Source organism: Budorcas taxicolor, chromosome Y (genome assembly GCF_023091745.1).
Source record: "Budorcas taxicolor isolate Tak-1 chromosome Y, Takin1.1, whole genome shotgun sequence".
In the NCBI taxonomy this organism is placed as follows: domain Eukaryota; kingdom Metazoa; phylum Chordata; class Mammalia; order Artiodactyla; family Bovidae; genus Budorcas; species Budorcas taxicolor.
Window position 1 is genome coordinate 4,260,666 of NC_068936.1, and position 288,358 is coordinate 4,549,023.

The following is a 288,358-nucleotide window of genomic DNA, read 5'->3' on the forward strand; positions in this document are numbered from 1 at the left end:
TTTGGTGGTGCTGAATTCTCTCAGCTTTTGCTTGTCTGTAAAGCTTTTGATTTCTCCTTCGTATTTGAATGAGATCCTTGCTGGGTACAGTAATCTGGGCTGTAGGTTATTGTCTTTCATCACTTAAGTATGTCTTGCCATTCCCTCCTGGCCTGAAGAGTTTCTATTGAAAGATCAGCTGTTATCCTTATGGGAATCCCCTTGTGTGTTATTTGTTGTTTTTCCCTTGCTGCTTTTAATATTTGTTCTTTGTGTTTGATCTTTGTTAATTTAATTAATATGTGTCTTGGGGTGTTTCGCCTTGGGTTTATCCTATTAGCAACTCTCTGTGTTTCTTGGACTTGGGTGATTATTTCCTTCCCCATTTTAGGGAAGTTTTCAACTATTATCTCCTCAAGGACTTTCTCATGATCTTTCTTTCTGTCTTCTTCTTCTGGGACTCCTATAATGTTGGAGCGTTTCATATTGTCCTGGAGGTCTCTGAGATTGTCCTCGTTTCTTTTAATTCGAATTTGTTTTTCTTGTTTCCTCTCTGATTCATTTATTTCTACCATTCTATCTTCTATTTCACTAATCCTATCTTCTGCCTCCGTTATTCTACTATTTGTTGCCTCCAGAGTGTTTCTGATCTCATTTATTGCGTTATTCATTATATTTTGACTCTTTTTTATTTCTTCTAGGTCCTTGTTAAACCTTTCTTGCATCTTCTCAATCCTTGTCTCTAGACTATTAATCTGTGATTCCAGTTTGATTTCAAGATTTTGGATCATTTTCACTATCAATATTCGGAATTCCTTCTCAGGTAGATTCCCTACTTCTTCCTCTTTTGTTTGGTTTGGTGGGCAACTCTCCTGTTCCTTTACCTACTGAGTATTCCTCTGTCTCTTCATCTTGGTTATATTGCTGCATTTGGGGTGGTCTTTTTATATTCTGGTAATTTGTGGAGTTCTCTTTATTATGGAGCTTCCTCACTGTGGGTGGGGTTCTATCAGTGGCTTGTCAAGGTTTCCTGGTTAGGGAGGCTTGTGTTGGAGTTCTGGTGGGTGGAGCTGGGTTTCTTCTCTCTGGAGTGCAGTGGAGTGACCAGTAATGGGTTATGAGACATCAAAAGTTTTGGAGTAATTTTGAGCTGCCTGTATATTGAAGCTCAGGGGAGTGTTCCTGTGTTGCTGGAGAATTTGAGTGGTATGTCTTGTTTTGGAACTTGTTGGCCCTTGGGTGGAGCTTGGTTTCAGTGTAGGTATGAAGGCATTTGATGAGCTCCTATTGCTTAATGTTTCCTGAATTCAAGAGTTCTCTAATGTTTTCAGGCTTTGGATTTAAGCCTCCTGCTTCTGGTCTTCAGTTTTATTTTTACAGTAGCCTCTAGACTTCTCCATCTATACAGCACCGATTATAAAACATCTAGGTTAAAGATGAAAAGTTTCTCCACATTGAGGGACACTCAGAGAGGTTCACTGAGTTACAAGGAGAAGAGAAGATGGAGGGGGTAGTTAGAGGTAACTGGAATGAGATTCGGTGAGATCAAAAGAGGACAGAGCAAGCTAGCCAGTAGTCACTTCCTTATGTGCACTCCATAGTCTGGACCGCTCAGAGGTATTTACAGAGTTATACGGGGAAGAGGAGAGGGAGGAAGTAGACAGAGGTGACCAGGAGGATAAGAGAGAGGAATGAGAAGGAGAGAGACAAATCCTGCCAGTAACCAGTTCCTTAGGTGTTCTCCACCGTCTGGAACACACAGAGATTCACAGAGTTGGATAGAGAAGAGATGGGGGAGAAAAGAGACAGAGGCCACCTGGTGGAGAAAAAGGAGAGTCCAAAGGAGAAGAGAGTGGTCAAGCCAGTAATCTCACTCTCAGGTAAACTTGGGTAGTGAAGTTTGGGTTTTTAAATGTACAAAATTGACAACAAAAACCTAAGGGCAAAGATTAAAAACCTAGAGTAGAGGTTGGATTTTCAAAAATACAATATTAAAGAAAAGAAGCAGAAGGAAAAAGGAGGAAAGAAAGAACGAAAAAAAAAACAAACAAGAATTATTTAAAAAAACAAACCAAAAAAAACCCCAAAACAAACAAACAAAAAAAAACAAAAAACCACCAACAACCATCCAAAGGCTATATATGGTGTTTGCCTTAAAAAAAAAAAAAAAAAAAAAAAAAAAGTCTTTTTTTTTTTTAATAGTAATAATAGGTTATAGTAATAAAAATTAGTGGAGAAATAGAAGACTTAACAATTTTAAAAAAAGTTAGATAAAAAAAGGAATGATTTTAAAAATAGTAAAAATATATCTGGCCCTTCTCTGATGTTTTGGGCCATGTGGGATCACTTCCAAGTTGGTTCCCTCTGTTTAACTTCTTCCGTTTGCTGGTTTTTTAGGCTCACTAGTTCAGTCGCGCTGTGGGGAGGGGGGATGCTGCAAACAAATAGCACTGTCGTGTGCACACAGTGTCTCAGCCCCACTTGACCTGTCCCTTCTCGTGGCGCACAAACCACTCCGGCTCTACGATGCTCAGCCGGGAACTGTCTGGGGCCGGCCCTAGGCTGCGTGCACTTCCCCGGTCCAAGCCGCTCAGGTTTAGTGCTCAGGCAGCCCTCAGAGGCACAGATTTGGCTGGGACTGCGCTTTGTGCCCTTCCCAGGTCCGAGTAGCTCAGGAGTTTGGCGAGCGCGATTGCCACAGCTTGTCACCTTTTCTGCCGCTGCTGCTCTACATAATGATCAAAGGATCAATCCAAGAAGAAGATATAACAATTATAAGTATATATGCACCCAATATAGGAGCACCACAATATGTAAGACAAATGCTAAGAAGTATGAAAGGGAAAATCAACAATAACACATTAATAGTGGGAGACTTTAATACCCCACTCGCACCTATGGACAGATCAACTAAGCAGAAAATTCACAAAGAAACGCAAACTTTAAATGATACATTAGATCAATTAGACCTAATTGATATCTATAGGACATTTCACCCCAAAACAATGAATTTCACCTTTTTTTCAAGTGCTCATGGAACCTTCTCCAGGATAAATCACATCCTGGGCCATAAATCTAAACTTGATAAATTCAAAAAAATCGAAATCATTCCAAGCATCTTTTCTGACCATAATGCATTAAGATTAGATCTCAATTACAGGAGAAAAACTACTAAAAATTCCAACATATGGAGGTTGAACAATACACTTCTGAATAACCAACAAATCACAGAAGAAATCAAAAAAGAAATCAAAATATGCATAGAAACTAATGAAAATGAAAACACAACAACCCAAAACCTGTGGGACACTATAAAAGCAGTGCTAAGAGGGAAGTTCATAGCAATACAGGCATACCTCAAGAAACAAGAAAAAAGTCAAATAAATAACCTAACTCTACAACTAAAGCAACTAGAAAAGGAAGAATTGGAGAACCCCAGAGTTAGTAGAAGGAAAGAAATCTTAAAAATTAGGGCAGAAATAAATGCTAAAGAAACAAAAGAGACCATAGCAAAAATCAACAAGGCCAAAAGCTGATTCTTTGAAAGGATAAATAAAATTGACAAACCACTAGCCAGACTCATCAAGAAGCAAAGAGAGAAAAATCAGATCAATAAAATTAGAAATGAAAATGGAGAGATCACAACAGACAACACAGAAATACAAAGGATCATAAGAGACTACTATCAGCAGTTGTATGCCAATAAAAAGGACAACGTGGAAGAAATGGACATATTCTTAGAAAAGTACAATTTTCCAAAACTGAACCAGGAAGAAACAGAAAATCTTAACAGACCCATCACAAGCACGGAAATTGAAACTGTAATCAGAAATCTTCCAGCAAACAAAAGCCCAGGTCCAGACGGCTTCACAGCTGAATTCTACCAAAAATTTCGAGAAGAGCTAACACCTATCCTACTCAAATTCTTCCAGAAAATTGCAGAGGAAGGTAAACTTCCAAACTCATTCTATGAGGCCACCATCACCCTAATATCAAAACCTGACAAAGATGTCACAAAAAAAGAAAACTACAGGCCAATATCACTGATGAACATAGATGCAAAAATCCTCAACAAAATTCTAGCAATCAGAATCCAACAACACATTAAAAAGATCATACACCATGACCAAGTGGGCTTTATCCCAGAGGCAAGGATTCTTCAATATCCGCAAATCAATCAATGTAATTCACCACATTAACAAATTGAAAAATAAAAACCATATGATTATCTCAATAGATGCAGAGAAGGCCTTGGACAAAATTCAACATCCATTTATGATAAAAACTCTCCAGAAAGCAGGAATAGAAGGAACATACCTCAACATAATAAAAGCTATATATGACAAACCCACAGCAAACATTATCCTCAATGGTGAAAAATTGAAAGCATTTCCCCTAAAGTCAGGAACAAGACAAGGGTGTCCACTTTCACTGCTACTATTCAACATAGTTCTGGAAGTTTTGGCCACAGCAATCAGAGCAGAAAAAGAAATAAAAGGAATCCAAATTGGAAAAGAAGAAGTAAAACTCTCACTGTTTGCAGATGACATGATCCTCTAAATGGAAAACCCTAAAGACTCCACCAGAAAATTACTAGAGCTCATCAATGAATATAGTAAAGTTGCAGGATATAAAATCAACACACAGAAATCCCTTGCATTCCTACACACTAATAATGAGAAAGTAGCAAAAGAAATTAAGGAAACAATTCCATTCACCATTGCAACGAAAAGAATAAAATACTTAGGAATATATCTACCCAAAGAAACTAAAGACCTATATATAGAAAACTATAAAACACTGATGAAATAAATCAAAGAAGACACTAATAGATGGAGAAATATACCATGTTCATGGATCGGAAGAATCAATATAGTGAAAATGAGTATACTACCCAAAGCAATTTACAAATTCAATGCAATCCCTATCAAGCTACCAGCCATATTTTTCACAGAACTAGAACAAATAATTTCAAGATTTGTATGGAAATACAAAAAACCTCGAATTGCCAAAGCAATCTTGAGAAAGAAGAATGGAACTGGAGGAATCAACTTGTCTGACTTCAGGCTCTACTACAAAGCCACAGTCATCAAAACAGTATGGTACTGGCACAAAAACAGAAATATAGATCAATGGAACAAAATAGAAAGCCCAGAGATAAATCCACACACCTATGGACACCTTATCTTTGACAAAGGAGGCAAGAATATACCATGGAGTAAAGACAATCTCTTTAACAAGTGGTGCTGGGGAAACTGGTCAACCACTTGTAAAAGAATGAAACTAGATCCCTTTCTAACACCGCACACGAAAATAAACTCAAAATGGATTAAAGATCTAAATGTAAGACCAGAAACTATAAAACTCCTAGAGGAGAACATAGGCAAAACACTCTCAGACATAAATCACAGCAGGATCCTCTATGATCCACCTCCCAGAATTCTGGAAATAAAAGCAAAAATAAACAAATGGGATCTCATTAAAATTAAAAGCTTCTGCACAACAAAGGAAAATATAAGCAAGGTGAAAAGACAGCCTTCTGAATGGGAGAAAATAATAGCAAGTGAAGCAACTGACAAACAACTAATCTCAAAAATATACAAGCAACTTATGCAGCTCAATTCCAGAAAAATAAACGACCCAATCAAAAAATGGGCCAAAGAACTAAATAGACATTTCTCCAAAGAAGACATACGGATGGCTAACAAACACATGAAAAGATGCTCAACATCACTCATTATTAGAGAAATGCAAATCAAAACCAAAATGAGGTACCACTTCACACCAGTCAGAATGGCTGCGATCCAAAAATCTGCAAGCAATAAATGCTGGAGAGGGTGTGGAGAAAAGGGAGCCCTCCTACACTGTTGGTGGGAATGCAAACTAGTACAGCCACTATGGAGAACAGTGTGGAGATTCCTTAAAAAATTGCAAATAGAACTACCTTATGACCCAGCAATCCCACTGCTGGGCATACACACCGAGGAAACCAGAATTGAAAGAGACACATGTACCCCAATGTTCATCGCCCCACTGTTTATAATAGCCAGGACATGCAAACAACCTAGATGTCCATCAGCAGGTGAATAGATAAGAAAGCTGTGGTACATATACACAATGGAGTATTACTCAGCCATTAAAAAGAATTCATTTGATTCAGTTCTGATGAGATGGATGAAACTGGAGCCGATTATACTCTGTATAGAGTGAAGTAAGCCAGAAAGAAAAACACCAATACAGTATACTAACACATATATATGGAATTTAGAAAGATGGCAATGACGACCATGTATGCAAGACAGGAAAAAAGACACAGCTGTGTATAACGGACTTTTGGACTCAGAGGGAGAGGGAGAGGGTGGGATGATTTGGGAGAATGGCATTCTATCATGTATACTATCATGTATACTATCATGTAAGAATTGAATCACCAGTCTATATCTGACGCAGGATACAGCATGCTTGGGGCTGGTGGATGGGGATGACCCACAGAGATGTTATGGGGAGGGAGGTGGGAGGGGGGTTCATGTTTGGGAACACATGTAAGAATTAAAGATTTTAAAATTAAAAAAAATAAAATAAAATGTAAGCAAAAATAAAAAATTTAAAAAATAAAAAAGAGCATTTTCAGACACTCAGAGAAAGTGAATTTTAATTTGAAGTGAGCAATCACATATTCACCAAAATTACACAGTTTACAAATTTCTACTCAGTGTGTCTCATCTATTCTGTTCATATCAGTCCATATTGTACTTTGATGGATTTTCCAAATCATTTGGGAAATGAAGCCAAGGCACTGCCTTTGTGGTCTAGTGTTTTAAGATTCTCACTGCAGGGGTCATGAGTTCAATTCCTTGTTGAAAAGAATGATCCATGCCCTGCGCAGCATGGCCACAAATAACAAGGAAAACCCAAGTTGTATCAGATTACTCACATCATTAATTAGAACAGCTGAATATGTACCATTAATGGTGACACTTTTACCAGAATCTTTTACCCTATTGTTATAGATTTTTAAACATATGGTAATACTCTACTGAAGTGAAAGTGAAGTCGCTCAGTTGTGTCCAAATCTTTGCAACCATGTAGACTGTAGCCGTTCAGGCTCCTCCATCTGTAGAATTCTCCAGGCAGGAATACTGGAATGGGTTGCCATTTCCTTCTCCAGGGGATCTTCCCAATCCACGAATGAAACCCGGTTCTGCATTGCAGGCAGACACCTTACCCTCTGAGCCTCCAGGGAAGCCCAATACTCTACTGATGTTGTAATGCATTTTAAAGCACAAGAGAAATATGAAATGAAAAAAGATTAGAAAAATATTGTTTAAATATTATTAAATGATTTTTAAAATTTTTCTGTTCCAGTTTTGCTATCATTTATCAGAGGCTCTAAAAATTTAACAGAAATTTTTATTTTATATATTTATGATGCTTTTGTCATCTTCTTTTATGTATTTGGAGTTATGAATTATGTAAATGTTAAAATGAACATCTTAAAGATGTCAGTTAATCTTGGCTTTAAAAAAAAAAAGATATTTTTATTTGAAAAAGTGGATTCCAGGTTTTATGAATCTGGTTGCAAATCAGAAAGTATAAAACGATTATATATGAAGCAAGAAACCAGTAATGAAATATGTGTTAAGTAGATGTCTATTTTGTGATGTCTTTGTAGTTCATAGGTCTTTTGTAATGCAGACAACAGATTTCATAGAAATGCTGTCCTCTCTAACATTTTCTTCAGTTTTGCCAGAGCTTCCATGTGGCTAAGTTAATACTGTGGAGGTGCAACTTGTAGTTATTTTCTATGGCAAGAATGTAAAATGCACCAGTTGGGTAGTATATTATTTGTGACCTGGAGGTTGTCACGACTGAGCTGGGGCTGAAGGCAAGGAATCTAACCAAGGGAACACTTGAATACCAAGCCCCACAGATGTAAGCCTGTCCTTAGAAGGAAAAGAGAACAGCTTCCTGGAGCTGTGACTAAGCAGCTCAGTTGGAGAAAAGACTAAAGACAATGGTTATGAAAAGAGACTGTGTTAGTTTTGAAATTTTGTTTAGATTTATACGTTTAATGTCAGAATCCAAGTTCTTGCCAGAGTCAGTTATCACGGTGATTTCCTGTGATCAGATTCAATCAGAAGACTTTGATTTAGTACCATCTTTCTCTCTTTAGGAGAAAGTAAGATGCTAAACTCCAATTAAAATGAATGCTGCTGCTGCTTCTAAGTTGCTTCAGTCATGTCCTACTCGGTACGACCCTGTAGACAGCAGCCCTCCAGGCTCCACTGATCACAGGATTCTCCAGGCATGAGTACTGGAGTGGTTTGCCATTTTATTTTCCCATTAAAATGAATAAGTTAATTTAAAACATTAAAAAAGAATAGCTTGTATAACATGTGATGTTCTCATGGCGATCATAGTGATTCAGTGAAAACAGATAGGAACTGAGAAAACAATCTGGGTTGTGTCCTTAACTTCAGTTCAAAAGGATTCATTTTCTAAGTAGCGTAAAGAAGATCCCTTGTGTATTATTACAAGAATTATTTTTTCTGTAGATCTGATGTTCTTTTCACTTACAGATCTGAATTGAACTCAGAGGTCTGAGGATTGTGCTACAGTTTGAATATTGGTCATCAGCTGTTAAGAAGAGTAAAACTTCAGTATGAATGTAATTTAAAGCACACTGTGCCTTAAATAAACAATGGTGCATTTTCATTGTTTTAAAGTATCATATTTCTTTTAAAAACTAATGAAGCTGAATTATTTTGAGGAAAATGGTAACATTTAGTTCTTTCAATATAATGGAACTTAGTGTTAATGACCACAATATCTGCTGTGAAAACACTGGGAAGAAAGAAAGAAAAGATTCCTCTCCTGTTTTACCTTCAGTTAACAGTCATTTTGAATAAATTGTATCATCATCATAAGCCCTAGTATGAACTCATCTGTTTGCAGAGTCCTTCTATATATTCCTATCTAGATATTTTCTTGAGACTTTTGATAGAATTTAAGGAAAGCAGAAATATGAATTTGAAGTTAATAAAAAAGGTTATTTTCTTACATATGTTGCACAAGTTTAGCTTCATTCCTTTTGTTAACATATATTCTTTTCATCACTTGGTGTTGCCACTGTCATAAGAAAGGCAATTCCAAAGTGAAGCTTTCAGAAGACAGGTTGATTCATAATTTTCAATTCATGTGATTAGAAGGTGCAGAAATTCTATACTAAGTAATATTCAGTTTTCTTAACATTGAAAGCTTTGATCTGTTTGTTGAGGGTGCTTTTACTTAGCATTTTAAATATTTCTCAAGTACAACAACCATTAAGGATAAAATAACTAGACGATCCTTTACAGATAAAATAAGTTGTATATCATTTCATTCTCAAAAGTCATATATGCATTGTAACCAAATAGTGCTGAATTTGATGAATCATATAATTATATTTTATGAGAGAAAATCTAATTTTATAACTAAATTCTATAAACTAAGACTTTCATAAATTTATTTCTTAGCTGAGATAAGGGAAAGGATGGGACAGCTACTGAAAAATTCGAGAAAGAGTTGCACGCAGTGTATTTTGGCCTTACTTTTTGCCAATGGTGTATTTTTGTGTTAACATATTTTCCTGCAAATTTGGAAATTAACCTTGCTTTTTAACAGTGTTCTTTAAATGCATCCTCTGTAGTAAGATGAAATGAAGTTCAGGGCTAGTTCATTAAACTTAGTATAACTATACTCATGTATACTGAGAAACCATTTATCAGATAATTTCTGAAACATATTTCTTCTGAGAATTTATAGGGAATACACATTTAGCTGGTTTCTGTAATATAAAAAAAGGGCGAGTAAAGCCTCTGATGATTTCACTTCACTTTGCTAGAGTTTTCTTTCCCAGGTTTATAAACTTAGTGTATACATAATTAAATCCAAGGAAAAGTTCACCGATGTGGTTTGCAGTGCTTCGTCTGTGGAGTTCCTGGACACTTATATGCTGAATGTATTTGAGATGGAGGATTAGTTGTAGCAAGCTGAAGAAAAAACTTGAGAGGTTGACTTCATGGATAATCAAAACTTCCTGGTTATTTAGTTTTTTATATATCTTTCTTCAACCTGATGCCAAAAATATCAGAATCTTCACACATTACAAAGTGAAAAACTTCTCTGTGTACTTTCTCAAAAACAAACAGGTTTACCCAAAGATTTAATCTACACTTAAATCGTGTTCATTAGTTGTCATGGTCTGATTGTTGTATGCTTGTTTGTTTTTTGTTTTTATCTTCCTGAAAAGTGTATACTGATGCCCTAACCCCAGAAGATGATAGTATTGGGAAGTAGGCCCTCTTGGATGTCGTTCTACCACCATGGAGGAACTGTTGGGAAAGGAATCTCTCCTCATATGAAGGAGACTTCAGAGGGTTTTCCATGAGTAGAAGCAGCGGGAACTCAGCAGTCTGCAAATCAGAGGAGGATCTACAACAGAACCCTAACGCTACCAGCACACTGATCCTAGACTTGCCATGACTAGAAATGAAATTTTCTGTTCTTGAGAAGCCAGTTTGTAGTATTTTGATGTAAGAACTTGAATGAAGTGAAACACTGGTGACAACACATTTTTTTCTCACGGTTTAGTAACTATGATGCATAGCATTGCATCTTGAGTTGCTTATATACAATTTTCCATGGAAGAATTATTTTGATATATATCATGTAGAAATTGTATAGGTAAATTTTTGTCAGGCCTAAAAACTTTATTCAAAATTGAATGTCCCACATTGATTAGTGCTTAAAAGTGAGTGATCTCTTTTGTTTCCTCTCTGGTCATTTGAAACATTCTGTAAGATGCCCTGGAGGGGAACACAAAGTAATATTTTAATGGAAATTTGAGAGTTCTGTTTTGTAGGATTTTTAGAGTGTGAGAACACAGTTCTTGGCATTATAATTTGACACTACTCTCATTTAAATCAGACATTGCTACATATGTTCAGAAGATATGCTGGACCATGAACTCCCCACACTGAAATTTCAGAAAGCAACATTTTCATTTTAAAAAATCATTTTATTGGGAAGATATTAAATTTACAATATTGGGTTAGTTTTTGCCTTCCATCAATGAGTTAATCACCAGTACACCTGTGTTCCTGCGTCCAGAACCTTCCTCTCAACTCACGCCCCAGATTTTTGCTCTTTGTTGAACCAGAGCACTGGCTTTGGGTGCCCTGCATCATGCATTGAACTTTCACTGGTAATCAGTTTATGTATGCTAATGTACATGTTTCTATGCTATTCTCTCAAATCATCCCACCATTACCCTCTCCACAGAGTCCAAAAGTCTGTTCTTTCCATCTCTGTCTCTTTTGGTGCCCTGCATGTAGGATCATTGTGACCATCTCTCCAAATTTTGTACATATGCATGACTATACACTATTTGTATTTCTCTTTCTGACTTTAGTTCACTCTGTAAAACAGGCTCTTGTTTCACCTACCTCTCTAGAATGGACTCAAATGCATTCCTTTTCACAGCTGAATAATAGTCCATTGTGTATATATAGCACGATTTTCTTATCCACTCATCTTCAGTGGATATCTAGGTTATTTTCACATACTAGCTATTGTAAATAGTCCTGGGATGAATATTGATGTACACGTGTCTCTTTCAGTTCTGGTTTTCTTGGGGTGTATGCAGGCAATGTGATTTCTGGGTCACACGACAGTTCTATTTCCAGGTTTTTAAGAAATCATGTTTTATTGTGGTTATACCAGTTTTCATGCCTACCAACAGTGTAAACTGGCTACCTTTTCATGTCCTTTCCAGTGTTTCTTGTTGGAGACATTTGGTAATGATCATTGTGACCAGTGTGTGATAACACCTTATTGTGATGCTGATGTTTATCTCTCTGACAATGAGTGATGAGCATCTGTCCTATGTTCATTATCCATCTGTATATCTTCTCTGGAGAAATGTCTGTTTAGTTCTTTGGTCCACTTTTTGACCAGTTTTTTTTTTTTTTTTTTTTCTGGTATTGAGTTACATGGGCTGCTTGTTTATATGGGAGATTAACTCTTGGGCAGTTGTTTGATTTGCTGTAATTTGCTCCAGTTCTGAAGGCAGTCTTTTCACCTTGCTTATAGTTCCCTTCACTGTGCAGAAGTTTAGAACTTAAACTAGGTCCCTTTGTGTCTTTCTGTTTTTATTTCCATTACTCTGGGAGGTGGGTCATAGAGGAGAGGATATTGCTATGATTTGTGTCAGAGTGTGTTCTGCCTACATTTTTCTCGAAGAGTTTTATAGTTTCTGGTCTTCCACTTATGTCTTTAATCCATTTTGCATTTATTTTTGTGGTTGAGGTTAGAAAACTTTTCTTTCTTTTAATGCGGTTGACCCGTTTTTCCAGAAATGCTTGTTCAAGAGGTTGTCTTTTCTCCGTTTTATATTTATGCCTCCTCTGTCAAAGACAAGGTGCCTGTGGGTGTGCGGCTTCATCTCTGGACTTCCTATTTTGTTCTGTTGATCTGTTTTTCTGTGTTTGGCCCACTTGACAAAGATGACTTGATGATTTACTTGATGACTGTAGATTTGTAATATAGTCTGAAGTCAGGAAGGCTGATTCCTCCATTTCCATTGTTTCTCAAGAGTGCTTTGTTCCTTGGACGTCTTTTGTATTTCCACACAAATTGTGAAATTATTTGTTCTATTTCAGTGGAAAACACCATTGGTGTTTTGATAGGGGTTCCACAGTTGGATCTAAGATTATCAATGGTGAATGAACGCACCAATAGATCGCCTTGTGTTGTATACTCTTTGTCACTATATTGATTCCTCTGATCCAAGAACATAATATACTTCTTCATCTATTGTGCCATCTTTGATTTCTTTCAACATGGCTTTATAGATTTGTGTACCAGGCCCTTGCTTTCTTTAGGGAAATATATTCCTACATATTTGATTATCTTCACTAGATGGTGAATGAGATTCTTTCCTTAAGTTCTCATTCTCACTTTTCATTGATAGTGTATCAGAATAAAAGTGATTCCTGAGCATTAATTTTGCATTCTGCAGCTATACTGTATCCATTCATTAGCTCAAGTAATTTTCTGCTGGCATTCATAGTGTTCAGTCTGTGGAGGGTCATGTCATCTTCTAACAGTAATAGTTTGTTTGTTTGTTTTCCAATCTTTGTCCCTTTTATTTCCTTTTTCCGTGATTGTTGTGGCTAGTTCTAATTTAAAAACTAATTCCAATGTGTTTTTCACATCAGAAAAGCTTACTGATGAAATTATGAAGCACTGAGAAATGTCAGTTCTGCCAGATTCCCACAAAAATATCAGGAGTTAGCGGTAAGCTTTTGTGGGGCAGGGGAGCAGAAATGGTTTAATTATTTAGAAAAATGTACCATAATCAAATTAGTCTGCAACACTTGTATTCTTTCCTTCAGTTTCAGAAGATTTGACAGTCCTAAGAGTAATGCAGGGCTTTCTAACTGAAACCAAGAAACCCATCAAGATCTCAGCAGACTCTAACAGTGCTCACCAAGCTCTAACAGTGCAAATTAGAAAGACTGTGTTACTGTGCTGTTAAAATTGTAAGCTTTATAGCCAAATTAAAGAATGACAAAAAACACTTTCAAGATGATTGTGCTAAACAGCCTGCTAAAACAAGTGAGGCCACAGGGCAAGGGAACAGGGAAGACGTGGGAGGCCCCTGAATGAAGTGTGGTCTGGGGCAGATGCAGGTTCCAAATTCACAGTTGAGAACAATCCGCCGGGGCCACACATGGAAGTGTCACAGCCATGACTTTGGGTGTCTCCTTCAGGCCTGCATCTGAGGAGGAGCAGCATCTAAGGCCTCTAGGTCAGGAATGATGAGAGACAGTACACCAGAGCAGCCACCAGAGACAGTTATTGTTGTAAACGTGGATGATCCCGGGAAATATCTGAGATAGTGGGAGTCCCAAGACCCATGCCAGTCAGTCAGAGCCCCTGGAGTCGTGCTCACTGCTGTGGCTGCTACTGGTAAGTCGCTTCAGTTGTGTCCGAGTCTGTGAGACCCCAGAGGGGGCAGCCCACAGGGCACCCCCATCCCTGGGATTCTTCACACGAGGACATTGGAATGGATTGCATTTCCTTCTCCAATGCATGAAAGTGAAAAGTGAAAATGAAGTCACTCAGTCATGTCAAGCTCCTAGCAACCCCATGGACTATAGACTACCGGCTCCTCCATGTGTGAGATTTGCCAGACAGTGCAATGATAACACATGACACAAGCAAGGTGGAACTGGAAGGGGTTGTTTTCATCTGCTCTGAGTGCCAGAAGAATTCAGACACATGCTTGCCATCCACTGTGAAGACAGGGACCAGGACAAAGACCTGGGGCTTTATTGCTGGTGACACACACAAGCACACACACACACACACACACACACACACACACACACATGCACAACATCCCCTTGCTTAAAGACACAGAGTGCAACTGGGACTGCAAATCCTAACCAGGTAAGCAGTGACATGACAAAACTCAGCACACACAAATCAGGAGGAGGACAGTAGCAGTCAGAAACAGCCCCTGCTTGGTGGTGCAAACCACATCAGGTGCAGAACACCAGAGGGAACACAGAGCCATGAGTGGGTCTGATGGTGTGACAGGGCATAAGGACACCAGTGGTGGCCGGGCAAGTGGAAGTACTCAGCGTCCTTGGAAATTCCTATTCCAGTGTCCTTCCACCTGAGACTAGGGCTCTTGAATCTTCTGCCCAGCATGTGGGCTGAATTGTTCCTTGACCCAAACAAGATTACAAACCAGCCTCAAGTGTCTGTCATGATCAGCGAACAAGATAAAGAGTTTCTTAGCTACAAGATCAAGGTCAGTGAGGGAGACTGAGGATGCGTGGGTATGGAACCTGGCAGGGAGTTGTGGGCTGATATTTTCCATGTTCATGGGATGTAAGACTTTGGAGGAGAGTAGTGGAAGCTGTTAATGTCTGCATGGGAGGCAAGCTGAGGCCCCTAGAAGCTTGCACCTTTTCCTTCCTCCCTATCCTGGCAGGTGCAGGTGCAGAGACATCCAAAGTCCTGCTGCAAGCTAATCGTTTCCTTTCAGGACAACCACTACTTCTGGAACATGGTGATCACTAAGGAGTATTACCTTGACATCACTGGTAAAATGTGGCTCCGGGATGGTGAGTGTAGGTGTGTAAGGGGGTGGGAGATCCACCTGTGGAATCCCCCCCTGTTTCCCCTGTCTTTTTTCAGATTATAGTGTAAATTGTTCCATTCCATTCCACTCCTTCTGGAATTTTGAATGGGCAGCACCCAGCCACAGTCTGGACACTAGGAACCTTAATTTTCTCAACTGGTTGTCAGGCCACAACCACCCAGAATTGAACAGGATTGCTGAGGCTGGGTTCCTTTGTGCCTGCACACAGTTGGCGATTGAAGGTGGAGTTCATGGCTACTCACAGGAGCATTCGGGGACTTTTCAGCCTTGTGCTGATCTTGCTAGTTTTACCAGAAGATCATTGGCCAAGACATGTGGAATGATCCTGTGAAGTATTACCCTATGGAGGAAGGTTCTGCCAAGAGAGGTACTTGATAGAAACAAATTTTGTGAGGGAGTTTGGAGGTGGTCCCTGAAGGGACAGTTGTGTTGTAGCTGGTACACAGTCCTTTCCCAAATGGGGATGCTCAGATTCATGCAGGCTGGCTCCAGAGCCTGAATTTGGGTCATGCATGTAGCAGGTGGCCTGCTGAAACTGGGGGCTTGGGGATTCAGTGTGTCAATGGGTGAAGCAAGTCTTCCTCAAATCGGTTGTGGTTGCAGTTTGAGAGTCCTAGTCATGCTACTAGAGGCTGAGTGAATTAAGTATTATGTCAGAATCATTCATCAATGGCTCCTGACATCCCCAGGCCTCCTGCTTCTCACTGAGTTTGAGATTGCCTGGGCCTCTCATCCCGCCGCTTACCCTGGGAAGGCCTGTCAATGAAAGGGTGTCCTCTCCAGGGTCCCAATGCACCTGTGTGCTGACTTTGGAATCTTCTGTGAATTTCCACATCCACTACTCATTGTCTCACCACCACACATAATGCACAGCAAGTGGCTTCAGGCTGCCTTGGGAAAATATGGAAGAGCTCAAGGGGAAGGTGGACAGGGAGCCCCAAGGGCAAGACATGGTGCTGACTGAAGCCATCTCTGACATTGCTTGAAACAGATATTTTCAGCTCCTGAAATACCTGTGTTTCCTGTTTACATTTGTGTCCCTGTGCTGAGCGTGTGTGTATATACATGCGTGTGAATATGTCACATGTGTTTATGTGGGTGTGGGTGTGTGCGTGTGGCCCAGGACAGATGAAGAGATGAAGGCGACAGGAAAGGAAGTGCCAATCAACCAGATGAGGAGGCACGAGGCGTCCCCAGTATAGGGTGGCTCGAGGCCGTAACTTCACAATGACCCTGTCCATAATGGGAATGAGGAAAGGATGGCCAGTAATAACTCCAGACTGTGGCTTCAGAAATCTGCAATTAAACCAAACACATAACACACTCACCATTTCTACCATTTTGTTGTGTGTGTTTGGACCGGGAAGGGGGTGCCTGGTCTGAGGATTCACCCAGGGCAAATCAGGTGGGGTGGGAATTTGAAAACACTGGCTATGGAGCCCTCATCTGGAGGGAAGTGGGCTAGCCTGTGGAAATGGTGGACGTGGCTATGGCAGAACCCAGAATAAGGAAGCTAGGGTCCTGCACAGAAGGGCAGAAACATGAATGAGAAACAGGCACAGATTGCCTGCTGCACTGGAAACTTGTTCCACACACATGAGAAGGAGACCCAGGAAGGTCCTGGACAGTGCTGCCTAGGATCAGCCCATCAGCCAGCATGCTCTCTCCAAGAGGGTGACACATCCTGTCACAATGTGACACAAAATGCAAGACGTACTAAGGGAAGCTGTCCAGTAAATCCACAGGGATGCTAAGAGAGACAGACTGTGAGTGTGGCATGCCTCCAGCCACTTTCATCCTCCCTGGCAATGTAGAAATGTGAATAAAGAGCAGGTGTGGGTGTACATGGCTGCCCCTCTGTGGGGAGTGCCTCTAAAGGAGGGAACAGAGAGAAAGCAACGATGGAGGGCTAATTGCTTGACCCAAGGGACCTCTGGAGAGTGGGAGACAGGAAAGCCCCTGGGGACAGTACGGAGCATGCTGGCTTTCAATATCACTCTTGCCAGATACCCCATGGCTGAAAGTCCTGACGTGAATCCATTTTTTCCTCTGGGGTTATGCCTATGGCTGTGGGGGCCAGAGAAACAAAGATATGCACCTGAATCTGAGGGAGGATTCTGGCAGATTAGCTGGACCAGAATCACTGATTTTGTCATAGGGGATCTACATCAGAGGGACCCTCCATCCAGGTGACGATCATGGATGCCCCTGGACCCAACCAGGGACTGGCTCCCTGGCATGTGAGCTGTGTAGGCAACCAGGGATGCCTGACTGTAGCGTGTCCTACCTGGGCCTAAAGAGAGCAACTGAAAGAGAGTCTTGGCATTTAGCAAATCAGTGAGGCTTGGGTGGTTCAAGACCTCTTGGTGCATTTGAGATAGAAAAGCTGCTTTCTGCCCAAGGAAGGCATGAGCTGCGGGCCCACAAAAACAGATTTCCCAGGGCATCATCTGTTCAGGTACTCTGTGTTCTGAGTAGTATTAAACACAAGGGACGACATTTAGGGATGCCACCTTATCTTAACGGCCTCAAGTTCCATGCCTTGTATCGGAAGAGACCCTGTATCCATGTGCACCTTCTTCAAAACATTGGTGAAACCCAGGTCTGTCACAGTCTCTTGAGGTTTTTGGAGGCTCAGGTGTCTCTTTTGCCTTTTCTAACTACAAGGAGATAGTGCTTGGGGGCACAGGAAGACAGGCACAAACAAAAAGCTACACAGATAGGAAGAACAGGGGCTTTATTTAGAATGCTGTGGGCCCTAAGGGGTGGGAGGCTAGCAATAGGGCCACAACCTAGAGAAGGAATGACCTAGATAGGTGCACACTAAGAAAGTGTTTCTCCAAGTCAGCTGAGCCCAGCGGTCCTTTTTTCTGATTCCCTGAAGGAATACAATGGCAATCGATCAGGCCAGTGTGACTGGTACTGTGAAGTTGTCCAAGGTGATGGGATAAGGAAGAACACAGGCACATGTCACTCAGCTGTCCACAGTGAATGCTTCCAAACCTGCCTGCTGCTCTGCAGGTTGGTCCCTATCATGAGCAAATGCCAAGATTTTGTAATCTTTCAGGATACGTCACACAGTTAAAAGTGTGGCCTGACAGACTGTTGACCAGGTGAAAGAAAATAACCGGGACAAACAAAGTTAAGTGCTTACCAAAATTCATGTTCCTGGAGAAGAAAGCTCGTACTTCTGCATATATGCAAGTTCCCTCTCAGGGATGTTAGTGTTCACACGTGCATGTATGTGCCAGTATGCTTGCGAGTATGAGCTGTCGGAACTGACCTAGCCAGGTGAAGGATAATGAAAACCTGAAAGTCATAAGGAAGTGTATATAGACTCTGGCCAGCAGAAGTACTGAAACCATGGATTTGATCCCTAGTATCTCACTGAATGAACAAGTTCTAAGTGGAATCAGATTGGTGCACACAGGATGCCTGGCAGAAAGAAGAGGCAGGAGGAAAATTGCCTCGGGGTGACCAGTGACAGTACAGAGGAGCTGAGACAGATGATAGGCTGCAATCCCAGACACAGAAGCTGCAGTGGGTTTCCCCACAGCCCCTTAAACACCCAGCTACAGGGTCTTTCCATCCTTCTTGAGTGCCGGGCATTCTTTCCCTGACCTTGCCATGAGCACCAAGAACCCCTTGTCTTTTTTGTGAGGTTTCAGAGGTGGACCAGCACTGCAGCATACACACCTGCTACCTGCAGAATATTCAAGTTTGAAACATCACTCTGTACTCTTTGCAGAACACATATATTGGGTATCAGGACTATTGGATGATGGCTTAGCTTAATCCTCTTACTGCTATCGGCCCCACAGGCTTGGGCAACCAGGCAGACTGGGTTGTGTTCTCCCATGGAGAACAGAACCACTTTGAAAGGGCCTTGATAGGTTAAATGGTAGCCATGCATGTCTCTGACATTGGTGAGTAATGGAACTTCACGGGGAGCTGTCCTTAGCATCTCCCTGGCAGGATTTCAAACGAGGTTCAGGGAGATCCCTCATGCCAGCAGAGATGCCCTGTTTCTCCCTCTGTGCATAGTGTGGCCATGACAGCTTGCCTCAGGCCTGTGCAGCATTCACATCTGTCCAGTGAGGGAGGGATGGTTGAACGTCCCATTCTGCAGTTCAGCTGTGACTACCCACTGTTGGCTTTCAAGATTGAGAAGCACTCTCAGAACATGTGGACTAAAACAGTTTGATCTCCCACTGATGCAACTCGTTCAGGAGGAGAAGAGTTTGACTTCACAACAAGAATAAATGTCTCTTCTGAGTGCTGATGTCTAGAGAGTGGCAGATGGCAACAGCACCACTAAATGGGATTTAGACACACAGAAACCAGCCCCTAGTACACACACAGACTTACTGCCCAAAACAGTGCTATGCCAGAAACAGAGATAAAAAGACACAGAGTGAGCTCTATACCCTCTGGCTCTGGTGTGCCTAAACAGTGGAGATCAACAGTAGCTAATGGTGGGGTTTATCTCTACTCCCCTAGAATCCAGACAGCAAATGTCTTTCTGTCCCATGGAGAAAAGTATCCAGCCACTTGGCTCCCCTGCTTATCTTTTGGATACTCAGGGACAGCTCCCAGTTATTCATGGTCCTAAGGGACACAGGAGTTTCCTATTCAGATTGTGGAGCAGGAACTCTTGGTTGGAAATTCCAGAGCCAGGTCAATGTCATTGCAAGGGGTAGCAGCAGATGCAAAATGCACTACATCCCTGGAGGAGAATCTGGTCACGTGGGGGGACTGGAGCTCAGAAACCCCAGAAGATGCCCTCTGGTCTAGGGCTGTGTCCATCAGGATGCAGCCCACTACCCTCTCGGCCATTAATCTAGATTTGCGCCAGCAGCCTGTGCATTGCTCACAGCCTAGGGCCCCACCTGTTCAGCTGATCACCGAGTGCCCACCCATTAACTCTGTCCTGGGCTGTGCGACACCCCTTTCTTCAGCCTCAGGCCACTCTATACACACGAGCCCCGACCTCCGGACCTTCCCTCTGACTCCTCACCCCCAAAGAGCTAGTAGATCCCAAAGATTTACTGTAGCCTGGCCGGCCATTATGCAACACTTGAAGTGCCATGTCATGTCCCTTCGTATCTACCCCAGGTCGAGGTCACGATCAGGGCCAAAAAGAGCGTAAGAGGTGGTCAGAGGAAGGCAGGGGCTTCCTGGGACCCCAGACCTTCTTAGATGTGAACCGGGGTGCTCAGGGGGCAGGGGACCCATGGCCTCCCATCGTGATGTTGTGTGAGGCTGGGACCATGCAGCCACCAATTGTCATGCCAGGCGGAGGCCACCCTCTTCATGGTGGAGGCAGTGGAGGATGGCAAGGCCCTGCTGGACTGAGATGTGGTGGGGATCGGACGGGAGTTCCAGCTGGTGGTGGAAGACATCATGGAGGAGGTGGAGGTTGTGGTGAATGAGAAGCAGAAACAGCAATCCTTCCAGGAGCTGGAGGAGAAGACAGTGGAGAAGCAGTTCCATGAAAGGCCCAGAGGCCCCAGTGAGCGCCAGGTGCTAGATTCCCTGCAGGCACTGATCGCCCTGCAGATCAAACTGGGTTCTAAGCATGAGAAAAAATGCAGGGCCTATGTTCGGTTCATGCACAAAAACCATCAGAGCAGGAAGCATCACTTGGCTTAGAGCAACACCATCTGGGCCATAGCTGTATCCTTTCTACTGTTCCCTGGGGTCTGCTGCTCAAGAGGAGGAGGAGGATGGGCACGAGCAGGAGCCAGAGGAGGGGTGGGGGCCAGGGCACAGAAAGTGCGCTGGTTGCCCCTGAAGGAAATGTGGTCTTGGGAAATTAGCAAGATCCAAAGACACAGATGAGGAGAGTCTGGGCAAGGCCCCAAATGTACGTGTTGCAGCCATGCTTTTGAGTGTGTCCTTCAGGCCTGCATCTGAGGAGGGGCAGCACCCAAGGCCTCTAAGTCAGGAATGCCACAGAAAATACACCGGAGCAGCCTCAGAAGACAGTTATTGTTAATGTGGATTATCCCGGGATATAGCTGAGACATGGTAGCCACACACACACACACACGTACACATGCACACACACACACCAACTCCTTTGCCTTCAGACACAGTTTGTCACAAGGTCTGCAAGTCTGACTGTGTAAGCAGTGACATGCCACTACCCAGCATACACAGGTCTGGAGAACAGCAGCATTCAGAAACAGCCCATCCTTGAGGTCTGCAGACCACCTCAGGTGCACAACATCACAAGGAACCCACAGCCATGAGTGTATCTGATGGTATGGCAGGGCCTGAGTGTTGGCAGTACAAGTGGCAGTGCCCAGCATCCTTGCAGATGCACGTTCCAGTGTCCTTCTTCCACCGCAGACTAGGGCTGTTGCTCCTTGCTCTTCTTTGCATGGTATATTGCCTGAATGGCTCCTAAGGCAGTTTATGAACCACTCTCAAGTTTCCATCATGATGAGTGACCAAGATAAAGACTTTCTTGGCTACATGATCGACTTGAAGGTCAGTGAGGGAGACTGAGTTTGGGTGGGTATGGGACGAGGCGAGGAGTATGAGGATGGTGTTATCCATGTTTCTGCGCTGCAAGACTATGGAAAACCATCGTGGAAGCTTTTAATGCCTGCCTGGGAGGCAAGTTGTGGCACCTAGAAGCTTGCAACTTTTCCCTCATCCCTATCTTGGCAGATGCAAGTGTGGAGCTGTCCACAGTCCTGTTGCAAGCTGGGGACAGACAACCCCTACTTTTTGAACACAGTGATCATTAGGGAGTATTACCTTTTCATTACTGGTAAAACGTGGCTCCCAGGCTGATGAGTGTGGGGGTACAAGGGTGTGAAAGATCCACCTGTGGGGTCTGCCCTAGTCTCCCCTGCCTTTCTGCAGGGTATAGGGCAAGTCATTCCACTCTAGTCCACTGGTTCTGGGACTTTGAACAGGGAGGACCCAGCTGCAGGCTGGACACCAGGAGCCTTAACTTTCTCAATTGGTTGTCAGGCCACAAATCAGAATCGAACAGGATTGCTGAGGTGGGGTTGCTTTGGGCTGGCGCAGAGTTGGCAACTGCTGTTGGAGTTCCTAGCTGCTCAATGGAGGGTTTGGGGCCTGGTCAGCCCCAAGTGACCTTACTTGTGTTGCCAGCAGAGCATTGGTGAAGACATGTGTGACGATCCCCTGAAGTACTACCCCAGGGAGAAAGATTCTTTCACGAGAGGTAACTGAAAGAAACACATGCAGTGAGGGTGTTGGAGATGGGACCAGAGGGACAGCCGTGTAGTAGCTGGTACATTATCCTTTCTCAAATCAGGATGCTCAGGCTTATGCAGTTGGCTGCCGAACCTGAATCTGGGTTTTACACGTAGCAGGTGACCTGCTGAGACTGGGGGCTTGGGGACTCAGTGTGTCTGTGAGTGAAAAATGTCTCCCTCAAATCAGCTGTGGATGCAGTGCAAGAGTCCTAGGTGATACTACTGGAGGCAAGGTGAATAAAGTATCTATGTCAGAATCATCCTTTCATGGATTCTGCCATCTCTTGGCTTCCTGCTGCTCACTGAGTTTGAGATTGTCTGGGCCCTTCACTCCCGGCCCTTACCATGGGATGACCTGTCATTGAAAGGGTGTCCTCTCCAGTGTTCCAGTGCACCTGTGTGCTAATTTTGGAATCTTCTGTGAATTTCCACATCCACCACTTGGCATCTCATCACCATCACACATGCTGTGTGGGAAGTGGCTTCAGGCTGCCTTGGGAAAACATGGAAGAGCTCAGGTAGGAAATGGACAGGGAGCCCCAAGGGCCGGACATGGTGCTGTTTGACACTATCTCCGACACTGCTGGACACGGGCATCTTCAGCTGCTGAAACACCTGTGTTCCCTTTTCCATTTGTGTCCCCTGTTGCTTCCAGGTCCACCTCCAACACCGTCATCACATGTGTTTCTGTCAGTTACCTCTTATGGAAGAACCTTCCTCTCTGGAGTAGTACTTCAGGGGATCATCCCACACGTCTTCAATGATGATCTCCTGGCAACAAGAGCAAGGTCACTTGGGGCTGACCAGGCCCCGAACCCTCCCTGAGCAGCCAGGAACTCCAACAGTAGTCACCAACTGTGTGCCAGTCCAAAGCAACCCCACCTCAGCAACCCTGTTCGATTCTGGGCATTTGTGGCCTGACAACCAGTTGATAAAGTTAAGGCTCCTGGTGTCCAGCCTGCAGCTGGTACTCCCTGTTCAAAGTCTCAGAACCAATGGACTGGAGTGGAATGATGTTCCCTATACCGTGCAGGAAGAGAGGGGAGATGGGTGTGGATCCCATAGGTGGATCATCCACACCCCTGCACACCCAAAGTCATCATTCCTGGACTCACATTTTACCAGTGATGTCAAGGTAATACTCCTTTATGATCACTCTTTTCAAGAAATAGGGGTGGTCCCGAAAGGAAAAGATCAGCTTGCTGCATGACCGTGGATGGCTCGTACCTGTACCTGCTAGGATAGGGAGGAGGGAAAAGGTGCAAGCTTCTAGGGTCCTCAGCTTGCCTCCCAGGCAGGCATTAACAGCTTCCATGAAGCCTCTCCAAACTCTCACAGTGTAGGAACATGGATAACACGATCCTCCCACACCCCACCAAGTCCCACACCAACCTGTCCTCAGTCTCCCTCACTGACATTCAAGTCGATCATGTAGCTGAGAAAGTCTTTATCTTGGTTGCTGCTCATGACAGAAACTTGAGGGTGGTTCATAATCTGCTTCAGGTCAAGGAGCCATTTATGCCACATGCTGGGCCCAGAAGAGCCAGGAGCATCAGCTCTAGTCTGGGGTGGAAGAAGGACACGGGAACAGGCATCTTCAAGGATGCTGGGCACTTCTGCTTACCTAGCCACTACTGATGAGCTCAGGCCCTGCCATACCATCAGACAAGCTCATGGCTCTGTGTTCCTGGTGGTGTTCTGCATCTGATGTGGTCTGCATTCCCCAGGCAGGGGCTGTTTCTGATAGCTATTATTTCCCAGACCTGTGTATGCTGGGTAGTGGCATGTCACTGCCTACATGGTAGGACTAACAATCGTTGTGACAAACCATGTCTGAAAGCAAAGGGGTTGGGGTTGGCTAGTGTATGTCTACATATGTTCTGTGGGTTTGTGTGTGTGTGTGTGTGTGTGTGCGTGCGTGTGTGTGTGTGACTCCCATATCTCAGTTATTTAAGGAATCATTCACCTTGACAACAATAACTGTCAGCTAAGGCGGCTCTGGTGTACTGTCTCTGGTCATTTCTGACTTAGAGGCTGTTCCTCCTCAGATGCAGGCCTGAAGTAGACACACAGGGTCATGGCTGCAACACTTACAGGTGTGGCCCTGCCCGGACTCTACTCAGCTGTGCCTTTGGAGCCTGCCAATTGCCCAGTACCACACTTCCTTCAGGGTCCACCATCCTGCCCCCTCGCCTCCACCCCTCCTCCTGCTCCTGCCTCTGCACCTCCCCCTCCTCCTGAGCAGCGGACCACAAGGAGTAGCAGGAAGGATACCACGTTGGCCCAGAAGCCAGGGATGCCCTGGATGATGGCACTCTTCTGAGCCAAGTCCCGCTTCCTCCTCTCATGGCTCTTGCACATGAACCAAACGTAGGCCCTGTAGGTTTTCTCAGGCTCAGAGCTCAGTTCCACTTGCAGGGTCGCCAGTGCCTGCATCACATCTAGTGCCGGGAGCTCACTCGGGCCTCCAGGCCTTTCCTGGCACTGCTCCTCCACCGTCTTCTCCTCCAGCTCCAAGGAGGACCCCTGTCGCTGTTACTCATGCGGCACAACCTCCACATCCTCAATGATGTCCTCTGGAAGCAGCTGGAAACCCCGTCTGATCCCTGCCACGACTCTGTCCACCTGGGCCTCACCGTCCTCTCCTGCCTCCACTCTGAAGAGGGTGGCATCTTTGCCTGGCGTGGCCACTGGTGGCTGCAACGTCCCAGCCATGCACAGCATCACCAGGACAGGCCATGGGGCCCCATCCCCCTGAGCACCCAGACTCACAACTAAGGAGGTCTGGGGTCCCAGGATGCTCCCGCATTCCTCTCACACTCCTCTTGGCTCTGGCCATGACCCCAGCCTGGGTCAGATGCTAAGGGACAGGACATAATAGCACCACAGCAAGTGGTGAGCAATGGCGGCCCAGGGTGCAGTAATCCTGTGGGGCCCACTAGCGTTTTTGGTGTGGGGAGTGTGGGGCATGGTTCAGAGGCTATGGCTGGTGTGTGTGCAGGGTGGCCTGAGACTATAGAAATGGGTGGTGGCAGCCGAGGACAGGGTGAACAGGCCCTGGGACATCAGCCATACAGGTGGGGCCCTAGGCTGTGAGCCACGCACAGGTAGCTGACCCAAATCTAGATCAGTGGCCGAGAGGGTGGTGGACAGCACACGATGGACACGCCCCTAGACCGGATGGCATCTTCCGTGGTTCCTGGGATCCAGCTCCACTACGTGGCCAGACTCTGATCCAGAGAGCTAGCAGGTTTTGCATCTGCTGCTACCTCAGGTGCTGTCATTGATCTGATTCTGGAAATTCCAACTACAGATTCCTGAGTCACAATCCAAACAGCACACTCCTGTGTCCCACAGGACCTTCAATAACTGGGAGCTCTCCCTGAGTATCCAGAGGATACACAGGGGTGCCAAGTGGCTGGATACTTTTCTCCATGGGACAGACAGACTGTTGCTGGCCGGATGCTAGGGGAGTAGGGAGAAACCCCACCGTTTGCCCCGTTGATCTACGTTGTTCAGGGACATCAGGACCTTAGGGTATAGAGCTCTCTCTGTGTCTCTGCTTTGGCATAGCACTGTTTGGAGCAATCCTTCCTTGTGTGTATCAGGGCTGGTGTCTGTGTGTCTCCATCTCTTTAAGTGGCGCTGTTGCCGTTTGCCACTGTATGGACACCAGCGCTTATAGGGGAAGTTTATCCTTGGAGTGAAGGCAAGCCCTTCTCCTCCTGAGTGAGTTGCACCAACGAGAGATCAGATATTTTTAGTCCACAGGTTTGGAGAGTGCTTTCTCAGTCCTGAAAGCCAACAGTGGGCAGTCACTGCTGAACTGCAGAAGGGGTCAGATAACCCTCCCTCCCTCACTGGACAGACATGAACCTGCACAGGCCTGAGGTGGCTTGGCCACACTTTTCACAGAGGGAGAAATGCGGCCTTCTCTGTTGGCATGAGGAAGCTCCCTGAACCTTGTTCAAATTCCTGCCAGTGAGTCGCTAAGGACAACTCCCTGTTAAGTTCCGTGACTCACTGGTGTGGGCATGTCCGTCTGCCCATTTACCCTATCGAGGCCCTTTCAAGTGGTTCTGTTCTCCATCTGAGAACATGTACCAGCCTTCCCAGTTACCCAATCCTGTGGGGCCGGGAGCAGCAACAGGAACAATCTAAGCCATCCATCCTATAGTACTGACCCCCTGTATATGGGTAGCAAGTGCCTATGCTGCTGTGCTGGTCCATTTCTGAAACCTCACATAAATGGCAAGTGTTGCTCATGCTCATGGTAAGGTCAGGGAAAGAATTCCCAGTGTTCGAGAAGGATGGAAAGGCCTTTGTAGCTGCATGTCCAAGGGGCTGTGGGGTCACCCACTGTGGCTTCTGTGTCTGGCATTGCAGCCTGTTCTGTGTCTTGGATCCTCTGCACTCTCACTGGTAGCCCCCAGTCAATTTCTTCCTGCCTCTCCTTTCTGCCAGGCTTCCTGGGTGCACCACTGTGATTCCACTTAGAAACTGCTCACTCAGTGAGATAACAGGCATTGGTACCCTGGCTCCAGTGTTTCTCATGGCTGGAGTATGTACCTTTCCCTATGGCTTTCATGTTTTCGCTATCCAGCTTCCATCACCTGGCTGGGTCTGTTCCGACACTTCATATTCACAAGCGTACTGTCAGGCAATTTTGTGCGCACACATGCACACACATGTGTGTGTACACACTAATATCCCTGACAGGAAACTTGCAGATATGCAGAAGTACAAGCTTTCTTCTCCAGGAACATGAGTTTTGGTAACCACCCGAGTTTCTTTGTCCTGGTTATTTTCTTTCACATGCTCATCAATCATGTCAGGGTGCACTTCTAACTCTGTGATTTAGCCTCAAAGGCTACAAATTTTTGGAATTTGCTCATGACAGGGACCGATCTGCAGAGAACTGGGCAGGTTGGAAACGCTCGCCCTGGACAGCTGAGTGACATGCCCCTGCATTCTGCATTCTCCCATCACCTTGGACAGCTTCCCAGTACCAGTCAAGCTATTCTGAGCTATTGTCTGTACAATCCTTAAGGGGACCAGAAAACAAGGACGTCTGGGCTCAGCTGACTTGGAGACCTGTCTTCTTGATGTCCACCTATCTAGGTCATTCCTGGTCAAATTCGTGTCCCTTTTGATAGCCTACCACTCCTTAGGGCCCATAACATTCGGAGTGAGGCCCCCTGTTCTCTTTCTGTGTAGCTTTCGATGTGCACCTGTCTACCTGTGCTTCCAAGTTCTATCTCCCTTTAGCAGGAAAAGGCCAAAGAGATGCCCGAGCCTCCAAGGGCCCCCAGGGACTGTGATGGGCCTGTGTGTGATCCAGTGCTGTGAGGATTCGTGTTTATATTTGGCAAAACCAATACAATATTGTAAAGTATAATAAATAAAAAATATAAAATTAAAAGTAAAAAAACAAATTCTTCCCTTAGATGAAGATTGTTTACAGCCCAGTGTGTGTCCATTGGCTGGACATGGTCCTTGGAATTTCGCTGATGGGTTTGGACCCTAAACTTCAAAATGATGGCAGAAGGTAGAAAGACATTTAGACGTTGTTCTGCGAAAGCAAGGAGAAAGGCACTACTGCCAAAAAGATGACTAAGAGGGAACAATAATAGTCTTCTATCATTGGAAAAATATAACGGTCCCAGGGAGAGTATTTAGATAATATAAAAAGGATCCTTGGGAAGGAAAATTCAGACTCTCAGGAACATTTTCTATGTCAGGACTTGTGAAATAGTGTTCCAAAAAAAGAGGCAGAAACTGTCTTCACTGAAACATGAAAAGTCAACTGAAAATTGAACATGATAAGAACTCCAGCTGGGCATCGCCAATCTACTTCTTAAAGATGAGTTTGCCAAGATGTAGCTTTAAGAAAGATCTTGAACTGTAGGCCAAGAGCGAACAAGCTATTGCTGCAGGGAAAACATAGATACGTCTCATTAAGTATAATGTTAAGTAATGTAAGCTAGACACAGGGATGCATACTGTATGATTCCGTTCATGTAAAGGTCCAAAAGAGACCAAACTAATCTATGCGTTGAAAGTCAGATATCCTAGTTATCTTTGGAGTGCGGTGATTGGGAGAGACACAAGAGAGTTTTCAGGGTTGCCAGTGATGTTCTGTTTCTTGATTTGGATGCTAATTACGTGGATGTGTTTAGTTGGTGAGTATCCATTGAACTGTACACTCCTGACTTATGTATTTTTCCATATGTATATTGATAACAAAAAGTTATAAAGCTTTTAAAAATATAAATACATAACCATGTATTGAGGAAGGAGCACATAGATAAAGGGCCACTTCTGATACAAGGCGTGCAACCTGAGGCCATAAAGATAAGGTGGCATTTCCACACGTAGTCCCTTGTGTTTATGACTACCCTGACCCACGGAATCCCCCAACAGATGATGACCTGGGAAACCTGCCCTTACTGGGCCCACAGATCAAGCCTCCCTTGGGCAGATAGCAGTTTTTCTGTCTCAAAAACAACAAGAGGGCTTGATTCCACCCACCCTCACTGATTTGCTAAATGTGAATACTCTCTTTCAGTTGGTCTCATTAGGCCCAGGTAGGACTCCTTACAGTCAGGCATCCCTGCTTACCTACAGAGCCCATGTGCCTAGGAAGCCAGTCCTCGGTTGGGCACAGGGATATCGAAGACGGTCAGCCAGGACGCAGCTTCCCTCTGAGTTTCCGATGGTGCAAATCCCCTCTGAAAACACCAGACAGCCTGCTCCAGCAAGACTGCTAGAATCCTCTCTCAGGTGCAGACACACACCTTTGCCCCTCAGGCCCCAAAAGCCACAGGCAAGGCCCAGATGACAGAAGGAATTTACGTCAGGGCTTCCAGCATGAGCCATGGGGTATCTTGGGCAGGACTTTCCCTAGACCCTGAAAACCAGCAGGCCCTGAACTGCCCCCAGGGGCTTTCCTGTCTCCCGCTCTCCTGAGGTCCCTTGGGACATGCAATGAGCCCACCATCCTTGCTTCCTCCCTGTTCCCTCCCTCATAGGCACACCCCGGCAGAGGAACACACGCGTACACCAACACCTGCACTTTCTTCGCCTTTCTGCACTACCAGGAGACTGGAAGTGCCTGGAGGCATGCCACGCTCACACCTTGTCTCTCTTAGGATGCCTGTGGTTTTGCACGGACAACCTACCTTATTAGCATGTCTTGCATTTTCTGTCGCATCGTGCCAGTGTGTGCCACCCTCATGGAGAGAGCGTGCTGGCTGATGGGCTGATCCTGGGCAGCCCTGGTCCAGGACTTTCCCGGGTCTCCTTTTTATGTGTGTGGAACAAGTCTCCAGTGCAGGAGGCAATCTGTGTCTCTTTCTCCTTCAGGTCTCTTCCTTCTCAGCAAGACCTTAGCCTCCTCAACCATCCCAGGTCCTCTGTATCCGCATCCACCATTTCCGCATGCCGGCTCATGTCCGCACAGACTGTGGGCTCCACAGGCGGTGGTTTTAAATCCCCACACCACTTGATTTGCCCTGGGTGAATCCAGAGACCATGCACCCGCTCTTCCTGGTCCAAACACATACTACAACACGGTAGAAATGGTGAGCGTGTTTCTGTATTTCCTCTAATTGCAGATGTCTGGAGCCAAGTTCCTGTGTTACTACTGGCCATCCTTTCCTCATTCCCATCCTGGACAGGGTCAGTGCGGAGATACAGTGAGCAACCACCCTCAGACTTGTGATGCCTTGTGTCTCCTCTTCTGGTTGCTTGGCATCTCCTCTCTTGTTGCCTTCATCTCTGCTTTTTCCCTGGACCAGACACACACACACACACACACACACACACACACACACACAAACACAGGCAACACAAGCATACACGTGTATACAATTACAGGCTTGATACAGAGACCCAAACGTGTACAGGGAACACAGGTGTTTCAGGAGCTGAAGGCACCATGTCCAGCACTGTTGGAGATGGCGTCAGTAGGCACCATGTCCTGCCCTTGGAGCTCCCTGTCCACCTCCTCCCTGAGCACTTCCGTATTTTCCGAAGGCAGCCTGAAGCAGCTTCCAGCGCAGCATGTGTGGCTGTGGAGAGACGCCGATTGGTGGATGTGTAAATTCACAGAAGATCCCAAGGTCAGCACACAGGTGCCCTGGGACACCGGACAGGACGCCCTTTCAATGATAGGCTTTCCCAGGGTAAGGGGTGGGAGTGTAAGGCACAGGCATTCTTAAACTCATTGAATAACAGGAGGCTGGGGGATGGCTTGACACATGGAAAGAAGATTCTGACAAAGATACTTAATTCATCCTGTTTCTAGTAGTGTCACCTAGGACTCTCACACTGCAACCACAGCTAAAAGCTCACAACTTTTAACAGCACAGTAACACAATTTTTCTAATGTGCACTGTTAGAGTTTGATGAGCTCTTGTTGAGTTTCTTGGTTTCAGTTAGGAAGCCCTGCATTACTCTTAGGGCTCTAGAAGCCTCTGAAACAAAGGAAAGACTACAAGTATTCCAGACTAATTTGATGATGATATAGATTTCTAAATACTTAACAGATTCTGCTTCCCCACCACCTAAAATTTTACCCCTAACCCCTGAAGATCTTCATGATTTTATTGCCGGAATCTGGTAGAATTGAGATTTCTCAGTGCTTCGTATTTTCATCAGTAAGCTTTTCTGAGGTGAAAAACACATTGGCTTTAGTTTTTAAGTTAGTCCTAGACATTGCAAACAGGGAAAAAGGAAATAAAAGGAATACAGATTGAAAGAAAAAAAATACTGTTAGAAGATGACATGACCATCTACACAGCGAACAATAAGGATGTCAGCAGAAAATTACTTGAGCTAGTCAATGAATAGAGTATAGCTGCAGGATACAAAATTAATACTCAGGAATCCCTTGAATCCCTTTCATTCTGATACACTAGCAATGAAAAGCAAGAAAGAGAACTTAAGGAAAGTATGTCATTCACCATCCAGGGAAGAGAATCAAATATTTAGGAATATGTTCACTTGAAGAAAGCAAGGACCTGGTACAGAAAACCATAAAACCATGGTGAAAGAAATCAAAAATCACACAAATAGAAGACGTGTACCATGTTCTTGGATCAGAAGAATCAATATCGTGACCATGAGTGTGCAACTCAAGGCAATCTATCAGTACGTTCATTCACATTGATATTCTCATATTCAACTGTGAAATCCCTATCAAAACACCAATGGTGTTTTTCACTGAACTAGAACAAATAATTTCACAATCTGTGTGGAAACACAAAAGACCTCCAATGGGGAAATCACTCTTCAGAAACAATGGAAACGGAGGAATCAGACTTCCTGACTTCAGACTATACTACAAAGCTAATCATCAAGATTATAAGCTCCTGGGCCAAAGACAGATATACAGATCCATGGAACAAAATAGGGAGTCCAGAGACAAAGCCACACACCCACGGCCTCCTTGTCTTTGACAGAGGAGGCATCAATATGCAACAGAGCAAAGACAACCTCTTGAACAAGCAGGTCTGGGAAAACAGGTCAACCACATTTAAAGAATGAAATGTTTGCTAATGGCACACACACAAACAAATGCAAAATGGATTAAAGACCTAAGTGGAAGACTAGAAACTATAATGTTCTTAGAGAAAAACAAAGGCAGAACACTCTTGGACAGAAATCACAGCAAGATCTTCTCCTCAGTGACCCACCTCCCAGAGTAATGGAAATAAACACAGAAGGAAACAACAGTGACCAATTTGAATTTCTAAGCTTCTGCACAGTGAAGGAAACTATAAGCAAGGTGAAAAGACAGCCTTCAGAACTGGAACAAATTACAACAAAGCAAACACCTGCCCAAGAGTTAATCTCCCACATATACAAGCAGCTCATGCAACTCAATACCAGAAAAATAAACAACCTGACCAAAAAGTGGGCAAAAGAACTAAATAGACATTTCTCTAGAGAACATATACTGATGGCTAACGAACACAGGACACATGCTCAACATCACTCATTATCAGAGTGATGAGAGTCAATACCGCAATGAGATGTCATCTCACACTTGTCCCAAGGACCATCACCCAAAGTCTCAAGCAAGAAACCCTGGAGAGGGAGTGAAAAGGTAACCAACTTACACTGTTGCTAGGAATGAAAACTGGTATAGCCACAATAAACCATATGATTTCTTCAAAACCTGGAAATGGAACTGTCCTATGACCAGCAATCACCCAAGCATACACCCCAAGGAAAGCAAAACTGAAAGAGACACATGTATGCCGCTATTCATCCCACGATTGCTGGGGTCCAGCACAGGCAGGATCCAGGCAAACCCTCAGGAGAAACGGCGAATGATTTAGAGAGAGATAAGGAAAGAATGTTGTAGATAAGAAAATAGAGGGGAGAAAGAGGCTGTTATTCCTTGGCCAGGCAAGAGGGAGCTTCTGTGTTCCAAGGGATCAGCCTGAAAAAGAGAGGGAGGGAGAGGGAGAGAGAAAGAAAGAAAGAGAAAAAAATAAAAATACGGGGTGACCAAGCTTCTTCAGTGAGCAAGGCCCATTATTTTACTTTCAAAGGGACTTTTATACCTTCAGTTGTACGTAGAGGGAAATGAAAGATGCAAAGTCATACAGAGTCAGCCCAAACATTACATCTGTTTTGTCTTTATCAAAACCACGATTTTTTTTTCTGCATACCTTTCCGATAAACAATACTGTGTACATTATCTTCTGGCCTTGGAGGCCTGTGAACATTTTATGACCCTCTTTAGATAAAGGCTCTTCAACCAGAAAACTTATTTTCCCTTGAAATGTGTTTTCTTTATATTTCTAATCTATGTCAGCCTCAGAAAGTATTAAACAAGTTACATTTCTCACGGAGGAAAGGTGCAGTGAGTTACAAGAAAGAAAGAACCAATTAGCTCAAAGGTCTGATGTGGTTAATTTCAAGGCTACACTTCTTCTTACATTACAACTATGTTAACGAATGCACTCTCAGGTGTCCGATGGATAAGAGATATGGGAACTTAGCAACAAGCTTTGGCCCAATAATGAAATCCTATGCCAGCACTACTCTAATAACTTTTAATTCTTGGAAAGGCTCTATGTTTCAGGCTTCCCATGCTTCTCACAGTTGGGAGGCTGTGAACAATCATATGCATAGCTGCAAGAGTCTGGATAAACCTGTCAAGCAAGCTAGAATGCTAACAGTGGGGGTTTGATTTGAAATATTCCTCTCATGTGCAGGAGACTTATTAGCCAAAGCCCTAAGCTGATTTACTCCAGAGAAAGGTGGTTGTTGATAGCCCCCTGTATGTCAGGAGAGTTGGTGAAAGGCAAAAAATAGTAAGACAGACAGATTCTGGTTTTGCGGTAGATGCTCTTGTATACATAATGTGTGCTTGTGTCACCTGTGTTTATGTGGGTGTGTTCAGCCCAGGGCATATGCAGAGATGAAGGCAATAGGAGAGCAGGTGCCAAGCAACCAGGAAATAAGGTATGCATCCCCAGTCTGAGGGTGGTAGGTCGCTGAGCCTCCTCAGTGATCCTGTCCAGGGTGGAATGGGGAGAGGATGGTCAGTGATAACTAGAGACCGTGGCTCCACAAATTTGCAGTTAGACCAAATACAAAACATGTTCACAATTCCTACTGTGTTGTGTGTTTTGACTGGGAAGAGGGGGTCATGGTCAGGATTCACACAGGGAAAATCAAGTGATGTAGGACCTTGAAATCAGTGCCTGTGGAGTCCTCAGTCTGTAGGGACATGGGCTGGCCTGTGGGAATGTTGGACATGGCTGCGGCAGGACCTGGAATGCTGAGGAGGCTAAGGTCATGCAGAGAAGAGCGGAGACCTGAAGGAGAAAGAGGCACAGAGTGCCTGCTTCACTGGAGACTTGTTCCACACATGTAAGAAGGAGACCTGGGAAGGTCCTGGACAGTGCTGCCAGGATCAGCCCATCAGCCAGCATGCTCTCTCCCCAAGGGTTGCACACACTGGCACAATGCAACACAAAACACAAGATATGCCAAAGTAGGCTCTCCATACAAAACCACAGGTATGCTAGGAGAGACAGGATGTGAGTGTGGCATGCACCAGGCACTTCCAGCTCCCCTGGCACTGCAGAAAGAAAAGGAAAATGCAGATATGGGTGTATATGTATGCCCCTCTGTCAGGGTGTGCCTATGAGAGAGGGAACAGGAAAGAAAGACAGTATGCTACTTTTTGCGCCGAGGGAACTCAAGAAACTGGGAGACAGGGAAGACCCTGGGGTCAGTTCAGAGCCTGCTGGTTTTCAGGGTCCATGGTCTAGGCAACAGTGATCCTGCCAAACATACCCCATGGCTGTTGCTGAAAGTCCTGACATGAATTCTTTCCTCCCTCTGGGGTCTTGCCCTAGCTGTGGGGCCAGACCAGAAAAGGTGTGCATCTGCACCTGAGGGAGGATTCTGGCAGTCTCGCTGGAGCAGAATCTCTGAGCTTGCAGCCACCAGGTGTCACGCCAGGCTAAGGAGCCCCACTCTTCATGGTGGAGGCAGTGAAGGACAGCTAGGCCCTTGTGGACGGAGACGTGGTGGGAATCGGGCAGAATTTCCAGCTGCTGGCGGAAGACATCATGGAGGAGGTAGAGGTTGTGGCGGATGAGGAGCAGAAACAGCAGTCCTCCCAGGAGCTGTAGGAGAAGACGGTGGAGGAGCAGGGCCAAGAAATCCCCAGAAGCCCAGGTGAATGCCAGGCGCTAGATGCCCTTCAGGCCCTGGCCGCCCTGCAGGTGGAACTGAGTTCTGAGAAAGAAAAAAACTGCAGGGCCTACATTCGGTTCATGTGCGAGAACCATCAGTGCAGGAAGTGTCACTTGGCTCGGAATAGTGCCATCATTCAAGGCATCCCTGGCTTCTGGAGCAAAGCTGTATCCTTTGTGCTGAACCTTGGGGTTTTCTGCTCAGGTGGAAGAGGAGGAGAATGGAAAAGAGCAGGAGATGCAGGATGGGTGGGGGCGAGGGCACAAGAAGGGCACCTAGAAGCCCCTGAAGGAAGTGTGGTCCTGGGCAATTGCGTCTCCAATGGCAGAGCCAAATAGGATCTGGTCATGGACACAGGTGTAAGTGTCACAGCTATGTCTTTGAGTGTCTCTTTCAAGCCTGCATCTAAGGAGGAGCAGCATCCAAGTCCTCTAAGTCAGGAACGACCATAGATAGTACACCAGAGCAGCCTCAGCAGACAGTTATTGTTGTAAATATGGATTATCCCAGGATATAGCTGAGACATGGGAGTCACACACACACACACACACACACACACACACAGATGTACACATACACACACACACCAACCCCTTGGGTTGCAGCCACAGTTTCTAACAAGGACTGCCAGTCTGACCATGTAAGCAGTGACATGCCACTGCCCACCACACACAGTTCTGGAGGAGAAAAGTAGGGGTAAGAAACAGCCCCTGCTTGGAAATGCAGACCACATCAGATGCACAACCCCACAAGGAACCCACAGCCGTGAGCATGTCTGAAAGTATGGCAGGGCCTGAGGATATCAGTGGTGGCTGGGCCAGCGGCAGTGACCAGCATCTTGCAGATGCTTGTTCCATTTTCCTGCTCACACCCCAGACTAGGGCTGATGCTCCTGGCTCTTCTTTGCCTGGCATGTGCCCAGAATGGCTCCTTGACCTAAAACAGATTATGAACCAGCCTCAAGTTTCTGCCATGATAAGAAACCAAGTAAAGACTGCAGCTGGCCCAGACATTAGCCCGGATTTTAACAGGAGTGCCTGATTCATGGATTGGCTAAGCTGTTCCCGATACCCAGGTTTGATTGGAGGAATAAGGGATGTTTCCAAATGGTGTATAAGAACTAGGATTTTACATATCTGGGTGACATACAGAGAGTATGAGTAGCCTCTGTTTCCAATGTTTCTCCATCTATTTGCCATGAAACGTTGCGACCAGATGCCATGATCTTAGTTTTCTGAATGTTGAGCTTTAAGCCAACTGTTTCACTCTCCTCTTTCAATTTCATCAAGTGGAACTTTAGTTCTTCACTTTCTGCCATAAGGGTGGTGTTGTCTGCATATCTGAGGTTATTGACATTTCTCCCAGCAATCTTGATTCCAACCTGTGCTTCATCCAGCCCAGGGTTTCTCATGATATACATTGCATAGAAGTTAAATAAGCAGGGTGACAATAGACAGACTTGACATACTCCTTTTCCTATTTGGAACCAGGCTGTTCTCTATGTCCAGTTCTAACTGTTGTTTCCAGACCTGCATACAGATTTCTCAAGAGGCAGGTCAAGTGGTCTGGTAATCCCATCTCTTACAGAATTTTCCAGTTTGTTTTGATCTACACAGTCAAAGGCTTTGTCATAGTCATATATGTATATATACATATATATAGTCATATATATATATATAGTCATAGTCATATATATATATCTGTGTATATATATATATTTTTTTTTTTCTGGAACTTGCTTGCTTTTTCAATGGTCCTACAGATGTTGTCAACTTGATCTCTGATTTCTGTGCCTTTTTGAAAACCAGCTTGAACAGAACATCTGGAAGGTCACACTTGTATTACTGAAGCATAGTTTGGAGAATTTTAAGGAATATTTTGCTAGTGTGTGAGATGAGTGCAGTTGTGTGGTATTTGAGCATTCTTTGGCATTGCTTTTCTTTGGGGTTGGAATGAAAACTGACACTTCCCAGGCCCTGGCCACTGCTGAGTTTTCCAAATTTGCTGGCATTTTGAGTGCAGCACTTTCATAGCATCATTATTTAGGATTTGACATACCTTAATGGGAATTCCATCACCTCCACTAGCTTTGATCATAGTGATGCTTCCTAAGGCCCATTACATTCCAGGATGTCTGGCTCTAGATGAGTCAACATTCTATTGTGATTATCTGGGTCATGAAGATCTTTTTTGTACAATTCTTCTGTGTATTCTTGTCACCTCTTCTTAATATCCTCTGTTTCTCTTAAATCCATACCATTTATATTCTTTATTGTGCATATATTAGCATGAAATGTTCCCTTGGTATCTCTAATTTCCTTGAAGAGAATGCTAGTCTTTTCCATTCTATTGTTTTCCTCTATTTCTTTGCACTGATTTCTGAGGAAGGCTTTCTTTTCTCTCCTTGATATTCTTTGGAACTCTCCTTTCTAATTGGTACCTTTCTTTTTTTCCTTTGCATTTTAAAGCCCTTCTTTTCACAGTTTTGTAAGCCCTCCTCAAACAGCCATCTTGCTTTTTTACATTCTTTTTCTTGGAATGGTCTTCATTCCTGTCTCTTCTACAATGTCACAAATCTGCGTCCATAGTTCATCATGCACTCTATCAGATCTAGTCTTTTAAATCTTTTCTCACTTCCACTGTATAATCATCAGGAATTTGATTTAGGTTGTACCTTAATGATCAAGGAGCAGACACCTTTTAATCATGGCTGCAGTGGCTTCAATTTGATGTAAGTCGTTAGTAAAAAATTTAATAATGTACAAGTTTTATATTAACTACCTGTTTCTTTCTCTTTATTCTGATGCCTGCTTTTGTCATTTAAGTCAAGAAGACATCGTACTGTACTGGCTAGTGCTTATGTCAAAGTTTTCATGTGACAGTAGAATCAGGTGGCCTCGACTATTCTTACATATAATTGTTCTTAAACATTTGATGCTTTATCTTGAAATATGATTTTAAGAATATTAGAATAAGCATCAACGTGTTCTCAAGCAAAGGTTTGTTAATGATCAACATACTATTTGTTATCAGTAGAGTTAATGAGGGAAAGGAGAGACACAATTTAAGGAATACTCAGAGTGAGAAGTTGCTAAGTCAGCATATTTAAGGTGCAGTTTGAAATGAGCTGCTTTGATGTCCAAAGGTAGAGTATGCAGTCATGAAGATTTAAGACTAAATTGTTTTTCTCAAATTAATGGATAACTTAAATATTCCCAGTAGCAGATAGATTTTCATGGAAATAGCATTTGTAATTTTGGATTAACAACTTCACTTTTGTTGATTTTTACTTCGTCTAAAAATAAGGGGTTAAGTACATAAATGTAGCTGGAAAAGAATACAGACATTGTTTGAGAGATTAAAAGTCCTCTCATTTCTATGTAGAAAATTATTACATATCACATTGAGACTGTTCTCATTTGTTATAATACTTGACCATTTTATTTTATTTTTTTAACTCATGGTTTGGTCTAAAGGTAGTACTAAAAGTTACCAACCTAATGAAAAACATTACATTTTAAGAAAAATTGAACAGTATCTTAGTTTTGTTTTTATTTTTTTTCTTTTTTGCCCCTTCTAAAGAATATGCTCAAGTAACCAAAATGTTGGGAAATGCACAATTGGAAGCAATGTGTTTTGATGGGGTGACAAGAATATGTCATATCTGAGGAAGCTTGAAACAAAAGGTCAGTGTGAAGGTGTCAGTCATTCAGTCAGTCAGTTCAGTCACTCAGTCGTGTTCCACTTTTTGCGACCCCATGAATCGCAGCACGCCAGGCGTCCCTGTCCATCACCATCTCCCGGAGTTCACTCAGACTTATGTCCATAGAGTCCGTAATTCCATCCAGCCATCTCATCCTGGGTCGTCCCCTTCTCCTCCTGCCCCAATCTTTCCCAGCATCAGAGTCTTTTCCAATGAGTCAACTCTTTGCATGGGGTGGCCAAAGTACTGGAGCTTCAGCTTTAGCATCATTCCTTCCAAAGAAATCCCAGGGTTAATCTCCTTCAGAATGGGCTGGTTGGATCTCCTTGCAGTCTAAGGGACTCTCAAGTTTCTTTTCCAACACCACAGTTCAAATGCATCAATTCTTCGGTGCTCAGCCTTCTTCACAGTCCAACTCTCACATCCATACATGACCACTGGAAAAAACATAGCCTTGACTAGACGGACCTTAGTCGGCAAAGTAATGTCTCTGCTTTTGAATATACTATCTAGGTTGGTCATAACTTATCTTCCAAAGACTAAGCGTCTTTTAATTTCATGGCTGCAGTCACCATCTGCAGTTTTTTTGGAGCCCAAAAAAGTAAAGTCTGACACTTTCTACTGTTTCCCCATCTATTTCCCATGAAGTGATGGGACCAGATGCCATGATCTTCATTTTCTAAATGTTGAGCTTTAAGTCAACTTTTTCCACTCTCCTCTTTCATTTTCATCAAGAGGCTTTTTAGCTCCTTTTCACTTTCTGCCATAAGGGTGGTGTCATCTGCATATCTGAGGTTATGAATATTTCTCCTGTCAATCTTGATTCCAGCTTGTGTTTCTTCCAGTGCAGCGTTTCTCATGATGTACTCTGCATAGAAATTAAATAAGCAGGGTGACAATATACAGCCTTGACGTACTCCTTTTCCTATTTGGAACTAGGCTGTTTTTCCATGTCCAGTTCTAACTGTTTCTTCCTGACCTGCATACAGATTTCTCAAGAGGCAGGTTAGGTGGTCTGGTATTCCCATCTCTTTCAGAATTTCCCAAAGTTTATTGTGATCCACACAGTCAATGGCTTTGGCATAGTCAATAAAGCAGAAATAGATGTTTTTCTGGAACTTTCATGCTTTTTCCATGATCCAGCAGATGTTAGCAAAGAGGTACATTTTACTTTAATAAAAAACTTACCTTTATAAAATTAGCCTTTATTTCCGAGTGATTGACTTTTGTGAATTCCTGAATACTTCAAAAATAATGATTTATATGGCAATATAAATGGCACTGCACTCCAGTACTCTTGCCTGGAAAATCCCATGGGTGGAGGAGCCTAGTAGGCTGTGGTCCATGGGGTCGTGAAGAGTTGGCCATGACTGATCGACTTCTCTTTCACTTTTCACTTTCCTGCATTGGAGAAGGAAATGGCAACCCACTCCAATGTTCTTGCCTTGAGAATCCCAGGGACGGGGAGACTGGTGGGCTGCCATCTATATGGTGGCACAGAGTCAGACACGACCAAAGTGACTTAGCAGCATAAATGCATATAATTAGAAAATCCTTGATAACTTTCATAATAGGATTGATATTTAGAAAGAATGATTTGTGACACCTAGGCTGGACTTATGCCAGATGTGTTTGCAATTGAGGAAACAAATTCTGTGTATGAAACAAATGGCCTAGACACTTAACAAAAACATTAAGCCTGGAAAGATAGAAAAAAAAAAAAAAACCAAAAAATTACTTTTAAGACAAAAGTAGTCTAATTGCTAATTAAATATAGTGTATTGTCCTGGGTAAGATTACTATTTGTGAGAACAGCTGTAAGGGTTGTAAGGAGCATTTGAAATTGGAAAAAGATGGACCATTGTATTTAGTAATTTTGGCACATTTTTTTATCATATTGTTTAAAAAGTTACTTCGACCCTAATTTTTTGGATTAAAAATCAATTTTGTTCTTAAGTCATTCTTTTCCAGATAGTGAAATGGGACCTGAATTGATGTAGTTGATAACTAGATGGCTATATTTGTGTAGATGACTTCTTTTCATTTTTTTTTAAATAACTAAAAATTCCAAGAACAGTTCGTGAATAAAAGTAACTTCCATGACAAAGAACTATGCTTTTGTAAGTTTAAAAGACTAGTTGATGTAAAATTATTGTATATTTTAATATACTGTTAGACACAAACTGAACTGCCTAACTTTAATTTTTGCTTAATATAATGTAACTATCTGTAACTAGTCATTGTCTCATAGGCATGAGCATACACACACACCATACACACATACCTGCACATTTACACAAGACACACACACACACACTGATCTGTAGTTTTCCCCTAATTCTTAGCAGATACTTTTGACACACTGAGTGAATTGTATTTTTGGTATCTCTTTAAGTATGGCTTAATGTGAAACATTATTGTTTGTTTGCATTTTAAATATAACATACTGTGAGTTTTCTTTTATAGATTTGGATAAATACTGCAGATATTATATTCGTTGGTCTTCTAGTCTATCAGGTAACAATTACACTTAAATTTATAATGTTTTTGAATTTAGGAATCATTAATATCAATATTTCAGTGGTGCAATAAAATGCATGTGACCTGTGATTCTCATCATTCTGGCATCAAAATTTGTTACAATCCACTTATGTTTAAGATGACAGGATTCTGGCTGACTGAGAGTATATGTGTTGTGTGGGAAGACTGGTTGTTTCTTTTCTGATTTTACATATAATATGCAATACATATTCTCTTATAATTTTGGATAAATACTACAGCTCATCGTTCTGTCCTCCTTTAAAGACCAGGTGTATTCAAGGCTCTGTGCTAGGTTTTCAGGGATTATGCTGCAAGCTGACGTTTTCAGTGTTCTGTAGTAAAATGAGAAGGTATCTTTCTATTTTATGATATATACTTTACAGAGCTAGGTTGCTCATTTTCCTTTCTTTTTTGTTATTTCTTTAATTTTTGGTGGCACTGCAGCTTGTGGAATCTTAGATCCCCAGTCAGGGATTGAGCCCAGAATACTGCTGAGTCCTAATACCCTGAGTCCTAATCACTGGACCACCAGTGGACTCCCTCAAGTTTTGCCTTATAAATATTTTTGGAAAAATGACCTTTGCTGAAATAAGAACAATAGCATATGACAGTGATTTTCATTAGTATTCTTACTCATCAAAAGAAAACAATTAGTAAGTTTATATTGGGTTCACAGTTATGATTTCTAAATTTAAAGGTCTCAGATCCAAGTTTGAGAATCTGCTACTGTATATGATGAAATTAAATAAGGCAAAGCCTCAATCTCCAAAGTTTTTTTGTTTGTTTGTTTTGTTTGTTTGTTTGTTTTTGGTTTGTTTGTTTGTTTTTGGCTTATAAGAGAAAGGTAAGACATACACTAGGTCTTTTAAAATGTAAGTTGTAAATCTGAAATGAATACTTAGAGAACTACTTGATTGTTGCCCACTATGATCTCAATGTTTGGAATATGACTTGTGAGACAGAAATCCTTTTGATTTCTGTGTCAAACCCATCACTTGTGCTTCATCAACTTTTGAGTGAAATTATATTTGTTTCTCTTCTACTATCAGGTAATGTTTTCTGTAAATACCTAAGACTTTTTCATTATAAAGTTTCAGTCTTGTGTTTCCTTGTTGATTTTTTAGTGTGATTGCTCTATTAGTGATTTAAAGAGACAGTTTGAAGTTAGCCACTCCTCTTTTCGTCTCCAATGGATTTCTTTAAAACAATCTGTATGTCTTGATTCTCTAGTGAAATATTCTTGACAATTAAAAAAAATATATACTCATTTTTTCTTGTATTTTTTATCTATACTACCTGATATAATGTGTCTGCTAAGTCCAGCTTCTAGGCTTTCTGAACCATGCTTTGTATTTACTACTTGTTTCCTTATATGTGCTTTGACGATTTCTTCTATTTCTTTGTGTGTCTCGTGTTTTGTTTGTTTGGGTTTGTTTTTTGGTGCTGTTGTTGCCATTTTTGTTGTTGTTGAAAACTAGAAAATGCAGATATGGCATGCGGCTTTGTCCCCACTCCCCTACCATCGGAATAGTAGTCTCTCTGTCCCATGGAGGAAACCATCCAATCAGTTTGCACCCCTAAGTATTATTTGGATACTCAGGGAGAGCTCCCAGGGATTGACAGTACCATTCAACACAGGAGTGTGCTGTTTGGATTGTGAAGCAAAAACATGTGGTTTGAATTTCCAGAGGCCAATTCAATGACAGTACCTAGGATAGGTCCAGATTCAGAACCCGCAACGTCCATGGAACAGAGTCTGGACACGTGGGGGCTCTGGAGCCCAGGGAACCACAGAAGATGCTCACTGGTCTAAGGGCACATTTACAAGGGTGTTGCCCACTACCCTATCTGCCATTGTTCTGGATTTGGCCCAGCAGCCTGAGTGTGGCTCACAGCATAGGGATCCTGTGTGTTAGGTTGATCTCCCAGTGTCCGGGCACCACCTCCTGAAAGCTGTGGCACCACTTTTTTCAGCCTCAGGCCACCCCCACATACCACTCCCCACCTCCCAACAATCCCCCTCACTCCCCTCCCCAAAGAACTAGTGGGCCCCACAGAGTTATTACATGCTGGGCCACAATTGTGCACCACTTGCTATCTATTATGTTCACAACCTTTACATCTGCCCCAGTTCGGGGTCACAGTCAGGGCCAAGCAGAGCATTAGAGGTGGCCAGAGGAAGGCAGGAGTGTCCCAGAACTGCAGGCCATCTTAGTTGTGAGCCCGGGTTTTCAGCGGACAGGGGCCATGTGTCCTGATGCTGTGATGCTGTGTGAAGCTGGGACATTGCAGTATGAGTTGGCATGCAAGGCGAAGAGGCCATTCAGGGTGGAGGGAGTGAATGATGGCGGGGTCCTAGTGGATAGTAAAGTGGCAGGGATTGGGCAGGAGTTCCAGCTGCTGGTGGAGGACATCATGAAATAGTTGTAGGTTGTGGTGGATTAGGAGCAGGAACAGGAGTCCTCCCAGGAGTTGGAGGAGAAGAGGGTGGAGGAGCAGGGCCAGGAAAGGCCCAGAGGCCTGAGTGAGCAGACAATGCTAGATGTGCTACAGGCACTGGGCACCCTGCAGGTGGAACTGAGGTCTGAGCATAAGAAAAACCACAGGGCCTAGGTATGTTTCATGTGCAAGAACCATGAGAAGAGGAAGCGTTAACTGGCTTGGAGAAGATCCATCATGTAGGTCATCCCTGGCTTCTGTGCAAAAGCTGTATCCTTTCTGTTGCTCCTTAGCTTCTGCTGCTCAGGAGGAGGAGGATGGGCAGGAGGAGGAGGAGACATGGGGGCCAGGGCACATGAAGGGTGCCAGAGGCCACTGAAGGAAGTGTGGTCCTGTGCAATTGGCAGGCTCTAAAGGCACAGCCGAGAAGAGTCTGGGCAGAGCCACACCTATAATTGTCACAGCCATGACTTTGGATCTCTCTTTCAGGCCTGCATCTGAGGAGGAACAGCACCCAAGGCCTCTAGGTCAGAAATGACCAGAGACAGTACACCAGAGCAGCCTCCACATATAGTTATTGTTGTAAATGTGGATGAACCAAGGAAATAGCTGAGCCATGGGAATCAAACACACACACACACACACACACACACACACACAGACACACACACACACACACACACACACACCAGTCCCTTGCTCCAGACAGGGTTTTTCACAAGGACTGCAATTCCTGACCACTTAAGCAGTGACATGTTACTACCCAGCTCATAGTTCTGAAGGAGGACAGTAGCAGTCTAAAACAGCCCCTGCTTGGGGAATGCAGACCACCCCAGATGCACATCATCACAAGGAACACAGTGGTATGCTTGCATGTGATGGTATGGCAGGGCCTGAGGACATCAGTGTTGGCCAGGCAAGTGGCAGTGCCCAGCATCCTTGCAGACATCTGTTCCAGTTTCCGGCTTCCACCCCAGACTAGAGCTGATGCTCCTGGCTCTTCTTGGCCAGTCATTTGGCCTGAATGGCTCCCTGACCTAAAGCAGATTATGAACCGTCATCTAGAGTCCATCATGATCAGCGACCAAGATGAAGACTTTCTTAGTTACATAATCAAAAATGTCAGTGAGGGAGACTGAAGTTGGGTGGTTAGGGGACCTGGTGGGGGAGATGGGGATCATATTATTTATGGTCCTGTTCTGTAACACTTTTGAGGCAACTTAAAAGCTGGTAATGCCTGCCTGGGTGGCATGCTGAGGCCGCTAGACCCTTGTACGTTTTCCCTCTTCCCTATGCTGGCAGGTGCATGTGCAGAAGCATCCACAGTCCCATTGCAAGCTGATCTTTTCCTTTCAGGACAACCCCTATCTCTTGAACATAGTTAATGTTAAGGAGTATTACCTTAACATCACTGGTAAAATGTGGTTCCTAGGGTGGTGACTGTGGGTATACAAGAGGATGGATGATCCACCTGTGGGATCCTCCCCAGTCTACCCTGTCTTTCTGCAGGGTATAGGGCATATCATTCCACTCCTGTCCACTGTTTCTGGGAATTTGAATGGGGAGCACCCACGCGCAGGCTGGATACGAGGAGCCTTAACTTTCTCAACTGGTTGCCAGGCCACAAGTGCCCAGAATCAAACAGGATTGCTGAGATGGTGTTGCTTTGGGCCTGCCCACAATTCACAATTGATTTTGGAGTTCTTGTCTGCTCACTGGAGGGTTTGGGTCCTGGTCAGGCCCTGACTGACCTTTCTCATGTTGCCAGCAGATCACTGGTGAAGACATGTGGGACGATCTCCTGAAGTACTACCCCAGGGAGGAAGGTTCTTCTCTTAGAGCTAACTGACAGAAACACATGTGATGAGGGGGTTGGAGATGAGCCCTAAAGGGACAGCCATGTAATAGCTGGGAGACTGTCATTTCCCAAATGGGGATGCTCAAGCTCTTATTCAGCTGGCTGGGGATCCTGAATTTGGGTGATACATGTAACATGTGACCTGCTGGGGCTGGGGGCTTGTGGACTCAGTGTGTCTGCGAGTGAAGCAAGTCTCCCTCAAATCAGCTGTAGTTGCAGCGCGAGAGTCCTAGATGATACTACTAGACACAGTGTGAAGTAAGTATGTCAAAATTATCCTTCTGTGGGTCCTACAATCACTTGGCCTCCTGCTGCTCACTGAGTTTGAGGTTGTCTGTGCCTTTCTTTCACGTCCCTTACTCTCAGAAGGCCTATCATTGAAAGGGCATCCTCTCTGAGGTCCCAATGCACCTTTCTGCTGACTTTGGGATCTTCTGTGAATTTCCACATCCACCACTCGGCATCATATCACCACCACAAGTGCTGCGCTAAAAGTGGCTTCAGGCTCCTTGGGAAAATGCAGAAGACCTTGGGGAGGAGGTGGACAAGGAGCCTCAAGTGCAGGGCATGGTGCTGACTGATGCCATCTCCAACATTGCAGGACATGGGCATCTTCAGCTCCTGAAACACCTGTGTTCCCTGTTTGCATTCCTGTCCCTGTCCAGAGTGTATGTTATGTAAATGTGTGTGCTTGTGTCACCTGTTTTTATGTAGGTTTGTGTATGTCCAGCCTAAGGCAGAAGCAATGATGGAGGTGACAGGAGAGGAGGTGCTGAGTAACCAAAAGAGGACGCACAAGGCATCTCCAGTCTGAGGGTGGTTTGTCACCAAGTCTCCACAGTGACCTGGTCCAGGATGGGAATGTGGAGAGGATGGCCAGTGATAACTGTTGATCGTGACTCCACAAATCTGCAATTAGACAAAATACAAAATGCACACAATTTTTACCATATTGTGTGTGTTCAAGAGGGGGTTCATGGTGTCAGGATTCACCCAGGGCAAATCAGGTGTGGTGGGGCTTTGAAACCACTGCCTGTGGAGCCCTCAATCTCTGGGGATGTGGGCTGACCTGTTGAATGGTGTACATGGCTACGGCAAGATCTGGGATGGTGAGGAGGCTAAGGTCCTGTGAGAAGAGCAGATAGACCTGAAGGAGAAAGATGCACAGACTGCCTGCTGCACTGGAGACTTGTTCCACACACGTGAGAAGGAGACCAGGGAAAGTCCTGTGCCAGTGCTGCCCAGGATCAGCCTATCAGCCCACACACTCTCTCCATGAGGGTGGCACACACTTGCACGATGGGCTATCCAAGAAAAATCACAGGAATGCTAGGAGAGACAGGGTGAGAGTGTGGCATGCCTCCAGGCACTTTCAGCCTCCCTGGCAGTTAAGAAAGGCAGGAAAGTGCAGGTGTGGTGTACGTGTGTGTTTCCCTGCCGGGGTGTGCCTGTGAGAGATGGAACAGGGTGAAAGCAAGGATGGTTACCTAATTGCCTGTCCCAAGGGACCTCAGGAGAGTGGGAGTCATGAAAGCCCTTGGGTTCAGTCTGGAGCCTGCTGGTTTGAGGGTCCAGGGTCTAGGCAATAGCTATCCTGCCAAAGATACTCCATGGTGCATGTGAAAAGTCCTGACATTAATTTCTTATTTTCTTTGTGGTCTTGCCCCTGGTTGTGGGGGCCAGAGGGGCAAAGGTGTGTGTCTTCACCTGAGGGAGGATTCTGGCAGTCTCATTGGAGAAGAATTTCTGATTTTGTCATAGGGGATCTGCACAATATAACACAGAGGGACCCTGCCTTCCAGGCGATCATCTTGGATGTCTTTGGGCCCAAATGGGGACTGGCTTCCTTGGCATGTGGGCTGTGTAGGCAAGCAGGGATGCCTGACTGTAGGGAGTTGTTTCTGGACCAAATGAGAGCAACTAAAAGTGAGTCTTGGTAGTTATAAAACATCCAGTGAGGCCTGGATGTTTCAAGCCCTCTTGGTGCACTTGAGATAGAAAAGCTGCTTTATGCCCAAGGGAGCCATGAGCTGTGTGCCTAAAAAGGGGTTGCCAGAGCATCATCTGTTCGGGGACTCTGTGTGTCTGGGTAGTGTTAAACAGAAGGGAGGAGGTGTAGGAATGCCCCCTTACCTTTATGGCCTCAGGTTCCATGCCTTGTATCAGAAGAGACCCTTTTCCATGTACACCTTCTTCACAACATTGGATCAGACCCAGGCCTGTCCCAGTCTCTTGGGGCTCTTAGAGGCTCAAGTGTCTTGTTGGCCTTTTCCTGCTACAAGGAGATAGCACTTAGGGGCACAGATAGACAGGTGCACACAGAAAGATACACAGATGGGGAGAACATGGGCCTCACTCAGAATGTTGTGGGCCCTAAGGATTGGTGGGCTAGCAATAGGGGCACTACACTGACAAGGAATGACTTAGATAGGTGCACATCTAGAAAGTGGATCTCCAAGTTAGCGAGTCCTTCTTTTCTGGTTCCTTGAAAGAATGCACAGACAATGGATCAAGCGAATGTGAGTGGTAGTGTGAAGCTGTCCAAGGTGATGGCAGAAGGCAGAACACAGGCGGATGTCACTCAGCCATCCAAAGCGAGTGCTTTCAACCTTGTCTGGTGCTCTGCAGGTCAGTTCCTATTATGAGCAAAGGTTAAGATTTTATAACCTTTGAGGATAAGTCACAGAGTTAGCAGTACAACCTGGCATGATTGATGAGCAAGTGAAACAACAACAACAACCTGGACAAAGAAATTTGGGTGCTTATCCAATTTCGTGTTGTTGAAGAAAGCGCCATATGTTCAAATTTCTTCTCAAGGATGTTAGTGTGTACAAGCACATGTGTGTCTAGAAGCGCCTACCAGTAGGCTTGTGAGTATGAGCTGATGGAACTGACTTAGCCAGGTGATGAATGTTTAATAGAGAAAACATGAAGGTCAAAGGGAAAAGTACATAGACTCTGGCTAGAAAATGCAGTAAAGCCAGGTAATCGATCCCCGTTGTCTCACTGAGCAGGCAAGTTCTCAGTGGAATCACGACGGAATACCCAGGATGCCTTGCAGAAGGGAAAGGTAGTAGGAAAGTGCCTGGGTTGACCAGTGAGAGTGCAGAGGAGCTGAGACACAGAACAGGCTGCAATCCCAGACACAGAAGGTGTGGTGGGTGACCCCATAGCCCCTAAACCACCCAGCTACAAGGGCCTTTCCATCCTTTGCTAGTGTCAGGCATTCTTTCCCTGACCTAGCCATGAACACAAGCACCCCTTGCCTTTTTTGTGAGGTTTCAAGATGGACCTACAGCTTATGCACCTGCTACCTGCAGAGTCTTCCAGTTTGAAACATCAGTCTTTGCACTCTTTGCAGAATGCATATATCGGGTATCAGGACTATAGTATGGATGACTTAGTTTGATCCTCTTGCTGCTCCCAGTCCCACAGGCTTGGGCAACCAGGCAGGCTGGGGTGTGTTCTCACACTGACAGCAGAACCACTTTGAAAGGGACTCAATAGGGTAAATGGCAGACAGTCATGTCTCCGACACCGATGAGTCGTGGAACTTAATGGGGAGCTGTCCTTAGCCTCTCCCTGGCAGGCATTCGAACAAGGTTCAGGGAATTTCCTCATGCCAGCAGAGCATGCCCCGTTTCTCCCTCTGAGCAAAGTGTGGCCAAGCTGACTCCAGCCTCTGTAATGTTCACTTCTGCCAGCATGGGAGGGAGGGTTGCCCGTCCCCTTCTGCAATACAGCAGTGATCACCCTGTGTTGGCTTTCCAGTTTGAGAAAGCACTCTCTGAACGTGTGGACTATAACAGTCTTGTCTCCCATTGGTGCAACTCACTCCAGAGGAGAAGGGCTTGCCTTCACACTAAGGATAAGCATCTTTTCTGAGCGCTTGTGTCCAGAGAGTGGCAGACAGCAAAACACGACTTAGAGAGATGGAGACACACAGACATCAGCTCCTGGTACACACACAGAGGTATTGCTCAATACAGTGCTATGCCAGAAACAAAGATAAAGAGATGTAGAACTCACACTGTATCCTACTGCTCTGCTGTCCCTGAACTATGGAGATCAACCATAGCAAACTGTGGGGTTTTTCCATTCTCCCCTAGCATCCAGAAGCAACAGGCTCTCTGTCCTATGGAGAGAAGTATCCAGCCACTTAGCACCCCTGCATATCTTTTGGATACTCAGGGACAGCACCCAGTTATTACAGTCCCTAGGGACACAGGAATGTGCTATTCAGATTGCAGAGCAGGAATCCATGGTTGGAATTTCCAGAACCAGATCAATGACAGCGCTTGGGGCTACCCCAGGCAGATGCATAACCCTCTACCTCCCTGGAACAAAGTATGGCCACGTGGGGGAGATGCATCATAGGAACCGTGGAAGATGCCCTCTGGTCTAGTGGCATGTCCATAAATGTGCTACTCACTACCCTCCCAGCCACTGGTATAGACTTGGGCCAGCAGCCTGTGCATGGCTCACAGCCTAGGGCCCCGCCTGTTCAGCTGGTCTCCCAGAGCCCATTCACCCTGTCCTAGGCTGTCTGTGGCCCATTTCTTCAGCCTCAGGCCACCCCCAACTCACCAAACCCAGCCGCCTGACAATCTCCCTCACTCCCCACTCTCAAAGAGCTAGTGGGGCCACAGATTTTCTGCATCCTGGGCCGCCATTGCTCACCACTTGCTCTGCTATTATGTTTATCCCTTTACATCTGTCGCAGCTCAGGGTTCTGTCCAGGGCCAAGAGAAGTGTGGGAGGCATTCAGAAAAAAGTGGGAGCATCACAGGACTCCGGACCTTCTTAGTTGTGAGTCCAGGTGCTCAGGTGGCAGAGGCCCCATGGCCTGCCATTGCAATGCTCTGTGGGGCTGGTCCTTGCAGCCACCAGTTGTCATGCCAGGTGAAGAGGCCACCCTCTTCAGGATGGAGGCAGTGGAGGATGGTGAAATCCTGTTGAATGGAGACATGGTGGGGATCGGATGGGAGTTCCTGCTGCTGGTAGAATACTTTATTGAGGAGGTGGAGGTTTTGACGGATGAGGAGTGAGAACAGGGGTCCTCCCAGGAGATGGAGGAGAAGATGGTGTAGGAGCAGGGCCAGGAAAGGCACAGAAGCCTAAGTGAGCACTGGGTATTAGATGCCCTGCAGGCACTGGCTGCCCTACAGGTGTAACTGAACACTGCAAAACTGATAAAACACTGCAAAACTGACAAAAACTGCAGGCCCTGGGTTCGGTTCATGTGCAAGAACCATCAGAGGAGGAAGCATCACTTGGCTCAGAGGATCACCATCATCCAGGGCATCCCTGGCTTTTAGGCCAAAGCTGTGTCCTTTCTGCTGTTCCTTGGGGTCCGCTGCTCAGGAAGAGAATGAGGGGCATTGTAGGAGCAGGAAGAGGGGTGGGGGCAAGGGCACAGGAAGGGCACATGGCGGACCCTCAAGGAAGTGTCGTCCTGGGCAATTGGAAGGCTCAAAAGCACAGGCGAGTAGGGTCTGGGCAGGGCCACACTTTTAAGCATTTCGATCATGCCTTTGAGTGTCTCCTTCATGCCTGCATCTGAGGGAGTGCAGAACCTGAGGCCTCTAAGTCAGGAATGAACTGACCAACACTGATGTCCTCAGGCCCTGCTGTACCATCAGAAAGGCCCATGAAACTGGGTTCCTTGCAGTGTTGTGGATATGAGACGGTCTACATTTCCAAAACAGGGGCTCTTTCTTACTGCTACTGTTCTTCTCCAGACCTGGGTATGCTGGGTAGTGGCATGTTACTGCTTACATGGTCAGACTTGCAGTAAGACCATGGTCAAACTTGCATTGTCAGACCATGTCTGAAAGCAAAGGGGTTGGTGTCTGTGTGTATGTGTACACGAGTGTGTGTGTTTGTGTGTGACTCCCATGTCTCAGCTATCTCCTGGGGTCATCCACATTTACACCAATAACTGCTGAGGCTGCTTTGGTGTACTGCAACCAAGATAAAGACTGCAGCTGGCCCAGACAGTAGTCTGGATTTTGACAGGACTGCCTGGTTCATGGACTGGCTGAGCTGTTCCCAATAACCAGGTTTGATTGGAGGAATAAGGGATGTTTCCAGGTGCTGTATAAGAACTAGGATCTTACATATCTGGGTGACTTAGAAAGGGTATGAGTAGCCTGTTTCCAAAGTTTCCCTATTTGCCATGAAGTGATGGTACCAAATGCCATGATCTTAGTTTTATGAATATTGAGCTTTAAGCCAAATATTCCACTCTCCTTTTAATTTCATCAAGAAGAAAGTTCTTCTTCACTTTCTGCCATAAGGGTGGTATCATCTGCATATCTGAGGTTATTGAAGTTTCTCCCATCAATCTTGATTCCAGCTTGTGCTTCATCCAGCCCAAAGTTTCTCATGATATACACTGCATAGAAGTTCAATAAGCAGGGTGGCAATAGACAGCCTTGAGAAACTCCTTTTCCTATTTGGAATCAGTCTCTTGTTCCATGTCCAGTTCTAACTGTTGCTTCCTGACCTGCGTACAGATTTCTCAAAAGGCAGGTCAGGTGGTCTGGTATTCCCATTCCTTTCAGAATTTTCCACAGTTTATTGTGATCCATGCAGTCAAAGGGTTTGCCATCGTCAATAAATCAGAGATACTTTGTTTTGTTCCCCCCGCCCTCCTGGAACTTACTTGGTTTTTCTATGATCCTGCAGATGTTGGCAACTTGATCTCTGGTTTCTCTGCCTTTTTGAAAACCAATTTGAACATCATCAAGTTCATGGTTGATGTATTACTTAAGCCTAGCTTGAGAATTTTGAGCATCACTTTGCTAGGGTGTGAGATGAGTGCAATTATCTGATAGTTTGAGCATTCTTCGGCATTGCCTTTCTTTGGGATTGGAATGAACACTTAAGTTTCCAGTACCCTGGCCACTGCTGAGTTTTCCAAATTTGCTGGCATTTTGAGTAGCACTGTCATAGCATCATCTTTTAGGAATTTAAATAACTTAAAGGGAATTATGAGAAACGCTGTGTTGGAATAAGCACAAGCTGAAGTGAAGGTTGCTGGGAGAAATATCAATAACCTCAGATATGCAGATTACACATCCCTTATGGCAGAAAGTGAAGAGGAACTAAAAAGCCTCTTGATGAAAGAGGAGAGTGAAAATGTTGACTTAAAGCTCAACATTCAGAAAACGAAGATCATGGCATCTGGTCCCATGACTTCATGGGAAACAGATGGGGAAACAGTGGAAAAAATGTCAGACTTTTTTTGGGAGGGGCTCCAAAATCACTGCAGATGGTGATTGCAGCCATGAAATTAAAAGACACTTACTCCTTGGAAGGAAAGTTGTGACCAACCTAGATTGCATATTCAAAAGCAGAGACATTACTTTGCCTACAAAGGTTTGTCTAGTCAAGGCTACGGTTTTTCCACTGGTTATGTATGGATGTGAAAGTTAGACTGTGAAGAAAGCTGAGTGCTGAATAATCGATGCTTTTGAACTGTGGTGTTGGAGAAGACTCTTGAGAGTCACTTGGACTTCAAGGAGATCCAACCAGTCCATTCTAAAGGGGATCAGCCCTGGAATGGTATGATATTGGAAGAAATGATGCTAAAGCTGAAATTCCAGCACTTTGGCCACCTCATGTGAAGCGTTGACTCATTGGAAAAGACTCTGATGTTGGGAGAGATTGAAGGCAGGAGGAGAAGGGGATGACCGAGGATGAGATGGCTGGATGGCATCACCGACTTAATGTACCTGAGTTTGAGTGAACTCCAGGAGTTGATAATGGACAGGGAGTCCTGACATGCTGCAGTTCATGGGGTCGCAAAGAGTCTGACAGAACTGAGTGACTGAACAGAAGTAAAGAAGTATTCCATCACCTCCACTAGCTTTGTTTGTAGTGATGTTTCCTAAGGCCCATCACATTCCAGGATGTCTGCTTCTAGGTAAATGAACATTCTATCATGATTATCTGGGTCGTGAAGATCTTTTTTGCACAGTTCTGTGTATTCTTGCCACCTCTTCTTAATATTTTCTGCTTCTCTTAAGTCCATACCATTTCTTTTTTCTTTTTTTTTTTTTTTAGTTTTTTGAGTGTTGAGGGTTTTTTTTATTTTTTTATTTTTTTTTTTTATTTTTTTTTTATTTTTTAATTTAAAAATCTTTAATTCTTACATGTGTTCCCAAATATGAACCCCCCTCCCACCTCCCTCCCCATAACATCTCTGTGGGTCATTTCTATCCTATATTTTGCAAATCTTGCATGAAATGTACCCTTAGTATCTAATTTTCTTGAAGAGCTCTCTAGTCTTTTCCATTCTATTGTTTTTCTCTTTTTCTTTGCACTTATCACTGAGGAAGGCTTTCTTGTCTCTCCTTGCTATTTTTGGAACTCTGCATTCAAATGTGTATATCTTTCCTTTTTCCCTTTGCTTTTCAATACCCTTCTTCCCGTAGTTTTGTAAGGTTTCATCAGACAGCCGTTTTGCTTTTTTGTATTTATTTTTCTCAGTGATGGTCTTGATTCCCTTCTCTTGTACAATGTCACAAACTGCCGGTGTCTAGACTTGATGGATCCAGGGAATTTGAAGCAGGGACAGAGTCAGCAAGGAGAGATTTATTTATTTAGAGATATAAAGAGAGATTAGGAAAGAATAGTGTAGTAGGAAAATTAGTGAAGAAAAGAGGATGAATCACTTGGTTTGCACAGGAGACCAATAAAGCTCTGAGACAAGGGGCTTGCACCATCTCTGTAGGCCACTGGCACCCTCTTGAATAGCAGAGTGTGCCCCGCCTTGGGCTCCCTCTCACGTGGGTCTTAAAAGCCAGGACAAATAAGTAGACATGGAGAGCCTCTGTGCTTGAGATGGGAATTCAATCTGAAAAGGGAGAAAAGAATGACATGGGGGAGCCAAGCATTGGTGCCAGACCCACAACTTTATTTTCAAAAGCAGCTTATATACCCCAAGTTGTACATAAAGAAATAATGGAATATGCAGAGTTATGCAGGGGATTCAGTCCTGACCCTTATTGAGACCAGGCTTTTCTTTTGTATACCTTCCCCGTATACAAAAGGTCTCAGGTGGACTTACATCATATTCTGGCCAGGGGGCTTGTTAACATTTTTATGGCTCTTTTCCTAGATAAATGTCTATCAACCAGAAAACTCATTTTCCCTTGAAGTGTTTTTTCTTTAATCTGCATCACCCTCAAAGTACTAAATAAAGTTACATTCCTGAAGAACAAAGGTGCAGTTGGTTATAACAAAGAAAGAACTTAACTCAAAGATCTAATGTTGCTCATACCAGGGCTACTCCCTTTTTTTTTCTGCATACCAACTATATCAACAAATAAAATATATGAAAACTTGGCAGCAAGTATTGGCTCAACAATGAAACCCTTAATCAGTCCTATTCTAATTATTTTAACTCCTCAGAAGCCCCTACATTCCTATGATGTTTTAAGCTTCCTGTGCCTCTCGTAGTCAGGAGGCCACAAACAATCACATGCACAGCTGTAAGAGTCTGGACAAACCTGTCAGGCAGGTTAGAAAGCCGTCAGAGGGGTTTTGGATTGAAACACTTTTATTATGCCCAGGAGACTTATTATCTAAAAGCTCTAAATTAACTTTTTCCAGAAAAAGGTGGGGGGGGGGGGGGACAGCCCGCTGTTACTGTCAGAGGAGTTGGTGGAAAGCATAACACAGTAAAGCTGGTAGACTCTGGTTTTGGGGATAGATGCTTGAAAAAGTCCAGGGAGACCCTTGAGGCCTGATCCTACCTTTGTGTTTATCAGGCCCCTTTTCCTCATGACCTTTGCCATGGGTGGGATTCCCAATGCTGGCTCCCAGCAACAAAACTCCATTCATAGTTCATCGTGCACCTATCAGACCTAGGTCCTTAAATCTATTTCTCACTTTCACTGTATAATCATCAGGAATTTGATTTAGGTCATATCTTAATGGTCAAAGAGCAGGCACCTTTTAATCATGGATCTAGTGGCTATCACTTTCATGTTAGTCTTTAGTAAAAAAATTAGTCATGTATCGATTTTATGTTAACTATCTGTTTTTTCCCCTTTATGCTGATGCCTGCTTTTGTCATTTAAGTCAAGAAAACATCCTCCCATACTGGTGAATGCATATGTCAATGTTTTCTAGTGACAGTAGAACCAGGTGGCCTCTTGACTATTCTTAGATATAATTGTTTTTAAACATTTGATACTTTATCTTGAAATATGATTTTAAGAACGTTAGATAAGCATCGACGTGTTCTCAAGCAAAAGTTTGTTTATGACCAACCTACTGTTTATTATCAGTAGTTAGTGAGGGAAAGGAGAACCACAATTTGAGGAATACTCAGTGTGAGATGTTGCTAAGTCAGTGTTTAGGGTGCAGTTTGAAATGAACCGTTTTGATGTCCAAAGGTATAGCATGCAGTCATGAAAACTATAACTCAGATTAGTGGATAATTTAAATATTCCCAGTAGCAGATAACATTTCGTGGAAATAGAATTTTTGATTTTGGATTAACAGCTTCACTTTTGCTGATTTTTACTTGCTCTAAAAATAAGGGGGTAAATAAACAAATGTAGATGGAAGAGACTATAGACATTGTTTGAGAGTCCACTCATTTTCATGGAAAAAAAATATTACATGTCACCATGAGACAGTTCTCATTTGCTATAATACTTGAACTTTTTTTTTTTTTTTTAATCATCGTTTGGTTTAAAGGTAGCACTAAAACTTCAATTATCAAACTAATAACAAAATGTAAATTTTAAGAAAAATTGAACAATATCTTAGAATTATTTTTTTCTTTTTTGCCCCTTCTGAAGAATATGCTAAGGTAACAAAAATGTTGGGAAATGCACAATTGGAAGCAATGTGTTTTATGGTGTGACAAGGATATGTCATATCCGAGGAAGCTTGAGACAAAAGGTCAGTGTAGAGATATATTCTACTTTATTACAAAACTTACCTTTAAAAAATTTACCTTTGCTTCAAGTGACTGATTTTGTGAATTTTTGAAGACTTCAAAAATTGTGATTTATGTGGCAATATAAATGCATAAAATTAGGAAATCCTTTGTAACTTTCATAATAGGACTTATAGTTAGAAAGAATGATTTGTGATACCTAGGCTTGACATATTCCAGTTTTGTTTGCACTTGAGGAAGTAAATTCTGAGTATGAAACAGATGTCCTAGACTCTTAACAAAAATATTAACCCATAAAAGAAAGAAAAAAAAATCCCTGAAAATTATTTTTGAGACAAAAGAGTGTAATTGTTAATTAAACATAGTGTATGGTCCTGGGTAAGATTTTGATTTGTGAGAACAGCTGTAGGAGGTGTTAGGAACATTTGAAATTGGACAATGATAGACCATCTTATTTAGCAATTTTGGCACATTTATTGATTGCATTGTTGAAAAGTTCCTTCAACCCTAATTTTTCGGATTAAAAAACAGTTTTACTCTTTTGAGTCATTCTTTTCCAGTTAGTGATTTTGGGGCCTAAATCGATGTAGATTGGTAACTAGATGGGTATATTTGTGTAGATGATTTATTTATATATGTTTTTAAATAACTGAAAAATCCCGGAGCAATTTGTGAATAAAAGTAATTTATGCGACAAAGAACTGTGCATTTGTCATTTTAAAAGGCTTTAGTTGAAGTAAAATCATTGTCATTTTAATATACTAAATTAGAAAATTTGACACAAACTGAACTGCCTAACTTTAGTTTTGCTTAATATACTGTAACTATCTATAACTTGACTTTGTCTCATTAGCATGAACACACACACACATCATACACACATACCTGCACATGTACAAAACACACACATACACACGCACACTCACACACACACACAAACATACACACACGCAATCATCTGTAGTTTTCACCTAATTCTTAGCAGATACTTTTCACAAAATGTGTGAATTGTATTTTTTGTATCACACTATATATGGCTTAACATCAAACATTATTTTTTGTTTGCATTTTAAATATACTGTGAGTTTTCTTTTCTAAATTTGGATAAATACTTCAGATATTATATTGGTTGGTCTTCGAGACTGTCAGGTAACAATTACGCTTGTTATAATTTTCATGAATTTAGGAATCATTAATTCATTAATATCAGTATTTCAGTGATGCAATAAAATGCATTTGATCTATTCTAGCCAGTTATGTGGAGAAGGCAATGGCACCCCACTCCAGTACTCTTGCCTGAAAAATCCCATGGACGGAGGAGCCCGGTAGGCTGAAGTCCATGGGGTCGAGAATTCGGACATGACTGAGCGACTTCACTTTCACTTTTCACTTTCATGCATTGGAGAAGGAAATGGCAACCCACTCTAGTGTTCTTGCCTGGAGAATCCCAGGGATGGGGGAGACTGGTAGGCTGCTGCCTATGGGGTCACACAGAGTCGGACACGACTGAAGTGACTTCAGCAGCAGCAGCAGCAGCAGCAGCAGCCAGTTATGATTCTCCTTCTTCTGGCATCAAAATTTGTTATGATACACTTATGTTTAAGATTACAGGATCTGGCTGAGTGACAGTATCTGTGTTCTGTGGGAAGACTGGTTGTTTCTTTTCTGATTTTACATATAATAAGCAATACATATTCTCTTATAATTTGGATAAATACTACAGCCCATCCTTCTGTCTTCCTTGAAGTCCGTGTGTACTCAAGGCTCTGTGCTAGGTTTTCAGGGATTATGCTATAGTCTGAAGTTTTCAGTGTTCTGTAGTAAAATGAGAAGGTCTCTTCATATTTTATTATATATAGTTCATAGAGCTAGATTACTTATTTTCCTTTCTTTTTCTTTAGTTTTTGATGGCACAGCAGCTTGTGGGATCGTATATCCCCAGTCAGGGTTTGAACCCAGAATACTGCTGCAAAAGCCCTGAATCCTAGTCATTGGACCACCAGAGATCTCCCTCCAGGTTTGCTTTTTAAATATTTTTGAAAAATGACCTTTGCTGAAATAAGAACAGTAGCATATGACAGTGATTTTCATTAGTATTCTCACTCATCAAAAGAAAACTGTTAGTAAATTTATATTGGGTTCTCAGTTATGATTTTTAAATTTAAAGGTCTCAGATCCAAGTTTGAGAATTGACTGCTGTAGATGATGCAATTAAATAAGGCTAAACCTCAATCTCAAAAAAAAAAAAATTAGTGGTTTTTGTTTGTTTGTTTGTTTGTCTTACAGGAGAAAGGTAAGACATAGACTAGGTCTTTTAGAATGTAAGTTGTAAATCTGAAATGAATACTTAGAGAACTACTTGATATTGCCCACTATGATCTCAATGTTTGGAATATGACTTGTGAGATAGATATCCTTTTGATTTCTGTGTCAAACTCATTGCTTGTGCTTCATTAAATTTTGAGTGAAATAATGTTAGCCTTTCTCTATTCTATTTATAGGTCATGTTTTCTGTATATACCTAAGACTTTCCGATTTGTAAAGTTTCAGTCTTCTGTTTTCTTGTTGACTTTTTGGTTTGATTGTTCTATTAGTGATTTAAAGAGACAGTTTGAAGTCATCCACTCCACTTTTCATCTCCACTGCTTTTCTTTTAAAGAACCTGTACGTCTTGATTCTCTAGTGAAATATTCTTGACAATTAAAAAATATTTATACACACATTGTTTCTTGTATTATTTTTATCTATACTATCTGATGGAAAGTCTATGTTATGTCCAGCTTCTAGGCTTTCTGAACCATACTTTATATTGATTACTTACTTTCTTATATGTGACCGGACACCTCGTATTTCTTTGTGTGTCTCCTGTTTTCTTGTTGCTACTGCTGTTTTTGTTGTTGAAAACTAGAAAATGCAGATATAACATGCTAGTTTGTTCCCACTCCCCTACCACCTGGACAGTAACAGGCTCTCTGTCCCCTGAAGGAAATCATCCAGTCACTTTGCACCCCTGAGTATTCTTTGGATACTGAGGGAGATCTCCCTGCGATTGACAGTATCATGTGACACAGGAGTGTGCTGTTTGGATTGTGGAGTGGTAATATGTGGTTCGAATTTCCAGAGGCCAGTTCAATGACAGCGCCTGGGATAGCTCCAGATAAGAAAGCCACAACCTTGATGGAGAAGAGTCTGGACATGTGGGGGCGCTGGAGCCTCAGACCACAAAAGATGCCCACTGGTCTAGGGGCGTGTCCAAAAGGGTGCCGCCCACTACCCTCTCTGCCATTGGTCTAAATTTGGCCCAGCAGCCTGAGCATGGCTCACAGCCTAGGGATTCCACATGTTAGATTGATCACCCAGGGCCCATGCACCATGTCCTGGGCTGTGTGGCACCATTTTCTTCAGCCTGAGGCCACCCCAAAACACCACTCCCCACCTCCTGAATATCCCCCTCATTCCCTTCCCCCAGGGAGCTAGTGGGCCCCCACAAGGTTACTGCAGCCTGGGCCACAATTGTGCACCACTTGCTGTCTATTATGTTCGGTCCCTTCACATCTATCCTAGCTGGGGGTCATGGCTATGGCCAAGAGGAGTGTGAGAGGTGGCCAGAGGAAGGCGGGAGCATCCCAGGACTCAGGACCATCTTAGTTGTGAACCCAGGTGCTCAGGGGACAGAGACCACACATCCTGACGTCATGATGCTGTGTGAATCTGCGACGTTGCAGTATGAGTTGGCATGCAAGGCGAAGAGGCCTTCTGATTCAGGGTGGAGGCGGTAGATGATGGTGGGGTCCTAGTGGATACTAACCTGGCAGGAATTCGGGGTGGGGGGAGTTCCAGCTGCTGGCAGAGGACATTATGAAAGAGGTGGAGATTGTGGTGGATTAGGAGCAGGAACAGGGGTCCTTTCAGGAGCTGGAGGAGAAGAGGGTGGAGGATCAGGGCCGGGAAAGACCCTGAGGTCTGAGTGAGTGGCCAATGATAAATAAGCTGAAGGCACTGGCTGCCCTGGAGGTGGAACTGAGCTCTGAGCATCAGAAAAACTGTAGTGTTTAATGTACAAGAACCATGAGAAGAGGAAGTGTTGCCTGGTTCGAAGAAGAGCCATCATCTAGGGCATCTCTGGCTTTTATGCCAAATCTGTATCCTTTCCACTGCTCCTTCAGGTCTGCTGCTCAGGAGGAGGAGGAGTGGCAGGAGTATGAGCAGGAGGAGGCGTGGGCGCCAGGGCACATGAAGGGTGCCAGAGGCCACTGAAGGAAGCGTCCTGGGCAATTGACAGGCTCCAAAGGCACAGCCGAGTAGTGTCTGGGCAGAGCCACACCTGTAAAGTGTCACAGTCATGACTTAGGATGTCTCTTGCAGGCCTGCATCTGAGGAAGGACAGCACCCAAGGCCTCTAGGTCAGGAATGACCAGAGAAAGTACACCAGAGCAGCCTCCAAGGACAGTTATTGCTGTAAATGTGAATAAACCCAGGAAATAGCTGAGCCATGGCAGTCACACACATACACATACACACACAGAGAGACACCAGCCCCTTGCTTTCAGACAGGGTTTTTCACAAGGACTGAAATTCCTCACCATTTAAGCAGTGACATGCCACTACCCAGCTCATAGGTCAGGAAGATGACAGTATCGGTCAGAAACAGACCCTGCTTGGGGAATAGAGACCACCTTAGATGCACAGCACCACAAGGAACCCAGAGCCATGACCATGTCTGATGGTATAGCAGGGCCTGAGGATATCACTGGTGGCCAGGCAAATGGGAGTGCACAGCATCCTTGCAGGTGTCTGTTCCAAGGTCCTTCTTCCTCCCAGACTAGAGTTGATGCTCTTGGCTCTTCTTTGCCTGACATGTGACCTGAATGGCCTAAAGCCGATTATGAGCATCCTTTAGTGTCCATCAAGTTCAGAAACCAAGATGAAGACTTCCTTAGTTACATGATAGAAAAGGTCAGTGAGGGAGACTGACTTTGGGTTGGTAGGGGACCTGGCAGGGAGTTGGGGGATCATGTTATTCATGGTCTTATTCTGTGACATTTTGGAGGCATCTGAGCATCTGTTAATGCCTGCTTGTGAGACAAGATGAGGCCCCTAGAATCTTGCACCTTTTTCCTCCTCTCTATCCTGGCAGGTGCAATTGCAGAGCCATCCGCAGTCTCACTGTAGGCTGATCTTTTCCTTTCAAGACAACCCCTACTCTTTGAACACGATGATCATTAAGGAGTATTACCTTGACATTGCTGGCAAAATGTGGCTCACGGGGTGGTAAGTGTGGGTGTGAAAGGGTGTGGATGATCCATCGTTGGGATCTGCCCTTGCCTCCCCTGTCTTTCTGCAGGGTATAGGGCATATCACCCCACTCCAGTCCACTGGTTCTGGGAATTTGAATGGGGAGCATTCAGCCACAGGCTGGACACCAGGAGCTTTAAATTTCTCACCTGGTTGTCAGGCCACAACTTCCCAGAATCTAACAGGATTGCTGAGTTGGTGTTGCTTTGGAACTCTGCACAGAGTTCTGGGCTGCGCGCATGCACACACACACACACACACACACACACACACACACACAGATTGCTGAGGTGGGATTGCTTTGGGCCTGTGCACAGTTGGTAACTGATGTTGGGGTTTTTGGCTGCATGTGCATGTGCACACATACACACACATATGCACACTTCATGTGTTCATGAGTGAAGAAAGTCTCCCTCAGATCAGCTCTTCTGGCAGCATGAGAGTCCTATGTGATACTATGAGAGACAGGGTGAATCAAGTATCTTCGTTAGAATCATTCTTAAGTAGGGCCCGCCATCCCCCGGCCTCCTGATGTTCACTGAGTTTATGATGGCCTGAGCCCTTCACACCTGGCTTTTACCCTGGGAAGGCCTATAATTGAAAGGGTGTCCTCTCTGGGGTCCTAGTGCATGTGAGTTCTCACTTTGGGATCTTCTGTGAATTTCCAGATCCAAGACTTGGTGTCTGACCACCACCACACATGCAGCACTGGAGGCAGCTTAAGGCTGCCTTGGGAAAATACGGAAGAGCTCAGGGAGGAGGTGGACAGGGAACCCCAAGAGCAAGACTTGGTGCCTACTCATGCCATATCTGACATTGCTGGACATGGGCGTCTTCAGCTACTGAAACACCTGTATTCTCTATTTGTGTTTGTTTCCCTGTGCTGAACATGTGTTTGTGTACACATGTGTGCTTGTGTCGCTTGTGTTTGTGTGTCTCCAGCCCAGGCAGAAGCAGAGATGAAGGTGACAGGAGAGGAGGTGCTGAGTAATCCGAAGTGGAGGCACAAGGCCTCCCCAGTCTGAGCGTGGTTGGTTGACACATTGCCGCAGTGCTCCTGTCCAGGATGGGAATGAGCAAAAGATAGCCAGTGATAACTCCAGACCATGGCTCCAGAAATCAGCAATTAGACCAAATACAAAACACACTCATCATTTCTACTATGTTGTTTCTGTGTGTGTGTTTGGATCAAAAAGAGGTGGTACATGGTCTGAGGATTCACCCAGAGAAAATCAGGTGGGGTGAGGCTTTGAAACCACTGCCTGTGTACCACACAGTCTGTGGGGATGTGGGCCAGCCAGTCGAAATAGTGGACATAGCTACGGCAGACCTGGGATGGTGAGGAGGCTAAGATCCTGAAAAGAAGGGAAGAAATCCAAAGGAGGAAGAGGCACAGAGAACCTGCTGCACTTCTACACATGTGATTAGGAGACCCAGGAAGATCTGGGCCAGTGCTGCCCAGGATCAGCCTGTCAGGTAGCATGCTCTGTCCCCAAAGGTGACATACACTGGCACAATGTGAAACAAAATGTGAGACATGTTAAGATAGGTTGTCTGTGCAAAATCCCAAGCCTCCTAGGACAGGCTGTGAATGTGCCATGCCACCAGGAAATATCCGCCTACCTGGCAGTGCAGAAATGTGATGAAAGACTCAGTGTTGTGTATGTTTTTGGCTCTCTTCTGGAGTGTGCTTCTTAGGGAGCTAACAGTGAGAAAGCAAGAATGTGCACAGTTTGCATGCAGAGACCTTAGGATTGAGGGACGTGGTATGGGGGCAGTGACCCTGTTGGACAGTTCAGAGCCAGCTGGTATTCATTTCATGGACTTGGTCCTTCTGAATATGCCCCTTGCTCAGCCTGATGATAGTGATGTGAATTCTTTGCTTTCTCTGGAGTCTCGTCCTTGGCAGTGTGTATGACTCTCTAGTGATTCATGAGTTGATAGACATGAAGGCCAAGAAACAGGGATGTTTTTCTGTTTAGTGCATAGCCCCTTGCTACATTTTAAATTTTCAATTTTCAAAAAATGAAGCATTAAGTGAATCAGTAGCAGTAGCTTCAGATCAAGTGCTAAACAGCCACAAGAGGTTTGATAGCCACAGTGCTGAGCAACAGAATTATTTATGGAGACAGACTCACAATGATATGCTAGAGGATATGGACCTATGAGATTGGAGAAAAGAGAATATAGTTTCTAGGCAACCTTCAAACACTAGGATGATGGAAACAGTGGATAAATGTTAGTGTCTTCAGTGATGTAGAACAACAATGATGTTTTAAAAGTGCCTATCCTGGAGAAATGTCTGCATTTAATATCAAAAACTAGCACTGCCATTCAGGAAGATAGCAGAGGTAAAGTTCTGCTCCTTATGTCCAAGGATTTTCTGGGAACAAAAATAATTTATGGAAGAAGTGAGGTCACCCAGCAGATTAATAGCATGACCCCAAAGAGTCAAGGACATACACGGTGTCTGGCCTTCAGCTGGCCAAGACAGTAGCTTTGATTTTCACAGACCGGCCTGGCTCATGGACTGGCTGAGCTGTTCTCAATACCCCTGCTTGAGAGGAGGAATATCAGATGTTTCCAAGTTTTCTGTAGGAAAAAAGGGCTTACATATCTGGGTGACATACAGAGGGTCTTACATATCTGGGTGACATACAGAGGGTATGAGTGGCTATCTTTAATCACCCGAGTTGATACCAGATGGTACATAAGATATACAGTGGCAGTTGAGAACACTAAATGCTTCACCTATCTGGAGCATGATGTGCTCGACAACGTTTGTGTAGCCACTGTTGGTACTCTCACTGTTCATCTATGACATAAAACCATTTAAGTCTTCCAAGTCTGCTGATATTCAAGAGAAAAACAGGGAAACCCAGAGATGACGAAGCAGGATCCAACACAAAAGGACTTTTTTTTTTTTCCAGTCAATAATTTCCTCATAAGTGTACAATACATCTTAAGGCCGTGAAACTTCAGTCAAGCAGAGTTTAAGATGAGGCTTCTGCACAGCAAAAAAGGATGGTTATAAACCATCTGAGTGCAAGTAAGCTAGAAGAGGACAAAGCTCTAGGACACAGGGAAGCTAAAGTATATTCTCAATGAAAAAATGAAAAAGTATCATGTGCAGTAATACTTGCAACACTTATAGGTAGTAATTAACCCTTTTTATACTTCCAAACAACTCTTTATCTGATCATTCAAGAGATGAAACAAAGACTATTCACATTGCAAGATTCAGAATTTAGACCCATTATTCAGACCCAGAGTCTACCACCTTTCAAGGTACATCTGGGAAGGGAAGGTAGTAGAACTTGAATCAGATTTAATGAACGTGGTAAGGCTAGGTATGCTCTACATCCAACCTACAAATGTCTCTATTTCTCTCTAAGCAGAGGACAGGAGGAAAATGGTGCAAGACAAGCATCTGGCAGAACAACTGGATTTAATCTAATCTGATAACCCTGGTTGTCAGAGAAATTCCATACTGGTGCAGTATGGAACCTTTTGGATTAGTATGTGAACCTGTTTTTTCCAAAGACAACTGGCTTTGGGCCTTTGCTGAAGGAAGGAATGACACACTTGGATTAATGCTTCTTTATTAAGAATTCCAACACTAAACACAGAAGCAGCAACAAAAAGTTCTCAAAAGGACGTAAGACTCAGCATTTACCAGAAAGTTGAGTTGACTGAAAAAATGGAAGAGGAATATAAAGGAATAAGCTAATGCTGAATCGTACATGGGGAAGCGCCACATCTTCACCATCCTCACCAGTGCAGTACAGCTCAAGCACCAATGCTTGCACGTGTTGTCCCAACTTTTGCTTTGATACTTGACTCACGATTTCTGTCATCCTAGTATGAGGAATAACAGGGCCAGGTAAGTAGAAAAAGATAAAAGGATATAAAGGGGAAAATAAGTAACATGAGTTGCATAGATAGCTGATGCTTCCTAGCCGAAACAGAACCTCTTTCTCCCTGCCCAGTGAGCTCAACTAGCGATTGGTCCATCCATTCCTTCAGCTTGCTGGGTGGCATGAAAAAGGAGTAGAGCATGCATATACCTTGAGATAGCATGGTGATCTCCAATTTGTGCTCTGTCTGAAGACGGTAAAAAGGAGGGGCAACAGTGTCACTAGGATGGACCTGGGCAAGCACTACCCTATGTGTAGCAAGAAGGGGCCTTATCTTAAAGTGGTCAAGGAGCTGCTTGAGGGTCGTCTCTTTACCATTAGGCTGCAGCCCCGGGACCTCAAAGCAATCCCAAAGTGTTCACTCTTGGTTATAAAACTGTAGGATAAAGCACAGTATAGTAAATCAGGGGACAAGCCCAGGATAGAGTCTCTTCTATAAGTCACAAATATGACAGTTTCATTTCCACAGTGAACAGGTTCAAACAATGAACACAGAGGGCACAAAGTTAAACTTCCAGAATGATGAAAACCAGAGCCAGTTCTCCAAGGCTAAGATACATGTACCACTTACTCATACACATAAATAGTATCACTTACTGATGAGTGATACCAAAGGTTTCCATAAAACACGACTTTATCTGGTGATGAGGTGAGGCAAGGGGCCCAGAGAAGCAGGGAAAGGGTAGAGACAAGTTATAGAAGCTATTCTCATTGAACTCAAACTGTTGGTGTCCCTGTACCACTCTGTACAACTCCAGACATACAAGGCCAAATATAGTTGCTGCGGTTGTATCCGTGGCTAGGATGATCTTCCCTGCAATCAGCTTGATCTATGACACAGACTGTGAAGACCAGCGATGGTTGTTAAGAGAGACTGAGGTCCCAATGAGAAGGTCATATGTGGCAGATTCAAATTTGGAAACGGTTCAAGGTTAAATCAAAATTTTTGTTACATTATGCTGGTCTGCAGGGGGAATGTTATAGTTCTCTGTCCAGAGGTTGGATGCAGCCACAGTGAAATCCATGTGAAAGTTGGTGTCATCATCCTATTGTTGAGGGGAGACAGAGCAAAAAGAGGGAGTAGGTTAGGAACCAAAGGTTTTTTCAGATAGTAAGGACTGATATCTATTGTCCTCCAATACATGCCAGTCCAGCCAAAGATGTCCCAGGCCACAAAATAACTGGGCTTCATGGTGGGTATGTAAACCCCATGAAAGCTAAAGATGTCTTAGCCCATCCTCCTGTGCTGCTGAGGATTCTTCCCTCCTAAGCACCTTCTCAAAGTTGATGGGATACATCTTGAACCCAGAAAGGCTCTGTGGGATGGGCAGCATAGCCATGAGCTCCTGTAGGTGGTTATCATCTGCAGACAGGAGATAGTACATGTCAATTCCCAGATACACATTACATTCAAGGCCAGAGTCTGAATTTAAAGCAGGAGTTCATAGTAAGGCAGAGAAATTCACACAGATAAAGGATTTTAAATGGAGAGACATCATGGGAAAGACTAAAATAAAGTGGGAAAGGTAAGGCAGAAACACCCCAAAGAAAAAAGTAGACTGGTGTGTGGGACACTGAGGGAAAAGACTGAGACAATGAGAAAGGTTTAGACAGTGATACTATTTGTAAAAAATTTGGAAACAACCCAAGTTACTCACTGAAGGATGTATGGATACAAAAACATGATCTATCCATTCAGTGAAACATTAAGCCTCCCTTAAAGGAACATTCAAATCCTGGAAGTTTAACAGCATAAATGGACTCAGAACTACATGTTTAGATAGGGAGAGAAAGTAAAATGTTGCATAAGGTACCTAAAAATAAAAATCATACAACTGGAATATACAGCATTGTCTGCCAGAGGCAGAGGGGAAGGGACCTGGGGTGTTACCACTTGATGGGTATAGGGTTTAAGATTTGCAAGTTAAGTTCTAGAAATTTTCTGTACAATGTAACTGTATTTAATACTGCTTAAAATATCAATAACCTCAGATATACAGATGACACCACCATTATGGCAGAAAGTGAAGAGGAACTAAAAAGCCTATTGATGAAAGTGAAAGAGGAGAGTGAAAAAGTTGGCTTAAAGCTCAACATTCAGTAAACGAAGATAATGGCATCCAATCCAATCAGTTCATGGAAAATAGATGGGGAAACACTGGAAACAGTGTCAGACTTTACTTTTGGGGCTCCAAAATCACTGCACATGGTGACTGCAGCCATGAAATTAAAAGATGCTTACTCCTTGGAAGAAAAGTTATGATCAACCTAGATGGCATATTCAAAAGCAGAGACATTACTTTGCAGACTAAGGTCCAGCTAGTCAAGGCAACGGTTTTTCCCAGTAGTCATGTATGGATGTGACAGTTGGACTGTGAAGAAGTCTGAGCGCCGAAGTATTGATCCTTTTGAACTGTGGTGTTGGAGAAGACTCTTGAGAGTCACTTGGACTGCAAGGGGATCCAACCAGTCCATTCTGAAGAAGATCATCCCTGGGATTTCTTTGGAAGGAATGATGCTAAAGTGGAAAATCCAGTACTTTGGCCACCCCGTGCAAAGAGTTGACTCATTGCAAAAGACTCTGATGCTGGAAGGGATTTGGGGGCAGGAGGAGAAGCCGACGGCAGAGGATGAGATGGCAGTATGGCATCACTAACTCGATGGTCGTGAATCTGAATGAACTCCGGGAGTTGGTGATGGACAGGGAGGCCTGCCATGCTGAGATTCATGGGGTCACAAGGAGTCAGACACGACTGAGCGACTGAACTGAAATGAACTGAAGCATAATTTGAAACGTGATTAAGACGGTAAAACTCCTGTGATTTTTACCAAAATCTTAAACAAACAAACAAACACGGGATATCAGTGAGAACATAAATATAAGATATCTTAAAGATGCAAGACAGAGAAAAGAGGAGATAAGAAATAAGATAAAGGGCAGAGAAGATACCAGGGTATAAATGATACAGAAAGGAATATTGCCAGGAAATGCACCAATAGGAAAGAGAGTAGTGAACCCAGTAAACAGAACATATATGAGAAGGAACGAGGAAAAAAAACAGTGCAGATTTAAATATATATATACATATATATATAGAAAAGAAGACAGTAGAAAATATCTGAAAGGGGGATATGTAGGGAGATGCCTAAAGATAAATATACAAAGAGGCATCTGAGTGAGTAGCTATTTCAGACAGAAAATGGAAGAGATTTAGGTCGAGAGGACAGATGTACAAAGGAAGAAATTGAGGGATATAAACCAGAAGGTAAAATATATAGAGAGGTTTATAGAACACAAGAAAGGTAGGGGAGACTTGGAATTTTGAGTTGGGGAACATTTACACATTGAGACATGAGGAAATTCTTGAGAGAAAGATGAGAAAAGATATACACACAAATTAATAACACGTTAAAGAGTTGGACTGTGAAGAAAGCTGAGCACAGAGGTATTGATGCTTTTAAATTGTGGCAATGGAGAAGATTCTTAAGAGTCCCTTGGACTGCAAGGAGATAGAACCAGTCCATTCTAAAAGAGATCAGTCCTGGGTGTATTTTTGAAAGAATGATGCTAAAGCTGAAACTCCAATACTTTGGAAGCCTCTTGCAGCTGGTTGACTCATTGGAAAAGCCGCTAATGTTGGGAGGGATTGGGAGCAGGAGAACAAGGGGACGACAGAGGATGAAATGGCTGGAAGGCATCACTGATTCGATAGACATGAGTTTGGTCAAACTCCAAGAGTTGGTGATGGACAGGAAGGCCTGGAGTGCTGCAATTCATGGCATCACAAAGTTGGACACGACTGAGTGACTGAACTGGACTGAGATGAGGAGATCTGTCAAAATGAACCAGGGGAGAAATCAGGCACAGAGACTACTGGTAGAAATCATATCCATTTCTATCTCAGTTTTGTTCATTTCAGTCACTCAGTCTTGTCTGATTCTTTGCGACCCCATGAATTGCAGCACGCCAGGGCTCCCTGTACATCACCAGCTCCTGGAATTCGCTCAGATGTGCATCCATCGAGTCAGTGATACTATCCAGCCATCTCATCCTCCGTCTTCCCCTTCTCGTCCTGTCCCCAATCTATCCCAGCATCATAGTCTTTTCCAATGAGTCAACTCTTCTCATGAGGTAATCAAAGTACTGGATTTTCAGCTTTAGCATCATTTCTTCCAAAGAAATCCCATGGCTGATCTCCTTCAGAATGGACTAGTTGGATCTCCTTGAAGTCCAAGTGACTCTCAAGAGTCTTCTCCAACACCACAGTTCAAAAGCATCAACTATTCAGCACTCAGCTTTCTTTACAGTCCAACATTCACATCCATACATGACCACTGCAAAAACCATAGCCTTGACTAGATGGACCTTAGTCTGCAAAGTAATGTCTCTGCTTTTGAATATGCTATCTAGTTTGGCCATAACTTTTCTTCCAAGGGGTAAGCGTCTTTTAATTTCATGGCTGCAATCACCATCTGCAGTGATTTTGGAGCCCAAAAAAATAAAGTGTGACACTATTTTCACTGTTTCCCCATCTATTTCCGATAAAGTGATGGGACCAAATGCCATGATCTTCGTTTTCTGAATGTTGAGCTTTAAGCCAACATTTTCACTCTCCATTTTCACTTTCATCAAGAGGCTGCTTATGTCTTCTTCACTTTCTGCCATATGGGTATTGCCATCTGCATATCTGAGGTTATTGATATTTCTCCTGGTAATCTTGATTCCAGCTTGTGTTTCTTCCAGTCAAGCATTTCTCATGATGCACTCTGCATATAAGTTAAGTAAGCAGGGTTACAATATACAGCCTTGACGTACTCCTTTTCCCATTTGGAAAGAGTCTTTTGCTCCATGTCCAGTTCTAACTGTTGCTTCCTGATCTGCATACAGATTCCTCAAGAGGCAGGTCAGGTGGTCTGGTATTCCCATCTCTTTCAGAATTTTCCACAGTTTATTGCGATCCACATAGTCAATAGCTTTGGCATAGTCAATAAAGCAGAAATAGATGTTTTTCTGGAACTCTCTTGCTTTTTCCATGAACCAGCAGATATTGGCAATTTGATCTCTGGTTCCTCTGCCTTTTGTAAAACCAACTTGAACACCTGGAATTTCGTGGTTCATGTATTGCTGAAGCCTGGCTTGGAGAATTTTGAGCATTACTTTACTAGCATGTGAGATGAGTGCAATTGTGCAGTAGTTTGAGCATTGTTTGGCATTGCCTTTCTTTGGGATTGGAATGAAAACTGACCTTTTCCAGTCATGTGGCTACTGCTGAGTTTTCCAAATTTGCTGGCATATTGAGTGCAGCACTTTCACAGCATCATCTTTCAGGATTTGAAATAGTTCAACTGAAATTCCATCACCTTCAGTAGCTTTGTTCATAGTGAGGCTTTCTAAGGCACACTTGACTTCATATTCCAGGATGTCTGGCTTAGATGAGTGATCACAGCATCATGATTATCTGGTTTCTGAAGATATTTTTGTCCAGCTCTTCTACAGAAGTATAGGAAAAAAGGAACAAAACAGGAAAAAAAAATAGAAAAGACATGGTCTATCTGAAAGAAGGAGAAGAAAGAAGTAATGTGAGATGCCGGGGGCCAGCGTGAGGAACTCCGCCCGTGGCAAAGGTCATGAGGAAGGAGGCTTGGCATACGCAAAGGTGTGATCAAGCCTCAGGAAACCCCCTGTTCCCGAGCATCTAACCCCAAAACCAGAGTCTGTTTTATGCTCTCACCTACACCTCTGACTTTATGGGGGCTGTCCCCCATAACCGTTTCTCTCAGAGATGCAGCTCCAAGGCAATAAAAATTCCTGGGCGTGACAAGAGTGTTTCAGCTTACGGACTCCTGTGAAGGTGATCTAGCCTGCCTGTATAGGTTTGTCTGGCCACATGTGATTATTTACAGCCTCCCAGCCTGAGACGCATGAGATGTTTTAGACTTACTAAAGGCAAATTCTTTTGGGGAGTTAGAAATTATTAGTATAATGGGTTGGTTAGGAATTATATTGGTGAAGGGTTCTTCATTTGTTGTGTCAAGAATTGCTGCTAATTCCCTGCTCTGGGTGGGACAAGGATGTCTCAGGTCAAACCTCTCTGCTGACAGACTAGCTTCTGTGACAGGATTATCCATACTGCTGCCACTACCACATGATTGTTTACTGCCTCTCAACCATAAACAGCACAGAGTTTTGGAGTATTTTGAGAGTCTTAATTAGCATAGGGCTTTTTCTTCTTTTTGAGTCAATAATTGCTGCCAGGCCTCCATATCCTTAGGCACCTGGGAATATATTAATCAATATATTTGGACTATAGAAAAGGAAATATAGTAGTTTTTGATGTTAGCAATACTAGACTTTTTGAGCTAATGGATTTTCTCTTTTGCAATAGATCACTATACTTTGTTATAAATCACTGTGTCCTTGCTATGTGAAAATGTAACTTTATCATATCTTAAGACTAAATAGATCTTAAGGGGAGCATTGGTGAAAGGATTTTCATTTGTTGGGCTGATGTTTGCTTCTAAATCTCCATGTTTCCTACCCTTCTAATGAATATAACTAACATATAGGAGAAATAATTATTAACCTTTAAGATTAATCCTGTTAACCTTGGGTTAAATAAATTCCTTTCTTGATTGTAACACACTACACCCTCACCCTATAGGAATGCAGCTTTATTTGGAGGGTGGTGCCTGGTTTGAGAAAAAACACACTTGGAAGAAATAAGTTTTTTGGTTATCAGAAAGAAAGGATCATAAAATGTCAGCAGGTCTCACTCATGGTCAGAAGATGATGTAATATCCCTAAGACCTTTTTTTATACATTTATGTGAAGCACCTGATTTTGATAAGGTCAGGACTGCTGACCCCCGCGTGACTCTGTATTCATCCCTATGTGTAACAAAAGGTATATAAGCTAACCCAAAAATAAAGACATCGGATCAGTTTCCAGAAAGACTGATTCCCCCATGTCGCTTCTTTCTTGCTCCTGTTTTTCTGCCTGAATTCCCATCTGGAGCATGGATGCTATTCCATGTAATCCAAGTTATTCAGCCTCTTTTTCTCCACTAATCTTCCTACTTCACTATCCATTTCTAATCTCGCTATATCTGTGATTAAATATGTATTTTTCCAAAGATGCCGCCTCCGTCCCCACCTTCGAATCACCCTGGATCCACCGGGGCTGGACCCTGGCAGTGAGAGAGAATTTGTCTCAATCAAATGAAGAAGCAAGGAAAAAGGGCAGAGGGTAAATCTCAAACAGGAGATATCAGAGCAGAGCCAGGGGCAAAGCACAAGGGCACAGGAGCCTTGCATTGACATGGGCTACAGTAGTGTGGTGGTTCCAGCCCAAATAAAGGGCTCTCACCAACAGAGGAAAAGGTTTGCAGCTCCTTATCAGAGACTTGGATCCTGACGCAAGAATTTGAGATGAACTCAGGGACCTGCATAGACTGAATGAGTGTGGTGACAGCATTCCGATGCTGAGAGCCCATCAACCCATGCTGCTGCTGCTGCTGCTCCTAAGTCGCTTCAGTCATGTCAGACTCTGCGCAACCCCATAGACAGCAGCCCACCAGGCTCCCCCATCCCTGGGACTCTCCAGGCAAGAACACTGGAGTGGGTTGCCATTTCCTTCTCCCATAAGTCTGGGCAAAGCAGTTGCAGCAGCTATCATGTAGTCCAACTGCAGGAGACACAGGAGAGTAGACTTACATCATTGACATCAAAGATGAGTGGGTATGGGCTGCGTTTAGGCCCAGACCAGAAAGGAGCTCCTGAACCTGTAAGCTAGAAAACAGAAAAATGTAGGGGAACAGAACCTGACACAAGAATTCTCTTTGATGACCACAACTCCTTTTTTCAGTCCTGAAACTCCCAACTCACCATACTTTGACACTCACTTTCTGCCAGATACAGAGATATTGATGAAACTTTTATGGACTGCCAGCCAATGTGTTGTTGTTCAGATGCTAAGTCATGTCCAATTCTTTGTGACTTTGTGGACTGCAGCACACCAGGCTCCTCTGTCCATGGGAGCCTCCAGACAAGAATACTGGCATGAGTAGCCATTCCCTTCTCCGGTGGATCTTCCTGACCCAGGGATCAAACCCAGGTCGCCTGCACTTCAGGCAGATTCTTTACCATTGAGCCACCAGGGAAGCCCACCAGGCACTGTACTAACAAATTAACTTACTAACTTATTAAAGAGCAATTTACCTTCACAAAACTCTAATGAAATTAGGCCATAACTATTCCTAATTCCATGATAAGTATACTGAGGTGAAAATATGAACTGAATAACTTGTTCCAAGAGAACATAGATAGATTCTATGAGATTAACTCTGAATTGTTTCTTCTACAATTTTGGCAGTCTTGACTGGAATCTGGAATGACACATCCTACATCTAAAGGAAACTGATACCAAGCATACAAGGGCTAGAGTAAACAGTAACTGGGGATTAAGGGAGAACATTGGCAGTCTTTGACCTCAAAAATCATTTTTCTTATTCATTTTAAGAGCTCTCAATGCTTTGCTGAGCCTGCCACAACTGGATTAACTGGAATGAATCATGTCAAACGCATGGCAGAAGTCAATACAACAGTGTAAAGCAATTACTCTCCATTTAAAAATAAATAAAATATAAATTACAATATGCTGGGGCAGACTGTTCCCTGAAAACCTATTCTGACAAATGGTCCCTGCAACTGTGTTACTACCTGGTTAGAAGTAAAGTTATGCAGCAGCTGTCTGATATTTTTGGAGTACAGGGTATGCCAGTGATAGTACACTCAGGTCACACAGTCAGCCCATGATGGTGACCACTGCAGCACTAAGCTTCATTGCACAGCCTCCAGTACCTCCAGGGGTTGGCTGGTTGCTGCGCACAGTGTTCGTTCCACAAACATTACATCTTTATCAAGAATTAGAGTGGAAGCCAATGCAGAATTACAAAGTGATCTTAGGAGTAAGTTTATATCTGTGGAAATTCACTCCTGTCACCTAAGCAATCATTAATTTATCTAGAAAGTAGACCAAGCAATTCCCTGGTCACCACTAACTGTGCCTCCACCAAAGGGGTATGGTTTCAATCCTTGACTGTGGAACTAAGTGTCCACACATCACCGGTGTGATTCTTGGTGTATCCCTCAAACACTCAAAATAAAAAATACAGTAGCTCCTAAATGTTAAATGGTTACAGAGTACTTTGACTGACAGGCCAGAGGCAGGGTGAGCAGGCATTTGCACCAAAGTACTCACATAAGTTATTGATTGATGTTTTCCTCTGGTTTCTTGAAAAGACCTTCAAACTCATTCCGAGCCCACTGCAGACAGAGCAGAAAACATTACGTGAGATATGGGAAGCAAAATGAAGTTTTCTGCAGGCATTAGAGAGACTATCTGGAAAATATAGGAAACAGGGTGGGCATATCTGCTATGGGAAAACAGAGGGATGAAGCTCTTCAATGGGGCTACTCAAACTTTTGAAGCCCCCACCATTCCATTTAAAAATCAATGATGTTAGTCTGGGCAGAGATTATTGCCAAGCTTAAGTTTGTGTAAACGATCTTCTGAGGTTGTACATGTTAACCTAGGATGTCATGCCTCAATTATAGAAAAAAAAGTTCACAAAAATAATAAAACATGAGTGATCTCTCCACAGTGATCTTCTAAGGACTGGGCAGAAAGTAATAATAGCACTTTGTGACCCTTAGAATTAAAGAGATAAATAAATACAGTTTCAGGAAAAGTGCGGTGAAACATCCTGTTGGTGGAGATCCAGATTCAAATGCCAGCTCTGATACACTTTTGTGACCTTCAGGTACATCTTGTCTTTGAAATCCTCATTTCAAAATTCTATGTCACTAATATCTACACCTCAAGGAAAAAAAATCAAAGAATAAGCACACAGGTATGTATTTTAAACTTATTGTGAATGTAACAAGGATATACCAAATGTAAGTTCTTTACAAATGTCCTGTGAGAGTTACAATTTTCATTTCCATTTTACAGATAAGGGATCTGAAGCATGAAGAGCTTAAGTCCAAGGGTTAAACAGCTATTTGTTTCAAAAGCCCTTTTATTGGCCTCTCTGTATATTAGTAGAAAGAAACAGAGTAATGAAACCATAATCTTGCAAAGTTTTATATATTGAGAGAAACAGACATAGACAGACACATCAATACATCTTAGTACCTCTCCCTCTGTCTCTAACTATATATATATATATATGCACACACACAAACATGGGAGGCATGGACAGGCAGAGATACAAACTGTGTTCTGAATCCCTGATTCAAGTATAAACTCATCCTGAAAGAAAATGTGACAGATTCGACTGTTTCTTCTCCCTTTCTTACTATTCCCATACTTCCTAAACATACTCAAAAAATACATTAAGAATTATTTTCATAAAATGATGGTTACTCGGGGACAGAAATGAAGACAGGAATTAGTGGTAGGTTCTGAGTGCCAGCTAACGGGAGGTTTTTATGTTGTCAATTGAGATGAAAGATATGTGCTTCTGTATATATGAACATTATATGAAATTATTCTGACAAGCTGCTAAATGTATTTTTGACAAAAATAAGAAAGCTATACTCAAAACTATGAACTCAGTATTAGAGAGGGGTTTAAACAATGAGCAGAGCAGATTTTAAGAAGAGGATTTTGTTTAGCAAGTAAACAATATCCTGTATATTAAGAAAAACACCTTCAGTTGTTAGATATACACTTCTTATGTAAAATATTTTGCATAGTATACATAATGCTTCCCTGTATGTTTGCAAAATAAAATTCACAAGTTAAGAAAAAGCATTTCAAAAAGTTTAGGGTGCGAAGTTTAAAGTGAACGAAGGAGATTTGAAGGCAGAGCACATTTTATATACACTGAGGCTTGCTTACATCACTGGAATAAAAAGAGCTTCACACTGCCCAAATGCTTATCTGTTCCACCTCTTTCTGCCCCCATAGCTGATCATGTGCAAAGTGTGCTCAATGGCATTTGGGAAGTGCTTCAGCCTGCAGATGGAGATGGAGTTCTCAGGAGGGTCCTGGCTGAAGCTGTATGCCTCTGTCAGGAAGGGGATAACCACTTGTACATTACCCTTGGTTCCCAGGGTGCCTGACTTCAGAAGTGACTTACAGTGGTAAACACAGGGCCGGTCCATGTACATGTCTGTGGAAAAGAGTCAGCAGATGAAGGGGAGGTAAACACCACTACAGAAGATGATGACACTGCCTTCTGAAAACACAAACATGGCTCTGGCCTTGTTCTCACCCATCCAGAACACTTATGGGCATCCATCCTGTCTAGGGCGTTGGCCACAGCATTCAGATTTTGGAAGAAGTCATCATCATATACACACTCTGTCTCAGGGTCCACACGGTTCTGATGGCTCATAACCCAGAGTGTGGATTTATTTGGCTCACAGCTGCAACAGCTGTGTCAGACTTCGATTTCTTGGTGGGAACAGAGGAAACAGAACTGTCATTCATATAATCACCCAACTAATCTCTTAAGATCTATTCTAAAAACCGATTAAGTAATGATGCTCAGGACCAACACTGTGAGTTCAGAGGCTCTGTGGCACATTAAAATTGCCACACAGCTGAGGCCGAAAGAAATTGGGATCTGGGCTGGGAAAAACAAACAAACAAACAAACAGTGATACAAAGGTGACAATGTGTTGAGCACCTGTTTCTTCTATCAACCCAATTTGAATTGTTAGTTTTACTTACCAGCAGCCAGAATGCACGTGCAATGCATTCACTGTGAGAAAACCAAGATCCTCTGGTTTACAAAACTGAGATCCTCTGAAACCCTGTATCAGCTCAAGTTTCTTTTCTGTTCAAAACCCTTTATCAGTTCCCACTTTCAACTAAGGATAAGATGAGATGGCCTCTATTACTTTTACAAGTTTCTGTATTCCCATGGTATCTCACTTTCACTGTTCTTGATTACCGAAAGAATACTTCAACCTTGAGATTTTCCTTATGCTACTACATTTATGTGGTATACTCTTTCCTGTGATTTCTGTCCCTTCACCTATCTTATCTTTAATTCTCTGTGGAAATGTCACCTCTCCAATGATACTTTTTTTTTTTTAACACATTGCAAACTACCCTATCATGGCACTATGTTCTTTATCTTAATTTTCATTCTTAGCCCAAAACATTATTTTTCACTCCACGTTCAAACTGTACATTTTGCTCTTGGTATTTATCCACAGTGGCAGTTGACAAAATTAGAGCTCTTAATTTTTTAAAAAAATTTTTATATTTTTTAATGTGATGCAAAGCTGTCAATATTTCCTTATTAGACATCTAAACAAAGAAAAGTTTTAATAATATTTGTCTGTTTAAGACTGGATTAATCCCATTATATAACACAATCATTAAGAAAAATATCATAACATGAAAACCTTCATATTAGACAGGAATCAAGTGTATTTATGGTTTTGCAATTTTCTCTGAAGATATTTTAGAAGACAGATGAATTTTCACAACTACTGCAGTCAACACATTATATATTTTGTTTTAAAGAATATAAAGGATAAATTGTTCCACTCAATATGCCAGCAAATTTGGAAAACTCAGCAGTGGCAACAGGACTGGAAAAATCAGTTTTCATTCCAATCTCAAAGAAAGGCAATGCCAAAGAATGCTCAAGCTACCACACAATTGCATTCATCTCACACACTAGTAAAGTAATGCTCAAAATTCTCCAAGCCAGGCTTCAGCAATATGTGAACCGTGAACTTCCTGATGTTCAAGCTGGTTTTAGAAAAGCAGATGAACCAGAGAACAAATTGCCAACATCTTTTGCATCATGGAAAAAGCAAGAGAGTTCCAGAAAAACCTCTATTTCTGCTTTATTGACTATGCCAAAGGCTTTGACTGTGTGGATTGCAATAAACTGTGGAAAATTCTGAAAGAGATGGGAATACCAGACCACCTGACCTGCCTCTTGAGAAATCTGTATGCAGGTCAGGAAACAACAGTTAGAACTGGACATGGAACAATAGACTGGTTCCAAATAGGAAAAAGAGTACGTCAAGGATGTATATTGTCACCCTGCTTATTTAATTTATATGCAGAATACATCATGAAAGGTGCTGGAATGGAAGAAACAGAAGCTGGAATCAAGATTGACAGGAGAAATATCAATAAGATCAGATATGCAGATGACACCAGCCTTATGGCAGAAAGTGAAGAGGAATTAAAAGCCTCTTGATGAGAGTAAAAGAGGAGAGTGAAAAATTTGGCTTAAAGCTCAACATTCAGAAAACGAAGATCATGGCATTTGGTCCCATCACTTTATGGGAAATAGATGGGGAAACAGTGTAAATAGTGTCACACTTTATTTTTTGGGGGCTCCAAAATCACTGCAGATGGTGATTACAGCCATGAAATTAAAAGATGCTTACTCCTTGGAACAAAAGTTATGACCAACCTAGATAGCATATTCAAAAGCAGAGACATTACTTTGCCGACTAAGGTCCGTCTAGTCAAGGCTATGGTTTTTCCAGTAGTCATGTATGGATGTGAAAGTTAAACTGCGAAGAAGGCTGAGCACTGAAGAATTGATGCTTTTGAACTGTGGTGTTGCAGAAGACTCTTGAGAGTCCCTTGGACTGCAAGGAGATCCAACCAGTCCATTCTGAAGGAGATCAACTCGGGGATTTCTTTGGAGGGAATAATGCTAAAGCTGAAACTCCAGCACTTTGGCTACCTCACGTGAAGAGTTGACTAATTAGAGAAGACTGATGCTGGGAGGGATTGGGAGCAGGAGGAGAAGGGGATGCCAGAGGATGAGATGGCTGGATGGCATCACTGACTTGATGGATGCGACTCTGAGTGAACTCCAGGAGTTGGTGATGGACAGGGAGGCCTGGCGGGCTGCAATTCATGGTGTCGCAAAGAGTCGGACACGACTGAGTGACTGAACTGGGCTGAATCAGCCTTACCAAAAAATGTTTCAGTAACAGTTTTTAGGTGATTTGTTTTTAAAATACATAACACTTGACAAGTGTTTACAAATGTAGTTGTAAGGTAAAATGTGAAATCCATATCAACATCCACTGCTTTTCAATTCATTTTGAAGGTATCTTTCCTTAATGCATAATTCTATACAATCATATATTGATCTAGTCATTTGGAAAACACCGTGTCCTTTTCAATCAACTTTCAAAGGTATAGATGAAGATTCCCTATTCCGCTGGTGAAATGAGAATAAAAACAAAATAATATCCTAGTAAGTCTTGAAACATCTATGGCCTTGAGGAAAGAGCTCTGTCTGCTTCTGTGGCTGCTGCTGCTACGTCACTTCAATTGTGTCCGACTCTGTGCGACCCCACAGATGGCAGCTCACCAGGCTCCCCCGGCCCTGGGATTTTCCAGGCAAGAACACTGGAGCGGCCGTCTACCTCCACTGAATGTTGAGAATCTCCCTCTCTTATACCACTGCTCGTTGAGAGTAGAAACTTCTCTATTTTCTTATATATCTCAAGTATCAAAGTTGTGCCTAGTACCTGCATGATAAAGTGAAAGGAAAACACTTAACAGGCAAAAAATAACCCTGAATTTTACATAAGACTTACTCCTATAACCTAGCTTCTGTAATCTCATGTAAGCAGAAACTAAAATTCAATGGAAAAAAAGAATAGGAAGAGATATAATATGGCCAATGCAAGATATAAGTACTCAGTGAATATCTGCTGAAACACTGAACTGTAGAGAAAAATTAATGGAGGAACTGAAGGAAAGGGGGAAACAAAACACACCTAAGTCAGTATGACAGGTTAGAAGAAAAGGGAGAAAAACACAGCTTAACCCTGTCCATCTCACTCACCGTGATATCCCGAACAGAAACCCTCATTTCAGATTTGACTTCTCAATGATGTCCATGTCTGTAACTGTGATTGACCCAACATCCCCATAGCCTAGCCCGACCCAACATCCCCACAGCCTAGCCCAATCATTGCAAAGTTTTTGAGCAGTTCACACCCAATGCCCTCTGCACCAACCTGAGAGGCAGTCAAGAAGAGAGAGAGGTAATGGTTAGGGGCACTAGGGAAACAATGTCACCCCTCAGTCCTTATTCCTCCTGGAGTCTGAAAGAGAGGATTGGTGAAGAGGATCTAGTATTGAATATTGAAGTACCAGGAGCATGAAAATGCATGGACATTAAGAAAGAGGCAGAAGACCAAGAACAAAAGACCTAATAGGAAAAAAAAAGGTACACAGAAGAGATGAAGGTACAATCAAACACCCTCCCTTCTAAGCCAACAGGAGACTCCAGAAGAGGTGGCCAGAGCTAGAATAAATAAAAGTACTGTTTGCCTAATAGGAGTTCTAACCAAGAAGTATCTGTGCTTACCCAGCTTCACTTGCAGGCCAGAGCCAAATACAGCCATCTGCCCATAGTAATGGTTCTGTCACTGTGTAATGTGAAGGGAGGAGAGGATTAGAGAAAAGGTGTCAGAGAAGACCAAAGAAATACCTTCTCTGTGGGCCACCATCACATATTGAAAGGTATCTGTCCTCTGTAGGAGCCTTTTGCTCCCATGGAGAACCTCAAGGGCATCAGAGTACAGCCACTGCATAATAGGCATAAACTTTCCAGAGCAGGCTTGAAGAGGAGGTAAGAAAGAGGAAGTGATCCTTGGTTAATCAGAGCCTGGCAGCAAGTAGCATAGTCAGAAAGAAACCTAGTGCATTGCACCATTGTCCTTCCACCCAAACATACCCTCATAACCTCATGAGCAGCCAGGCCCCAGTGAAGGCATTAATGGGTGCTAGATCCCCAGCAGCCACGTAAGCCAGCTTCTGAATGAGGTCTTCATCCAAATTGTTTTGCTGCACTGCTGGAAGGTCTTGAGCCTTCATAGCCTCTGCTAGGGACATATGTTCCACTACATACTTCTGGTATGACACAAGAAACAAAGAGTCAGTCAGGCCACTGTAGGGAGAGGGAGAGGTAGAAACAGTAAAGAGAAGAAGAAGTAATGGTGGAACTTTTGTGTCAGGACCCAGGCTGGCTTGCTCATCCACCTACCTAATTGTGGGGCTGAGGGGGCCGGGCATGCTGAGCACAGAACTGGTGCAAGGCCTGGAAACCAATGTGCAGATGAGCAGAGAGAGAATATTTGGCAAAATCTGTTATCACAAAGTCTGGCTCTGCCAGTAAGTTGAGCAAGGATTTCTGGTGAACAATAGAGAACAGCGCATCAGAACTAGAAAAGCTAAACAAAACAAGCAATAGCTGAACCCCCACAGTACACCCTCCTGCACATACTCACAAGCTTATCTTAGTTATTTTGACCTGACTGACAATGCCTCCTTGGATATATTCAGATAACTTTAAGGTATCACAGATACTAAAGGTGTAGGAACTTGGAGGATAAAAAGCATGAAAACTTATCTGTCTTCACCCTCCAAGGTGTCTTCACGCCCTCTCAGGATCAACAGTACTATCAAAACCAGAATGGAAGAAGCTCCCCCTCTCCCTCTCCACCACCCACCTCTCCCTTGGATTACAAGTATGGAATTAGAGGATACAAACTACTATACATAAGATGAATAAACAACAAGGTCCTGCTATATAGCACAAGGAGCCATTTCCAATATGCTGTGATAAACTGAAGTGCATAAGAATACATAAGATAATGTATATAAAACTAAAACACTATAAACAAGAAACTAACACAAGATTCTCCATCAATTACACTTCATTTAAAAATACTTTCATTAAAAACAAACAAAAGAAAAACCCCACAATGCTGATGTCCTCAATAACATAGGTACTCTATGTCTAATATGTCACTTCAGAGGAAAAAGAAGCAAGTTCTGAAAGGATCCAACATCAATGAGAGAAGTTCAAAACTTATGAAAAGAAAAACTAAAATGCAGCCAAAACACTTTAAAATCCACAATTATTTTGCATCAATCAAAAATTTCCCGATCATGTATATCTGGCTTTCAGTTCAGTTCAGTTCAGTCACTCAGTCGTGTATGAATCTGCGACCCCATGAATCGCAGTACGCCAGGCCTCAGTGTCCATCAACAACCCCTGGAGTTCACTCAGACTCACATCCATCGAGTCAGTGATGCCATCCAGCCATCTCATCCTCTGTCATCCCCTTTCCTCCTGCCCCCAATCCCTCCCAGCATCACAGTTTTTTCCAGTGAGTCAACTCTTCACTTGAGATGGCCAAAATCCTGCAGATTCAGCTTTAGCATCATTCCCTCCAAAGAAATCCAAGGGCTGATCTGCTTCAGAATGGACTGGTTGAATCTCCTTGCAGTCCAAGGGACTCTCAAGAGGCTTCTCCAACACCACAGTTCAAAAGCATCAGTTCTTCGGTGCTCAGCCTTCTTCACAGTCCAACTCTCACATCCGTACATGTCCACTGGAAAAACCATAGTCTTGACTAGATGGACTTTAGTCGGCAAAGTAATGTCTCTGCCTTTGAATATATAGTCTAGGTTGGTCATAACTTTTCTTCCAAGGAGTAAGCATCTTTTAATTTCATGGCTGCAGTCACCAACTGCAGTGATTTGGGAGCCCAGGAAAATAAATCTGACACTGTTTCCCCATCTATTTCCCATGAAGTGATGGGACCAGATGCCATGATCTTCATTTTCTGAATGTTGAGCTTTAAGCCAACTGTCTCACTCTACACTTTCACTTTCATCAAGGGGCTTTTTAGTTCCTCTTCACTTTCTGCCATAGGCGTGGTGTCATCTGCATATCTGAGGTTATTGATATTTCTCCTGGAAATCTTGATTCCAGCTTGTGTTTCTTCCAGCCCAATGTTTCTCACGATGTACTCTGCATATAAGTTAAATAAGCAGGGTGACAATATACATCCTTGATGGACTCTTTTTCCTATTTGGAACCAGTCTGTTGTTCCATGTCCAGTTCAAACTGTTGCTTCCTGATCTGCATATAGGTTTCTGAAGAGGCAGGTCAGGTGGTCTGGTATTCCCATCTCTTTCAGAATTTTCCACAATTTTTAATCCACAAGTATTTTTCATCCATCAAAAATTTCCAGATCATGTATATTTGGCTTTAATTTTCATCAATCTTTAAAGTTTAAAATATTATTTCTTAAAAAAAAATTGGCTCTGGCATTTGTTGAGATGTATTAAACTCCACGTATTTTTCACTTGAAGCAGCCATATGTATTTTTTATATGTTCCAAATAATTATTTACTATATTCATGATTACTTAGAACTCCACTGATGCATGAAATATATTTATGACTTGACAGCTGGTGCTAGTTGTAAAGATCACACCTGCCAATGCAGTAGACATTAAAAGAGACCCAGGTTTGATCCCTGGGTGGGAAGATTCCCTGGAGGAAGAAATTGTATTCCACTCCAGTGTTCTTGCCTTCAGAATCCATGGACAGAGGAACCTGGTCAATTATGGTCTGTAGGGTCCCAAAGACTTGGACACGACATCAGTGACCACATGCATATATGTGTGCACTAACTTTGTAAACTTGGTAGGTTTCACAAATTAACACACAAGAAAAAAGTAGTAGATTTAACAAAGTAGAAGAAATAATCCAAAGTACAACAGAGAGTGGAGAGAAATCCGAAAAAGTAAAGTGGCTTAAATTGCATGAAATTGGAGATCTTCACAGAGATGATGGAGTGATGAGTGGGCTGAGAAAGTAGCATTGAGAGCAAAGAAAGGAGGCAGGGCAGAAATACTCCAAATTTAACAAAACTATGATCTCAGAGGTAAAATAAATTTGAAAGGAATCACCGAGAAAATTACACAATGGTCTATCATAATCAGAAAATATATTAAGGTACAAAATCATCAATCCATTTCTAAAGGTCAGTGACAGAAAATACAAGAACATTAAATACAAAGGAATAAGGATTAGAACAGGAGACTTCGTGGGGAAAACAGGCAAGAAAGAACAGTATTACATATTTAAGAAATGATATCTAGAATGATACACTCTGCAATAATTTTTTTTTTCAAAATTAGGTATTCTGAAATAAAGACAACTTCAAACATCAAAACACAAGGAGAGTCACCACTAAAGGACAACATATGACATAATTTGGGGGGAAGCAAAATGTTACTGTATGCACATTTAAATGTATAGAATACGGAACTGTGAAACCCAACAAATAATTTTAATTTGAGAACTATAAAATAAAAAAAGCTCTTCTAGGTTTTAGTGCTGGAAGAAGTTTATTACACACATGAAATTGCACATATTTTGCTTTATGTGCAGTGATGAAGCTATTACTTGGAAAAGCAAACACAGACTTTACTTTTACATAGTCTAAACGTTAAAGAAAAAAATAAAAGAGGTGCAGCCAGTGAGCCAGATGGAATTAAATACTAGCAGTATTAATCTTTCTGCTTCTAGGTTCAGTTCACAGTTCTCAACTAAGGTTACATGGACACATATCTTATAAATCCCAGGTGAGAGATTAGAGAGTTATCTCCTCGTGGCCTGTGGTGCAATTCAGTATACATACATATGACCATAGAGATAATTCTCCCTTTGCTCTAGGTAATAATTTCTTTACCCCCCAGGTTAGCATACCCAGGACTTTGATCTCTAGTGAGTAGATGCCACTGAGTTCATTCATGCCCTGAACTTCTGTAAAGGAGACAAAGTCACCACTCTCAAATCCGTGTTAGGATTCATCCAGACTAGTGACAACACCAGGGTTGCCCTGATTGGAAAAGAAATGAAGAAATTCTCAAGTAGAATCAGGATACTAGGAGCATAGACAAGGACTTAGGCTACAAACATGTCTGCCTGGGGCCAGACTCCATACCTTGGTAACCATAGACACCATAGCAATCAGAGGCTGTTCCCCATTGGAATCAGTGAGGATCATTTCCTCTCCAAAGTCACAGAACAACTGCCTGTAAAAGGAGAAAACAGGACTGAGACCAGGAACTCAGGTACTCAAGCATCATGCTAGTAATAAGGAAGTGCTTTCACAGTATGGGCAGAGGTGGGCATGCAGACTTGTTTTCAAGCTTTTTGTAATAGATCCATTAGGGCACTGAGAGCCAGGGTGTTTTGCCTGGGCTAGGAATGATTTAGGCATAAAGTTAGAAGCTGGAACTCACCCAAAAAGACCTCGATTGTCTGCTACCACCAGCGTGATACCGTGTCCATGATAGAACTCACCCACCTGCAGCTAGTCCTCCAAAGGAGAGTTAGTAGGGACTACCACCTTTAACAAGAAAGAAGCTCACTGCAAAAAGGATTGACACTGGGGTGAAGGGGAGTAAGAAAATAAAGGAGAAAGGTAAGTCAGGAACTGGCAGAAGGTCAGGGCCCAAGATTCCTGTTTCTATATTTTCTACAAAAATAAAGTGTGTATAACACTCAGTGGTGGTGAAAACTCAAGATAAATATGAATTCCCAGACTATGACAAGAAAAGTAACAGGACAGAATCAGAAGACCAACTAATCCACTTATTTTAAAAATAAGCACACACTTCTACCTGGCTACTCTCCGGTAAGCCCTTTAACATATTTTGTAAAAGTTGGCGTTTAACCACAAATCCTAAACTTTATTTTATTCCATTTTGAAACTAAACAAAACAGGACAAAGCTAATCCTGTTTCACAATAATTTGGAAAAAAATCTTTGTCCGAATGTTCTTCTCTTTTCACCAGAGTAAGTTCCTACAACAAAAGAAGAGTTTCAGTACCCAAGTTTTCTAGGAAACTCTAGGCAGTGTTTCAGCACCCAACAGGCCCAGTCCGATAAAACAAACAGACAAACAAACAAACAAACAAACCAGAAAATGGATCTGAGAAACATAAGGTGATTTGATGTGGCAAGATACCTGGAAACTACTAAGGAAGTCATCCACAAGGGCCGCAGTGTAGATGCTGACTGGCACATAGCGGTTGAGTTCAGCAAGGTGGGGCTGTGATTCCTCAGCCCAGTTCTTACCAATGTCCTCCTCTTGCAGGTAGAAATACAAGTTACAGAAAAGAAAAAAGTGATGTGAATGCAGAGATGAGGAAGTTTTTTGCTTGGGCAAGGAAAGTGAGTCAGGAAGAGGTACCTGGGGCAATAGGTCAGCCCACTGAGCAGTACCCTGATCATGCAGGGCGACAGCTTTGACACCACAAAGGATGATATTCTTGGCAATCTTCACCCCTAGGCCCCGAAGGCCTGATACCAGCACACTGGATGCCTGGGGATGTTTCATAGCCTCATGGCCAAGGACATATCTGCCAGATTTGAAGAAGACTCTGGATCATGGCCTGGCCCACCTCCCTTTATATTCTGTGTCCCTCCACTGCTTCATATAACCAGGCTGAGTCACACTTACAACTGTCCAGAGTAAAGACCTTCATATATGTATATTTTACTGCTATTTTTTGCATTCCCTAGGAATACAGGGGTAAAAGTTTCAATAAGAGAAAATAAGAGCTACAAAATAACACAGATACTTTCCCACCAGCAACAGTAACATCCCACATTCAAGATTTATGTCAGAGACAATCACCCTGGATGATTCTGATGGTTCTTTAAACATTAAAGAACAAGCAGAGGAGAAATAAGGACTTTGTTTTGAATCAGGCCCAGACATACACTATTATGGATTATGATTTGGATTATGATATACCCAGGCACCAGAGAAACCTCCATTTGGGAGCATTATTTTATAATAAGTCCATGAGCCTCAAAAGAAAAAGGCTGATGTTACCAAAACAATTTCTTATTTTAATAAAATGAAATAAGTAAAACAATAAGTGTCATTTCCCTTATGATTATACAGTAGAAGTGAGAAATAGACTTAAGGGAATAGATATGATAGATACAGTTCCTATTGAACTATGGACTGAATTTTGTGAGACTGCACAGGAGTCAGGGATCAAGACCATCTCCTTGGAAAAGAAATGCAAAAAAGCAAAATGGCTGTCTGGGGAGGCCTTACCAATAGCTGTGAAAAGAAGAGAAGCAAAAAGCAAAGGAGAAAAGGAAAGATAGAAGTATCTGAATGCAGAATTCCAAAGAATAGCAAAAAAAAAAAAAAAAGATAAGAAATCCTTCCTCAGTGATCAGTGCAAAGAAAGAGAGGACAACAACAGAATGATAAAGACTAGAGATCTCTTGAAGAAAATTAGAGATACCAAGGGAAAATTTCATGCAAAGATGGGCTAGATAAAAGACAAAAATGGTATGGACCTAACAGAAGCAGAAGATATTAAGAAGAGGTTGCAAGAATACACATAAGAACTGTACAAAAAGATCTTCATGACCAAGATAATCAAGATGGTGTGATCACTCACCTACAGCCAGATAACCTGGAATGTGAAGTCAAGTGGGCCTTAGAAAGCATCACTACATACAAAGCTACAGGAGGTGATGGAATTTCAGTTGAGCTATTTCAAATCCTGAAAGATAATGCTGTGAATCTGGAGAACTCAGTAGTGGCCACAGGAATGGAAAATATCAGATTTTCATTCCAATCACAAAGAAAGGCAATGCCAAAGAATGCTCCAAATATCACACAATTGCACTCATCTCACACGCTAAATGCTCAAAATTCTCTAAGCCAGCTTTCAGCAGTACATGAACCCTGAAATTCCAAATGTTCCAGCTGGTTTTAGAAACGTCAGAGGAACCAGAGATCAAACTGCCAACATCCGCTGGATCATGAAAAAAGCAAGAGACTTCCAGAGAAACATCTATTTCTGCTTTATCGACTATGCCAAAATCTTTGACTCTGTGGATCACAATAAACTGGAAAAGTCTACCAGACCACTTGACCTGTTTCTAAAGAAACCTGTATGCAGATCAGGAAGGAACAGTTAAAACTGGACATAGGACAACAGACTGGTTCCAAATAGGAAAAGGAGTACACAAGGCTGTATACTGTCACATTGCTTATGTAACTTCTATGCAGAAAACATCATGAGAAATGTCCTCTGCATGGAAGTTAAATAAGCAGGAACTCATTATTTCCTTGAGATATTCCTTTTCCTATTTGGAACCGGTCCATTGTTCCATGTCTAGTTCTAACTGTTGCTTCCTGTCCTGCATACAGGTTTCTCAACAGGTAGGTCAGGAGGTCTAGTCTTCCCATTTCTTGAAGAATTTACCACAGTTTACTGTGCTCCACACAAATGCTTTAGCATAGTCAATAAAGCAGAAATAGATGTTTTCCTGGAACTCTCTTGCCGACCAGTAATGGGCAAAGCGTGTGGTCTGAACGCTCCTTCTTGGTCAGACATTTTGGTGTTTGACCATTTCTTAAATCCTTGGGTATTAGAAGTGCCAAACTAATCTGTTGGATTATAGACTTTCAAGGAAGTTGTGATCTTTTACTGTGTACAGTTACTTTGATCCCAAACTTGGATTGGTAGTCAGGAAGCATTTAGCCCTGCTAGGAATCCAAAGTTCAGAGGCTAGATGGATCTCTAGCTCCAAGAGCATCTCTGAGGATAATGGTTACTCAGAACTACAATGGAACTACAATGGATGTTTTTTCATTTGATAACACTGGCTCTTAATGAGACAGAGGAGGGGCTTATACTGGTGTGGTGATGCTTGGAAGGAACATCTCAGTTTTATGTTCATGTCAGTCTGATTGTGGTCTAATATACTCATGGTCATGCACAGGCGCTGAGGTGAGGAATGTTTCCCCCAGCAGTTTTAGCTTGTGGGACATTCTGGAAGCTTACTCTGGTCACACCCTGGGTGGCATCAGAAGTAAGCAAGGTTTTAATGGTGAGGAGCTGGACGTCAGTTAGGGATGGCATCAGGTCTACTTCTGGCATCAGGTCTACTTCTTGCATCCCCACCCCGTCTTGCTGGTAGACACAGGAGGAACAAGTACAGCACCTGTGTCAGGAAGGGACAGATAAAGTCCGACCAGAAGGGAAAAGCTTTGGTGTAAGGTGTGTCTACACCATCATCTAGAGCAGAGAGGGATGCCTATGGTAGAAAGATGGAGCTGGTCGCTTTTTTCCTCTATTACAAGTCGGAGCTAACAATTCCAGCCTCACTCCTTTGAACTTTATCCAGCTGAATTATAATACTTTCTTACAATTAGACCAGCTCTGTAGAAAACAAGGAAAATGGGTAGAAGTAACCCACTCCAGTGCTCTTGCCTGGAGAATCCCAGGAACGGGGAAGCCTGGTGGGCTCTAATTTCTGGGGTCGCACAGAGTCAGACATGACTGAACTGACACAGCAGCAGCAGCAGCAGCATATGCATTGCCCTTTTTCTCTCTGAGAAATATGCCAGACTTGTGTTCTAAGAGTATAGATTTGGGTGTGGAAACTTCAGCTCCCTCCTGTCCTCCTACTTTGCTAGATGAGATGGAGGACAGCAGACAAAGAGATAAAGAAAAGCAGGTTTCTCCAATCTACCCCTGGCATCATATGTACAGAGCAGCCAGAGAGACAGAGGAGCAGCCACACAAGCTGTTGCCTCTTCATGAAGGACCCACCTGTATAAATAATCAGTCTATGAGTATTAATAAGCCTTTATCTTATCAAGAAATACAAAGAATCAAGGAGGGTCTGGGATACCTTTCAGAGGACCAAGAAAAAATATACTAAAGCTTTTAAAGGTGTTACTCTGCCTTATGAGCTTACTTGGAAGGATATGATGTATATCTTAGGACAACTGAGTCCAGACTTGACTCAAAAACTAGTTTTGGGGAAAGTGCTTGCTTATAGAGATGAATGGCTTGATAATGGATTGGTATGGAAGAGGGAGGATGAGATAACCACCCTCCCCACTGGGAATCAGGCAGTCCCAATTATAGAACCAGACTGGGACTACAACACAGCTAAAGGAATATGGGACCAGAGTCATTTTGTCAGATGTATTCTTGAAGGACACAGGCTAAGCCTTTAAACTATGGCAAATTGGCAAACATAGGACAGGAGGTGAAGGAAGCTCCTGGTCGATTCCTAGATAGAATGAGAGGAGTCCTTTGCAGATTCACTGAGACTGATCCCCAAAATGAAGAGGGATGAGTGAAAAGGGATGGGCTTGCTATTACTGTGGAAAGGAGGGGCACCTCAAGTGGGATTTCATTCAGACATCTAAGCCACCCGGGCTCCATATCTGGTGTGCAAAGGACTACACTGGAAGAGAGTCTGCCCCCAGAGGCGTATGTTTCAGGTGTCGGACTCTCAAGGCAATCAGGACTGAATGTGCCCGCGGTTCTCCACAGAAGCTCCCATCCTAATTACACCTAAAGAACCCTGGGTATTAATAGCTGTGGGGGGGGGGCCAATCTGTCTATTTCCTTTTAGACACTGGGAAAACTTACTCTGCCGGGGTCCAGCACCAGTGGATCCAGGGAACTCGAAGGGTGGACTGAGTCGGTGATTGATTTAGAGAGAGATAGATAAGGAAAGAATGTTGAGGATAAGAAAATAGAGGAGAGAAGAGGCTGATGTTCCTTGATTTACACAGAAAATCAATAAAGTCTCAAGAAAACACACTTGCACTGTCTACGTAGGGCCACAGGTGCCCTCCCGGTCTCCCAAGGGAGTGAAGGCACAGGGCTCCTTTCCGTTCAGGTCTTAGAAACCCAGGCAAATAAGTAGGCACAATGGACTCTGTATTCCAGATGGAAACTAGCCTGAAAGAGAGTTAGAGGAGGAGAGAATGATTGACACAGGGAGACCAAGCTATTTTGATGAGCGAGGCCCAATAACTTTATTTTTTTAAGGACTTTATACCTTTCCCACAAATGATGTTGTGTACATTATCTTCTGGCTTTGGAGGCCATTTTAAGACCCTCTTTTGATAAAGGTTGCTCAACCAGAAAACTTATTTTCCCTTGAAGTGCTTTTTCTCTTATATTTCTAATCTATGTCAGCCTCAGAAAGTATCAAAAAAGTTACATTTTCATGAAGCAATGCAGCAAGTTACAACAAAGAAAGAACCAATTAGCTCAAAAGTCTGATGTGGTTAGTTTCAAGGCTACACTTGTTTTTCTTACATTCTAACTAATGCACTCCCAGGTGCACAGTGGATAAGAGATATGGGAACTTAGCAACAAGCACTGGCTCAACAGTGAAATCTTACATCAGCACTACTCTAAAAACTTTTAACTCTTTGAAAGGCTTTATGTTTTAGGCTTCCCGTGCCTCTAACAGTTGTTGGGGGGAGGGGCGCTGAAAACAATCACATGCGTAGTTGTAAAAGTCCAGGTAAGGCAACTTAGAGAGCCATCAGAGGGGTTTAAGCTGAAACACTCCTTTCAAATACAGAAGAGTGAAGCCCTAAGTTAATTTTTTCCAGAGAGTGTCAGAAGATTGGAAAAGCACAATACAATAAAATCAGGCCACGGCTCTGGTATTTTGGGGGTAGATGTTCAGGAAAACTCAGGGGGAACCCCTGAAGCCAGATCACGCCTTTGCGTTTTGTTGGGCTTCCTTCCTCATGACCTTTGCCATGGGTAGGATTCCTCATGCTGGCTTCTGGCATTACTCTGTATGTACTGAAGCAGCTGGCCCACAATCTTCCCAATCTGCTTTTGTAATGGTACTGTCTGAATGAGCCAAAAGGCATTACTTCAGTTGTTCTTTAAGCTATAATGGAGACTCTGTGCTATTTTCACACGAGTTTCTGATCATGCAAGAATTTCCTTCACCTGTTTTGAAGAGAAAAAGAGTGAAAAGGTCCTTGCCTCTGTTTTCATGAATATAGAGCCCTCTCTTTCTCTCCATTTAATTTAACAAAATGTAAATTCTACATTATGGGCTGATGGAAAACCTGTGAGGCAAGCACAGAATGCTATTGCTGTAGTTTTCAAGCTCAAAGACCTGCACTTATTTCCACATAAGAAGCAGTATCCACTGAAACCTGAGTTTAAGGAATGTTTAAAACCCATCATGGAATTTTAAAGAAGCAGGGACTATTAATTCCCTGTAACAGTCCATGCAGCACTCCTATTTAAAGAAATCAAATGGTAAATGGAGACTAGTTCAAAATTTACAAATAATGAATGAGGCTGTAGTTCTTTTACACTCTGTGGTGCTTAATCTTTGTATTCTATTGTCTGAAATTCCTGAATGAACCAAATATTTCTAAGTAATTGATTTGAAAGCTGCCTTCTTTTCAGTCCATTTGCCAGAGGTAATTCAATTTCTATTTGCCCTTGAGTACCCTATGCAGCCAGCTTCTCAGTTAACCCCAGGGATTTCTTGACAGTCCTCACTTATTTGGACAAAGTTTGTCACGGGAATCTAAAAAACTTTAATAGCTCTGAAACAGTGATGTTACAATATATAGATGATATTTTGCTCAGTGTTGAGACAGAGGAAGCTTCCTCATGAGGTTCAGAAGATTTCTTAAACTTTCTGGCAGGCTGCGGTTGCAGGCCTCAAGAGAAAATACTCAGCTTTATCAACAATATTTTAGATATCTGGGCCTAATCATATCAGAAGAGACTAGGGCCATAGGCCCCGAGACAATTAACACTATACTAAATCATCCCCTACCTATGAATTTAAGACAACCGAGAGGATTTGGGGGAATCTGAGGTTCCTGTTGCATTTGGATTCCGGGTTATGGGGAACTTGCCCAGCATTTGTATAAGCTTATAGCTTAAACACTGAAGGCCCAAACCCAGAAACTTGTTTGGTATCCAGATACTCAAAAGGCTTTTAAGGTTCTTCAGACTGTTCTGCAAGCTCACACTCTGAGCTTGCCCACAGGGTCAGAATTTAATTTGTTTGTCACTGAAAGAAAAGATGTGGCTTAGGAGTTTTGACACAACCCTGAGGGTCTCACCGTCAACCTATTGCTTATCTAAGAAGATAATTACATGTACTCTATCTTGGGTGGCCCCAGTGCTTAAGAGTAATTGGGGCAGCAGCTTTATTAGAATCTGAAGCTTTAAAAATATTTAATGGATGAAACCTTACTGTACTGACTTCTCATGATATGAGTGGAATCTTAAATTCTAAGGATATTTGGATGACAGACAGTTGGCTTCTTAAATATCAGTCATTGTTAGAAGGACCAGTAAGTAAGTTTAAAGTTTGTGGAGATTTAAATCCTCCCCCTTTCCTTCCTGAGAAGGAAAATTAACCACCTGATCATGATTGATCCCAATTCCAAACTTTAAACTATGCAGCTCAGGAAGATCTAATGGGTACTTCCTTAGACAATTCTGACATGGAAATATTTACTGATGGCAGTTCCTTCATTCAGGATGGAAAGTGTAAAGCAGGTTATGCCGTGCTTACTGCTGAACAGATTTTAGAAGAAAATCTTTTGAAGGAAGTTAATGTGGCCATAATAGGGAAGTGGAGATGTGCCTGCAAACGGGACTCTCTGCTCGGGTGGAATGTGCTTGCAAACAAGATGCTCTGCCAAGGAGTCTGCACACAGCCTTGAGTTTAATGGTCCCTTGCAAATGAGGGAACATTCCCTTCTTGTGATAAGGAGGAAGAAAGGGCTCTGGACAGACTCTGCAGTAACCAGGAGTTTCACTCACTTGCTGTACGATAACATGTGTGCACCTGTGCTGTACTGAAAAGGCTTAGTCATGCAGTCTGGAATTCTGCCTAGGGGGCTTTATAAAAATAAACCACAGCTTGTTTGTGCAGTTCTTTTTTCCTCTGGCAGGAGTTGTGTCTTTTCTATCTTTTGTGTGTGTCTTGTCTTTGCATCATTTCGTTCGCAACATCTGGTGCCCAACGTGGGGCACGAGTGAAACCTAAAGGGTGAGTAATGCCGGGAGGATTTTATATCCATAGCAGGGGAATTTTCAGGAAAATCATGGGGAATTCCTCATCATTATGGACATAATTCATGGAGTTGGTCAAAGGACTTTTCCACTCCATAGACGTTAAGGCCTCGACTCATCGACTGAGTGAGCTCTTTCGCTTGGTGGAGCAATATTGTTGTTGGTTTCAATATCAAACTAAGTTACAGTTAAATTTGAAGGAATGAAAAATAATCCAAAAGAAATTGAAAAAGCAACATCAGAAGGGCAATGTGATCCCTTTGAAGTTGTTTTCTCTATGTAGTGCTATAACACAGCCTTTGACCTCGCTATCTACTGATAGTGATACTAAATCTAATGCTTCAATGAAGGAAGAGGCAATTTATGAGGATGTGCCAGACGTTGGTGGGGCTTCTGCATCACTGGAAGGTAGAGATACGGTTGAGCCTCCTCTGGTAAATGGTGAAACATCTGATAGTTCAAAATCAGATTCGGAGGCTTCTCTGGTTTCATCAGAGGAGGGTAAAGAGATTAAAAAAAATTACCCGTCTATTCCAAGAGTGATGGACATCCCTTAAAGAAAAGAAATCTACACCTTCTGCTCTTCCTTATGCTTCTCTTTTCCCCACTGCGGTTGATAGGCCCGAGTGGACAGGGAACAGTGTTGGTTCTCCTTTTCTTTGTCTATGTTTTATGATGATTACTTATATGTTCCCCCTGGTGGGTTTATCAATCCTCCACAATTATTTCCCATCCAGAGACAGCAAAATGCCAGTGTGGCAAATGTTCACTACACTCCTTTAGAATATAAAATTGTTAAAGATCTTAAAGCTGCAGTAGTGCAGTATGGTCCTCAATCTCCCTTTGTTTTGGCTATGCTGAAATCACTGGGGAAAGGCAAATTAATCATTCTGTTAGATTGGAAATCTATTGCCCAAGCTGTCTTGGAGGGTTCTCAATTGTTGAAACTTCGTAGCTGGTGGGAAGAAGAATCAAAAAAACAGGCTTGGATTAATAAAAGACAGAATCCCCCTGGTTTTCTTGAGGACAAGCTAATGGGAGAGGGCCATTATCAGGCTTTAAGAGAACAGGCTCAGTACTCTGACCAAGACATGCAACAAGTCCACCAGGTCTTTTTACTAGCATGGCACCATGTGTGCCTACTGGCCACAACCAGCCTTCCTTTGTTAAAACAATGCAAGGCCTCAATGAGCCATATACTGATTTTCTAGCAAGATTGAGGATAGCTGTGAAACGAGCTGCAGGGAGGGATGAGATTTCAGAGATATTATTGCAAACTTTAGCATTTAAAAATGCAAATCCTAAATGCAAGCGTATACTGAGACCATTAAAGGGACAGGGTACATCTGTAGCTAAATATATCAGAGCCTGCTCGGAAATAAAAAGGGCAGGACATCAGGCTAATGTCTTTGCTACAGCCTTGGCCAGAACTATGAGACCACAAAAGAGAGGTAACTGCTTCCATTGTAAGAAACCTGGTCATATTAAAAAAAAAAAAAAAAAAAGTCAAAAATTAAAAGCTGATTAGGTGTAATTCCTAAAGACAGATTTCTTGCTGGGAAGAATAAGACTCCTCCTGGACCTTGCCGTTGATGCGAGAAGAGGCTTCATTAGACTAATGAGTGCAGATCTAAAACAGATAAAATGAGCAACCCGATACCTGGAAACTATCCTGCAGGCCTGAGTCCTTGGGGCCCAGGAACAATACCGGGGACTTCTCCTCCCTACCCTCCTGCCGTCCCACCTACCACAACCCTGTTCCCTCCCAACAACCGTTATGAGTCAATGCCCGCTCCCCCCCCCCCCCAAAAAAAAAAAACAAAAAACCTCTAATAATGATTTCAGACTTAGAGTCTTCTACTTCAGGGAGTGCTGCGGCTAATTTGCCGCTAGCTAAAAATGTTCTTTTGTGGCCAGGAGGAGGCATTTAGAGATTAAAAACAAATGTATTTGGACCATTGCCTAAAGGCACTTTTGGCTTTATATTAGGCAGTAGCAGTGTGGCTTTAAGAGGTCTAACCATAGCTTTATATTAGGCAGTAGCAGTGTGGCTTTAAGAGGTCTAACCATAATTCCTGGGGTAAAAGACTCAGACTATGTTGAAAAAATTTTAATTATGGTTTCTACTTCTACCACACTTTCATTTTTAGCTGGGGGGGGGGGGTATTGCTCAAATACTTCTCCTACCTTATCACCCCTTTTTGGCTCTTCCTAATGAACGAACAGGAAGATTTAAAAATACTGGGTGACATATATTTTGAAAATGCTTAACAAAAATTATCGCCCTATTCTCTCCTTGATTATACAAGAAAAAACTTTGAGGGACTAGTAGACATAGGGGCAGATGTTACAGTCATTTCTTCTCAACAATGGCCCCAAAATTGGGGGGAAAAAAAACAACCCTCTAATGATGATGGGACTGGGCTCCATTGCAGATGTCAATGGAATATCAGCATTTGTTAACTTCTATATTGTAAACATACCTATTAATATATCCAGAAGAGATCTTGTCTCTCCTTTGGGGGCTTCTGTAACCACTCCATCAAAAAACTAGTAGCCACTGCTCAAATTCCTCAAGCACTCCCATTAAAATTGCTAACTAATACTCCAAAATGGATTGAGCAGTGGCCGTTACCACAAATGAAGCTCGAGGTGTTAAAACAGTTAATACAAAAACAACTCCAACTTGGTCATATAGAGCCCTCTACCTCTTCCTGTAATTCTCCAGTTTTTGTTATTAATATATATATATATAATATATATATATATATATATTATATATATATAATTGAAAATGGTAACCAATTTACAAAAAGTTAATAAATGTATTAAACCTATGGAAACATTACAGTTGGGACTCCCCTCTCCAGCTCTTATTCCTCAGAATTGGTGCTTAATGGTACTAGATCTTAAAGACTGTTTTTTTACCATTCCCCTACAATTGCAAGATAGAGATAAATTTGCTTTTACAGTTCCTGTTCTTAATCATGCTCAGCCTGTTAAGCATTATCAGTGGACAGTCTTACCACAGGGAATGACAAATAGTCCTACATTATGCCAAAAATTCGTAGCTCGCTCTTTACAATCTCTCCATCAAAAATACCCAATTATATTCTATATCACTATATGGATGATCTCCTATTAGCAGCTCCTAGTATTGCTAAACGTGATGAATTCTTTCTAAGAGTACAGGAGGGTTTAACAATATAAAATTTGCAAATAGCCTCCCACAAAAAATTTAAAAAGACTTTCCTGTTTCGTATTTAGGGACGGTATTGGAGCAACATAAAATAAGGTCCCAAAAGTTGCAAATTAGAAGGGACCATCTCAAAACCTTAAATGATTTTCAGAAGTTATTGGGAGATATCAATTGGCTATGCCCAGTACTTGCAATTCCTACTTATCAATTACAACATTTGTTTTCAACTTTAGAGGGAGATACAGCTCTGGATAGCCCCCGAATTTTAACCCCTTTGGCTTTACAGGAACTTCAATTTGTTGAGCAACGACTAAATGATGGCTTTTTTACTTAATTACCTGTATCTCAACCTATTTCATTTGTAATAATTCATATCCCTTATTCCCCATCTGGTGTAACTGCTCAAGAAAAAGGATTAATAGAATGGGTTTTCTTACCTAACAGCTTTTCCAAAAAATTGACTACATGTATGGATAAATTAACCTTCCTTATATGGAAAGGTCGCCATCGTATTTTACAATTGTCAAGATGTGAACTGCACCAGATTGTTACTCAGTTAACAACTGCTCAAATATCTCGATGTTTACAATGTAATGAAAACTGGCAAATTTATCTTGCCTCATTTCCTGGTTGGTTTTCTAATCACTATCCGTCATCTAAATTGATTGATTTTCTCCAGAATAACTCTATGATATCTCAATCCCCAATTTCAGATGTTCCAGTTAAGGGACCCACTATTTTTACAGATGCAAATAAATATACTGCTGGATGTTGGATCCCGGAAAGTTCTAAGGTTCTCCCCCACTCATTTTCTTCTGTACAGCCAACTGAGTTGTGGGCTATCTATTTAGTTTTGCACGATTTTCCCTAACTTCCTATTAACATTGTTTCAGATTCTCGATATGCTGTTCTATATTGCCTACAGCTTCCCCATGTCTCCCTTCCACTGACCCTTAAAACAGCTATTAATAAATTGTTTTACCAAGTACAACAATTGCTCTTGCAGCCTTCAGAGTTAATTTTCTTTATTCACATCCGTCTACATTCTGCCCTTTCTGGACCCTTATCATTCGAAAATGCTACAATCGATGCCTTACTTTATCCTATAGAAGCAACAAAACAAAAACATCTCTTACAGCATACTAATTCTAAAGGATTACAAAAATCTCATGCTATTACTCAAAAATAAGCTCAAAATATTGTTCATTCTTGTTCCATATGTGCACCCTTTGCTTTGCCGTTTACCCCACCAGGTGTCAACATGAGAGGACAACAAGCAAATCAGATATGGCAAATGGATGTAATTTACACTTCTTTCGGACAACAAAGATGTGTGCATCATACTATAGATACTTCCACATATTTTCAATAGGCCACTGCATTACATTCTGAAAAGGCTGACGCTTTTATTACTCATTTGTTATCTTGTTTTGCAGTTATGGAATTACCAATTAAATTGAAAACTGATAATGCACCTTCCTACCAATCCGCAAAATTAGCTCACTTTTTATCCCAATACCATATAACTCATACTTTTGGTATTGCTTATAATAGCCAAGGGCAAGCTATCATTAAAAGGGCTAATCGTACCTTGCATAAATATCTTGAAAAAATAAAAAAGGGGAAACAGGAGAGATTTATGAAACCTAAGGACATTCTGAATAAAACCTTACTTACCTTAAATTTTTTGAATATTTTGAGTAAGGGAAATCTATCAGCAGCAGAGTTGCATTTTCAAGGGAAAGAAGAGGATAAGAAGATCTTGAATACACCTATTTGGTATAAAGATAAAGAGAAAGGTTGGATCCCAGCATCATTAATATATCTGGGATGAGGGTATGCTTTCATTTCTGCTGATCATTACAGATTTTGGACCCCAGCAAGATTGATCAAAATCAACAATGGCTGATCCTTTTGTTCAAAAATTCAAAGAGCTTACTATGCAGAGAAGCTTTACTTTCCTTACAAGGGAAGCAACACCTCCTATGTGGGGTCAAATTAAGAAGTTGACCCAGGAAGCAGAAAAGAAGTTAATGAAGGTGGGGCAACCTCTAAATCCTACCAATCTTTTGCTTGCCATGATGGCGATGGTGACATGTCAGGTAATCAGTGTATTGGCAAGTAATCATACATTTTGGGCATATATACCTAATCCCCCATTAGTAAGAGCAGTTTCCTGGGGGAAACCAAAAGTGCAGGTATGCACTAATGAGACTGCTTTCTTTCCCATGCCAGTTTGCGTGTGAATAGAACAACTATCTCATCATAAACGACAAAATAATATTAGTAATTTGACCATTACAGTGGAAGGTATTTCTTTGTGCATAGGAGGACACACCTTTTCTCTGTCCACAAAGGAACATTCTCATCTTTCCCATAATACATGGGGGTAAAGTATAATAATTATCATTTTGCTACTTTTACTGTGCTTGTTTCCAGCAGGGGATTTAACCACTCAACAGAACAGATAGACATTCATAATAGAATACACATGTCGCTATGTCCTGTTAAGTTTTTTGCTCCTTCTCTAGAATCTTTGTAATGGGAACGTTGCCGAGGTCATCGACCCTTTACAGTCATGAATTATTCTGGGTCTATCATTGTAGATTGGAGTCCAAATCACGGGCAATTCTTAGAAAAATGGTCAAATAAATATCTTAGGTGGCATCGTGCAAATAGCACTTTGATGGGTAATGGTAATGAAATGGTTAAATGGCAGCAATTTGCACTTGTCCCTCCTCAATTACAATTGCAAGGATATCTGCACATTCAAGGGGATGTTTGGAAACAATGGGCAGTTTCTGTTAATCTCACTATCTGGTCAGGAAACTATACTTTGGATAGTGGCGACTCTTTGGGTCCATTTCATGTTAATTTACATGTTAATAAATCTTATTCTGTAATGGCACGTGTAAAATATCCTTTTGCATTGTTATATGGGAATTGGACATAAAATGATACTGTGGGGTCTGTGTCATGTGATTATTGTAATCTAACTCAATGTGTAAATCAGTCTTGGTGGGACGAATTTAAAAGGCAGGCCAATAACTACAATTTTTCATTAGTAATTGTTAAGGCTCAGACAGAAGTACGGTTATGTATAAATCTGACTTGGCCGTGGTCAGATTATTTTGCTATTTCTCATCTAGTAATTGCTGTACAGACTTTGCTACATCAATCTCGACGTATGCTGGGTGTGGTCATTGCTTCGATTCTAGCAGTTGCGTCAGTAACGGCAACAGCGGCGGTGGCAGGCCTTGCGTTACACCAAGGAATTCAAACGGCTGATTTTGTTCAGGACTGGCATAAAGACTCTCATTTGTTATGGCAACAACAGCATGATTTAGATGCACAACTTGCTACCGACGTGCTCAATCTTCAACACACCGTTTCCTGGCTTGGAGATCAACTAGCTGTTTTATCTACATGAAGTGTGTTGAAATGTGATTGGAATTCTCCTCAGTTTTGTATAACACCTGTACTATTTAACATGAGAGAGAGATGGGAAAGAGTAAAATGATATTTGACTGGGCATCAAAATCTCACTACGGAGATTATGGACCTGGAATGACAACTTTTGTCTACTTTCAGCAGAACTTTACCTGACATTTCAGGGTCTGATTTGTTAAAAAGTCTTCAAGAGGAAATGAATAACTTAAATCCATTAGGGCATGTATCCTCCCTAATTGGAAGTACTTTTGGGAACACTATGTTTATATTACTTTTATGTTGTGTTGCTTTTCTAGTCTTCCAGGGATGGCGAAAAGAAAAACAACCAAAGTGTGAAGCAAAAAAGATCCAGACCATGCTACAATTTATTAAAGCAAATAAAAAAGGGGGAGATGAAGGAAGTTAATGCGGCCATAATAGGGAAGTGGAGATGTGCCTGCAAATGGGACTCTCTGCTCGGGCGGAACGTGCTTGTAAACAAGATTTTCTGCCAAGGAGTCTGGACACAGCCTTGAGTTTAATAGTCCCTTGCAAACAAGGAAACATTTCCTTCTTGTGATAAAGAGGAAGAAAGGGCTCTGGACAGACTCTGCAGTAAACAAGGGTTTCACTCCCCTTGCCATACAATAACATTTGTGCACCTGCACTGTACTGAAAAGGCTTAGTCATGAAGTCTGGAATTCTGCCTAAGGGGCTGTATAAAAATAAACCACAGCTTTTTTGCACAGTTCTTTTTTCCTCCAGCCATAGTTGTGTCTTGTCTGTCTTTTGTGTGTGTCTTGTCTTTGTGGCATTTCACTTGCAACAATCTTTCCCCCAGGGAACCAGTGCTCAATTAGCTTGTGGCTCTGACTCAAGCTCCAGAGTTGAGCAAAGGGCAGCGGGTAAATATCTACACTGATTCTCAGTATGCTTATTTGACTTTACATGCTCATGCTGCAATATGGAAAAAAAAAAAAAAGATAATTTAAAACAGCAACAGGAGAACTGATTAAATATATCAGAGAGATCGAGAGACTTTTAACTGTTATATATTATCCTAAAGAAGTAGATGTTATGTATTGCAAACGACATTACAGGGATGGGTACAAAGTAGCTGAAGGTAATCAGCTCACTGACTGTCAAGCTGGAAAAGTAGCACTGTATGAAACCTTATCACTACAGACCCCTTTGATCTGGACAGGTCCTGTGGAAAAGGAAAAGCCACAATATATTGAGACAGAATTAGAAAGATATGTGAAAAGATGAGTAAAGACTACTGATAAAGGATGGTTATAGTTCAAGGATGGATGATCAATAATTCCTGAAAATGCTCAATGGAAAATTCTTCATGATTTACATTAGAGTTTTCATTTGGGTGCAGAGAGTATTTACCAGATGGCTTCTCATTTGTTTGAAGGTAAAAATGTAATGAAAACTTTAAAGAACATTATCAAAAGATGTGACGTTTATCAGAAAAATTACCCCAAATCTGAAAAGCTAGCAAGATCTGGATTACAACGAAGTGGAGAGTTACCCTGAGGAAGACTGGGAAATTGATTTTACTCATATGCCAATAGATAATGGTTAATCTTGCTTATAAGTTTATGTGAATACCTTTACTTGATGAATTGAGTCTGTCCCCTGTCATAGTGAACAGACTAAGGACATTATAATGATTTTAATCCATGAAATAACGCCAGGTTTTGGCTGCCACGGAGCCTTCAAAGTGACAATGGCTCCATCTTTAAAGCTGCTGTAACTCGGGGGTGTCTAAAGCTCTAGGAACAGAATATCATTTATACAGTTCCTGAAGACCAGTCCTCTGGAAATGTTAAAAAATCTAATGATATCTAATGATATTATGAAAAGACATCTGCACATATTAACTCAAAATACTCAGGGTAATTAGATTAAATTCCTACCCATAGCTTTGACAAGGGCTCGAACTGCCCCCCAAAAGGGGGGATTGCTCCCCTTTGAATGCATTTATGGAAGGCCTTTCTTATGCACAGACATGACTATAAACCCCAAAGCCTTTTAATTAACTAGTTATGTAATTCAGCTCTGTTTTTCAACAGGCATTAATGGAACTCCATGAAATGACTCCTGACCCAGCTTGTGAGTCCAGCAAGACTCGTTTGAGCCAGGAACCAAGGTCCTCATAAAAACACTGGGGTTTGGAGGCCTATCCCTTGAGCCCCTTTGGGAAGGCCTTCACCAGGTTATTCTTTCTTCTGCCACAGCTGTCAAAGTGCCAGGAACTGATTCATGAGTACATCATACTCGAGTTAAGTGGTGGCACCCGGGCCAGAACTAAGACATTTTATGTCTTTACTTTCTATGCTCTGACTTTGTACTTTTAAGATGTGCCTGATAACTTATGTGAGCCTGCTTCTGCTGACTCCAAAAGTCCTGAGTTGTTTGATCCTCAAGACAATGCCTTCCTGTCCAGGGCTCCTTCTATGCAGCATTTCACAATCAGTCTAGTGGAGTGCTCCCCTCTGCATCAGTGAAGGCTTTCCATGGTGGACATCTCCACTTCAAGGAAAAGACTTTCTCCAAGTCTGCGAATACTTTCGACAACAATCATCTGTGATGCCTCTTCTTCATCTGATGACATATAACAACCCTAAAATGGACTGGAACAACATGTTTTACTTTAACTGTGGATATAATTTACGTTTTAATTTTGATTATGCATTGTCTTGGTTCACTGACTATTTCACTACACATAAGTAAAATTGGTATATATCTAATGGTTTTTGCCTGATGTTTATAAAATATGGGATAAGGTTATACAGATAAATTCTGAAAAAGGAGGTTTAATATCTACTGCAACTATATGCTGGAAACAAATGGAGCCATCCCCAGAAGTTAATCAACAACTTTATTATAATGATTGGAAACACTTGGGATTTTTGCCTCAGGAAATATGCAATGTATTCTTTCCCGTGTTTTCCAACCCCAGTCCAGGTCCTCTCTTTGCTTGGCCAAGCACTAATTGAGACTGGATATCTCAGTCATGCCAGCTTGCTCCAAACTGGACCTATTGGATATGTGGCTCTTACCTATGGGCATGTCTTTCCCCTGGTTGAATAGGGAGATGCACCCAAGTTCTAGCCATTACTCATGGCTTTATATTTTCAGAGTTTCCAGAAAAGCCTGCTAATATACCCCACCTTAAAACTCAGTGGGCATAGTCCGTATTTCAGTGTTTGTGTCACCTCTTTGGGAACTACAGATGTTATTCTGTGAGTGGATGTTTTGACTAACTTTACTTGGCAGGCATTACAAGATTCTCAAAAAGCTATTTCAGGCCTGAATTGTGACCAAACACAAGTTAGAAAGGTGTTTTTACAAAACAGATTGGGTTTAGATATTCTAACAGGTGCACAAGGAGGAATTTGTGCCATTATTCATACCCAAAGCTGTACATATATACCTGATGTGAGCATTAACGTTACTCATTTTGCTAAACAGATAAACAAGATGATTGAGGCTATGAATACTCCTGAAGCCTCAACTGCCTCACTTTTGGAGATATTAACTATTTCCCCATGGTGGAAAACTATCTTAATTACAATAATTCTGATAGTTCCATTTTTGCTGTTTGCTCCCTGCATCTGTAATTGTGTAATTGGATTTGTTTCTAGTCACTTGAAGGCTTTTAAGTTACAAATGGTTGTCCGAGGTCCTACGAGTGCCACAGCCTCCTCCAACTATTACTTTGGGCCCCTGGATCAGAGACCCTCAATATCAGAGTTAGGAGAATATGTTGCCTTAACAATTTAGGGACCACGGCCCTAAACAGCAGGAAGTAGTTATGGAATGAAAATGAGGCCCATTTCCCTTGGCAACTTTATTTTCCTAAAAGAAAAGTGGGGAAACAGAGTGTCAATTCCTAGTCAGATTGATAGGAAGCTCAGGGGTCCCCAAGGAGAGAGGGGTCTGGAATTCCCAGGGAGGAAAAAAAGTACATTTTTTCCCCTCTATCTTCCTTAGGATTATATAACAATAATGCGTCTGTCTTGAAGACAGTCACTGCCGGGGGTGGGGGGGGGCGGGGTGGGGAGCAAAAAACCTCCTAGCTAATCCTGTTATCTTAAAATGTAAATTCTGGAAGTAGGTCTAGTGAGGTCTTTACTACCTCCAGACATCCTTTGATTCACTGTAATAATTAATTAGTGTATATAACTCCATTGGTAACACTAGCAAGGGGGTACTCTTTCTGACATAGATGCCTATGTCAGAAGTTCTCTCTATCTCCTTTACACTTTAATAAACCTTTATTACAGAAAAGCTCTGAGCGATCAAGCACAACAACCTTTCAGTACCAATGAAAATTGTGAATAATCCATGCTCTACAGTTTTGGTATGCCAGCTGACAGGAGGCACACTCAGTTGTAATGCAAATGCTCTAGATTTAGAGCCGAATAGAGTTGCAATGTATGCATTAGAGTGTAAGTTAATTACTTGTGGTATATGTGTACTAATTTTATGTTAAGGAAAAGCAGGATGTGTGCTCTAATTTTCTAACTCATTATTGTAACATGTATAATCTAGAATGTGGTCTGAGTTGTGACGCATGAGTTTGGAGAATCACCTCAGAAGTGACACTTGGGTGCTACAGAATATGAGCTAATTAGTATTGGGGTAAATTCTCCAGAGTGCAAGATCAGCAGTTGTGTAATGTCTCCTCCAGAACATGCACTTATAAGAAAAAGATATGCCCTTTGAAATACAAGCCCAAAGACATGGGAGGATATTCCAGATTGCAAACTGTGTCATCGCAACATCCTGCTCCAGGGCATGCAATGTCTTAGCAAACCACATATTACAGAGAAAATCTCAGTAGTTGTGGCATCCCTGCTGCAGAGCATAGACTCTGTATGGGCCAGTTACATGCACTTGAGCCTGCACTCAGTAGTGGTGGTTCACATACACAAGAGTGCCAGCTCATTAATTGTAGCAGAAGTTGGGTGGAGGTGTACAATACAGTAGAGGGAAAGAAACATTTTTCAGAGCGGAAGTCTGTTGGTGAGTTGTGAAAGACTCTGGCAATCCTGGCCTCCAAAGGAGAGGAATTCAACTTGGGGCCAGTGATGAAACTTGGTCATTCAGAACTTTTCTGTAAAAAGTTTTATTAAAGTATAAAAGAGATAGAGAAATCTTCTGACATAGACATCAGAAGGGTGCAGAAACAATGCCTCCCCACCTTGTCCTTAGCTGGATGTTATAGAGATACCAGTATACTACTAATTAGAGAAGTAAATGTCTCAACACTCAGTGTGACATCAGGCCACTCACCCACAACATGCATTTTGCAATAACATGGACACAATTTGAGTCATCCTAGTTCATAAAATGATTGACATGAATCTTGAAGAAACACAGATTTCCAAGCAAATACATAGTTCCAGTAACACAGATTAGGAAAACGATTTTATGAGTAAAACATACTGATCTGTTGAGCCATTACCATTTCAGAGTCATAAGTGGAACTGCCTTGAAGACAGAGTCTAGGGAAAATACATAGTTTATTAACATACCCTAAAGAAAACATTTCCATAAGAAAAATGCATTGGTTAACTCAAATTTTGAGAAAAGTCAAGCTCAGGTGGAGTCAGATGTTATCAGCAACCAAGAAACCTCCTTGAAAAGGGGAAAAAAAAAATCTTCATTTATAGTTTGTTTTCCACTGCAACTTAAGAGAGAGATTTAAAAAAAAGAAGAAGTCTGACACTTGTAGTCTATTTCCTCCTTTTGGAGACCTCTAGCCTTCCTGCCTGTACCCTCTCAAGAGTGTAAACTTAGTAGTTGTGGGACACATGCTATAGACAGAAGGTGAGCTCAGTAGTTTCCATTCATGCATGTTTTACACTGTGAGCTTAATAATACTCAAAGGTGCTATAGAGAGCAAACATAATATTGACAGGATACCTCTTTAGAGAACAACACATGTGTACCAATATGAGAGCCTCAGATGCAAGCTCAGTACTTACAAAATGCCAGCTCTTGAGTGCAAATTGAGTATGTGGAACACATGCTCCAAGATCCAATTCAGTAGTTTCAGCATGGGTTTTCTGGAGATCAGTCTTGGTAGTCATAAAATCCATATTCTTGAGCGAAAGAACAACACTTGCAGATGCTTCCTCTGGACATAGGCTCACAAGCGGCAACATATGTGCTTAGAGTGCAGCTTCATTGGTGATATGGTAGGTTCTACAGAGCATAAAGTCAGTAACTCTGGTCAGTAGCTTTAGACTACTAGTTCAGTGGTAGTGGAAAGTGTGCTCCAAAGTGGAAGCTCAGTAGTTAAAAGATAGTATTCCAGAGCACAGTTTCATTAATGGAGCAATATATGCTTCTGAGTTTAAGAATACTGATTGTGAATGCATAATCTGGCAAGTGTGCTGATTAGTTACAGTACTCCTGCTTAGGGTCATGCTCAGATTTGTTGCGATTTGTGCTCCATTGTGGAGTTCTCTAGTAGCAACCTGCAGACTTAAGAACTAGGGATCAGTAGTGGTGAGACAGATTCTCCACAGTGAAGCTCAGTACTTGTAGCACTCATAGTTTAGCGTGCAGGCTCAATAATTGTGTCACAACAGTTTTAGAGCACAGAATCCATAGTTGCATCTGATGTCACATCAAAGGTCATTTAAAACATGCCAAGGCCAAACTCAGTGATTGCAGCACAGCTGACTGAAATATAGGATTCATGCTAGCAAGACACATGCTCCCAAAGGAAAGGAAAGTACTTGAGGTTATTCAGATTTAGAGCACATGTTCTGTAGTTGTGGAACATTTGCTTTGAAACGCAAGTTCAGTATTGGAAAGATGCATTCTCCAGAAAGTAACTGATAACTTTTAGCCCTCCTTCTATAGAGCAATGAAACAGTAGGGATGGGAGTGTGCTCTAGAATGCTGTCTCAGTAGTTGGCTGACTGTATCTTCCCATGTACCAGCTAGCAGTATTAGACAGTCTGCTCTGAACTGCAAGCACATTAGTGGCTGGACGCATGCTCCAGAGTGTAAACTCAGTAGTTTCAGGTCTCATACAGTAGAATTCAAATTTTGTAGTTTTGGGACACAGACTCTGAAGTGCCATTGAACTAGTTGTGACACATCTATGGCAGAGTAGGGTCAGTAGTGGTGGGATGCATACTGTAGCATGCAAGCTGTGGAGATGTGCACATGTTCTCAAAAGTACAGGATAGGGTTGAAGCATTCCCTCTCTAGATTATGGGTCTATGGTGGCAGGCATTGTTGTAAGGTGTATGTTCCTTGATGGTGAGGTTCATGCTCTAGAGTGAAAGTGCTGTAGTTTCAGCATGAATCCTCTAAAAATGGGTGTCAGTATTGGCTGACACATAAGGCACAGTGTCATCTCAGTAGTTGTGAGGCACTAGCTCGAGTGCAGACACAGTTGTTGGTGGACATTCCCAACTGAATGCTGGACCACTATGTTGGGATGCAGGCTCCAGAGAGGAAGCTCAGGAGGTGCAGTATGTCTGGTCTAGAGGATGACCTCTGTAGAGGCAAGACAAGTGGTCAAGAGTAGAAGCTTAAGGGGTGTGGCATATGTGCACTGGATCACAGGATGCAGGATCAGTGGAGGCAGGAAATGTGATGCTTTGTACCAGACATGAAGTTGTGGCATATCAGCTAGAGATCCCAGGTACACTATTTACAGCTTGCATGATCTAGAGTATAGAGCGTTGGTTGACTAACAGTTTAATGGGTGGTCTAGAGTGACACATAATTCATTGTTGCACAGATCCTCTAGAGCATTGGAACACTTGAAGTGAGATTCCTACTTCAGTTTTCAAGCACAGTCATGGCTCCACCCTTGATCTAGAGTAATGGCTCAATTGTGGGTAGAGTATATTCCAGGGTACGCATGAGTGCACCATGCTGCAATGTCAGTAGTTGCAGCATGGGTATTTTGGAGCATGGAATTAGGAATAAAGGAACACATGCTTCAGAATGTAATATCAGTAATTTCAATGCAATTCTTATAGAACCCAGGGTCACTAACTCTCTTACACCTGCCTAAATATGAGGACTCAGAAGTGGCAAGAAGTGTGCTGTAGTACTCAGATTCAAATTGTGGGATGCATGATCAGGAGTGCCAGTCATAGTTTAGTTGTGGCAAGAGCTGTTCTTCAGAGTGAAAGTTCAACATTTGCTTTGGTACACCTGATCTAGACTGCAGAATGAGAAGGGGCCAGAATTACATTTAAAACAGCAAGCTAATACTTGTGGCATGCCTACTTACAGTGAAGGGTCACAAAGTGAGGCACACTTTATCTAAAATATAATTTCAATATTACAGTGATGCAGGATCCAGAGCGCAGTATTGGTATTAGCAGTAGGCAAGTTTTATGATGCAGGCTTAATAGTGGCAGGTCATTTACTCAACAACACAAGTTCAATACCGGTGGACTATATACAACATTGTATTTGCAGCACATGGTTCTAGAGCATAGGTGTGATGGTGACAAAAGGTGCTCCAGAATTGAAGCTCAGTGTTGCAGCAATTGTGCTGTGGATGGTGGCCTCAGTAATGAGGAGAAACATATTTCAGAGTGCAATCTCAGTATTTGTACCACACATAGTTTTCAATGAGGGCTTAGGAATGGTGAAAGCATGTTGAGCAGTACATGCTAAGTAGTAGTGGCATGCCAGTTCCAAAGCATAGGCAAAATCAGTTGTGATATATATGCTTCGGTGTGCTGGCTGACGAGGGTTGTAAAGTATGCTCTAGAGTGCAAAGTAATTACCTGTGTGTAATACACGTGCTCTAATATCATGCTCATTAGAAGCAGGGCAGATGTTCCATGTCCAAGTTCAGTCATTTTTGTAGGCATAATTTAGCTTCTGGTCTTTGTAGTCATAGCATAGTGGCTTGGAATATTGATCAGAAGTGGTGTATATGTGATTAAAAACATCTCAGTTCATTTGTATTGAGGCACATATTTTAGAGGGCAGGCTCAGCAGTTTTCCCACGTCTACTCAAAAGTTCAGGTTATGAAATGCAGGATTTGTTCTTTGGAATCCAAGCCCGATCACCACTGGAGGAATGCAGCAGATGACATGCTATGTCATTGTAACGTGATGCTAAATGTCACAGGCATAGTAGTGGTAAAAGGTAAGTTCCAGAGTGCAAGCTCAGTAACTGTGGCATGTCTACTCTGGAACACAGGCTCTGGATTTACTGGATGCATGTACTTCAGCATATGCTCAGTAGTGGTAGATTATGTGCTCCAGGTTGCCAGCTCACTAATTGCAGCAAGAGTGAAGTAAAGTGTGGTACAGTAGCAGCAAGAAATATGGTTCAGATGCAAACTGAGGTGTTGTGGGACATGTTACACAGGGTGATCCAGTAGTTTTGAGGCATGCTTTATATACACTGTTGGTTCAGTGGTACCCAGAGATGTTATAGCAGACAGTTTCAATATTGGCAGGATGCCTGCCTTAGAGCCCATGCTAGTGGTGGCAGAATATGAACCTCATACTTCAAGCTCAGTAATTGCAATGTTCCAACTCTAGAGTGCAAGTAGAGTAGTCGTGGGGCATGTCATCCACAGTCCAAGTTCAGTAGTTCTTTTATGTGATTTCTAGAACTCAGTCACAGTAGTGGTGGAATATATACCCCACAGTGCAAGAAGAGTAACTGCAGATTTTTACCATACACACTGGATCACAAGTGGATGCACATATGCTTAGAGTGCATAGTCAGTAATGAATGATAATTTCTCCAGAGTGCAAAGTCAGTAACTTTGGCACACCTAGTATAGACTACTATTTCACAGTGGTGTGATTTGTGCTCCTCAGTGAAAGCCCAGTAGTTGCAGCATCTGTGTTTTAGAGCACGGTCTCACTAGTGATAGAATGTGTGCTCCTGATTCCCATAAAATTGGTCATCAATGGATAATCTAGTGTGTGGGCCTATTAGTTACAGTACACTTAGGGTGAAGCTCAGTTATGATGAGTGCTAAAGAGTGTAGTTCAGTAATTGTAGCATGTATACCTAAGAGCCAGGGTTCAGTAGAAGTGAGACTCATGCTCCAAGGTGAAAAAACAGTACTTGTCACACACGTAGTCGAGAGTGCAGTCTCATTTGTGGCATGACAGTTATAGTCTACACATTCTGTTGTGGCAGTAGGTGTGCTATAAAACATGGCTTCAGCCATGATCCTGAGAACAAACTCAGTAATGGCAGTACAGCTGATCTAAAGTTTGGCTGAGTGATAGTGAGGCCCATGCTCTAGAAGTCAAGGACAGCATTTGGCATATGCTAGTTCTAAAGCACAGGGCTGCGATGAACATTGGGGTACATGTGTCTCTTTCAATTCTGGTTTCCTTGGTGTGCATGCCCAGCAGTGGGATTGCTAGGTCATAAGGCAGTTCTATTTGCAATTTTTTAAGGAATCTCCACACTGTTCTCCATAGTGGCTGTACTAGTTTGCACTCCCACCAACAGTGTAGGAGGGTTCCCTTTTCTCCACACCCTCTCCAGCATTTATTGCTTGCAGATTTTTGGATCGCAGCCATTCTGACTGGTGTGAAGTGGTACCTCGTTGGGGTTTTGATTTGCATTTCTCTAATAATGAGTGATGTTGAGCATCTTTTCACGTGTTTGTTAGCCATCCATATGTCTTCTTCGGAGAAATGTCTATTTAGTTCTTTGGCCCATTTTTTGAATGGGTCATTTATTTGTCTGGAATTTAGCTGCATAAGTTGCTTGTATATTTTTGAGATTAGTTGTTTGTCAGTTGCTTCATTTACTATTATTTTCTCCCATTCAGAAGGCTGTCTTTTCATTTTGCTTATATTTTCCTTTGTTGTGCAGAAGCTTTTAATTTTAATTAGATCCCATTTGTTTCTTTTTTCTTTTATTTCCAGAATTCTGGGAGGTGGATCATAGAGTATCCTGCTGTGATTTATGTCGGAGAGTGTTTTACCTTTATTCTCGTCTAGGAGTTTTATAGTTTCTGGTCTTACATTTAGATTTTTAATCCATTTTGAGTTTATTTTTGTGTGAGGTGTTAGAAAGTGATCTAGTTTCATTCTTTTACAAGTGGTTGACCAGTTTTCCCAGCACGACTTGTTCAATAGATTGTCTTTACTCCATTGTATATTCTTGCCTCCTTTGTCAAAGATAAGGTGTCCATATGTGTGTGGATTTATCTCTGGGCTTTCTATTTTGTTCCATTGATCTATATTTCTGTCTTTGTGCCAGTACCATACTGTCTTGATGACTGTGGCTTTGTAGTAGAGCCTGACACTGTTTATAATAGCCAGGACATGGAAACAACCTAGATGTCCATCAGCAGATGAATGGATAAGAAAGCTGTGGTACATTTACACAATGGAGTTTTACTCAGCGGTTGAAAAGAATACATTTGAATCAGTTCTGATGAGATGGGTGAAACTGGAGCCGATTATACACAGTGAAGTAAGCCAGAAAGAAAAACACCAATACAGTATACTAACACATATATATGGAATTTAGAAAGATGGCAATGACGACCCTGTATGCAAGACAGCAAAAAAGACACAGATGTGTATAATGGACTTTTGGACTCAGAGGGAGAGGGAGAGGGTGGGATGATTTGGGAGAATGGAATTGTAACATGTATACTATCATGTAAGAATCGAATCGCCAGTCTATGTCCGACGCAGGATACAGTATGCTTGGGGCTGGTGCACAAGGATGACCCAGAGAGATGTTATGGAGAGAGAGGTGGAAGGGGGGTTCATGTTTGGGAACACATGTGCACCCATGGTGGAGTCATGTCAATGTATGGCAAAACCAATACAGTATTGTAAAGTAAAATAAAGTAAAAATTAAAATTGAAAAAAATAATAAAAATTTAAAAAATAAAGAGAAAAATAAAAAAAATAAAGCACAGGGCCAGTGGTTGTGGAATATCTCCTTTAGAATGCAATTCCAGTAGTAGAAAGACACATGTTCAGAAAGCAACAGAATAGTTTTGGCCATCCTGCTATAAAGCACGTGCTGTGTAGTGGTGGCAAGTGTGCTCTAGAATGCAAGTCCAGTAGTGATTGGATTTATCTTCCCACGTATCAGGTTAAGTAGTTCCAGATAGACTACTCTAAAATGCAAGCACACTAGTACCAAGGTATCTGCTCCAGATCACAAGCTCAGTAGTTTTAGCACTAGTACTCTAGAACTCAGACTCTGTAGTGGTGGGATGAAGGCTCCAGAGGGTCATCCCACTCATTTTGGCACATAAGCACTGGAGCACTGGAAAAGGAGTGGTCAGAAGTGTGTTTAGACTGAAAGCTTAGGAGATGAAGCACGTGTTCTCTATAGCATAATTTAGCTTAGTTCCTGAAGCATATCTGATCTAGATTATTAATCTCTTCTTAATTGCCTATGTACTAAACTACTGATCCTGTTATGGTGAGACACAAGCTGAAGAGTACTCTAGCACACACATTTCACAATAAATGAACTTGCAATCAGGCAGAAGTGTGTTGATTAGGGGTTTCCAATTAGAGAAAATAGACTATAACTGTCAGGCTTTTTTATGTCCCTTCCCCACACAAAAATTAAAAGAAGACTTCTTTTAAAATTATGTCACCATGATGACATCTGGTTCCACCTGAAACTAACTTTTCTAAAATGTCTTTATCTTATGGAAATGTTTTTATTAAGCTATGTTGTTCAACTAAGTATTCACCTTAGAATCTGCTTTCTTCAAGTCAGTTCTGCCTAAGACTCAGAACAAATAATGGCTTAGCAAGTCAGTATCTTTTACTAATGGATATGTCTTAATATGACATATTAAACTACGTAAATGAACTGAGTATTTGCTTAGAAATCTGCCTTTCTTCAAAATTCATGTCAGCTGTTTTATGGCCCAGGATGACTAAACTTCTGCCAATGCTATCTTAGAATGCATGCTCTGGGTGAGGCACCTGGTGGAAACCCTTAGTTTGGAGGCAGTTCTTTTCTCTAATTAGCAGCTTGTTAATAGGTATATAATTACCTGCTAAAAATTAGCAAGGGGGGACTTTCTCTGACCGCTTCTGACATCTATGTCAGAAACTTTTTCTATCTCTTTAATAATTTACTAAAACTGTATTATGCAAAAGTTATGAATGATCAAGCCTCATTACTGGTCCCAGATTGAATCCTTTCTTTCAGAGGCCAATAATCCTATCATTATTCATGGCACAAAGCAGCAAACTTTCATTTGGTTCAGAATTCGAGTTCCTAAGTTGTGGGGATAACATTCCTGATTTCAGATGACTTTTCATGTCTACCAAGAGCACAGGCTTGTGCTCTCCTTTAGGAGAGACAGGATGGGTCCTTTGGAATACAAGAGAATACACACTAGAGCAATGTTTCAGATAACAAAATTGTAGCACAGTGCTTAATGTCACAGGCATACTAATTGTAGAACACAAGCTCCAAATTGCAAGTTCAGTAGCAGCAGCATTCAGATTGCACAGGCTCCTTCGGGGCCAGATGCATGCACATAAGCATGCATTTAGTAGTGGGGGTTCATGTGCTCCAGAATGCCAACTCATTAGTTGCAGGAAAAGCACCATAATCTGAGATACAGAGGCAATAATAAACATGATTGAGAGTGCAACTGCATAATTGTATGGCACCTGTTGTAGAGGGTGAGCTCAGTAGTTTTGATGAATGCATCCCTTCCATTTGGGCTCAGTAATACTCAAAGATACCATAGAAATCAAGCTCATCATTGGTATAATACCTGCTAGAGAACCTGCTCAGTAGTGGCAATGTGAGCCTCATACACAAGTTCAGGAGTACAAGTTGAGTAGTGGTGGGACATGTATTCCATGCTTCAAGTTCAGAAGTTAGAGAATGTGTTTTGAAGAGCTGAGTTTCAGAAGTGGTGGAACACATGCTCCAGACTGCAAAAACTGTAACTGCAGATACTTTCTCTAGACACATGGTCAAAAATGGCAGCACACGTGTTTAGCGTTCAGATTCAGTAATGATGTGATAAGTTATCAGGAGTACAAGTTTATTAGCTTGGACACAAATTCTCTAGACTATTTCATTAGTGGTGGAATGTGTTGTTCATAGTGGACACTCAGTAGTTGCCGCATCTGAGCTCCAAAGCACAGTCTCAGTAGTTATGAAATATGTGCTCCTGAGTGTGACAACAGTGGTTGTGAATACATATACTAGTACATGGGCTGAGTAGTTGCAGTGCACTTGCTTACTGTGAAACTCACTCACGGTGTGACACATGCTGCAGTGTGTATCTCAGTAATTGCAGCATGTATATTTTAGCACCAGGAGTCAGTAGTGGTGAGATGCATGATGCAGAGGGAAAATAAATGTGTAGCACACATAGTCTGCAGTATGGGCTTACTCCTTGTGTCTTCATAGCTTTTAGAGCACAGCATCCATCGTGGCAGTAGGTGTGGTAATAAATGTAGGTTCAGGCATGCTCTGGCAAGGTCAGTGATTACAGAACAGTTGATCTAAAGCAGGGTTTTAGTGTTTGCAAGGCACAGGCTCCAAAAGTTAAGGAAAGTATTTGGGGTATGCCAGTTTTATAGCACAGGCTCAGTACTTATGGAACATTTGTTGTAAAATGCAAGTTCAATAGTAAAAAGTCACATGATCCAGAATGCAACTGAGGAGTTTTAGCCATTCTGCTATAGTTCACGGGCTAGATAGTGATGGGACCATGCTGTAGAAGGCAGGCTCAGTGGTGGCTGGATATATGTTTCCTTGAACGAAATGGGTGTTTTCAGACAGCCTGCTCTAAACTGCAAGCACAATAGTGGCAGGAAGCATGCTGTGATACATGCTGCAAATTCAGTAGTTTCAGCACTTGTACTCGAATTCAGACTCAGTAGTTGTCAGACACAGGTCAAGAGTGCCATCCCACTAGCTTGCCATGTCTGCTCTAGACCACAGGCTTGCTAGTGATGGAGATATTCTGTAGAATGCAAGCTCAGGAAATGTAGCACGTGTTTTTAAAGCACTAGCTCAGCACTTGAAGCATGCCTGGGGTGGTCCCAAGATGATAGACAAATAGTAAAGGAAGACCATAAATACATTTAAAGATCATCTGCATTGGGAGCAACTTCCACAAAACAACTTCTGAATGCTCACTGAGGAACCTAGATATACAGAAAGGCACATCAATATCTTCCTAATGAAGCAGTACAAAAGATAAACACAAAAAAGGGACAAAGGATTGACAGATGGAGACTCATCCTGTGGAGGGAAACATGAAGGAAGAGTAGCTTCCACACAATAGGAAACCCTCTCTCAGGCAAGTCAGTGGAGAACTTTGGATTTTCAGAGGGCAGGGTAACTGAAGAGGGGGAAAATCATCACAGAATTTGCACTAAAATGGAATTACCAGTGAAGAAACTGCTCACAATTCTTATCTCCCAGAACCAAATGTGAGATGGTTACAGAGATGTGAGCAGCAGCATGAGTCCTTAGAGTAAGGACCTGGATTAAAAGCCCTGAGTTCACTCTGAGGGGACTACTGTGACATAGCACCAAAAACTTTGGGAACACCAGAGACACAAAGAAAAACAGAGGAACTTTTTTGAAGGAAAGCTTTAAAGTCACACTGGCACACTCATGAAACAAAGGGTTATATCCTAGTGAATGCCAAAGGAGAGCAAGACAGGTGCTGTTAGGCCCACTGTGGAGGCAGGGAGGCAGATGTGTGGCAGTCAGAGGTAAAATATGAGGATCTGTGGTAATCTAGGCCCCAGAGACTGCGTCTACCTCTAAGCATGAGTTGGCTGCCAGTCACAAATCCCTTCTTCTGGAGTTCCTGGAGTGTTCACATATGCCACAAGTGTCACAGCCTCCAACCAGATCTCCTGAAATGCACTGCCCACCTGGGAGTGTTCCACCCCAGGGAACACACAGGAACCTAAGGGGCTTGGACCTGGGAGGTTGATGAGACAGAATCCCTGTGAGATTGAGTAACTTGGACCTGGAAAGTGAAGGAGATACACATATCAGTTAAAACAAACTTTAGAATAAAACCATTATGAGATACAAAGAAGGATACTACATAATGATCAATGGGTCAATCCAAAAAGAAGATATAACAATTACAATTATATATGCACCCACACAGAAGCACTTCAATACATAAGAAAAAATGTTAACAACTCATAAAGGGAAAATTAACAGTAACACAATAATAGTGACAGAGTTTTATACCCCATTCACACCGACAGACAGATCATTCAGACAGAAAATCAAATGGAACACCTAACTTTACATCCAAAACAAATAAAAAAAGTATCACATATACACACAGAAAAACACCATGTTGGTAGAAAGAAATGAAGGGGATTACAGAAAAATCAATAAAACTAAAAATATTTATTAGAGTAGATAAACAAAATAGACAAATCCTGAGTCATACTCTTCAATAAAAAAGTGGGGTGGAAGGGAGACTCAAATCAATAAAATTAAAAATGTAAATGGAGAAATTATAACAAATAATACAGAAATAAATCATAAGAGAATATTATGGGGGTGGCCCTAAGATGGCAGAGGAATAGGATGGGGAGAACACTTTCTCCCCCAAAATTCATCTAAAGATCATTTGAATGTTGAAGGACCTCCAAAAACAACTTATAAACACTGGCAGAGGATATCAGGCACCCAGAAAGGCAGCCCACTAAAAATAAAAGAGAAAAACAGAGACAAAAGACTTATGGATGGAGACTTGTGCTGAAGAGGGAGTCATGAAGGAGGAGAAGTTTCCACACAGTTGGAAACCCTCTCAAATGGATATCTGTGTATAATTTTAAAATATCAGAGGGCAATATAACAAGGAATGGGGTGAAGCTCACAGAATATGTGCCTAGCTGTAATGAGCAGCAGAGAAGTGGCCAGAAAGCTTGTGTCTGCTACCAGTGAGAGGGGGCTGGGCAAGGAGGCATCGGCTGCATTATTGGTTCTTATGGTAAGGACTGGGTTGAATGCCCAGAGAATAATCTGAGGAAACTAACATGAGATAGCAATCCAAACCGTGGGATTGCCAGAGACAAAAAAAGAAGAAATAGAAAAAGACTTTTCCCGCTAAAGGCTCTAATCCTCGGCACAATCACAGAACAAAGGATTGAGGAAATACCAAAGGAGAGTAAGCCAGCTCCCTGACATATAGGGACCTCCCTCCCAAAGACAGAGAGAAAGGAGAGTGACAGCCAAAGATGGAAGGCAAGGAGCTGCTGCAGTGTTGACCCCAAAGACCGCATCTTCCACCAAATTGTGAACAGTCTCCCAGTTGCTAATCATGTTTTCCTGGTATCCTGGATTATTTGACATTAGCCAGAGTGCCACAGCCTGATATCAGCTCCCCAGAGGAGACACATGATCCATTTGGGACTGTGTCCTCTCAGTGAACCTGGGAAAGTGAGCAGCTGGACCAGGCATGTGAATAAGATGGATGGTCCACATTGAACAGTGTGTTCACAGAGCACGCTTTCACCTGAGCTGCTCAAACATGGGAAGGGCACGAAGTGCACAGTCCATCTGGGTCTGGACCCCTACAGAGCACCTGAGAACCTGAGAGACATGGTCCTGGGAACTGCATGAAAATCAGGGCCCACTTGATGGTGACCATGCCAAGCACCCTGGAGACTGAGCAGTGCAGATCCAGTACACTCCACTTGGGCTGTGGCAAACCCAGGGTGGGCCATCCAATGTGAGCACTCCCCATACATGCTAGTGGTATTTGCCATGTCCCTCTCTCCCCAAAACACAACTGAACAAGTGAGCCTAAGTAAGTGGCCACCTTTTCTATAAGGTAAGTAAGATAGTGGAGGTGATGTTCAAAAAAAGAACAAGACTGGCACTTTACAGAAACAGATAACATTTAATGAGGTGAAAAGGAGCAGCAGTCAGATAAGCAAGCTACTGCGCTTAACCATGGAAAGATTAAGTATATATAGGCATGCATATAGAAAGTTATTGTCTTAAGGGGCCTGTTCTTCTCCTAGTTGTTTGGAGTAGTTGTCTCTTAAGCGGCTGGGGCAAGGAATTTTGGAGATCAGCCAGAGGCTGGACCAGCTGCGAGCTGGGCGTAATCAACCTTAATGTATATTTCTTTGGATGAGAGGATTCTTTGTTTTGCACAGAATGGTGGGGAGGACCGGAGGGGAGATTTAACTCCAGGCTATTTTGAGCCATGTAAATTTCCTTCTTTTACCCCATTGTGTCAGGTCAGAAATTAAACACTGAAGAGATTTGTGAACAGAAGAAGCCAAAATAAACAATGGAGGAGGAACTGCTCTGCAAGTGACAAGTGCAAGATCTTAAAAGCCTACATTTAATACTGGGGACTGTGTCTTTCATAGACACCTATAGAACTTGAGAACAAGCACAAGCCAGAACAAGAAATTATCTGACACTGAACTGACTCCACGCTGCCCATAACAGTTCCAAAGAAATTACCAGATATATGTTTTAATATAAACACTTTTTAATTTACTCAAAATATTAGTTCTTTATTATTCCTTTTTGTAAACTTCATTTTAACTGGAGGCTACCTATTTCACAATATTGTGGTGGCTTTTGCCATATATCTACATGGCTTGCCAAGCGTGAACATGTCTCTCACCATCCTGAAACAAATAAACTTTGTTTTTTTGCAAAGTGTATGGAAGGAAAGAAATCATAAAAGTCCTTGTAGAAATCAATGAAAAAGAAAAGAAGGAGACTATTGCAAAAATCAGAAGGACTTGAAGTTAGTTCTTTTAGGAGATAAATAAGATAGACAAAAATTAGCCAGACTCATCAAGGAAAAAATGGGAAAAGAATCAAATAAATAAATTAGAATTGAAAATGGAGAAATTACAACAGACACCACAGAAATACAAACATCATAAGAGACTACTATGAGTAATTATATGCCAATAAAATGGACAGTTTGGGAAAAAATGGAGAAATTCTTAGAAAAGTATAATTTTCCAAAAGTGAACCCGGAAGACATAGAAAATCTTAGCAGACACACACAAGCATAGAAATCAAAACTGTAATAAAAAAAACCTTCCAACTAACAGAAGCCAAGGGAAAAAATGGCTTCACAGATGAATTTTATCAAAAATCAAAAAAAGAGCTAATACATATCCTGTGTATACTCTTCTAGGAAGCTACAGTGAATGGTTAACTTCCAAACTCATTTTACAAGGTTGCTATCACTGTAATACTAAAACCAAACAAAGACACCACAGAGATAGAAAACTTCAGACCAATATCTCTGATGAACATAAATGCTAAAATCCTCAACAAAATTTCAGCAAATAGAATGCAACAACATATTTAAAAGATCAGACACCATGGCCAAGTGGGCTTTATCCCAGGGATGCAAGGATTCTTCAACATCACAAATCTATCAATGTGATATACCATATTAACAAATTGAAAGATTAAAACTCATATGATTATCTCAATGGAGGCAGGCTAGGCTTTGACAAAATTCAACATCCACCTATGATATAAAAACCCTCTAGGAAGCAGGGAGAGAAGGAACATATTCCAACATAAAGAAGCCACATACAACAAACCCACACCAAACATTTTCCTCAATGGTGAAAAATTGAAAGTTTTTCCTCTAAAAACAGTAATAGGAGAAAGGTGTGCACTCTCATCACTACAATTCATCATTGTTTTGGAAGTCCTAGTCACAGCCAACAGAGAAGTAAAATAAATAAAGGAATAAAAGGAATCCAGATTGGAAGAGAAGAAGGAAAAGTTTCATGGTTTGCGGCAGACATGATCCATTACATAGAAAACCCTAAACACACTATCAGAAAATAACTAGAGCTAATCAATTAATATCTAAAAGGTTCAGGATATAAAATCAATACAGATAAAACCCTTGAATTCATATACACAATGAGAAAACAGAAAAAAAATTATTTTAATACGAGGCTAGTTACTTTACAATATTTTAGTGGTTTTTGCCATACATTGACATGAGTCAGCCATGGGTGTACATGTGTTTCCCATCCTGAGAACCCCTGCCACCTCCCTCCCCATCCCATGCCTCGGCATCATCCCAGTGCACCAGCTCTGAGCACCCTGTCTCACACATTGAGCTTGGACTGGCCATGTGTTTCACATATGATAATATACATGTTTCAGTGCTATTTTCTCAATTCATTCCACCCTCATAGAAGGCCTGTAGGCCTTCTGTGGGCCTTCTCTCTCAGAGTACAAAAGACTGTTCTAAACATCTGTGTCTCTTTTGCTGTCTCACATATAGCATTATCCTTACCATCTTTCTAAATTCCATATATATGTGTTACTATACCGTATTGGTGGTGTTTTTCTTTTCTTTTCTTTTTTTTTTTCCTGGCTTACTTCACTCTGTATAAAAGGCTCCAGTTTCATCCACCTCATTAAAACTGATTCAAATTTATTCATTTGGCTGAGTAATATTTCATTGTGTATATGTAAAACATTTTTAATACATTTTTTTAAAATCACCCAGTACTGATCTCCTTCAGAATGAACGTGTTGGATCTCCTAGAAGTCCAAGGGACTTTCAAAAGTCTTCTCCAACACCATAGTTCAAAAGCATCAATTCTTTAGTGCTCAGCTTTCTTCACAGTCCCACTCTCACTTCCACACATGACTACTGAAAAAAAAAAAATAGCCTTGACTAGATGGACTTTTTTGGCAAAGTAATGTCTCTGCTTTTCAAAATGCTATGTAAGTTGGTCATAACTTTCCTCCCAAGGAGTAAGCGTCTTTTAATTTCATAGCTGCAGTCACCATCTTCAGTCATTTTGGAGCCCCCAAAAATAAAGTTTGACACTGTTGCCACTGTTTCCCCATTTATTTCACATGAAGTGATGGGGCCAGAGGCCATGATCTTAGTTTTCTTAATATTGAGCTGTAAGCCAACTTTTTCACTCTCCTCTTTCACTTTCATCAATAGACTTTTAGTTCCTCTTCACTTTCTGCCATAAGGTTGGTGTCATCTACATATCTGAGGTTATTGATATTTATCCTGGCAATCTTGATTCCAGCTTGTATTTCTTCCAGTCCAGCGTTTGCCATGATGTTCTCTGCATAAATAAGCTGAGTGATAATATACAGTCTTGATGTACTCCTTTTCCTATTTGGAACCAGTCCGTCGTTCCACGTCCAGTTCTAACTGTTGCTACCTGACCTGCATAATTCCAATACAAAAAAAAAAAAAAAAAAAAAAAAAGGCAATGCCAAAGAATGCTGAAACTACTGCACAATTTCACTCTTCTCACACTCTAGTAAAAAACGCTCAAAATTCTCCAAGCCAGGCTCAGCAATATGTGAACTGTGAACTTCCAGATACTCAAGCTGCTTTTAGAAAAGGCAGAGAAACCAGAGATCAAATTGCCAAAATCCAATGGATCATGAAAAAAGCAAGAGAGTTCCAGAAAAAAAAAAAAAATCTATTTCTGCTTTATTGACTGTGCCCAAGCCTTTGACTGTGTGGATCACAATAAACTGAAAATTCTGAAAGAGATGGGAATACCAGACCACCTGACCTGCCTCTTGAAAAACCATGTACCTATACATTGTAAACCATAAAAAAAGAAAAAGTAAATCAAAGATAAGACAAATAGATTGAGAAATATATCATCTTCATGTATTGGAAGAATCAGTATAGTGAACATGAATATACTACTCAAAACAATCTGTAGATTGAACACAATCCTTATCAACTACCAAAGGTATTTTTCAGAGAACTAGAACAAATAACTTCACAATTTGTATGGAAACAGAGAAAAACTCAAACAGCCAAAAAATATCTCAAGGAAGAGAAATGGAACTGGAGTATGACTCCAGACAATACTACAAAGCTATAGTTATCAAGACAGTATGGTACTAGCACAAAGACAGAAATATACATCAATGGAAAAAAATAGAAAGCCCAGAGATAAATCTATACACTAATGGACAACTTATGTTTAACAAAGGAGGTAAAAGTATACAATGGAGAAAAGACAAACTTTTTAACAAGTGGTGCTGGAAAAACTGGTCAATCACCTGTTGAAGAAAACTAGAACACTTTCAAACACCATAAACAAAATTGAACTCAAAATGGATTAAATATCTTAGCGTAAAACCAGAAACTATGAAACTATTAGAGGAAAACATAGGCAGAATACTTTGACATAAATCATAGCAAGATTCTCTATGATCCAGCTCCCATTGGAATGGAAATAAAAATAAAATTGAATAAATGAATCCTGTTTAAATTTAAATATTTTATTCAATGAAGGAAACTCTAAGACGTGTTATAAAATAGCCTTTAGAATGTGAGAAAATAATAGCAAATGAAGAAACTGACAAAGAATTAATCTCCAATATATACAAGCAGTTCATGGAGCTCAATACCAGAAGAATAAAAGACCCAACTTAAAAAAAAAAAAAAAAAAAAAGGCCAAAAAACTAAACAGATTTGTCTCCAAAGAAGGCATACAGATGTCTAGCAACCATACATAAAAATGCTTGACATCACTCATTATTGAGAAATGCAAAGAAAAACCACAATCATTGGACATAGACTGGTTATTCGATTCTTACATGATAGTATACGTGTTTCAATGCCATTCTCCCAAATCACCCCACCCTCTCCCTCTCCCTCTGAGTCCAAAAGTCCTCTATACACATCTGTGTCTTTTTTGCTGTCTTGCATACAGGGTCAGCATTGCCATCTTTCTAAATTCCATATATATGTGTTAGTATACTGTATTGGTGTTTTTCTTTCTGGCTTACTTCACTGTGTATAATCGGCTCCAGTTTTATCCATCTCATCAGAACTGATTCAAATGTATTCTTTTTAACGGCTGAGTAATACTTCATTGTGTATATGTCCAATTCAGGATACAGCATGCTTGGGGCTGGTGCATGGGGATGACCCAGAGGGATGTTGTGGGGAGGGAGGTGGAAGGGGGGGGGGGTTCGTGTTTGGGATCGCATGTACACCCGTGGTGGATTCATGTCAATGTATGGCAAAACCAATACAGTATTGTAAAGTAAAATAAAGTAAAAATAAAAATTAAAAAAAAAAAAACACCACACAATCATATACCATCTTATGCTGGTTAGAATGGCCATCAAAGTTTGCAAGCAATAAACGCTGGAGATGGTGTGCAGAAAAGGGAACGCTCTAAACGGTTGGTAGGAATGCAAACTTGTACAGCCATGGTGGAGAACAGTGTGGAGATCCCTTTTAAAGCTATAAATGGAACTGCCATATTACCCAACAATCCCGCTGCTGCACTTACACACCTTGGAAATCAGAATTGAAAGAAGCACACATATGCTAAAGTTCAGTGTAGCACTGTTTACAATAACTAGGACATGGAATCAACTTATATATCCATCAACGGATGAATGTATAAAGTAATTGGGACATAGGCACAATGGACTATTCAGAAGTCAGAATTCATTTCAGTCACTCAGGTGTGTCCAACTCTTTGTGACTCCATGGACTGCAATACTCCAGGCTTCCCTCGCCATCACCAACTCCTTGAGTTTGCCCAAATTCATGTTCAGTGAGTCAGTAATGCCATCAACCATCTCATCCTCTGTCATCCCTTTTGCTTCCTGTCTTCAATCTTTCCCAGCATCAGGGCTTTTTTAATTTTTTTTTTTTTTCCCCCAGTGAGTCAGTTCTTCCCCTCAGGTGGCCAAAATAATGGAGTTTCTGTGATTTCCTTTAAGATGGACTGGTTTCATCTCTTTTCAGTCCAAAGGACTTTCAAAAGTCTTTTCAAACGACTTTCAAAAGTCTTTTCAAACACCACAGTTCAAAAACAAATTCTTTGGTGCTCAGCTTTCTTTATAGCCCAAACCTGACATCCATAAATGACTACTGGAAAAACCATAGCGTTGATTAGATGGACTTTTGTTGGAAAAGTAATGACTTTGCTTTTTAATATCCTGTGTAGTTTAGTTGTAGCTTTTCTTCCAAAGAGCAAGCATCTTTTAATTTTATTGCAATAGTCATCATCTGCAGCGATTTGGGGGGGCTAGTAAAATAAACTACCTCACTCTTTCTATTGTTGCCCCATCTGTCTGCCATGAAGTGATGGGACTGGATGCCATGATCTCTGTTTTGTTTTGTTTTTTAATTGTTGAGATTTAAGCCAGCTTTTTTCACTGTCCTTTATTTTCATCAAGAGGCTCTTCAGTTCCTCTTTGCTTTCTGCAATAAGACTGGAGTCATTTGCATATCTGAGGTTATTGATATTTCTCCTAGTAATCTTGATTCCAGCTTGTGCTTCATCCTGCCCAGCATTTTGCATGATGTGCTTTGCATATAAGTAAATAAGCAGCGTGGCACTATACAGCCTTGACATACTCCTTTCACAGTTTGAAACCAGCCCATTGTTACGTGTCTGGTTCTAACTGTTGCTTCTTGACCTGCATACAGATTTCTCAGGAAACAGGTAATGTGATCTGGTATCCCATCTTATTCAGAATTTTCCACATTTTGTTGTGATCACACAGTCAAGTTTTCATGTAGTTAACAAAACAGAAGTAGGTGTTTTGTTGTTGTTGTTGTTGTTAACTCTCCTGCTTTTTCTGTGATCCAACAGATGCTGACAATTTGATCCCTGGTTCCACTGTATTTTCTAAATCTAGCTTGAACACCTGGGAGTTATTGGTTCTTGTACTGTTGGGGCCTAAACTGGACAATTTTCAGCATCACTCTGCTAGTGTGTGAGATGAGTGTAATTGTTCAATAGTTTAAATATTCTTTGGAATTGTGTTTTGAGGATATTTGAAAAATGGAACCTCCTAAAAATGAAACACAAGCTGGAATCAAGATTGTTGGGAGAAATATCAATAACCTCAGATATGCAGATAACATCTCCATTATGGCAGAAAGTGAAGAGGAACTAAAAAGTCTCTTGATGAAGGTGAAAGTGGAAACTGAAAAAGTTGGCTTAAGGCCAACATTCAGAAAATGAAGATCATGGCATCTGATCCTATCACTTCATGGGAAATAGATGGGGAAACAGTGGAAACACTGTCAGACTTTATTTCTGGGGGGCTCCAAAATCACTGAAGATGGTGACTGCAGCCATGAAATTTAAAGGTGCTTACTCCTTGGAAGAAAAGTTATGACCAACCTAGACACCATACTGAAAAACAGAGACATTACTTTGCTAACAAAGGTCCATCTAGTCAAGGCTATGGTTTTTCCAGTAGTCACGTATGGATGTGAGAGTTGGACTGTGAAGAAAGCTGAGGGTCAAAGAATTGCTGCTTTTGTTGTGTTTTTGTTTTTCAATAGGTGAACAGATTTTGTTTATTTTTTAAATGTACATTTATTTCTTTTAATTGGAGGTTAATCACTGTAAAATATTGTATTGGTTTTGCCATTCATCAACATAAGTCTGCCACTGGTGTACATGTGTTCACCATCCTGAACCCCCCTGCCTCCTCCCTCCCCATACCATCCCTCTGGGTCATCTCACTGCACCAGCCCCAAGCATCCAGCATCATGCATCGAACCTGGAAGGGCTATTCATTTCATATATGATGTTCTACATATTTCAATGCAATTCTCCCAAATCACCCACCCTCACCCTCTTCCAGAGAGTCCGAAAGACTGTTCTGTATATCTGTGTCTCTTTTGCTGTCTCACGTACAGGGTTTTCTTTACCATCTTTCTAAATTCCATATATATGCGTTAGTATACTCTATTGGTATTTTTCTTTCTGGCTTCCTTAACTATGTATAATAGGCTCCAGTTTCACCCACCGCTTTAGAACTGAATCAAGTGTATTCTTTTAAATGGCTGAGTAATACTCCATTGTGTATATGTACGACAGCTTTCTGATGCTTTTGAACTGTGGTGTTGGAAAAGACTCTTGAGAGTCCCTTGGACTGCAAGAAGATACAACCAAGTCCATTCTCAAGGAGATCAACCCTGGGATTTATTTGGAAGGAATGATGCTAAAGCTGAAACTCCAGTACTTTGGCCACCTCATGCAAAAAGTTAACTCATTGGGAAAGACTCTGATGCTGGGAGGGATCTGGAGTAGGAAAAGAAGGGGACAATAGAGGATGAGATGGTTCGATAGCATAACTGACTCGATGGACGTGAGTCTGAGTGAACTTCGGGAGTTGATGATGGACAGGGAGGTCTGGCATGCTGTGATTCATGGGGTCACAAAGAGTCGGACACGACTAAAGGACTGAACTGAACTGAACTGAAAAATGAAACTGGAGGAAATAGAGAATTTACACAAATCAATCATGACTATGGAAATAGAAATTTAATATAAAGTCTTCCAACAGGAAAACCCAGGAACAGAAGGCTTAAGAAGTAAATTCTAACCAAAAATAAAATAAAAATTGAGAAGAGATTAGATATATCCTATTCAAACTCTTCCACAAATTTTCAGAGAACGGAAAACTCCAACACCCATTCTAAGTCACTACCATCACCCTGATAACAAAACTGGAAGATGATGTCAGAAAAGATAAAAAAGAAAAAAATAGGAAGAAAAAAGAGGAAAACAGGTCAATATCACTGAAGAAAATATATGTAAAAATCTCCAACAAAATTCAGACAAATAGATCAAAAACATCATATATCATGATCAAGTAGGCTTTATCCCAGAGATGCAAGGATTCTTCAATAGTCACAATCAACAAGTGTGATGCATCATATTAGCAAGCTGAATTATAAAAGCCATATGATCACTGATAAAATTCAGTACAGATTTATGGTAAAAACTCTCCAGAAAGTATACATAGAAGAAAAATATCTCAACAAAATAAGACCATACATGACAAACCCATAGGAAACATTATCCGCAAGGCAAAACATTGAATGTGTTTCCTCTAACATCTGGAAGAAAGAAAATGCTCTAACTCTCACCAGTACTATTCAGCTTAACTTTGGAAGTCCTAGCCACAACAATCAGAGTAAAAAATAAATAAAAGAAATCCAGATTGAAAAGGAAGACTTAAAACTCATGCTGCTTGCAAATAATATAAAACTCTATGTAGAAAATCCTGAGACAGCATCAGAAAATGACTAGAACAGATCCAGGAATATAATAAAGTTTCAGTATATAAACTTGTTTCACAGAAATCCCTTATATTCCTGTACACTAACCAGGAAAAACCAGAAAGAGAAATTGAGGGGAAAATTTACAGTCACTGTTGCAATGAAAAGAATAAAGTATTTAGGAATAATTTATTTGAAGAGACAAAAGACCTATATAAAGAAAAACATGAAAATGATGAAAGAAATCAAAGATGATATAAATAGTTGGATAAATATACCATGTTCTTGGATTGGAAAAATTAATATAGTGAAAAGGAGTATACTTCCCAAAGCAATCAATAGAGTCATTGCAACCTTTATCTAACTACCAGAGGTTTTTTTCAAAAAATACCTCAGAACTGATATTTGCACAATTTATATGGAAATGCAAAAGACCCTGAATAGTCAAAGCAGTCTCCAGAAAGTAGAATGCAACTGAAGGAATCAACCTTTGTGACTCCAGATTATACCAGAAAGTTACAGTCATCAAGACAGCATAGTCCTGGCACAACAGAAATACAGATTGATGAAACTAAATAGAAAGTCCAAGGATAAATCCACCCATCCATGGATACCTTATTTTTGACAAAGGATGTGAAAATATATAATGGAGAAAAGACAGTCTCTTCAGCAAGTGGTGCTCAGGAAACTGGTCAAATATTTGTAAAAGAATGAAACTAGAATGCTTTCTAATACCATAAACACAAATAAATTCAAAACGTATTCAAGACCTAAATGTAAGACTAGAACCATTAAAAGTGTTAGAGAAAAGCATAGGCAGAACACACTCAGCATAAACCACAGCAAGATCCTCTATTACGCACTCTCCAGAGTAATGGAAACAACAATAAGTGAGACCTAATTAAACTTTAACACTTTTGGACAATGAGCAAGGTGAAAAGTCAGCCCTCAGAATAAGATAAAATTAATAGCAAATGAAACAATTGACAGAGAGTTAATCTCTAAGATATACAAGCAGCTCATTCAACTCAATAGCCTAATTAAAAGGGGACAAAAGCCCTAAACAGACATTTCTTTAAAGAAGAGATACAGATGGCTAAGAAACACATGAAATATGCTTAACATCATTCATTATTAGAGAAATGAAAATCAAAATTGCAATGAGTTGTCATCTCACACTATTCAGAATGGCCATCACCAGAAATTCTACAAGCAAGAAAGCCTGGAGAGGGTGTGGAGAAGATGTAACCCTTGTACAACTTGTACGCAGATCAGTTTATAGATTCCTTGAGAAACTTGGAATAGAACTGTCATATGACCAAGCAACCCCACTTTTCGGCATATACCCAGAGGAGGGAATTAGAATTGAAAGAGACACTTGTATTCCAATGTTTATTGCAATGATCTCTACAATAGCTAGGACATGGAAGTAATCGAGATATACATCAGCAGATGAATAAATAAGGAAGCTGTGGTATATATACAAATGGAATATTACTCAGCTACAGAAAGTCATATATTTGTGTCACTTCTAATGAGGCAGTTCAACATGCAGCCCATTATTCAGAGTGAAAAAAGTCAGAAAGAGAGAAGCAAATATTGTTTAATAATGCATCTATATGGGGTTTAGGAAGACAGTAACAGTGATCCTATATGGAGGCTAGTAAGGGAGATGCACATATAAAGAGCAGCCTCTTAGACTCTGTTGGAGAATTCAAGTATGGGATGATTTGAGAAAATAGCATTGAAACATGTACATTAACATATATAAAAGAGATAACCGGTGCAAGATCAATGCATGAAAGATGGACCCAACTCTGGTGCTGTGGAAGAACCCAGAGGATGGGCAACAAGGGAGGTTTGAGTTGTGTTCAGGATAGGGGAACACATGTATCCATGTGGCTGATTCATGTTGATGTATATGTCAAAAACCATCACAGTAATGCATAGTAAATCTTTTTTTTTTTTTTTTTTTTATGTTTCTATTTTCCCCCCCACTGGCTTTATTTATTTATTTTTACTTTACAATACTGTATTGGTTTTGCCATACATTACTCATTTTTAAAAGAAATATTCAACAGACGACACAGAAATACAAAGGATCATAAGAGACTACTATCAGCAATTATATGCCAATAAAATGGACAACGTGGAAGAAATGGACAAATTCTTAGAAAAGTACAACTTGCCAAAACTGAACCAGGAAGAAATAGAAAATCTTAACAGACCCATCACAAGCACGGAAATTGAAATTGTAATCAGAAATCTTCCAGCAAAAAAAGCCCAGGTCCAGATGGCTTCACAGCTAAATTCTCTGAAAAATTTCTAGATGAGCTAACACCTGTCCTACTCAAATTCTTCCAGAAAACTGCAGAGGAAGGTAAACTTGCAAACTCATTCTATGAGGCTACTATCACCCTAATACCAAAAACTGAGAAAGATGCCACAAGGAAAGAAAACTACAGGCCAATATCACTGATGAACATAGATGCAAAAATTCTTAACAAAACTCTAGCAATAAGAATCCAGCAACACATTAAAAAGATCATGCATCATGACCAAGTGGGCTTTATCCCAGGGATGCAAGGATTTTTCAATATCCACAAATCAATCAATGTAATTCACCACATTAACAAACTGAAATGATATGATTGTCTCTATAGATGCAGAGAAAGCCTTTGACAAAATTCAACATCAATTTATGATAAAAACTCTCCAGAAAGCAGGAATAGAAGGAACATACCTCAGCATAATAAAAGCTATATATGACAGACCCACAGCAAACATTATCCTCAATGGTGAAAAATTGAAAGCATTTCCGCTAAAGTCAGGAACAAGACAAGGGTGCCCACTTTCACCGCTACTATTCAACATAGTTCTGGAAGGTTTGGCCACAACAGTCAGAGCAAAAAAAGAGATCAAAGGAATCCAAATTGGAAAATAGAAGTAAAACCCTCACTGTTTGCAGATGCCATGATTCTCTACATAGAAAACCCTAAAGACTCCACCAGAATATTACTAGAACTAATCAATGAATACAGTAAAGTTGCAGCATATAAAATCAACACACAGAAATCCCTTGCATTGCTTTACACTAATAATGAGAAAGCAGAGAAAGAAATTACGGAAACAATTTCATTCACCATTGCAATGAAAAGAATAAAATACTTGGAAATATATTTACCTAAAGACCTATATATAGAAAACTATAAAACACTGATGAAGGAAATCAAAGAGGACACTAACACATGGAGAAATATACCATGCTCATGGATCGGAAGAATCAATATAGTGAATATGAGTAAACTACTCAATGGAATCTACAGATTCAATGCAACCCCTATCAAGCTACCAGCGGTATTCTTCGCAGAGCTAGAACAAATAATTTCACAATTTGTATGGAAATACAAAAAACCTCGAATAGCCAAAGCAATCTCGAGAAAGAAGAATGGAACTGGAGGAATCAACCTACCTGACTTCACGCTCTACTACAAAGCCACAGTCATCAAGATAGTATGGTACTGGCACAAAGACAGAAAAAGAGATCAATGGAACAAAATAGAAAGCCCAGAGATAAATCCACACACCTATGGACTCCGTATCTTCAACAAAGGAGGCAAGAATATACAATGGATTAAAGACAATCTCTTTAACAGATGGTGCTGGGAAAACTGGTCAACCACTTGTGAAAGAACGAGACTAGAACACTTTTAACACCATTCACAAAAAATAAACTCAAAATGGATTAAAGATCTAAATGTAAGACCAGAAACTAAAAAACTCCTAGAGGAGAACATAGGCAAAACACTGTTCGACATAAATCACAGCAGGATCCTCTATGATCCACCTCCAAGAATACTGGAAAAAAAGCAAAAATAAACAAATGGGATTTAATTAAAATTAAAAGCTTCTGCACAACAAAGGAAACTATAAGCAAGGTGAATAGAGAGCCTTTGGAATGAGAGAAACCAATAGGAAGCAACTGACAAACAACTAATCTCAAAAATATATAATCAACTTTTGAAGCTCAATTCCAGATAAAATAAATGACCCAATCAAAAAATTGGCCAAAGAATTAAATAGACATTTCTCCAAAGAAGACATACGGATGGCTAACAAACACATGAAAAGATGTTCAACATCACTCATTGTCCGAGAAATGCAAATCAAGACCACAATGAGGTACCATTTTACATCAGTCAGAATGGCTGTGATCCAAAAGTCTACAAGCAATAAATGCTGGAGAGGATGTAGAGAAAAGGGAACCCTCATACACTGTTGGTTGTAATGCAAACTAGTACAGCCAGTATGCAGAACAGTGTGGAGATTTCTTAAAAAACTACAAATAGACCTGATTATGACCCAGCAATCCCACTGCTGGGCATACACACCAAGGTAACCAGAATTGAAAGAGACACGTGCACCCCAATGTTTATTGCAGCACTGTTTATAATAGCCAGGACATGGAAGAAACCTAGATGTCCATCAGCAGACAAATGGATAAGAAAGCTGTGGTACATATACACTGTGGAGTATTACTCAGCCATTAAAAAGAATACATTTGAATTAGTTCTAAATAGGTGGATGAAACTGGAGCTGATTATACAGAGTGAAGTAAGCCAGAAAGAAAAACACCAATACAGTATACTAAAACATATATATGGAATTTAGAAAGATGGTAATGATGACTCTGTATGCGAGACAGCAAAAGAGACACAGATGTAAAGAACAGAATTTTGGACTCTGTGGGAGAGGGAGAGGGTGTGATGATTAGGGAGAATGGCATTGATACATGTATACTGTCATGTAAGAAACAAATTGCTGGTCTAGGTTAGATACAGGATACAGGATACTTGGTGCTGGTGCACTCGGATGACCCAGAGAGATGATATGGGGAGGGTGACGGGAGAGGGGTTCAGGGTTGGGAACTCATGTACACCTGTGGTGGATTCATGTCAATGTATGGCAAAACAAATATAGTATGGTAAATTAAAAAAAAAAAGAAGAAGAAATGAAAATGAGTTCAGAAATTGCAGGGATATGTTCCAGAATACAACCTCAACAGTTTCTTCATACCTATTCAAGAAAGTGGGCTTAGAAGGGGCAAAACATGTGTGCTGCTATAGAAGCTGAAAGTCAAATAAGATAACCTTGAGATCACAACTATGTAGTTGCAGTATGACCTCAGTATCATATTCTAAGTAGTGGAAGATGCATGTGGCAGAATGCAAGCTTAGTAGATCGGCATGCCTACTCTGCAGCATAGTCTCAGTAGAAGTTAAATGCAGTAACTTGAGCATCCTCTCAGGAGTGATGAGGATGTGTTTCAGAGTGAAGATAAATAGGTGCAACAAAACTGCTCTAAAATGTTGGCCAAATACTTGTAAGAAGGTAGGTTCAGAGTGGAACTCAGTATTTGTGGCACTAGTGCTACAGACTTAGATTTAAATTGAAGAAATTAGGGAAAACCACTAGATGATTCAGGTATAAGCTAAATCAAATTCCTTATGATTATACAGTGGAAGTGACAAAAAATGTAAGTGATTCGATTTGATAGATTGCCTGAAGAACTATGGATGGAGGTTCATGAAATTGTACAGGAGGTAGTGATCAAGACCACCCCTAAGAAGAGAAATGTAAAAAGGCAAAATGGTTATCTGAGGAGGCCTACACATATTTAAGAAAAGAAGAGAAGCAAAAGGCAAAGAAGAAAAGGGAAGATATATCCAAATGAATTCAGTGTACCAAAGAATAGCAAGGAGAGATAAGAAAGCCTTCCTCAGTGATTCATGCAAAGAAATAGAGGGAAACAGTAGAAAAGGAAAGATAAGAGGTCTCCTCAAGAAAATTAAAGATACCAGTGGAATATTCCATACAAAGATGGACAGAATAAAGGACAGAAATGGTATGGACCTAAGAGAAATAGAAGATATTAAGAAGAGATACCAAGAATCTCTACAGAAAAGACTGAAGAATTATACAGAAAAGATCTTCATGATCCAGATAATCATGATGATGTGATCACTCATCTAGTGTCAGACATCCTGGAATGTGAAGTCAATGGGGCCTTAGGATGCATAAATACAAACAAAGCTACTGGAGATATGGGGCTCCATTTAAGCAATTTCAAATCCTAAAAAATAGTGCTGTCAAACTGCTGAACTCAATATGCCAACTAATTTGGATAACTCAGCAGTGGCAACAAGACTGGAAAAGGTCCGTTGTTGCCGTATATGTATTGTAGAGCTTATTCTCTGTAGTGGTGAAATGCATCTCACAAAGAGTTAGACATGACTGAAGCAATCCTGTGCAAAAAGTTGCAAGATTTTTTTTTTTAACCTGTGGCAGCTTTTCCCCAGTGAGAGTTAACTGTAAAGGTGGAATAGCTGCTTGGCTTTCAGGGTCCCTGGTGTGCCAAGTGTGCAGGGTGCAGGGACACAGGCTGACTACACCACAGGGGTTAAGGCCCTGTCAGAATCTTTTCTCAAGCTTCTTGAAGCTGGCTATCAGAAGACCTCTTTGGTGAGTCTGTCTCCCTACTTCCACCCATTCAGGCACTTAGAAGGCTTCCTGGCCTGGGATCCTTCTCTGTTGTTTGATGTGTCAGCACATAGATAGACCTACTTGGCTGGGGTCCTACTCTGTAGATCAGTGCATCAGGCACTTAAAGGTGCATCCTGAGTGGGATTCTAATCTAGTTTGGTGCATCAGGAAGGAACCTAAAGGCGCATCCTGGTTGATGCCCTGTATTTCAGTCTGTCAGGCATTTGATGGGCCAGTCTGTCTATTGTAGTAACTGGTGATACTAGCATGTGCAGAGAGAGAGGCTATGGTAATTGCTCCACCCGATATATGTGACTCAGAGATATGGCCTTGCTTCCACGGCTGCCTGGCTTTCCTCCACATGCATATCCACCACAGTCTCCTCCCTCACACCCCCTCTCTCCATCTCTCCACAGTCAACAGCAGCCCTCACCATGGAATTGCAAGGAATGGAATTAATGAATTAATCACTTAATTATTAATTATTGATAAATATTAAGAATTATTAAGTAATTCCATTAATTAATTCATGGAATTAATGAATCCTTAAACCGCCAGCTCCCACCCACTGTGCCTTTCAGGGGACACAAGTCCATGACTGGGGTATGTATGGCTGTAGCAAGGGCTGTCTGATTCTCCATCTAGGTTTCCACAGATCAGCTCTTTCACTCTCAGCTTTAAATGTTTATGCTATGATTTAAACAATTGCCCCAATGTGGGATTGGACTCCTACTTCAGTTCCCTGACCCAGTGAGGGCAGATCCAGTCCTACTAACACTCCTGTTTTCCCCCTCCCCAGTTCTCTCTTTCTACTGAGTTTTGCATGGTTCTATGTATTCTTTTCCACTGGTCGGGTACTTCTTTCTGCTTTCAGCTGGTGTTCTGATTACTGTTATGTGTCTCAAGCTGTATGCCTGATGTATCCATGGAGAGATGTACTCCACATCCACCTACTGCTCCACAACCTTGGTCTCTCATCTCATGATAGTTTCAGAGCACAGAATCCACAGTGGCAGTAAGTGTGCTGTAAAATGTGAGTTCAGACACACTCCTGATGGGAAGCTCAGTGATTTTAGCACAGCTGATCTAAAATATGGATTTAGTGTTATCCAGATACATGGTTCAAATGTTAAGAAAATTATTTATGGTGTTCCAGTTCTAGAGCACAAGATCAGTAGTTGTGTAACATTTGCTGTAGAATATAAGTTCAGTTGTGGAGAGAGGTATGCTCCACTATGCAACTGAGCAGTTTTAGACATCTTATGCTAGAGTGTATGATCAACAGTGGTGGCAAATCTGAATGAAATGTGCATTCAGTAATGGTTTGATGCATGTTGCCAGTGCCAATGGGATAGCATCAGACAGCCTGCTCTAAAGTGCAAGCACACTAGTAGCAAAACGTGTGCTCCAGGTTGCAAGCTAAGCAGTTTCAGTACTTCCAGGCTAGAGCTCAGACACAGTAGTGACGCATGCAGGCTCCAAAGCGCCATCCTACTATTTGTGTCACGTCTGTTCTAGAACACAGTCTTAGTAGTGGTGGGGAGAATCGTACAAAGCACAATCTCAGGAGATGAAGCATATGTTCTCTAAAGCAAAGATTCAGTATTTTAAACATGCCTGCTGTAGTCTGTATTAACAGGTGTATATGTAAAGTGTGTTTCACTATTGAGATGCATGCTGAAGAGTTATACTCAGCAGATGCGGCATGGATGCTTTAAGTGTGCTTCAGAATGTTGTCTCAGGAGTTGCAGTGCACTTGCTCGAGAGTGCAGACTCCTTAATTGAGGGACATATTCTCTTGAATGCTGGGTTTTTATTTTTGGGTGCATACCCAGAAACCAAATTCAGAAAGTGTGATACATTTGCTCTGACTCACAAGCTGAGTAATGGGAAGACAAGTCCTCAACAGTGAAAGCACAAGGGTTGTGGCATATGTGTATTGTGACACATGATACATTGAGGCATAAAATATGAAGTATACACCAGGTCTATATTTGTGGTGCATCATCCATAGGTTTACAAGAACACTACTTACAGTTTGTGCAGTCTAAAGTGCTGGATGACTAGCAGCATAATGGCTGGTATAAAATGCCACTGGAGTAGTTGTTGCACACACTTTCTAGAGAAAAACCTCCAGGAAATGACTTCAATGCTTCAGAATTTAAGGTCACTAGTGGTCAACAGTTGATCTAGAATGAAGGTTCACTAGTGGGTATGATATGTGCTTTATAATGCAGCCTCGATTGCCCTGGAATAAGTCCTCTAGAGTACAACCTCAGTAGTTGGAACACCTGGTCTAGAGTACAGGAAGAATAGTTGAGGAAAATATGCAACAGAGGGCAAGCCTAGTCATTGACAAAATCCAGCTGCAGAGTGTGGGCTCATTGGTTTAAGCACATAGGCCATGTAGCAAGATTAGTAGCAGTGAAACTCATGCTCTACAAGGCAGGCTCAGCAGTGATAAAACAGTGTACCAGGGTGCAAAATCAGTAGCTGAAGCTTGAGTGTTTGGGGACCTGTGCTGCCACGTGGCAAGACACATGTTTCAGAGTGAAAAATTAGAAATGGCCACATACAATCTCTAGACCACATTCTCACTAGCTGTGCCATATCTGCTTAGTGTAAGGACTCAGAAGTGACAATTGTGCTGTAGTCCTAGGATTTAAACTGCTGGGATGCATGGTTCAGTGTGCAGTTGTGTAATTCAAGCATTCTTACCCTACAGCATATTCTCATAATGTCAGAACATTGTCTCTAGAAGGCACACACAGACATGATGGGACACATGTTTCTGAGTAAAGCTCAGTAGTGCAAAACCCATGATGAAATGTGCTCACTCTGTAGTCATAAGAACTGTACTCTCAATTGCACGTTCAGTTACCATGGCATGTGTGCAACTAGAGCATGTTCTCACCAGAGCCCAGATGCCTGCACTTGAGCTCATGCTCAGTAGAGGTGTACTACATCCTCCAGTGTTCAAACTCACTATGTCTACAGGAGTGCTGGCTCAATTGTGTCCAGAAGCAAATGTCAGAGTGCAAGTTCAGTAATTATTTAGGCACATGAATTACAGCACAGGTTGAGTAGTGGCCTGACTTGCCCATAAGGCAATAAGCTAATTATTGTGATATTTATACTTTAGAGTGAAAGTTCCTTTTTTTTAAGAGTGAAAGTTCAGTAGGTGATGCACTCTTGTTTGGGAAAGCAATTTCAGTAGTGTAGGGATGCAGGATCCAGAGTGTAATATATCAAAAGTGTATGTGTACTTAGAACAGTCATGTTTGAGCGACAGGCTCAGTAGTGGTAGGCCATATTCTCAAGAACCCGTGTTCAGGAGTGATGGGATGTATGCTTTACTGTGTAGTCTCAGTAACAGCAACACACGTGTTCTAAATCCTGTTAATAATTTCATTAGTGGCAGAAAGGGTGATTCCCATTGGAAACTAAGTAGTTCCAGCAAGTGTCCTCTAGATGGCGGTCTCAGTATTGACAAGCGCATATTCCAGAGTGCAAGCTCAGTATTTGTAGCATATGTGGTCTAAACTCAGAGAAGGAAATGGAATGCCTAATCCAGTATTCTTTCCTGGAGAATTCTGTGGACAGAGGAGCCTGGTGGGCTGCTGTTCACAGGTTCCCACGGACAACACTGAAGCGTCTTGGCATCCATGCATGCATGCATTGGATTAGGTAGTGGCAACCCACTCCAGTATTCTTGCCTGGAAAATCACAGGGATAGGGGTGCTGGGTGGGCTGCTGTCTATGCGGTCACAGAGAGTTGGACACGACTGTAGTGATTTAGCAGCAGCAGCAGCAGCAGCAGTGGTTTGAAATCTGGGATCAGTAGTTGTGAAAAGCTTCTTGCATTTTCAGTCATTTTGAAATGCCAGGTCCAAAGCGCAAGCACACTTGGTTGTGATACTCATGCTCTAGAGTTACTCCAGAGTGTAAAGTAATTAGCACAACTGTTCTAATTCAATTCTCAGTAAAAGCAGAATGCAAATTCGTGATTTCAACCTCAGTATTTGTTGCATGCATGATCAGGAGTAGCGGTTCATGCACTCATGAGTGCCAGATCTTGAGTTGCATTATAATTGCCACAGAGTGGGGCACAACAGTGGTAAGAAGCATACTTCAGAGTGCAAATTAAGTAGTTACTGGATGCATATTACAGAGGGTTAGCATAGCAGCTTCACTGCCTGCATGCTTTACACTGTTAGCCCAATAGTACTTGATGGTGTTACATTGACAGTATGCCTACTTTAGAACACTTGGTTAGTAGTGGCAGAATGCATAACTTAGATATAGAATTTCAGTAGATTAATCCTAAGATGGCAGTAGAATATGATAAGGAATTCAATTTTTCTCCAGTAAATGCCTCAAAAGATTGTCAGCATGTGAGTAACTGTCACAAAACAAGTTCTATTTGCTGGCAGAGGACACCAGATACACAGAAAAGCCAATCAATTTGCTCATAATGAGGTAGGATGTCTGGAGCCATGTTAGGCATTACTGACAAAACAGAGGCATGACCCTAAACCCCCTCCCTTTATCCTGTAGGCACGGACCAGGAATCAAGGAGTTAGGCTTTGTGATTCTGACTTGTGTTTTCCTTTCCTTGGCTGAGTTGACTGAAGAGAATATTAAGGTGTTTATTGTTTTTGAGAGGATCAGGAGAAGGCATAAAGCCTTCTGTAGCTGTGTTCAAAGAGTAATTCATAAAGTTAATCACTGACGTTTGTTCAAGGACTTTTACAAAAAAAAAAAAAAAGTGTTCCAGGGTGAACACACAGGCTGTAGCTTGAGGCTATGGGAGGGATTGCTATCTGAAGCCCATTTGTGATAAAAGTGTTTATGGCAAAGGAGTTTGCTGAATTTAGGGCTTAGGAATAATTAAAATAGTTAGCAGCTAAAGATTTAAGGGTTGCTGTAATGTTACAATATTCTACAAAAATATAGAAATTGGGGACTTTACAAATGTTATTAGCTAGAAGCCCTTTCTAAGAAATAGTGAGCTTAGGATACTAGGGGCAAACAAGACTTAGAAAGAAAAGAATTAAACTGAGGAATGTGGTATGCAGCCAGACATTAGCATGAGTTACAGTGTATGCACAAGGATACATGAGAAAAAGCAGATAAGAGAATTGCTGAGGAAGGAACTCCTTTCGAAGGGCAACAGTGATTTTTGGAGAAAAATAAATCTGGGTCAATGGGAACTAAAAATATCAAACCTCTGACCTAATGCTTTTGTTAAAGTATAAAAGATAATCATAAGCTTGAAATAAACAGGTAGTCCAAGAAAAATGAGAGGCTGCCTCAGTTTCTCACTGACACCACTCACATCTTCAGGTTGAATCCTTGGCTGCTGGAGCTGGACACTGGCAGTAGGAGAAGAGATAAACAAGGAAAGAGAGACAAAGTGTTTATGGATAGAATCTGGTTCTAGAACCAGCCAAGCAAGAGTGGACTGGTTCCGAATTGTAACCCTGCTTATTTAAATTAGATGCAGAGTACATCATATGAAATTCCAGAGTGGATGAAGCACGAACTGGAATCAAGATTGCTGGAAGAAATATCAATAATCTCAGGTATGCAGATAGCAAAACCCATATGGCAGAAAGTGAAGACGAACTAAAGAGCCTCTTGATGAAAGTGAAACAGGAGAGTTGAAATGCTGGCTTAAAATTCAACATTCAAAAATGAAGATCATGGCACCTGGCCCCATCATTTCATAGAAAGCAGATGAGGAAACAATGGAAACAGTGAGAGACTTTATTTTCTTGGCTCCAATATCATTGTAGATGGTGGTTGCAGCATAAAATTAAAAGACATTTGCTTCGTGGAAGAAAAGCTATGACCAATTTAGACAGCATATTTAAAAACAGAGACATTACTTTGCCAACAATCGTCTGTCAAGTCCAAGTTATCATTTTTTCCAGTAGGCATGTATGGATGTGAGAGTTGGACTATAGAGAAAGCTGAGTCCTGAAAAATTGATGCCTTTGATGTGTGATGTTGGAGAAGACTCTTGAGAGTCCCTTGGACAGAAAGGAGATAATATCAGTCAATCCTAAAGAAATTCAGTCCTTAATATTCATTGGACAGACAGATGCTAAAACTGAAGCTGCAATACTTTGGCTACCTGATGCAAATAACTGACTCTTGTAAACCCCTGTGCTGGGAAAGATTGAAGGCAGGAGGAGAAGCAGATGACAGAGGATTAGATTGAGTCCATCACGGACTCAATGGAGATAAATTTGAACAAGCTATGGAAGTTGGTGATGGAAAGGGGAGTTTGTTGTGCTACAGTCCTTTGGGTTACAAATAGATGGACACAGCTGAACAACTGAACTGAACTTTTGTTGGAGATAGAAAGTCAGTTCCTAGAGAGATTGATAAGAAGTCTGGGCTCCTTAAAGAGGAGAAGGATGTCTGGGTTCTTGAGGAGGAGATATGGTTCTGGAATTCTCAGAGAGGAGAAAAGGGCAAACAGGTTTTCTTAATAAATATATATATACACATATATATTATATATATAAGGAATATATGGAATATATATATTTATTTCTTAGTCACATAAAATGTTTTGTTTTGTTTTTTTCTTTAAGTCTGAAACTGATGAATACACAATTAAAAACTCAGTTTAAACTCTGTGATTAGGATTGCATATCACCAATGTATCATGCCTGAGGACAGTTTCTCCTTCCTGAAAACATTCTGACTAATCCTAATATTTTAGAAGGTATATTATGGGAGTGGGTCTGGTAGGATGTTTCTATTGTTAAATTCAAATCAAGTTATCCTAAAACATATTTTGGGAGTAGGCCTGGTTAAACTTTTACAATTTGAGGCATTTTTTGATTTATTATAATTAAATTAAAATGTATATATCTCCCTTGCTAACACTAGCAAGGGGAGCATTCTCTGTCCCCCATCTGATGTCCATGTCAGAAGATTTTCTGTCCCTATTCTTACTTTACTTTTCAAGAGCTCCTGAGTGATAAAGCCTGGTCCCGGTCCTGAAGTTAAATTTTCTTCTTCAAGGATCATGAGTCTAACATCATTCATCTTAAGTTATTAGAGAACGGGAAGTTTCCATATCACAGAAACCTCTCTCAGAGGTTGATTCAGTGGACCACTTTGGAATCTCAGAGGGAAGTATAACCACAATCCCCCCCAAAAAATCATCTCAGAATTCAAGCCCAAAGGGCTATTAACAGTGGAGAATTGCCTCATAGCCTCGTGTCCATCCACAATGAGTGGGGGCTATGTACAGAGGTGTCCCCTGCATTTTCAGTCCTTAGAATAAAGATGAGGCTTGAATGCCCTGAGGACACTCTGAGAGGACTAATGTGATGTAGCAGCCTGAACCGCAGAATGCCAGAGAGACAAAAATTTTAAAAAAAGTAAAGGAATTTTTCCATGGGAAGGCTCTAAGACCACACTATGACTTCTGAAGAGTCTGTGTCCTAGTATTTACCAAAGAACAGCAAGCCAGCTTCCATTATGGCCCTACCAGGAAGCAAAGACTCAGAACGTTGACCACCAGATGCAGAAGGTTATGACCTTTTAGGCCCAGGATACTGCATTTCGTGCCAAGCTGTGAGCAGAATCTCTCCATGAGCAACATTTAACCATGGCTTCCTGGGATCTGGGACAGTTTATAGCTGCCAAGATTGTCATAACCTTAGAGCAACTCCTCTGAGGAGATGCACAGCTCACTGTAGAATGTATTCTTGTGGAGTATCTGAGAAACTGACCAGACTGAACCTGAGCAGTGCACGAAAAGGATGGCCCACCAGGGATTGTGACATCACAGCTATCCTGAGAGCCTGAGATGGCCCACCAGGGACTGTGACATCACAGTTATCCTGAGAGCCTGAGTGGCTCTCTGGAATAGGGTACTTGGAACATCCTGGAACCTGAGGAGCTTGCACCTGGGAAGTGCATGAGACAAAGAACCCACCTGGGACTATCCTCTGGCAAAACACCAGGCCACTTGGGCCTGGGAAGAGCAGGAGATGCATGGCTCAACTGGGACTAGGCATTCATAGAACACCCAGGAATCTGAGAAGCTAGGGCCTGGGAAGTGCAGGAGACACATGGCCAACCTGGGACTGTGCACACCTAGTACAAGACAGACCATAAGTGGCTTTGGCCTGGAAAGTGCATGAAATACATGGCCCACCTGTGACTTGTGCCCTCACGGAGTACCCAGAAGCCTGAGTGTTGGATCTGAGAAGTGCATATCACCTTGGACTTTGGCAAATCTTGTGCTGTCCATTCACTACAAGCACTCCCCACAAGTCCCAGGATTATTTATTTGCAGTGTTACTGCCTCTCCACAGCACAATAGAGCAAGTGACCCTGAATAAGTATCTACTGTCACCTCTTCATAGCAGGGCTTAGATTAGACATTGAAGAGACTTGCAAGCAGAGGAGGCCAGCCTAAGCAAAGACAAGATGGGAGAACCACCCCAGAAGTGGCAGGTGCAACAGATTAAAATCAAGCAGTAAACTAGCATTTAAGGACAATTGCAGACTTTGAGAAAAAGTGCAAGCTAGAACAAGTGATTATCTGACACTGAACTGACCCCACAATATCTTTTCTAATTTTTGTGTTCGTTTATGTTTTGGTTTATTTAGTGTTGTACATTTGAGAGTCCAAATCCTAGACTAGGTTTTTATTTTTTGCTTTCTGATATTTGTTACTAATTTTATAGCTTTAAGAGTCTATATTTTAATATTCATTTTCATTCAGGGATATGATTACAGGCTTGATTGCTCTCTTTTCTTTTGACTTTCTTTTCTCCTCGTGATCACCTCTGCTTACATCTTCCTTCTTCTTTTCTATATATAATGCTGTGAATCTCTTGGACTGTTGATGATGTGGAGTTATTTCACCACTAACACAGGGCTGTATCTGCTGTGCAATGTTGAAAGTGTAGTCTTGATGTTATTGAAAGAGGGGGACCAAAAACCAGAGACAGGTAGCTCAGCTCTAGAATTTTGGATCATCAAAGAAACTCTGACCCCAGGGAATAGTGATAGACAAGATCCCATCCAAAAGAATACATGCCTAAACTGAAAGCAAGCTCCACCCAAGAGCAGCAAGCTCCAGTGCAACATAACCAATGCTAATCTTTCAGCAGAAGAGGAACACACTGAAAGAAAGATTTCGCAGTTCAGTCACTCAGTTGTGTCTGACTCTTTGCAACCCCATGGACTGCAGCATACGAGGCCTCTCTGTCCATCACCAACTCCCAAAGTTTACTCAACTCATGTCCATTGAGTCAATGACATAATCCTACCATCTCATCCTCTGTCATGCCCTTCTCCTCTGGACTTCAATATTTCCCATCATAAGGTCTTTTCAAATGAGTCAGCTCTTTGCATCAGATGGCTAATTATTGGAGTTTCAGCTTCACCATCAGTTCTTCCAATGAATATTCAGGTCTCCTATCCTTTAGGAAGGACGAGTTGGATCTCCTTGCATTCCAGTGTCACTCAAGAGAGTTCCCCAACACTACAATTCAAGAGAATCAATTCTTTGGTGCTCAGCTTTCTTTATAGTCCAACACTCAGGTCGATACATAACTACTAGAAAAACCATAGCTTTGACTAGGCAGAACTTTGCTGTCAGTTTTGCAAACTCAAAGCTAATTTGAAGGTTGTGGAGAGCAAAACTGGGTAAGTAGCTCAGTGATAAGAAATCTGTAGAGAGAGAGAAGAGCGTAGATTAGAATGGAGATGAAGGAACTGAAAAGAACAAATCACGTCAAAATACACCTTCTCAAACCCTATTGAAACTGTTCTCCATTCCTGGGGGTAGATTAGTCCAATAAAACTGTTTTTCTTTACCTAAAAAAAAGTGTTTTCTTCAGTTTCCATCATTTGTACATCATTTTCCCCATTTGATTTACATAGAAGCAGTACTTTTTGTCAAATGATTGACACGCTTTTCTGGGGTGAGTAGTCAGGATGCTCAAAGTAAGTTTATTTTAGAGGATGAATGAGACTAGGCTGTTAACCCATGGCTGAAACTTCTTCAAAGTTGGCATAGGGGAAAATAAATGAACTCTTGTTCCACTAATATGAAGAGAGACAAGATGGCTTTTCCAACTTACAGCCTCCGGACACTGGGAATAAGATCCTGAAAGCTGAAAAGAAATTAAGAGTTGTGATATACTGTGAATTGTCTATGATTTCCCCACTAAGACAGTTATGGGACAGAAATTAATGAGTAGAGAAACCAGGTTTTCTACTTTGACTCGAATTTAGGGTGGTAGAAGGACTCAGTCACCTAAGTCCCCATTGTCCTGACCATTCAGGTGGACACTCTTTATATACATCATTGCCCCCTAACTTAAAAAGACCAGTGTGGTTGGTACACAAGGTTAAAATGGAACCTGTAATCTCCAGGGTCTGGTGTATTTCCTGACCTTTGCCTTTGGTAATGCTAGTATCCCTAGGCCTCCATTTTCCATAAGCTTCTGTCAATCTGAGAGCGGAATGGGTTGCAAAAGAGTTGGTACAGGAGGACTGAACTTTGGCATTGTCAGCTTTAAATCTTGGTTCTGTGGCCAAGTGAGCCTAAATTTTTGCACTGTTACACCCATATGCAGTGTACTTATAGCCTACTGCAGTCAATTACAATGCTTTACAAAGGACTGAAGTGCCACTTGTGGGATCAAAGCATAGATTCTAACTGTGCCATGGTCCTGATGTGTCTCTAGGGATAGGCCTAATAGCAAGTTTGTTTTCACAGTAAATTGACAGTTTTTATTTGTACAAGGGACAGTTCTTGATCTTCCACAGAGGTTATCCAAGATCCATGAACTCAGCAGAAGAGCCACAGGAACATTTTCTTAGCTGCGGGTGCCATAACTTCTTCATCCATCCTCCATACTTAGACCATCAAATGTTCACATCTGTAGGAACAGAATACTCCAGATTTTTTAGCAGTGTCTAGATGTCAGCATGACCAGCAGTCAGATCAATTATGTCAGGCAGTGGTAAACTGGCATAAGTTAGCAGTTTTGACTGTGCTCTTTGAAATGAAAAAGTCAAGTTTAATAAGAGTAACAATGTGTTGTACAAAGACTATTGGTATTTGTGGAGAGAAAGTATGATGGACAGGTAAAAGCTGATAGTAAAGGTGACTCTTTGATCATTTTCTAACAGCTCACATCTCAAGCAAGTAACAATTTTTTGCACATATTGAAGTTTAGATTTGGGTGTTACATGGCCTCATACATATATTCTTAACAGAATGAGGGAGGCTATAAGCACTTCCTGATTAGTTTAGTTAAAAGTAAAAGGGCATGGACCTACTAGGTAAGCAAGGAGCCTATGGTGAAGGCTACAGAGAGTATGGTGGTTTTGAGAACTTGACACACAACCTTTTTGAGAAAAGAAAATTAGAGCCACTCACTCATATCCAACTCTTTGAAACTTCCTGGACTATACAATTTGTGGAATCTCCTTACTGGAATACTGGAATTGGTAGTATTTTCCTTATCCACACAGACTTCCCAACACAGGAATCAAGCCCATGGCTTCCACATTGCAGGCAGATCCTTTATAAACTGAAAGACAAGAAAAGCAAAAATTTCTAGGTTATGGTCAAAAGTGTGAGGAGGACTTGGTAAACAGTTTGTGTCTCTTTCAGTTAAGTTCAGTTGCTCAGTTGTGTTCACTGTTTGATCTCATGAACCACAGCTGCCAGGCCTCCCTGTCCATCATCAATGCCTGGAGTCCACTCAAACCCTTGTCTAATGAGTCAGTGATGCCATCCAACCATCTTATCCTCTGTCGTCCCCTTCTCCTCCTGCCCCTAATCCCTCCCAATATCAGGATCATTTCAAATGAATCGGTTCTTAGAATCAAGTGGCAAAGTGTTGGGATTTCAGCTTCAACATCAGTCCTTCCAATGAGCACCCAGGACTGATCTTCTTTAGGATGGATTGGTTGGATATCATTGCAGTCCAAGGGACTCTCAAGAGTCTTCTCCAAAACTGCAGTTCAAAATCATCAGTTCTTTGGCTCTCAACTTTCTTTATAGTCCAATGCACAAATCCATAAATGACCACTGGAAAAACCATAGCCTTGACAAGATGGACTTTTGTTGACAAAGTAATGTCTCTGCTTTTTAATATGCTATCTAGTTTGGTCATAACTTTCCTTCCAAAGAGCGTCTTTTAATTTCATGACCGCAATCACCATCTGCAGTGATTTTGGAGCCCAGAAAAATAGTCAGCCACAGTTTCCCCCTCTATTTCCCATGAAGTGATGGCACCAGATGCCATATTCTTAGTTTTCTGAATGTTGATCTTTAAGCCAACATTTTCACTCCCTTCTTTCACTTTCATCAAGAGGCACTTAAGTTCTCATTCACTTTCTGCTATAATCACTATTATGTCATCTGCACATCTGATATTATTGATATTTCTCCCAGCAATCTTGATTCCAGCTTGTGTTTCTTCCAGCTTAGCGTTTATCATGATGTACTCTGCATAGAAGTTAAATAAGCAGGGTGGCAATATAAAGCCTTGTTTTACTCCTTTTCCTATTTTGAACCAGTCTGTTGTTCCATGTCCAGTTCTATCTGCTGCTTTCTGACCTGCATATAGGTTTCTCAAGAGGCAGGGAAGGTGGTTTGGTATGCCCTTCTTTTTCAGAATTTTCCACAGTTTATTGTGCTCCACACAATCAAAGGCTTTGGCATAGTCAATAAATCAGAAATAGATGTTTTTCGGAACTCTCTTTCCAACCAGTAATGGGCAAAGCATGTGGTCCAAACTCTCCTTTCTTGGTTCGATGCTTTTGGCTTTTGACCATTTCATAGCTCCTTGGAAATTAGGAGTACTAACCTAATCTGTTGGATCATAGACTTTCAAGGAACTTGTGATCTATGCTGTTACTGTGTACTGTTACTTAAATGCCAAACCTGGATTGGTAGTTAGGAAGTATCTAACCTTGGTAGGAATCCAGCGTTCAGAAGCTAGATGGAGATCAAGCTCCAAGAGCATCTCTGAGGTTAAAAGTTACTCAGATTGGAACTACAATGGATTTTGTTTTTCCTTTGATAATGCTGGCTCTTAGTGAACCAGAGGATGCTCTTATACTGGTGTGGTGACACTTGGAAGGAACATTTCAGTTTTATGTTCATGTTGGTCTTATTCTGGTCAGGAATATACTCAGGGTTGTGCACAGGCACTCAGGTGAGGAATGTTTCCCTCAGTAGTATTAGCTTGTGAGATATTCTGGAAGGTTACTCTGATCGCACCCCGGTAGCATTAGAGGCAAGTAACATTTTAATGGTGAGGAGCTGGACACCATTCAGGCATGCCATCAGGCCTACCCCTGTTGCATCCCCAACCCATCTCAGTGGTGGACCCAGCAGGGATGAGTATGGTGCCTGCGTTGTTAAGGGACAGACTAAGTCTGACCAGGAGGGAAAATCTTTTGTTTGAAGTCTGTCTACACCCCCATCTAGAACATGGAGGGACACCTCTGGCAGAAAGATGGAGCTGGTCGCTTTGTTTCTCTCTTACAGATGGGAGCTAATAATTCCAGCCTCACTCCTTTGAACTGTATCCTGCTTAAGTATAATACTGTTTTACAATTAGATTGGTTCTGTAGAAAATAAGGGAAATGGGTAGAAGTATCATATGTGTTGGCCATTTTCTCTCTGCGAAATATGTCAGACTTGTGTCCTAAGCATATAGATTTTGGTTGGAACATTCAGCTCCCTCCTGTCCTACTTTTCTAGATGAGATAGAGGACTGGAGACAAAGAGATAAAGAAAAGCAGGTTTCTCCAATCTATCCCTGGCATCATATGTGCAAAGCAGCCAGAGAGACTGAGAAACAGCCACACAAATTGCTGCCTCTTCATGAAGTACCCACTTCGAGAAATAATCAGTCTATGAGATTTAATAAGCCTTTTCCTTATCAATAAATACAAATAACCAAGGAAAATCTGGGAGACTACTCAGAGGACCAAGAAAAATATACTAGAGCTGTTAAAGTTGTTACTCTGCTTATGAACTTACTTGGAAGAATGTGATGTTTATCTTGGAACAAACACTGACTGCAGATTCGACTCAAAAAGTTTTTTGGGAAAAGTGGCTGCTTATGGAGATGAATAGTTTGGTAATTAATCAGTAGGGAAGAGGGAGGATGAGATAACTGCCCTCGCTACTGGGAATCAGGCAATTCCAATTAAACCAGACTGGGGCTACAACATAGCTAAAGAAAGATGAGATCAGAGTCATTTTCTCAGATGCATTCTTGAAGGACACAGGATAAGCCTTTAAACTATGGCAAATTGGCAAATATAGAACAGGAGGAGAAAGAAGCTCCTGGTAAATTACTAGATAGACTGAGAGAAGCCTTCCGCAGATTCACTGAGATTGATCCCGAAAATTTATAGAGAAGAGTGATTTTGAAACAAAGATTTATCACTCAGTTGGCTCCAGATATTTGCCATAAGGTATTACAATGGGAGTATGGACTAAATCAATCTTTAGATGATCTGTTATAACTAGCTCAGTCTATTATGGTAGATAATATTAGGAAAATAAAGAAAGGCAGAAAAAGACAAAGGAACGGGGGGAAGCCTTCGCAATGGCTGTGAGAACCATTCTTAAAGAGCCTGAGAAAAATGAACAGAAGGACCCAGGTGAAAAGGGATGGGCTTGCTACTACTGTGGAAAGGAGGGGCACCTCAACAGGGATTGCCCTCCGACATCTAAGCCATCCCTGGCTCCATGTCTGGTCTGCAACGGACCACATTAGAAGAGAGTCTGCCCCCAGAGGCATATGTGTCAGGTGTTGGACTAACAAGACAATCAGGACTGAAGGAGCCCGGGGATCCCCACACAAGACCCGTCCAAATTGCACCTGAGGAACCCCGGGTATTAATAACTGTGGGGGGCCAATATGTTGATTTCCTTTTAGACACTGGTGCAACTTACTCTATGCTTACTGAGCCCCTGGCCCACTTTCTTCCCAATCCGCTTCCATATGGGATTGTCTGGATGAATCAAAGGCATTACTTTTATTGTTCTTTAAGTTATCATGGAGACTCTGTGCTATTTTCACACGAGTTTCTGATCATGCTAGAGTCTCCCTCACCCATTTTGGGGAGGGATATACTGAAGAGGTTCATGCCTCTGTTTTCATGAATATGAAGACCTTGCTTTCTCTCCATTTAATTGAACAAAATGTAAATCCTAGAGTATGGGAAAACCTGTGTGTCGAGCACAGAATGCTATTCTTTTAGTTATCAAGTTCAAAGACCTGCACTTATGGCCACATAAGAAGCAGTATCCACTGAAACCTGACGTTAAGAAAGGTTTAAAATCCATCATGGAAATATCAAAGGAGCAGGGACTATTTTCTCTTTAACAGTTATGAAACACTCTGATTTTGGGTATAAATAAAATGGTAAATGGAGACTAGTTCAAGATTTATGAATAATAAACGAGGCTGTAATTCCTTTACACCCCATGGTGACTAATCTTTCTACTCTATTGTCTGAAATTCCTGAATGAGCTAAATATTTCTCAGTAATTGATTTGAAAGCTGCCTTCTATACAATGCATTTGGCAGAGGAAAGACAATTTCTATTTGCCCTTGAGGACACTATGCAGCCAGCTTCTCAGTTGACATTGACAGTTTTGCTCCAGGGATTTAATGACAGTCCTCACTTATTTGGGCAAAGTTTGTCACGGATATCTACAAAACTTAAATAGCTCTAAAGTAGTGGTGTTACAAAATATAGATGATATTTTGCTCAGTGCTAAGACAGAGGAAGCTTGTTCATGAGCCACAGAAGACTTCTTACCTTTCTGACAGGCTGTGGTTACAGGGCATCAAGAGAAAAGACTCAGCTTTGTCAACAATCTGTTAGATATCTGGGCCTAATCATTTCAGAAGGGACTAGGGCCATAGGCCCCGAGAGAATTAGACCCATACTAAATCATCCCCTACATATCAATTTAAGACAATTGAGAGGATTTTGGGATATCACCAGTTACTGTCACATTTGGATTCCGGGTTATGGGGAACTGGCCTGGCTTTTATATAAGCTTATAGCTGAAACACAGCAGGCCCAAATCCACAAACTGGTTTAGTCTCTTGATATTCAAAAGTCTTTTAAGGTTCTTCAGACTTCCCTCCTGCAAGCTCCCACTCTGAGCTTGCACACAGTGTCAGAATTTAATTTGTTTGTCACTGAAAGAAAAGGTGTGGCCTTGGGAGTTTTGACACAACCCTGAGGGCCTCACCAGCAACCTATTGCTTATCTAAGCAGAGAATTAGATGTACTTTCTCGTGGGTGGCCCCAGTCCCCAATAGTAAATGGGGGAGTGGCTTTATTAGCACCTGAAGCTTTAAAAATGATTAATGGATGAAATCTTACTTTACTCACTTCTCATGATGCGAGTGGAATCCTAAATTCTAAGGTTAATATTTGGATGATAGACAGTAGGCTTCATAAATATCAGTCATTGTTGTTAGAAGGACCAGTAAGTAAGCTTAAATTTTGTGGAAATTTAAATCCTTCCACTTCCCTTCCTGAGAAGGAAAATGAAACACCTGATCACGATTGTTCCCAACTCCTAACTTTAAACTATGCAGCTCAGAAAGATCTAACGGGCACCCCATTAGACAATTCTGATATGGAAATATTTACTGATGGCAGTTCCTTCGTTCGGGATGGAAAACATAAAGCAGCTTACACCATGGTGACTGCTGAACAGGGTTTAGAAACAAAATCTCTCCCCCAGGGAATCAGTACTCGGTTAGTGGAGCTTGTGACTCTGACTCAAGCTCTAGAGTTAAGCAAAGGGCAGTGAGTAAATATCTACACTGATTCTCAGTATGCTTATTTGACTTTACATACTCATGCTGCAATATGGAAAAAAATAATTTCAAACAGCAACAGGAGAACCTATTAAACATTTCAGAGAGATTGAGAGGCTTTTAACTGCTATATATTGTCCTACAGAAGCAGGCGTTATGCATTGCATAGCCATAACAGGGATGGGTGTAAATATCTGAAGGTAATCAGTTTGCTGATGCTCAATCAGAAATGTGGCTCTGTATGAAACTCCGTCACTACAGATGGCTTTGATCTGGACAGGTCCTGGTGAACAGGAAAAGCCACAATAAACTGAAGAAGAATTAGAAAAATATGAGAAAAGAGGAGCAAAGATTACTGATAAAGGATGGTTACAGTCCAAGGATGGATGATTAATAATTCCTGAAAATGCTCAATGGAAAATTCTTAAGGGTTTACACCAGAGTTTTCATTTGGGTGCAGAAAGTTCTTACCAGATGGCTTTTCATTTGTTTGAAGGTAAAAAGTAATGAAACTTTAAATAACATTATAAAATGTGTGAGGTTTGTTGGAAAAACAACCCAAACTCTGAAAAGCGAGCGAAATCTGGATTACAACAAAGTGCAGAGAATCCTGGAGAAGACTGGGAAATCGATTTTACTCATATCCCAAAAGCTAATGGTTATTCTTGCTTGCAAGTTTGGGTGGCTACTTTTACTTGATGGATTGACGCTTTTCCCTGTCAGAGTGTACAGGCTAAGGAGGTTATAATGATTTTAATCCCTGGAATTATCCACAGATTTGGGCTGCCATGGAGCCTTCAGAGTGACAATGGCTCCATCTTTAAAGCTTCTGTAACTCAGGGATTGTCTAAAGCTCTAGGAAGAGAATACACTTACACTTCTCCTGGAGACCTCAAGCCTCAGGAATAATTGAAAAAGCTAATGACATCATCAAAAGATATCTGCACATATTAACTCAAGAGACGCAGGACAACTGGATGAAAGTCCTACCCATAGCTTTAATGAGGGCTCAAACTGCACCCCAAAAGGAGGGACTGTCCCCCTTTGAATGTATTTATGGAAGGCCTTTCTTAGACACCGACATTTTATAGATCCTGAGGCCTTGGAATTAACTAGTTATGTAACTCAGCTCTCTACTTTTCCACAGGCATTAACATAACTCCATGAAATGACTCCTGACCCAGGCTCTGAGTCCAGCAAGCCTCATTTGAGCCGGGAACCGAAGTCCTCATAAAAATATTGGGGTCTGGGGCCCCATCCCTTGAGCCCCTCTGGGAAGGCCTTCACTGGGTTATTCTTTCTTCTCCCACAGCTGTCAAAGTACCAGCAATTGATTCATGGGTACATCATACTTAAGTTAAGAGGTGGCACCCTGACTAGAACTAAGTGACTTCATTTTATGTCATTAACTTCTATGCTCTGACTTTATACTTTTCAGATGGGCCTGATAGCCTATGTGAGCCTACTTCTGCTAACTCCAAAAGTCCCGAGTCTTCAGTTTGATCCTCAAGACAATGCTTTCCTGTCCTGGGCTCACTCCTATGCAGCATTTCACAATCAGTCTAAATGCTGAATCTGTGGAGTGCTCCCCTCTGCATCAGTGGAAGTCTTCCCATGCTGGACATCTCCACTTCAAGGAAAATACTTTCTCCAAGTGTGCAAATACTTTTGACAGCAATCATATGCGATGCTTCTTCTCCATCTGATGACACATCTAACAACCCTAAAATGGACTGGAGCAGCACTTTGTACTTCAACTATGGACATAATGTGCCTTTTAATTTTGATTATACACTGTCTTGGTTAAATGACTATTTCGCTACACATAAGGCAAATAAGTATAGATCTAATGCTTTTTTATCTGACATTTATCAAATATGGGATGAGGTCATATGCTAACTCCTGAAAAAGGACATCTAATATCTACTGCCCCTATATGCTGGAAACAAATGGAGCCATCCCCAGAAGTTAGACAACAACTTATTTATAATGATTGGAAACACTATGAAGTTTTCCTCAGGAAATATGCAATGTAATCATTCCAGTGTTTTCCAACCCCAGTTCAGGTCCTCCCTTTGTCTGACCAGCCACAAATTGGGACAGGATATCTCAGTCACACTGGCTTGCTCCAAATGGGACCTATTGGATATGTGGCTCTTATCTAAGGGCATGCCCATCCCCTGGTTGTATAGGGAGATACACCCTAGGCCTAGCACTTACTCACGGCTTTATATTTTCAGAGCTCCCAAAAAAGCCTGCTAATGTACTCCACCTTAAAACTCGGTGGGCAAGGTATTTATTTCACTGGTATGATTATTCGGCTGCAGTGTTTGCCCCCTCTTTGGGAACTACAGATGTTATTCTACGAGTGGATTCTTTGACTAACTTTACTCAACAGGAATTACAAGATTCTCAAAAAGCTATTTCAGCTCTTAATGCTAATGATCACATTAGAAAGATGCTCAACATCACTCATTATCAGAGAAATGCAAATCAAAACCACAATGACGTACCACTTCACACCAGTCAGAATGGCTGCGACCCAAAAATCTGCAAGCAATAAATGCTGGAGAGGGTGTGGAGAAAAGGGAACCCTCCTACACTGTTGGTGGGAATGCAAACTAGTACAGCCACTATGGAGAACAGTGTGGAGATTCCTTAAAAAATTGCAAATAGAACTCCCTTATGACCCAGCAATCCCACTGCTGGGCATACACACCGAGGAAACCAGAATTGAAAGAGACACATGTACCCCAATGTTCATCGCAGCACTGTTTATAATAGCCAGGACCTGGAAACAACCTAGATGTCCATCAGCAGATGAATGGATAAGAAAGCTGTGGTACATATACACAATGGAGTATTACTCGGAGTATTACTCAGCTGTTAAAAATAATTCATTTGAATCAGTTCTGATGAGATGGGTGAAACTGGAGCCGATTATACAGAGTGAAGTAAGCCAGAAAGAAAAACACCAATACAGTATACTAACACATATATATGGAATTTAGAAAGATGGCAATGACGACCCTGTATGCAAGTCAGCAAAAAAGACGCAGCTGTGTATAATGGACTTTTGGACTCAGAGGGAGAGGGAGAGGGTGGGATGATATGGGAGAATGACATTCTATCATGTATACTATCATGTAAGAATTGAATCGCTAGTCTATGTCTGACGCAGGATACAGCATGCTTGGGGCTGGTGCATGGGGATGACCCACAGAGATGTTATGGGGAGGGAGGTGGGAGGGGGGTTCATGTTTGGGAACACATGTAAGAATTAAAGATTTTAAAATTAAAAAAATAAAAAACTTAATACTTAAAAAAAAAGGAAAGTAAAAAAAAATAAAAACTCTAATATGAATCTTAAAAAAGAAAAAAAATAGAAAAAAAATAGAAAGGTGGTTTTACAAAACAGATTGCCTTTAGATATTCTAACAGCTGAATTTGTGCCATTATTCATACTCAATGCTCTACATATATACCTGATATAAGCACTAACATTACACATTTGCTAAACACATGAACAAGATGACTGAGGCTATGGATACTCCTGAAGCTTCAAGTGCCTCCCTTTCAGAGACGTTAACTAGTTCCCCATGGTGGAAAACTACCTTAATTGCAACAATTCTGATTGGTCTATTTTTGCTCTTTGCTCCCTGCATCTGTAATTGTGTAATTGGATTTGTTTCTAGTCACATGGAGGCTTTTAAGTTACAAGTGATAGTCTGAGGTGCTCCAAGTGCTACAGCCTCCTCCAATTATTACTTGGAGCCTCTGGATCAGAGACCTGCAATATGAGGATAAGAAGAATATATTCCCTTAGCAATTTAGGGACCATGACCCTAAACAGCAGGAAGTAGTTATGAAATGAAAATGATGCCCCTTTCCCTTGGCAACATAATTCTAGTAAAAGAAAAGAGGGGAATGAGAGAATCAATTCCTAGGCAGATTGATAAGAAGTACAGGAGTCCCCAAGAAGAGAAGGGTCTGGAAATCTCAAGGTGGAAGAAAGGACAATTTTATTTCCCTCTACATTCCTTAGGATTATATAACAATAATGCATCCTGCGTGAAGACAGTCTCTGGAAAAAACCTTCTAGCTAATACTGTTATCTTAAAATGTAAATTATGGGAGTAGGTCTAGTGAGGTCTTTACTAGCTCCAGACACTGTTTTGATTCACTGTAACAACTAATTAGAGTATACAACTTCATTGCTAACACTAGCAAGGGGTACTCTTTCTGCCCCCTTCTGATGCCTATGTCAGAAGCATTCTCTATCCCCTTTACATTTTAACAAAAGCTTATTACACAAAAGCTCTGAGTGATCAAGCCTCATATCTGGCCCCAGATTGAATTCTTCTCCTCTGGAAGCCATGAATCCTGGCATCTTTTCGTGGTTCAGCAACAACCTTTCAGTACCAATTAAAGGTACTGTGAATAATCCATGTTCTGTAGTTTTGGTATGCCAGCTGATAGGAGGCACACTCAGTTGTCAGGCAAATGTTCTAGATTTAGAGATGACTAGTGTAGCCTAGAGAATCCCAGGGACTGGGGAGCCTGGTGGGCTGCCGTCTATGGGTTCGCACAGAGTCAGACACGACTGAAGAGACTTAGCAGCAGCAGGGTGCAATGTATGCATTAGAGTGCAAGTTAATTACTTATAGTACATGTGTCCTAATTTCGTGTTAAGTATAAGCAAGGTGAGTTATATCATGCTCCAATTCTCTAACTCAGTATTGCAGCAGGCATAACCTAGAATGTGGTCTTAGTTGTGATACCTGAGTATGGAGAATCACCTCAGAAGTGATGCTTGGGTGCTACAGAATGCAAGCTAATTAGTATTGGGGTAAATTCTCCAGAGTGCAAGATTAGCAGTTGTGTAATGTCTCCTCAAGAGCATGCACTTAGAAGAGCAGGATATGTGCTTTGAAATACGAGCCCAAAGATATGGGAGGATACATAGACTGCAAACTATGTCATTGTAGCATGATGCTCAGGGCCACAAGCAAAGTCTTAGCAAACCGCATATTTCAGAGTGAAGCTCAGGATTTGTGGCACCCCTGCTCCAGAGCATAGACTCTGTATGGGCCAGTTATATGTACTTGAGCCTGCACTCCGTAGTGGTGGTTCACGTACTCCAGAGTGCCAGCTCATTAGTTGCCGCAGAAGTGGGGGAGGTGCAATAGAGTAGAGGGAAAGAAATATTCTTCAGAGTGGAAGTTTATTGGTGTTTTGTGAAAGATGCTGGCAATCCTGGCCTCCAAAGGAGAGGAATTAAATTTGGAGACAGTGATGAAACTTGGTCATTTGGAACTTTTCTGTAAAAATTTTATTAATGTATAAAAGAGACAAAGAATTCTTCTGGACATCAGAAGGGTGCAGAAAGGGTGCCTCCCCACCTTGTCTTTAGCTGGATGTTATATAGATAAAGGATATGTCTCAAAACTCAGTGTGGCACCAGGCCACTTACCCACATCATGCATTTTGTGATAACACAGGCACAAGGTGAGTTATCCCAGGCCATAAAACGATTGACATGAAACTTGAAGAAACACAGGTTTCCAAGCAAATATATAGTTTTATTAACATAGATTAGGAGAACAATTGTATGAGTAAAACATACTGATTTGTTGAGCCATTATCAGTTCAGAATCCTAAATTTAACTGACTTGAAGAAAGAGTCTAGGGTAAATACAAAGTTTATTAACATAGCTTAAAGAAAACATTTCCATAAGAAAAATGCATTGGTTAGCTCAAGATTTGAGAAAAGTTAAGCTCAGGTGGAGCCAGGTCTCATCATAGCAGAAGAGAAATCGCCTTTTAATTTTGCATAGAGAAGGGGGGGCGGGAATCTGAGACTTGTAGTTTCTTTCCCCCTGCCACTTACGAGATAGATAAAAGAAGAAGAAGTCTGACACTTGTAGTCTATTTCCTCCGTTTGGAGACTCCTAGCCTTCTTGCCTGTTATCCTCTCAAGAGTGTAAACTGACTAGTTGTGGGACACATGCTACAGACAAAATGTGAACTCAGTAGTTTCTATACATGCATGTTCTACACTATGAACTCAATAATATTCAAAGATGCTATAGAGAGTAGAAATAATATTGACAGGATACCTACTTTAGAGAACAATTCAGTAGTACCACTATGAGAGCGTCAGATGCAAGTTCAGTACTTAACAAAATGCCAACTCTTGAACACAAATTGAGTCTGTGGAACACATGCTCCAAGATTCAATTCAGCAGTTTCAGCATGGGTTTTCTGGAGATCAGTCTCAGTAGTCATAAAATCCATATCCTTGAGTGAAAGAACAACACTTGCAGATGCTTCCTCTGGACATAGGCTCACAAGTGGCAACACATGTGCTTAGTCCAGCTTCAGTAGTGATGTGGTAGGTTCTACAGGGCACAAGGCCAGTAACTTTGGTCAGTAGCTTTAGACTACTAGTTCAGTGGTACTGGAAAGTGTGCTCCAAGGTGGAAGCTCAGTAGCTGAAAGACCAGTATTCCAGAGCACAGTTTCATTAGTGGAGGAATGTATGCTTCTGAGTTGAAGAACACTGGTTGTGAATGCATAATTTGTAAAGTGTGCTGATTAGTTACAGTACTCCTGCTTAGGTTCATGGTCAGATTTCGTGTGATTTGTGCTACATTGTGAAGTTCTCTAGTAGCAACATGCAAACTTAAGAACCAGGGATCAGTAGTAGTGAGACACATTCTCCAGCGTGAAACTCAGTACTTGTAGCACTCATAGTTTAGCATGCAGGCTCACTAATTGTGTCACAACAGTTTTAGAGCACAGAATCCATAGTGACAAAATGCTTCACATAAAAGGTCATTTAAAACATGCCAAGAGCAAACTCATTGATTCCACACTGGCAAGACACATGGTCCCAAAAGAAAGGGAAGTACTTGAGATTATTCAGCTTTAGAGCACATATTCTGTAGTTGTGGAATATTTGCTTTGAAATGCAAGTTCAGCAGTGGAAAGATGCATTCTACAAAAATCAACTGAGATGTTTTAGCCCTCCTGCTGCAGAGCAATGGCACAGTAGAGATCGGAGTGTGTTCTAGAATGGAGTCTCAGTAGCTGGCTGAATGTATCTTCCCATGTACCAGCCAAAAATATTAGACAGTCTGCTCTGAATTGCAAGCACACTAGTGGCTGGATACATGCTCCAGACTGTAAACTCAGTAGTTCCAGGCCTCATACAGTAGAACTCAGATTCAGTATTTTTGGGACACAGACTCCAAAGTGCCACTGAACTAGCTGTGGCACATCTGTGGTAGAGTAGTGTCAGTAGAGTAGTGTCAATAGTGGTGGGATACATGTTGGAGTGTGCAAGCCATGGAGATGTGTGCATGTTCTCTAAAGCACAGGATAGAGTTGAAGTATGCCCTTTCTAGATCGTGGGTCTCTGATGGCAGGAGTATGTTGTAACATGTAGGTTGCTTGATGGTGAGTTTCATGCTCTAGAGTGAAAATGCTATAGTTTCAGTATGAATCCTCTAAAAATGGGGGTCAGTATTGGCTGGCCACCTATGGGGTTGCACAGAGTCAGACACGACTGAAGTGACAGCACCCCAGCAGCATTGGCTGACACATAATGCACAGTGTCATCTAAGTAGTTGTGAGGCACTAGCTCAAGAATGCAAACTCAGTTGTTGGTGGACATGCCCAAGTGAATGCTGGATCACTATGTTGGGATGTAGGCTCCAGAGAGGAAACTCAGTAGGTGCAGTATGTCTGGTCTAGAGCATGATCTCTGTAGAGGCAAGACAACTGGTCGAGAGTAGAAGCTTAAAGGTTGTAGCATGTGTACACTGAATCACAGGATGCAGGATCAATCGAGGCAGGAAATATGATGCTTTGTACCAGACATGAAGTTGTGGCATATCAGTTAGAGATCCCAGGTACACTGTTTGCAGCTTTCATGATCTAGAGTATAGAGTGCTTGTTGACTAACATTTTAATGGGTGGTCTAGAGTGACACATAATTCGTTGTAGGACACATCCTCTAGAGCACTGGAACACTTGAAGTGAGTTCCCACTTCCGATTTCAAGCACAGCAGTGGCCCTACCCTTGATCTAGAGTAATGTCTCACTTGTAGGCAGAGTATATGCCAGGGTACACATGAGTGTACCATGCTGCAATGCCAGTAGTTGCAGTATGGGTATTTTGAAGCATGGGCTTAGAGCAGAAGAACACATTCTTCAGAGTGCGAGATCAGCAATTGCAATGCAAGTATTATAGAATACAGGGTCACTAACTCTCATACCTGCCTAAATATGAGGACTCAGAAGTGGTAAGAAGTGTGCTGTAGTACTCAGACTCAAATTGTGGGAAGCATGATCCAGAGTCAAATTCATAATTTAGTTGTGGCAAGAGCTGTTCTTCAGAGTGCAGGTTCAGCAGTTGCTTTGGTACCCCTGATCTAGACTGAAGAATGAGAAGGGGCCACAATTGCATTTAACAGAGTAAGCTAATAATTGTGGCATGCCTACTTACAGTGAAGGGTCACAGAGTGAGGCACACTTTATCTAAAATATAATTTCAATATTGTGGGGATGCAGGATCGAGAATGCAGTATTGGTAGTTAGTTGCAAAAGGCAAGTTTTATGATGCAGGCTTAGTAGTGGCAGGTCACATACTCAACAACATGAGTTCAATAGTAGTGGACTATATACTACATTGTATTTGCAGCACATGGCTCTAAACCATAGGCATAATAGTGGCAGCAAGTTTCTCTAGAATTGAAGCTCAATGTTTCAGCATTTATGCTGAGGATGGTGGCTCAATAATGAGGAGACACATATTTCAGAGTGCAACCTCAGTACTTGTAGCACACATAGTTTGAAATGAGAGCTTAAAAATAGTGACAGCATGATAGACAGTACATGCTTAGTAGTAGTGGTATGCCAGTTGCAAAGCAGAGGCAAAATCAGTTGTGATACATATGCCTAGCTGGGTGGGCTGACTAGATTTGTAAAGTATGCTCTGGAGTGCAAGCTAATTACCAGTATGTGGTACACATGCTCCTATATCATGCTCATTAGCAGCAGGACATATGCTCCAGGTCCAAGTTCAGTCACTGCCATAGGCATAATTTAGATTGTGGTCTTCGTAGTTATAGCACATGGGCTTGGAACATTGATCAAAAGTGGCATATAGTAGTTGTAAAATATAAGTTCCAGAGTGCAAGCTCAGCAACTGTGGCATGTCTACTCTGGAACACAGGCTCTGGATTTACCAGATGCATGTACTTCAGCATGTGCTCAGTAGTGGTAGATAATGTGCTCCAGGTTGCCAGCACACTAATTGCAGCAGGAGTGAAGTGTGATACAGTAGCAGCAAGAAACATGGCTCAGATGCAAACTGAGATGTTGTGGGACACATATTACACAAGGTGATCCAGAAGACTTGAGTCATGTTTAATGTACACTGTTGGTTCAACGGTACTTGGAGATGTTATAGCAGGCAGGCTCAATATTAGCAGTATGCCTGCCAGAATACGAACCTTATATTTCAAGCTCAGTAAATGCAATGTGCCGGCTCTAGAGTGCAAGTTGAGTAGTTGTGCGCCATGTTATCCACAGTCCAAGTTCAGTAGTTGCTTCATGTGATTTCTAGAACTCAGTCTCAGTAGTGGGAAAAGTGTAAGAAGTGCAAGAAGCATAACTGCAGATAGTTACCATACACACAGGATCACAAGTGGCAGCACATATGCTTAGAGTGCATACTCAGTAACGAGTGATAAATTCACCAGAGTGCAAACAGTAACTTTGGCACAGCTATTATAGACTACTGTTTTACAGTGGTGCGATTTGTGCTTCACAGTGAAAACTCAGTAGTTGCAGCACCTGTATTCTAGAGCAGTCTCACTAGTGATAGAATGTGTGCTCCTGATTCCCATAAAATTGGGAATTGGTTATCAATGCATAGTCTAGTGTGTGGGCTTGATTAGTTACAGCACACCTACTTAGGGAGAAGCTCAGTTATGATGAGTGCTAAAGAGTGAAGTTCAGTAATTGTACTTAAGAGCCAGGGTTCAGCAGAAGGGAGAATCATGCTCCAAGATGAAAAACAGTACTTGTAACACACATTATCTAGAGTGAAGGCTCATTTTTGGCATGACATTTATAGTGCATAGAATCTGTTGCGGCAGTAGGTGTGCTACAAAACATGACTTCAGACATGATCCTGAGAACAAACTCAGTAATGGCAGTATAGCTGATCTAAAGTTCGGCTGAGTGATATTGAGACCCATGTTCTAGATGTCAAGGAGAGCATTTAGCATATGCTAGTTTAAAGCACAGGCCCAGTAGTTGTGCAATATCTGCTGTAGAATGCAAGTCCAGTGGTAGAAACACACATGTTCAGAAAGTAACTGGGCAGTTTTAGCCATCCAGCTGTAAGGCATGTACTGTGTAGTGGTGGCAAATGTGCTCTAGCAGGCAGGTCCAGTAGTGACTGGATTCATCTTCCCATGTATCAGGTTAAGTAGTTTCAGACAGACTACTCCAAAATGCAAGCACACTAGTGCCAATGTATCTGTTCCATTTCACAAGCTTAGTATTTTAAGCACTAGTACTCTAGAACTCAGACTCTGTAGTGGTGGGATGAAGGCTCCAGAGTAATTCCACTCATTGTAGAACATAGGCACTGGAGCACTGGCACAGGAATGATCAGAAGTGTGCTGCAGACTGCAAGCTTAGGAGATGTAGCACGTGTTCTCTATAGCATAATTTAGCTCAGTACCTGAAGCATATCTGACCAAGATCATGAATCTGTTCTTAATGGCCTATGTATTAAACTGTTGGTACTCTTATGGTGAAACACATGATGAAGAGTACTGTAGCACATACATGTCACAATAAATGAACTTGCAATCAGTCAAAGGTGTGTTGGCTAGGGGTTTCCAAGCACAGAAAATAGATGACAAGTGCCATGGCTTTTTTTTTTTTTTCTTTTCTTTTTTTTTTTCCCCTTCTCTAGACAGAAATTAAAAGTTTTCTTTTTAAATTCTGTGTTTCCAAGATGACATCTGGTTCCACCTGAAACTCACTTTTCTAAAATGTGTTTTTCTTATGGAAATGTCTTTCTTAAGCTATGTTGATTAACTATGAATTTCCCTTAGAATATGCATTCTTCAAGTCGTTCCTGCCTAAGACTCAGAACAGATAATGGCTTAGCAAAACCGTATTTTATGGTTCTCTTAAGCTATGTTAATAAACTCAGAATTTGCTTGGGAATCTGCCATTCTTCAAAATTCATGTCAGTTGATTTATAGCCCAGGATGACTAACCTTCTGCCAATGCTATCTTAAAACTCATGCTCTGGGTAAGTCACCTGGTGACACTCCCTCAGTTTTAAGCACTGATTTTCTCTAATTAACAGCTTGTTAATAGGTATATAATTACTTGCTAAAAATTAGCAAGGGTGCACTTTTTCTGAACCCTTCTGGTGTCTATGTCAGAAACTTTCTCCATCTCTTTAATAATTTAATAAAACTTTATTGCACAAAAGTTCTGAGTGATCAAGGCTCATTACTGGCACCAGATCGAATTCCTCTCTTTCAGAGGCCAAGAATCCTAGCATTATTCACGGCTCATAGCAGCAATGTTTCATTTGGGTATTTTAGAATTCGAGTTCCTAAGGTGTGGGAAAAACATTCCAGAGTCAAAGTTCAGATAAATTTTCATGTCTACCAAGAGCACAGGTTTAGGAGAGGCAGGACTTGTCCTTTGGAATACAACCAACTACACACTAGAGCAACACTCCAGACAACAATAGTGTAGCAAACTGCTTAAGGTCACAGGAAGACTAATTGCAAAACACAGTCTCCAGATTGCAAGTTCAGTAGCAGCAACATTCCTGTTGCACAGGCTCCTTAGGGGCCAGATGCATGCACATGAGCATGCATTTAATAGTGGCGGTTCATGTGTTTCTGAATGTCAACTCATTAGTTGTAGTAAAAGTACCATAGTCTGAGATACAGAGGCTATAAGGAACATGATTCAGAGTGCAACTGCATAATTGTGTGGAATATGCAGCAGAGGGTGAGCTCAGTACTTTTGATGAATGCATGCTCTTCATTTGGGCTCAGTAGTGCTCAAAGATGCAATAGAAATCAAGCTCAGTATTGTATAATGCCTGCTAGAGAACCTGCTTTTGAACTGTGGTGTTGGAAAAGAATCTTGAGAGTTCTTGGACTGCAAGGAGATCCAACCGGTCCATTCTGAAGGAGATCAGCCCTGGGATTTCTTTGAAAGGAATGATGCTAATGCTGAAACTCCAGTACTTTGGCCACCTCATGTGAAGTGTTGACTCATTGGAAAAGACTTTGATGCTGGGAGAGATTGGGGGCAGGAGGAGGAGGGGACAACCGAGGATGAGATGGCTGGATGGCATCACTGACTTGATGAACATGAATCTGAGTGAACTCCAGGAGATGGTGATGGACCAGGGAGGCCTAGTGTGCTGCGATTCATGGGGTTGCAAAGAGTCGGACACAACTGAGTGACTGAATTGAACTGAAAAACGAACAAAAAATTAATCCCCAAAATATGTAAGCGGCTCATGCATCACAATACTCAGCTACAAATACTACTCTGAAAAGCAAACAACCAATCAAAACACAGACAAAAGCCCTCTCGAAAGGAGATATGAAGATTACTAAGAGACACAGAAAAGTTGCTCATCATCACCCACTATACGAGAAATGAAAATCAAAACCACTTTGAAGTATCATTTCACACTGGTCAGATTGAGTGACTGAACTGTACTGAACTGAAAATGTCTACAATATAACTGCTGGAGATGGTGTGGAGAAAAGGAAACCTTTTTACACTGTTAATGGGAATGCAAACTGGTACAACCACTATGGAGAACATTGTGAAGACTCCTTAGAAAGTTGCAAATAGAAGTGCCATGTGACCGAGCAATCCCACTCATGGGCATACAACTCAAGGGAACTAGAATTGAAAGAAATACAACACTTCAATGTTTATTGAAAGACTGTTTACAATGGCTAGGAAGTGAAAGCAATGAACGGTTCAGCAAATGTATGATTAACGAAGTTGTGGTACTTATACATATGAAATATAAAGGATAGAAATGGTATGGACCTAACAGAAACAGAAGCTATTAAGAAGAGGTGGCAAGAATACACAGAAGAACTGTACAAAAAATACATTCACGATCAAGATAATCACTCACCTAGAGCCAGACTTCCTGGAATGTGAAGTCAAGCGGGCCTTAGAAAGCATCACTAGGGACAAAGCTAGTGGAGATGATGCAATTTCAGTTGAGCTATTTCAAATCATGAAAGGTTATGCTTTGAAAGTGCTGCACTCAATATGCCTGCAAATTTGGAAAACTCAGCAGGGGCCACAAGACTGGAAGAGTTCAGTTTTCATTCCAATCCCAAAGAAGATAATATTCAAAAGAATACTCAAAAGCCAAAGAAAACTCAAACTATGGCACAATTGCACTCATTTGACACACTAGTAAAGTAATGCTCAAAATTCTTCAAGCCAGGCTTCAGCAATATGTGAACTGTGAACTTCCAGATGTTCAAGCTGGTTTTAGAAAAAGCAGAGGAACCAGAGATCAAATTGCCAGTATCGCCGGATCATTGAAAAAGAGAGTTCCAGAAAAACATCTATTTCTGTTGTATCGACTATGCCAAAGCCTTTGACTGTGTGGATCATAATAAACTGTGGAAAATTTGAAAGAGATGGGAATACCAGACCACCAGACCTGTCTCTTGAGAAACCTATATGCAGGTCAGGAAGCAAAAGTTAGAACTGGACGTGGAACAACAGACTGGTTCCAAATAGGAAAAGGAGGACATCTAGGTTGTATATTGTCACCCTACTTATTTAACTTATATGCAGAGTACATCATGAGAAACCCTGGACTGGAAGAAGCAGAAGCTGGAATCAAGATTGCTGGGAGAAATATCAATAACCTCAGATATGCAGATGATGCCACACTTATGGCAGAAAGTGAAGACGAACTGAAAAGACCCTTGATGAAAGTGAAAGTACAGAGTGAAAAAGTTGGCTTAAAGCTCAACATTAAGAAAACTAAGATCATGCATCTGGTCCCATCACTTCATGGGAAACAGAAGGGGAAACAGTGGAAATTGTGTCAGACTTTATTTTTGGGGGCTCCAAAATCACTGCAGATAGTGACTGCAGCCATGAAATTAAAAGATGCTTACTCCTTGGAAGGAAAGTTATGACCAACCTAGATGGCATATTGGAAAGCAGATAAATTACTTTTCAAACAAGTTCCATCTAGTCGAGGCTATGGTTTTTCCAGTGGTCATGTATGGTTGTGAGAGTTGGACTGTGAAGAAATTTGAGCGCCAAGGAACTGATGCTTTTGAACTGTGGTGTTGGAGAAGCCTCTTGAGAGTCCCTTGGACTGCTAGGAGATCAAACCAGTACATTCTGAAGATCAGCCCTGGGATTTCTTTGGAAGGATTGATGCTAAAGCTGAAACTCCAGTACCCCGGCTACCTCATGTGAAGAGTTGACTCACTGGAAAAGACTCTGATGCTGGGAGAGATTTGGGGCAGGAGGAGAAGGGGACAACAGAGGATTAGATGGCTGGATGGCATCACCGACTCAATGGACATGAGTTTGAGTGAACTCCGGGAGATGGTGATGGACAGGGAGGCCTGGCGTGTGTGATTCATGGGGTTGAAAAGAGTCAGACACAACTGAGCGACTGAACTGAACTGAACTGATAAGAAGTTATGCATTTGAGTCAGTTCTAATGAGGTGGAAGAGCATGAAACCTACTACACATATTGAAAGAACTAAGAAAGAGAAAGACAAAGCTGTGTATTAATTCATATATCTGGGATTTAGAAAGAAGGTAAGAGAAGGCCAGGAGAAGAGATAAGATCTAAAGAACAGACTTTTAGACTCAGTGGGAGAAGGTGAAAGTGGGATGATTTGAGAAAATAGCATTTAAATATGTCAGTACCATACGTAAAAAATAGATGACCAGTGTGAGGTTTTATAGCATGGGTGCTATAGAACACCCATGTCATAACTTCTGAATTTGCAATCTAATGCATGCATCAGCCACCAATGAGCCCGCATTCTAGTGCACATCATGCACATTCTGAGCTTGAAGCCTGGAGCCCTCATTTTGCCACTTCTGACCCCACGATCCAGGGTAGGCTGTGGTAACTGCTGAGTTTTTACTTTAGGGGAAGCATCACAAAATGATTAAGCCCACATTCTAGTGCAAACACGCTACATTTTGAACTTGAACTCTGGAGCAAGCATCTTGCCACTACTAATACTCACTGTTTATCATCACCTAGTGTTTCACTGTCATGAAATGCTTCCATCGCTTCTTCATCTCCTCAGATTGTCACTTTGAGTAATTTATCACCGTCCAGTGTTCAGTTCAGTCCTGTGACCTGTTTCAAGTACTTGTTAAACCTGCTCCAGGTAAAACATATCTAGTTTTCAGTGCTGTGACAGAATGTTTCTTCATCCTTCTCTGGTTAAACACATAGTAGTTTACCACCCTTCATGTCTCAGTTCTGTGACATGCTTCTATTCACTCCAGGTCTAATGTACTGAGTAGATTATCATCATCCAATGTTTTAACTGTGGAACATTTCCAAGTCTCTTTCATGTGCCCCATGTCAAGCACACCCTTTACCTTATCACAGTCCTGTGTTTCAATGCAGTGTCATGATTCAAGTGTTTCTTCATTTTCTCCAGGCAAAACACACTCAATAGTTTGTCACCAATGTTTCACCTGTGACATGATTTTTCTTTTCCTTTTTTTGTTTAATCTTACTGTATTTTATTTTACAATACTATATTGGTTTCGCTGTACATCAACATGAATCTACCACGGGTGTACACGTGTTCCCAGTCCTGAACCCCCCACCCAGCTCCCTCCCCTTACCATCTCTCTGGATCATCCCAGTCCACCAGCCCCAAGCATCCTGTATCCTGTATTAAAACTAGACTGGTGATTCATTTCCTATATGATATTACGCATGTTTCAATGCCATTTTCCCAAATCATCCCACCTCCTCCCTCTCCCACAGAGTCCAAAAGCCTGTTCTATACATCTGTGTCTCTAATGTGGTCTTGCATACAGGGTTATCATTACCGTCTTTCTAAATTCCATATATATGTTTTGGTATACTGTATTGGTGTGTGTGTTTTATTTTTTTTTTTTTTCCTGGCTAACTTCACTCTATATAATCGGCTCCAGTTTCATCCACTTCATTAGAACTGACTCAAACGTATTCTTTTTAATTCCTGAGTAATACTCCATTGTGTATATGTACCACAGCTTTCTTATCCATTCATCTGCTGATGGACATCTAGATTGCTTCCATGTCCTGGCTAATATAAACAGTCCTTTGATGAATATTGGATATACGTGTCTCTTTCGATTCTGGTTTCCTTGGTGTGAATGCCCAGCAGTGGGATTGCTGGGTCATGAGGCAGTTCTATTTCCAGTTTTTTTAAGGAATCTCCACACTGTTTGGCCACAGCAATCAGAGCAGAAAAATAAATAAAAGGAATCCAAATTGAAAAAGAAATAAAATGCTCACTGTTTGCAAATGACATGATCCTCTACATAGAACACCCTAAAGACTCCACCAGAAAATTACTAGAGGTAATCAATAAATATAGTAAAGTTGCAGGATATAAAATCAACACAGAAATCCCCTGCATTCCTATACACTAATAATGAGAAAGTAGAAAAAGAAATTAAGGAAGCAATACCATTCACCATTGCAATGAAAAGAATAAAATACTTAGGAATATATCTACCTAAAGAAACTAAAGACCTATGTATAGAAATCTGTAAAACACTGGTTAAAGAAATCAAAGTGGACACTAATAGAAGGAGAAATATACCATGTTCATGGATCGGAATAATGATTATAGTGAATATGAGTACACTACCCAAAGCAGTCTACAGATTCAATGCAATCCCTACCAGCGATATTTCAACGGTATTTCAACCAACGGTATTTTTCACAGAGCTAGAACAAATAATTTCACAATTTGTATGGAAATACAAAAAATCTAGAATAGCCAAAGCAATCTTGAGAAAGAAGAATGAAACTGGAGGAATCAACCTACCTGACTTCACGCTCCACTATAAAGCCACAGTCATCAAGACAGTATGGTACTGGCACAAAGACAGAAATATAGATCAATGGAATAAAATAGAAAGCCCAGAAATAAATCCACACACCTATGGACACTGTATCTTTTAATACAATGGAGTAAAGAGAATCTCTTTAACAAGTGGTGCTGGGAAAACTGGTCAGCCACTTGTAAAAGAATGAAACTAGATCACTTTCTAACACCATACAGAAAAATAAACTCAAAATCGATTAAAGATCTAAATGTAAGACCAGAAACTATAAAACTTCTAGAGGAGAACATAGAAAAAACACTCTCCGACATACATCACAGCAGGATCCTCTATGATCCACCTCCCAAAATACTGGAAATAAAAGCAAAAATAAACAAGTGGGATCTGATTAAAATTAAAATCTTCTGCACAACAAAGGAAGGAAGTGTTTTCCTGGGAAATTGGCAAGATCTAAAGCACTTTTTTAGGCTCCAAAATCACAGCAGATGGTGACTGCAGCCATGAAATTAAAAGATGTTTACTCCTTGGAAGGAAAATTATGACCAACCTAGATACCATATTCAAAATCAGAGACAATATTTTGCCAACAAAAGTCTATCCAGTCAAGTTTATTGTTTTTCCAGTAGTCGTGTGTGGATGTGAAGAGTTGGACTGTGAAGAAAGCTGAGCGTCGAAGAATTGATGGTTTTAAACTGTGATGTTGGAGAAGACTCTTGAGAGTCTCTTGGACTGCAAGGAGATCCAACCAGTCCATTCTAAAAGGGATCATTCCTGGGTGTCCTTTAGAAGGAATGATGCTAAAGCTGAAACTCCAGAACTTTGGCCACCTCATGTGAAGAGTGACTGATTGGAAAAGACTCTGATGCTTGAATGGATTGGGGGCAGGAAGAGAAGGGGATGACAGAAGATGAGATGGCTGGATGACATCACCAACTCCATGGACGTGAGTTTGAATGACTTCCAGGAGTTGGTGATGTACAGGAGGCCTGGCATGCTGCAATTCATGCGGTTGCAAAGGTTCGGACACAACTGAGGGACTGAAATGAACTGAACTGAAAGGCACAGCCAAGTTGAATCTGGGCAGGAACTTACCTTTCACAGCCATGACTTTGAATGTCTGTTGCAGGCCTGCATCTGAGGAGGAACAGCATCCAATGCCTCTAGGTCAGGAATGACCAGAGACAATACACCAGAGCAGCCTCAGCAGTTATTGTTGTAAATGAGGATGATGCCAGGAAATAGCTGAAACATGGAAGTCATGCACACACAGGTACATACACACACACACAGACACCACCCCCTTGCTTTCTGACATGGTTTTTCACAAGGACTGCAATTCCTGACCATTTAAGCAATGACATGTCACTACCCATCTCATAGGTCAGGGGAGGACAGTAACAGTCAGAAACAGCCCCCGATTGGGGAATGCAGACCACCTCAGATGCATAACATTATAAGGAATGCACAGTCATGAGCCTGTCTGATGGTATGGCAGGGCCTGAGGACATTAGTGGTGGCCGTGAAAGCAGAAGTGCCTGTCATCCTTGCAGATGTCTGTTCCAGTGTCCTTCTTCCATCCCAGACTAAGGCTGATGCTCCTGGCTCTTCTTGTCCCAGCATGTGGTCTGAATGGCTCCTTGACCTAAAGCATATGATGAACCATCCTCTAGTGTCCATCATGATCAGCGACCAAGATGAAGACTTTCTTAGCTACATGATCAAAAAGAAGATCAGTGAGGGAGACAGATTGTGTGGGTAGGGGACCTGGTGAGGAGTTGGAAGATCATGTTATTCATGGTCCTGTTCTGCGATACTTTGGAGGCATCTTAGAAGCCATTAATGCCTGCCTGGGAGGCAACCTGAGGCCACTAGACACTTGCCCCTTGCCCTTCCTCCCTATGCTGGCAGGTGCAGATGCGGAGTCATCCATGGTCCCACTGCAAGCTGATCTTTTCCTTTCAGGAAAACCCCTACTTCTTGAACACGGGGATCATTAAGGAGTATTACCTTGACATCATTGGTAAAGGGTAGCTCACGAGGTGGTCAATGTGGGTGTGCAAAGTGGTAGATGATCCACCTGCGGGATCTGCCCCTGTCTCTTCTATCTTTCTGCAAGGTATAGGGAATGTCATTCCCCTCCAGTCCACTTTTTGTGGGATTTTGAAGGGGGAACACCCAGCTGCAGGCTGGACAGAAGGAGCCTTAATTTTCTCAACTGGTTGTCAGGCCACAACTGCCCAGAATCGAACAGGGTTGCTTAAGTGGGGTTGCTTTCAGCCTGCACACAGTTGGGAATTGCTGTTGGAGTTCTTGGCTGCACACACACACACACACACACACACACACACACACACACACACACCACAGAGTCTTTGAGTGAACCACAGTTGGGAATTGATGTTGTGTGCATACGCACACACACACACACACACACACTGTCCATGAGTGAACCACAGTTGGCAATTGATGTTGGAATTTTTGGCTGCATACACACACACACACACACACACACACACACACACACACACACACACACACACAAACAGTGTCTGTGAGTGAAGCAATTCTCCCTTAAACCAGCTGTGGTTGCAGCCGGAGAGTCCTAGGTGATGCAAAAGAGTGAATTAAGTATCTTTGTCAGAATCATCCTTCCATGGGGCCTACCATCCCCCGGCCTCCTGCTGCTCACTGAGTTTGAGATTGCCTGGGACACTCATTACCTCCCCTTAACCTGGGAAGGCCTATCATTGAAAGGGCGTCCTCTCTGGGGTCCCACTGCACCTGTGTGCTGACTGAGATCTTCTGAGAATTTCCACATCCACCACTCGGCCTCTCACTGCCACCACAGATGCTGCACTGGAAGTGGCTTAAGGCTGCCTTTGGAAAATACAGAAGACCTGGGGGAGGAGGTGGCCAGGGAGCTCCTAGAGCAAGACTTGGTTTCTATTGATTCCATCTCCAACATTGCTGGACAAGGATATCTTCAGCTTCTGTTACACCTGTATTCCGTTTGCATTTGTGTCCCCATGCCGAGCATGTGTGTGTTCACACACGTGAGCTTGTGTCACCTGTGTTTATATGGGGGAGTGTGTGTCTGGCCCAGGGAAGATGCAGAGGTGAAGGCAACAGGAAAGGAGGTGCTGAGAACCAGAAGAGTAAGCACGAGGCGTCCCCAGTGTGAGGGTGCTTGGTCGATGTATTCTGCAGTGACCCTGTCCAAGATGGGAATGAGCAAAGGATGGCCAGTGATAACTCTGGACCATAGTTCCAGAAATCTGCAATTAGACCAAATACAAAACACGCTTACCATTTCTACAGTGTTGTTGTGTGTGTTTGGACTGGTAAGAGGGGGTGCATTGTCTAAGAATTCACACAGAGCAAATCAAGTGGCATGAGACTTTGAAACCACTGCCTGTGTACCCCACAGTCTGTTGGCACGTAGGCCAGCCAGTTGAAATAGTGGACATGGATACAGCACACCTGGGATGGTGAGGAGGCTAAGGTTTGAAGAGAAAGGAAGAGACCCAAAGGAGGAAGTGGCACAGAGAGCTTGCTGCACTGGAGACTTGCTCCACACGTGATTAGGAGACCCGGGAAGGTCCTGGGCCAGTGCTGCCCAGGATCAGCCCATCAGCCAGCATGCTCTGTCCCTGAGGGTGGCACACACTGCCATGATGTGACACAAAATGCAAGATATGCTAAGGTGGGCTGTCTGTACAAAATCCCAGGCATCCTAGGAGAGACTGTGAGCATGGCATGCCTCCAGGCACTTCCCACCTACCTGGCAGTGCAAAAAGGTGATGAAAGCCTCAGTGTTGTGTGTGTTTTTGGCTCTCTTCTGGAGTGCACTTCTTAGGGAGCTAACAGTGAGGAAGCAAGAATGTGCACAGTTTGCATGCAGAGACCTTGGTTCTTGAGAGGCATGGTATGGAGGCAGTGCCCCTTGGGATCAGTTCAGAGTCTGCTGGTATTCATTTCATGGACTTAGTAATAGTGATCCTTCTGAAGATGCCCCATTGCTCAGCCTGATAGTAGTGATGTGAATTCTTTGCTTTCTCTGGAGTCTCATCCTTGGCATTGTATATGACTCTCTAATGATTCACGAGATGATCTTCATGAAGGCCAAAAAACAGGGACGTTTTTCTGTTCAGTGCATAGCCCCTTGCTACATGTTTACATTTCAATTTTCAACAAATGAAGCATTAAGTAAATCAGTAGCAGTAGCCACAGATCAAGTGCTAAACAGCCACAAGTGGTTTAAGGGCTACAGTGCTGAGCAACAGAATTATTTGTGGAGACAGACTCACAATGATTTGCTAGAGGATATGGACCTATGAGATTGGAGACAAGAGAAGAGTACAGTTTCTAGGCAACCTTCAACACTAGGATGATGGAAACAGTGGATAAATGTTAGTGTCTTCAGAGATGTAGAACAACAGTGATGTAAAAGCACCTATCCTGGAGAAACTTCTCCATTTAAACTTGACAACTAGCAATGCCATTCAGGAAGATACCAGAGGTAAAGAAAATCTGCTCCTTATGTCCAAGGCTTTGCTGCGAACAAAAAGAACATATGGAAGAACTGAGGTCACCCAGCAGATTAATAGTATGGTCACAAAGAGTCAAGGAAATACACGGTGTCTGGCTTGCAGCTGGCCCAGACAGTATTCTAGATTTGACAGGCCTGCCTGGTTCATGGACTGGCTGAGCTGTTCCCAGTACCCTGGTTTGAGTGGAGAATAAGGGATATTTCCAAGTGGTGTGTAAGAATAAGGGTCTTTCTTATCTGGGTGACATACAGAGGGTATGAGTAGCTACCTTTAAGCGCCCAAGTTGGTACCAGAGGCTAAGGAAGAGATATGATGGCAGTTGAAAACACTAGATTCTTCAGCTATCTGGACAGTGTGCCTGGTGTGCTCATCAACGTTTGTGTAGCCACTGTTGTTACTCTCACTGTTCATCTATGAGATAAAACCCTTTAAGACTCCCCAGTCTGCTAATATTCAAGGGAAAAAGAGGAAGACCCAGACATGAGGGAAACAGGGTCCAACAAAAAGGACTTTTCTTCTATAGTCAATAAGTTCATTGTAAGTATACATTTTAAGGCCATGAAACCTCAGGTATGCAGAGCGTAAGATGAGGCTCCCACACAGCAAAAAATCATGGTTATAAACCATCTGAGTGCAAGTAAGCTAGAAGAGGACCTAGCTGTAGGACACAGAGAAGCTAAATATTCTCAATGGAAAAAAAAAAAAAAGTAGTACTACTTGAAACACTTATAGATATTAATAAAGTCTTTTTATTCTTCCAAATAACTGTTCAACTGATCATTCAACAGATGAAACAAACAATGTTCACACTGGCAAGATTCGGAATTCAGAACCATCATCCAGGCCTAGAGTATACCAACTTGCAACCTGTCATTGCAAGATAGTTGTGGAAAGGGAAGGTAGTAGAACTTGAATTATATTTAATGCACATGGTAAGACTAGATACACTCTATATCCAACTTACAAATGTTTCTATTTCTCTGTAAGCAGAGGACAGGAGGAAAATGGTACAAGACAAGCATCTGGCAGAGCAACTGGATTTAATCTTATCTGATAACCCTGGATTTGAGAGAAACTTCATGCTGGTGCAGTGTGGAGCCTTTTGGGTTAATATGCAAACCTGCTTCTTCCAAAGACAACTGGGTCAGGGCCTTTGCTGAAGGAAGCATTTGACACACTTGGATTAATGCCTCTTCAAATGCTAAACACAGAAAGCAGAAACACAAAGTTTTCAAAACGACATAAGGCTCAGCTTTTGCCAGCAAGTTGAACTGACTGAAAACATGGAAGAGGAACATAAAGGAATTAATGAATGCTGTATCGTACATAGGGAACCTCCACATCTTCACTATCCTCATGACTGCAAGACAGCTCAGGCACCAGTGCTTGCACATGGTGTCCCAGCTTTTGCTTCGATATTTGACTCTCAATTTCTGTCATCCTAGTATGAGGAATAACAGGATCAGGTAAGTAGGAAAAGAGGACAGGAGGGGCAAATAAGTAAACATGAGTTGCATAGATAGCTGATGCTTCCTAGCCAAGACATGAGCTCTTTCTCCCTGCCCAGTGAGCCCAACTCATGGTTGGTCCATCCATTCCTTCTGGTTGCTGGGTGGCATGAAAAAGGAGTAGAGCATGGATATACCTTGGGATAGCATGGCGGTCTCCAATTTGTGCTCTGTCTGAAGACAGTAGAAAGGAGTAGCAACAGTGTCACTAGGATGGACAATACCAGGGACCTGGGCAAGGACTACCCTATGTGTAGTAAGTCAAGAAAGGGCCTTACCTTAAAGTGGTCAAGAAACTGCTTGAGGGTCATCTCTTTACCATTAGGCTGCAGCCGCTGGACCTCAAAGCGATCCCAAAGTACCCACTCTTCATTATAAAACTGTAGGATAAAGCACAGTAGAGTAAATCAAGGCACAAGCCCAGGTTAAACTCTCTTCTTTAAATCACAAATATGACAGTTTCATTTCTACACTGCACAGGTTCAAACAATGAACACAGGGTGCACAAAATTAAACTTCCAGAATGATGAAAACCAGACCCAAGGGTAAGATACATAAACCGCCGACTCATATACTAGAAAGGTTTTCTAGATATTATAACTCACTGATGTGTGATATCAAAGGTTTCCACAAAAACAAGACTTTACCTGGTGAAGGGGTGGGGCAAGGGGCCCAGAGAAGCAGAAAAAGGGCAGGGCCAAGTTGATGAAGCTATTCTCATAAGACTCAAGCTGTTGGTGTCCCTGTACCTCTTTGTATAGCTCCAGACATACAAGGTCAACTATAGCTGCTGTGGTTGTAGCAATGGCTGGGATGACCTTCCCTGCAATCAGCTTGCTCTATGACACAGAATGTAACAAGCAGAGGTGGTTGTTAAGATAGGCTGACAACCCACTAAAAAGGTCCTATTTGGCAGATTCAAATTTGGAAAAGGTTCAAGGTTAGATCCAAATTTTTGTTACCTTATTCTGGTTTGCAGGGGGAATGTTATAGTGCTCTGCCTGGAGGTTGGATGCAGCCACAATGAAATCCATGTGAAAATTGGTGGCATCATACTATTGTTGAGTGGAGACAGAACAAAAAGAGGAAGCAGATTAGGAACCAAAGGGTTTTCTAGATAGTATGGACTGACATCTATTCTCCATTACCTGCCAGTCCAGCCAAAGATGTCCCAGACCACGAAATAACTGGGCCATATGGTAGGCACGTAAACCCCAGGAAAGCTAAAGATGGTTCAGCCCATCCTCCTATCCTCCTGAGGGTACCCCCCCCCCAAGCATCTTCTTAAAGTTGATGGGTTACATCTTGAACCCAGAAAGGCTCTATAGGTTGGGCACAATGGCCATGAGCTCCTGTAGGTGGTTATCATCAGCTGAGAGGAGGTAGTACATGTCAGTCCTGAGATACACATTAGATTCCAGGCCAGGGTCTGAGGTGAAAGCAGGAGTTCATAGTAAGGCAGAGAAATTCACACAGATAAAGGGTTTAAAATGGAGAGAGATCATGGGAAAGAGTCAAATGAAGCAAGAAAGGTATGGTAGAAACACCCCAAAGAAAGAAGAAGTAGACTGCTGTGTGGGACTGAAATGGAGTATATCTAGAGACACTGAGGGTAAAGACTGAGACACTGAGAAATGTTTAGACAGTGATACTATTTGTAATAAAGATGGACAACCCACCTTGCTCACTCATGGAAGAATGGATGCAAAAATGTCGTCTATCCATTCACTGAAATATTAAGCCTCCTAAAAAGGAACATTTGAAATACTTGCAGTTTAAAGCCATAAATGGACTCAGAACTACAGGCTTAGCCAGAGATAGAAAGACAAATATTGCATAAGGTACCTAAAACTCAAAATCATAGAGATGGAATATACATTATTGCCTGCCAGAGGCAAGAGGAAGGGGACTGGGGTGTTACTGTTTGATGGGTATAGGGTTTAATATTTGCAAGTTAGGTTCTAGAAATTTCCTGTATAATGTAACTGTATTTAGTCAAGGCTATGTTTTTTTCCAGTAGTCTTGTACGGATAGGAGAGTTGGACTGTGAAGAAAGCTGAGTGCCAAAGAATTGATACTTTTGAACTGTGGTGTTGGAGAACACTGTTGAGAGTCCCTTGGACTAGAAGGGAATCCAACCAGTCCATTCTAAAGGAGATCAGTCCAGGGTGTACTTTGGAAGGAATGATGCTAAAGCTGAAACTCCAGTACTTTCGCCACTTCATGCGAAGAGTTGACTGATTGGAAAATACTCTGTTGCTGGGATGGATTGGGGGCAGGAGTAGAAGGTGATGACAGAGGATGAGATGGCTGGATGGCATCACGGACTCGATGGATGTGAGTCTGAGTGAACTCTGGGAGTGGATGATGGACAGGAAGACCTGATGTGCCGCAATTCATGGGGTCGCAAAGAGTCAGACATGACTGAGTGACTGAAATGAAGTCAACTGAATGCAGGTGGTGCAAGTCGTCATTGATTTTTCAATGTGTCATGGTCCCGTAAGTTTCAATCCCTCTCTGTCCCACCCTTGCATTTAAGCTGTGAAACCATCATTTTATTATTGCTTACTCAGAGAATTAGAACTGAGAGCAGAAGCAGCAAGAAGCCAGATGCTCTGCACTCATTAGGTGAGGACGAAGGTGGAGAGTGAAAGAGCCAGCTTTGAAACAAGTGTTGAGAAAAAAACTAAGATCGTGACATCTGGCCCCATTACTGCATGGCAAATAGAAGGGGAAAGGTGGAAGTACTGACAGATTTCCACTTCTTGAGTGGTACAGTCACTGCAATGGTGATTGCAACTGTGAAATCAAAATATGATTGCTTTTTCGTTGGAAAGCTATGACAAATCTAGACAGTGTGTTGAAAAGCAGAGATGTTACTCTGCCAACAATGGTCTGTATATTCAAGGTCTTCCTAGTGGTCAAGTATGGTTGTGAGAGTTGGACCACAAAGATGGGAGAGCATCATAGAATTGTTGTCTTCAAGTTATGGTGCTGATGAAGACTCCTGAAAATCCCTTGGACAGCAACAAAATGAAAGCAGTCAGTCTTAAGGGAAATCAACCCTGAATACTTGTTGGAAGGACTGATGCTAAAGCTGAAGGTCCACTATATTGGTCATCTGATGTGAACAGCTGACTCACTGGAAAAGTCTCTGATGCTGGGAAATATTGAGGGCAGAAGGAGAAGAGGGCAACAGAGGCTGAAATGGCTGGACGGCATCACCAATGCAATGGACATAAACTTGGGAAAACTCCAGGAGATAGTGAGGGAAAGCAAGGTCTTGCATGCTGCAGTCCATGGGGTTGCAGATACAACTTGGAAAATGAACAACAATGTCTTTAGATAAAGCTGTCCCAGGAAGAATAGAAGGGGAAAAAGTTTCTGAGAACAATGGAAGTTCCAACTCTTCCCTAGAGACGGAGGAAGTGGGTAGAGGCTGGACACCAGGATTAGTGCCCACTTGAAAGGTGTGCCATCTGCCCACCTTGTAGAGTCTACTTCTCATACAGCCCTGATCTGTAGGCCAGCAGGCACTAGCCTGCGTCTTGAGGGCCTGATCTCCTCCTAGGTAACAGGTTTTCAGTTGGTGTGAGATGACCAGCCCTGTTGGTGGACACTCAGGCTGACCACATGTTACTCCATGGCCACAACCCCAGGAAGCTTCCTCCTTGACCACAGTAATAGACCTGGACTGGAGTTGTTCTTGGGGTTTTCCATGGAAGGAAAGGTGTTAACAGGTCATGTCTGTCTTTCTGTTGTTGTGTGTTGTTGTTTTTTTTTTTTTAATTTTGTTGGCCAGCCAACACAGCTTGCAGAATCTTAGTTCCCCAACTAAGGGCAGGATCCACACCCTCAGAGGTGAAAGTGCAGAGTCCTAACCACTCCAGGACTACCAGAGTGTTCCCAGTAGGTCATTTCTTCAGCCTGGCAGACGGCTCAGGAGTCTGACATTGGCTGCTGACAGGCAGCCTTCTATAGGTCAGGCTTTGATGAAGTCACCAAACATTCCTCTTCCTGACGTCTGGGAGCCCTGTGATCCTGGCCCATATCATAGAAACTTCTGGAGGTAGAGAGAAGTGAAGGATGACATACTCCCTCCCCACTCATATTCTTTTCCTGGCTATAGACCCAAATGCCTTCCAATAAATTCGTCTGCTCTCAACCCATCTACAGAAAGCATGCTGTCCTCCTTCCTGGAAACCTTCCCTGCAGAAGAGGTTGAACTTATGTCCTCTGATTCTTCCTAACCTAACATTCAAAGGCTTTTCTGTACATCTGGTGATAAGCTTCAGTGTGTTCTGCTGGACAGATGTGGGTTTGTTTGCTTGTTTGTTTTTTCCTTTTTTTTTTTTTTTTTAAATTAAAAGACATACTCCCCTTCACATCCAGGATGCTTTGAGCACAGGGCTCGCTCTGTTCTCAAGGTTCTGTCCCTCACAGTCTAGGAGAGAAGTAACAAAAGTTGGGGCCAGAAAGAGAGTTGGTTGGGGACCTTTAGCAGCAGTGATCTGAAAGAAGTGATCCACAGGAGCAGGCTGCATCCTGGACAGTCTTGGTGGATGTGCATTTGTTGATGGCTGGGAGTCACCTGGAGTTGAGTCATCATCTGCATACCCGCTACCTGTCCTTGAGGTGAGCCCTCTCTAAGGAATCCTGATCTAAAGGACATGTTAAAGTAGTAAGGTGGCCACCAGAAATACCACAGAATGAAACAACAGGAAATTGTTTTCTCCCAATTCTGGATGCTAGAAATCTAGGATCAATGTGTTGACAGTGTGGTGTCTCCAGAGTTATCTTTCCTTAATGTGCAGACAGCTGCCTTCTCATGTCCTCCTGTCCCTTTATGTCCAAATATCTATCCTTGATGTCTTGTGTGTCCTCATTTCCTCTTTTTTTTTTTTTTAATTTTTTCCTGGCCATGTTGTTTCTCTTCTGGGTCTTAGTTTCCAGAAGTGGGATTGCACTTGGGTGTTGACAGTGAAAGCTGAGCCCTAACCACTGTGATGCCAGGGAATTCCCCTCTCTCTTTTTATATGGAGAACCATGAGATTGGATTAGAGCCCACCCTAGTGACCTCATTTTAATTTAATTGCCTCGTTAAAGATATATCTCCAAATATGGTTACATTCCAATGTGTAGGGGGTTAGGATTTCTACAGAAAATTTTTTTAAAGAAATTATTTTACTTGACTGCACCAGGTCTTAGTGTGTCATATGGGGACTTCAGTTTTCCTGGAAGCATGTGGAATCTAGTTCCCTTACCAGGGACTGAAGCCCAATGCCCTGCATGGAGAGTGCAGAATCTTAGCCACTGGACCATTGTGAAAGTCCTCTCAACATATGGATTTGCTGGACACGATGAAGACCAAAACAGTGCTGATGTAGGGTGATTTGCCTGGGTACACATATGCACCATACCTGCCCCTTAGAAATATCTGAGACAATTAATAACATTGACTCCCTGGTTCCATTCCTGGAGATACTGATTCTGTGGGTATGGAATAAGATGGACAGAATCAACCAGAACATCACTACTTTTCAAAAGCTCTCTATACTCACTGTTTAATAGGACACCTTAAGCAGCCTGGGCAACACCTGGAGTCCTTGAGAAACTCAGACTCTCAGCCCCACCCAAAACTGTTGGACAAGAATATGTTTTTGCAAAAGACACATAGGCAGTCCTTAGATTCACTGAGGGTTAAGAAACACTGCCCAGGAGATTTGAACGTGTGGTCCAAGCTGAGACGTTTGGATCCATATCTCTGCGCTTTGCTTACACCCTACCTTCCTTCAATACAAAGGACATCTAGAAGCCCCAAGAGAGGGTGTGGGAGTCCTAGAATCTCTGAAGGGTGGTGGGGAGAATGAAGCTCCCAGCTCAAGCAACAATCTCTGATTGGTTTATTGAATTACCAATAACCTGCTCCTTACAAGGCAGGTGTTCAGTGTGCCACATGAAGAAAAATTGAATTTCTGACCCTCAACCCTCAGGGTCTCCTGAAGGAGTGGATTATTTGATATTTTAAACAAGTTTTTATTGTTGTATGGGCTCCCCTTTTGGCTCACCTGGTAAAGAACCTGCCTGCACTCTTGGAGACCTGGGTTTGATCCCTGAGTTGGGAAGATCCCCTGGAGAAGGAAAAGCTATTCACTCCAGTATTCTAGCCTGGAGGATTCCATGGATTGTATAGTCCATGGGGTCACGAAGGGTCAGAAAAAACTGAGCCACTTTCACTTTCACTGTTGTGGTTTAGTTGCTAGGTTGTGTCTGACTCTTCTGTGACCCAATAGACTGTAGCCTGCCAGGCTCCTCTGTCCATGGGGTTTTCCAGGCAAGAATACTGGAGTGGGTTGCCATTTCTTCCTCCAGGGGATCTTTCTGACCCAGAGAATGAACCTATGTCTCCTGCATTAACAGGTGGATTCTTTACCTCTGAGCCACCAGAGATCATCTATTTCAATGTATTAGAGGATTTTACACCCTTGGATTAACTTCAATTCAGAATCAAGTGAAACAAACATTGAATTTTCAGATTCCCAGGCCCCCGACCCTGGCAATTTGAGTTTCTTAAGTGTGTTATGCAGCCCTGGAATCTCTATGTTTAACAATACCTCAAGGGATTCTGAGATTTGAGCAATTTTTAGAAGCATATGGAAGTGAATATATTAGTAGTCCAGTTGTGTTCAACTCTTTGCAAACCCAGGGATAGTAGCTCCTCAGGCTCCTCTGTCCACGGAATTCTCCAGGCAAGAATACTGGAGTGGATAGCCATTTCCTTCTCCAGCAGGTCTTCCTGACCCAGGAATCAAACCCTGGTCTCCTATACTGCAAGCAGATTTTTTACTGTCTGAGCATCAGGGAAGCCTTCAAGCATAAAAAAGTGGTCAAAATTTACCTTCCTTTGCCCTAAGTTTTTGTAAGTATTTTAAAATTGGCATCCAAAATGTTTTTGTCTTAAGTGTAAACACTGCAAAGGAAGTAGTCTTTGGCATAAAATCAAAATAAATCCTCTAAGTTAATAAAACTATGAATTTCTGGTAGACCATTGGGTAGTATTCAGTGCTTTCACTCAGGTGACTTGGTTTCAGTCCCTGGTCAGTAAACTAAGATTCTGCAGGAAGTCTCATGCTGTGTCCATAAGTAAAGAAAACTGTTAATATCATGCTTTCAAATATATCCAGAAGAATGTAAATAGCATAGAGGCTTTTTTTTTTATATTTATTTTTATTTACTTATTTGGCTGCCTCATGTCTTAGTTGTGGCGTGTAGGATCCTTCGTTGGTTCTACTGTCCTCTGTCATGTGGGATCTTACTACCCCCAACCGTGGATCAAACCCACATTCCCTGCATGGGGGGCAGATTCTCAACCACTGGACCACCAGGGAAGTCCCTAGCCTTGGGTTTTGATACTCACCAACATTCAGTTCAGTTTAGTTCAGTTCAGTTGCTCAGTCGTGTTTGACTCTTTGCAATCCCATGAATCACAGCACGCCAGGCCTCCCTGTCAATCACCAACTCTTGGAGTTCACTCAGACTTACGTCCATCGAGTCTGTGATGCTATCCAGCCACGTCATCCTCTCTCGTCTCCTTCTCCTCCTGACCCCAATCCCTCCCAGCATCAGAGTCTTTTCCACTGAGTCGACTCTTCACATGAGGTGGCCAAAGGATTGGAGTTTCAGCTTTAGCATCATTCCTTCCAAAGAAATCCCAGGGCTGATCTCCTTAAGAATGGACTGGTTGGATCTCCTTGCAGTCCAAGGGACTCTCAAGAGTCTTCTCCAACATCACAGTTCGAAAACATCAATTCTTCAGTGCTCAGCCTTCTTCACAGTCCAACTCTCACATCCCTACATGACCACAGGAAAGACCACAGCATTGATTAGACGGGCCCTAGTCGGCAAAGTAATGTCTCTGCTTTTGAATATGCTATCTAGGTTGGTCATAACTTTTCTTCCAAGGAGTAAGCGTCTTTTAATTTCATGGCTGCAATAGCCATCTGCAGTGATTTTGGAGCCCAGAAAAATAAAGTTTGACACTGTTTTCACTGTTTCCCCATCTATTTCCCATGAAGTGATGGGATCGTTAGAGAAGGACATTGCAACCCACTTCAGTATCTTTGCATGGAGAATTCCATGGATAGAGGAGCCTGGATGGCTACAGTCCATGGGGTTGCAAAGAGTCTGACACGACTGAGCACCTAGGCACAGCACTCACCATCAACCATCTTTAAAGATTACAAAACAAGTACTTTCTAATGGTCAGGGGTTTTTGTTGTTGTTGTTGTTTGTTTGTTTCCTGCTTCATTGAGATGTAACATATATTGTGTAAATTTCAGTTGAACACATGTTGATTTAATAAGAAAGGTATTTTTGATGTTATATCTGATTAAAGCACTTGAGATCACGTTCATTCGTGAACTTCATTTTTGTTCTAATTCAGTGACTCTGCTACATTTTAATGAATGGAAAGACACATATTTCTGCTCTGAAACCCTCCCCCTCCCCATAAGAATCATGTGCAGAGGGCTGTAAAGGTAGTGGGAGGGAAAGCTTTAAGTGGGAGGGAAAGCTTGAGGTAGAATCTATATGGTGCAAAGGGGAAGGAGAGAGAAGAGGGGGAGTGAGGGAGGAAGGGAGAAGGAGGAAGACCAGGCTGTGACCTGATACCCCTGATGTGGCTTAAGAAAGCATGAGCCCCTACTTGGAAAAATCTCCTGGGGTTCATCATGAAGATACACAGTGAGGACCCTAGGAATCCAGCGGGTAGTAAGTCTTCAAGTGCAGATCACTTGGCAGTAAGCTTGCTTCCTGCCTCGTCACCCTGCACCCCCCTCCACCTTGCCCCTGGAAGAGAACAGGGGTTGCTGTTTGCAGCTGGAGAATTTTCTGGCATTGGAAGAGGATCCCTGCCTTTTTTGATTCCTGACATCAGCCCAAGCTCTGTTGGAATAGTTGTGTGGACCACCTTCCCCTGCCCTTAAGCTATTGAACCACAAATAACTAAAGATGCAGATAAATTGGAGATAAGGTGGTGGGCTTCTGGATGCTAGAGAATGAAGTGGGGACTCTCACCACACTAAGACCTGGAAAAAAGCCCCTGGGTGGGGCCCTGAAGCCCCAACCACATTCTTAACTCTCTCTAGAAATATGGTAGAAAGGTTTCTAGTTGAAAGATGCTATATGGAAACAGTATCAGTCTTTATTTTTTTGGGCTCCAAAATCACTGCAGATGGTGATTGCAGCCATGAAATTAAGAGATGCTTACTCCTTGGAAGAAAAATTATGACCAACCTAGATAGCATATTCAAAAGCAGAGACATTACTTTGCCGACTAAGGTCCATCTAGTCAAGGCTATGTTTTTTTCCTGTGGTCATGTATGGATGTGAGACTTGGACTGTGAAGAAAGCTGAGCGCTTAAAAATTGATGTTTTCGAACTGTGATGTTGGAGAAGACTCTTGAGAGTCCCTTGGACTGCAAGGAGATCCAACCAGTCCATTCTGAAGGAGATCAGCCCTGGGATTTCTTTGGAAGGAATGATGCTAAAGCTGAAACTCCAGTACTTTGGCCACCTCATGCGAAAATTTTATTCAGTGGAAGACTTTGATCCTGGGAGGGATTGGGGGCAGGAGGACAAGGGGACGACAGAGGATGGGATGAATAGATGGCTTCACTGACTAAATGGACATGAGTCTGAGTGAACTCCAAGAGTTGGTGATTGAGAGGGAGGCCTGGCATGCTGTGATTCATGGGGTCTCAAAGAGTTGGACACGACTGAGCAACAGAACTGAACTGAACTGATGGGGAAAAACTGGTGTAGAAACCTGATTAGAGCATGGTTTGGATACTATGGATTGGATTAGAAAGGGTTTTAAAAGGCTTGGAATCTCCTGATCCAGCCTCACTGAGAAAAGGATTTTTGAGAGCCAGGTAGGAGTTCCATGGACACAGGACACAAGAAGTGGTACTGTTATTTCCATAGAAATCTCTCTGCGACATGGAGACAAAGACACTCCAGCTTCACCCTTCTCTATGTCTCAGATTGGGAAGTGTTTAGCTGCAGAGCCAACTGGACTTCAGGAGATGGTGAGCCATGGGGCTTGGAATGTTTCATTGTTTTTCTCCACAGCAATGAGTCTGCAAAATTTCTCTGTAAAGGGCTAGAGAATAACCAGGCATTAAGGGCCATTTGGTCTTTGCCATTAGCAGTGTGAAACAGCCTCAGGCAGTGGTAAATGATAACATCTGTGTTATAATAAACCTTATTTGTGGCACTGAAATTTAGACATCTTATAATTTTCACATGTTACAAAATATGCCTTTCTTTCCCCTATATTTAAAAAAAAGTAAAAATATTAAACATTTTTTTCCAGTGCTCTTTTAGTGACTTTTTTTAAATTTTCTATTTTTATTTTTACTTTATTTTACTTTACAATACTGTATTAGTTTTGACATACATTGACATGAATCCATCATGGTGTACATGCAATCCCAAACATGAACCACCCTCCCACCTACCTCCCCACAACATCCCTCTGGGTTATCCACGTGCACCAGCCCCAAGCATGCTGTATCCTGCATCGGACATAGACTGGTGATTCGATTCTTACATGATAGTGTACATGTTTCAATGCCATTCTCCCAAATCATCCAACCCTCTCCCTCTCCCTCTGAGTTCAAAAGTCCACTATACACATCTGTGTCTTTTTTGCTGTCTTGCATACAGGGTCAGCATTGCCATCTTTCTAAATTCCATATTTATGTGTTAGTATACTGTATCAGTGTTTTTCTTTCTATCTTACTTCACTCTGTATAATCGGCTCCAGTTTCATCCATCTCATCAGAACTGATTCAAATGTATTATTTTTAATTGCTGAATAATACTCCATTGTGTATATGTACCACAGTTTTCTTATCCATTCATCTGCTGATGGATATCTAGGTTGTTTTTCACAGAACTAGGACAAATAATTTCACAATTTATATTGAAATACAAAAACCTCGAATAGCCAAAGCAATCTTGAGAAAGAAGAATGGAACTGGAGGAATCAACTTGCCTAACTTCAGGCTCTACTACAAAGCCACAGTCATCAAGACAGTATGGTACTGGCACAAAGACAGCAATATAGATCAATGGAACAAAATAGAAAATCCAGAGATAAATCCACACACCTATGGACACCTTATCTTTGATAAAGGAGGCAAGAATATACAATGGTGTAAAGACAATCTCTTTAACAAGTGGTGCTGGGAAAACTGGTCAACCACTTATAAAAGAATGAAACTAAATCATTTTCTAACACCGTACATGAAAATAAACTCAAAATGGATTAAAGATCTAAATGTAAGACCAGAAACTATAAAACTCCTAGAGGAGAACAGAGGCAAGACACTCTGCGACATACATCACAGCAGGATCCTCTATGATCCACATTCAGAATTCTGGAAATAAAAGCGAAAAGAAACAAATGGGATCTAATTAAAATTTAAAGCTTCTGCACAACAAAGAAAAATATAAGCAAGGTGAAAAGACAGCCTTCTGAATGGGAGAAAATAATAGCAAATGAAACATCAGACAAACAACTAATCTCAAAAATATACAAGCAACTTATGCAGCTCAATTCCAGAAAAATAAACGACCCAATCAAAAAATGGGCCAAAGAACTAAATAGACATTTCTCCAAAGAAGACATACGGATGGCTAACAAACACATGAAAAGATGCTCAACATCACTCATTATTAGAGAAATGCAAATCAAAACCACAATGAGGTACCACTTCACACCAGTCAGAATGGCTGTGATCCAAAAATCTGCAAGCAATAAATGCTGGAGAGGGTTTGGAGAAAAGGGAACCCTCCTACACTGTTGGTGGGAATGCAAACTAGTACAACCACTATGGAAAACAGTGTGGAGATTCCTTAAAAAATTGCAAATAGAACTCCCTTATGACCCAGCAATTCCATTGCTGGGCATACGCACCGAGGAAACCAGAATCGAAAGAGACACATGTACCCCAATGTTCATCGCAGCACCGTTTATAAACATTTTTTAAAGTTAAAAAAAAAAAAAAAAACTTAAACATAAAAATCATACTCTTGGTTTCAAATATTCTGAAAAGTGCCGTTCTTTCAAAGATTTCTTTTATAAAGAATTCTTCACTATACATGTGCCCATCTCATCCCACCAAATATATTCAAACTGATCACTTTCAACTATATTCCAAAGTTTTTGTGGAAATGTGAATGAAAGAAAATCATTCACCTCATATGTTTCAGAGACAGAATTTGTGTAGTATGACCTTTTGATCACAAGATCCTCAGACAAAGTCTGAAAAACATATTCTTCAATCATAGATCTTAAAACCGACTCCCCAGTAAGTGCATAATCATACAAAGAAGATCTAGTGGTGGTTTCTGAACGAGTGGATTCATCTTTAGGTGGCCCATCTTGAGTTTCTGAGGAAATATGTGCCATCTTAGAGAAATCTTTCTTCAGATACTTTCTCATTTTTCTGATTGTACACAATACAACTTCACATGTTGCCTGGCTGGCCTACAGAAACTCTCTAGATCATCACAGAGGTCCTGCAAGTCAAAAAGTTGTGACATCAGAAAGTCACTGGTCTCCTAACAATTGAAGGGTAATGTTCAACCAGTGTTTACTTCAACATCAACATAAAATACAGACTGCTTACAGAAATAGTAATCAAAACCATGAAGCATGCAAAATCTCATTCTTAAAAAATTTTTACACAGAAAAATCGCATCACTAAATCTACTTGTTTTCTGAAATAAAAGTGATTTATCACCCTTCTATACACACATTCTTAATATTCAGTACTGTTACCCAAGCAAACTTTGTCTACTGGCTTCTGTGCAAAAAAAAAAAAAAAAAAAAAAAAAAACAAACTATGAACTGACTGTGGGTTTCAGTGAAAGCAAGTGTTTATTATAGAACCTAGCAAGGTGTCTTAGTAGCTGGTGCTTCAAAGACCCAATCTCCAAATACTTTCAGGGAAATATTTTAATGAAAGAGTGAGGGTGGGACATTGGGTCTGTGATCAATATTAGGACATTCTACTAATGGCCTGTTACTGAGGATATTGGGAGTCCATATCATCGACTGCCTAGTTGCAACTATGTACTTAAGTTTCAGTCTGATTGGGGTTTTAGCATCTCTAAAACTCATATTACTCAGAATGTTATTGATGGCCCTTGAGGAGGAAATAAAGACCCTTGAATTTCTTAATGGCTAAATCATTATTATTCTCTGTTGCTTGATTATTTTCCTTAGTTTCGGTCTTTTCTAGCTTCTCTGATTAAAATTACTTTTGAACATGATTAGGGTTACAATATCCTATCTCTCTCTCTCTCTCTCAGTTTTCATACTTTTCAATCTTAAGTAGGGACTGCTTAGTACAAGAAAGGAAATAAAGTGTAGGATTTAGAGCTCAATCATAACTGTAACAGAAAATCTCAGTTGCAGGTTCAATTTCTTTTTCAGATTTCCCAGCTCTTGGAGTGTTTGAGTCAGCAACAACTTTGGCTCTTTCCTGATGAGATGGAGCATGGAGTTGGAAATAATTCTGAAATCTAAGCTTGGTATCAATATTTTATGTTATGAAAACATATCTCCCTATTTTATATATGATATTTGTATATGTCCAACTCTGTGTGATCCCATAGATGACAGCCAACCAGGCTCCCCTATCCCTGGGATTCTCCAGGCAAGAACACTGGAGTGGGTTGCCATTTCCTTCTCAAATGCATGAAAGTGAAAATTGAAATTGAAGTCTCTCAGTCATGTCTGACTCTTAGTGAACCCATGGACTGCAGCCTATCAGGCTCCTCCATCCATGGGGTTTTCCAGGCAAAAGTAATGGAGTGGAGTGCCATTGCCTTCTCTGATATTTGTATATATGTGTATATATGTGTACACACACACACACACACACACACACACATATATGTATTTCTCTATATATATTTCTATATATATATTTCTATATCTGTATTTTTGTCATTAAATGGGACAGACATTTGAAAATTGGTAGATATTTATTAAAAGGAGAGAGGTGAGTAATATGAGTCCTCATATTTTACATGCAGCCAAGAAAACATATTTTGAAGTATTTCCACTTACATATATTCAACAACCAAGTAGACTTTTGAACCATTCTACATTTGGGCTTTAATTTTGTTTTTCCATTTCAATTATACCTAACAGCAATTAAAAGACATTGCACTTTTTTATACACACACTCATGCGTAGACAGGTGTATATATGTATATATGTTAAAATATAATTTTAGGCAACTTTATTTAGGTGTCTAAACTCATTGCTAGCTCCCAAGATCTTAAATGAACTATTTGGGAAGCCCTATATTACTTAATAACTTTCTGGCTGAATCATTCAGAGGCTGTTGCTGAAAAGCTCTCCTTTAATCTAGCTCATTTTCCACTATTCTTTCTGTAATAAGAGGTAGGGCTCATACTTATGAGGACACCTTGAACCCATAAAATGGAAACTCCCATTTACTTAGAGATATTGTTCAAAAAATGCTGTTGTTCTGTTCACGTTGGACACAATTTTATTTATTTTAATATAAATTTATTTATTTTAATAGGAGTCTAACCATTGTATCAGTTTGGCCATACATTAACATGGATCTGCCATGGGTGTACACGTGTTCCCCATCCTGAACCCCCCTGCCACCTTCCTCCTCATTCCATCCCTCCTGGTTATTGCAGTGCACCAGCCCCGAGAATCCTGTATCATGAATCAAACCTGGTCTGGCGATTCATTTGACAATATTATACATGTTTCAATGCCATTATCACAAATCATCCCACCCTCGCCCTCTCTCACAGAGTCCAAAAGACTGTTCTATACATCTGTGTCTCTTTTGCTGTCTCACAAAAGATAACAGATAACAGGGTTATCATTACCATCTGTCTAAATTGCACATATATGCGTTAGTTTACTCTATTAGTGTTTTTCTTTCTGGGTAACTTCACTCTGTATAATAGGCTTCAGTTTCATCTACCTCATTAGAAGTGATGGAAATGTATTCTTTTTAAAGGCTGAGTAAGAATACTCCATTGTGTATATGTACCACAGCTTTCTTATCCATTCGTCTGCTGATGGACATCTAGGTTGCTTCCATATCCTGGCTATTAGAAACAGTGCTGTGATGAACTCTGGGGTGAAGGGTTAATGCAGCCATAATAGGGAAAGTGGAGATGTGCCTGCAGGAGGGGCTGTCTGCATAGGCTGAATGTGCTTGCAAGCAAGGCATTCTGCCAAGGAGTCTGGACACAGCCTTGAGTTTAATGGTCCGTTGCAAATGAGGGAATATTCCCTTCTTGTGATAAGAAAAAGGAGGAAGGCTCTGGACGGACTCTGCAGTAAGCAGAAATTTCACTCCCTTTTGCTGTACATAACATCTATGCACATGCGCTATACTGAAAAGGCTTGGTCATACTGTCTGGAATTCTGCCCATGGGAGCTATATAAAAGTAAACCGCAAGCCTGCATGCTTGTGCAGTTATTATTTTTCCTCTGGTCAGAGTGGTGTATGTCTCTTGTGTGTGTCTTGTCTTTTATGTCATTTCACTCGTAATCTCCAACATCTGGCGCCCAACGTGGGGCTCGAGTGAAACCGAAAGGGTGAGTAACCCCAGGGGGATTTTAAATCTATAGCAGGGGAACTTTCAGGAAAATCATGGGGGAATTCCTCACCGTAGCAGGGGAACTTTCAGAAAATCATGAAGAATTCCTCATCATCATTATGGACACAGTACATGGAGTTAGTCAAAGGAATTCTCCACTCCGTGGGCATTAAGGTCTCAACTCATCGATTGAGTGAGCTATTAGCTTGGTGGAGAAATATTGTCATTGGTTTCAATATCAAACTAAGTTACAGTTAAATTTGAAGGAATTAAAATAATTCAAAAGGAATTGAGAAAGCAACATCAGAAGGGTAATGTGATCCCTTTGAAGTTATGGACTTTATGTAATGCTATAACACAGGCTTTGACTTTGCTATCTACTGATAATGAGACTAAATCTAATGCTTCAGTGAAGGAAGAGGCAATTTATGAGGATGTGCCAAACGTTGGTGGGGTTTCTGCATTGCCTAAAGGTAAGGATACAAGTAAGCCTCCTTCTGGAAATTGTGAAACATCTGATAGTTCAGAATCAGATTTAGAGGCTTCTTCGGTTTCATCAGAGGAGGGCAAAGAGATTAAAGAAATGACCCATCTATTCCAGGAATGGTGGAGATCCCATAGGGAGGAGAAGAAATCTACGCCTTCTGCTCCTCCTTCTGCTTCTCTTTTCCCCACTGCGGCTGGTTGGCCCGATGTGGGCAGGAAACATTGTCGGTTCTCCTTTCCTTTGTCTATGCCTCATGATGATGACTTGCCTGCTTCCCCTAGTGGTTTTACCTATCCTCCACAATTATTTCCCATCCAGAGACAGCAAGATGACAATGGGATAAATGTTCAATACACTCTTTTGGAAAATAAATTTTTTAAAGATCATAAAGCTGCAGCAGCACAATATGGTCCTCAATCTCCCTTTGTTTTGGCTACGCTGGAATCATTGGGAAAAGGCAAATTAATCACTCCGTTAGATTGGAAATTTATTGCCCAGGCTGTCTTGGAGGGTTCTCAATGGTTGCAACATTGTAACTGGTGAGAAGAAGAAGCTAGAAAGCAGGCTTGGATTAATGAAGGACAGAATCCCCCTGGTCCTCTCAAGGATAAGTTAATAGGAGAGGGCCATTATCGGGCTTTAAGAGAACAAGCTCAGTACTCTGATCAGGAGTTACAACAAGTCTGCCAGGTCTTTTTACAAGCATGGCGTTGTGTGCTGCCTACTGGCCACGCCCAGCCCTCCTTTGTTAAAACAATGCAAGGCCCCAATGAGCCATATACTGATTTTCTAGCAAGACTGAGAGTAGCTGTGGAACGAGCTGTAGGTAGGGATGAAATTTCAGATATATTATTACAAACTTTAGCATTTGAAAATGCAAATACTGAATGCAAACATATACTGGGACCATTAAAAGGACAGGGTGCATCTATAGCTGAATATATCAGAGCCTGCTTGGGAGTAGGAGGAACAGAGCATCAGGCTAATGTCTTTGCTACAACCTTGGACAAAGCTATGAAACCACAGAAGAGAGGTAACTGCTTCCATTGTGGAAAACTTGGTCATATGAGAAGAGGATGTTGGAAATTAAAACCTGATCAAGGTGCAATTCCTAAAGACAGATCTTTGCCAGGAGGAATAAGACTCCTCCTGGACCTTGCCGTCAATGCAGGAAGGGGCTTCATTGGGCTAATGAGTGCAAATCTAAAACAGACAAAATGGGCAACCCGATACCGGGAGACTATCTTGGAGGCCTAAGTCCTTGGGGCCCAGGAACAATACCGGGGACTTTTCCTCCCTGTCCTCCTGCTGTCCCGCATACCTCAACCATGTTCCCTCCCAGCAACAGTTACCAGTCAATGCCTCATTAAAATGACCTCAAATGATGATTTCAGACTTGCGGTCTGCCACTTCAGGGAGTGCTGCTGCTGATTTGCCATTAGCTGAGAATGTTCTTTTGTCACCAGGAGGAGACATTTACAAATTAAAAACAAATGTATTTGGACCACTGCCTAAAGGCACTTTTGGCATAATATTAGGCTGTAGCAGTGTGGCTTTGAGAGGTCTAACCATAATTCCTGGGTTAATAGACTCTGACTATGTTGGGAAAATCTTGATTATGCTTTCTACTTCTACCACGCTTTCATTGTTAGCCAGGGAACGTATTGCTCAAATACTTATCCTACCTTATCATCCCTTTTTGGCTTTTCCTAATGATCAAACAGGAGGATTTGGAAGTAATGGGCGACATATATTTTGGGAAATGCTTATCAAAGATTCTAGTCCTGTTCTCTCCTTGATTATGCAAGGAAAAAACTTTGAGGGACTAGTAGACACAGGGGTAGATGTTTCAGTTATTTCTTCTCAATAATGGCCCCAAGATTGGAAAAAAGAAAAAAGCCCTCTTACGCTGATGGGACTGGGTTCCATTGCAGACGTCTGGAAGGGTACCCATCCCTTGCAATGCCAATTCCATAATGGAAGATCAGTGTCTGTTACCTTTTATATTGCAAACATACCTATTAATATTTGAGGAAGTGATCTTTTATCTCCTTTGAGGGCTTTTATAATCATTCCACCAGAAAACTAATAGCCACTGCTCAAATTCCTTGAGCGCTCCCATTAAAATGGTTAATTAATACTCCAAAATGGGTTGAGCAGTGGCCATTACCACAAATGAAGCTCAAGGCATTAGAGCAACTATTACAAGAACAACTCCAACTTCATCATATAGAGCCCTCTACCTCTTCCTGGAATATGCTGTTTTTGTTATAAAAAAAGAAATCTGGAAAATGGAGAATGTTAACTGATTTATGAGAAGTTAATAAATGTATTGAACCTATGGGAGCATTGCAATTAGGACTCCCCTCTCCAGCTCTTATTCCTCAGAATTGGTCCTTAATGGTGCTAGATCTTAAGGACTGGCTTTTTTGGTGGGTTTTTTTTTTTTTTTTTTTTTTTTTTTTTGCCATTCCCCTACAATTGCAAGATAGAGATAAATTTGATTTTACAATTCCTGTTCTTAATCATGTTCAGCCTGTTAAGCGTTATCAATGGACAGTCTTACACAGGGAATGACAAATAGTCCTACTTTATGTCAATGATTCATACCTCGCTCTTTACAATCCCTCCGTCAAGAATAACCCAATTATATTCTATATCATTATATGGATGATCTCCTATTAGCAGCTCCTAGTATTGCTGAATGTGATGAATGCTTTCTAAAAGTACAGGAGGCTTTAACAGTATAAAATTTGCAAATTGCCCCAGAAAAAATTCAAAAAGACTTTCCTATTTCATATTTTGGAACGGTATTGGAACAACATAGAAAAAGGCCCCAAAAGTTGCAAATCAGAAGAGACCACCTCAAAACTTTAAATGATTTTTAAAAGTTATTGGGAGCTATCAGTTGGCTACGCCTGGTACTTGGGATTCCTACTTATCAATTACATTTGTTTTCAACTTTAGAGGGAGATACAGCTCTGGATAGCCCCCGAACTTTAACTGCATTGGCTTTACAGTAACTTCAATTTGTTGAGCAACGACTAAATGACGGTTTTTTGACTTACTTACATGCGTCTCAACCTATTTTGTTTATAATATTTCATACCCCTTATTCTCCATCTGGTGTAATTGCTCAAGAAAAAGGAATAGAATGGGTTTTCTTACCTAACAGCTTTTCCAAAAAATTGACAACATATATGGATAAATTAGCCTTCCTTATACAGAAAGGTCACCATCGTATTTTACAATTGTCAGGATTAGAACCACACCAGATTGTTACTCAATTAACAACTGCCCAAATATCTCTATGTTTACAGTTTAATGAAAATTGACAAATTTCTCTTGCCTCATTTCCTGGTTCATTTTCTAAACATTATCTGTCATCTAAATTGATTGATTTTCTCCGGACTAACTCTATGATATCTCAATCCCCAATTTCAGATGTTCCAGTTAAGGGACCCACTATTTTTACAGATGCAAATAAAAATAGTGCTGGATATTGGACCCTGGAAAGTTCCAAGGTTCTCCCCCACTCATTTTCTTCTGTACAGCCCGCTGAATTGTGGGCTATCTATTTAGTTTTGCAAGATTTTCCCCAACTTCCTATTAACATTGTTTCAGATTCTCGATATGCTGTTCTGTCTTGCCTACAGCTTCCCCATGTCTCCCTTCCACTGACCCTTAAAACAGCTATTGATAAATTGTTTTACCAAGTACAACAATTGCTCTTGCAACGTTCAGAGTTAATTTTCTTTACTCACATCGGTGCACATTCTGCCCTTCCTAGACCCTTATCATTCGGAAATGCTACAATTGATGCCTTACTTTAACCTATAAAAGCAAGAAAACAAAAACATCTCTTACAGCACACCAACTCCAAACGGTTACAAAAATCTCATGCTATTACTCAAAAACAAGCTCAAAATATTGTTCGTTCCTGTTCCCTATGTGCACCCTTTGCTTTACTGTTCACCTCACCAGGTGTCAACGTAAGAGGACAACAAGCAAATCAGATATGGCAAATTGATATAATTTGCATTTCTTCTTTCGGATAACAAAGAGATGTGCATCATACTATAGATACTTGCACACATTTTCAATGGGCCACTGCATTACATTGTGAAAAGGCTGATGCTGTTATTACTCATTTGTTATTTTGTTTGCAGTTATGGGGTTACCAATTGAATTAAAAACTGATAATGCACCTGCCTACCAATCCACGAAATTAGCTCACTTTTTATCCCAATATCATATAACTCATACTTTTGGTATTCCTTATAATAGTCAAGGGCTAGCTATCATTGAAAGAACTAATCGTACCATGCATGAATATTGTGAAAAAAAGTAAAAAGGGGGAACAGGAGAGATTTATGAAATCTAAGGACATTCTGAATAAAACCTTACTTACTCTAAATGTTTTTGAATATTTGGAGCAAGGGAAATCTATCAGTAGCAGAGTTGCATTTTCAAGGGAAAGAAGAAGACAAAAAGATCTTGAATAAGCCTATTTGGTATAAAGATAAAGTGAAAGGCTGGATCCCAGCATCATTAATATATCTGGGACGAGGGTATGCTTTCATTTCTGTTAATAATTACAGGTTTTGAACCCCAGCGAGATTAATCAAAATCAACAATGGCTGATCCCTTTGTTCAAAAATTCAAAGAGCTTACTATGCAGAGAAGCTTTACTTTTCATACAAGGGAAGCAATACCCCCTACATGGGGTCAAATGAAGAAGTTGGCCCAGGAAGCAGAAAAAAATGTTAATGAAAGCGGGACAACCTCTGAATCCTACCAATCTTTTGCTTGCCATGATGGCGGTAGTGACATGTCAGGTAATCAGTGTATTGGCAAGTAATCATACATATTGGATATATATATATGTAATCCCCCATTAGTAAAAGCAGTTTCCTGGGGTGAACCAGAAGTGCAGGTATGCACTAATGAGACTGCCTTCTTTCCCCCGCCAGCTTGTGGGGGAATAAAACAACTATCTCATCATAAACAACAAGATAATATTAGTAATTTGACCATTGCAGTGGAAGGTATTCCTTTGTGCTTAGGAGGACACCGCTTTTGTCTGTCCACCAAGGAACATTCTCATCATTCCTATAATACATGGGGGGTAAAGTATAATAATTACCATTTTGCTACTTCTACTGTGCTTGTTTCCAGCAGGGGATTTAGCACCTCGACAGAACCGATAGACATTCATAATGGAAAACACATGTCGCTATGTCCTGTTAACTTTTTTGTTCCTTCTCTAGAATCTTTGGAATGGGAACGTTGCCGACGTCATCGGCCCTTTAAAGTCATGAATTATTCTGGGTCTATCATTGTAGGCTGGAGTCCAGATCATGGGCAATTCTTAGAAAAATGGTCGAATAAATCTCTTAGGTGGCATCGTGCAAATGTCACTTTGGTGGGCAATGGAAATGAAACAATTAAATGTCAGCAACTTGCACTTGTCCCTCCTCAATTACAATTGCAGAGATATCCACACATTCAAGGGGATATCTGGAAAGTGTGGGCAGTTTCTAATAATCTCACTGTCTGGTCAGGAAACTATACTTTGGATAGTGGCGACTGTTCGGGTCCATTTCATGTAAATATACGTGTTAATAAATCTTATTCTGCAATGGCATGTGTAACATATCCTTTTGCATTGTTATATGGGAATTGGACCCGGAATGATACTGTGGGGGTCTGTGTCATGTGATTATTGTAATCTAACTCAATGTGTAAATCAGTCTTGGTGGAAAGAATTTGAAAGACGAGCCTGTAACTCCAATTATTCGTTAGTAATTGTTAAAGCTCAGACAGAAGTATGATTGCCTATAAATCTGACTCGGCCATGGTCAGATTCTTTTGCTGTTTCTCATCTAGTACAGACTTTGCTACACTGGTCTCGACCTATGCTTGGAACGGTCATTGCTTCGATTCTAGCAGTTGCATCAGTAACTGAAACAGCAGCGGTGGCAGGCCTTGCATTACACCAAGGAATTCAAGCAGCTGATTTTGTTCAGGACTGGCATAAATACTCTCATTTTTATGGCAACAACAGCGAGATTTGGATGCCCAACTTGCTACCGACGTGCTCAATCTTCAACACACCATCTCCTGGCTTGAAAATCAATTAGCTGTTTTATCTACACGAAGTGTGTTGAAATGTGAATGGAATTCTTCTCAGTTTTATATAACACCTGTACTATTTAACATGAGAGAGAGATGGGAAAGAGTAAAACAATATTTGACTGGACATCAAAATCTCACTGGAGATTATGGACCTGGAACGACAAATTTTGTCTACTTTAAGCAGGACTTTACTGACATTGTGGAGTCTGATTTGTTGAAAAGTCTTCAAGAAGGATTGAATAACTTAAATCCATTAGACATCTATCCACACTAGTTGGGACTACCTTTGGGAACATTGTGTTTATATTACTTTTATGTTGTGTTGCTTTTCTAGTCTTCCAGTGATGGCGGAAAAGGAAACAACTGAAGCGCAAACCAGAGAAGATCCAGACCATGCTACAATTTATTAAAGCAAATAAAAAAGGGGGAGATGAAGGGTTAATGCAGCCATAATAGGGAAAGTGGAGATGTGCCCGCAGGTGGGGCTCTCTGCATGGGCTGAACGTGCTTATAAGTGAGGCATTCTGCCAAGGAGTCTGGACACAGCCTTGAGTTTAATGATCCCTTGCAAATGAGGAAACATTTCCATCTTGTGATAAGAAGGAGGAAGGCTCTTGACAGACTCTGCAGTAAGCAGAAATTTCACTCCCTTTTGCCATACGATAACATTTATGCACATGTGCACTATACTGAAAAGGCTTGGTCATACTGTCTGGAATTCTGCCCAGAGAGGGTATATAAAAGTAAACTGCAAGCCTGCTTGCTTGTGCAGTTATTATTTTTCCTCTGGCCAGAGTGGTGTCTGTCTCTTGTGTGTGTCTTGTCTTTTATGTCATTTCACTTGTAATCTCCAACACTGGGGTACACGTGTCTCTTTCAATTCTGGTTTCCTCGGTGTGTATGGCCAGCAGTGGTATTGCTGGGTCATACGGCAGTTCTATTTACAGTCTTGTTGTTTTTTGTTTATTTGTTTTTTAAGGAATCTCCACAGTGTTCTCCAGAGTGGCTGTACTAGTTTGCATTCCCATCAACAGTGTAAGACGGTTCCCTTTTGTCCACACTCTCTCCAGCATTTATTGCTTGTAGACATTTGAATAGCAGCCATTCTGAATGGCATGAAATGGTACCTCATTGTAGTTTTGATTTGCATTACTCTGATAATGGGTGATGTTGAGCATCTTATCATGTGTTTGTTAGCCATCTGTATATCGTCTTTGGAGAAATATAAAATGGCCCATTTTTTCATTTGGTCGTTTATTTTCCTGAAATTGAGTTTCAAGAGTTGCTTGTATACTTTTAAGATTAATTCTTTGCCAGTTACCTCAGTTCAGTTCAGTTCAGTCATGTGCGACTCTTTGAGACCCTATAAATTGCAGCACACCAGGACTCCTTGTCCATCACCAGCTCCCGGAGTTCACACCAACTCACGTCCATTGAGTTGATGATGCCATCCAGCCATCTCATCCTCTGTTGTCCCCTTCTCTTCCTGCTTTCAAATCCTCCCAGCATCAGAGTTTTTCAAATGAGTCAACTGTTCTCATGTGGTGGCCAAAGTACTGAAGTTTCAGCTGTAGCATCATTCCTTCCAAAGATCATTCAGGGCTGATCTTCTGGACTGGATGGATCTTTATGCAGTCTTGAAAGGACTTTCAAGAGTCTTCTCCAACACCACAATTTAAAAGCATCAATTCTTCAGCTCTCAGTTTTCTTCACAGTCCAACTCTCACATGCATACATCACTACTGGAAAAACAATAGCCTTGACTAGATGGAACTTTGTTGGCAAAGTAATGTCTCTGCTGTTCAATATGCTATCTGGGTTGGTCATAACTTTTCTTCCAAGGAGTAAGCGTCTTTTAATTTCATGGCTGCAATCACTATCTGCAGTGATTTTGGAGCCCCAAAAAATAAAGTCTGACACTGTTTCCACTGTTTCCCAATCTATTTCCCATGAATTGATAGGACCAGATGCCATGATCTTCATTTTCTGAATGTTGAGCTTTAAGCCAACATTTTCACTCTCCTCTTTCATTTTCCTCAAGAGGATTTTTAGTTCCTCTTCACTTTCAGCCATAAGGGTGGTGTCATCTGCATATCTGAGGTTATTGATAGTTCTGGCAATCTGGGTTCCAGCTTGTGTTTCTTCCAGTCCAGAGTTTCTCATTATGTACTCTGCATATAAGTTAAATAAGCAGGGTGATGATATACAGCCATGATGTACTCCCTTTCCTATTTGGAACCAGTCTGTTGTTCCATGTCCAATTCTAACTGTTGCTTCCTGGCTTGCATACAGATTTCTCAAGAGGCAAGTCAGGTGGTCTGGTATTCCCATCTCTTTCAGAATTTCCCACAGTTTATTGTAATCCACACACTCAAAGGCTTTGACATAGTCAATAAAGCAGAAATAGATGTTCTCTGGAACTGTTTTGCTTTTTCAATGATCCAGCAGATATTGGCAATTTGATCTCTGGTTACTCTACCTTTTCTAAAACCAGCTTGAACATCTGGAATTTCATGGTTCACGTATTACAGAAGCCTGACTTGGATAAGTTTGTGCATTAATTTACTACCATGTGAGATGGAGTGCAATTGTGCAGTGATTTGAGTATTCTTTGGTACTGCCTTTCTCTGGGCCTGGAATGAAAACTAAGCTTTTCCAGTCCTTTGGCCATAGCTGAGTTTTCCAAATTTGCTGACATATTGAGTGCAGCACTTTCACAGCATCATTAAAAGGGGGCAAAAGCCCTAAACAGACATTTCTTTAAAGACGACATACAGATGGCTAACAAACACATGAAATGTGCTTAATGTTATTCATTATTAGAGAAGTGAAAATTAAAATTTAATGTGTAGTCATATCACACTGTTCAGAGTGGCCATCACCAGAAATTCTACAAGTATGAAATCCTGGAGAGGGTGTGGGGAAAAGTTAATACTCATACACTGTTGGTGGTAATACAAACTGGTACGACCTGTATGCAGAACATTCTGGAGATTCCTTGAGAAATTTGGACTAGAACTGTCATATGATCGAGCAACCCCACTTCTTGGCATATACCCAGAGGTAATTAGAATTGAAAGAGACACATGTACACCAATGTTTATTGCGATTCTCTTTACAAAAGTTATGACATGGAACTAATCTAGATGCACATCAACAGATGAATATATAAAGAAGTTGTGGTACATATCCAAATGGAATATTACTCAGAAAGACATATATTTGTGTCACTTTTAGTGAGGAAGCTCAACCTGCAGCCTGTTATTCAGAGTGAAAAAAAATTAGAAAGAGAAAGGCAAATATTGTTTATTAATGCATATAAATGGTATTTAGGAAGACAGTAACAATGATTCTACATGGAGACTAGTAAAGAAGATTCACATATAAAGAACAAACTCTTAGACTCATTGAGAGAGTTCAAGGATGAGATGATTTGAGAAAATAGCTTTGAAACAGGTGTATTAACATATATAAAAGAGATGACCAGTGAAAGTTCAGTGCATGAAAGATGCACCCAACTCTTGTGCTGTGGAAGAACCCAGAAGCATGGGGTAACAAGGGAGGTTTGAGTTGTGTTCAGGATAGGGGGACAAATGTATCCATGTGGCTGATTCACGTTGATGTATATGTCAAAAACCATCACAGTAATACACAGAAATTCAAATCCAATTAAAATAAATCACTTTTAAAAGAAATATGAAGAAATTAAAAAATGCATTCATAAATAGCAGGGACATGCTCCAGAATACAACTTCAACAGTTGTTTCATATCTATTCAAGAAAGCGGGTTTAGGAGGTGCAGAACATATGTGCTGGTATAGAAGCTGAAAGTCAAAGAAGATAAGCTTGAGATTGTAAATATGTAGTTGCAGCATGTCCTCAGTGTCATAATTTAAGTAGTGGAAGATGCATGTGGCAGAATGCAAGCTTCATAGATTGGGATGCCTACCCTGGAGTGCAGGCTCAGTAGGAGTTGAATGCATGAACTTGAGCATCCTTTCAGGAGTGACGGTACATGTGTTTCAGAATGAAGATAAATAGCTGCAGCAAAAGTGCTCTAAAATGGTGGACAAATACTTGTAAAAGGAAGGCACAGAGTGGAAGCTCAATAACTGTGGGACTGCTATAGACTGAGATTTAAACTGAAGAAAATAGGGAAGACCACTAGATGATTCAGGTATGATGTAAATCAGATCCCTTATGATTATACAGTGGATGTGAGAAAATATTTAAGGGATTAGATACGATAGAGTGCCAGAAGAACTGCATATGGAGGTTCATGAAATTGTACAGGAGGCAGTGATGAAGACCATCCCCAAGAAAATGAATGCAAAAAGGCAAAATGGTTGTCTGAGGAGGCCTTACAAATAGTTAAGAAAAGAAGAGAAGCAAAAGGAAAAGGAGAAAAGGGAAGATATACCCATATGAATGCATGTACCAAAGAATAGCAAAGAAAGATAAGAAAGCCTTCCTCGGTGATCAACACAAAGAAATAGAGGAAAATAATAGAATGGTAAAGACTAGATATCTCTTCAGGAAAATTAGAGATACGAAGGGAACATTTCATGCAAAGATAGATGCAATAAAGGACATAAATTGTGTGGACCTAACAGAAACAGAAGATATTAAGGAGAGGTAGCAAGAATCTATACAGAAATGATTGAAGAATTATACAGAAAAGAAATTCATGATCCAGATAATCATGATGATGTGATCACTCACCTAGAGCCAGACATCCTGGAATGTGAAGTCAAGTGGGCCTTAGGAAGCATCAATACAAATAAAGCTAGTGGAGATATGGAACTCTATTTGAGCGATTTCAAATTGTAAAATACAGTGCTGTGAAAGTGCTGAACTCAATATGCCAGCAAATTTGGAAAACTCAGCGGTGTCAACAAGATTGGAAAAGATCAGCTGTTCCAGTATATGTATTTTAAAGCTTGTTCTCTGTAGCTGTGAAATGTGTCCCACAGAGAGTTAAACAGGACTGAAGCAATCCTGTGCAAATAGTTACAAGATTTGTTTTTTTTTTTTTTTTTTTTTTTTTTTTTTTAACCTGTGACAGCTTTTCTCCAATGAGAGTTAACTGTGAAGGTGGAGCAGCAGCTTGGCTTTGAGGGACCCAGGTGGTGTCAAATGGGCAGGGTGCAGGGACACAGACTGACTACACCACAGGAGTTTGGCCCTATCAGAGTCTGTTTTTTCTTTTTTTTTTTTTAGCTTGTAGCTGGTGATCAGAAGGCCTCTTTGGCCAGTCTTTCTCCCTAGTTCCACCCATTCAGGCACTTAGAAGGCTTCCTTGCCTGGGATCCTTCTCTATTGTTCAGTGTGTCAGCACATAGAAAGACCTTCCTGGCTGGAGTCCTACTCTGTAAATCAGTGCATCTGGCACTTAAAGGAGCATCCTGAGTGGGATTCTACTCTAGTATGGTGCATCAGGCACTTAAAGGAGGACGCTGGGTGGTGTCCTGCTCTGCATTTCAGTGTGTTCAGCATTTGATGGGTCAGCCTCACTACTGTAGTAACTGCTGATGCTAGCATGTGGGGAGAGAGAGGCTATGGTGATTGCTCCACCCCCTACATGTGACTCGGTGAAATTGCCTTGCTTCCATGGCAGTCTGGCTTTCCTCCACAGGCATATCCTACCATAGTCTCCTCCTTCACACCCCCCCTCTCCATCTCTCCCCAGTAAGCAGCAGCCCTCACCCTAGAATTGCCCCAGAATCCCTAAACTCTAGCTCCCAGCCACTGTGTCTTTCAGGGGACACATGTCCTTGTCTGGGGTATGTACAGCTGCAGCAAGGACTCTCTGATTCTCATTGCATCTAGGTTTCCACAGATCAGCTGTTTCACTCTCCGCTTTAAATGTTTATTCTATGATTCAGACAATTGACCCAATGTGGGATTGGACCTCTACTTCAGTTCCTTCACCCACTCATGGCAGATCCAGTCCTACTAACACTCCTGATTTTTCCCCCAGTTCTTTCATCCTACTGAGTTTTGCGTGATTCTATATATTCTTTTCCACTTCTCAGGTACTCCTGTCTTCTTTCAGCTAATGTTATGATTACTCTTCTGTGTCTGAAGGTGTATGCCTGATGTATCCATGGGGAGATGTACTCTACATCCACCATCTTGTTCTGTAGTCTCATGAGAGTTTTACAGCAGAGAATCCACAGTGGTAGTAGGTGTGCTATAAAATGTGAGTTCAGACATACTCTTGAGGGCAAGCTCAGTGATTTTAGCACAGCTGATCTAAAGCATGGATTTAGTGTTGTCCAGACACATGCTTCAAATGTTAAGAAAAATTATTTATGGTGTGCCAATTCTAGAGCACAAGATCAGTGGTTGTATAACATTTGCTGTAGAATGCAGGTTCAGTTGTGGAAAAAGGTATGCTCCACAATGCAGCTGAGCATTTTTAGACATCTTGTGGTAGAGTACATGCTCAATAGCGGTGGGAACTGTGCTCTACTGTGCATTCACTAGTGGCTGGATGCATGTTGCCATTGCCTATGGGATAGCTTCAGACAGCCTGCTCTAAAGTGCAAGCACACTAGTGAGTGGCAGAAGGTGTGCTCCAGATTGCAAGCTAAGCAGTTTCAGTGCTTCTATGCTAGAGCTGAGACACAGTAGTAATGTAGTCAGGCTCCAAAGTGCCATCCTACTATTTGTGCCACGTCTGCTCTAGAGCACAGTCTTAGTGGTGCTGGGGGGAAACCTCAAAAGCACAATCTCAGGAGATGAAGCACGTGTTCTCTAATGCAAAGATTCAGTATTTGAAGAATGCCTGCTCTAGATTATGGGTCTGTATTAACAGGGGTATGCCTAAAGTGTGTTTCACTGTTTAGAGGCATGCTGAAGAGCCAAGTTCAGCAGATGCAGCATGCCTGCTCTACATGTGCTTCAGAATGTTGTCTCAGGAGTTGCAGTGCCTTTGCTCAAGAGTGCAGACTCAGTAATTGAGGGATATGTTCTCTTGAGCGCTGGGTTTTTCTTTTTGGTTGCATACCCAGAGATAGAATTCAGAAAATCTGACACACCTGCTCTGCCACACAAGCTCAGTAGTGAAAAGACAAGCCCTCAACAGTGCAAGCACAAGGGTTGTGGCATATGTGTATTGTGATGCATGATCAATTCAGGCAGGAAATATGAAGTATACACTAGGTCTGTAGTGGTGGCATATCATCCATAGATATACAGGTACACTACTCACAGCTTGCACAGTCTAGAATGCTGGGTGACTAGCAGCATAATGGCTGGTGTAATATACCCCTGGAGTAATTGTTGCACACAACTTCTACAACAATACCTCAAGGAAGTGACTTCATTCTTCAGAATTCAAGGTCACTAGTGGTCACATAGTTGATCAAGAATGATGGTTCACTCGTGGGTAGGATATGGGTTTTAGAAAGCAGCCTCCTGGAGTAGGTCCTCCAGAGTGCAACCTCAGTAGTTGGGACACCTGCTCTAGAGTGCAGGAAGAAGAGTGGGGAAAATATGCAACAGAGGGCAAGCCAAGTCATTGGCAATTTTCAGCTGCAGAGTGTAGGCTCACAGGTTTAAGCACACAGGCCATCGAGCAAGATTAGTAGTAGTGGAACTCATGCTCTATAACGCAGGCTCAGCAGTGATAAAGGAGTGTACCAGGGTGCAAAATCAGTAGCTGAAACATGAATGTTTTGGGGTCTGGGCTTACAAGTGGCAATACACATGCTTCTGAATGCAAAATTAGTAATGGCCACACACATGCTCTAGACCACATGCCCACTAGCTGTGCCATGCCTGCTTAGTGCAAGGACTCAGCAGTGACAAGTGAGCTGTAGTGCTAGGATTTATACTGCTGGGCTGCATGATTCAGTGTGCAGTCGTGTAGTTCAGGCATTCTTACTCTACAGTGCAGTCTCAGTAGTGTCAGAACATTGGCTCTTGAAGGCACATGCAGTCATGATGGGAGATAAGCTTCTGAGTAAACCTCAGTAGTGCAAAACCCATGATGAAATGTGCTCACTCTGTAGTCATGAGATCTGTACTCCCAGCTGCACATTCAGTTACTGTGGCATGTGTGCAACTAGAGCATGTTCTCACCAGAGCCCGGATGCCTGCACTTGAGCTCATGCTCAGTAGAGGTGTACCATGTCCTCCAGTGTTTAAACTCACTCTGTCTACAGGAGTGCTGGCTGAGTTGTTTCCAGAAGGAAACTTCAGAGTGCAAGTTCAGTAACTGTTTAGGCACACCTGAACTACAGTGCAGGTTGAGTAGTGGCCTGACTTACCTATAAAGCAACAAGCTAATTATTGTGATATTTATCCTTTAGAGTAAAAGTTCACCAGGTGATGAGCTCTTGTTCTGGAAGGCAATATCAGTAGTTCAGGGATGCAGAATAGCGACAGGCTCAGTAGTGGCAGGCCACATTCTCAAGAACCCGGGTTCAGGAGTGATGGGATGTATGCTCTACTGGTGCAGTCTCAGTGACAGCAACTCACTTGTTTAAATCTTGTTAATAATCTCAATAGTGGCAGCAAGGGTGATCCAGATTATAAAGTAAGTAGTTCCAGCGAGCACCCTCTAAAAGGCGGGCTCAGTACTGACAAGCGCATATTCCAGAGGGCAGGCTCAGTGCTTGTAGCAGGTGTGTTTTGAAATTGGGGAAGGAAATGGCAACCCACTCCAATATTCTTGCCTGGAGAATCTCGTGGACAGAGGAGCCTGGTGGGCTGCTGTCCATAGGTTCTCACAGAGTCAGCAAGACTAAAGCGACTTACCATGCATGCATGCATTGGGGAAGGAAGTGGCAACCCACTCCAGTATTCTTGCCTGGAGAATCCCAGGGATAGGGGAGCCTGGTGGGCTGCTGTCTTTGTGGTCACACAGTGTCGGACACGACTGAAGTGACTTAGCAGGAGTAGCAGTGGTTTGAAATCAGGGGTCAGTAGTTGTGAAAAGCTTCTTGCATTTTCAGTCGTTACTGCATGCCAGGTCAAGACCACAGGTGCACTTGGTTGTGATACTTAGGCTCTAGAGTTGCAATGTATGTTCCAGAGTGCAAGCTAATTAGTACACATGTTCTAATTCAATTCTCAGTAAAAGCAGAATGCAAACTCGTTATTTCAACCTCAGTAGTTGCTGCATGCATAATCAGAAGTAGTGGTGCATACACTCATGTGTGCCAGATCATGAATTGCAGGATAATTGCCACCAAGTGGGACACAACAGTAGCAAGAAGCTTCCTTCAGAGTGCAAACTAAGTAGCTTTTGGATGCATACTACAGAGGGTGAGCTCAGTAGCTTCACTGTGTGCATGCTTCACCCTATGATTTCAATAGTATTTGATGGCATTATATTGGCAGTACTCTCTACTTTAGAGCACTAACTTAGTAATGGCAGAATGCATACTTTGAAACTAAATTCAGTAGACTGGTCCTAAGATGACAGTGACATATGACAAGGAGTTCAATTTTTCCTCAGTAAATACCTGAAAAGATTGCCAGGATATGGAGTAACTTTCACTACACAAGTTCTATATGCTGGCAGAGGACATCAGATACCCAGAAAGGCCAAACAATTTGCTCATAATGAGGTAGGAGAAGAGATAAGAATAGAGAGACAAAGGATTTAGGGATAGAGTCCGATTCTAGAATTAGACATGCAACAATGAACTGGTTCTGAACTGTAACCCTGCTTGTTTAATTAGATTCAGAGTACATCATGTGAAATGCCAGACTGGATGAAGCACAAGCCTGAATCAAGATTGCTGAGAAAAATAGCAAAAACCTCATATACATAGATGACAAAACTCATATAGCAGAAAGTGAGGAGGGACTAAAAAGCCTCGTGATGAAAGTGAAACAGGAGAGTGAAAAATCTGGCTTAAAACTCAACATTCAAAAATGAAAATCATGGCATCTGGTCCCATGATTTCCTGGCAAGCGGATGGGGAAACAATGGAAATAGTGAGAGACTTTATTTCCTTGGATCTAAAATCACTGTAGATTGTGGCTGCAGCATAAACTTAAAAGATACTTACTTCTTGGAAGAAAAGCTATGACAAACCTAGACAGCATATTTAAAAACAGAGGCATTACTTTGCCAAAAAAGACTTTCTAGTCCAAGCTATAATTTTTCCAATAGTCATGTATGAATGTGAGAGTTGGATTATACAGAAAGCTGAGCCCTGAAAACTTGATGCTTTTGAAGTGTGGTGTTACAGAAGACTCTTGAGAGTTCCTTGGATAGCAAGAGGATAAAATCAGTCAGTAAGAAATTCAGTCCTGAATATTTATTGGAAGGACTGATGCTAAAGCTGAAGCTACAGTATTTTGGCTACCTGATGCAAAGAACTGACTCTTGCAAACGACCCCAATGCTGGGAAAGATTGAAGGCAGGAGGAGAAGCAGATGACAGAGGATGAGATTGAATCCATCACCGACTCAATGTAGATGAGTTTTAGCAAGCTATGGAAGTTGGTGATGGACAGAGGAGCCTGGTGTACCATAGTCCTTGCGGTTACAAATAGTTGGATATGACTGAGCAACTGAACTGAACTTGTTTTGGGGATAGAGAGTCAATTTCTAGGCAGATTGATAAGAAGTCTGGGCTCCCCAAAGCGGAGAAAGGTGTCTGGTTTCTTGAGGAGGAGATAGGGTTCAGGAGTTGTCAAGGAGAAGAAAAGGGCAAGTATCTATGTTTGCTGGTTGTTTGTTTTTCTCTATATTCCTTAGGCTTAATCACATAAAATGTTTTTTTTTTTTTCTTTAAATCCGAAACTGATGATTACACAGCAAAAAACTCAGTTTAAACTCTGTAATTGTGTTTATATAGCAACAATGTATCATGCTTGAGGACAGTTTCTCCTTCCTGAAAACCTGACTAATCCTAATATTTTAGAAGGTATATTATGGCAGTGGGTCTGGTAGGATCTTTCTATTCTTAAATTCTAATCCTGTTACCCTAAAATATAAATTGTGGGAGTAGGTATGGCAGAATTTTCACAAACTTGAGACATTCTTTTGATTTATTATGATAACTAAATAAAAATGTATGTATCTCCGTTGCTAACACTAGCAAGGGGGGCATTCTCCAGCCCCATTCTGATGTCCATGTCAGGAGCTTTCTCTGTCCCTTCCTTAATTTAATAAAATTCTGCTCTCCAAGAGCTCTTGAGTGATCAATCCTGGTCCCTGATCCTGAAGTTAAATCTTCTTCTTCAGAGGTCATGAATCTGGCACTATTTATCTTAAGCTATTAGTGAAGAAGTTTCCATACCACAGGAAACCCTCTCAGAAGTTGATTCAGTGGGCCACTTTGGAATCTCAGAGGGTAGTATATCCACACACTCCCCCACAAAACAAAAATCATCTCAGAATTCAAGCCAAAAAGGCAACTATCGGTGGAGATTACCTCACAGTCTCGTGTCCACCCACAATGAGTGGGGGCTATGTACAGAGGCGCCCTTTGCATCTTCAGTCTTTAGAATAAAGATGGGGTTTGGATGCTCTGAGGACACTCTTAGAGGACTAATGTGATATAGCAGCCTGAACCGCAGAATGCCAGAGAGACAGAAATAAAAAAAAAAAGAAAAAAGAAAAGCCTCCCCATGGGGAGGCTCTAAGACCACACTGCGACCCCTGACCTGCTCACAGAAGAGACTATGCCGTAGTATTTACCAAAGGGGAACAAGCCAGCTTCCCTTATGGCCCTCCCAGAAGGCGAAGATTCAGAATGTTGACAACCAGAGGCAGAAGGCCATAAAATTTTAGGCCCAGGAGACTGCATCTCCTGCTAAGCTGTGAGCAGACTCTATCCATGAGCAGCCTCTATCCATGGCTTCCTGGGATCTAGGACAATTTATAGCTGCCAAGAGTGTCATAACCTGAGATCAACTCCTCTGAGGAGATGCACAGCTCACAATGGACTGCGTCCTTGTGGAGTATCTGAGAAACTGACCAGATTGAATCTGAACAGTGCACAAAAAAATGGCCCACCAGGTACTACGGCATCACAGCTATCCCAAGAGCCTGAGTGGCACTCTGGCACAGTGTACTCTGGAACATCCCGGAACCGGAGCAGCTTGGAGCTGGAAAGTGCATGAGACAAAGAGCCCACCTGGGACTATACTCTGGCAGAACATCAGACCACATGGGCCTGGGAAAAGCAGGAGATGCATACCTCAACTGGGACTGGACTTTCCCGGAACACCCGGGAAACTAAGCAGCTTAGGCCTGGGAAGTGCAGGAGACAAAGAACCCACCCGGGACTGTGCCTTGACAGAGAGCTGGGGAGTCTGGACTGCTTGGGCCTGGGAAGTGCAGGAGACACATGGTCAACCTGGAACTACATGCCTAGCAGAGGATGGAGCCTGGGTAGCTTGGGCCTTGGAAGTGCGTGAGATACATGGCCCACCTGTGACTGTGCCCTCACGGAGCACCCAGGAGCTCGAGTGGGTGGATCTGAAAAGTGCACATCACCTTGGACTTTGGACGACTCTGTGCTTTCCGTTTACTACAAGGGTTCCCCACAAATTCCAGCGGTATTTGTTTGCAGTGTTGCTGCCTCTCCACAGCACAACAGAGCAAGTGACCCTGAATAAGGTCTACTGTCACCTCTTCCTATCAGGGCTTAGATTAAACACTGAAGAGACTTGCAAGCAGAGGAGGCCAGCCTAAGATAAGACAGGAGAACCACTCCAGAAGCGGCAGGTGCAACAGATTAAAGTCAGGCAGTAAAATTGCATTTAAGGACAATTGCAGACTTTGAGCAAAAGTGCAAGCTAGAACAAGGGATTACCTGACACTGAACTGACCCCACAATATTCTTTTTCTAATTTTTGTGTTCGATTATACTTTGGTTTATTTTATTTTGTACATTTTCAGTCCAAATCCTACTCTAGGGTTTTAATTTTTGCTTTCTGATATTTGTTATTAGTTTTGGACAATTAAGACTCTATTTTTTAATATCTGTTTTCACTCAGGCATTTGATTACAAGCTTGATTCCTCTCTTTTTATTTGACTTTCTTTTCTCTGACTTTCTTTTCTCCTCCTGATAACCTCTATCTAGCTCTTCCCTCATCTTTTCTCTATATAACAGTGTGAAACTCTGACTGTTCAGGCTGTGGAGTTATTTCACCACTAACACTGAAGTTTTGTCTTCTGTGCAATGTTGAAAGAGTAGTCTGGAGGTTACTGAAAGTGGGGGACCAAAAACAAGAGGTAAGTAGCTCAGGTCTAGAACTTTGGATGATCATAGAACCCCTGGCCCCAGGGAATAGTGATAGACAAGATCCCATAAAAAGGATACATACCTACACTGAAACAAGCTCCATGCAAGAGCAGCAAGGTCTAGTGCAAGACAACACATGCTCATCTTCCAGCAAAACAAGAATACACTCAAGAAAATTAAAAGACAGCCTTCTCAGTTCAGTCACTCAGCTGTGTCTGACTCTTGGCAACCCCATGGACTGCAGTACACCAGGCCTCCCTGTCAATCACCAACTCCCAAAGTTTACTCAACTCATGTCCACTGAGTCAGTGATGCCATCCAACCATCTCATTCTCTGTCATGCCTTTCTTCTCTGGACCTCAATGTTTCCCAGCATCAGGGTCCTTTCAAATGAGTCAGCTCTTTGCATCAGGTGGCCAAAGTATTGGAGTTTCAGCTTCAGCATCAGTTCTTCCAATGTATATTCAGGACTGATCTTCTTCAGGATGGACTTGTTGGATCTCCTTGCAGTACAAGGGACTCTAAAGAGACTTCTCCAAAACTACAGTTCAAAAGCATCAATTCTTCAATGCTCAACTTTCTTTATAGTCCAACTCTCATATCCACACATGACTACTAAAAAATCATACCTTTGACTAGACAGACCTTTGTCAGAAAAGTAATGTCTCTGCCTTTTATTATGCTGCCTAGGTAAGTCATAACTTTCCTTCCAAGGTGTAAGTGTCTTTGAATTTCATGGCTACAATCACCATCTGCAGTGATTCTGTAGCCCCTCAAAAGAAACTCAAACATTGATTGCCGATCTATTTGCTGTAAAGTGATAGGATCAGATGCCATGATGTTAGTTTTCAGATTGTTGAGCTTTAAGCCATTTTTTCCACTCTCCTCTTTCAATTTCATTAATTGGCTCTTTAGTTCGTCTTCCCGTTCTGCCATAAGGGTGGTGTCATCTGCATATCTGAGGTTATTTCTCCTGGCAAACTTGATTCCAGCTTGTCTTTCATCCTGCACAGCGTTTCTCGCGAGGTACTCTGCATAGAAGTTAAATAAGCAGAGTGACAATATACAGCCTTGACATACTCCTTTTCCTATATAGAAGCTGTTGTTCCATGTCCCATTCAAACTGCTGCTTTCTGACCTGCATAGAGGCTTCTCAAGAGGCAGGCCAGCTGCTCTGGTATTCCCATTTCCTTCAGAATTTCCCAACGTTTATTGTAATCCACACAGTCAAAGTCTTTGAAATAGTCAATAAAACAGAAGTGGATCTTTTTCTGGAACTCTCTTGCTTTATTGAAGATCCAGCGGATGTTAGCCATTTGATCTCTGGTTCCTTTGACTTTTTGAAAACCAGCTTGAACATCTGGAAGTTTATGGTTCATGTATCGATGAAGCATGGCTTGGAGAATTTTGAGCATTACCTTACTAGCATGTGAGATGAGTGCAATTATGTAGTAGTTTGAGCATTCTTAGGCATTGCCTTTCTTTGTGATTGGAATGAAAACTGACAATTTCCCGTCCCTAGTCACTGCTGAGTTTTTCAAATTTGCTGACATATCGAGTGCAGCACTTCCATAGCATAATCTTTTAGGATTTGAAATAGATCAACTGGAATTCTATCACTTCCACTAAATTTGTTCATAGTGATGCTTCTTAAGGCCCACTTGACTTCACATTCCAATATGTCTGGATCTAAGTGAATGATCACATCATCGTGATTTTGAGTGTGAAGATCTTTTATGTAGTTTTTCTGTGTGTTATTTGCCACCTCTTCTTAACATCTATTGCTTCTGTTAGGTCCATACCATTTCTGTCCTTTATTGTGCCCATCTTTGTGTGAAATGTCCCCTTAGTATCTCAAATTTTCTTGAAGAGATCTCTAGTCTTTCCCATTCTATTGTTTTGCTTTATTTCTTTGCACTGATCACTGAGGAAGGCTTCCTTATCTCTCCTTGCTATTCTTTGGAACTCTGTATTCAAATGGGTATATCTTTCTTTCTCTCCCTTGCCTCTCACTTCTCTTCATTTCACAGCTATGTGTACTCAGGCAGCCATTTTTGCCTTTTTGCATTTCTTTTTCTTGGGGATTGTCTTGACCCCTGTCTCCTGTACAATGTCATGAACTTCCATCCATATTTCATCAGGCACTCTATCAGATCTAGTCCTTTAAATTTATTTCTCACTTACACTGTATAATCAAAAGGGATTTGATATATATAATTCCTGAATGGTCTAGTGTTTTTTCTACTTTCTTCAATTTAAGTCTGAATTTGACAATAAGGATTTCATGATCGGAGCCACAGTCAGGTCCTGATCTTGTTCTATGGTGTCTAATGGGAGTAAGCATCTAATTAAATGCTTCTGCTTTACTGAGTATGCCAAAGCCTTTGAATGTATGGATCAAAATAAACTGTGGAAAATTCTGAAAGAGATGGGAGAACCACACCACTGGACCTGCCTCTTGAGAAGCCTGTATGCAGGTCAGGAAGCATTTAGTTTCTAAGCAATTAATTTCATGGCCGTAGTCACTATCGGCAGTGATTTTGGAGCCCCCCAAAATAAAGTCTGCCACCATTTCCACTGTTTCCCCATCTATTTGCTATGAAGTGATTGGACAGGAGGCCTTCTCAGTTTTCCTAATGTAGAGCTTTAAGCCTACTTCTTCACTGTCCTCATTCACTTTCATCAAGAGAATCTTCAGTTCCTCTTCACTTTCTGCCAAAAGGGTGGTGCCTTTCACTCTTGATTCCAGTTTGTGTTTCTTCAAGCCCAGCATTTCTCTGCATAGAAGCTAAATAAGCAGGGTGACAACATACAGCCTTGAGGTATTCCTTTTCCTATTTGGAACCAGTCCTTTATTCAATGTCCAGTTCTAACTATTGCTTCCTGACCTGCATACAGGCTTCCCAAGAGGTAGGTCTGGTGGTGTGGTATTCCCATCTCTTTCAGAATTTTCCACCGTTTATTTTGATCCATACAGTCAAAGGCTTTGGCACACTCAGTAAAGCAGAAATAGATGTTTTTCTGGAACTTGCTTGCTTTTTTGAAGATCCAACAGACGTTGGGAATTTGATTTTTGATTCCTCTGTATTTTCTAAAACAAGATTGAACATCCGGAAGTTCACTGTTCACATATTGCTGAAGCCTGGCTTGGAGAATTTTGAGCATTACTTTGCTAGCATGTGAGATGAATGTAATCTCATGGTAGTGTGAGCATTCTTTCGCATTGCCTTTCTTTGAGATTGGAATGAAAAAGCACAATTTCCAGCTGAGCCACAGTTGAGATTTTCAAATTTCCTGGCATATTGAGTGCATCACTTTCACAGCATCATCTTCGAGGATTTAAAATAGCTCAAGTGGAATCAAAGCCATAATAGAGCCCCCCTAACTCTCTAATGGACACTGCATTGCCTCTCAGAAAAAATGAGATCCACATCCATCTTCTATAACAATAACAACAAAAAAAATTCCCTCAACTAGAAAACCTTCACAAGCCACTGGTCCCTCCACATTCACTGGGAGGAGACTACCCAATTATTAGCAATGATGACCCACCAGTTTGCAGAAAATAGACCTCGAAGACAGTCATCTTAACAACATGAAAAGGCAGAGACATATCCAGCAGGTAAAGGAACACAATAAAAATCAACAAACCAATGAAAGAGGACGAGGTAGGAAGTCTACAGGAAAAACAATTCAGCATAATAATAGTCAAAGTCTTGGAAACAAATGGATCTACAGATAAATAGACTAGACATGAACTGAGAAGATGAAAGAGGTGTTTTAAATGGACCTAGAAGAAATAATGAGTAGTCAATCAATAATGAACAATGAAATAACTGAGATAGAAATCACTCTGGACAACAGGAACAGTAGAGTAACTGAGGCAGAGGAAAGACTAAGTGAGCTGGAAGATAGAATGTTGGAAATAAATGAAGCATAACAGGAAAAAGAGAGAGAGAGAGAGAGAGAGAGAGAGAGAGAGAGAAATGAAGACAATCTCAGAGACCTATGGGACAATGTTAAATGCCCCAATATTTAAATCTAGGTTTCTTGGAGAAAGAAGACAAAAGGAAAGGGCATGAGAAAATTGTTGAGGAGAAAATAGGGTGGATTCATGTCAATGTATGGCAAAACCAATACAGTATTGTAAAGTAAAATAAAGCAAAAATTTAAAAAAAAAAAAAAAAACTTCCCTGAAATGGGAAAGGGAATAGACACCTAAAATTAAAAATCCAAGTGTGTCCCATAGGGATAAATTCAAGACAAAACATGTCAAAACACACATTAATCAAAATAAAAACAAACAATCAAACAAATAAATATACACAATGAACAAATTTTAAAGGCAACAAAGGAATAAAAACAAGTAGCATAGAAGGGAATCCCCATAAGGACAGCAGCTGATCTTACAATAGAAACTTTTCAGCTTAGAAGGGAATATCAGGATATACTTAAAGTGATGAAAGGCAAAAACCTAAAGCAAAGATTACACTATCCAACAAGGATAGCATTCTAATTCAAAAGAGAAAACAAAAGCTTTACAAACAAAAGCAATTAGAATTCAGAACCACCAAACCAGCACTTCAGGAAATGCTGAAGGTTATTTTCTAGAGAGGAAACAGAAAAGTCTTATAAAAACAAAACCACAAAATATATAGTAAATGGTAACAAGATCATACTTGTCAACAACTACCTTAAACAGAAATGGGCTAAATGCTCTTAGGAAAAAACAAAGACTGGCTGAATGCATACAAGAATATGCTGTCTGCAAAGAACACCACCTCATAACTAGGGGCACATACAGACTGAACGTGATGGCCAGGAAAAAGCTATTTTGTGAAAATGGAGAGCAAAAGAAAGTGGAAGGAGCAATATATCACATAAATGGACTTTAATTTAAGACCACTATAGGAGACAAAGAAGGTTGCATTACATAATAATCAAGGTATCAATCCAACAAGAAGCTATACGCACCCAGTGTAGGAGCACCTCAATACAACAGGCAAATGTTAACTAGCAAATAGTATTGGGTGATTTTAATACTCCACTCATAACATGAACAGGTCATCCAGACAGAAAAAAAAAAAAAAAAAAAAGGAAAACTCAAGTTTTAGATGATACATTAAAATAGTTTGACCTAGTTGATATCTATAGTACATCCCACCACAAAAGAATGGAGTTCAGCTTTTTCTCCTTTTTCGCAAGTGCAAATGGAACATTATCTTAGGACAGATAACATCCAAGGCCACATCTAACCTTGGTAAACTTCAAGAAATTGTAATGTTTTCAAACATATTTTCTGGACACAATGCTGTTAGATCAGATATCAACTACTGCAAAAATAAATAAATAAATAAATAGAGGGAACACAAATAATTTGGAGGCTAAACAGCCCAAAATTCAAATTTGAGTTCAACAAAATTCAGTTTTTATGAAAAAAAAAAAAAAAACAAACAAAATAAAACAACAAAACTCTACCAAAGTTGTCATAGATGGAACGTACCTCAACATAATGAAAACAAAATCTGACGAAACCACAGAAAACATTATTGTCAATAATGAAAAACTTGAAACCTTTTCTTTAAAATCAGCATTAAGACATGGGTGCCCACACTCATCACTACTAGTTCTGTGAATTCTAGCCACAGCTTTCAAAGAAGAAAAAGATATAAAAAGAATCCTCATTGGAAAGGAAGACATAAAACTCTCTCTATTTGCACATGATATTACCCTTTGCACAGAAAACCCAAGAGATGTCACTAGAAAATTATGGGAGTTAATCAACGAATAGAGTAAATGTGCAGGGTATAAAATTAATACACAGAAACCCTTATATTCCTATACACTAACAATGAAAAATCAGAAAGAGAAATTAATGAACAATCCTGTTCACCATTGCAATGAAAGGAATAAAATCACTGGAAATAAATTTGCATAAAGAGACAAAGGGCTTCCCTGATAGCTCAATTAGTACACAAGCTGCCGGCAATGTGGGAGACTCCTGTTCGATTCCTGGGTTAGGAAGAGCCCCTGAAGAAGGGATAGGCTACCCACTATAGTATTCTTGGGCTTCCCTTGTGGCCCAGCTTGTGAAGAATCCTCCTGAAATGTGTGAGACCTGTGTTTGATCTCTGGGTTGGGTAGACCCTCTGGAGAAGGGAAAGGCTACCTGTTCCAGTATTCTGTTCGAGAGAATTCCAAATTCCATACTGTATAGTCCATGGGATTTCAAAAAGTCGGACATGAGTGAGCAACTTTCACTTTTCCGGGGGGGGGGGGGGGGGGGGAGCACTGATGGAAGAAATCAAAACACATATAGATAGAGATACATATTATGTTCTTGGATGGGACAAATTTATATAGATAAAATGAATATACCACCCAAAGCAATCCATAGATTCAATGCAATACCTCTCAAACTGCCAACAATATTTTTCATAAAACTAGAACAAACTATTTTACGATTTGCATGGAAATACGTAAGACTTCGAAGAACCAAAGTGATTTTGAGAAAGTAGAATGGAACTAGAGGAGTCATACTTTCTGACTTCAGACTACACTACAAAGATATAAAGAGAGTATGAAACTTGCACAAACATAGAAATATAGACCAATGGAACAAAATATAAAGTCCAAAGATAAATTCATACACCCATTATCTTTGACAATGGAGGCAAAAATGTGCAACAGAAAAAGACATTTTCTTTAAAAAGTGTTCCTGGGTAACCTGGACAGCTATGTGTAGAAACCAGAATACTATCTAACATCATGTTCAAAAATAAACTCAAAATGTATTACAGATGTAAATGTAACACCAGAAAATATAAAACCCTTTGAGTAAAACATGTATAACCACCCGAAAATAAGTCACAGCAAGATCCTCTATGAGCCATTGCCAGTAGTAAAGGAAATAAAAACAATTAAAAAAAAAAGAGAGAAACTAATTAAGCTCTATAGCTTTTGTACAATGAAGGTAACTATAATTAAGGTGAATATGTAGCCTTCCGAGTTTGAAGAAAATAATAGCAACTGAAAAACTAACAAAAAAATTAACCTCCAAAATATGCAAGCTGCTCATGCATCTCAATACTCAGCTACAAATACTACTCAGTAAAAAAACCACCAATCCAAACATAGGTAAAAGCCCTCTCCAAAGAAGATATACAGATTACTAAGAGACACGGAAATGTTGCTCAGCATACCTCATTATAAAAGAAATGCAAATCAAAACCACATTGAGGTATCATTTCACACTGGTCAGATTGGCCATCATTAAAATGTCTACAATATAATTGCTGGAGAGGGTGTGGAGAAAAGGGAACCTTTTTATACTGTTAATGAGAATGCAAATTGGTACAACCATTATGGATAACTTTGTGGAGACTCCTTAGAAAGTTGGAAATAGAAATGCCACATGACCCAGCAATCCCACTCTTAGGCATGAACCTCAAAGAAGCTAGAATTGAAAGAAACACAGTACTCCAATGTTTACTGAAGCACTGTTTACAATAGCTACGATGTGGAAGTGATCAAAAGTCCATCAGCAGATGAATGGTTAAGGAAATTTTGCTATATATACATATGAAACTTTACTCAGTTATTAGAAGTCATGCCACTTGAGTCAGTTCTAATGAGTTGGAAGAGCATGAAGCCTATTACACAGAGTGAAGGAACTAAGAAAGAGAAAGACAAAGCTGTATATTATATATGTATATATATAATATGTATATTATATATTATATATGTGGAATTTAGAAAGATGGCCTATACACAGGCCAGGAGAAGAGACAAAGATCTAAAGAACAGACTGTTGGACTCAGTGAGAGAAGGTGAAGATGGGATGATTTGAGAAAATAACATTTAAATGTATACAGTATTTTATGCAAAAAATAGATGACCAGTGTGAGGTTTTACAACATGGGTGCTATAGAACACCCATGTCACAACTTCTGAACTTGCAATCTAATGCATGCATCAGCCACCAAGGAGCCCGCATTCTAGTGCACATTATGCACATTCTGAGCTTGCAGCCTCCAGCTCTCGTTTTACCCCTTCTGACATCACGATCCAGGGTAGGCTGTGGTAACTGCTGAATTTGCACTTTAGGGGAGGCATCACAAACTTTTTAAGCCCGCGTTTAGTGCAAACATGCTGCGTCTTGGACCTGAACTCTGGAGCAGGCATCTTGCCACTGATAATATTGTTTATCATCATCTAGTGTTTCACTGTCATGACATGTTTCCATTGCTTCTTCATCTCTGGTCATCACTCTGTGTCGTTTATCACCATCCAGGGTTTATTTCTGTCCTGTAACCTGTTTCTAGTGCTTGCTCAACCCACTCAAGGTCAAACAAATCTAGTATCCTGTGCTGTGACAGGTTAAGATTCTTCATCCTCCTCTGATTAAACACACAGTAGTTTACCACCATTAGTGTTTCAGTTCTATGACCTCCTTGTATCCACTCCAGGTCTAACACACTCAGTAGATTATCATTATCCAATGTTTTAACTGTGGAACATTCCACAAGTCTTTTTCATGAACCCCATGTCAAACATACCCAGTAGCTTATCACTATCCCGTGTTTCAGTGCAGTGACATGATTCAAGCGTTTCTTCATTTTCTCCAGGTAAAGCACACTCAATAGTTTATCACCGATGTTTCACCTGTGACATGATTCTTCTTAATTTATTTAGTTGGCTGTGTTGGGTCTTAGCTGTGTCACATAAGATAGTCCTTGAAACAAGCCAACTCTAATCATGGAATGCAGTCTCTGGAGTGTGAGAACTTCAGTATTTGCAGCTATGCAGGTTTAGTTATTCTTTAGCATACGGGATGTTAGTTTCAATCTTACTCAGCATTAGTCTTTTCTAATGATTTGGCTGTTTGCATCGGTAGCCAAATTATTGCAACTTCAGCATGAGTCCTACCAATGAGTAGTCAGTGTTGATTTCCTTTAGGACTGACTGGTTTGATCTCTTTGCAATTCAAGGAACTCAAGAGTTTTCTCCAGCACCACAGTTTTAAAATATCAATTATTTGGCAATCAACCTTCTTTATGGTTCAGGTTTCACATCCATGCACAACTATTGGAAAAAACTGTAACTTGACTTTGCCAGCAAAGTGATGTCTCTGGTTTCATCTGCTGTCTAGGTTTGTCATAGCTTTTCCTGCAAGAAGCAAGTGTCTTTAAATCCATGGTTGCAATCACCATACACATTGATTTTGGAACTCACGAAAATTAAAAAAAAAAAAAAATCTGTCGGAATTTCCATTGTGTCTTGATCTATTTGCTCTCAGTGATGGGACTGGAAGATTGATCTTAGTTTATTGAATGCTGAGGTTTAAGCCAACTTTTTAAATCTCCACTTTCATCTCAGCAAGGAGCTCTAATTTCTCTTCTGCTTTCTGTCATCTGCATGTCTGAGATTATTGATATTTCTCCCAGCAATTTTGATTCCAGTTTGTGCTTCATCCAGTCTGACATTTTGAATGATCTACTATGCATGTAAGTTAAATAAGTGGGGTGACAACAAGACAGCTTTGATGTACTCCTTTACCAATTCTGAACAAGTCCATTGTTCCTGCCTGATTCTGTTACTTCTTGACCTGAATACATGTTTCCCAGGAACCAGGTAAAATGGTATAGTATACCCATCTCTTTAAGAATTTTCTGCAGTTTCTGTTACCCCCACAGTCAAAGGCTTTAGCATAGTGAATGAAGCAGAAGAAGATCATTTTCTGAATTCCCTGTTTTTTCTATGATCCAATGAATCTTGACAATTTGATCTCTGTTTCCTCTGCCATTCCTAATCCAATTTGTATATTTCAAAGTCATCAGTTCACAAATTGTTGAAACCTAGATTGAGGAATTTTGAGCATTACCTTTCCAGCATATGAAATGAGCACGATTGTGCAGTAGTTTGAGCATTCCTTCACAATGCCCCTCTTAGGGATCAGAGTGAAACTGACATTTTCCTGTCCTTTGCCATTGATGAGCTTCCAAGTTTCTGGCACACTGAGTGCAGTATTTTAACAGCATTATCTTTTAAAATTTGAAATAGCTGAGCTTCAATTGTATCACCTCGACTAGCATTGTTTGTGGTAATTCTTCCTAAGATCCACTTGACTTCAGACCCCTCTACACACATCTACTCTATGTGAGTGATCAAACCATTGTGGTTATCTAGGTGATTAAGTGGAGCAGGGAATGGCACCCCACTCCAGTCCTCTTGCCTGGAAAATCCCATGAATGGAGGAGCCTGGTAGGGTGCAGTCCATGGGATTGCGAAGAACCAGACACGACTGAAGCGACTTAGCAGCAGCAGCAACAGCAGGTGATTAAGCCCTCTCTTTGGTACAGCTCTTCTCTTAGACTCTTTCCAACACTTAATCACATTTTCTTCTTCTAGGTTCATACCAGTTCTGTCCTTGATTGTGCCCATGTTTACATGAAATATTTTCTTTTTGTCTCTAAGTTTCTTGGCAAGATTTCTACTCTTTCCTGTCCTATTCCCTCTATTTTTTAATTGATGTTAAATACACACAATATTATACCCCCATTCAGTGTTTAAGTTTAGATATGCTTCAAGTGTTTTGTAAACCACTCCAGAAGAAATTAATGTGATAGCTTATCACCATCCATTTTCTTCTGTATTGTGACATGTTTTGAGCCTCCTCCATTCTGTCCATTAAATTACCATCATTCATTGATGATGTGCTATTACAGGCTTGAAGTGTCCCTTTGTCTAATTTTGTCAAACACTCCCTGTCACTTACCACTATCCAGTGTTCCAGTACTGTGGCATGCCTCATGTACTCCTTTATCCTCTCCAAATAAAATTTGGTCAGTAGCTTATCACAATTCCTGTTTCAGTTCTGTGATGAGTTTAAAGTCCTTCTTTAATCCATTCTAGATAAAACACATTCAGAAGTTTACCATGGTCCCATGTTTTACTCTGTGCCATGCTTCCAGTTTCTCTTCATTCAACACGTATCAAGCACATCCTGTAGTTTATCACCATCCAGTGTTTCAGTGCTGTTTCCTGCTCAACTGCTTCTTCATTCTCTGCAGAAAATACACAACCAACAATTTATCACAACCTAGTGTGTTAATTCTGGTATATGCTTCAAAAGATCCTGTGTCCACCCAAGGTTGAGCACACTCTCAGTTTATCACCATCCATTGATTCAGGGCTATTACATACTTTCATTGATTATTAAACTACCACAGGTCACCATACACAATGATTTATCATGATCCAGTTTTCAGTATTGTGACATGTTATTTGTGCTTCTTTCCCTATACGAAATCAAACAGACCATCTTCAGTGTGAACATATAGTGTTTCAGTCATGAAACATACTTCAAGTGGTTCTTAACTCACTCCACATCAAATACATAGGTTATCAGCATTCATTGTTTCAGTGCTGTGACACATTTCAATGGCTGCTTCACTATTTCCAAGTCAAACACATTCAGTGTTTTACCACTCTCTTGGGTTTCAGATCTGTGACATGCTTCAAGTTCTCCTGAAACGACTAAAATGTACTCAGTAGCTTTGTTGTTGCTAGTTGTTATTTGTTGTTCAGTCACTCAGCCATCTCCAACTCTTCATAATCCCATGGACTGCAGTATATCATGCCTTTTTGCCCTTGACCATCTCCCGGAGCTTGTTCAAACTCAAATCCACTGGGTCGGTGATGCCATCCAAGTATCTGGTCCTCCATCGTCCCCTTCTTCTGCTCCAATCTTTTGCAGCATCAGAGTCTTTGCCAATGAGTTGGCTCCTCACATCAGATAGCCATAATATTGGAGCTTCTGCCTCAGCATCAGCCCCTCCAGTGAATTTTCAGGATTGATTTCCTTTAGGGTTGACTGGGTTGATTTCCTTGCAGCCCAAGGGACTCGCAAGAGTCTTCTCCAAGATTGTGGTTCAAAAGTGTCAATTCTTTAATATTCAACCTCCTTTATGATCTAACTTACATTGGCACATGACTATTGATAAAAACACAAATACAGCTCTGACTATATGGACCCTTGTTGGCAAAGGAATACCTCTGCTCTTTAACATGCAGTCTACATTTTTCACAGCTTTTCTTCCAAGAAACAAGTGTCATTTAATTTCATAGCTGCAGTCATCATCTGCCATGATTTTGGAGTCCAAGAAAAAAGATGTCTGTCATTGTTTCCATCATTTTTCCATCTATTTGCCTTGAAGTGTTAGGACTAGATGCCATGATCTTAGCTTTTTGAATGTTGATTCTTAAGCCAGCTTTTTCACTCTCCTCTTTCATCTGCATCAAGAAGCTCTTTAGTTATTCTTTTCTTCATGCCATATGGATGGTGTCATCTGCATATCTGAGGTTATTGATGTTTCTATAGGTACTTCTTTTTTTCTCTTAATTTCAGCTTGTGTTTCCTTCAGCCCAGCATTTTCCAAGATGTGCTCTGCATATAAGTTAAAAAAATAGGGTGACACATATAGTAGCCTTTTCCCCCAATTTCAAACCATCTGTTCTTCTGTATCTTGTTCTCACTGTTATTTCTTCACCTTGTTCTCACTGTTGTTTCTTCACCTGGATACAGGTCTCTCAGGAGGCATGTAGATAGTCTGGTATTTCCATGTCTTTTAGAATTTTCTGCAGTTTGTTGTGATCCACACAGGGGTTTTTTATCTTAGTCAATGAAGCAGAAATATATATATATATATATATATATATATATATATATATATATATATATATATATATTTATATATATATATTTATATTTATATATTAGAATTATCTTGCTTTTTCCATGATCCAATGGATGTTGCCAATTTGATTTCTGGTTTCTGTCTTTTTTAAATCCAGTTTGAACATTTGCAATTTCTAGGTAAATTTGCTGTTGAAGTCTAGCCTGGAGAATTGTGAGCATGCCTTTGTTCGATTCACATCAGTTGCTCAGTTATGTCTAACTTTTTGTGACGCCATGGACTACAGTATGTCAGGCCTCCCTATCCATCACGAACTCCCGGAATTTACTGAAATTCATGTCCTTTGAGTCGGTGATGCCATCCAACCATCTCATCCTCTGTCCTCCCCTTCTCCTCCCATTTTAAATCTTTCTCAACCTCAGAGTCTTTTCAAATGAGTCAGCTCTTCACATCAGGTGGCCAAAATATTGGAGTTTCAGCTTTAACATCAGTGTTTCCAATGAATATTCAGGGTTGATCTTCTTTAGGATGGACTTGTTGGATCTCCTTGCAGTCCAAGGGACTCTCAAAAATCTCCTCCAACACCACAGTTCAAAAGCATCAATTCTTTGGTGCTCAGCTATCTTTATATTTCAACTGTCACATCCATACATGTCTACTGGAAAAATCATAGTCTTAACTAGGTGGAGATTTGTGGGCACATTAACATCTCTGTGTTTTAATATCCTGTTAGATTGTTCATAAATTGTCTTCCAAGGAGTTAATGTGTGAAATAAGGGCAGTTGTGTGACACTTTGAACATTCTTTTGCATTGTCCTTCTTTGGATTTCAAATGAAAAACTGACCTTTTCCAGTCCTGCAGCCACTGCTGAGTTTTCCAAGTTTTCTGGCATACTGAGTGTAGCACTTGAACAGTATCATCTTTCAGAATTTAAAATAGCTCAGCTAGTGTTCCATCACCCGCACAGTCTTTGTTGGTAGTGATGCTTTCTAAGAGCTATTTGATTTCACACTCCAAGATGTCTGGCATAGGTGAGTTTTCACACCATCATGACTATCTGGGTCACTGGGATCTTTGTGAACAGTTCTTCTATGTATTCTTCCCACCACTATTTAATATCTCTCACTTTTTTTAGATTCATAATTTTTCTGTCCTTTATTGTGCCCATAGGTGCATGAAATACACTTTGACACCTCTTATTTACCTGAAGAGACCTCTAACCCTTCCCAGTCTATCATTCTCACTCAGTAGTTTAACAATATTTATTGTTTCATGGGTGTGACATGCTTCCAGTGTTTCTTGTTTCACTTGAATTCCAACACTCCCAATTCAGTTCAGTTCAGTTCAGTTCAGTTCAGTCACTCAATCGTGTTTGACTCTTTGCAACCCCATGAATCTCAGCATGTCAGGCCTCCCTGACCATAACCAACTTCCGGAATTCACTCAGATTCATGTCCATCGAGTCAGTGATGCCATCCAGCAATCTAATTCTCCGTCGTCCCCTTCTCTTCCTGCCCCCAATCCCTTCCAAAAACAGTTTTTTCCAATGAGTTAACATTTGAATGCAGTGGCAAAATTACTGGAGTTTCAGCTTTAGCATCATTCCTCCCAAAGAAATCCCACAGCTGATCTCCTTCAGAATGGACTAGTTGGATTTCCTTGCAGTCAAATGGACTCTTAAGAGTCTTCTCCAACACCACAGTTCAAAAGCATCAATTCTTTGGCGCTCAGCTTTCTTCACAGTCCAACTCTCACATCCACACATGACTACTGGAAAAACCATAGCCTTGACTAGACAGAACTTAGTCGGCAAAGTAATGTCTCTGCTTTTGAATATGCTATCCAGGTTGATCATAACTTCCCTTCCAAGGAGTAAGTGTCTTTTAATTCCATGGCTGCAGTCACCATCTAAAGTGATTTTGAAGCCCCCCAAAATAAAATCTGACACTGTTTCCACTGTTTCCCCATCTATTTCCCATGAAGTGATGGGCCCGGATGCCATGATCTTCATTTTCTGAATGTTGAGCTTTAAGCCAACATTTTCACTCTCCTCTTTCACTTTCATCAAGAGGCTTTTTAGTTCCTCTTCACTTTCAGCCATGAGGGTGGTATCATCTGCATATCTGAGGTTATTGATATTTCTCCCGGAAATCTTGATTTCAGCTTGTGTTTCTTCTGGTCCAGCGTTTCTCATGATGTACTCTGTATAGAAGTTAAATAAGCAGAGTGACAATATACAGCCTTTACGTAAACCTGTTCCTATTTGGAACCAGCTGTTGTTCCATGTCCAGTTCTAACTGTTGCTTCCTGACCTGCATACAGATTTCTCAAGAGACAGGTCAGGTGGTCTGGTATTCCCATCTCTCCCAGAATTGTCCACACTTTATTGTGATCCACACAGTCAAAGGCTTTGACATAGTCAATAAAACAGAAATAGATGTTTTTCTGGAACTCTTTTGCTTTTTCCATTATCCAGAGTATGTTGGCCTTTTGATCTCTGGTTCCTCTGCCTTTTCTAAAACCAGCTTGAACATCAGGAAGTTCACAGTTCACATATTGTTGAAGCCTGGCTTAGAGAATTTAGAGCATTACTTTACTAGCTTGTGAGGTGAGCGCAATTGTGCAGTACTTTGAGCATTCTTTCACATTTCCTTTCTTTGGGATTGTAATGAAAACTGACCTTTTCCAGTCCTGTGGCCACTGCTGATGTTTCCAAATTTGCTGGCATATTGAGTGCAGCACTTTTACAGCTTGGTCTTTCAGGATTTGAAACAGCTCAACTGGAATTTCGTCACCTCCAGTAGCTTTGTTCTTAGTGATGCTTTCTAAGGCCCACTTGACTTCACATTCCAGGATGTCTGGCTATAGATGAGTGATCACACCACCGTGATTATCCAGGTCACGGTGCTCTTTTTTGTACAGTTCTTCTGTGTATTCTTGCCACCTCATCTTAATATCTTCTGCCTCTGTTAGGTCCATACAATTTCTGTCCTCTATCGAGCCCATCTTTGCATGAAATATTCCCTTGGTATCTCTAATTTTCTTGAAGAGATCTCTAGTCTTTCCCATTCTGTTCTTTTCCTCTCTTTCTCTGTATTGATCACTGAAGAAGGCTTTCTTATCTCTTCTTGCTATTCTTTGGAACTCTGCATTCAGATGCTGATGTCTTTCCTTTTCTCCTTTGTTTTTTGCTTCTCTTATTTTCACAGCTATTCGTAAGGCCTCCACAGACAGCCATTTTTCTTTTTTGCATTTCTTTTCCAAGAGAGGGGTCTTGATCCCTCTCTCCTGTACAATGTCACGAACCTCATTCCATAGTTCATCAGGCACTCTATCTATCAGATCTAGACCCTTAAATCTATTTCTCACTTCCACTGTATAATCATAAGGGATTTGATTTAGGTCATACTTAAATGGTCTAGCGGTTTTCCCCACTTTCTTCAATTTAAGTCTGAATTTGGCAATAAGGAGTTCATGATCTGAGCCACAGTCAGCTCCTGGTCTTCTTTTTGCTGACTTTATACAGTTTCCCCATCTTTGGCTGCAAAAAATATAATCAGTCTGATTTTGGTGTTGACCATCTAGTGATGTCCATGTCTAGAGTCTTCTCTTGTGTTGTTGGAAGAGGGTGTTTTCTATGACCAGTGCATTTTCTTACCAAAACTATTAGTCTTTGCCCTGCTTCATTCTGCATTCCAAGGCCAAATTTGCCTTTTACCCCAGGTGTTTCTTGACTTTCCAGATTTGCATTTCAGTCCCTTTTAGTGAAAAGGGCATCTTTTTTGGGTTTTAGTTCTAAAAGGTCTTGTAGGTCTTCATAGAACCGTTCAACTTCAGCTTCTTCAGCATTACTGGTTGGGACATAGACTTGCATTATGGTGATATTGTATGGTTTGCCTTGGAAACGAACAGAGATCATTCTGTCATTTTTGAGATTGCATCCAAGTACTGCATTTCAGACTCTTTTGCTGACCATGATGGCTACTCCATTTCTTCTGAGGGATTCCTGCCCACAATAGTAGATATAATGGTCATCTGAGTTAAATTCACCCATTCCAGTACATTTTGGTTCGTTGATTCCTAGAATGTTGACGTTCACTCTTGCCATCTCTTGTTTGACCACTTCCAATTTGCCTTGATTCATGGACCTGACATTCCGGGTTCCTATGCAATACTGCTCTTTACAGCATCAGACTTTGTTTCTATCACCAGTCACATACACAGCTGGATATTGTTTTTTCTTTGACTCCATCCCTTCTTTCTTTCTGGAGTTATTTCTCCACTGATCTCCAGTAGCATATTGGACAACTACTGGCCTGGGGAGTTCCTCATTCAGTATCCTATCATTTTGCCTTTTCATAGTGTTCATAGGGTTTTCAAGGCAAGAATACTGAAATAGTTTGCCATTCCCTTCTCCAGTGGACCACATTCTGTCAGACCTCTCCACCATGACCCACCCATCTTGGGTTGCCCCACAGGCATGGCTTAGTTTCATTGAGTTTGACAAGGCTGTGGTCCCAGTGTGATTAGATTGACTAGTTTTCTGTGAATATGGTTTGTAAGTGTGTCTGCCCTCTGATGCCTTCTTGCAACACCAACCATCTTACTTGGGTTTCTCTTACCTTGGGCATAGGGTATCTTTTCTCTGCACTCGGCATGACCAAGAGGAGCTACTCCACGTCCGAGGTCTGGGGCAGCAGCTGAGACTGCTATGCTACGACAGTGCAGGAACAGCAGAGAGGAGCCACCCCGCTTCCGTGGTCAGGGGCAGTGGCCAGGAGGAGTCACCCCGTGTACAAAGCCAGGGTCAGGGGCCGGAAGGAACCACCCCACATAGGAGGCCAGGGTCAGGGGCTGGAAGAAGCCACCCTGCATACGAGGCCAGGGCCAGGGGCCAGAAGGAGCAACCCCACGTCCGAGGCCAGGGACTGTGGCCGGGAAGAGCCACTCTGTGCCAGAAGCCAGAGGCGGTGGCCGGGAAGATCAAACCACGTCCAAGGAATGGTGGCTGCACTGGCACAGGAGGGTCTAGAGGAGCTATCCCATGTTGAAGGTCAGGAAGGGTGGCGGTGAAGAGATACCCTTACACCCATAAAAGATGTCGTTGTCATCATAGGGGAATGAAATGCAAAAGTAGGAAGACAAGAGATACCTGGAGTAACAGGTAAATTTAGCATGGAGGACAAAATGAAGCCACTTAAAAGAAATAGAGTTTTGCCAAGAGAATACATGGCTCATAGAAAGCACTCACTTCCAGCAACAGCAAAGACTCTTCACAAGGACATTACCAGATGGTCAATACTGAAATCAGGTTGATTCTTTTCTTTGCAGCCAAAGATGGAGAAACTATATACAGTCATAAAAAATAAGACAGGGATCTATTGTGGCTCAGATCATGACCTCCTTAATGCCAAACTCAGACTTAAACTTAAAAAAGTAGGGAAACTACTGGACTACTCAGGTAGGACTTAAATCATACCCCTTATGATTTCACAGTGAAAGTGACAAATTGGTCCAAGGAGTTAGATCTGATAGAAGGAATTTCTGAGTACTATGGACAGAGGCTTATGAAATCGTACAAATGGCAGTGACCAAGACCATTCTTAACAAAAAGAAACGCAAAAAGTCAAAACAGTTGTGTGAATATAACTTAAAAACTGCTGAGAAAAGAAGAGAAGCTAAAACAAAGGGAAAGATATATCCTGTGAATGCAGAGTTTCAAAGAAGAGGAAGGAGAGATAAGAAAGTGTACCTCAGTGAACAATGCAAAGAGATAGAGGAAAATAATAAAAAGAAAAGACAAGATATCTTCAGGGAAAATTAGAGTTACGAAGGGAATATTTCATGCAAAGATGGTCAAAATAAAGAAGAAAAATTGTACAGACCTAACAGGAGCAGAATATATCAAGAAACAGTGTCAAGAATACACAAAAGAACTATACAAAAAGGATCTTCAATATCCACATAACCACGATGGTGTCATCATTCACCTAGAGCCAGACATCTTGGAATTTTAAGTCAAGGCATCCTTAGGTAGCATCAGTATGGAGAAAACTAGTCGAGCTGATGGAATTCCAGTAGAGCTATTTCACGACTAAAAGATGATTCTATGAAAGGGCCACACTCAATATGCCAGCTAATGTGAAAAACACCAGTTGCTACAGGACTGGAAAATTTCAGTTTTCAGTCCAATCCTAAAGAAAGACATTACCAAAGAATGTTCACACTACCACACAAGTGCCCCCATGTCAAACGGTAGAAACACAATGCTAAAAATTCTCCAATCCAGGCTTTAACAGTTCATGAACAATGAACTTCCACATGTTCAAGCTGGATTTAGAAAATGGTGAAGAATGAAAGATCAAATTGCTAACATCCATGAGATCATTAAAAAAGCAAGAGATCTAAAAAAAAAATATAATAATACTTCTGCTTCATTCTTGATACCAAAGCCTTTGTCTGTGGCAATCACAACAAACTGTTTAAAAAATTTAAAGTGGAAAAATTAGACCACCTGAAATGATTCCTGAGAAATCTGTATCCAGGTCAAGAAACAACAGGCTATGGAACAACAGGCTCCTTCCAAATCAGGAAAGTATTATGCCAAGACTGCATACGTTCACCCTGTTTATTTAATTTCTTTGCAGTGTACAGCATGTGAAATGCCAGGCTGGATGAAACACAAGCTTGAGTTAATCCTGCTGGGAGAAACATAAGTCAGAGAAGTAGATGACATCACGCTTATGGCAGAAAGTGAAAAAATAAAGAGCCTCTTGATGAAAATGAAAGAGTAGAGTGAAAAATTTGACTTAAAACTCAATATTCAGAGAATTAGATCATGACATCTGATATAATCACTGCTTAGCAAAGGGATGGAGAAACAATGGAAAGACAATATTTTGGGGGTTCCAAAATTACTGCAGATGTTGACTGCACCATGAAATTAAAAGAGGCACTCATGGGAAGAAACCTATGACCAAATTAGACAGCATAGTGAAAAGCAGAGACATTGCTTTGCTAGCAAAAGTCCACATAGTCAAAGCTATGGTTTTTCTAGCAGTCATGTATGGATGTGAGATTTGGACTCTAAAGATAGCTGGGTGCGGAAGATTTAATGCTTTTATTTTATTTTATTTTATTTTTATTATGGATTTACTTAGTTTTATTTTACTTTACAATACTGTATTGGTTTTGCCATAAATTGACATGAATCCGCCACGGGTGTACATTAATTCCCAACCCTGAACTCCCCTCCCACCTTTCTCCCCATATCATCTCCCTGGGCCATTCCAGTGTACCAGTCCCAAGCATCCTGTATCCTGTAATGAATCTAGACTGACGATTCATTTCTTACATGATAGTTTGCATGTTTAAATGCCATTCTCCCAAATCAGCCCCCCATCTCCCTCTCCCACAAAGTCCAAAAGCCTGTTCTATGCATCTGTGTCTCTTTTGCTGTCTTGCATACAGGGTTATAATTACCATCTTTCTAAATTCCATATATATGTGTTAGTATACTGTATTGGTGTTTTTCTTCCTGGCTTACTTCACTCTGTATAATTGGCTCCAGTTTCATACACCTCATTAGAATGGATTCAAATATATTATTTTTAATGGCTGAGTAATATTCCATTGTGTATATGTACCACAGCTTTCTTATCCATTCATCTGCTGATGGACGTCTAGGTTGCTTCCATGTCCTGTCTATTGGTGAAGACTCTTAAATGTCTCTTGCCTTTAAGGAGGCTAAACGAAATTAATCCTGGATATTCATTGAAAGGACTGATTCTGAAGGTGAAACTCCAATAATTTGGCCACCTGATGTGAAAAACTGACTCATTTCAAAAGACCTTAGTGCTTGGAAACATTGATGGCAGGAAGAGAATAGGATGACAGAGGAGGAGATGGTTGGATGGAATCACCAGTCGATGGACATGAGTTTGAGTATGCTCTAGGAGTTGGTGATGGACAGGGAAGCATGGCGTGCTGCAGTCCATGAGGTCACAAAGAGTTGGACACGATCCAGAGACTGAACTGAACTAAGCTCAAATGTAGAATCACCAACATTTTTACATGTGAATATACTGATGCTGGATTTACTACATGATATCTTGCATTTTTTATTTCACTTCATGAAAATATAGAAGCAGTTTTTCTCACATGAAAGGTGGAATTCTCTACACATCATGTATGAAAATCTGTGTGGTGGTTCTATACCATTAAATGTGGAAATGTGTATATTTCACATATGAAAATCTTGGCAATGGCTTTCTGAAGATAAGGAGAAGCGGTATGAAATTTCAATTTTCTCTATTGCACAAATGAAAATGTGGACACCACTCTTTCTTTATAGAGAGTGTTTGCATTTCTCAAACATGTATCAAAACAGTTTGTTCCATGAAATGTATAAATTTGTGATCAGAATGGAGATTTTCCTATAAAAACACAGAAATCTATGTATTTCATATGAAACACTGGTTCTTCAGCTACAGAAACACCTATGTTCCCTGTTTGCCTGTTTCCCTGTGCCTTAAATATTTGTTTTTTTCTACCTGTGTGAGGTTGTTTTCTGTGTTTTTGTATTTTTTTCTGTGTGGTTGTGTGTCCTTCCACAGCTGATGAAGAGATGAAAGAGATATGTAGCAAGCAGAAGGGTCTCTCTTTGTTTACATGAAAAACCATTCAATAGTACAATAATCCAAGCCTGTTTCCTGACTAGTACACTGAAGTAGCTGAAGTGGAACACTTGTATGAAGACTTACAAGTCCATCTAGAACTAACATCCAAAAAAAAAAAAAGTCCTTTCCATCATAGAGGAATGGAATGAAAATGTAGAAAATCAAGACATACCTGGAGTAACAGAAAAATTTGGCATTGGAGTACAAAAGGAATCCAGTCAAAGGCTAGCAGAGTTCTGCCAAGAGAACACACAGCTTATAGCAAGCACTGCGGTCCAGCAACACAAGAGAAAATTCTGCCCACAGAATCACCAGATGTTCAATACCGATATCAGATTGATTATTGTCTTTGTAGCCAAAGATGGAGAAGCTATACACTGTTTCAAAAACAGGACTGTGATTTGTCTATGGTTCAGATCATGGACTTATTGCCAAATTCAGACTGAAGTTAAAAAAATAGGGGAAAGCATTCGACTCCAGGTAAGGCCTAAATCAAATCCCTGAGATTACACAATGAAAGTGAGAAATAGATTCAAGGTATTATATCTGATAGAAAGAGTGCCTGAGTAACTAAAGGCAGAGGTTTGTGACACTGTACAAGAAGCAGTGATCAAGACCATCCTCAAGAAAAAGAAAAGCTATATATGACAAAGCCACAGCAAACATTATCCTCAATGGTGAAAAATTGAAAGCATTTCCCCTAAAGTCAGGAACAAGAAAAGGGTGCCGACTTTCACCACTACTGTTCAACATAGTTCTGGAAGTTTTGGCCACAGCAGTCAGAGCAGAAAAAGAAATAAAAGGAATCCAAATTGGAAAAGAAGAAGTAAAACTCTCACTGTTTGCAGATGACATGATCCTCTACATAGAAAACCCTAAAGACTCCACCAGAAAATTACTAGAGCTCATCAATGAATATAGTAAAGTTTCAGGATATAAAATCAACACACAGAAATCCCTTGCATTGCTTTACACTAATATTGAGAAAGAAAAAGAAATTAAGGAAACAATTCCATTCACCAATGCAAGGAAAAGAATAAACTACCTAGGAATATATCTACCTAAAGAAACTAAAGACCTATATATAGAAAACTATAAAACACTGATGAAAGAAATCAAAGAGGACACTAATAGATGGAGAAATATACCATGTTCATGGATTGGAAGAATCAATATAGTGAAAATGAGTATGCTATCCAAAGAAATCTACAGATTCAATGCAATCCCTATCAAGCTTCCAGCGATATTTTTCACAGAACTAGAACAAATAATTTCAAGATTTGTATGGAAATACAAAACACCTCGAATAGCCAAAGCAATCTTGAGAAAGAAGAATGGAACTGGAGGAATCAACTTGCCTGACTTCAGGCTCTACTACAAAGCCACAGTCATCAAGACAGTATGGTACTGGCACAAAGACAGAAAAAGAGATCAATGGAACAAAATAGAAAGCCCAGAGATAAATCCACACACCTATGGACACCTTATCTTCAACAAAGGAGGCAAGAATATACAATGGAGTAAAGACAATCTCTTTAACAGATGGTGCTGGGAAAACTGGTCAACCACTTGTAAAAGAATGAAACTAGATCACTTTCTAACACCACACACAAAAATAAACTCAAAATGGATTAAAGATCTAAATGTAAGACCAGATACTATAAAACTCCTAGAGGCGAACATAGGTGAAACACCTTGTGACATACATCACAGCAGGATCCTCTATGATCCACCTCCCAGAATTCTGGAAATAAAAGCAAAAATAAACAAATGGGATCTAATTAAAATTAAAAGCTTCTGCACAACAAAGGAAAATATAAGTAAGGTGAAAAGACAGCCTTCTGAATGGGAGAAAATAATAGTAAATGAAACAACTGACAAACAACTAATCTCAAAAATATACAAGCAACTTATGCAGCTAAATTCCAGAAAAATGAACGACCCAATCAAAAAATGGGCCAAAGAACTAAATAGACATTTCTCCAAAGAAGACATACGGATGGCTAACAAACACATGAAAAGATGCTCAACATCACTCATTATTAGAGAAATGCAAATCAAAACCACAATGAGGTACCACTTCACACCAGTCAGAATGGCTGCGATCCAAAAATCTGCAAGCAATAAATGCTGGAGAGAGTGTGGAGAAAAGGGAACCCTCCTACACTGTTGGTGGGAATGCAAACTAGTACAACCACTATGGAAAACAGTGTGGAGATTCCTTAAAAAATTGCAAATACAACTGCCTTATGACCCAGCATCCCCACTGCTGGATATACACACCGAGGAAACCAGAATTGAAAGAGACACATGTACCCCAATGTTCATCGCAGCACTGTTTATGATAGCCAGGACCTGGAAACAACCTAGATGTCCATCAGCAGATGAATGGATAAGAAAGCTGTGGTACATATACACAATGGAGTATTACTCAGCCATTTAAAAGAATACATTTGAATCAGTTCTGATGAGATGGATAAAACTGGAGCCGATTACAGAATGAAGTAAGCCAGAAAGAAAAACACCGATACAGTATACTAACACATATATATGGAATTTAGAAAGATGGCAATGATGACCCTGTATGCAAGACAGCAAAAAAGACACAGATGTGTATAGCGGACTTCTGGACTCAGAGGGAGAGGGAGAGGGAGGGATGATTAGGGAGAATGGCATTGAAACATGTATACTATCATGTAAGAATCAAATCACCAGTCTATGTCCAATGCAGGATACAGCATGCTTGGGGCTGGTGCACGGGGATGACCCAGAGGGATGTTGTGGGGAGGGAGGTGGGAGGGAGGTTCATGTTTGGGATCGCATGTACACCCGTGGTGGATTCATTTCAATGTATAGCAAAACCAATACAGTATTGTAAAGTAAAATAAAGTAAAAATAAAAATTAAATAAAATGAATATAACCATGAAAAAAAAAAGGAATTCAAAAATGAACAATCGTTTTCTAAAGATGCCTTTCAAATAGATTTGAAAAGGAAAGATATACCCATTTTAAGGCAGAGTTCAAAAGTATAGGAAGGAGAGATAAGAAACACTTCTTGAGTGATCAATGCAAAGAAATAGAGGAAAATAATAGAATGGGAAAGACAAGATCTTTTCAATAAATTAGAGACACCAAGGGAATATTTCATGCAAACCTGGTCAAAATAAACGACAGAAATTTTGCAGACTTAATAGAAGCAGAAGATATTAAGAAGAGGTGGCAAGAATAAAGAGAATAACTATACAAAAAGGGTTTTCATGAACCGGATTACCACGATGTTGTGATTACTCACCTAGAGCCAGACATCTTAAAATGTGAAGTCAAGGAGTCCTTATGGAGCATCCGTATGAACAAAGCTTGTGAAATTGATTGAATTATACTTGAGTTATTTCATAGCTATGGGAGTGCTTCACTCAATATGCTACCAAATTTGCAAGACTTGACAGTGGACACAGGACTGGAAAAGTCTATTCCAATCCCATAGAAAGACAATGTCAAAGACTATTCATACAACCACACACATGTCCTCATCTCAAAGGGAAGCAAAGTAAGGTTCACAGTTCTCCAAGCCAGGATTCAACAGTACATGAACCATGAAATTCCAGATGTTCAAGCTGGATTTATTAAAGACAGAGGAACAAAAATTCAAATATCCTACATGTGTGGGATCACCCAAATAAAGAGAGCTCAAAAAAAAAAAAAAATCTACTTACTTTTCATTGTTTATACCATTGAGATGGTGACGCTATCCAACCACTCATCCTCTGTCATCCCTTTCTCTTCCTGACCTCAATCTTTCTCAGCATCAGGATCTTTTCCATTGAATCACTTGTTCACATAAGGTGGTCAAAGTATTTAAGTTTCAGCTTCAAAATCAGTCCTTCCAATGAACACTCAGGACTTCTCTCCTTTAGGATGAACTGGTTAAATCTCCTTACAGTCCAAAGGACTCTCAAGAGTCTTCTCCATCACCACAGTTCAAAAGGATCAATTCTTGGTGCTCAGGTTTCTTTATAGTCCAAATAACATATCCATACATGACTACTGGAAAATCATGGACTTAACCAGACAGATATTTTTGGCCAACTAATATTTCTGCTTTTTAATATGCTGCCTAGATTGGTCATAACTTTCCTTCTAAGGAGCGCATTTTTAATTTAATGGCTGCAATCAACATCTGCAGTGATTTTGGAGCCCTCCTCCCCAAACAAAATCAAAATAATGTCAGCCAGTGTCCACTGTTTTCCAATTTATATGCCATGGAATGATGGCACTGGAGACTGCGATTTTAATTTTCTGAATGTTGGGCTTTAAGCCAATTTTTTTCACTCTCCTCATCACTTTAATCAAGAATCTCTTTAGTTGTTCTTCACTTTCTCCCATATGGGTAGTGTCATCTGCATCTCTGAGGTTATTGATATTTCTCCCAGCAATCTTGATTTCAGCATGTGTTTCCTTCAGCCCAGCATTTCTCATGATGTACCCTGCATTTAAGTTAAATAAACAGGATGACAATTTACAGCCTTGATATACTACTTTTCCTATTTGAAAACAATCTGTTGTTCCATGTCCAGGTCTAACTGTTGCTTCCTAACCTGCATACAAGTTTCTCAAGAGCCAGATCAAGTGCTCTGGTATTTCCATATCTTTGAGAATTTTCCACAGTTTATTGTGATCCACAGAGTCAAAAGCTTTGGCATAGTCAATAAAGCAGAAATAGACATTTTTCTGGAACTCTTGCTTTTTCAATGATCTAGCAAGTGTTGGCAGTTTGATCTCTGGTCCCTCTGCCTTTTCTAAAACCACATTGAACATCTGGAAGTTCATGGTTCACACATATTTGAAATCATGGTTTGGATAATTTTGACCACTATTTACTAGCGTGTGAAGTGAGTGCAATAGTGCAGTAGTTTGAGCATTCTTTGGCATTGCCTTTCTTTGGGTTTGGAATGAAAGCTGACCATTTTCAGCCCTGTGGTCACTGCTGAGTTTTCCAAATTTGCTGACATTTTGAGTGTAACACTTTCACAGCATCATCTTTTAGGATTTGAAACAGCTCAACTGGAATTTCATCACTTCCACTGGCTTTGTACATAGTGATTCTTCCTAAGGTCCACTTTGACTTCCCATTCCAGGACGTCTGGCTCTAGGTGAAGGTAAGTGATCACACCATTGTGATTATGTAGGTCATGAAGATCTTTTTCGTACACTTCTTTTGTGTCTTGCCACCTCTTATTAATGTCTTCTACTTCTGTTAGTTCCACACAATTTCTGTTCTTTATTGAGCCAATCTTGGCATGATATGTTCCCTTGGTACCTCTAATTTTCTTGAAGAGACTCTAGTATTTCCAATTCTATTGTTCTCCTATATATCTTTGCATTGATGTCTGAGGAAGGCTTTCTTACATTTCCTTGCTATTCTTTGGAATTCTGCATTCAGATGCTCATATCTTTCCTTTTCTCCTTTGCTTTTGGCTTCTCTTCTTTTCACAGCTCTTTGTAAGCCCTTCTCAGACAGCCATTTTGCTTTTTTTGCTTTTCTTTTTCTTAAGGATGCTGTTGATTCCTGTCCCCTGTACAATATTATAAAACTCCACCCATAGTTCATATGCACTGTACAACATGCTAAATGCCAGGCTTGAAGAAACACAAGCATGAATCAAGATTGCTGGGAGAAATATCAACAGCCTCAGACACTGAAGTGAAATCACTCCTATGGCAAAAAGGTTAAGAATATGTAAAGAACTTCTTCATGAAAATGAAAGAGAATGAAAAATGTGTGTTAAAACTCGACATTCAGAAGACTAAGATCCTGATATCTGGTCCCATCACTGCTTAGCAAATGGATGGAGAAAAAAATGGAAATACTGACACACTTTATTTTGGACGGCTCCAAAATTATTGTAGATTGAGACTGCAGCCATGAAATTAAAAGTCACTTAGCGCTTGGGTGAAAAGCTGTGAATTACCTAGACAGCATATTCAAAAGCAGAGACATTGCTTTGCCAGAAAAAGTCCACCTGGTCAAAGTTATAGTTTTACAGCAGTCAGGTACAGATGTGAGATTTGGATTGTAAAGGCATCTGAGTACAGAAGAATTGGTGCTTTTAAATTGTGGTGTTGGTGAAGACACTTGAGAGTCTCTTGGACTGCAAGGAGGCTAAAAGAAATCAGTCCTCAATATACATTGGGAAAACTGATGCTGAAGCTGAAACTCCAATAATCTGGACCCCTCTTGTGAAGAATTGATTCATTGGAAAAGACCCTGATGCTTGGAAACGATGGCAATAAGAGAAGAGGATGACAGATGAGGAAATGGATAGATGGCATCACCGACTCAATGGACATGAGTTTAAGTAGGCCCTGGAAGTTGGTGATGGACAGGGATGCATGACGTGCTGCAGTTCATGGTGGTCACAAAAGTTGAACACGACTGAGACACTGAACTGAATTTAGAATTACCTACATTTTTACATGTAAATATAGTGATGCTTGTTTTCCTCCATGATATATTGCATTTTTTATTTCACTTTATGAAAATTTGGAAGCTGATTTTCTTATGTGAAATGTGGACTTCTCTATATCTCATATATGAATTTGGGTGGTGGTTCTCTAACATTAAATATGAAATTCTGTATATTTCATATAGGAAAATCTTGGCACTGCTTTTTGAAGATATGGAAATCTTCAAAAAGAAAATGGATTATCTCTATTGAGGAAATGAAAACCTGGGCACCACTGTTTCATCATGAAATAAAGACTTTGTTGTATTTCTAATAAGATATACCAAAACAAATTATTGATTTCATGAAGGGGGCAATATTTTGTATTTACTGTATCAAAACCTAGATGCTAAGCCTCCATCATGGAATTTGAACTTCTCGTGTGGATCACAAAAAAACTGTGGAAAATTTGAAAGATATGGGAACACCAGACTACCTGATCTGCCTCTTGAGAAACCTATATGCAGGTCAGGAAGCAACAGTTAGAACTGGACATGGAACCACAGACTGATTCCAATTATGAAATGAGTACATCAAGGCTGTGTATTTTCACCCTTCTTATTTAACTTCAATGCAGAGTACATCATGAGAAACCCTGGGCTGGAAGAAGCACAAGCTAGAATCAAGATTTCTGGGAGAAATATCAATAACCTCAGATATGCAGATGACACCTCCCTTATGGCAGAAAGTAAAGAGGAACTAAAAAACCTTTTGATGAAAGTAAAAGAGGAGAGTGAAAAAGTTGGCTTAAAGCTCAGCATTCAGAAAATGAAGATCATGGCATCTGGCCCCATCACTTCATGGGAAATAGATGGGGAAACAGTGGAAATGGTGTCATAGTATTTTTGGGCAGGGTAGGGGGGGGGTGCTCCAAAATCACTGCAGAGGGAGACTGCAGCCATGAAATTAAAAGACGCTTACTCCTTGGAAGAAAAGTTATGACCCATCTAGATAGCATATTGAAAAGCAGAGACATTACTTTGCCAACAAAGGTCCGTCTAGTCAGGGCTATAGTTTTCCCAGTGGTCGTGTATGGATGTGAGAGTTGGAATGTGAAAAAAAGCTGAGCACAGAGGAATTGATGCTTTTGAACTGTGGTGTTGGAGAAGACTCTTGAGAGTACCTTGGACTGCAAAGAGATCAACCCTGGGTGTTCTTTCAAAGGAATGATTCTAAAGCTGAAACTCCAGTACTTTGCCCACCTCATGCAAAGAATTGACTCATTGGAAAAGACTGTGATGCAGGGAGGGATTGGGGGCAGGAGGAGAAGGGGACGAGAGAGGATGAGATGGATGGATTCCATCACTGACTCAATGGATATGAGTTTGAGTGAACTCTGGGAGATGGTGATGGACAGGGAGGCCTGTTGTGCTGTGATTCATGGGGTCACAAAGAGTCGGACATGACTGAGTGACTGAACTGAGCTGAACTGAACTGCTTACCTCAAGAAACATTAAAGGACAAGCACACACCCCAGAGTTTCCATGTCTCCCTGGAAAGCAATCTCTACACTTGAGCCAGCAAGTTCAGTACAAGAGAACCCACAGGTATTCTCCAATACAACAGAAACACAACAGTGAATATTATAAAAGGTGGTGCATGAAGCCATACCAAACCCACAAACTCCCCAATGCACAATCCATGTACAATTCACTGGACTTCAGAGAGAAGAGTTACAGATCCCCCTGCCACTGCACAGATATAAATTCACCGAAGCATTAAACCTTGACAAGTCACTGGTCCCATCCCACCCACAAAGAGCAGTTCCCACAACACAATGGAGCCATACCTTCCAGCCTGCAGAAAGAGGACCCAAACCTCAACAATCAAGATGAAATGAAACAGGAGAGCAATAAGCAGCTGGTGATGATAAGTGATAAAAACCCACCAACACAAACAAAAGAAGAGGTGATAGGAAGTTTTCCTGAAAAAGAATTCAGAATAATGAGAGTAAAGATGACCAAAATATTGAAAACTTAGTAGAGTTGCCAGTAAATGCACCAGAGGTCTTGGATGAGAAGAAATAAACATGTTTACCAGGGATATAGAAAGAATAAAGAAGACTCAAACAGTAATCATCAATGCAATAACTGAGATTAACAACCTGGAAGGAACCAACAGTAGAACAACTGAGACAGGGAAAGAACTAAGTCTAAGGCAAATTGAAAGTGGTCAAACAGGAGATGGCAAGAGTGAATTTTGATATTCTGGGAATCAGCAAGCTACAATGGACTGGAATGAGTGAATTTAACTCACATGACCCTTATGGCTACTACTGTTGGCAGGAATCCCTTAGAAGAATTGGACTAGCCATCATGGTCAACAAAAGATTGAAATGCAGTACTTGGATGCAATCTCAAAAACGACAGAATGATCTCTGTTCATGTCCAAGGCAAACCATTCAATATCATGGTAATCCAAGCTTATGTTCCAACAAGTAATGCTGCAGAAGCTGAAGTTGAATGGTTCTGTGAAGAACTACAAGACCTTTTAGAAGTGACACCCCCCAAAGATTTCGTTTTTCATTATAGGGGACTGGAATGCAAAATTAGGAATTCAAGAAACACCTGGGGTAAAAGGCAAATTTGGCCTTTAATACAGAATGAAGCAGGGCAAAGACTAATAGAGTTTTGCCAAGAAAATGCACTGGTCATAGCAAACACCCTCTTCCAACAACACAAGAGAAGACTCTACACATGGACATCACCAGATGGTCAACACCAAAATCAGATTGATTATTTTATTTGCAGCCAAAGATGGAGAAGCTCTACACAGTTAGCAAAAACAAGACTGGGAGCTGACTGTTTTTGCCAAATTCAGGCTTAAATTGAAGAAAGTACGGAAAACCACTAGACCATTCAGGTATGACCTAAATCCAATCCCTTATGATTATACAGTGGAAGTGAGAAATAGATTTAAGGGCCTAGATCTGATAGACGGAGTGCCTGATGAACTATGAATGGAGGTTCTGAAATTGTACAGGAGACAGGGATCAAGACCATCCCCATGGAAAAGAAGTACAAAAAAAGCAATATGGCTGTCTGGGGAGGCCTTACAAATAGGTGTGGTAAGAAAAGAAGTGAAAAAGCAAAGGAGAAAAGGAAAGATATAAGCATCTGAATACAGAGTTCCAAAGAAGAGCAAGGAGAGATAAGAAAGCCTTCCTCAATGATCAATGCAAAGAAATAGAGGAAAACAACAGAATGGGAAAGACTAGAGATCTCTTCAAAAAATTAGAGATACCAAGGGAATATTTCATGCAAAGATGGGCTCGATAAAGGACAGAATTGGTGTGGACCAAACAGAAGCAGAAGATGTTAAGAAAAGGTGGCATTAAACACAGAAGAACTGTACCAGGAAAAAAAAAAAAAAAAATTCTTCAAGAGCAGACAATCATGATGGTGTGATCACTCATCTAGAGTCAGACATTCTGGAATGTGAAGCCAAGTCTGCCTTAGAAAGCATCACTATGAAGTCCAGTTGAGAAACTTCAAATTCTGAAAGATGATGTTGTGAAAGTGCTGCACTCAATATGGCAGCAAATTGGGAAAACTCAGCAGTGGCCACAGGACTGGAAAAGATCAGTTTTCATTCCAATCCCAAATAAAGGCAATGCCAAAGAAAGCTAAAACTACTGCACAATTGCCCTCATCTCACATGCTACTAAAGTAATGCTCAAAATTCCCCAAGCCAGGCTTCAGCAATACCTGAACTGTGAAATGAAACACAGTGTGGTACACACACACACACACACACAACTGGAAAAGGTCTGATTGTGGCAATGAGAAATGTCCCATGATTAGAAACATAGGTTTCCTGATGGAGAACACCAAATAAAAAAGGGAGTGGGGTACATGGAAAATTCTTGAGGAAGTAAAAGTTGAAACCACCCTTAAATGAGTGAAGATGCAAACAATGGGACCAAAGACGGAACAATTGACCACTTCAAAACTGGGAAAGGAGAGTGACAAAGTTCTATATTGTCACTTGTTTATGTGAATCATATGCAGAATATACTATTAACATAGCAGGTGAGTGAATCACAAGCTGGCATCAAAGTTGTTGGGAGAAACGTCAAAAACGTCAGGTACATAAATGGTAATACAGAAACAGAAAGTAAAGAGGAAATAAAGAGTCTTTTCATGAAGGTGAATGAGGAGAGTGAAAAACCGTGTTGAAAACTAAACATTCATAAAAACAAAGATAAGTGCAACTGGTTCCCATCACTACTCAGCAAATAGAAGGGGTAAACTTGTAGAAACAGTGACAAGCTTAATTATCTTTGGTTCCAAAATTACTAAGAATGGTGACTGTAGTTATCAAGTTAAATGTCACTTGCTTTAGGATGTAAAAGCTATGACAAACATAGACATTACATTATAAAGAAGATGCACCACCTTACTGAATTCTCAGTAAATAAAACAAGTTAATTAGTGGAAGAGTAGAGGCTATGGGATGTTGTTGAGTAATGTATACAGCTTTTGATTGCTAATTTATTTAGCATCTCTTTATTGATAATTCAGTAAGTAGGTAAAATGCATCATTTGGCAGGCAGTATGTTTTAGCTGATTTGCAAGATAATATGGAAACTTGGGTAGACATGAAACACATAGAGGAATTGCATATATGTTGTTAACTTGGTAGGAAGGAAGACACATTCTTTCCAGCCCCAAGCAAGTGCTTAGGAAAAGTGAAATGTAGCTTATTATGACTGAAAATCCTGAAAGATGATGCTGTGAAAGTGCTGCACTCAATATGCCAGCAAATTTGGAAAACTCAGCAGTGGCCACAGGAATGGAAAAGGTCAGTTTTCAGTACAATTCCAAAGAAAGGCACTGCCAAATAATGCTCAAACTACTGCACAGCTGCATCATCTCACATGCTAGTAAAGTAATGCTCAAAATTCTCCAAGCCAGGCTTCAGCAATACGTGAACCATCAACTTCCTGATGTTCAAGCTGGTTTTAGAAAAGGCAGAGGAAGCAGAGATCAAATTGCCAACATCTGCTGGATCATGGAAAAAGCAAGAGATTTCCAGAAAAACATCTATTTCTGCTTTATTGACTATGCCAAAGCCTTTGACTGTGTGGATCACAATAAATTGTGCAAAATTCTGAAAGAGAAGGGAATACCAGACCACCTGATCTGCCTGCTGTGAAACTTGTATGCAGGTCAGGAAGCAACAGTTAGAACTGGACATGGAACAACAGACTGGTTTCAAATAGGAAAAGGAGGACGTCAAGGCTGTATATTGTCACCCTGCTTATTTAACTTATATTCAGGGCACATCGTGAGAAACCCTGGGCTGGAAGAAGCACAAGCTAGAATCAAGTTTGCCGGGAGAAATATCCATAACCTCAGATATGCAGATGACACAACCCTTATGGCAGAAAGTGAAGAGGAACTAAAAAGCCTCTTCATGCAAGTGAAAGAGGAGAGTGAAAAAGTTGGCTTAAAGGTCAACATTCAGAAAATGAAGATCGGGGCATCACTTCATGGGAAATAGATGGGGAAACAGTGGAAACAGTGTCAGACTTTATTTTGGGGGGCTTCAAAATCACTGCAGATGGTAACTGCAGCCATGAAATTAAAAGACTCTTACTCCATGGAAGAAAAGTTATGACCAAATTAGATAGTATATTCAAAAGCAGAGACATTACTTTGCCGACTAACGTCCATCCAGTTAAGGCTATGGTTTTTCCTGTGGTCATGCGTAGATGTGAAAGTTGGACTGTGAAGAAGGCAGAAGGCCGAAGAGTTGATGCTTTTTGAACTGTGGTGTTGAAGAAGACTCTTGAGAGTGCCTTGGTCTGCAAGGAGATCAAACCAGTCCGTTCTGAAAATCAGCCCTGGGATATTTTTGAAAGGAATGATGCTAAAGCTCAATCTCCAGTATTTTGGCCACCTCATGTGAAGAGTTGACTCATTGGAAAAGACTCTGATACTGGGAGGGATTGGGGGCAGGAGGAGAAGGGGACAACAGAGGATGAGATGGCTGGATGGCATCACTGACTCTATGGACATGAGTCTGAGTGAACTCCGGGAGTTGGTGATGGACAGGGAGGCTTGGCATGCTGCAATTAATGGGGCTGCTAAGAGTCAGACACGACTGAGTGACTGAACTGAAATGAACTGATGACTGAAAATATTTTGCCTGATTATAGTTCTAGAAGTTCAGTGAAACAGATAGATAATGAAGCTAAGAAGGGAAACAGATGTCATGTCTTCCAAGAACTGATTACCATGCTCTGATACTGCATTCTCCACAAGGATACAAGTCTGTCTTTGCAGGAACAGGAAAGCAACATCAAAATTTCCATTAAGAAATATAGGGTGGTGTCTTGATGGGAGTAAATAAAGGCATGGCATAGGAGAGCAGAGCAAGAATGATCTTTTATAATACCTCTTATAAAATGCCTATATTTTGCTGATTGTGGTGCAATCTTTCAATGTGGCATTTTATCATTGGTATCCCAGTCATGCTATGATAGTGATCATGATCACTGAGTAGGCTTCATCTACATTTTACCCTTTCTGCCATAACGGTGGTGTCATCTACATATCTGAGGTTACTGATATTTCTCTGAGCAACGTTGATTCCAGCTTGTGCTTCTTCCCACCCAGCATTTCTCATAATGTACTCTGCATATAAATTAAATAAGCAGGGTGACAATATACAGCCTTGATATTCTCATTTTCCTCTTTTCAACCAGTCTACTAATGCATATATATGGAATTTAGGAAGATGGTAACAATGACTCTATATATGAGAAGCAGTATAGACACAAAAGTACAGAATAGTCTTTTGGACTCTGTGGGAGAAGGCATGGGTTGGATGATTTGAGAGGATAGCGTTGAAACATGCATATTATCATATGTGAAACAGATCTCCAGTTTGGGTTCAATTCATGAGACAAGGTGCTTAAGGCTGGTGCCCTGGGATGACCCTGCGGGATGGGATGGGAAGGGAGGTGGAAGGAATGTTTAGCATCAGCAACACATGTAAACACATGGCTGATTCATGTCAATGTATGGGAAAACCCACTACAATATAGTAAAGTAATGTGTTTGTCAATGCCAGGGACATGGGTTTTATCTTGGTCGGAGGATATCACATATGCTGCCAAAGTAGATAAGCCTATTTGCCCTGACAACCTAACCCAGATGTCCTAGAGCTTCTGCTTTGAAAGAGAAAGTACTGCCATGAGAAGCTAGTTCACTGCAATGAAGAGCAGTCCCCACTTATGGCAACTTGAGAAACTTTGTGCACAGCGTTGAAGACTCAGTGCAGCCGTAAATAAATAAATAAATTCTAAAAATTATAAATAAATGAACTATAGCTATGTAAATTTCTTTCATGTAATATGAAATTCTTGTATTTCATTGAATATCCAGATATTGAACTGACTACTTGAATTATGGAATTCCTATATTTCAAATAAAAAACTCAAGGGCACTATTCCTAAAGGAAATATAAATTCTCTATATTTCACATCCAACTAACTTGGTGTAGTTCTCCAAAGCAGGCTTCAACAATATGTGAACCGTCAGCTTCCAGATGTTCAAGCTGATTTAGGAAAAGGCAGAGGAACCAGAGATCAATTTGCAAACATAGGTGTAGGGTTTCCTATATGATTCCCTAATTTTCACATAGGAAAATCTAGGTGTTAGTCCTATTTAAAAGTTGGAATTCTCTCTAACTCACATGTGAAATTCAGGATGGTATGGTTCATACTGAAAATGCAGAGTTTCCTAATTTTGTATAAAAATATGGGTGCAGATATTCTTAGATGAAAAATGGAAATTTCTGAATTTCAGTTCTTTACCACTGAAGCTACCAGGGAACTTTAATAGTTTTTGGAAAACCGCCAAGATTTTCTAAAATTGATACCTCAAAGATATGTCTTTTTCATCATAGCTGACTGTGATGTAAAAACACGAAGTCAAAAGATACCTGGAGTAACAGGCAAGTTTGGACTTCAGGTACAAAATTATGCAGAACAAAGGCTAAAGGCCAAGTTCTGCAAATGCAAAGGTTAAAAATGGAAACAGAGACAGACAGTGTCCTTGGGCTCCAAAATCACTGGGGAGAGTGATTACAGCCATGAAAATAAAAGACTCTTGCTCCCGGGAAGAAAAGCTGTGACAAACCTAGATACAATATACTGAGAAGTAGAGACATCACTTTGTCAACAAAGGTCCATGTAGGAAAAGCTAGGATTTTGTTTTGTTTTGTTTCTGTTTCCCTCCCACCCACCCCCCCCCCCCCCCCCCCCGCCGCCACCCAGGAGATATGTACAGATGTCCATCTTGTGTGACCCTACAGTGACCCTACACAGCATAGCTTAGTTTCACTGAGTTAGATAAGGCGGTGGTCCATGTGATGGACAGGTTAGGGTCCTGTGATTGTTGTTTCAGGGTTTCTGCCCTCTAATGTTCTCTATCAGCATCTACCAGCTTAGTGGGATTTCTCTTACTTTGGACATGAAGTATCTTTTCACTGCTGCTACAGCAAAACACAGCTGCTGCTCCTTACCTTGGACATGTGATATCTCCTCTTGACTGCTGGCTGCTCCAGTGCCACAGAACCACAGCTCGCTGCTCCAGTGAATTTGGAAAACTCAGCAATGGCCAAGGGAATGGAAAATGTCAGTTTTCATTCCAATCCCAAAGAGAGGCAATGCCAAAGAATACTCAAACTACTACACAATTGCAGCCTATGTTTGCAATTTGATCTCTGGTTCCTCTGCCTTTTCCAAAACCAGCTTGAACATCTGGAAGCTGACGGTTCACATATTGTTGAAGCCTGCCTTGGAGAATTTTCAGTATTACTTTACTAGCACATGCTGCTGCTGCTGCTGCTGCTGCTGCTGCTGCTGCTGCTGCTGCTGCTGCTATGTCACTTCCATCGTGTCCGACTCTGTGTGACCCCATAGATGGCAGCCACCAGGCTGGCTGGATTTTTCTAGGCAAGACACTGGAGTCGGTTGCTATTTCCTTCTCCAATGCATGAAAGTGAAAAGTGGAAGTACAGTCGCTCAGTCATGTCTGACTCTTAGTGACCTCATGGACTGCAGCCTACCAGGGTCCCTTATTGTGGGGACCAAGGAGGGCCCAGAAGCTGGAGGAACTGTGGCATGAGGAGTGCAAAGCATGTGAGGGGTGTTGATGCCCATCGGCCTCTGCACAGCTCAGTGCATCCCCCATGGCCCCACAGGTGGCAGAAGCTGAAGGTGCTGGACTTGTGCCAGAACACCCACCAGGACTTCTGGACCCTGTGGTCTGGCATTAAGGTCAGTGTTTGATCACTGCTGGAGCCCAGGCCGATCCAGCCCATGCAGAAGAGGCACAAGGTGGAAGCTCATTTGGGGCTGAAGCCAGCACAGTGCCCTGTGGACATGCTGGTCTACCAGTGCCTCAAGGAGGACACCCTGGACGAGACCCTCAGCTACCTCCTGAACAAGGCCAAGCAGAGGAGGAGCATGCTGCAGATATGTTGCCAGAAGATGAGAATTTTTGCCAATGCCATGCAGAGCATAACAAAGATCCTGAAGGTGGTGCAGCTGGACTCTGTCCAGGACCTGAAGGTGAACTGCACCTAGAAGCTGGCCATGCTGGGCAGGTTCGTGCCACACCTGGGACAGATGGGAAACCTGTGCCTGCTGCTGTCTCGTATCCACGAGTTGCCGCACACTGCCACTGACCAGGAGGACCACTGCATCGGCCAGTTCACCGCCCAGTTCTTGAACCTGCCCCATATGCAGGAGCTCTACGTGGACTCCATCTCCTTCCTCCAAGGACGCCTGCACCAGGTGCTCAGATGAGGCGTGGCACCAGCTTTGAAGACCAGAATGCACCTCTCTCATTTTCTTACCATCAGGGTGTCTATTTATGCCCGACGGGGACATTGCCAGTGTTCATGGGCCACTCGGAAGTCCTCACGATGCCACCACTCTGTCCCCAAGCATCTTGTCAGGTCACCTCCCTGGTTAGGGTCAGAGGTGAGGCCTAGGTTAGATGCTGTCAAAGGAGACTTCTTGCTGGTAGTCCACATAGTGGGGGGTCAAGTGTGATTTCCTTGGGAATTCTTTCTGAGAGAGTGATGTCTTAGCTGAGATGATGACAGAAAACTAAGTGAGAAGGACATTGGTCCATCAGGTGTGAAGTTTGAAGTCTGAAGCTCTGTCTCTCCCTCCCACCTACCACTTCTGTCCTGAGCTTTTTTGGGCTCCATGTGAGCTGTGGGAAGTGGGTGATTCTGGAGATGACAAGGAGGGATCAGTTCAATACATTTGTCACTCAGTCATGTCCGACTCTTGTGACCCCATGAATTGCAGTATTCCAGGCCTCCCTATCCATCACCAACTCCAGGAGTTCACTCAAACTCATGCCATCGAGTTAGTGATGCCATTCAGCCATCTTATCCTCTGTCATCCCCTTTTCCTCCTGCCCCGAATCCCTCCAAGCAACAGAGTGTTTTCCAATGAGTCAACTGTTCTCATTAGGTGGCCAAAGTACTGGAGTTCAGCTTTAACATCATTCTTTCCAAAGGACACCCAGGGCTGATCTCCTTTATAATGGACTGGTTGGATCTCCTCATAGTCCAAGGGACTCTCAAGACTTCTCCAACACCACAGTTCAAAAGCATCAGGATCAGGAGGGGAAAATTGTGACTCCTAAGCAGTCCAGAGAAGATTAAAAGTGAAATGAGCATCATCGTTGAAGTTGCTCCAATCTCTGTAAGTCCAAATTACAATTACTATTTTCCTTTAAGACTTCTGAACATATAGGAAATCCTCAGTAACAGGTCACCCCTTCTGCCTTAAACACAGTGATAAAAGCTGAGAGGATGCAACCTAGTCTGTCTGTATGAATGTGTTGCATTGATTCCCTTTTTGGCAGCAACAAACTCCAAATATTAGGAATAAATATGTTCACTGAGAAACCAAAAGAAAGAAAGAAAGAAAGAAGAAGGAAAAAAAAAAAAAAAAAGAATTGTAGGTGGTGATGGACAGTTTGTGGCCCCTGAATATCTGGGAGATATTCACCCAGGGATCATCTGTAACTGCTGGGACCCAGCAGCCTATGTCCACTGCATTCAGCCTGCTGTTTAATTCAACTAGTCATGTCCTGTAAAAAAATCTTAATTCCTGCAAACTAAATATTAGCTGAAATAGGCAAATAACATTTGTTTCCTGTTTGTTTCCCACATTGAAAATAGTTCATCATTTTGTGCAGGGGAAAATCATACCCATGTGAGCAAGATCTTTCCCCCAGACGATCCCCTGCCTTCCAGTCAAGAAGGTGAGAGGCCAGCTCCAAGCCAGTGAGAAGTCCTGTGTTCCAGTGAAACAGGTCTCTCCTCCCCAATTCCTCTGCCCACCCTCTCTGCCCCTGGGACAGACTGCCCTGTCACTCGCCAGGTGCCTGAAGATCCCTCTGGAGACCCTGTGGATCACCAACTGCCTGATTTTGGAGTCAGACCTGATGTGCCTATCACAGTGCCTGAGTGTCAGTCTGCTGAAGGACCTGGGCCCCAGTAGGGTCAATCTGACCAACTTCAGCTTGGAGCCCCTGCAGGACCTGATTGAGTGGACCTCAGCCACACTGCAGGACTTGGACCTGGAAGAGTGTGGCTTCATGGAATCCCAATTCAGCACCCTCCTGCTGTCCCTGAGCCACTGCTCCCAGCTCACCACCTTCAGCTTCTGCAGCTACCCCATCTCCATGCTGTGATGGAGAGCCTGCTGCACCACACCATGGGGCTGAACAAGCTGAGCTACATGCTGTACCCCACACCCCTGGAGAGTTATGAGGATGTGTGTAGCACCCTCTACCTGGGCCTCCTGGCTCAGTCACCCCCAGATCAAGCAGCTGCTGTAGGAGCCTGAGCAGCCCAGGATTGGCAGGTTCAGCACCATCCCCCATCCACACTACGGTGACCAGATCTTCTATGACACTGAGCCCATCCTGTGCCCCTGCTACATGCCCACCTAACCCAGCACACAAGTTTCAGGCTTTGTCCCCGGCACTGGCACACTGCCACCCAGACCTCAGTGGATATACAAGGAACACAAACCACAGTTTCAGACAATTGTTCAGTGCATGTGGGAAAAGGATGGGTGATTTAGAGTGGGCAGTGGGAAGGACTTTGTGGGATTTTGGGAGAGATGTGTTCTTACAAAGCTGGAAATGTGAATCCGAATTTTGGAGGGGGGATTTTGGACTTGGGACGTTGATGGGGTTGTTACTCCTGCGATGGTTTGTTACAAAGAAATAAAGAGAATTTCAGTGTTGATCATTTGGTGTCTTCTGTGATCTGTGACCATGATTCTCCCTTTTAAATTAATGACTCTCCTTTTAGTGGGTAAATAAAAGGGCCTGAGCATGAGTGGGGCCTAGATGCTCTCTGATAGGCAAGGATCAGCTACAGGACTTCAGGGCTCCATTTACCCATCCCTGTGGTTCTCATTTCCAGGGCATCCACCTCCTCACTTATTTCTGAGGCTGTTCAATCTGTCATCATGTACAAGGTGCGTCCTCAGGGCCTGGAACGGACTAAGTGTCCAGGAGTGAGCATGGCTGGAGGGAACCTTCTTCCAAGGGACCCTCATGGGTAACCCCACCCAAGCCCTGGACTCGAGCATTTTTCCCAGTGGATCTAGCAGATGCAAAACCTCCATCTTGGACCATGGGCAGTGCCAAGATGGGTTCACTGTGCATCATCAGGCCCGGAGTCCTGGGGGATATTCACTAGCAGACCATCTGGAGCCTCTGGGACCCACCAGCGCTTGTGCACCTTCCTACTGCTCAGCCATATCTGCCTGTTTGGAACTCCATGGATTGTAACCTGCCAGACTTCTCTGCCCATGGAATTCTACTGGTGAGAACACTGCAGTGGCTAGCCATTCTCTTTTCTGGGAGATCTTCCCAATGCAGGGATTGAACTTGGGTCTCTTGCATTGCAGGCAGATTCTTTACCATCTGAGCTGCCAGGGAAGCTTCGCTTTTCAAAGAGACAACTCAACATCGCTGAATCCATTTTCTAAATGTGCCTTTATGCCACTAATAGTCCCACAGGCTTTATTTTGTTTTTACATTAATCAAAACTTTCACACACAATTATGTATTCAGAGGCTGACAGAAATTCATTCCCAATTGTCAAAATAAAGTCACTTCCGAGTTCAATATTTCAGTATTTGGAGTCTGCAGCTGGCAAATTCAGTTTTTATGATATTTCAGTGTTGTGTGTAACTTGGCATTTTTCTCCTTGGTGTGATTAATATGTAACTTTAAAAAAAAAAAAAAAAAAACTTTATCCTTAGGTTTTTACCTTAAGCTACATGGTAAAGATAAAATTTCCTCCAAATCCTGGTTCTGTGCCAACCTGGCAGCACTAAGGCTTTTAACTAATTATCTTTCATATAAAAGCTCTTTGTTGAAACCAAGTCTAAGATTCAGAGAAGATTTAGCAACTAAACACAATAAGAGTGCCCCTTCAGAGTGGAGGGCACCAACTATACCCCTGTTTGTGACTGAAGGAGCTGGGACTGGCATGGGCCACCAAAATTTTGATCTAAAATGATCTGGAAAAGTGCATCACCTTAATTTGAGCTTTCCTGGTGGCTCAGATGGCAAAGAATCTACCTGCAATGCAGGAGACACAGGCTTAGTCCCTGAATTGGAAGATCTCCTGGAGAAAGGGGTGGCTACCCACTCCAGTATTCTTTCCTGGAGAATTCCATGGAGGAGGCTGTTGGGCTACAGTAATGGAGTCACAAAAGAATCAGACAGGACTCACTAACACTTTCACTTCACCTTTAATGCTGTGGGTAAGCAGGTGGTGCAAGTCGTCATTGACTGAGTTTTTCAATGTATCATGGTCCCTTAAGTTACAGCCCCTCTCTGTCCCACCCTTGCATTTAAGCTGTGAAATCATCCTTTCATGATTTCTTACTCAGGGAATTAGAACTGAGAGCAGAAGCAGCAAGAAGCCACACACTCTGCACTGATTAGGTGAGGATCAAGGTGGAGAGTGAAAGAGCTGGCTTAAAAATAAGTATTAAAAAACACTAAGACCATGGCATCTGGCCCCATTACTCCATGGCAAATAGAAGGGAAAAAGGTGGAAGTACTGACAGATTTCCTCTTCTTGGGCTGTACAATCACTCCAATGGTGATTACAACCATGAAATCTAAAGATGGTTGCTTCTTTCCTGTTTGTCACAGCAGGAAAGCTATGACAAACCTAGACAGTATGTTGAAAAGCGGAGATGTTACTTTGCCAACAAATATCTGTATAGTCAAGGCTGTGGTCTTCCTAGTGGTCATACATGGTTGTGAGAGCTGGACCACAAAGATGGGAGAGTCCCATAGAATTGTTGCCTTCGACTTGTGGTGCTGGTGAAGACTCCTTAAAATCCCTTGGACAGCAACAAAATGAGAGCAGTCAGTCTTAAGGGAGATCAACCTTGAATACTTGTTAGAAGGACTGATGATGAAGCTGAAGGTCCATTATATTGGTCATCTGATGTGAACAGCTGACTCACTGGAAAAGTCTCTGATGCTGGGCAAGATTGAGGGCAGAAAGGGAAGAGGGTGACAGAGAATAAGATAGCTGGACAGCATCACCTATGCAATTGACATAAACTTGGGCAAATTTCAGGAGATAGTGCAGGACAGCAAGGTCTGGCAGGCTGCAATCCACAGGATTGCAGATACAACCTGGCAAATGAACAACAACAATCTCTTCAGATAAAGCTGTGCCAGTGAGAGTAAAACAGGAAACGGTTTGTGAGAACAATGGAAGAACCAAGCTCTCCCCTAGAGACCGAGGCAGTGGGTAGAGGCTGGGCAACAGGATTAGTGCCTTCTTGAAAGATAAGCCATCTGGACACATTTAGAGTGCACTTCTCACACAGCCCTAATCTGTAGGCCAGCAGGCACCAACCTGTCTCCTGAGGGCCTGACCTCCTCCTGGGTACCAGGTTCTCAGATGGTTTGAGATGCCCAGCCTGTTGGTGGACACTCAAGCTGACTACATGTCACTCCACGGCAACAAGCCCCAGGGAGCTACCTCCTTGACCACAGCAATGGACCTGGGCTGGAGGTGCCCTTGGGATTGTCCATGGAAGGAAAGGTGTTAACAGGTCATGTCTGTCTTTCTGATTTTCTTTCCTTTGTTAGCCAGCCAAAAGAGCTTGCAGGATCTTAGTTCCCCAACTAAGCATAGAATCCATGCCATCAGTAGTGAAAGTGCACAGTCCTAACCACTCCAGGACTACAAGAAATTTCCCAGTAGGTCATTTCTTGACCCTGGCAGATGGCCCAGAAATCTAACGTTGGCTGCTGAGAGGCAGCCTTCTATGGGTCAGGCTTTGATGAAGTCATGAAACATTCCTCTCTCCCTGACCTCTGGGAGCCTTGTGACCATGGCCCATATCATAGAAATTTCTGGAGGTAGACAGAACTGAAGGACAATGTACCCCCTCCTCACTATATTCCTTTCCTGTCTACAGACCCAAATGTCTTTCAATAAATTCATCTGCTCTCAACACATCTACAGAAAGCATGCTATCCTCCTTTCTGGAAACCTTCCCTGCAGAAGAGGTTGAGCTCATGTCCTCTGCTTCTTCCTAACCTAACTTGTGAAGGCCTTTCTGTATATCTGGTGATAAGCTTCAGTGTGTTCTGCTGGACAGCTCTGGGGTTACCCCCAACCTTTTTTTGTTGTTGTTGTTAAAAGACATACTCCCCTTCACATTCAGGATGGATTGAGCACAGTCCTCACTCTGTTCTCAACATTCTGTCCCTCAAAGTCTAGGAGAGAAGTAAAAATATTTGGGGCCATAAGAGAGTTGGGTGGGGACTTTTAGTAGCAGCAGTCTGCAAGAAGTGGTCCACAGGAGCAGGCTTCGTCCTGGAAAATCTAGGTAGGTGGGCATTTTTTGATGGGCGAGAGTCACCTGGGAGCTGAGTCATCACCTACATACATCCTATCTGTCCTTGAGGTGAGCCCTCTCTAAGGACTCCTGACCAAAAGAATGTGTGAAAGTACTAAGGTGGCCACCAGAAATACCACAGACTTAAACAACAGGAAATTGTTTTATCCCATTTCTGGAGGCTAGAAGTCTAGGATCAGGTGTTCACAGTGTGGTGTCTCTGGAGTTCTCTTTCCTTTATGTGCAGACAAATACATTATCATGTCCTCCTGTCTCTTTATGTCCAAGTATCCTTGATGTTTTGTGTGTCCTAATTTCCTCTTTCCCACCGCCCCCCCCCGCCCCTCACCCCCGGCTGTACTGCTTCGCTTCTGGGTCTTAGTTTCCAGAACAGGGATTGGACTTGGGCCCTTGGCAGTGAAAGCTTGGAGCCATAATGACTGGAATTCCAGGGAATCGCCCTCTTTCTTTTTATATGGAGAACCATGAGATTGGTTAGGACCCAGTCTAGTCACCTCGTTTAAACTTAATCACCTTGTTAAAGGTATTATCTCTAAATATGGTTACATTCCAAAGTGTAGGTGGTTAGGACTTCTACAGATAATTTTTTAAAATAAATTAATTTATTTGACTACACCAGGTCTTAGTTGTGGCATGTGGGGACTTCGGTCTTCCTGGCAGCACATGGGATCTCATTCCCTGACCAGGGACCGAAGCGCAGCCCCCTGCACTGTGAGTACAGCGTCTTAGAAACTGACCCATTGTGAAACTCCCTTTAACATATGGATTTTTCAGGACACAATGAAGACCAAAACAGGGCTGATGATAGGATGATTTTCCTGGCTACACATTTCCATTGTACCTGTTCTTAGAAATATCTGAGACTTTTAATAATGTGGACTACCTAGTCCCATGCCTGGAAATACTGATTCTGTGGGTATGGAGTAAGATGGACAGAATCAACCAGAACATCACTACTTTTCAAAAGCTCTCTAGTACTCATTGTTTAATATGGACACCTTAAGCAGCCTGGGCAACACCTGGAGCTTGTGAAAAAAACTCTCAGCCCCAACCAAAACTGTAGGAGGATAATGTGTTTTTCCAAAAGACAAGTCCTTAGATTAACTGAAGGTTAAGAAATACATCCCAGGAGATTTGAAAGTGTGGCCCAAGCTGAGAAGTTTGGATCCAGATCTCTGGGCTTTGCTTATACCCTAATTTCCATCAATACGAAGGACATCCAGTAGCCCCAAGAGAGGGAGTGCCAGTCCTAGAATCTCTGAAGGGTGGTGGGCAGAATGAAGCTCCCAGATCAAGCAACAACATCTGACTGGTTTGTTGAATTACCAATAACCTGCTCCTCCCAAGGCAGGTGTTCAGTGTGTCACATGAAGAAAAAAATGAATTTCTGATGCTCAACCCTCAGAGTCTCCTGAAGTAGTGGACTATTGGATATTTTAAACATGTTTTTATTGTTGTTTATGTTCCCCTTATGGCTCAGCTGGTAAAGAATCTGTCTGTACTGTTGGAGACCTGGGTTTGATCCCTGGGTTGGGAAGATCCCCTGGAGAAGGGAAAGGCTACCCACTCCAGTGTTCTAGCCTGGAGGATTCCATGGACTGTATAGTCCATGTGGTTGTGAAGGGTCAGACACAACAGAGCGACTTTCACTTTCACTGTTGTGGTTTAGTTGCTAAGTTGTGTCTGACCCTTTTGTGATCCCATTAGACTGTAGCCTCCCAGGCTCCTCTGCCCATTGTATTTCCCAGGCAAGAATCCTGGGGTGGATGCCATTTCTTCCGCCAGGGGATCTTTCCAGCCCAGGGATTGAACTCAGATCTCCTGCATTAACAGGTGGATTCTTTACCTCTGAGCCACCAGCGATCAATCTTTCCCAAAGTATTAGAGGATTTTACACCCTGGGATACACTTCACTTCAGAATCAACTGAGGCAAACATTGAATTTTTAGATACCCAGGTCCCCTTCTCTGGCAATCTGAGTTTCTTAAGTGTGTTATGCAGCCCTGGAATCTTTACGTTTAGCAATGTCCCAAGTGATTCTGAGATTTGAGCAATTGTTAGAAGCATATGAAAGTGAAAGGGTTTGTTTTCCAGTTGTGTTCAGCTCTTTGCAAGCCCATGGATAGTAGCTCACCAGGCTCCTCTGTCCATGGGATTCTCCTGGCAAGAATACTGTAGTGGATAGCCATTTCCTTCTCCAGGAGGTCTTCCTGAACCAGGGATCAAACCCTGGTGTCCTGTACTCTGTGCAGATTTTTTTACTCTCTGAGCCATTAGGGAAGCCTAGAAGCATAAGTAAGTAGTCAAAATTTTTCTTCCTTTGCCCCAAGTTTTTGAAAACGTTTCAAAATTGACATCCACAATGTTTTTAAGATCAAACCTGGTCAAAGCCAGGTCTCCAACAGTACAGGCAGATTCTTTACCAGCTGAGCCACAAGGAGAACCCAAACAACAATAAAAACATGTATAAAATATCTACGAATCCACTCCTTCAGGAGACCCTGTGAGTTAAGTGTCAGAAATTCATTTTTTCATCATGTGATACACGGAGCACCTGTCTTTCTGCAAAATATGTAGCTATTGGCATATAATAAAAATAAATCCCTTAAGTAAATAAAACTAGGAATTTCCTGGTAAACCAGTGGGTAGTGCTCAATGCTTTCACTCTGGTGACTTGGGTTCTTTCCCTGGTCAGGAAACTAAGATCCTGCAGAAAGTCTCATGGGTCCATAAATAATTAAAACTGTTAATATGCTTTCAATTATATCCAGAAGAATGTAAATAGCTTAAAGTTTTTAAAAATATTTTTATTTACTTAATAGGCTGCCTCGTGTCTTAGTTGTGGCATGCAGGATCCTTCGTGGGTTCTACTGTCCTCTGGCATGTGAGATCTTAGTTCCCTCAAACACAGATTAAACCCACATTCCCTGCATTGGAAGGCAGATTCTCAAACTCTGGACCACCAGGTGAAGAACCTAAGCCACTCCATTTTGCCAAAAAAAAAAAAAAAAAAGACTCCGTTTTAGAGTTGTGAGGAAAGAGTCTTTGGAAATCCCCTGTCCTCACCCCACCACTTGTGAGCCAATCAGATCCCAGATCAGGATCTCCTGACTTTACGTTCAGGACTTTCAAATTAAGCCAGGGAAATGAAAACCAATCAGAACCCAACACCTAACCCTTCCACAGAAGGAAACTAATTAGACATCTCCCAACACAGAAACTCCCTTTTTTCAAATTTTTCACATGAGAATAACCTATATAAGCAATGTAACTCAGAGTTTGAGGCTCCTCTCCTTAGCCACTGCGTTGGTAATGGTGGGAGCCCCAGCTTGAGCTTGGTAATAAAAACTCTCATGCTTTTGCATTGGATATCAGCTCCCTGGTGGTCATTGGGAGATTTTGTGACATGGGCATAACATTTGCGGGCACGTCATGGATCTCTCATCGGCCCCACAGGGAAACTGATCCGGAGAGTTATCTACAGCCGGTAAGCTCTTCTCTGTCTCTTTGTTTCTGTTAAGGCCTATTTTCTGAAGTCGGTATATGACGCAGGTGGATACGCCAGCAGGTCACCAGTGCGGGTCATTGGGAGACGTGCCCGACTCCCTCGCAGGGGACAGAGTGCCCCTGTTCTCTGTAGATGATAGCGGGTTGCTCCCGCTGAACAGCCGGAGGCCGTTGTCTTATTTTCAGTTTTGCCTCAGGACTTCCTGAGGTCTATTTCTACTGTCTCTCTGTCTGTCTGTGTGGTTATCTGTATTGTCTGTGTTAATTTACCAGCATCTGATTGATCCAGGAACGATGGGGCAGAGTCAATCTAATCCTACCCCTCTATCCCTGATCACTGACCATTTTAAGGAGGTCAAGATGCGCGCACATGACCTCAGTGTGGAAATTAAGAAAGATAAATTAATCACATTTTGCAGCGCAGAATGGCCAACCTTCCACGTGGGATGGCCCCCAGAGGGCACCTTTGACTTGGAAACTGTGCACCGAGTCCGAACTTGGACACACTGACCAAGTTCACTATGTCTTAGTTTGGGAAGATATCATGTTGTGCCCCCCTCCATCAGTAAAACCTTTCTTGCCTCAACAGGGATTCTCCACTGCACAGGTGCTGGTAACACGTGTAGGAAAGAACCTGAAATATCCCAAGGAACCTGAAACAATGCACTGCTGTACCCCATTTTATAAAGGGGAACAGAGGAAGAACTTCTCTTCCCACTCCCTTACCAATGCCTTGAGCCACCACAGGTCCCTGCTATCCCTCCACCTAGGGCCGATGCATCAGAAGGGAGTCCCACACAATATACTCGCCATAGGTGAGCCATGTCTCCAGCAGGGCCGGTAGACTCAACCATTGCCCTCCCTTTATGAGTGGCTGATTCCCCTGACAAGGAAGGGAACCAACCTCATCAATACTGGCCCTTCTCTACCAGCAACCTTTATAACTGGAGGTCCCAGAATGCTAAGTTCTCAGATAACCCTAGAGATCTAACTAACCTTTTAGAGACTGCGCTTTTTACTCATCAGCCCACCTGGGACAACTGCCAACAGCAGATTCTCTTCACCATGGAAGAGAGAGAGAAAATACAGAACGAACCCTGTAAAAGGGTCCCTAGGGCAAATAGAGAGCCCACTAATAATATAGATGAGATTAACACCTCCTTCCCTTTATTGTGACCTGATTGGGATTACAACATTCACAAGGTAAGGAGAGGCTCTGAGTCTACCACCAGACTCTGTGTTGGGGGGCGGGGGGGGGGGGGGGGGGGGGGTGCGGTGCGGGTTGAGGCGGGGAGGCTCAAGGCAGCTGCATGGAAACCCACTAACCTAGCTAGAGTAGGAGATGTTCAACAAGGCCCCACTGAGAGTCCAGCTGCTTATCTGAAAACGCTGATGGAGGCCTTTAGACAATACACCCCCATGGACCCAGAAGCAGATGGCACTCAGGCTGCTCTACTAATGCATTTTGTCAACCAGGCGGCTCCAGACATTAGGAAAAAGTTACAAAAACTAGAACGCCTGGGTGAAAAGAGTACCTAGGATTTAATAACAGTGGCAAAAAGGGTCTACAATACTCGAGAGACCCCGGAGGAAAAACAAGCTAAGGCAGCAGACCGCCAGACCTGCAATATGGCATGCATTCCGCTAGCGGCAACAGTTCCTGATTTGGGAGAAAGGCAGCGCCAGCTGCGCCTCCTAGCGGCTGAAGGTAAGAGCCACCCCTGTACACGACCAGCATTAGGAAGGAATCAACGCTTTAGTCTATCCCTGGCACCCAAGAGCCAGGAACTTTTCACCTTTGAGTGGTCTGACCTGGAAGAGGGGATAAACGGCCAGCTGACTTGGACGCTACTGCCACAGGGATTTAAAAATTTTCCCACTATCTTCGATGAGGCACTCCATGAAGACCTGGGTGAGTTTGGACAACAGCACCCACAACTAACCTTGTTACAATATGTAGATGGCCTCCTGATTGCAGCAGAGGACTAGCAGACTTGCCTCAGGGGCACCCGAGAACTGTTGCAGGCCCTTGGAAAATTAGGATACCTAGCCTCAGCCAAAAAGGCTCAGATATGTCAACCAGAGGTCACCTACTTGGGGTACGTATTAAAAGAAGGGCAGAGGTGGCTGTCAGAGGCACGAAAAGAGACAGTACTCAAAATACTGACCCCAGACTCACCTTGAAGGGTGAGAAAATTTCTGGGGTCTGCTGGCTTCTGCCGTCTTTGGAATCCAAACTATGCAGAATTGGCTAAACCCTTATATGAAGCCACCAAAAGTACCACCCCTTTCAGCTGGACAGAACAGATGGAGGCCACCTTCAAAACTATTAAAACAGCTCTGCTGTCAGCCCCCACCCTAGGGTTGCCTGACATCACAAAACCCTTTCTCCTGTATGTGGATGAAAAACAAGGAGTAGCAAAAGGGGTGCTGATGCAACATTTGGGACCTTGGAAATGGCCAGTGGCCTACTTGTCTAAACACCTAGACCCCATAGCATCAGGCTGGCCCCCATGCCCCCGCATGATTGAGGCAGTGGCCCTAGTGGTCAAAGATTCAGACAAACTGACATTAGGGCAGGAGTTACATATTACCGCCCCCCATGCCACTGAGGGCATACTGAAACAACCCCCAGATGGATGGATCAGCAACACTATGCTGAGCCACTACCGGGGACTACTCCTATACCCCTCCAGAATTGTCTATCTACTGCCTACTGCTCTCAATCCGGCTACATTGCTTCCTAACCCGGACTTGGAAGCCCTGATCCATGACTGCAGTGACATACAACCCAGGTGCATAGGACGCGAGAGGACTTGCAAGATCACCCCCTGGCGGATGCTGAGGTCACCTGGCATATGGACGGGAGCAGTTTCATTCAAGATGGACTCAGGTATGAAGGGGTGGTCATAACCACAGAAACCCAAATTGTGTGGGCAGAAGCACTACCTCCAGGTACTTCGGCTAAAAGGGCTGAACTAATCACCCTTACAAAAGCCCTTCAGTTGGGAAAGGACAAAAAAACTTAACATCGTTACCAATAGCCGATATGCCTTTGCTACTGCCCATATACACGGGGCCATGTACAGAGAGAGGGGACTCCTCACAGCCGAGGGTAAGATGATTAAAAACAAAGAAGAAATAAAAGCTCTCCTCTCAGCATTATGGCTTCCTAAAAAACTAGCCATAATACACTGCCCAGGGCACCAAAAGCCAGACACTCCTATCTTAAAGGGAAACAATTTAGCAGACAGAGAAGCTAGAGATGTGGCCCAGAATACCATGATAGAGGCCACTCTTCAGCTGCCTGACCCTGGGAGCCCTCCTCTGCCAGCTTTGCCCAATTACTCAACAAGAGATTTAGACTGGATAAAAAGCCTGCCTATGACCCAAGAGCTGGCCGGTGGTGGAGAGCAGCAGAAAGCTCTCTAATCCTCCCAGAAGAACTAGGAAAACAAGTATTACTAAAAATGCATTGTGCCACTCACCTGGGAACTCACAAGATGCAAGACCTGATTAGACATGCCAAGATTACCATGAAAGATGTCAGGACGATAATAGGAGACATCGTATCAAACTGCAAAGCATGCCAGCTCATGAACGCTGTCCCTCATCTGGCCAACCAAGGAATTAGAGAACGGGGGACAAGACCAGGAGCTTACTGGGAGGTGAACTTCACTGAGGTGAAACTGGGTAAATATAGATACAAATACCTGCTGGTGTTCATAGATACCTTCTCAGGGTGGATAGAAGCCTTCCCCACTAAGAGAGAAACAGCACAGGTGGCGGCCAAAAAGCTAACTGAAGACATCTTGCCACAGTTTGGGTTTCTGGCACAGGTGGGGTCAGATAATGGGCCAGCCTTCTTGTCTCAGGTAAGCCAGGGGATAGCCCAGGCTTTGGGGGCTAGATGGAAGCTGCACTGTGCCTATAGGCCCCAGAGGTCAGGTCAAGTAGAAAGGATGTATAGGATGCTTAAAGAGACATTAATGAAACTAGTTGCTGAGACTGGCAGGGACTGGATGGCTCTCCTCCCCTTTGCCCTGTACAGGTACAGAACTCACCCTACCAACTGGGACTCACCCCTTTTGAAATCATGTATGGGATACCTCCCCCAATAATCCCTCACCTAGAGGCAGAAGTGTTAAAAGAAATAGATGATCAGAAGTTGCTTTTTTGTCTCCGGTCCTTAAAATACTCCCACAGGGACACATGAAAGAGGCTCAAAGCGCTATATGAATCAGGCCCTCCACCTGAACCTCTCCACTACCGCCCTAGACACTAGGTGTACATGTGCTGTCATCACCAAGAGACCCTAGAGCCTAGGTGGAAGGGACCCTTCCTTGTTGTCTTGAAGACACCAAATGCTCTCAAAGTTGATGGCATGTCTGCTTGGGTTCACTACACCCATACACGGCCTGCGAACTTGTTCGCCTTATGAGAAGAGTTCCTCCCCCAGTGGAAGGCTGAATTAGACAAAACTAACCCACTTAAGCTAAAACTGAGAAGACAACAAAAGTAGGTAAAAAGGTAAGGCTACCCGGTTACTCCTGGTGCTCTCCCTCCTGGGCTGGAAAGCTTTAGGTGTGGCCCAGGACCAAAATGCACACCAACCTTTTAAAGTAACCTGAAACTATGAAATGGAGAGACATACGAGGTGCTGAACCAGATGACTACCATGCACCCTGTAAACACATGGTGGCATGACTTATTCTTCCACCTAAAGTAACTGATGGAGATTTCCTGGGCATGCACTTATCCGCAGAAAGTGGGTTTCTATGCGTTTCCGTGGCACAAAAGAGACCAGATACACTTGTGGCAGCATGCAGAGTCGTCACTGTAAGGCATGGGAATGTGTGATTTCGAATGATGGCCAGTGGAAATGGAGTGTAGCCAAGCCGTTGGACCTGGTCACGATGACTTTTGTAAATCCTATCATGTTAGACATGTGGAACAAGCGATTTACCAGTAATTGTCCTCACTGCAACCTCGTCAAGGTCTCCTTCAGTTCTGAAGGACAGAGGGACATAAGATGGACATCAGGACTCATCTCAGGTATACAGAGCCTCTGATGATCTTACTTTTACTCACCTTCAGGCCGTGTTTATTGAACAAGTTAATGACCTTCATCAAGAGACACATCAACACAGTGCAGCTTATGGTGTTCAGGTCCCAATATACGGCCTTGCCAACGGCCCCTGTAGCGGAAGAAAACATAGAGCTGGTCACAGAGCCATGATTGGGTCTGTCCTGGGTCCTTGAGAAGGGGGAAATGAAGAGCCTAAGCCACTCCATTTTGCCAAAAAAAAAAAAAAAAAAAAAAAGACTCCATTTTAGAGTTGTGAGGAAAGAGTCTTTGGAAATCCCCTGACCTCACCCCACCACTTGTGAGCCAATCAGATCCCAGATCAGGATCTCCTGACTTTACATTCAGGACTTTCAAATTAAGCCAGGGAAATGAAAACCAATCAGAACCCAACACCTAACCCTCCCACAGAAGGGAACTAATTAGACGTCTTCCAACCTGGAAACTCCCATTTTTCAATTTTTTTTCGCACGAGAATACACTATATAAGTAATGTAACCCAGAATTTGAGGCTCCTCTCCTTAGCCTCTGCATCAGTAATGGTCGGAGCCCCAGCTTCAGCTTGGTAATAAAAACTCTCATGCTTTTGCATTGGATATCAGCTCCCTGGTGGTCATTGGGAGATTTCGTGACTTGGGCATAACACAGGGAAGTCTCTAGCCTTGGGTTTTGGTATTCACTAAAATTTGAGAAGGACATGGCAACCCACTTCAGTATTTTTGCATGGAGAATTCCATAGACAGAGGAGCCTGGATGGCTAAAGCCCATAGGGTAGCAAAGAGTCAGACAAAACTGAGCAACTAGGCACAGCACTCATCATCAACCATCTTAAAAGACTGCAAAACTAGTTATTTCTAATGATCAGGTCCTTTTTTTTTTTTTTTTTTCCTGCTTCATTGAGATATAATAGACATATATTGTGTAAATTTCAGGTGAACACATGTTGATTTGATAAGAAAGGTATTTTTAATGTTATATCTGGTCACAGCACTTGAGATCACGTTCATTAGTGAACTTCATTTTTGTTCTAACTCAGTGACTCTGGTACCTTATAAGGAGTGGAAATACATATATTTCTTCTCTGAAACACTTCCTCCCCTTAAGAATCTGTGTTCAGAGGGCTGTAAAGACAGTGGAGGGAAAGTCTGAGATAGATAGAATCTGTGTGGTGCAAAGGGGAAGAAGAGAGAAGAGGGGAGGTGAGGGACAAAGGGAGAAGAATGGGGACCAGGCTGTGACCTGACATCCCTGATGTGGTTTAAGAAAGCATGAGCCGCTACCTGGAAAAAGCTCCTGGGGTTCAGCATGATGATATACAGTGAGGACCCCAGGAATCCAGTGGCTGCTGAGTTTTCAAGTGCAGATCACTTGGGAGTAAGCTTGCTTCCTGCCCTCCTCACTCTCCCCACCCTTCCCCAATCCCACCACCACCCACCAACCCACCCACCTTGCTCCTGGAAGAGAACAGGGATTTTCTGTTTGCAGCTGGAGAATTTTATGGGATTTGAAGAGGACCCCTGCCTTTTTAGGTTCCTGACATCAGCCCGAGCTCTTTTGGAATCGCTGTGCGGACCACCTTCCCCTGCCCTTAAGCTGTTGCTGCTGCTGAGTCACTTCAGTTGTGTCCAACTCTGTGTGACCCCATAGATGGCACCCACCAAGCTCCACCATCCCTGGGATTCTCCAAGTAAGAACACTGGAGTGGGTTGTCATTTCCTTCTCCAATGCATAAAAGTGAAAATGAAGTCATTCAGTTGTGTCATGACCCCATGCAGTGTAGCCTACCAGGGTCCTCCATCCATGGGATTTTCCAGGCAAGAGTACTGGAGTGGGTTGCCATTGCCTTCTCCGCCCTTAAGCTATTGAACCACAAATAACTAAAGATGCAGATAAATTGTAGATAAGGTGGTGGGCTTCTGGATGCCAGAGAGGGAAGTGGGAACTCTCACCACACTGAGACCTGGAAAACAGCCCCTGGGAGGGGGCCCTGAAGCCCCATCCACATTTTTTTCTCTCTCTAGAAATTTGGTAGAAACGTTTCCATTTGAAAGATCCTATGGGGAATAACTGATTCAGAAACCTGATTGGAGCCCTGTTTGGATACTTTGGATTGGATTAGAATGAGTTTTATTTTTTTCATTTTTAAAAGAAAATTTATTTTTACTTTATTTTACTTTACAATACTGTATTGGTTTTGCCATACATTGACATGAATCCCCCACGGGTGTACATGAGTTCCCAATTCTGAACCCCCCTCCCTCCTTCCACCTCATATCACCTCTCTGGATCATCCCCATGCAACAGCCCCAAGCATCCTGTATCCTGTATTGAACATAGACTGGCGATTCTTTTCTTACATGACAGTATATGTGTTTCAATGCCATTCTCCCACATCATCTGATTCTCTCCCTCTCTCTCAGAGTCCAAAAGTCCATTCTATACATCTTTGTCTCTTTTGCTGTCTCACATACAGAGTTATCATTACCATCTTTCTAAATTCCATATAGTGTTAGTATACTGTATTGGTGTTTTTCTTCCTGGCTTACTTCACTCTGTATAATTGGCTCAGTTTCATCCACCTCATTAGAACTGATTCAAATATATTCTTTTTAATGGCTGAGTAATACTCCAGTGTATATGTACCACAGCTTTCTTATCCATTCATCTGCTGATGGACATCTAGGTTGTTTCCGTATCCTGGCTATTATAAACAGTGCTGCAATGAACATTGAGGTACATGTGTCTCTTTCAATTTTGGTTTTCTTGGTGTGTATTGCAAGCAATGGGATAGCTGGGTCATAAGCCAGTTCTATTTGCAATTTTTTAAGGAATCTCCACAGTGTTCTCCATAGTGGCTGTACCAGTTTGCATTCCCACCAACAGTGTAAGAGGTTTCCCTTTTCTCCACACCCTCTCCAGCATTTATTGCTTGCAGACTTTTGGATAACAGTCATTCTGATTGGTGTGAAATGGTACCTCATTGTGGTCTTGATTTGCATTTCTCTGATATGTAACGCATTGACTCATAGGAAAAGACTCTGATGCTGGGAGGGATTGGTGGCAGGAGGAGAAGGGGACAACAGAGGATGAGATGGCTGGATGGCATCACTGACTCGATGGACGTGAGTCTGAGTGAACTCTAGGTCTTGGTGATGGGCAGGGAGACCTGGTGTGCTGCAATTCATGGGGTCGCAAAGAGTCGGACACGACTGAGCAACTGAACAGAACTGAACTGATAATGAGTGATGTTGAGCATCTTTTCATGTGTTTGTTAGCCATCCGTATGTCTTCTTTGGAGAAATGTCTATTTAATTATTTGGCCCATTTTTTGATTGGGTTGTTTATTTTTCTGGAGTTGAGCTGCATAAGTTGCTTGTATATTTTTGAGATTAGTTGTTTGTCAGTTGCTTCATTTGCTATTATTTTCTCCCATTCAGAAGGCCATCGCTTCACCTTGCTTATAGTTTCCTTTGGTGTGCAGAAGCTTTTAATTTTAATTAGATCCCATTTGTTGTTGTTGTTTTTGCTTTAATTTCCAGTATTCTGGGAGGTGGATCATAGAGGATCCTGCTGTGATGTATGTTGGACAGTGTTTTGCCTATGTTCTCCTCCAGGAGTTTTATAGTTTCTGGTCTTACATTTAGGTCTTTAATCTATTTTGAGTTTTTTTTTGTGTGTGTGGTGTTAGAAAGTGATCTAATTTCATTCTTTTACAAGTGGTTTACCAGTTTTCCCAGCACCACTTGTAAAAGAGATTGTCTTTACTTCATTGTATATTCTTGCCTCCTTTGTCGAAGATAAGGTGTCCATAGGTGTGTGGATTTATCTCTGGGCTTTCTATTTTGTTCCATTGATCTATATTTCTGTCTTTGTGCCAGTACCATATGTCTTAATGACTGTGGCTTTGTAGTAGAGCCTGAATGAAGTCAGGCAAGATGATTCCTCCAGTTCCATTTTTCTTTCTCAAGATTGCTTTGGCTATTCGGGTTTTTTTGTATTTCCATACAAATATTGAAATTCTTTGTTCTAGTTCTGTGAAAAATAACACTGGTAGCTTGACAGGGATTACATTGAATCCATAGATTGCTTTGGGTAGTATACTCATTTTCACTATATTGATTCTTCCGATCCATGAACATGGTATATTTCTCCATCTATTAGTGTCTTCTTTGATTTCTTTCATCAGTGTTTTATAGTTTTTTATATATAGGTCTTTGGTTTCTTTAGGTAGATATATTCCTATGTATTTTATTCTTTTCCTTGCAATGGTGAATGGAATTGTTTCCTTAATTTCTTTTTCTACTTTCTCATTATTAGTGTATAGGAATGCAAGGGGTTTCTGTGTGTTGATTTTATATCCTGCAACTTTACCATATTCATTGATTAGCTCTAGTAATTTTCTGGTGGAGTCTTTAGGGTTTTCTATGTAGAGGATCATGTCATCTGCAAACAGTGAGAGTTTTATTTCTTCTTTTCCAATTTGGATTCCTTTTATTTCTTTTTCTGCTCTGATTGTTGTGGCCAAAACTTCCAGAACTATGTTGAACAGTAGCAGTGAAACTGGGCACCCTTGTCTTGTTTCTGACTTTAGGGGAAATGCTTTCAATTTTTCACCATTTAGGATAATGTTTGCTGTGGGTTTGTCATATATAGCTTTTATTATGTTGAGGTAAGTTCCTTCTATTCCTGCTTTCTTGAGAGTTTTAATCATAAATCGATGTTGAATTTTGTCAAAGGCCTTCTCTGCATCTATTGAGATAATCATATGGCATTTATCTTTCAATTTGTTAATGTGGTGAATTATATTGATTGATTTGTGGATATTGAAGAATCCTTGCATTCCTGGGATAAAGCCAACTTTTTCATGGTGTATGATCTTTTTAATGTGTTGTTGGATTCTGACTTTTAGAATTTTGTTAAGGATTTTTGCATCTATGTTCATCAGTGATATCGGCCTATAGCTTTCTTTTTTTTGTGACATCTATGTCAGGTTTTGGTATTAGGGTGATGGTGGCCCCATAGAATGAGTTTGGAAGTTTACCTTTCTCTGTAATTTTCTGGAAGAGTTTGAGTAGGATAGGTGTTAGCTCTTCTCTAAATTTTTGGTAGAATTCAGTTGTGAAGCCGTCTGGACCTGTGCTTTTGTTTGCTGGAAGATTTCTTTTTACCGTTTCAATTTCCATGCTTGTGGTGTGTCTGTTAAGATTTTCTATTTCTTCCTGGTTCAGTTTTGGAAAGTTGTACTTTTCTAAGATTTGTCCATTTCTTCCACGTTTTCCATTTTATTGACATTTAATTTTATTGATTTGATTTTTCTCTCTTTGTTTCTTGATGAGTGTGGCTAATCGTTTCAATTTTATTTATCCTTTCAAAGAACCAGCTTTTGGCTTTGTTGATTTTTGCTATAGTCTCTTTCGTTTCTTTTGCATTTATTTCTGCCCTAATTTTTAAGATTTCTTTCCTTCTACTAACTGAGATTCTCCATTTCTTCCTTTGCAACTTGATTTAGGTGTAGAGTTAGGTTATTTATTTGCCTTTTTTACTTATTTGTTGAGGTATGCCTGTATTGCTATGAACTTTCTCTTAGCACTGCTTTTATAGCGTCCCACAGGTTTTGGGTTGTTGTGTTTTCATTTTCATTTGTTTCTATGCATATTTTGATTTCTGTTTTGATTTCTTCTGTGATGTGTTGGTTATTCAGAAGTGTGTTGTTCAGCCTCCATATGTTGGAATTTTTAATAGTTTTCCTCCTGTAATTGAGATCTAATCTTAATGCATCATGGTCAGAAAAGATGCTTGGAATGATTTCAGTTTTTTTTAACTTATCAAGGTTAGATTTATGGCCCAGGATGTGACCTATCCTGGAGAAGTTTCCGTGAGCACTTGAGAAAAAAGTGAAATTCATTGTTTTGGGGTAAAATGTTCTATAGATATCAATTAGGTCTAACTGGCCTATTGTGTCATTTAAAGTTTGTGTTTTTTTGTTAATGTTCTGTTTAGTTGATCTGTCCATAGGTGTGAGTGGGGTATTAAAGTCTCCCACTATTATTGTGTTTTTGTTAATTTCCTCTTTCATACTTGTTAGCATTTGCCTTACATATTGCAGTGCTCCTATGTTGGGTGCATATATATTTATAATTGTTATGTCTTCTTGAATTGATCCTTTGATCATTATGTAGTGGCCTTCTTTGTCTCTTTTCACAGCCTTTGTTTTAAAGTCTATATTATCGGATATGAGTATTGCTACTCCTGCTTTCTTTTGGTCTCTATTTGCATGAAATATCTTTTTCCAGCCCTTCATTTTCAGTCTGTATGTGTCCCTTGTTTTGAGGTAGGTCTCTTGTAGGCAGCATATATAGGGGTCTTGGCTTTGTATCCATTCAGCCATTCTTTGTCTTTTGGCTGGGGCATTCAACCCATTTACATTTAAGGTAATTATTGATAACTATGATCCCGTTGCCATTTACTTTATTGTTTTGGATTCGGGTTTATCCACCCTTTTTGTGTTTCCTGTCTAGAGAATATCCTTTAGCATTTGTTAGAGAGCTGGTTTGGTGGTGCTGAATTCTCTCAGCTTTTGCTTCACTGTAAAGCTTTTGATTTCTCCTTCATATTTGAATGAGATCCTTCCTGGGTCCAATAATCTAGGTTCTAGGTTATTTTCTTTCATCACTTAAAGTATGTCTTGCCATTCCCTCCTGGCCTGAAGTTTCTATTGAAAGATCTGCAGTTATCCTTATGGGAATCCCTGTGTGTGTGTGTGTGTGTGTGTTTTCCCCCCTTGCTGCTGTTAATATTTGCTCTTTATGTTTGATCTTTGTTAATTTGATTAATATGTGTCTTGGGGTGTTTCGCCTTGGGTTTATCCTGTTTGGAACACCCTGGGTTTCTTGGACTTGGGCGACTATTTCATTCCCCATTTTAGGGAAGTTTTCAACTATTATCTCCTCAAGGATTTTCTCATGGTCTTTCTTTTTGTCTTCTTCTTCTGGGACTCCTATAATTCGAATGTTGTAGAGTTTCATATTTTCCTGGAGGTCTCTGAGATTGCCCTCATTTATTTTAATTCGTTTTTCTTTTTTTCCTCTCTGATTCATTTATTTCTACAGTTCTATCTTCTATTTCACTAATCCTGTCTTCTGCCACCGTTATTCTACTATATGTTTCCTCCAGAGCGTTTCTGATCTCATTTATTGCATTATTCATTATATAGTGACTCTTTTTTATTTCTTCTATGTCCTTGTTAAACCTTTCTTGCATCTTCTCAATCCTTGTCTCTAGGCTATTTATCTGTGATTTCATTTTGATTTCAAGATTTTAGATCATTTTCACTATCAGTATTCAGAATCCTTTCTCAGGTAGATTCCCTATCTCTTTCTCTCTCTCTCTCTCTCTCTCTCTCTTTTTTTTTTTTTTTGGTTTGGTGGGCATTTCTCCTGTTCCTTTACCTGCTGGGTATTCCTCTGTCTCTTCATCTTGGTTATATTGCTGCGTTTGGGGTGGCCTTTCTATATTCTGGGAATTTGTGGAGTTCTCTTTATTATGGAGTTTCCTCATTGTCGGTGGTGTTGTATCAGTGGCTTGTCAAGGTTTCTTGGTTAGGGAGGCTTGTGTTTGAGTTCTGGTGGGTGGAGCTGGATTTCTTCTCTCTGGAGTGCAGTGGAGTGATCAGTAATGGGTTATGAGATGTCAATGGCTTTGGAGTAACTTTGAGCTGCCTGTATATTGAAGCTCAGGGGTGTGTTCCTGTGTTGCTGGAGAATTTGTGTGATATGTCTTGCTCTGGAACTTGTTGGCCCTTCGTTTCAGTGTTGGTATGGAGGTGTTTGATGAGCTCCTATTGATTAATGTTCCCTGGATTCAGGAGTTCTCTGATATTCTCAGGATTTGGACATAAGCCTCCAGCTTCTGGTTTTCAGTTTTATTTTTATAGTAGCCTCAAGACTTCTCCATCTACACAGCACCAATGATAAAACATCTAGGTTAAAGATGAAAAGTTTCTCCACACTGAGGGACACCCAGAGAGTTTCACTGAGTTACATGGAGAAGAGAAGAGGGAGGGGGTAGTTAGAGGTGACTGGAATGAGATGAGGTGGGATCAAAAGAAGAGAGAGCAAGCTAGCCTGTAATCACTTCCTTATGTGCACCCCACAGTCTGGACCGCTCAGAGATGTTCATGGAGTTATACAGGGAAGAGTAGAGGGAGGAAGTAGACAGAGGTCGCCATGAGGATAAAAGATGGTAATGAAAAGGAGAGAGACAGATCCAGCCAGTAACCAGTTCCGTAAGTGTTTTGCACCGTCTGGAACACACAGGGATTCAGAGTTGGGTAGAGAAGAGAAGGGGGAGGGAAGAGAAGAGGCTACCTGGTGGAGAAAAAGGAGAGTCCAAAGGAGGAGAAAGTGGTCAAGCCAGTAATCTTGCTCTCAGGTAAAATTGGGTACTGAAGATTGGGTTTTTAAAGGTAAAAATTTGACAATAAATACCAAAAAGCAAAGTTTAAAAATCTAGAGTAGAGGTTGGATTTTCAAAAATACAATATTAAAGAAAAGAAGAAAGAAAGAAAAAAAAGCCATAAGAATTATTTAAAAACAACAACAACCACAAAAAGGCTATATAAGTCCTTTGATTTAAAAATAGGGTCTTTTTTTTTTTCTTTTTAAAGTAATAATAGGTTATAAAAATTTAAAAAAAAATAAAGGAGAAATAGAGGACCTTAAAATCTTAAAAATAAGAAAAAGAATAGAGGAAAAAACTATCACACAACAACATCAACAACAACAACAAAAAGGAATGATCATAAAAATAGTAAAGATATATCTGGCCCTTTCTCTGGTGTTGTGGGCAGTGTGGGGTCACTTCCAAGGTGGTACACTCTGTTTAACTTTTTCTGTTTGTTGGCCTCCTCAGTGTCTGATTTCCACCCTGACACAGTTGGTGGGATGCAGGGGGGTGGGGGTGGACACTATTATTTGTTTAGGCTCCCTTGTTCAGTCACGCTGTTGGGAGAGAGGGATGCTGCAAACAAATAACATTGGTGTGTGCTCGCAGTATCTCAGCCCTGCTGGGCTTGCCCCTGCTCACGGCGCACACCACTCGGGCTCTACATTGCTCCACTGGGAACCGTCTGAGTCTGGCCCTAGGATGCATGCACCTCCCCAGTCTAAGCCACTCAGGCTCGGTGCTCAGGTAGCCCTCAGAGGCCCAGATTCGGTTGGGCCTCCCAGGTCCGAGTAGCACAGGTGTTTGGTGAGCACGGTCATTGCGACTTATCACCTTCCCCATTTCTGCTGCTCAGTTTTCTCGGTATACCCCTGGTGTCCCTTCTCAGGCAGATGATGATTGTCCAGAACCTCCAGAAGTCTTAGCTAACAAAGAAGCCTGCTTGCATTTTGGTAGGTACACTCTCTTCGGCTGTGATTGCCTCCTTCCAGCCCTTATGGCTCTGGCTGTCTGTCACCAGAGGTGGATGGTCTGCAGCCGGTTATTTCTGTTCCATCCTTTGTTCTGTGTGCAGTCCTGGCAGTCTCTCATGTTCGTGCTTTTTGGGTGGTAGCTATCCCACAATCTGGTTTGCTAGCCCAAGTTAGTTTGCTCTGGTTACACACAGGGCGTTCTGGCCTGATTCTTAAAAGAACTGCAGCCCACGCCTCCCATGCCTCCCTGCCCATCCCCCACTTGCTAGTGGCAGATGCAGGTGTCTGTGCTGCTTCTCTGCTGGGGGAGTTACTGTTGGGCTCGCAATCTGTTGGTTTTCATTATTTATTTATTTTTCCTTCCTGTTATGTTGTCCTCTGTGCTTCCAAGGCTCACCACAGACTCAGCAGCGAGAGTGTTTCCTGGTGTTTGGAAACCTCTCTTCTTAAGATTCCCTTCCTGGGATGGGACTTCCTTCCCAGGACAGAGCTCCCTCCCTACCTCCTTTGTCTCTTTTTTTGTCTTTTATATTTTTCCTACCTATTTTTGAAGATAATGATCTGCTTTTCTGGATTCCTGATGTCCTCTGCCAGCATTCAGAAGTTGTTTTGTGGAATTTCCTCAGCATTGAAATGTTCTTTTGATGAATTTGTGAGGGAGAAAGTGGTCTCCCCATCCTATTCCTCTGCCATCTTAGGACAGCCTCTAGAATGGGTTTTAAAAGGCTTGGAATCTGCTGATCCAGCCCCACTGAGAAAAGGCTTTTGGAGAGTCAAGTAGGAGTTCCATGGACACAGGACACAGGAAGTGGTGTTGGTATTTCCAGAGAAATCTCTCTGGGAAGTGGAGAAAAAGACACTCAGCTTCACTCACCACTTGGGCTCAGAGTGGGAAATGTTTAGCTGCACTGTGTCAACTGGACTTCAGGAGCTGGTGAGCCATGGGGTTTGGAATTCTTCATTTTGTTCTCTGTAGCCATGAGTCTGCAAAATGTCTCTGTAAAGGGCCAGAGAGTAACCAGGCATTAAGGGCCATGCGGTCTCTGCCATTAGCAGTGTGAAACAGCCTCAGGCAGCTGCAAATGATCACAGCTGTGTTCCAATAAAACTTTACTTGTGTTACTGAAATTTATATCTCATATAATTTTCCCGTGTCACAAAACATTCCTTTGTTTCCCCCAAATTAAAAAAAAAAAAAAAGTAAAAATATTGAACGTGTTTTTTAAAGTTAAAAAAAAAAACAAAACACTAAAACATAAAAATCATTCTTAGCTTGCTGTTTGGTAGAAAAAAACAAACAGGAGGCAAGCCAAGTTGTCAATCCCTGTCTAAACCATTTGCCTGCATAATTCAGCTAGCATCCCATTAAAGACTTGTGACATGAATTTAGTAGGCTGGATTTTGCCTGTGGAAAATAGAAATTTTCATTAAATCTAAGATGACATCAGGTGTAAGATACAACATTATTCTTTTTTTTTTTCTTTCTTTCTTTCTTTTTTTTTTTTTGCCATAGCCTGTAGAATTTGGGGTCACAGATCCCTGACCAAAGATTAAACCCATGCCCCCTGGTGTGGAAGTGAGGAGTCTTAAATACTGGATCACAAAGGAAGTTCCATACCATTATTTTTCATAACACTATCAAATCCATATTTATATACATATGTATGTGTGTGCTCAGTTGCTTCAGTCATGTTCAACTCTTTGCAACCCTATGGACTGCAGGCCACCAGGCTCCTCTCTCCATAGGATTCTTCAGGCAGGAATGCTGGAGTGGGTTGCCATGCCCTCCTCCAGGGGGTCTTTGTAACCCAGAGATGGAACCTGTGTCTCTTACATCTTCTGCATTGGCAGGAGGGTCCTTTACTGCTAGGGCCACCATTTACACACAGCCAGACAAACTATGATATGCTACTGATGAAATGTGATCTGGTATCAGAAGTGGTCACATGTAAACTTTAGAATGTCCCTTAATGTCAGTGAAACGTGTTGATGGCATTGAAGCTATCAACAAATGTATTATATGTAGACAAATTTTGTTACAAATCTTTTATTTCAATGACCACCGCTGCCCCCATCAGCATCCAGCTACATACTGGCTGACTTTCTCCCTTGCATGATAGTTTTAAATCATTAAGATTTGGATTTCATGACATGCTTGGAGAAATAGATTCTCAGCGTTTTGGCTAAGATCAAGTGGAAATACTTGTGGGGCCAGGAATTAAAGGGTCGAGCATGTGGTACAGATAAATGATTGCATTAATAACACTTACTGTTTATTTTTGCAACAGATATGTAGCACTGACAGATGCCACATATTATAGAAATAAAAATACAGCAACCCAATAGCTCTGGAGGTGAATATGGCATGTGAGTTGGGGGAGGCTATGATTTCTGACATCATGGTTAGGGAAGCCTGGCAGAGAAACTGTGGACTGAGGCACGTTTGGAGCTGGGTGGTGGTACTTGAGACAGCATCCAAGGCAGGGGGAATGGCAGAAGTCCTGAGAAGACTCCGTCCTCTCTCCTTGGTACCCTTGCAAGATTAAGTTGGGAACCCTTCACCCGCAGATACCAAAATCCATGAATGCTCAAGTCCCTATATAAAATCGGTGTAATCTTTTCATGTAACTAAAGGGGATGCTCCTGCATACTTAAAATCATCTTCACATTCCTTATAATACCTAATACAATGTTGATGCTATGTAAATAGTTTCAATACAGTGTAAATGCTATATATTTGTATATGGTTGCCAGCATGAGGCAGGTTTAAGTTTTGCTATTAGAACTTTCTGGATTATACACACACAATTTATATAATATATATATATATATATATATATATATATATATATATATATATACACATATATATATACAATTTATATACAATTTATATTTATATATATATATATAAATTTTTTTTTTTGATCCATGTATAGAGTCTGGTGCCTTCTTGACTCACAGACTGGAGGGAGTGAGGGGTACCCCCAAGGGACAGCTGGAGGCTTTTTTGGACATTTTATGTTGTTCAGCATTTCTGATTGAGATTGGAGATCTGTAAGCAAAATGGTGCCCAGGAGCTCTCCTTTAGAGATTAACAGGAGCAGTGGGGTCACCATGGCAAAACAAGGCAAAAGTGGGGGCTGGAGAAGTAAATTTAAAATGGGCGTGTCATTTAAACGAATTTGAGATGTTTCCTTATGTATAAAATAAGGGTGTGAATAGTTATCTCAATGTTTCATATGATGATTAAATCAGGTACTAATTTTGCCTTTTGAAAGAAATAGAATCATCACCACTCATCTGCAGAAAATAAGTTCCAAGTCCCCCAGCGGACATCTCTAGCCTCATATATTATCAAACCCTATGCACACAACGTTTTTTCTATACAAACATACCTGTGATGCAGTTTATTTTGTAAAAGCACAGTAAGAGATTGGCAACTAACTAATATTAACAGGAAAGTGAAAGTGAAGGCTCTCAGTCATGTTCGACTGTTTGCAACCCCATGGACTGCAGTTTACCACCCTCCTCTGTCCATAGGATTTCCCAGGGAAGAATTCTGAAGTGGGTTCCCATTTCCTTCTCCAGAGGATCTTTCTGACCCAGGGATCAAACCCGGATCTCCCAAATTGTAGGGAGACACTTTTTCTTCTGAGCCACCAGTGAAGGTGTAAGAATAACAGAACAATTATAACAATATACTTTTATAAAGTTTTGTGAAGGTAGTCTCTTATGTAAAAAAAAAAAAAAAATTACTCTACTAATTTAGTGGGTTTTTTTCGCACCCAAACTAAGCACTTACTACGCTCTGTGGCCATAACTTTTGCATTTTGAGGTTTGACAGCTGAACTAACCCAGATTTATTTTCTCTTCTTCACATTAACCTTAGATCTTAGCAACCTCAGTATACAATTATTTCTCTTTTTATATCAAATTGAGAACTATCATCTTTTGACTTTAAGGTAGCACTTAATGGATTCCCTCTGACATATCTAAATGGCCAACAACACTCCACTTATGCTTTGGGACCATTATTGAATAAAATAAGGGTGACTTGATCGCAAGCCCTGTGACATCTCAACAGTCATTGTGGTAACCGAGTGACAAATGGGTGGGATGTGTAGGACTAAGGAACGAATTACATCTGGGCAAGAGGATGCAGGATGGTGTGAGATTCCAGTCACACTGCACAAAATTACATGCAATTTAGGACTTGTGAGTTATTTGTTTCTGGACTTTTCCATTTAATATTTTCAGTGAACAACTGAAGGTTAACTGAAACCACAGAGAGTGACACCTGAGTTCAGAGGGGATGACCTTGTCCTGCGGTTGCCTTTAGGGAGAAAAAGCACTAGAAGAAGGGGCCACTTGAAGCCAAAAGTACTATAAAATGGCCCATCTCTTCCCATGTGAGAAAGCACAAGCACCATCACAAGCCAAGTAAAAGATCGGGGGGTCCAAATCCAGAGATGAGGATGATGACTATGCTGAGGTCATCTTTGTTGGAGTGGAGCACGTCAGTGAGGATGCTGAAGCCCTCTTTGTCAGAGTGAGTTCACGTTCAAAGCCAGTTATTTCTAACGTTTTGAACAGAGTGACCAGGGACTCGTCTTCCAGAGGAAAGAAGGGCCACGTGAGTCCAGATCCCTCCTGCAGGTAGCAACCTAAAAATCTCAGGAACCCAGCATCAGAGCCACTGATCATGTCACCAACTTTTCAGTCTGAATGTGAAGGAAGAGACAGTCACGTTATGTTTGAGCCTTCGTCTAAACCTGATTATGAACGAGCTCTCTGCCAGCTCTGCTTCACAATTCAGAATTGCTCTCTCTGTGGCCTCATTGTCTATTTGGAGGTGTTCTCTCATTAGGAGGCAAGGATGAAAGTTGTCTTAATTCAAAGCAATGTCCCACTTCAGATGTGAATGTTAAGCGTGGTATCCCGAAAGACCTAAACTCAGCAATGGAATCCCAGGGGGACCAGCCTGCACCATGGCCCCTCCAGGATTCTGTCCTACAAAGAACACAGTTATGACCTTGAAAGACCTCCCGACCTCACCGAGCCATGTTCAAGGTGGGGCCTCACTTTCACAGACTCATGCAAATGACCAGGCATGCTTCAGTCTTATGGATCCAGACAGAACATGCAGTTTGGAAGGGCTGGAGAAAACAGACTTTTGGACTCCAGCATGTCAGAGCAAGACTGTTGATCCTGTGAAAGGATGTCTGATCATGTTACTTGATGACTTTTACTGTGGACAGCATATAAGAAATGGGCAGCCAGAAGAGGAGACTCACATAGCCTTTAAATGCCTCAGCTGCTTGAGAGTTCTAAAAAATGTCAAGGTTATGATCCACGTGAAGAACCATCTGAAGCTTGAGAAGCAGAAGGGTGACAGCTGGGAATGCATTCTACCTGCCAGCACTGCCATCGCTTGTTTCCCACCCCCTTCCAGCTGCAGTGTCACATTGAAAGTGTCCACAGTTCCCAAGAGCCCTCCACGGTCTGTAAAATTTATGAATTGTCCATCAAAAACAGATCAGGTTCTCTTACAGCACATGAAGGACAGTCACGAACCTGGTGAAATGCCCTATGTGTGTTGCATTTTCAATTACAGATCTTCTGCATTTGGCAATGTAGAGGCACATTTTAGAATGTGGCATGGAAACATGAACAATTTGCTTTGTCTGTTTTGCCTCAAAATTCTCAGACTGGTGACATCCTTCGTAAATCACTCTTGCAGGCACTGGAACAGGAGGGTCTTTACATGTTGCAAGCACTGGCTACAGTTTCTGAAGCTGAAGGAAAAGAGAGAGCGCAAAACCAAGTATCATCATTCATTCAAAAAGCCAGAGCAATTGTTCAGGATTGCCTCCTGAAACAGAGGTCATGATCTGAACTTTAGTTCCGCTGGGACTGAGAGAGACAGCATCCATCATTGTGAGGAAATCCCAAGTGCCACCCAGAAAAACTACAAAGGTGATTGACTACCAACACAAAGCATTGCAGACGTGTCTCAGCAAGGGATTTGAGTAATAATTATGTTCTACCCAGCTCCAGAGATTCACAAAAGTCCTTTTAATGTTCAGCCAGCTTTACATAAAGACCCTGCCTAGCTTTTGTTGTTCAGTTGCTCAGTCATTTCGGACCCCCTGTGACCATATGAACTTCAGCACGCCAGACTTCCCCGTCAATCACTATCACCTAAAGCTTGCTCAAACTCATTCCATCGGGTTGCTGATGCCATCCAACCATCTCATCCTCTGTCACCACTTCTCCTGTCTTCAATATTTCCCCAGCATCAAGTTGTTGTTGTCGTTGTTGTTTTCCCCCAATGGGTTGACTCTTCCCATCAGGTAGCCAAAATATTAGAGCTTCAGCATCAGTTCTTCCACTGAATATTCAGGGTTGATTTCCGTTAGGATTGACTGGTTGGATCTCTTAGCAGTCTAAGGGACTCTCAAGATTCTTCTCTATTTTCCAGTACCACAGTTCAAAAAAAGTCAGTTCTTCAGCACTCAGTCTTCTTTATGGTCCAGCTCTTACATCTTTATCTGACGACTGAGAAAACCATAGCTTTGACTTTATGGACATTAGTTGGCAAAGTAATGTCTCTGTCTTTTACTATGCCCTCTAGTTTTGTCACAGCTTTTCTTCCAAGGAGTGAGCGTCTTTTAATTTCATGGCCTCAGTAACCATCCACAGTTATTTTGGAGCCCAAGCAAATAAAGTCTTGCTTGGCTTGTAACTGAAATTGTACTTGCTCCATCTCTCCACCAGCAAGTAGCTTTGAAATCTCCATGTTCCTTCCTGGCCACTCTCTGCTCCCCAAAGTAAACATTTCTCTGACCTCTAGCACTAGGGGTTCATTTTCTTTGTTTCAAATTTTAAATTAAAATAACCTCACAATAGAGTTTCTGTTCCCCTGGTCTTGGTTTTCTTTCAGATAAGTGAGATGCATTCTTATTGTATGTAGCTGTGGAACGTTCCTTTTGATTGCTGGTTAGAATCCCCGTGGATGAATGCACATAGTCTTATAGGTCCATTTTACTGTGCCTGAAATTTGAGGCTCTTATTTTGCCTTTTTGAATAAGCTGCCTATGAACCCATGTGTGTGTTTCATAGTAAGTTTTCTAGGATAGCTGTTTATATATGTAGACATGAGATTTTCTGGTAATGCATGTCACAGTGGGTTAGTTGCTAAGTGGTATTTGACTTTTGCAACGCCATAGATTCTAGCCTACCAGGCTCCACTATCCATGGGATTTCCCAGGCAAAATACCACAATAGGTTAGAATTTCCTTCTCCAGGGCATTTTCTTGACCCAGGGTTCAAACCTGGGTCTCCTGCATTGCAGGCAGATTTGATACTGACTGTTCCATTCTAATATGCAGGTAGAGTCAAATGCTTTTGCAAAGTGATTGAAGTAATGTGTATTTCCACTAACAGTATTGGAATTTCCATTTATAACAAAACTTGGCACTGTCAGTCTGTTTCATCATATAACTGAGCAGGACCCTGCAAGGCTTTCCCAAGCCTGCCCCGCGCCCCCAACCCCTCCCCCCCCCACACACCAATGTACCTTGCCTCTTATTTGTAGAAAAACTTTAGGTCCTAGACCTTCCATGAGTTTCAAAGAACAATTTTAATTAGAAGTGAAAAACTGAAGAAACAAGAAAAAAAGCAAACAAGACAGCCAATAACTTGTTTTTGTGCAGTCGTGTTCACTCTTTGCAACACCATGGATTGCAGCACACCAGGATTCTCTGTCTTTCACCATCTCCCAGAACTTGCTCAAGTTGAAGTCCATTGAGCCTGTGATGCCATCCAACCATCCCATTCTTCTCCTCCTGCCTTCAATCTTTTCCAGCATGAGGGTGTATTCTAATGAGTCGGCTCTTCCCATAAGGTGGCCAAAGCATTGGAGCTTCACTTTCAGCATCTGTCCTTCCAGTGAATATTCAGAGTGGATTTCCTATAAGACTGACTGGCTTGATCTCCTTGCAGTCTAAGGGACTGTGTACGTGTGTGTGTGTGTGTGTGTGTGTGTGTGTGTGTGTGTGTGTGTGTGACTTCCATGTCTCAGCTATTTCCCGGGATTATCCACATTTACAACTGTCTGCTGAGGCTGCTCTGGAGTACTGTCTGTGGTCATTCCTGACTTAGAGATCTCAGGTGCTGCTCCTCCTCGTATACAGGCCTGAAGGAGACATTCAAAGTCATAGCTATAACACTTACAGGTGTGGCCCTGCCAGGACTCTACTCAGTTGTGCCTTTGGAGCCTGCCAATTGCACAGGACCAAATTTCCTTCATCGGCCTCCAGTGCCCTTCCTGTGCCCTTGACCCCACCCCTCCTGCTCCTGCTCCTGCTCCTGCCCCTCCTGAGAAGCGGACCCTAAGGGGAAACAGAAAGGATACAGTATTGGGCCAAAAACCAGGGATGCCCTGGATGATGGTGCTTCTCCGAGCCAAGGGATGCTTCCTCCTTTGATGGTTCTTGCACATGAATCGAACATAGGCCCTGAGGTTTTTCTCCTCAAAACTCAGTTCCACTTGCAGGGCGGCCAGTGCCTGCAGCGCATCTAGTACCAGATGCTCACATGGGCCTCCAGGCTTTCCTGGCCTTGCTCCTCCACCATCTTCTCCCCCAGTTCCTGGGAGGACCCCTGTTTCTGCTCCTCAACTGCCATAAACTGCACCTCTTCCATGATGTCTTCCACCAGCTGCTACAACTCCCACCTGTTTCCCGCCATGTCTCTGTCCACCAGGGCCTCGCCATCCTCCACCACCTCCACCCTAAAGAGCGTGGCCTCTTCACGTGACGTGACAACTGGTGGCTGCAAGGTCACAGCTATGCACAGCATTACAACAGCCGTCCACGTGGCCCCTGTCCCCTGAGCACCCAGGCTCACAACTAAGGAGGTTCGGGGATCCTGGATGCTCCCGCCTTCCTCTGACTACCTCTCACGCTCCTTTTGGCCCTGGCCATGAACCCAAGCTAAAGCTGAAACTCCATTACTTTGGCCACCTCATGAGAAGAGTTGACTCATTGGAAAAGACTCTGGTGCTGGGAGGGATTGGCGGCAGGAGGAGATGGGGACGACAGAGAATGAGATGCCTGGATGGCATCACTGACTCAATGGATGTGAGTCTGGGTAAACTCCAGGAGTTGGTGATGGACAGGGAGGCCTGGCTTGCTGAGATTCATGGGATCGCAAAGAGTCAGACACGACTGAGTGACTGAACTGAACTGATGATCCCAAGCTTAGGCAAATGCAAAGACATGGGACATAATAGCACCACATCAAGTGGTGCACAATGGCGGCCCAGGGTCCAGTAAACCTATGGGACCCACTAGGTTTTTGTGGGCGGGGAGTGACGGAGATAGTCGGGAGGCGGGGGCTGGTGTGTTGGGGGTGGCTGGAGGCAGAAGAAAGGGGTGGTGGACAGGCCAAGACAGGGTGAACAGATCCTGGGAGATCAGTGAAACAGGAAAGGCCCTAGGCTGTGAACCACGCACAGGCTACTGGCTCAAATCTAGACCAGTGGCCAAGAGGGTAGTGGGCAGCACACTTATAGACACACCCCTAAACCAGAGGGCGTCTTCTGTGGTTCCCGGGCTTCAGCATCCCCACGGGGCCACATTCTGCTCCAAGGAGGCAGCTGGTTTTGTGTCTGCCGCTACCCCAGGTGGAAATTCCAACCACGGGTTCCTGCTCTGCAGTCCGAACAGCAGACTCCTGTGTCCCACGCGTCTTTCAATAACTGGGAGCTCTCCCTGCGTAGAAAGCGTAAATCCACATAGGAAGCGTGGATCTTGGGTTTGCCTTGGGTGTAAGGGATCCACCTGGTCCCTTTATAGCCACTCCCTCTGCTAGCAATTTTTCAAGCCTAGACTAAGAAAGTCTTTGATCTCCTCCAAACGAAACACACTTGTCTTGGGTACTTTCCTTGGTTTCAATACAAATGTCTGGTCCCTTTGTTCTTCTAGCCAGGTCCTGGGTGTCATTTTGACCTGACCAGCATGCCCAATGAGGTGTGGTTGCCACAGAAGCTGAAGATGGTGAGCTGGGAGCAGCAGCAGAGGCAGGGCAGGAGGGCACTGGACTGAGAGTCCATGATGCTGCACTTGTCCAGGTCCTGCAAGTATGGCCAAGGTCCTCTTGATCAGTACCTGCAGGGGCTCCAAGCTGAGGCTGGTCAAGTTGACTCCGCTGAGGCCCAGGTCCTTTAGCAGGCTGACATTCAAGAACTGTGACAGGTACATCACATCCGGCTCCAAAATCAGGCAGTTGGTGGTCAACAGGGTCTCTAGAGTGGTCTTCAGGCACCTGGGGAGAGACAGGGCATTCAGTCCCAGGGTCAGAGGTGGTGGGTGGAGAGATGTGGAGAGGAGAGGCGTGTTTCGGCGGAACACAAGGCATCTCCCTGGCTTGGAGCTTACCTCTCACCTTCTTGACAGGAAGGCAGGGGGTCTTCATGGGGAAAGGTCGTGCTCACATGGGTATGACCTCCCCATGCACAAAATGATAAACTATTTTCAATGTGGGAATCAAACAGTAACCAAATGTTATTTCCTATTTCAGCTTACTAGTATTTGCTTGGCAGGAATTAAGATGTTTTTATAGGATATGACTAGTTGAATTAAACAGCTGGATGCAGTGGACATGGGCTGATGGGTCCCTGTAGTTATAGATGATCCCTGGGTGAATATTCCCCAGATATTCGGGGGACACAATCTGTCCATCACCACCTACAGTTCTTTCTTTCTTCTTCTGGTTTCTAAGTGAATATATTTATTCCTAATGCTTAGAGTTTGCATCTGCCAAAAAGGGAATCAATGCAACTCATCCATACAGACAGTCTAGGCTGCATCCTCTCAGTTTTGATCACTGTGTTCAAGGCAGAGTAATAACCTCTTACTGAGGATTTCCTATGTATCCAGAAGTCTTAGAAGAAAATGATTGTAATTTGGACTTAAAGACTTTGGAGATATTTCAACAATGATGCTCTTTTCACTTTTTCTTTTCTCTGGACTACGTAGGAGCCACAGTTTTCCCCTCCTGACCCCTCCTTGTCATCTCCAGAATCACCCACTTCCCACAGCTCATCTGGTGCCTAAAACAGCTCAGGACCGAAGTGGCAGGTAGGAGGGGACAGACAGAGTTTCAGTCTTCAAACCTCATGCCTGATAGGCCAATGTCCTTCTCACAGTTATCTGTCATCATCTCAGCTAAGACATCACCCTCTCGGAAAGAATACACAAGGGCATCACACCTGACCCCCACTGTGTGAACGCCCAGTAACAAGTCCCCTTTGACAGCATCTAACCTAGGCCATGCCTCTGACCCTAACCAGGGAGATGACCTGACAAGACACCAGGGGACAGATCAGTGGCATTGTGAGGACTTCCGAGCGGCCCGTGCACTCTGGCAATGTATCCAGCGGGCACAGAGAAGACGCCCTGAGGGTAATGAAATGAGAGAGGTCTGTTCTGGTCTGTGGAGCGGTCTGCTGAGCTGGCACCACGCCTCACCTGAGCACCTGGTGCAGGCGGCTCTCGAGGAAGGAGATGGTGTTCAGGTAGAGCTCCTGCAGGTGCAGCAGGTTCAGGAACTAGGCAGTGAGCTGGCCCATGCAGTGCTTCTCCTGGTCTGGGGTGGTGTGCAGCAGCATGTGGATTCGAGACAGGGCCTGGGTGTGCCTCCCGGAAAAGGCTGCCTTCAACAGCAGCAGGAAAAGCTCAATCGGGAGCTCCTCCAGGGCTGCACTGGCCAAGGCCTCATTCCACAGCAGGCTCTGGCCAGCCAGCTCCATGAGTCTGGGTGGGGCCCGAATGCCCATCCTGAAGAACCTACTCTGGAACGAGTCCTGGGGGAATTTCAGAGAGCAAGGCCGGGGGTGGGGGTGCAGGGGTGGTGGTGGTGGTGGTCTTTCTCTGGCCAAAGAACCGATGTGCTGTCCCTCCACCTTCAGGGAACCCAAGGCAGAGTCAGAGACATCCTCTGGCCACAAAGTCACAGCTTTGGCCCCACTGGCACATGGACAAGCATCTCTCCAGGCAGCAACAAACAGACAAGGTGACCTCTTGCCCCATCCTATATCTACCAGCTGCTGCATTTAATTCCAGCCCTGCTGGCTGGTAGATACCTAGGAGTCTGACAACTGACCCCACTCTCTTCAGATAAAGTTTCTGATTATTACTCAAGGGCTGAAAACAGGAATAAGGAGTTTAGCCCAACATGGCCTGTCTCTAAACTCCAATCAATAATTCACACATTGGGTGCTGTTATGTCACTTAATACAAAGACGTACCTTTCCCTGTGTGTCTCTTCTACAAATGTTATTAACATTCAGTTCAGTAGAGCAAAGTGCCAATAATCAGAACAAAGCCTCCACTCTTTAAAATATTATACAGGTTTTAATTTTTTTGTATTCAATGGAATTAAGAAACAGTTTTTTGCTTTTAAAATAAAAAGAATCACCGCAAAACCTTTAAGCTGGTAAAATCACAAAACTATAAAATCAGGTGAACTATAATCACTGTTCACAAACGAAAATGTAAAATGTCACCCAAAAATTCCTCCTAATTAGATGTCTTTCTTTAAATTAATTCCAGGAAATTAATTCCCTGGCAGTTCACTGAGGAGGCCTCTGTGCTTTCACTACAGGGGCATGAGTTCTATTACCATTAGGGAACTATGGCCCTAGATGTTGTTCGGTGTGGCCCCATCCCCTCACTCTCACCCCACTCTACCCCCCCATCCCGCCCCCCGCCCCCCCCCCCCCCCTACCAAATTCTGTTTGGTTAAGAAACGGTTATTGCAATGGTTTGGTTATTGTAAACGTCTGTACAAGTGGGGAAGATCAGAGAAGGAAGCAAACTGTCTGGAATAAAGGTAAAACTGCATGTACCAGCAAAAGCAAAGCATGCAATTGCCAATGTGAATGGAAAGGGAAAGAAAATTCTCTACAGGATCGTGGCCTTCATGGCCTGTCCCATGAAGAGCCTGGCAGGTACAGCTGTCAAAGCCTGAGGTACCTGAGTACCAAAGGCAAGTGTGTTTTGTTTGGAGGAATTCAAACACATTTCTTAGGCTAGGCTTAAGAAATTGCCAACAGAGGGAGTGGCTAAAAAGGGACGGGGTCAATCCCTTGAACCCAAGGCAAACCCAAGATCCATGCTTCCTCCCTCCCTGGAAACAAAGAGCATTTCCTCCGAGAAACTAGGAGATTAAATTTAGGAATGTGGATTAGGAGAGGATGGAACCCTTTTGGCTGGCCAAACCTGGGACATGCCTTGTTCTGCCTGAAAGCCACTGAGGGCTTAGGGCCAAAGGCCCTCCTGAAGGGAAATAAACATGGGCCAAGGACACAAATCTGTGTCAGCATGTGGCTGCAAATCAGAGGCACAGGCGTCGCCCTGCACATCCCAGTCTGGGCTCTGTCCAGGGACCTGCACTCTCACCATGACTTTCAATGGCTCCTGCTCAAGTGCAGCTGGGGAACATACGTTCCTTCTGTGCCAGTGATCAAAGAATGCAAAGCACCTTCAAAACCCCCATACCCAACACCTCTCCCTCCCATAAGGTTCTCATTTACACAGATTCTCGTGGGAGCTCAACTTTAAGCCCACAAATACAATTCAGTATTTCCTTGCTCTGAATTAAGCACAGGTTGTGACATGGACTTTCTCCCTGGGGAGGTGCAAAACCTGCATCAAAGTATCTGGGGTGGAGCCCCTGCTGGGCTGGCTGACATGCTGGTTTGACTGCTGTCTCAGAACACAGACAGATAGAACCTCTCCACCACCGGGAATGTGATGCCCCAATAGTTCTACTATTGGAAGGGCGAGAAGGTGGCCTTCCCTGAAGGTTACTCTACAGTTTGGTAACTTCCTAAGAGATGGCATTCACATAATTCCTACCATCCCATCCCCATCAGCAGCCAGACATGTGGGTGCCCCTTCAGTTCAGTCACTCAGTTGTGTCAGGCTCTTTGCGACCCCATGAATCGCAGCACACCAGGCCTCCCTGTCCATCGCCAACTACGGGAGTTCACCCAGACTCACGTCCATCGAGTCAGTGATGCCATCCAGCCATCTCATCCTCTGTCGTCCCCTTCTCCTCCTGCCCCCAATCCCTCCCAAAATCAGAGTCTTTTCCAATGAGTCAACACTTCACATGAGGTGGCCAAAGTACTGGAGTTTCAGCTTTAGCATCATTCCTTCCATAGAAATCCCAGGGCTGATCTCCTTCAGAATGGACTGGTTGGATCTCCTTGCAGTCCAAGGGACTCTCAAGAGTCTTCTCCAACACCACAGTTCAAAAGCATCAATTCTTCGGCACTCAGCCTTCTTCACAGTCCAACTCTCACATCCATACATGACCACAGGAAAAAACATAGCCTTGACTAGATGGATCTTAGTCAGCAAAGTAATGTCTCTGTTTTTGAATATGCTGTCTAGGTTGGTCATAACCTTTCTTCCAAGGAGTAAGCGTCTTTTAATTTCATGGCTGCAATCGCCATCTGCAGTGATTTTGGAGCCCCAAAAATAAAGTCTGACACTGTTTCCACTGTTTTCCCGTCTATTTCCCATGAAGTGATGGGACCGGAGGCCATGATCTTCGTTTTCTGAATGTTCAGCTTTAAGCCAATTTTTTCACTCTTCAGTTTCACTTTCACTTTCATCAAGAGGCTTTTTAGTTCCTCTTCACTTTCTGCCATAAGGGTGGTGTCATCTGCATATCTGAGGTTATTGATATTTCTCCCGGAAATCTTGATTTCAGCTTGTGTTTCTTCCAGTCCAGCATTTCTCATGATGTACTCTGCATAGAAGTTAAATAAGCAATGTGACAATATACAGCCTTGACTTACTCTTTTCCCTGTTTGGAACCAGTCTGTTGTTTCATGTCCAGTTCTAACTGTTGCTTCCTGACCTGCATACAGAGTTCTCAAGAGGCAGGTCAGGTGGTCTGGTATTACCGTCTCTCTCAGAATTTTCCGCAATTTATTGTGATCCACACAGTCAAAGTCTTTGACATAGTCAATAAAGCAGCAGGAAGTTCACAGTTCACGTATTGCTGAAGCCTGGCTTGGAGAATTTTGAGCATTACCTTAAATAGCATTAAAACCATAAAATAGTGTTAAGCTGGAATGTTCCTTGTGGGCCTTTTCACCTCTGGCAGTCACCTTGACCAGTCAGCTGGAGGAGTTGAAGATTTGCAACAAATATAATCATCAAGCCCCTGATTAAGATGCACCATGCTGACACTGGCACTTTCCACAAGTACCTCAAATAACTTTCAGAGGGAGGCTGTTGTTCACCCCGGTTTCCTTTCCAGCCTGGTGAGCCCAAGACAGCCAAGGAAGGACGCTGTCATGCTGCATGAAGGGGGAAGCCGAAGAGCCACTTGGGCGAAGATGGATGGATGGACAGATCTGCCCCCATTGAACATTAGGAAGAGTTAACCAACTTCACAGCGACTTCCTGGGAAAACAGCAAACAGCAGAGGTCTAAGTTTTGGATGTTTCCATGGGAACTCAGGATCCAGGAGATCTAAGGATGCAGGAGGGACCACTGTCTTCAAATGTTCTAAAAATGGGAAGCATCAGCCAAAAAGTCTTTCCAAGTGAGGCAGGGGACAGGCCTCTGTCCACCTCCAGCTCCACAGAGTCTGTTTGTGCAGGGGACTCACTGGACACAGAAGCATTATGGGATCATCTGCATGAAGACGTGTTCTTCCTGCCCAGGATGACTCCCAGGACCCAGGTGTGAGTCATCCTGGGGGACATTTCTAACTGTTAATTTGTTGCACAGGCTGGTGCAGCCTATGAGCTTATTTAGGGGTGGGAAGAGCTGATTCCCTCTCTAGTGGCATAATTCCATCTGCGACTGCAAAGCATCTTCTCCCCAGGGCTTCCTTGGGGGTCTTTGGAATGCCCAAACACGCACTAGAAATGCTGGAAGATAAACCTCCTTTGCTTCTGGAGGAAGACCACAGCCTGGCTGGTCCTTAGAGGCCCCAGACTGAGAAGAAGCTTTGGGGACCCAGCCTCCAGCAGACAAGATCTCACCTAGAGTTCCACTATGTCTGTCCT

General features: G+C 41.9%; 6 pseudogenes; 4 read left to right on the forward strand and 2 right to left on the reverse strand.

The window, feature by feature from the left end:
• Positions 1-20,283: 20,283 nt before the first annotated feature.
• Positions 20,284-22,408, forward strand: LOC128070924 (testis-specific Y-encoded protein 1-like; annotated as a pseudogene).
• A 716-nt stretch (positions 22,409-23,124) lies between these two features.
• Positions 23,125-25,310, reverse strand: LOC128071069 (testis-specific Y-encoded protein 1-like; annotated as a pseudogene).
• Positions 25,311-31,524: 6,214 nt separating this feature from the next.
• LOC128070926 (testis-specific Y-encoded protein 1-like) lies at positions 31,525-45,692 on the forward strand (annotated as a pseudogene).
• A 5,323-nt stretch (positions 45,693-51,015) lies between these two features.
• LOC128070927 (ubiquitin-like modifier-activating enzyme 1) lies at positions 51,016-176,081 on the reverse strand (annotated as a pseudogene).
• A 71,341-nt stretch (positions 176,082-247,422) lies between these two features.
• On the forward strand, positions 247,423-250,282 carry LOC128070928 (melanoma antigen preferentially expressed in tumors-like; annotated as a pseudogene).
• Positions 250,283-276,649: 26,367 nt separating this feature from the next.
• LOC128070888 (zinc finger protein 280A-like) lies at positions 276,650-278,338 on the forward strand (annotated as a pseudogene).
• The last annotated feature ends 10,020 nt before the right edge of the window (positions 278,339-288,358 follow it).